At 38.0% G+C, this 288358-nt stretch overlaps 1 protein-coding gene, 3 long non-coding RNA genes and 1 other non-coding gene across 21 annotated transcripts; 3 read left to right on the forward strand and 2 right to left on the reverse strand.

The window, feature by feature from the left end:
• The first annotated feature begins 12189 nt into the window (after window positions 1-12189).
• GULP1 (GULP PTB domain containing engulfment adaptor 1) lies at window positions 12190-125049 on the forward strand. Of its 17 annotated transcripts, none has more exons than XM_087882086.1 (12): window positions 12190-12801; window positions 47560-47687; window positions 60899-60960; window positions 77995-78056; window positions 97747-97818; window positions 106623-106721; window positions 107892-108029; window positions 108999-109115; window positions 110526-110618; window positions 117404-117542; window positions 119077-119171; window positions 122214-125049. In XM_087882086.1, exons 3-12 carry the CDS (start codon window positions 60933-60935, stop codon window positions 122283-122285), a joined length of 915 nt encoding a protein of 304 aa, XP_087738212.1. In that variant the 5' UTR covers window positions 12190-12801; window positions 47560-47687; window positions 60899-60932; the 3' UTR covers window positions 122286-125049. The 17 variants fall into 17 exon arrangements, with proteins under 17 accessions (XP_087738212.1, XP_087738226.1, XP_087738228.1 ...); XM_087882094.1 differs by having other exon boundaries at window positions 12327-12801; window positions 77995-78061; XM_087882088.1 differs by having other exon boundaries at window positions 12352-14391.
• Window positions 125050-137995: 12946 nt separating this feature from the next.
• On the reverse strand, window positions 137996-141965 carry LOC117674929 (uncharacterized). Its single transcript, XR_004594048.3, has 2 exons — window positions 141857-141965; window positions 137996-138358 (listed from the first exon to the last, which is right to left on the reverse strand). It is a non-coding gene; the product is annotated as an uncharacterized LOC117674929 (long non-coding RNA).
• Window positions 141966-159368: 17403 nt separating this feature from the next.
• On the reverse strand, window positions 159369-216325 carry LOC132710644 (uncharacterized). Its single transcript, XR_009621327.2, has 4 exons — window positions 215533-216325; window positions 203705-203870; window positions 202127-202292; window positions 159369-159452 (listed from the first exon to the last, which is right to left on the reverse strand). It is a non-coding gene; the product is annotated as an uncharacterized LOC132710644 (long non-coding RNA).
• A 4620-nt stretch (window positions 216326-220945) lies between these two features.
• LOC117674932 (uncharacterized) lies at window positions 220946-223959 on the forward strand. The gene is made up of 2 exons (XR_004594049.3): window positions 220946-221134; window positions 222420-223959. It is a non-coding gene; the product is annotated as an uncharacterized LOC117674932 (long non-coding RNA).
• LOC117675064 (U2 spliceosomal RNA) lies at window positions 221550-221739 on the forward strand. The gene has a single exon (XR_004594108.2). It is a non-coding gene; the product is annotated as a U2 spliceosomal RNA (small nuclear RNA).
• Window positions 223960-288358: the final 64399 nt, after the last annotated feature.

Consider the following 288358-nt stretch of genomic DNA (forward strand, 5'->3'; position numbering starts at 1 on the left):
CTGCAACTTGTACTTTCTGCTTAACATGACAATAAGATTGTTAACCCTACTAAGCAGGTATATACAAAAGTATGAAGGCTATTGCTTAATGCATTGTAAGCCGCCCTGAGTCTCTGGAGAAGGGCGGCATATAAATCAAACCAATAAATAAATAAATAAATAAATAAATCCAACCTTTTTTTAAAAAAAAAATGGAAAGCCTTTAGCCAAATAGGGAGGAAAAGGCAGAACCATTTGCCATTGCCAATCTTATCATAGTCTGTTTCCCACATGACCAATGTTGATTTTTATTTTAATATTGTAGCTATTTTTATAAAGCTGGGAAAGATACATATATGCAGTATGCTGAAGAGTGTTCGATTGAATGATTGAATTAAGGAAAGGTACAACTGAAAACGTTTTATGTTTACTTTTTTAAAAACTCTCTTTCACTTCTTAATCGAAAATACTGTTGATGCAGTTCTAAGGAAAGTGGCAAATGTATCTCCACATCCAAAGATACATCTCCTTTTGTTCTCATGTGGCTGAACATTGTGAGACATGAAAAATAAAACTGATTTTTGTTAATGCATTTGTTTCAGTAAATACACTTTATTCTTTCTCAACAGGATAAACATTTTAAAAATCACTAAGTATATCATATTTCTCTTCATACCATCCAGATTAACAGTGTTATAATGACTCAATTCTATGACTGCAATATTTCAGACTGGATAGGATGGATACTAGAAAAACACACAATTGCTTTAACAAGTCGCAAATAGATGCTGTGTTCATTCTGTCATATATTCTTCTAAATCAAAGCTGAAGCCTTGCACCACCCAACCAGATGTATACACATTGGTTTCCTAAAACTCTTTCTGATGAAAGGCAGCCAATCAGAATTATTTCCGAGTATTTTTTATCTGCATTGATTTCTGGCTAGTTAGAGTGTCTCTGGAATGTGCAGAATTTCCTTTTTGCCTACCCCAACCAACCTCACAGGCAGGGATATTTTCTTCCTGCTAATCAGGAAAAGGATAAATTCAGTTTCTCAAAAGCAGCAATCTCCTGATCTAAGTTCTATTTCCAGAAAAAGTGATTTCAGAGATACAGCCTAAGTAGAAACATGATCATATTCTCATACTGCATGCAGAGCCGTTATATAATTATTTACGTATGCTTCAAAAGTTATATACACTAACTTTCTTCAGATGTTAGAGTGGTTATTTGCAATTCTTTCAGTCTTCAGGCACCATCATGTGACTCTCCCCCCCCCATCCCAATTGCCAGCATTTTATAAGTTTTATGAAGTTTTGGCAAAATCCTGAATGACACAATAAAAATTGTAGCGACTGCTGTAAGTGTGCAAAATATTGCAACTGTACAATTCTTCAGCTTTTGTTTGGCTCCTGAACACACAGGATACAAAAAAAACACTCGTGAGAATCTCATTAATGTGCATCCACTCTGATGTGTGTTTCCAAGCATTTTTACAGGGTGTTTTAACAAACTGCATCACTGTTTGGTTTGGTGGCAGCAGTGCCTCAGTTAGAAAGTCCATACAGAGAGTGTTAAGGACAGCTGAGAAGATTATAGGAAGCTCACTTGTATATGTACACATTTGAATTAGACTGTGATGTTTCTTTGTGTCATATATGTGGGTGTATGTGGGTATATACATAATTGTTATCTTTTGAGAGCTGAATGCAACAAAATTTCATTTTAATGTATGCTGATTATTGTAAATTTAAAGTGACAATAAAATTCTATTCTATTCTATTCTATTCTATTCTATTCTATTCTATTCTATTCTCAGTTGGTGTAAAGATGAATTAATTATTTTTCCTTGTTTCACACCCTGATTTTTCTTAAAAGATATATAGCCAAGCTCACAAACAATCTTTTTTCTTATCAGAATACTGAAATGACTTTAATAATCTTAACTATAATCACTAGTTCTATAAACATGTATAAACCTATTTTTATAAATTATCTTCTAGGAGCCTATACAGTTCAGTATCACCTACAGATACTCAAAAATATATAGTTGGAAATCCAGTAGTTTAAGGAAATTTAGTATTTTAAACAAGATCTAGGATATAAAAACATCCAGGAACTGATAATCCACTGGTAGCAAAATGAAGATAAATTGTAAATATCAGGAAAAGAACCAATAGGAAGAAACTACAAAATTTATTGTAGAATAAGAAATAAGCATTATTATAAAACAAGTAGAGAAACACTGTTAACAGGGATGATATGAATGTAGAAGCTGGTTATGGAATTATTGTTAAAAATTGCCAATGAAAAGCTCAGATTGAAAGTGGTAAAGAAAAAGAAACAAATGATAAACAATATAACAAGTTAATGAAATACATAAAATAAATAATAATAAATAAGGAAAATATAAAGTAATATATTAGAAGATCAGGGCAAAAGGGATCCGCAAAATAATATGGATAAATGATAGGTATATTTAAATTGAAATACTGGAAGCTAAATATGTAAAATACATAAGAAGCAAATGGTGCAGGTCGATCATGAAATGCCAATATGTTAATAAATAAGGAAGAAAAACAATATTAAAGAAGAACTACGTGCCTAGGAACTATATATGGAATGAATTTTTAATGATATTAGAGTATGATGTCATAATAATATAAACTTTGGTACATGACTGTATATATAAAGAAGTTACATAAGCAGTTAAACTATCAAATTGCAGAAATTTGATAGCACCTCTTCAAAAATACTAAAACAAATGAATGAAACCAGCATAGATGTCTTAAATAATTGGTTAGTATAATCTATTTGAATTATTCCAACTGGCTAGCTTAATATTGCAAAAATGTAGTGAATACTATACATATTTCTTAAAATATTGCATAGGATTTATCAGAAAGCTGTTCTGATTATGAACTAAATTGTATATATTTTGTACAAAAAAATCTAGGACCCCAGACCACCCCAATGATGCCCTTGAAGTGATGTCCCGGTGCCTGGAGGCCGTGCGGATCTGGATGGGGAGAAACAGACTCAGGCTCAACCCATCCAAGACCGAGTGGCTGTGGTTTCTGACATCCCGATATAGTCACTTGGTGCAATCACTGACTATTGGGGGCGAGTCACTGGCCCCCACGGAGAGGGTTCGCAAGTTGGGTGTCCTCCTGGACTCACGGCTGTATTTAGAAGAGCACATGACGGCCGTGGCCAGGGGGACTTTTTATCAGGTCCGCCTGATTCGCCAGTTGCGTCCCTTTCTGGATCAGGACTCGTTAAATACGGTCACTCATGCTCTCGTTACTTCCCGCTTGGACTACTGCAATGCTCTCTACATGGGGCTCCCCTTGAGGAGCACCCAGAGGCTCCAGCTGGTCCAGAATGCGGCCGCGCGGGTTGTTATGGGAGCGACGTGGCGCTCCCATGTGACCCCCCTCCTGTGCGAGCTGCACTGGCTCCCGGTGGTCTTCCGGGTGCGCTTCAAGGTTTTGGTTACCACCTTTAGAGCGCTCCATGGCATCGGATCGGGGTATCTACGAGACCGCCTTCTTCTACCAATAGCCTCTCACCGACCAGTACGCTCCCATAGAGAGGGGCTCCTCAGGGTGCCGTTGGCCAAACAGTGTCGACTGGCAGCCCCCAGGGGGAGAGCCTTCTCTGGGGGCACCTACCATCTGGAACGAGCTCCCCCCAGAGATACGGAAGATCCCGGACCTGCGCACGTTTCGCCTTGCTCTCAAAACTTTTCTATTTCAGCAAGCTGGCCTGGCCTAACTCCCATTTTTTAAATTTTTTAAATTTTTTAATTTGTGATTTTATAAATTGGGTGTTTTAATCTGTGTTTCGGCCGAAATATTTAATAATTTTAAGGGATTTTTTTAATATTTGTATTATCTGTATTTTATCTTGGCTGTTCACCGCCCTGAGTCCTTCGGGAGTAGGGCGGTATAGAAATTTGATTAATAAATAAATAAAATAAATAAATAAATAGTAGAAAACTGCAGAGTCGTAAATATGGATTTTATGCGTATTTTGTTGACTATGAAAAGGCAGTTCATTATGTTAACCATAGTAAGTTTCTAACTATTCTGAGAACTATAAATCTGGATAATAAAACAATAATATGCATTATTATAAATTTATACTGAAGGCAAAAATGAAGTAAAACAAAACCTTTTCAAATATTCCATGAAGTGTAACAATGCTGTGTATTATAGCTATTTAATATATATTCTGAAGTTGATTTCAAAGAATGCTTACAAGGATGTCAGGAAAGTTTAAAGATTAATAGTATAATAAACAACAAATTACACAGAGGACAACATTCTATTAAAAGAGCAATGTTTACAAAATTTACTTAAATATATCACTCAAATAAATGTTGTAGGCTAAAAATAAATCAGAAGGAAACAAAAATCATGGAATCAATTAAATGTATATATACAGAACAGTATATGTTTTGAATGATGGATAGGATCAGCATGGAAATAAAGAGCAACAATACTTATTTTCTGCCATGATTGAAAATTACTACTCTAATTTTACTACTCTACTGATGACCATGGAAAAGAATGAAGAGCCAGCTCTTTGAACTTCCCTAGAAAAGAAGAGAACTTGAAATTGGCCATAAATGCTCCAGGCAGCTACTCCTTGTGAGAAGACAATTATCTCCAGTGGGATGATAGCTCTGGGAGATGAAGGAATAGCCATCTTGCTCAAATTGCAGTCAGTGTCTTTGAAAGGACACTGTGTTTGAATACTTCCTTTCTAACTACTTTCAGAAATAGCTTGTTAGGAACCTTTCAGTACCACAAAGATTTTGTTGGAGAAATAATGTTTAAATACAATTCTAAGGGTGTTTAAAAATGGGTAGGGGGCAGATAAACAATAAAAGGCTAGTCCTCAGGGACCACTGCTATCTGCCGAGCATTTGACAACAGCATTGTTGCAACGCCAGCACTAAGTGGATGCACAGATGACCAATTTGCAGGAACATATAACTAATGCAACAGCTGGGGTAGAATTTGTTTCAACCCGGGCAGTACAAATGATGGCAGCTGAGCCAATGTACATGTGTGCCAATGGGAGCTGGCCAAAGAAGTTAGGGAATGTCCCTTCTGAGCTTTTCTCCTCCCATTGTGCAGCTGTGAATTTATCTGATAATTCCCTAGGTTGCATCTCTTCACCCTGATTCTCATTATACTTTCTCTTTCAATTTTACTTCAAAATAAGCAAGTGGGATCAGTGGGTTGAGAAAGGGAAAGACTGACTAAAGTCATTCTGCATAGTTCAATAGCTCAGGTGGAGGAGGTGGGGTGGGGTGGGGTGGGGTGGGGTGGGAAAGAACCTGGATTTTCTAGGTCTTGTTTCAACATTTTAACCACTATACCATACTGACATAAACCAAAAACCTATACTTGTTGTCTCTTTCCTTGTGCTTATGCTTAGACCATATCAACTTGTGCTCCTCTGCCTTTAAGACAAATGAGATTTTTCGAATAACCAAACCAATGGACAGCACATATAACAACTTAAGTTGGCAGAAGTGTATTATATGTTATGCATAAACTATCATAATCTTTAATGAATTTGCATCTCTATGCAAGTTCTGTGAACTATAAATATAATAAGGGTGAGGTAATATATAGGATACTGGTTTTGCACATCTCCTGTTTACTAGGATCATCAATCACTAGTCTGAGAAAAATCTCTTTGACTAGCCTCCTCGGATGTGAAAATAAAATGTGAAAACCCTGAATCCCATAGAGGGTGGACAGAATTTAAAGAATTTATAAAATAAGTGCTAATTTAAAGGAGTACCTGTCAACTTAAAAAAAATCATTTGGTTTCAGATTAATGTGCTGCTCTTTCCCCTAAAAGTCTGTTCTCTGGATTTGCTTTCTGAATTAATAAAAAGAATGGTGGCTATTACTGTAGCACTCACCTGTGAAAGGTGAAGGGAGGGAAGAGAAGTGAATTATTGTTCCCCAGCTTATGAACAGTGCTTTGCCATCAGAGGATGCCACAAGGAATAAAAGAGATGTGACAAAAATTAGTTTCTTGTCCTTTCTGTGTGGAGACACTGTCTCTGCCCTACTAAACCTATGATTTTGTAAGCAAAAGGTTCTTAGCAATCCTGAAAGCGTAGCTATACAAAGGATACACACTTTGTGACAAGAATTGTTTAAAACAAACACAAAACCCCTCCCCTCAAACATTGTTCCTCTATAAATAATCTCTCCAACATCAGCAGTGTTATTTACAAGGCTGCCCCTATGACAGATTGAGGTTGCCACTTAAATTGGGTGGGGCTGGCAGAGCTCGGAGGTTTTCTAGTTCAAGTTTTAGTTTCATATTCCTATTAAGCTAAGCTATTTCACAGAGTGATCTTGGACCAGCTCTTCTTTTGTAACTGACATATATTATAAGGTCCATGCAAATATGAACTACTTAAGGCAGGATTGTGTTTCCTTGAGTTCTTTGAGGGAAAGATGGAGGAAAAAGTCAATTTTGGCATAAGAAGGTATAAATGATTTACAGGTCAGAAATAGACCTGTGAATTGCCATCTTACAGTGACAGGCTAGGATGGGAATCTGAGAGGTTTCTGTCTGTCATGATGTGAAAAAGTCAAAATAACAATCTTCTTCTCCTAACTTGATCACAGACTCCTAAAGTTTAAGCCAGGGAGTCCAACTCCTGCTCAGTGTAGAAATCCGAATTAAAACATGCCAGTGGGATGGCGTGTACCCTTCATTTGAGCACTTCCAAAGAAGGGGAAATCATTACCGCCCTGGGTAATTGGCTGCAGTATTGTTATGATTCTTTTTTAAAGGATCCATTTTCTGTAACTTAAGTCCAATATTTTGCATTCTGCCCTCTGGAATGAGTATTTCAGGTATCTGACTGTCACATATCTCTCCATGTACATATAGTTTATCAAGGCTAAACACCTGGATTGTTCACGCACATCAGTTACTCCTCTTCACCATGTCTGGATATTTTTTGCATACTAATAGTACGCGTCAGCTCCACTAGATAAACCAAACAGAAATCAACTTCATAGAAGATTAAAATTGTTTTTATTGAGACTGTTAATAATAACAGACTCCTGTAAATTTGACTGTGCTGTATCTTCTTATGCTTCACTGAATTAGGGAGGAGTCTGTCTGAATCTTCAGAGCCACTTAGCTCATTCTCTGGAATTACCCCCCCCCCAAAAAAAACACATTTAGTCTCTTGTCTTGGTAATATCCCCATCAAAGTAATCTTCCTTACTCATCACAGAGGTATTTCACCTAGTTCCTGCCAAAAGCTCACAGGCAATATCCTGATGACTCATTCCATTTTTCTTGAGGGGGAATCAATTTATTAATTATTCTTTTAACTAACTTTTATAAGTAGCTTTAAGATTTTGTCTACTAACTAGGAAGAAGACCTCAGTTTTCCCAAAGACCTTTAAAAACATACCTTTTGTTATCATAATATAATTAAGGTAGGTGGTGGGGAAGAGAAAATTAGGCATTCCTTTGGCATATCTCTCTCTAGAGAGTTGAATCATATGTTATTATTAATCATCCTAAATTCACTTTTGTAGAAGAAAGAGGACAAGTATAATTAACATCTTGCTGTTCAATCTTTTGTGATCCTTTCTGAAGTATAAATGCAGTAGTCCTACTTTTTTAGATCTTCTTTTAACAGATGGCTACTATTTAATACTTATTTCTCTCTCAATAAAATGCTGTGTCCCCAGAATTTAATGGATTTTAATTGCACCCAACCATCATGGCCATAATCTGGAAACCTGAAAATTTGTGACCACTGAAGAGTTACATATCTTATATAGGTTGGATATACTTTCAAATCAAATATATTGATGAGATAAATGATGATATATAGATATATGGATGGATAGATAGATAGATAGATAGATAGATAGATAGATAGATAGATATACTGTATTTTTCAGAGTATAAGACGCACTTTAGTTTTTGGAGAGGAAAACAGGAAAAAAAATTCTGCCTACCAGGTATTCATCTGGCTAGTCCTTAGCCTGGTCAGCTTCAGCACATTAGTTCGCTCTCTGGTTTTGAGGTTGGGGCTGGTTGGGGCTGAAAAACAGCTTCAAAAGCACAGCTGATCCTCGGACGGAGCTCCAGTAACTAAAGCAGGAAAAGCGTGGAAGGGGTAAGAGAAGGCAGCAGGTGTTCCGGGTAGCCATTTTGGGCACCGCACGGGGTTACATTCGGAGTATAAGATGCACCCAAATTTTCAGCCTCTTTTAGGAGAGAAAAATGTGTGTCTTATACTCTGAAAAATACGATAGGTGTCATAGAGATACAGGTATAGATATAGCCTTTGATCAGGGTTGACTCCTGGTGACTGCCTGGACTGGTCCTTGCATTTTTCTTGGCAAGTTTGCTTGCTTCCTATTTAAGTCAAAAGGCAATTTTTTACTTACAAACATCTATAGTCATATCTATAGGAAAATGGATGAAAGTGTATATCCCTGGTAAATGACATTTCCCCCAAAAAAAATTTAGAAGAGGAATCTTATACCCAGCATATCTCATTCTTTAATGGTTCATTTTTTTACACAGCTAGTCCTCTTATTCAGCTGATATTTAAAATAATGAATTGGCTTGAACAATGCCTGCAACATCTTATCTATTTATTTTCAGACGGGGTATGAATAGTTAGGGTGTTTGAGAAGAATTGGAGAAATCAGTTTCAAGTATATTCGTCCACAGAAGTTCATTGGGGGTCTTTGGGTCAGATACTACTCACATCTGATCCAAATTGTAACTGTAATATGTCAAAACCTATTTGTTAAGATTTTCTGACATAGCCTGAAACCTTTTAATGTTTGAGAGTTTAGTAACCTCTTGCTCGATGATGGAGTTAAAGTCCTGTTTTGCCAAAACAGTCACTATGAGATTTACTATAAAGTGTCTTTGGAGATTAAAATGTTCTGACAGTACTTTGTCCTTATTCTGAATCTTATGTCCATTAATTTTTTAATGCTAGGTTTGTCTTATATAGAATCAAGAGTGGCATTGCTAACAGATGATGGCATATACTACATTGGAAAAGTACATGTGAAGGCACCTCTAATCGTGTGTGTAAAGTTGTTGAGAAAGTGATGGTACTGGAAGAAGAATAGTTTGAGTTTGTTGCAGGACCCAATTCCCATGTTAGCATAATTGTTTGGTTATTTTAGGTTGCCTACAAGAATTCACTTCAGGTTTGATGATATCTGTAAATTGCCATTTCAGTACAAAGAATATATGTCAGCTTTAGAGAATGAGTAAGACTGCTGAATTCATATACATCAAAAGATTTCAGCTATTTTAGAAGATCACAAACACAATGGATTTTTAATATATTATAATTGCTAACTGATGAAGTAATCTGTCTCACATATAACCTGTATAACTACTTTCTCCCTTTACTTGACTCATCCTCTCTTCAAATTCTACATCAATTAATCATTCTAGGTATTTAATCCAGTGACCCTACACCCAACAAAGCCTTATGCTTTTTAATAATATCTGTTAGTTAGAGAAGGTGCTACAAATTACTGAGTTTGAGCTACCATAAACAGCTTTCTTTCTATAATGTCAGTTTTAGGAAATGAAAAAATGGAAGTAGCTGAGATCTTATCCCAGAATAAAATGGGGGAAAGGAAAAAGATGAATAATTAATAATGAATTTTTAGCTTGAGAATTCAAGCATATATTTATTGAGGAAAAATGAGAATAAGCGTAGTAAAAAAAGGTAAAAGAGTCCCTGCGGATTTTACTCCACTAATCATTCTCCACTATAGGGGGCAGTGCTCATCTCCGTTTCAAGGCCATTGAGCTGGTGCTGTCCGAAGACATTTCTGCAGTCATGTAGTTGGCATAATGTAATGGAATGCTGTTATCTTCCCACCGAAGTGGTACCTATTTATATACTTGCATTTGTATGCTAGGTTGTCAGAGCTGGGGTGAAGATGGGAACTCATCCCATTGTGTGGAGCGCAGGTTTCAAACCTGGGCTGCTGGCTTTCCAGCCAACAAGCCCAGTGTCTTAACCACTTGAGCCACTGTGTCGCCTTGAATAAGCTAGTACAGGCATATAAATAAATACATTGATCACGGTTTTCAGTTCTAAAGAAAACTATATTTCTAAATTTATTGTTTACATAGCTACCAATTCAGGTAATTTGGACTGAATTTATTAAAATGTTTATGCTAAATTCCTACCTAGTAAATATTAGAGAAATATAGTATCCAACCGTAAGCTACTATTACTGTAATCTTGAAGTTACACTATTTATTCTGATTACACTTGAGCATATTATAGCCACTTAATCTTACCGTGAGTCACATTTTTATCCAACTATTCATCTCTCCCCTAAAGACCTGGGATGGGCAGATGTTTAGAACATAGAGAACATGTTTGATGGTGTTAAAGGTATCATTTCAGGATGTAAGCTGTTCCAAGTAAAGCTGCTTTTTACAATTGACTGATTTTGTCAATGCCAATAGCGTTCAAATAGTACTCCAGATATTTTGGGATTTGCACCCAAGACACCAATTCTATTGGTACTATCTTTGCTTTCTTCTGCCAATTTCATTCCACTTCTATTTGCAGGTCTTTGTATTTGATGATGATGATGATAGGTCACTTTATTATATATGTTTTGCTGAACATCACATTCCCACAGAAGTACACAGAAGGTACCCCTTAATTGCTGAAAGCAGTTTCTGTTTCCAGTACTTCCACACCTTTTGTTTACATTACTACATTCTCAGGCTATTAAAATGACTCTCCCATTCCATAGATCAATTATTTGGGGAAAATCCGTAGTCTTCTGGGTAAATATAGTAATTTGTTTGGCTGCACTCTATGTTATCTATATAGGATTTCAGAAAGGCTTTAGCTATTAGCTTTGAAAACACTGCAGGTTACATTGCCATTCAAATTGTTCCACAGACTGCCTTCTTTTTTGGTATTTGATTTATGGAATAAAAGGCAAAGAGTTTAATGAATTCATCATCTCTGCTTATAACCGACTCAGTGTCAGCCAAATCATGCTTCTCCTTACTTTCTGAAAAAGAGAGGTAAGGAAAACACTGCAAAGGATCTTGTAATTTGAACACAATAAGCTGATAGATGATTGACACATTTTAAACACTGGCAGAATTATGGTACCCCTGGCTAGTTTTCTACACATCTCTGATGCTATACAGCCTAGCCAGCATAGCGCAGATTCCTGATTTCAATGGGCAAGTCTGATCTAGCCCAAGGATAAATAAGGCTTACTGCAGTAGGCATTAGTTTCCCTCGTTCTAATTTGCAACATCTCAAAATGCAGTCACCAAGAGACAAGCTCAGCTTGAGGGTACCTCTACAGTTTTAAAAATAGGGTGACCTATGCAGAATGGCAAAGCAAGCTGTGATTTGCTTGGATTTTCTGCAGAACTATAGACTAGAATTCTTTATTGGCCAAATGTGACTGGACACACAAGGAATTTGTCTTCGGTGCATAAGCTGTCAGTGTACATAAAAGCTATAAGTGATAAATCATGATCATAGTCATCATACCTTCATATTGGAAATTAAAAGTTAAACAGAAACATACTTTGTAAAGAGAAACAGTAAGTTATTTTCATAATTACAGTTACACCAAAACAACTTGAAGGATAGGTGGGGGTTAGCTAAAAGGATAGATTGGGGGTTAGATAAAAGATCCAGTTTTTTTTTTCATCCAAAGTTCACTGCAGAAAAGACAGGATCAACGAACCCCCAACCTGAGCTTCTACCTTTCCCTCAACGCTTCATTCAGTTCAGCCAAGGGTAATAAATTCATCCATCTTCAAGCTGGATTTGGGCAAAGTGATACCAGCGCTGAGCGCTACTGTATCTCTGCTTGACTCCGAAATCAATGCAGCCTTAACAAAAATGTTATTATTTGTTTGTTTAATTCAAGTCAACTCCACCCGAATCTGGGCCGTTCGCAAATAATATAACAAAGACCAATACAAACCAAAACCAAGGTGGGTTCTGTTTGGTTATTGTTTAACCCAACGGACTCTAATCCCTTAAAACTTTCCCTCCACCCGAAAGAGTCGAAAAGAGAATCCAGGAACATAAAGTTCTGTCTCCTGGTCATAGAAGGGGAAGGAAAGAGCCGTTACATTTGCTCGGGGGTGGGGTGGGGAGGAAGCCGCCTATCCCTCTCCCAGCCCCACGGCCGGCCTTAGGTTGAGGGAACCACGCCACCCTGCTGTTTCCAGCAGATGAAAGGGGAGGGGGTGGGGGAGCGAGGCGGGGAAGCCAGCCAGCCCAGGGCCGTGACGTCAGGAAACTTTCTCTCAGTGGCTGAGCCCAGAAGGCTGAAGCCAAGGAGGCGGCAGCGAGCGGCGCTTTTCTCTCATGCCGCGCGCGCGGGCGCGCGTCTGTGTGATTGTGTGTGTGTGTGTGTCCGCTGTTGCGAGTCGCCTGGGGTCGGCTCAAGGCAGGCGGCTGTCGGGGCTGCAAGCTTTAGCCCCTCCGGAGCCGTCCACGGCTGGCTCTTTTCGCCGCATAGTCACCCTCCGACGCCCTCGCGCCCTCTCCTTCGGCCCAACGCGCACGCGGAGTCCGGGAAAATCCCCTGGCTGGAATTCGGTGGAGTTGGACGAAGGGAGAACTTGATGACTTGGCGTTGGCTTCGGGATTCCTTTCGGCGACTGACAGCGGGAGGAGGAGGAGGAGGAGGAGAAGCAGGAGCGGAGGGGGAGGAGGAAGGAGGAGGAGGAGGAGAAAACGGGCGTCGAGGGAACTCTGACTGGGTTTGTTCTTTTCTTTTTCTTTTTTACTTTGTCTTCTTCGAGGAAGGAGCGGAGCGGGGCGGGAGGGGGAGGTGGAAGAGCTTGACAAGAGACCAAGGAATGGCTCGGCTTGATTTTTGTGGCGGCAAAGAGCGCGCGTGCGCTCGTGGCCCGAGGGAAGCCTGTTGAACGCCGGGTGTCTTTCCTAAGGATGCTGCGGAAGAAGAGGAAGAGGAGGAGGAGGAGGAGGGAACAGTCTCCCCCTCCTCCTCCACACACCGCGGGGCTTTCAGGTTGTTCCTCGTAGGCGCAGCCGCCGTTGAGGAGGGCTCGAAACTTTCCGCCGGCGCGTGGACGCGACGAGCTGAAGTTTTTTTATTATATTTTTTCCCCCTCTGGGGAATGTAACTCGGTCCCGATTCCCTTTTGGTCTCGCGGCGGAGTCCCGCGCTTCCTTTTGCCTAGCTTCTCGTGCTGCTTGTTGGCGTGGTAGTTCCCCCGTCCCTCCCCCTTCTGATACCGGCATCTTGCCCTCCGTTTAAAAAAGCAGGCGGAAAGTTGGCGCCGTACTTTTGCTTTCCGGGGGGTGGGGGTGGGGGCTGGGAGGGGGAAGGAAGGCGCGCTCGGGCAGAGAAAGCGAGATGCGTGCCTCACATCCCTTAGGTTGGTTTTTGCTGGGATTTTTCCCGTCTCTCCGGTTCCTTTGTGTGACCCTACGAGTTCCCTTACGGTAGTGGACCGCTGGGTCAGCGCTTCGCCCATGTTCGTCCACCAGGAGCCGTTTTAGACTGCAGTTGGGTGGGTCTGCCTTCAAGAGCAAGCCTTGTGCTAAGAGAAATTTTACTCTGGAGTAAACTTGCCTGCGACCGGAAGGTCTGGTGTAAAGTCGCTTTTTTTTTTTTTTTTTTTTTTGGTCCGATCCCCTCAACTTCGTCAGAGGCGCTAAGCTTCGGCGCGGCGTTTCTTCGTCTGGCATTTATTGGGGAGCTGAATCTGTTTTTCGGTTATAGATCCCTCGGGCAGCGTTTTCTCCTGCTTTGCATTGAGATTAGGTAAGGTGGGGTGGTAGTTATCTGAGGTAGTAAATCAGTGGATTCCTGTGTTTGCAGGCTGCGGTCCAAAACCAGTGTCAGCATGTGTCAATCAGGCGGATTTTTCCGCTCCGGGGGATGTTTTGGTACCAGCAGAAGTTACAGCTGGATAGAGTGAAAAGCATTAATTGAGTAACACGTTATTCTGTATTCTGTATCCGTGGGGAAAGATTTGAACGAAGGGGGAGGTTTCAAGAAAAAAGCTCTTTTTTTAAAAGTACTATGTTGGACTATAGAAGTATTTTTTTAAGCAACAAAAAACAACTGGTGTTGATTTTTAGGCTACAATCCTATATCTAATTTCTTCAGAGGAAACATAAAGAGATTCTGTAACCTACTAATGCCTACAATTTGATTTGCAACTCCTTGTTAGTGGACTGCTGGGATTCATTTTTCTCTTTTGATGAGTGGTGAGAATGACCCATACTTATTATTACATAAATTTGTATGCCATCCTATCACAAAACTTTTGGCAGTTTACAGCAATAAAACATATAATAGGACATCACAACAAGCCCAGGTAAATTTAATTCCTAAGTGTCCAGTGAAACATAACTATTTTAATCACTTTGTTAGCATGCTTCAAAAATCCCAAGAAAATGTTATGTTGTACACATTTCTAAATGTGTGTGTGTGTGTGATGTTTTCAGTAATATAATCTAATGAATTTAATGATACAACCTAATGTACCTCTTAAACTTACTTGGAAACTTCAGTTCCTGAAACTGAAAGTTGTAAGAGTTATAATATTAATACAAACATAAAATTTAAAAAAATCTGAACCAGAATTTAAAGTAGTAAAGTTTCCTGTTTTTAAGATACAAAGTTTATTTGAGAATCAAAAGAAAGATAAATGATGCTAGCTTTTGTGGTTCCACAAAAGATGATGGGATGCTGGTTTCACTCTCTGAGGACAAACCTGACATCATTGCAAAGATTCATGAACACAAGTTACTTTTGCAAAGTCATCTGGTTTTATGGACAAAAGCATACATGTGACTTAATTCTTTAAAACATAACATGTGGAGGTGGGGCAGCAGCATCAGATTTTAATTTAAAATGGGCTGCAGTAACAGCTTGAACTTTATTTTCCAAAACTGCATTCAGAACAAATGAGGGAGAGGTTAAAAAAATAGTTCTGAAGAATAGTGTCCTGTGGCTTTAAGGTGTTGGACCAGGGAAGAAGTTGGTTCCTCTTTTCTTACTGAGTTCTTGTGTTCTTCTATGCGTGCACTTATTCGTCTGTTGGTTTGTCCGATGTATGTGGTGGGGCAGGCGGTGCATGGGATTTCATATACTCCTTGATTTTCTAACTCAATTTTGTCTTTGGGGTTCCTTAGGATGGTGGATATTTTTCGGTTTGTGCAGAATGCTGTCTTGATGTTATGTTTGTGGAGGATTTTGCTTATTCTGTCTGTGGTGCCTTTTATGTATGGGAGGAGGGCTTTGCCGTTTTCTTGTTCTCTGTCTTGGATTTTAGTGGGGGTTTCTTTTTGGATTAGGTTGGCGATCTTATTTCTTTGGAATCCATTGGATGTTAGTACGTTAGTGAGAGTGTGTAGTTCGGTTTTTAGGTGTTGTTCGTCAGCTAAGCGTTTTGTTCTGGAAATGAGTGTCTTGGCTACAGAGTTGATCTGGGCAGGGTGGTGGTGTGAGAGTGCGTGCCAATCAGAACACACCTCCACCCAATCAGAACACAGCCAAGTTCCCACCCAATCAGCTCACACCCCCACTAGCAGTTAAAAGGAAGAGACAGCTGTGATCTCACATTGCTCCTGGAAGCACGAAGCTGAGAACACCAGCCTGAAGATGACGAATGAGGCTTCGTCGAAACGTCGCCAAGACACTTCCAATTTTACGTGGGAGAAGACCCGAATAACCAAAGACCTACATACAAACACCCGCGAAAACCTGAGAAAACACACACACACACACACACACACACACACACACACACACACACACACACACACATATAAATTTCCTGTTAAAATGATTCTGGATTCTATGCATGATATGTTAAAATATTCCTTTTGGCAGGAATGCAGTATTGGGAGGATCTACCTGAATTGCCTCAATAGACTGTTTTGCATAAACTTAAAACAGATAGGGTACAGAGTATTAGAACTGAGTGCAATAGCTTGTATTTGCATTTTTGTTTGGCCAGTTTCTGCAACAATCTTTCCATCCATCTTTCAGTAGTCAGCACAAACAATGTCATCTGTCCCTCAGCTGCTCTCAAGCCAGCATTCTGTTGGAAAAGTAACACACATCTGTACTAAGTATCTGTTTGGAGATGTCTCAAGGCATTTAGTGGTCTAGTTTGTGCCATTAAATCTGATACAGAAAAATAATGTGTTCAGAGTGATTTGTCTGAATTATCAGAAGAGAATTGATCCACTGTTTATATATAAATTATAACTTCTTGTGAATTAAAGATAAACATTGTTATAGTAAAAAAAAAAGACAAAGGACTTTTTGGTGATTTATGAAAGATTGTTTCATTTTTTTCCTCTCCTGAACTCTATATTATAATATATGTAGGTAATTCTAGGGGACAGTGTAATCTCATCAAACAATGATAAATTTTCTGAATGTTTAACACAATTTATATTCCCCCATTAGTCTTTTTTAAAGCCTCCAGTTTCATAAATATTACCATCAGTTTTAAGGGAGAGAAAAAGGCTTCAAATATTTTTTAAAAATGTCTGAAGAAGTATCCTATAACTGTAGTGCCCAAAAGTTACAATTAGTGAGATGAGAATGTATGAGGGTTTTAGGAAGAATCAAAATTTGCAAATAAATATAAACTAAAGAAGACAAATGCAGTTGTGTCAATAGAAGGCTAACTCATTAAATGTAGCTATTGCATTTCCTAAGAGATACTGGTATATAATGCAAGTAATCAACAATTGTGTTTGCAATTAGCATGTTTCTAATTTAATTTCCACTCTTGGGTCTGTGATCTTAAACATGGGAAAACTGTTAATGAATTTTATTTTCTTGGGTTGCAGTGTCAAATTTCCTTTAGTGTTGAGGTACATTTTCTGATGTTCTGAACATCTACCAGTAATTTTCTGCAGCTGAACTTCTTTCCTTATCTTGTTTCAGGACTGATAACTCACTATTGATTCTAATATATTTTTTTAAGATTATTTCTTTAAAGAGTCTTGAGTCCCAATTATTTGGATTTATACAGAAAGAAAAAAAATTATAAATTATGAATTTGTTTATAGTCCTTGATAAACTCCATAGTGGGAAGATAGATGCAAGAATGGGAGATCTGTTTAGAAGACCTGCAATTAATAGTAAAAAATATTCTACTTCAGTATATCAACATATATATAAGAAGTTGGCCTCAGTATACAGGTCAACAGCACTTTGTCTAACCATGTACGTATGAATAGTACTTATAAATAGGAAGATGGGGAGAGTTCAACAGAGTTTGTGAATTCAATAACAATAAAGTTACTTAATTGTATTAGTTTAAAGTATTTTAAGCTGATATTAAGACCAGAAACTCAGCAAATTTAACTGCTATGGAATATAATATTATTTATAACATAAAAGCAAGTCACTGAAACCAAGAGACATTTATTAAAACATTTCCCATTCATTGAGATACAGTTATAGATAAACTTCCCACATGAAAAAATAAAAACCATTCAGATGAAAGATTGAAAGAAATGGTCTTTAGGTTTTTTTTTTTTTAAGTAGACAAAGATGGTATCTGATGAATTCCAGATGGCAACTCATTGTGAGAACACTTAAAAAAAACCCTCTTTCTTCTATTAATCAAGTTCTTGCATAAGTGAGAAGGGCCTTTGTTCCTGAACTTGAAGTGCAGATTTGTAAGATGTTATGAATAAGAAACAAAGTATTATAACATTTCAATAGCAGTGAGTCTGTAAAATTTAATCAGACTTACTAAACTCATTAAAATTAGAGTTGTGATTCAATCAAACAATTGCATACATTAGTTTAAATTAAAATAGAATGACATATAGGGACACACTTTTGTACAAACTGATGAGCTGGCTGCAGAAACTTGCAATTTACTCATGAGGAACCACTGCACTGTATGTGGGGGAAAAACTTGGAAGATGAGTGAAGAGATACTACCTAGGGAATGGCAGATAAGAGACAGTGTAGTCTTGTGGGCAGGGCAAGACACTCAAAAGGAAACCTTCAGCTGCAAAAGAGGTGACAAGACAATTGTACTTTAAGAATTGCAAGACTGAATTGCAAGACATTGCTCCACATTTCTTACTTCACTTTCTAAAACATTGACATTCTGATGCAGAATGTTCTTTTCTTTGTTTGACTATCTATATTGACCCCAATAATTTTATCTCTTTTTTTAACATGCTGAACCCATATTTTTACCTATTTCACTGTCTTTTTAAAAAATATGCTTTTCCCCTTAAATCAATTCTCCCTCTATCTCTTTATCATTTTGGAAGTCATATCCTTCCAACCATGGAAATCCTTCCAAGTTATTGTCTCCTACATGACAGTGATTGATCTTGACACCTGTTTTGTAAAGTGTGCACTCTGTCATTGAGCTTGCAATGATGTTGAATGAAGTTGATTGTTTTCTTGGATCAATTCAGCTACAGTACCCATTGTTTTACAGATACCTGGATGAAACTTCCATTTAAAAATGGAAGCCTAGACAGTATTTTGGCTGTATTTTATCTGATACTGAAGGGAGATAATGCTACTTTGTATGTATAGTTGATTAGTAATCAGTTTTATTTATGCTGTTTTCTTTAGTTCCAATTTATAAGTATAACTGTATATTTATATACTATGCCAGTGATGGCTAACCTTTTTGCTATCGTGTGCCAAAAGCAGGGGGAGCGGGGGGGGGTTGCGCATACCCACACCCATAATTCAATGCTCCCCACCCCCTGCGCATGTGCCTGCATCCTCCCGCTTTTGGTACACGATGGCTCGGTAGGCCTATTGTTCGCCCTCCACAGGCTCCAGAGGCTTTCTAGGAGCCTGGGGAGGGCGAAAACAGCCTTCCCCACCGTCACAGACGCCATCTGGAGGCCAGAAACAGCCCATTTCCTGACTTCCAATGGGCCCAGAAGGCCCGAAAATCAGTTGGCTGGCACAGGCATGCAGTCTGGAGCTGAGCTAGGGCAACGCTCGCATGCTCACAGATATGGCTCCGCATGCCACCTGTGTTCGCCATCACAGTACTATACCTTCTGTCAAATCTCTAGCTTTGTTTCTAAACTGAAGCATAAAAAGCCTTCACTATTTTCTGTATTTCTAATTTTGGATGGGATGTTCATAATAACAAATACCAACATATTCCTGTATGTGACTGCTTGCTTGTGACTGAAGTTTATTTTAGCTTTATTTCATTCATTTGGAAATAGCCTAAAACCTGAAAAGTATATGTTGGATCCTTATCCTATGGTTGGGTAGATAATATGTACTGTAACTTTAACTGCTACAAGATGACTAATTGATTAAGTGGTTAACACAGAAATAAAAGGAAGGCAGGAAGTTCATTCACTCCTCCTCACTCCTGCTCGTGATATCACTGCTAAAGATACTGTGACAGTGTTACGGAACTAGAACTGTAAGCAAACTTTGTTTTGTATTGGAAGTGTTATGAGAAGCCAGGTTTGTTTGTTTTACAACAAGTAAAGACTATTTATTTTTCTAACAACGTTCAGAGTCTGAGAGTATCTGTGTTGCAACGCTGTCTGGTCTGTCACTCTACTCTGCAGAGGGAAGTTTACCCTCAACACTGGTTATGGGCCCAGTGCCAGAGTGTGTGTACCAGTTACAGCAATAAGAGAGTTGCAACACACATTATTGCTCCAGACGTTCTGATACATATTTAAATGTATTTAAATATTTAGAGCCTTGGTAGTACAGTGGTTTAATGCACCCTGTTATTAACACAGCTGCCTGCAATTTCTGCAGGTTCGAATCTTACCAGGCTCAAGGTTGACTCAGCCCTCCATCCTTTCTAAGGTAGGTAAATTGAGGACCCAGTTTGTGGGGGCAATAAGCTGACTTTGTATAAATATACAAAAGTATGAAGGCTATTGCTTAACGCATTGTAAGCCACCCTGAGTCTCCGGAGAAGGGCGGCATATAAATCAAATTAAAAAAAAAAATCCTGATGAGGATGGCACAAGGTCAAGCTTCCAACTTATCGCTGGTTACCCGGCTGGATGGCACCAACTACAAATCCTGGTCCACCAAGTGCAGTCTCCTGTTGCGCAAAGAAGGGCTATGGGATGTAGTGCAGAATCCACCAGATGTGACCTCCTGGAATGCTGACAATGCCGAGGATGCCCGGAAGATAGCCGAGTTCCAGAGGAGGAATGAGAGTGCATTGTGTATTATTGGTTTGTCTCTAGACGATACCCAGCTTGTTCATATCGAGGGTGAACAGTCTGCTGCAAAATGCTGGGGAAATTTGAAACGTCTTTATGTTCGTGACACTGTAGGGGCGCAAATTAACATTACACGAAAGTTGTTTCACACACGACTCCTTAAGGGTGGTGACATGTTAACACACCTGAATTGCATAAAAAGCATTTTTCAAGAGCTACATCAGAAGGAGGTGGTTTTTTTCGAGCAGCAACAAGTTTATATACTGTTATCATCGTTAGATGAAAGCTACAACGATGTAGTAACATCATTTGAAGTTCTCACACAGCAGGAACTAACTTTGGCCAATGTAACCTCACGACTACTAGAAGAGGCCAGAAGGAGAGAAGAAAGAAAACAACTAAGGGAAGAACCTGAGTTGATTAATGTAAATGTAAAGGCAAATAACCATGTATATGCTGTAAAACATTGTTTTAATTGTGGCAAGAAGGGTCATATAGCCAAGTTTTGCAGAAGGCTGAAACCAAAAACCATGGTTAATGATAAAAAACAATGTAATGTAGCTATGTCTGATAAGAAACCGGTTAACCACGATTTGTGGGTAATTGATAGTGGGGCGTCGCTATGCATTGTCAGAACACAAACTTATTTTGTGAAAATGTTGCCTAGTAATAATAAGGTTTCTTTAGCAAATGGGTGGAAGCTAAAGGCATGTGGTGAGGGAATGGCAATATGTCCATATGTAAAAGAAAAAATGCATATGTTATATGTTCCAAATCTAAACTTTAATTTGATTTCGGTTAGAGTATTGGTTAAGCTAGGATATACAGTAATGTTTAGAACCAATGATTGTTTAATTGAAAAAGGTGAAACCAAGATTATTGGAAAACTGAAAGATTGTTTATATGTATTATCTGGTAACCATGTTACAAATGTTGTATACTCAAATGTCAAACCACATGATGAATGTGTTCACTTGCTTCACAGACATATGGGGCATATCAGTTTTAAGATGTTACAGAAAACTGTAAAATTAGTTGATGGGTTGAAGCTGAAACCATGTAACCAGTATTTAAATTGCAATATTTGTAATCAGCAGAAAAGTAGAACAATCCCTGCTAATAGGTTTGACGGTTTAAAACGAAGAGACCACTGGAAGTGGTATTTGCTGATTTAATAGGGCCAATGAAGGCTAGTTTAGGGGGTGCTTGCTATGTTCTCAGTATAGTTGACCATTATTCCAGGTATGGTTTTTGCTACCTATTGAAGTCTAAGGTAGATACTTTTCGGTATTTTGTTCAATGGATTAAGTTTGTGGAGAGAAAAACAAATCAAAATATAGTTACCATTGTAACTGACAATGGTACTGAGTTTGTCAACACAAGGTTTAAATCAATGTTAGCTAATGCTGGTATAAAGCACAAATGTTCAGCTCCATATCGGCCACAGCATAACTCATATGTTGAAAGGAGAGGACAAACTCTACAAGCAATGATGAGATCAATGTTAGCTGATGCAGGTTTACTGGCTAATTTATGGGGAGAAGCCATTATGTGTGCAAATACACTGTTAAACAGCACCATAAATACAACCACTAACAAAATTCCATATACCGTATGGCATGGAAGGAAGCCAGATTTGAGCTACATACACACATTTGGATCACCTGCATGGGTACATACTCCAGCGCAGTTAAGGCGTAAGGGCCAGAGTAGGGCACAACAATTAATATTTGTTGGTTATAATTCAAACCACAGGTCCTACAGATTTTGGGTAAAAGGAACAGCAACGGTAGTTAACAGTGCAAATGCCAGGTTTATGGAGCATGTAGGGTGGAATAAATTAGGTACTGAAAATGAGGTTATCATTGAAACGCAGACTGAAGCTACCAATGAAATGCCAGAGATCCAGAGTGAAGAGGTAGAGAAAGACATAGTACAGGAAGAGGTTAAGGTGGAGAGGCAATCTGTAAGTCCTGAACTCCCAAGAAGGTTGAGTAGAGTAACAAGACCACCTGATAGGTATCAGGCAACTACAGTCTATCAAGTAAATAAAGTCCCTACTACATTTAATGAGTTGACCACGTTTCCACCTGAAGACCAGAAAGTGTGGAGATGTGCAATGACTAAAGAACTACAATCTTTACAGAATTTGAAAGTATATGAGTCTGTAACAATTCCAAAAGGGAAAACTATACCAGGTAGTAAGTGGATATATAAATTAAAAACTGGGATAGATGGATACCAATATATAAAGCTAGGCTAGTAGCTCAAGGATTTAATCAGTCTCCTAATGACTATGATGAAGTATTTGCTCCAAGCTTAAAAGCCATTACATTAAGAGCAGCGTTGGTATGGGCAGCTAGAAATAAATATATAGTTACTCATTTAGATGTAGAGACCGCATATCTGCATGCACCATTACAGCATGAAATTTATTTAAAGAAACCCTCAGGATTTGAGGAAAATGGGAAGGCTGACTGTTGGCTATTAAAGAAAAGTCTGTATAGGTTAAAACAGTCAGGTTATGAATGGAACCAGTGCATTGTAAAAACATTGAAGAATATTGGATTTAAAGCAGGATTAGCAGATCCATGTTTATTCAAGATGGAAAGAGATGGTATGGTATCATTATTACTTCTTTTTACGGACGATATAGCTCTGATTACAAAGAATGAGCAAGAGGCCAACAGGATTGTTGATGAATTAAAAGCTCATGTCAGGATTAAAAACCTAGGGGAGATACAACAATACCTAGGTGTAAGGATCGAAAAAACTAGGGGAGGAGTTTAATTATCCCAAACTGATAAAATAAATAATCTATTAAAACAGTTCAGAATGGAATTGTGTAAACCATCAAAGACACTTATGGTTCAGGATTATTGTAACACTGATGTGCAAAGTCCGTTGTTTGATAAAGGGATATACCAATCGTTGATTGGCAGTTTATCATACATTAGCAATTGGTCTAGACCTGATATTTCTTATAGCGTGAACCAATTAGCTAGATTCAACATGGAACCTACAGAAAGATACTGGCAAGGAGCAAAACGTATTCTTAGATATCTGAAATATACCATGCATTTCATTTTCATTTTCATTTTATTAGATTTCTATACCGCCCTACTCCCGAAGGACTCAGGGCGGTACACAGCCAAACAATAAAAACACATACAATACAAAATTTAAAAATAGAATAAAATCAAATTAAATAATTTTGGCCCCGACAAATTTAAAACCCCAAACTTTTAAAACCAATTTAAAATTGAATATATAAAATACTAAAAGATATTTAAAATTTTAAAAATCTTTTATAAAAGAGGGGGAAAATTAGGCCAGGCTGGCCTGGTGAAATAGTAAGGTCTTTAAGGCGCGGCGGAAGGTGCGCAGATCCGGGATCCTCTGTATCTCTGGGGGGAGCTCGTTCCAGATAGTAGGTGCCCCCACAGAGAAGGCTCTCCCCCTGGGGGCCGCCAGTCGGCATTGTTTGGCATCATGCATTGTATCTACAACCATCAGAAGAATTGCATGTAACTGCTTATGCAGATGCTAGTTTTGCAACAGATGTGAATACAAGAAAGTCAACCTCAGGAATTGCTATATTTCTGGGAAAATCTTTGATATGGTGGCGTTCAATAAGACAGAAGCATTTAAGTATGTCTACAGTGGAAGCAGAGTTTTCTTGTTTATCTTTGTTATGTACGGATTTGATCAGTATTAAGCAGCTGATGCTAGATTTAGGAATAGATATACAAGATCCTATAATAGTATACGAAGATAATCAGGCAGCGATAAAAATGGCGACAAATATAGCTGTAAAGACTAGAACAAAACATACAGATCTTCGATATCTCAATGTAAGAGAATGTATAAAGAACAAGATGATAGAGCTTGTATATTGTGCATCAGAAAACAATGTGGCTGATCATTTCACAAAAGCACAGGGAAGTAGGAAACATAGATACATGTGAACAGTATGGTTTAAGATTGTAAATATATTAGTCTACCCAAAGGGGAGAATGTTGGATCCTTATCCTACGGTTGGGTAGATAATATGTACTGTAACTTTAACTGCTACAAGATGACTAATTGATTAAGTGGTTAACACAGAAATAAAAGGAAGGCAGGAAGTTCATTCACTCCTCCTCACTCCTGCTCGTGATATCACTGCTAAAGATACTGTGACGGTGTTACGGAACTAGAACTGTAAGCAAACTTTGTTTTGTATTGAAAGTGTTATCTTGGTCATATTATGTGGAATACAAATATAATGTCACTCGGGGGGGGGGTTTATACAAAGAAGTTCTTTTTATGGATGGGGGCAGATGGCAATTAAAGACATTAGAAATGCTGTTGGAAGAAGGGATTAATTTAACTTGGTTACAGTATAATCAACTTCAATTAAGATGGAAAGAAGATCAAAAAACTGGTATAATGATGCATGAAGAAGAATTGGTTAGACATATAAAAGAGAAAGGTCCAATGCATATTAAGAGGGTTTATAATGTTTTGCTAGAAAGGGACTCGGAAAATGAATTGGTTAAAGATTGTATGATAAAGTGGGCACAAAACTTTGCAGAACCAATGATGTTGGAAACATGGGAAAAAATATGGGTCCAGAATGTTAAATTTACACAGTCACAGAATTTGAGGGAAAATTTTTATAAAATGTTTTACAGGTGGCATTTAGATCCTAAGAAGTTATCGTGTATGTATCCTAATGTTCAACCAAAATGCTGGAGATGTGATTGTTTAGATGCTACGTATTATCATATTTGGTGGACTTGCAAGAAAGTGAAGGCTTTTTGGATAAAAATTTGGTGGGTTATGCAAAATGTTTTGAAGAAAAAACTCCAGTTTTCTCCACAATTGTTTTTATTGGGAATAGTTAAGGGTTTTACATTGGGTGAAACAAAGTTGATACTGTATATGGTTACAGCAGCGAGATTACTGATAGGTCAATATTGGAAAAATGACGCTATGCCCACCATTGAAGAATGGACTTTGAAGATGGCCAGTTTTGCAGAGATGGCGAAGATCTCAGCATACTTAAAAGACCAAACTCAAGAGACTTATGTATGGGAGTGGAAAAAGTGGATAGATTACGTGCAGAGTAAATACCAAAGTAAGAAATATCAGATAGCATTTAGTTGAATGAATGAATTATGTAGGGTTAAATTAATTGAGTTTTATGAAGGTATTAATAGTATATAGGGGGTGGAGGGGTTTAAGTTTTATAAGTTTTATAAAATGTATTTTTCAATTAGGATTTTATACTGTGGAAGTCCTGGGGGGGAAAGGGGAGGGTTAGGGAGGGTATGGGGGGTTTGGGGGAGGGGAAACTGGGGAGAAAATGTATCTGTAAAACTTTTTAAATAATAAAAAAAAGAAAGTGTTATCTTTGTTTATGAAAAGCCAGGTTTGTTTGTTTTACAACAAGTAAAGACTATTTTTCTAACAACGTTCAGAGTCTGAGAGTATCTGTGTTGCAACGCTGTCTGGTCCGTCGCTCTACTCTGCAGAGGGCAGTTTACCCTCAACAGTATAGATCTTCGTCATCCCTAAGTGTACAAAGTAGTGTAAAAGTTTTATCTGCAAGAATTCTAAGAGCACTAGATCAAGTTCCCCCAAATATAGGAAACTTGGAAGTTGCAGCACTATTTCTGGATTTTTTATAGGCCTGGGAGCTATTTTGATATTGGATAGGCAATACTTTCTATTAGGCCTGTGATTTTTTTCTGAATATAGAAGGACCCTTTGAAGTAAGAGCAAGAAACATCTGGCAAACATATTGAAGTTTTATAGAAATTGGGACTGTTGATGTAAACTTTAAGTAAAAGAGATGTATATAATTCTTTAATTATATCTTCAATGTCCATTTGTAGAACTGATTAGTAGAATTGAAAGGAGTTGAGTTGTCATTGCCTCCCCGACACATCTTGAAAAAAAAAAAAGGAAAAAGTTCAGAGTAATGACAGAAGGCTGGTCTGAGTTGGAAAAACAGATCTGGCATATATTGTAGTCATAAATAATACAGTAGTTATTTTAGTAACAACTCAAATATAGTCAATACAGCATGTTTCTTGTTCAATAAAAGACTGAGAACTAAGAATATCCAGTGGAATATTGGAATTTTGAGTGATGATAGAGGTAAGAGGTATTTTGGGAAAAATCTTGATCAACTGCAAAATACATTTGCTTTGGAAAAGCACTGTTAGCTTCCCCACTGAATAAGGAAGGGAATATTGCACCTTCTGTTGTGTTAATCACCTATTACATAATTATCCAGTCTGCTGGCTTCAGTCTCAGCCTAAGACATAGTGTCATACCCAGGAGAAAAACTTGATGAGCACAGCCAGCACTACTTCTGTATGCCCTAGTATCAGACCCTTATCATGCATGAAACGGTCCTTGGTCTGCAATGGCTTCTAGATAAACGGTGGACTGCTAAATAAATCTGAGCTCTATAGTACTTGTCAAAGTAGTGTTTTTTTCAGGTTTTTTTTATCTCAGAAGGAAGTGTTTCAAATTAAAGTGAAGAATCAGAATTCAGACAGGAAAAGGATGGAAAAGCCTCATGAACTAAAGGGTCTGTAACGAGCAACTGCCTTATTCTGCCTGAACTTCTCTAGTTTAGTTTTTCTTCATCTTAAATCTGTATCAAGGGAACAGCAACTTTAATCTTAAACACTGAATTTTGCAAAGACAATTTCGTAGTTGTTGTTTGGACAAAGAAGGGGTTAACACCAGTGGTGAAATCCAAATTTTTTTACTATGGGTTCTGGGGGCGTGGCTTGGTGGGTGTGGTGTGGGTTGGTGGGCATGGCAGGAGAAGGATACTGCAAAATCTCCATTCCCACCCCACTCAGGGGCCAGCCAGAGGTGGTATTTGCCGGTTCTCCAAACTACTCAAAATTTCCGCTACTGGTTCTCCAGAACCTGTCAGACCCTGCTGGGTTTCACCCAGTGGTTGGATTCAGTCAGTTCACACCACTTCGGGAGAACCGGTTGTTAACTTTCTGAGCAATTTGGCAAACTGGTTGTTGGAAGAAATCATTAGGGCAGAGAACTGGTTGTTAAATTACTTGAATTCCACCACTGATTTCATCCCTGGTTAATACCCAAAGTGAGATGGATCAAGGTTGAGCTGAATTTATGAATTAGCTACTAAGGAAGGGAAACCTTCTAATTATGACATACTGTCCTTTGTAGCATCATAAAATAACAGTTTACCACTTGATAATGATGATGGTTCAATAGTTTCTACTGTGTGTATTGGTAAACCAAATCTAATCCCTTAACCTAGTATTTGATAGCTAGCCCTAATCTATATTTCTGCAGAACAATGAGGTATGAGAATGGATTGTATTATTTAAAGATACAAATGTGAAAAGTTTCTTTTTTTATTTTAATAAGACCCCTCTCCAGAGGAGTTAATGCAACAGAGTCCTCTCCTGAGATGCAATTTTTAGTTAACAGAGGCATGTGTCTGTAGGGCAAGCTTTCATTTTATATAATCTGAAGTCTCATGATAAGAGCAGTTTATTCTACTCACATTACTTTGCATATGTAAGCCATATCTCTGTCTCAGTTGCTAGGGATCAAGATAGGGTAGATGAAGTGTAACAATATCACTGGCTGTTCAGGCCATTTTAAATAGTACTATTGATGTTCCAATACCCTTGAAATGGTCTTGCCTGTCATAATGGTTATTTTCTAAATGCTATAATAAGCAGGTTTTGAACACTTTTCTCCACTTGGTTCAAAGGAGATTAATTACCACCATTCTGACAGCTCTATGTCCTCTAAAAACCGTCTTCTTTTACTGAGCTCTGTTTAAATAATGTGGAAACATTATTCATATTTCTCCTTCCTCTCAAAAGTGATTGTACATTGTGCTTCAATCATCTTTCATTGAATGCATGCAATATTGATTGGCTGGACTCTTTCTTGCTGTATAAAATTGCTTAAATTAAAAAAAAAGGGGGGTTTCATTTAAGATTCTACAAGATATATTGATAACATAATGCTAAAAAGAGAATCATCTTGAGATTTACAGTGTTACATATTCATAATTTGTGTTGAGAAAGCGTTTGTGAGATTATATGTCATTTTCTTAGTGAAAAATCTATATATTAACAAAACAGCATGGGAACTATAGCTTTATTGCTTTTCTTGCAATATATATTTGTATAAATTTGGAAACCTGCTTATATCTCACTGTTCCTTTTGTACATTTTTGTGATAGTTGTAGGTCGCCCTTTTCTATCAGTTCAAATAATTTTAATTATACCAGTGGGATTTCTGGCAGTATTTAAAAGGTCCAAATACATAAATGGTTGCCAAATTTGTAGTATACTTTAAATTAGTCTTACTTAAATTAGTCTAACTAAAATCTCATTATTTCATCAGGATAGCAGATTGCTTTACTTATTCATCATAGATTTGCAAACATGAGGTTTTACTTATTTGATATTCAATGAAATGTATTTTACATAATGAGTTTCTCACTCCTTTTGTTTCTTTTTAAGTCCTGAAAAAATTCTCTTGAGACTTGGGATTCCTTCTAAACAATGTGAGCCTTGTTGCATAAAACTAAAGTGCAAGAAGGGAAGTTGCCAGGAGTGAAACAGAAGGGACTTGCGCTAATTGACCTTTCCCTGTGCAAAATTTCTCTGCCTAATTTTGGCTATTTTCCCTCACTGTAATAAGGTGTGGCGTAATACACATTCATAAGGAAGACTTCTGACTTTCCAGAGATATATTTAGGGAATACAGAGGAAGGAAAGCGGGGGAAAGAGTTTCTTGTAGTTGCACAAATATTGAAGCCAGCTCCTTAATTACAATCTGATCTGTACAGAAGTTCTTACTGCAGTTTTCATGATTGCAACAAACTCTCATGGATCAGCAAGTTCATGAAGGTTGTTTTCTCAAACTTTTTTTTTTTAGAGAGAAAGTGCAAGGTTCTAATAAGAAAAATAGATGTATTAATAACAAAATTAATTATGGTTAACATTCCATGTGATTCCTGTACTTTCATAATGTGCTTCATAGCTTCATATAGTGTGCTCTCTGTGCCCGCTTACAAATAATGCTGCTTTAAAAAAAAAAAAGGTATGAATATATCTTTAGCCAGTATAATGAAGTGATTAAGTTGCTGAACTGGGTCTAATCAGAATTGGGCCCACGCCTGCAAGACAGGACCTCCCTTTCAACTCAACCTCCTATAAAATAAAAGTTCCTTTAAAGTTACTAGAGTATCTTTAGTATTTTCAATTTTTATTTATTGATTAGCCCTTTGGGCCATATCAAGTGCAGAATTACAAAGACAAATCTTTACAAAGGTTTGGTAAAAACAAATTAAGTAAGATTGGAATAACTCGCAATTAAAATACAATTAGAATAAAATACGATCTAAAATAAAATCGGGATAAAATACAATAATTTAAAGTACCATTTAAATATAATTAAAATTATATTATAATGTCGCCCCTGCATCTACCCAATCAGTGTTAACTGCTATTAAAATTACATTGTTAGATCAAGTGATCATTCTTACAATCTACCGCATTTTGCTGCACCAACTTTGTCCTCCTTCCTATCAACTTTACCACAAATTTAGCAATCCATTTTACCAACTGCAAGTTGGAACCTAACAAACAATATCGCAAAAAATGCTCTTTAGACTTAGGGGTGCTGGTATAAAAGATCCTGCCCAGTTGATGTTCCCTCAGGTCTGAATATAGGGGGCAATCAAAAATTACGTGGGACGTTGTTTCGACTTCCCCCGTCCCACATAGACAGACCCTTTCCCTTACAGGAATACCCTTATATCTACCCCAGAGCATATTTGTTCCAAGTTGGTCCAACCTCAATTTTGTAAAGAATCTTCTCAGGACAGGAAACAAAGGCACAGCTAATTATTTTTCTATTTTGAAAATTTGTTTATTGGCTGATAACCAGGGGCAAACTTTTACTGCTGTCACCTGTGCAATATCCGATTGGGCACTTATGTCCTTAAATCTCTGTGCAATCCAATTTCGGATCTGCCTATAGTCGTACTGCTGCCAATTTAAAGGGATACCAGAGCTAGATACCTGCTTCAGAACTCTTGATAACCAGTTATTTTTATTACTTGAGATAATCTGCTCCATTAGCGCTAAGTTTGGTAACCTCCCTTCCTCCATCTCGATTATTCTCAACCAATAATAAACAGTCTTCAACAAGGCCCTAGTGCCAGTCGCATGGACTCCTGTTTCTGCCCTTACTACACATGCTGGGGTTCCGGGGGACACTGCCAAAATTCTCCTCAGGAACTTATTTTGAGGGGTTTCCAGCCCAGGCAGCTTAACTGACCCCCATATTTCTGCCCCATAGGTAAGTACTGGTTCGATTTTCACCTGGAAGACCTTTAGCACTGGGATTAATGAAGATGGAGTTTTCTCTAAAATAAATTTGTTTAATTGAGCCATCCGAGCCATGGCCTTCCAAGCTCCGGCTTTTACCTGCTTATTCCATTTGCCATTTGTCTGAAATACTAGCCCTAAATAGGTAAATGACTGAACTTGTTCTATTCTTCTGTCATTTAAAACCCATCTCCTTATATTTTGTTGCCTGCTAAATATCATTACCTTTGATTTCTCTATATTAATTATCAGGCGATTTTTTATACAATATGCTGCCAACCTCCCAAGTGACCTTCGTAGCCCCACCTGTGAGGCCGACAACAAAATTATATCATCGGCATATAACAAGCAATTGACCTGTTTTGTTCCTATACTAGGCCCATGGAGTGATGTATCTTCCAGACATTTTGGGAGGTCATTTAAATATAAGTTTAAAAGTGTTGGGGCTAAAGTGCAACCTTGTCTGATGCCCTTTTTTAATGGGATTGCATTTGTTACCGATCCTGACCTATTCACTCGAACTCTTACTTGGGTTTCCGTGTATAACAGTCGAATTAAATATAACAATTTCTTTTCTATTCCCATAGCCTCTAATTTATCCCATAAAAATTTTCTATCAATTGTATCAAAGGCTGCCTTCAAATCTATGAATGCCACATACAGAGTATCTTTAGTATCTTTAGTTACTACCCTGTTTCCGCTAAAATAAGACCTCCCCTGATAATAAGCCCAGTTGGGCTTTTGAGTACATGCACTAAAATAAGCCCGCCCCAAAAATAAGCCCTCCCTGAAAATATTTAAACGCATGTGCAGCCGGTCCCTGCCATTTCCTCTGGTTAAGGTTAGGGACAGAGCTAGAAAATCAGGTATGATGGCAAGAGGAGCCCCGTCTTGCTCCATGTGCCCCAAAATAATAAGACCTCCCTGAAAATAAGGCCAAACGCTTATTTTGGGGTTCAAAAAATATAAGACAGGGTCTTATTTTTGGGGAAACACAGTACAGACGAAGCAGGATATAAATATAATAAATAAAATACTATAACAGATTTAATTACAGATGACCTGGCATGTATTAGCGAAAGCTGGCTGGATCCAGAAGGGATGATGGTGGCCCTTTTGGAAATGTGCCCAGCTGCAGCTGGGCTTTGGGTATGGCATCAGCTGAGACTCCAGGGCAAGGGTGGAAGTGTAGTGATTTCATAAGGCTTTCCATGGGCACCGCTCCACAGGTTGCAAGTATGGAACCCTGTTCATTAAATTGGGCTCTAAGGATCATTTGGGATTGTTGCTACCATACCAGCCTCCCTACTGTGTAACAACCTCCCTGACTGAGCTACTGGACTCCATTGCCAGGCTAGTGATGGAATTTCCCAGACTTGTGGTTCTGAGGGACTTCAATTTGCCTTCTCTAGGGTTGGAGTCAGAAGCATCTTGGGAGCTCATGGCTACAATGACAACCATAGGCCTGTCTCAAAACAAGGTCATCCCCTTGTCAAGAAAGATGAAGCAGATGAACATCAAGAAAGATGGCTCTTTACTATAATGGTATTTCACCTGTGAAATGCTTCCTTCAGAGCAATTTTTCTGGTGCCTTATATTGTTTCATTTTCCCAGCAGGGGAAATGGAATTCTTTTTATCCTCTCAGGCATTTTAAGTCTCTTGCTATGACTTCTGGTGCTTGCAGCATTTACCATTTTCTTTTAATTATGAGTCTTCCTGTTTTAAACTCTTTACAGCTAACTTTATGTTGTGCTGTTTTGTTGCATCCAATTATATGTATTTTATATTTTTGATTGACTAGTGTACCATTTTACTTGTTCTTAAATATTTTTTAAAGTTGTTAAATTATTCGCTTACATGATAATGACCAATACTGGCAATTTTTGTTATTTTTCAATGTAAAATTAACATTATATATTTATGTACATTTTATTAACAGTGTAATTGTAAGGAATGCTGTCATTTAGGAGTGCTGGATTTAATTGGTTTAATACTCAAGTTGAGAATAACAGTATCTTAAACAAGTTCAGTTTTACTACAATTTTCTGCTTTTTGAAAGGAATGTTGACACATTTGTGTCAACCTGAGTTTAGTTTTTTTTAAAAAAAAAAGTTTATATAGTCTCTTTCACAATATGAACAAAGCAATTCATAATACAGGAGGACAAAAATTATACATTTCCAAGCAGTTAGGAAACATTACAAAACTGTGTCATAATAAAATATTAATATCAAAATAATAATTTCATTACCAGAAGGAACTAGTTGAAATCTGTTCTAGGTAATAACAAAAGCAAATCTTAAGTTTTAGAGAGAAGGGTACCTTCCAGGGTTTTGTAAAAACAGGGAATAGTATCCCAGGGTCTTGATAATAATAGCAGTCAGTCAGTGAGATTGGAATTCAGAAAGCAAAAGATCAAAGAAGAATTTCTGTGGAAGGGGTGTTTCAAAAGTCTTCAGTGAAATGTAAAACAATGCACTGAAAAGATTGTATTTTTCTCTCCTTTAAAAAAAAGACCATCCTAATTAGGGCAACAGTATACCATATTGAATCAAAAGATTGTGACTTTTTCAGAGAATAAAGGAGAGCCCCTAGGAGATGCTAAACAGCATGATGTATCTTGCGGTGAGGAAAATTCATTAGGAATACTCCCAGAAATACAGAAAACTGTCCATGAATTAAATCAACCCTTTCAGCACAATGAAGATATGACACAAGTTAAATATGTGGCCTTGGAAAATCATCTTTGTGAGCCTTGGTTTATATAAAGAATGAACAATACTGTTAACAAGAGTTTGTCAGTTTTGGAAGACAATTTTCTTTTTGCTTCTAAACTGCCACATATTTTAGCTGGGGAAGTTGGGAGGGGGTTGTTGTTGGAGCGGTAGAAAGTTAGTCATAACAACATTCTGTATTCAAGGACTTTTGCCTGTGTCTGGAGACTGCCTGAAGATTGTATCTGGTGGAGTGTGAAGAATTGATTGGATAATGTGATGAACTTGTGGGTGTGGGGCAGGGCTGTGAACCCTTAGCTGGGTGGGGAAAACCTGGAAGCTTTCAGATTCAGGTTTTCCCAGATGTGCCAACATGACATCTCTAATAAATTGGAATTTTGAGGAACCTCAGCCCTCAGAGCTTTATTTTGTTGGGGGTGTTCCTTGGAACCCTGACAGAGTTTCTGTTAACAATGTGTTATCTAGTCTTGTCCCACAATCTTTGTTAAACTATTAAGAAGAACAAAGACTGATGAATATGGGACAGACGGAAAGAACTGAAATAGTTAGGCATAAGATGGACTTTGTTTTGTTTGTGTGTTGTGTGTTTCAGTGACAAAGAGGGCTTGGGCTTGGGCTTGGAAAGTAAACAGGGTTGAACTTGTTTGATATTAGGATAGACAACACTGGAAAACAGAGGACTTGGAGCCTAGACTGAGAATTTAAAATACAAACTACAAGAAATAGTGGCACTTTTGTATTGTACTTCTGTACTGTTACTAAGAAAACGTCTTATGGTCATCACCCTTTAAAAGATACCAACAGTTGCAACTTACACCATACTAAGGATACCATTGCTTTTTATCCACTGATTTATTTATACTTTGATCAGACGAAGCATGGATCTATCTTATGCCTCTCCCAACCCTTCTCTCTTCTTTCATTTGCCTTTTAGGAAGATATTGTGATTTATTAAACTGCAGCTTCAAGTAAAGTCTGAATTATAGTCTGATTCTGATTTGATAATTTGTTATATAAACATTTAAGGATTTTTCCCAGTCCAAGAATCATATAAAATGGTGTTGACTTTATGAATGTACCATCCTAGTAGGAGAGCTTATGGGGAAAAAAGAACAAAAGAGTCAAGGAGAAATCATTGTTGGCTGTCACAGCTATCTCTAAACTTGGCCATAGTGGAATTTTAGGATTTTTAGTGAAGATAGAGATGTACTAAAGCTTAAAACCATGTTGCAGAGTGCACTGGGCTAGAGCTTTTGTTCTTGGTATATAGATGGTCCTTGACTTACGACTATAATTGGGGTCTGGATTTTGGTCATAAATAATGATGGTCATAAATTGAGGCATTCCTTTGATTGGATCTGATTTTATGACTTTTTTACAGTGGTTGTTAAGTGAATCACCCAGTTGTAAGTCTGAATCAATTCTGGATGGACGTTTTTATGCCAAAACTCAGTAAAACATGCTGGAAACCAGCAAAAAAACTTCTCAGATCTGGGTCACTTGATAATTATTAAATGAGGACTACCAGTGCAGTAATTTTGAATGTGCATGTTATTATCTGTTATAAATTGAATTTCAAAAGTTTAAAATATCTGTCCATGATCCAGAAAGTTTCATAGCTTATATGTGCAAGAGATTTTAATTTTGACTTGCTTGCGTATCACTGCTGATAAACCAGTTTTTGACTTGAGAGTGAAGTAATGGTGCTGGCAGTGCATCCTTCAACTAGAGGCAATAGTAAGTCATAGATGTTTCTATTTAAAAGTCAGCAGGGAACTCCAACTAGACATGATCAAAGCTTTAGTCATGGGGTAAGTATTCCTGATTTCGTTTTCAAGAAAAACCAGCAATTTTCATTTTTTCTGTCTAAAGAGGAGAGAAATGCAGTAACATATCCTGGAAGGCATGTGTGAAAACCAAGAAGTTGAAACAAAAGGAAAACTAAGGCAACTCATGAAATGCTATTCAATTTACAGTTGTGCAGAGCTCAGATAAGTAAATTTCTTGTAGAAAACAATATAAAACCATATGAAATACTTACAGTGATTGTTGTGTATATCAAAGGCGACTCCAATTTATCAAGAAACAAAAGTTGCAAATTCTTGTGTCTTTTCTTTTTCTTCCAAGTTTATGCAGTTGTCCAAATGATTCTTTTGGATGGGAGCCCTAATTTTTGTCTCTCTTGTTTTTTTAATGGACAAATCTGGGATCAGTCTGTTTATCTTTGACCATATGTGAATTAGCTTTTATAGCGGCTACATGTTGGTGTTGAATCATTTCTTTTGACTTCAAAACTGCACTAGTGACAAAATGCAGCTGCATCTGTAATACAGGCTCCAATAGATTCTGGTAATTCCACTAAATAAAGTAAGATCTACTATTTAATCTATCCACTTTGCTATTATAGTTAAGACTAACATCTGTATTTGGAAATTCTTAAATTGGTTATTGATGACCCAAGTTGAATGGCAAGGAGTTGTAGTCTAATTCATATGATGGAGCATCAAAGACCGAACAAGATAAAAACATGATCTTACTATATATAGTATAGGCCTGTGATGGCGAACCTATGGCATGCATGCCACAGGTGGCATGTGGAGCCATATCTGTGGGCACACGAGCGTTACCCTAGCACAGCTCCAGCGCGCATGCACGCACCAGCCAGCTGATTTTCGGGCCTTACGGGCTCACCAGAAGTTTGGAAACGAGCTGTTTCTGGCCTCCAGAGGGCCTCTGGGGTGTGTGTGGACAAGGCCGTTATTGCCCTCCCCAGGTTCCTAGAAAGCCTCTAGAACCTGGGGAGGGCAAAAAATGGGCCTTCTGGGCCCACCGGAAGTCAGCAAATGGGCCGTTTCCAGCCTCCCGAGGGCCTCCAGGGTGGTGGGGAATGCTGTTTTCACCCTCCCCAGGCTTCTAGAAACCCTCTGGAGCCTGGGGAGAGCAAAAAACGGGACTTCTGGTCCCACTGGAAGTCAGGGAACTGCATTTCCGGCCTCCAGGGGGTGGAGGTGGGGGTGGGGAATGCCATTTTTGCCCTCCTCAGGCTCCAAGAAAACCTCTGGAGTCTGGAGAGGGCGAAAAACGGGCCTATCGGGCCATTACCTGCCAAAAGTGGGTGGAGCACGGGGAGGGGGTTACATGCAGGGGGGGCACATTGAATTATGGCTGTGGGCACATGCGCGCACAATCCCCCGCGCTCCCCCTGCTTTTGGCACGCGACAGCAAAAACGTTAGCCATCACTGGTGTAGGCTATGTAGCCTCCTCCTTGCTTACATCATTAGTTATGTCCAGAGGCTTAGCTATAGAAGCTTTTTCATATGTTCATTTTGAGCTTGTGCAGCAATAATATCTTAAGCTACATTCCTTACACAATTCCTTATATATAAGATATACATAAGATATGTATTGTTATGACAAGCTAAGGAAATCAACACGTAACACCCTCACAAACCCAAAGCATCTGATTAGTCACAATTGCCAGCAATTTTGAGGCTGGGGAAAAGGGAGATTTCATGGGAGAGGGCTGAGATTGGGTGACTGATAAGTTACAAATATAGTTGAAGGAAGGAAAGCCAATTTCCCTGCTGCCTTTCATGCCTCTAAACTGCAAGCGGCTCTGCCACCCTGAAGTGAGATGGACAGTTCTGAAATTTCAGGCTTCAGAGAGCAGTCTAAATGATTCCGACAGAGGGAAGTGGATGAAAAGTGCTGAACATTTCATCCTTTTAAATCTAGAGGAAGAAGGGCCAGTTATTTTAAAGATAAAAGGAGAGGAAGTCAGGGATGGGGAATGGAAAAACAGATGCTGTGAGACTTAGGTTGGAATTTAAAGTTTCTTACGGGAGAAACATTGCCAGAATCTAATAGCTGCTCAGCTGTAAGACTGGGATGTACAAGGCAAAATGTCATTGGGAAAGGTTGGCTGAAGAAGCACAATAAGTAAATTGCCTCAGTTCAAAGAAGAGACAATTTTATTAATAGCTCAAAGTAACTTCATTCTTGTATACAATACAATTCTTACCTACCAAGGCTCTGTTGGGTCCATCAGATCTTTCAATGGTGGACCCATTGCCACTGTAGATCCATCCAGTACTGGTTAATCCTCATCTTCTCTTCCCTTCTATCTTTCCCAGCATTAAAGCTTTCTCCAGACAGCTAAGTTTTTGCATAATGAGTCTGAAATAAGATCATTTGAGCCTGGTCATTTATGTCTCAAGTGAGAATTCTGGGTTTATTATTTCATAACCCATTAGTTTTCTTGGCTATCCATGATACTTTCAGGAGCATTCTCCAACACTAAAGTTCAAAAGCATAGATACTGTTCCCTATTCTACGCCTTTAAAATGTAACTTTCACTTGCTACATCTGCAGAGGGAATACCATTGCTTGTACTACTTTAATCTTTGTAGGTATAGACACATCATGGCATCTGAATATCTTTTCCAAGTCTTTCATGGCTGCTCTACAAAGTGCTAGTCTCTGGTGTACTTCTTGACTGCTTGTGCCCTTACTATTAATTGACTATTCACCATTTCGCTATATTCATTGTTAATTCTAAAGCTGGTAGTTGTGTCTGTTATCAGTTGTTTGGTCTTTATATTTAATTTTAGCTATGGTTTTTTTTCAATATACTCCTTGCCATTTACTACCATTTACTACTACTTTTGCATTTTTGACTATCAGAGTAGTGTCATCAGTATAACACAGGCTATTGGTATTTCTTCCTTCACTTTTAAAACTTCTTCCCTTAATATATATTCAGCACATAAGTTGAATAAATAAGGAGAGAATATGCATCCTTATCTACTCCTTTGCCAACCTGAAGCCAGACTGTTTCACCATGTTCTATCCATACTGTGTCTTCCTGAGCTGCATATAGGATAATGAGATGCTTTGGGATTCCCATTCTTCTAATCCCATTCCACAGCGTGACGTGATTGACACAATCAAAGGCCTTTCTATAATCGGTGGAGCACATACTAACTTCTTTTTGGCATTCTTCGGCTTTCTCAATTATCCAGTGTGCATCCACAATGAGGTCTCAAGATAGATATTGTACAATAATTTATGAAGTAGCTGATATTAAGATTCCTTGGGAAGAGCATTCCTAAGTATATTGCTTGTTGAATATTATTACCATTTAATTTCGGTGCTAGAACAAAATGGAACTAATGAGTCTACTTTTCATATAGTCAGTAGATATATATTATTTATTTGATTGTTATTCTGCCATAATCTCCAAGGTGTCTCAGTAGCTAACAGCACAATAAAAACCACAGAACGCAGTAAGAGTTAAGATAGCATTGTATATGTGTATCTATATGAATAACACAGAAAGAGACAAAACCTGCCAACAAAACACAAATTGGCAATATCCACATTCATCCTCAAGCACTTTCCAGAAGAGCTCTGTTTTTGCTGACTTCTGGAAGACTACCAGAGGGGGAACTAATCTAGCTTCCAGGGGGAGGCAGCCTTTTTTTCTTCCATTCAAACATATCTGATTCTCAGAGGTTACTTGGACAATTCCTTTCAGTTTTCTTGGCAAGGTTTTTCAGAAGTGTTTTGCCATTGCCTCCTTCCTAGGGTTGAGAGAAAATGACTGGCCCAAGGTCACCCAGGTGCCTTTGTGCCTATGGTGGGACTAGAATCACTATCTCCCTGTTTCTAGCCTGTTGTCTTAACCAGTACACCAAACTACACTCTAACTTTCTGCCTAATAGCATCTTAATATAAATTATATTGCTATAATAGCAGAGACTGTATCTCAGGGCAATCATAGTAATTAAAAATACATGCTTCTTCTGGGTTTTGAACTAGTCACTTTCTGCATATCAGACAAATACTAAACTGCTATGCTAGTAGAACATTACTGACAATAATAACTACAGCAGAGGCTTGAACTGCACAGGTGGTGACCAGTGGTTAGCTCAAGTGAGTATTTATTCCTGATACTGTGGACAATGAAACTACTGCACTTTGCTTTCTTTCTCTAGAAGAAAGTAAAGTGCAGCAGGGAGATCAGTCAACAATGCTTGAAGTAACATAAGCTGGAAAACACTACTTCCAATATGGGGCAGGAAAACACAGGTTACATTCACATCAGCTATAAGTGATAAGAGGATTATTCCATCTCTTCTTGTCCTTTAGAATCGATCAGTGACTGTACTCACCAAATAATCTGATAATGTATATTAATTAGCAATTTTAGGTACTGCAAGCCAACAAGCAGGTTGGCATATTTTACTTATTAAAAATGCTTGAAGTATAATATTTTTATTTAAACCATACAATATATTTATTGATTACCCACAATACATTAGAAAACTCTGCATAATTTTTGAACATTATAATACACTTGATTATAAACCTGTTCCACCAGTATAATATTGGGAGAACTCATCGCTGCTATGCTATCATATCTATAGCATGTTAAACTGATGGAGAAAGAGAAAGGAGGAGAACATTTCTCTTGCTTTAATCTGTACCTGTGTATGCTGGAGTTAATGAATTGTATAAAATAATAATACCATCATGTTTACTTTATTTTAGACAATGCTAGGCCATCACAGTTCAGTACGCAAATTGTATAGGTGACTTTTGAGAATCTGAGGAACCAAGATATTTCTCTAAAATGTGACTCCATCTAGATTCATTTGCCTAGGTTTTTAATTAAACTAATTCAGCTCCTTTCTTTCTATTCTTTCTAGTTTTGAGGTAGTTCATATATGAAATCCTTCCAAAACTCTGCATGTTTTTTTTCCTAAAGGCATATTTGGAACTCAGCCTTCTACTTTTGGGTTATATAGCTCCCTGAAAATATGCTTCCTGGCATATGCTGTTTAGTGATGTGAAAAGTTATAGGAGGAAGAGAACTTGTCTGTTTTACTCCATCAAACTTAAAAGACCCAGATCCACTCATACTTGGCAAGAGGAACGGGATTGATTGAGTCCCTAAATATTTTTGGGATGTTATTCCATAGTCTTGAGGTTGTAAATATCTTAGTGTAGTATAATCATCAGACACAATGATGTTAAAATTAAATTGTATTATAACTTGTAAGATTTATTCAGTTTGGCAAGTCATTGTAGGTTTACAAGTTTACATGAAATGAAATACACAGTTTAATTATCTAACCTCCTATCAAATTTGTTTATTCTTGTTCTTCTATATGATTTTAAAATGGCTGGCTCTGTTGCAGAAAGTCACTGAAACCTGGAGGAAATTGTATTGAGATCTTTTCCTTCTCACTGCCAAAATTTGTTGGCTGCATTCTCTTCCCTACTTCCCATAAGTCTTTAGCTTTAAATCTCCTAGAAACTCAATGCTGCTAAATTTATTTCATTTATTAAAGCAAACTTTTATAAGCTTCAACAGTTCTTTCTTTCTCTGCCTCTGCTTCTCTCTTGTTGTTGTTGTTTTCTCTTCTTAGTCACCCTCTACCTGATGCTTAAGGACACCATCACATAGAAAACATTAGTTTAGAGGATAAGCAGGTGCTTATCCATCACATCAGAATCCTTTTGATTTCAATTCAGAGGACTTACTTTGAGAATGGCTTAAAAAGAAGGTATTCATCTCACCAATCATTCCACAACATAAAGGTGCTACTGAAATAACAAACAATTTCTATTCCAGCTATCCTGGGATAATATCTGGACAGAGTTTATTAAAGAGGTAGCATTCAGTTTTAACTTCCTTCTCCAGGTTTAAATTAATCTACCCTTAAATCATAATGCATCCAAAAGAATGGTGCTTTCCACTTTACAAAAGCTTATGTCAAAAGCTGCATGTTGCAAGAAACTATTATTGTCCCTGTGGTATCTTTGCTCACATGCTGCTTCGTGTAAAAACCTCCCATTATATTTGTTGCTTCCATACTTTCATTTGTCAACAAAAACCAATGAAATCCAATGATTTGTAACATACAAAATTCAAAGCAGAACGAAAATGCTGAAATAAGCTGCTGAAGAATTGCTTTTCACATTTTCTAAATCTGTTGTTTTAAAAATGAGCATGATGAGAAAGAGAGACAGAGCGAGAGAGAGAGAGAGAAACAAATAATATATTAATATTAGCAGAATAATAAGCACTTCATGAAGCCTATTTCATTTACACCTAGATGGTTTCCAATTGAGACAAGAGTTATCCTTCAGTACTAGTTGGATTTATTCGGTTGTACGACATAGGTTAATATTAACAACTTACTTTGGAACTAGAATCAGAAGAATATATTGATAATTCTTCTCATTATTGAATATTCATAAAGATTGTGGTTGCTTGATATTAATTAGAAAACTTGTGTCATGTATGGATCTGGTCTCCAGAAGTAGTTAAGATTAAAATTTCAATAGAAATTGGAATATTTCTGGGGAGTTATTCTCCCCAGAATAATCATATTCTACCATCTATTAAACTGTAAAGTATGAAACAATCTAACTAAGGAAAATAATTAATAAAATTTAAACTCATGGCAATAAATGTGACACCGATAGAGAGAATGCTCATGTTAGAGATCAGGTACTAAAAAAAAAGAAAGAGTCTGTTTAGGAATATCACGTGATTAACAGAAATATTATAATTCCTGGGAATCTATGGGGTAATTTCTGTGTCCTATAAAAATATCTATATACAATCATCTCTTTTCATTGTTATTCTCCTTACTTATGATTCCTCAATTATGTATTCATTTTCTCTTCTTTTTATAGGTTCTTTATTATGTTTAATGCTTATAGGCTATAAAAGTACTTTATATGTAAGGAATATATTTTTGTAGATTTAATATAAACCTTTTGCTCCAGGATAGAAACATGGATGGGTAGGACACTTCAGCTTAATTGATCAGACCCTGAAATTCTGTTGCCATTGGTCACTCAAATAACATGATGCACTGACATGGCTGTTTACAGTATACAAGTCGGAGAAAGAATGACTTTAAGGGTTTCCTTTGCCTTTTACTACCAGGAAGGTCACTTACCTTCTCTGGGACAGGGAAGATAAAGGATGTCCCATGTATTGGGCAAAGGAACAAGAGCAAAATCCTGTTTATGTAAGAGTTTCAGGAAGTTCATACTAGCCGCCATCTATTATTTCCAGCATAAATATTCCTTCCTAGCAGCTTTGAAATTTCCCCATCTTCTCTTATTCTTCCCTCTGTTTTCCATTCCTTGTTTGCCATGTCTTATAAATTTGATAATAGGGCCTATTTCTTTACTTTAGTAGATGTACTTTAGGAGACAATAATTGCTCTGAAAAATAAGATAAAAGGCTATAAATAAAACAGTACATAGAAAGGCTCAGTCTCCATGTTGGCCTTTTTGTTAAACATTTATCAGCAAGAAAAATGAGAAGAGTTTGGATTAAGTCAAAGTAAACGACACTATTTGAGGCAGCATCGTAACTGACCTAGAACAAAATTGCAAGGCAGAATTTATTACTAGAGTGATAGTTGCCAAACTGGAAATACATATGTATTGCAATAAAACTAATTTAATGCATGCAGTTTCAAAGGAACACTTATACAAGATATTGTTTACATGGTACTATATGCTTGTCAGAACTGTAAAAGAATATATTACAATATATTTGAATATATTTCAGATGTACAGTAGAAGGAAAAAATAATGTGTTCATATTTGGAGAGATTGTATCTAGCTTTAAAAAATTAGTTAAATATATAGTATAGTCTAATTAAATTATATAATGATATACAACTAAATCTGTAAATATGCAGTTAATGAATAGGTTGATTCCAACTACTTCTAGCACTAATTTTTTAATGGTATCCTGGGTACATTTAAACTTATGTCTTGAGCTTTGTTGATACTATATACTGATATATGTTGCTATTGGTGAATATCAATAACTCTGTTGCTAAATTATTGTGGGTAATTTCCAATTTAGTTTGCGCCCAGAGCCATTTCCTGCAAATTTCTAGATTCAGATCAAAGCAAACATGCATGCCACTCTGCTCAACTAGCAGAAAAATAGCTTGAAGCTTACCAGCATCATATCTGAATTCAGACAATCTTGCTGTTTCAAGTGGGAGGTCAGCAAACAAACATGGGGAAAATTGATGGGATAAAAGATAAGCAAAAGCAGAGTGAGACGGAGATAAATTAAAGCAAATTTGTTGCTTTTTCACCACCTATCAAAAAGCACAGAATTTTCCAGAGCTGTTGGAAATACCACTGTGGGTACTTGTCATGGTTTGTCCTAAAGCAAGTAGCCTTAGATTATTCCAGTCTTAACCATTTTATGGAAAGAAGGATACCAGGTGATGCTTTCTCTATTCTACACACACACACAACACACACACACACACACTATTGATGTCCTTTCCCCAGTCGTTTTTAGTTCCTTACAGTCTATTGCCTAAAATAAAAAAATAATATTAAGCTTTGGCTGAGTGATAGGATTATCTTTTTTCAAGGTTCATTGGCTTCTATTATCTACTGTTCTATTGCCTCAGAATAAGAAGTGATATTTCCTGAAGTCTTCAGTAATGCTTTATGGTTTAAAGTTGTAGCATGTTCAAGCTTACTTGGGAATACATGTATATCAAGTTGAAATTTATTTTTTTAGTAGAGAAATATGGCTCACAGAAAAGTGTAGGTAGTTCTCCACCTATGACCAAGGGGCAGAATTTCTGTTGCTAAGCAAAGTAATTGTTAAGGGAGTCGTGTCAGATTTTATGCCTTTTTTTTTTTTTTTTGCCAGGGTTGTTAAACAAATCACTGCAGTTAAGTTAATCATACAGTTGTTAAATGAATCCAGCTTCAAGTGGGACATCACTAGCCTTTTAAAGGTTTTCATGACTACAGATGTTAGAGCAACTGGTCTGTAGTCATTCAATTCCTTGATGGTGGGCTTCTTCAGCACTACTGATAGCACTACTATCAGGGTTGATAGTAGAGCGTTTGAAGCAAGTGGGGACATAACACATCTCTAGTGATTTAATGTCTTTGACTGGGGCTAGTTCTTATTTACGTATGAGAAATACGTAAATCTCATGGCAGATTTCTGATCAATGACATTCAGTTCCTGTGCATAGAAGTAAAATGTGCATATTGAGTCCCGTTAACATTTATTGTGCAATCTTTTACTGAAGCGTAAATAGAGCCCAGAGGTCATGAATGACATAATATATCAACTTGTAAATTTCCGTAATAGAGATCCACTCTTAAGAAGTAACCGTTCTTCTTAGAACTGTAAACATAATCAATAATGAGTGTAAGACTTTGGTAAGCTTCATATCTGCATGTTGTACTTAAATACTTGTGTGTAGGGCGAAAACATTACATTCTTAATAAAACTACATTTTCATCTTTGCTCCAGCTGGATCATTGAGAAAATATTTTTTCTATTTTGGGGTGTGTGTATTTGTGGATGTATGTGACAGGAAGTACGTTTATAGTCCTGATCAGCAGCCAAATTGCTTCAGCCAAAATTAAAAATTGGTTTTATATCCTGTTGCCTTTTTAATAAACCACTGATGTTGGTTTAATCAAGAACATGTGTGTACATCAAAATAATGCTTAGAAGATCTTAATGGAAAACAACTGATTCTAATATTTATTACTGGATTAGTTACATAATCATTTTCGTTACTATAATCGTTACTATAAAAATACATTTTACAGCCATTGCTACAATCATGTTTACAGTAAATAGTATACATTGGTCATCTTTTTTATATATACCTAGTAGAATAATTGTTTGTGTATTTGAGTACAGTGTATTTTAAGCAAATGTAAAAAATAATTTGCATGCAGAAAATGTTAACTGTGTAGTTATGAAGGATATAAAGCAGTGGAACTTGAGTTTTAATATCAGCATTTTACTTGCGATGACCCAGGGCAAGGCACAGAGGCAACACAGTCAGCTGATAGTTCAAATTGCCCCTTTATTGCTTCAACTTCCCCCCGAACGCTCCCATGTTATGGCAAGTCCCAGAGCAAAGTGATCATACACACACATCTCCAGCAGCCTCTGGCTGTAAGTAATCCAGCAAAACGCTGTGAGCACAATGGCTGCAAAGTAAGAAATCCAGTGGGGCAAGGGAATAAGTCAATGAGTCCAGGAAGCAAAGGAATACGACAATGATTTCAGGAAGCCAAGGAACAAGGCAATTAATCCAGGAAGCAAGAAATAAAGCAAGAAGTCCAGGAAACTCCAAACATCAGCACTGGCACACCAAACTCCATGAATTCAGCATTTGTTCCCGACAAACACCCCTCCCCACAGCGTCTCCTTAAATCTCAATCCCCAGGTGTGCCTTGTGAAGAGGGGCGTGGTGCTCTCCTCCCAAGTTGTTGGGTCGGCCTGCCCTGTTCCCACCTTCCCTCCACTCTCCATGCTTGTGGATCAGAAGGGAGCAGTCCTTGCTCATCGCCTGAGCTCCATTGCTCTTCATTTCCACTGCTTGCCCTCTCTCGGTCATCCTGCCCCTATTCCTCCCTGCTAGCAAGCTGTCCCACTCCTGAGGGACCCTGGCCTGCCTCCTCCCCACATTCCTACAAAGCCAACAAAGCCCCCCCCCCGGTCTCCCCTCGGCTCCAGCTCCGGCTCGTCTTCCTTCACAGATTCAGGCTCTGACAGGGACATGACGTTACTTTTATTAGTTTGGACAATCGAATGTTGTGAATATATTACTAAAACAATACATACTTTTAGGCATACATGTGTAAAAAAGGAAGCTATCATTGAGTGATAACCAGACATTGCACTTGAAATAGCAATAGCAATAGCACTTAGACTTATATACTGCTTCACAATGCTTTACAGCCCTCTTTAAGCAGTTTACAGAGTCGGCATATTGCCCCCAATAATCTGGGTCCTCGTTTTACCAACCTCAGAAAGCTGAGTCAACCTTGAGCCAGTGAGAATCGAACTGCCAAACAGCAGTCAGTCAGCAGAAGTAGCCTGCAGTATTGCATTCTAACCACTGTGCTACCATGACTCATATAAATATATTTTATATAAATATAAAACTTAGGCATTTTCCATTAGCCAATGCCATGCTTAGCAAGTACATATCCTAACCCCCCTGGACTACTTCAGAGTAGAAAAGATGGCTCTTAGTCCTCAAGATGCTCAAGTTCAGAAGTTTCAATTAAAACGTGAATAGACTTTGCACTAATCCCATCATCCATTTTGAGGTTTTCAGAATAATAGTCTTTGGGTCAGTATAGGTCCAAGTGACTTAATCTACTTAATCCACTGGTTGCAACCCAGAATCACTCATTACCTGATATAGCTTTGTTAGATGATATGGGTAAATGTCCTGAAATATTAACATAACTATTGCTACCACAGTATAAAATTGTAAATGGATGTTACAAATCTTTTAGTTTATTTAAATATGAAACTCTCAGCTGAGCAGAGTGGCACGCATGTTTGCTTTGATATGAATATAGAAATTTTATGCTTGTATCAATCACACAATATTTCATTTAAATAGAAATTTTAAGTTAAAAATGGGTTTAATTCCAAACTCCTTTTTGTATTATGTAAAATATAAAATAATGCAATTCTGGGTCTATCAGTACAGATCTGCATAGTTAGCATCTTTCTCATAGAACATCTTCAACTTGTAAATGCAAATAAATCTGGTTAGAGAAGTGATCTGAGAACTGATAAGATCACTCTTAAATTCATTGTATTAAACTAGCATTTCAGATACCCTTGATACATTTATTAAGCAAGATGCCTTGAAGTTTTTTAGTTTACTGCTGTCATTTAAATTTCAGAAGATAGACAGGTATATTGCTTTTTTACTTTGGATAACCAAAGAATCATATATTTGCTCAGCTCACCTCTAAGGGCTGTAAAACTTATTTTCTTACTACCTGATTTCTTTCTACTGCTTAAATTTGTTTACTCTTCTAGAAAATTCTCTCCTTTTCTCAGTGTTGATTCCCCAATACTTGACTAATGTAAGTGGTAATGTAGAAAAATATTATTTAGTTCCATTCCTATTAAATCAGATATTAAACAAGGAAGCTTTGGAATAGTAAATACTATCCCAAAAGTGGTGATATGTTGTAAGCCACCCCTGAAAAGCTGTATGTTTCTAAAATTTTTATTCTTTTGAATGCAGTTAAATAATTCTTAATAATTCTCCATTGATGACCAGTTCACTTACTTACAAGCTGACTTTTTGATTTCTTTCTTTCAGCCTATTCATCCTTAACTGAAAAATAGGAAACAGTTGCATGAAGTCAAATATGTGGACAAAAAAGTGAATTATTTTTCCTGAAAACAAACAACCATTTTGATCCTTGCTATAAATCAGAGCTTATCACGGTAAGAATTTCATGCTTCATATTGACTTTTTGTTAATATTTATACAGGTAGTCCTCAATTTATAAGAGTTCATATAGTGATCATTCGAAGTTACAATGGCACTGAAAAGAGAAACTTATGACTTTTTTCCACACTTATGACCATTGCAACATCCCCATGCTTACATGATTAAAATTTGGACACTTGGTAACTAATTCATATTTATGACAGTTGCAATGTTCCCGGGTCATATGATCACCTTTTGTGACCTTTTGACAAGCAAAATCAATGGGAAAGCCAGATTCACTTAACAACCATATTAACTAACTTAACAACTGCAGTGATTTAACTTAACAACTGTGGCAGGACAGCCATAAAATGGGTCAAAATTCACTTAATTGTCTCACTTAGCAACGGAAATGTTGGGCTCAATTGTGGTCATAAGTTGAGGACTACCTGTAAATACCAATGTATTGAAAATAATTACATGGAGAAAATTTGCAAATGATTACTGTGACTTGTTAATTCCATGTTTTCAGAGGAAACTGTTTCAACCCTTGTCTTCTGACTACACTTGTGCATATCGCTCAGTTACTTACAGTTGAATTTAAACTGTTTAAAAAAATATATTACATTTGCAGAAAAAGATGTACAATGATTAGAAACACAGAAGAGCATTTTCTAATTTGTTTTATTAAGTCAAGGTAGAATTTTGATGCTTGTTTTATAAAGTCAAGGCATAATTTAAAAATTTAAATGTGGTGTGGTGAGTTTGTATGTATAATATAAAGAAGACGAAACTGTCCCTCTAACTATTTGAGTAAGTGTGACAGATGCTGGGAGCCATTCAATATTTGTAGGGCCATAAATTATCCATATTTGGTTCACTGTACATTTTTGCGTTTGTCTATGTGTATGTGTGTGTTGCAGCATCCAAATTAGTAACTACGTAATCTTGAATATCCTCAAAGATAAGAGAAAAAATGCATTGAAGGATGATTCAAAAACTGAGTGATATTTCAATTGGTGAAACTACCAATTAGTTTTATTTGTTAAGACAAATTCCTTTTGAAGTAACGGTACATAACAGTTGGAATTATGCTCTTTATGTTTCCTTATTTTTGTTAGACATACCTTCTGAAAGATCATTTTCCACTGTCACATCCTTTAATACTAACAGTTGAGGAGGCAGTTCTAACCTAGAGAAACACTTAAGTATCTTTTGCATAGCTCTGGAATTCTCATTGCAAACTAGGGGAATTTTCTCTCCTGCTTTTTATGCTTCCTCATGGTCTTTGCCAACAGCATCCTATGCCAAACACAACTATTTTGATCCTTGATACATTAATTTACATTAATTTTCAGATCCATTGCATCATATAGTCTATCTAATATTTGCTCTAATTACTGTGGGTCATTAGCCAACAACACAGCATCATCTGTATACGAAGTACACATACGTTCAACAAAGTACACATTTCCAACAACTATACCTTTTAACATTACCACAAGCATTCTGTATACAATTATCCATTAATCTATTAGGCAGTTAGGGAATCCCCATTATTTTCTTATTCCTTGCTCAAATTTGTATTTGCTAAGTGTTTATTTTTTTTTCTTGCCCATGCTTAACTTCCATCTGTACCACACTTCAACTCGATATTCATACAAAACATTTGATAATTCAAGCTTATATCATATCCTTTTTTAAAACATAAATACACTTTTTTCAATCAGTGTTCTTTAATGCTGAAGAAGAAGAAGAAAAATCTGGTCTGCCAAAGTCCTGCTTGGAATTCAAGTTGCTGTGCACTTCTCAAATTTTGGTCATTGTCCCCTTTTCTCCCCTTTCAATCAGAATTCATTCAAACATCTCCCCAGTCACACTTCGCCAACTAAACTATTTGTGTTTTACATTCATTCTTGCTCTCTATCCCCTTGCATTAGGGGAAAAAACATTCTTCCAATCTTTGAGCATAGAGTATTTAACAAATATTAAACAAATTGAAGCACTGTTCCATAAAGAAATCACCTCAAATTTGTACTTTTTTGAACTACACAAGTTACCCTTGCAATCTTACCATTTTCCAACATTCTCACAGCATATTACTTTATTTTCTCAATTCATTCTTTTATGGTAACATTTATAGCATTCTCTTCAGTACTACTCTTTATTGTATCGTTCTTGTTCCCAAACAAATTTCTGAAACATTTTTTTTTAGAAGTCTTCCATTTCAGTTTCATCCTTAATGAATTTTATTTTTTTAATACTATTCACTCTTCTGAGTGTACATTCTTTGTGGCTACCATTTGCTCACTTACAGTCTAGCCCAAAGCAAAATTTTTGAACTTCTAGTTACTTGGAAAAAGTGTTCTTAACTATAAGTCTCTAGAGATTCTCAGTCATCCAGGTCATGGTTGTTGCAAAGGTGCTTTTTCAGGAGGTAACTGGACTTTCTTGTTTTTTCTTTTGAAGACATTTTGCTTCTCATCCAAGATAAAAACTTCTTAACTATCTTGCATTATATTGTCTTTTAATGATTAACTACACTGTGCTCCTATATTTTTTTGTTCTTCCTCAAATGATTTTGCACATGCTATGGTGTTGAAGAGGTTAGCACAAGACCATATGTAGAAAACTTATATGTGATCCTAAATTCTTCTCCTGTTGTCACTGCCAATTCCCCTGCTGCCATGCTCTGGATTGACTTTGAGATCATAATTCCATTTTGAGTAAAAAAAATTCAAGACTGGAAGACAGGCTTGAAATTCAAGAAGATTTGAGTTCAACTTCTGAGTGCTTATTTTTGCATGCTTTTTCTGTTTTCTGGAACTGATTAGCACCACACTATTATTTTCATGGCACTTTAGTCTGAGAGAGTTGCATTAGACTATACAATAAGTCTTCTGTCACCTTGTAGGGCATATGGAAATTATTATGTATTAAAAGACTAGGAACTTATGGCGCTAAACTAGTAAAGTGCTAATCAAGCTGTAATAAATTAACTCTATTTAGCTCAGACTGAGCAAAGTACTCTATTTTGGCTGCCCTAATTATGGACTCTGTGTATTTTTATCAAAACATATTTACGTTTTTACAATTTTGCTGAATATGTTCAGTATAATTTGACATATTTAAGTGTTTCTCCAAATGATTTTAATCAAAGTGTAACATAATCCCATTTTAGCTTTACTTCGAAACATTTGTTCAAGGCATCTTGCTCCTGCTGCTTCTTTTGCTTTCCATTTTTTTAAAAAAAGATAAATAAAACCTCTCCTCAAAATCTTTCCCTAAAATGTAAAGCAAAACAAGCCTGGATGAAAGTCACACTGAACCACAGGAAGCCTTTGTACTTAGCTCTCTGTTCATTGTGTTTCCTCTTAGCAGAGATTTCATATTGTGTAAAATACCAGGTCTACTAATATTCTTAATTATCTTCCAAAAAATCAGTGAACATATGAAATATAAAGTAAGTAAGAAAACTTAAGTACAGTTGTCAAGACATTCATTTAGCAACCCTTCAAAGCTACAATAGCACTGAAAAAAAGTTAGTTATGACCAGTCTTTGCACTTAAACCATTGTAGCATCCCCATAGTCACATGATCAGAATTTGGGCATTGGGATGTATTTATAATGGTTGCAGCATTCTGGGGTCATGTGACTGCCATTTGCAACCTTCCCAGCTGCCTTCCAACAAGCAAAGTCAATGGGGGAAGCTCACTTAACAACCATGTGATTCACTTAATAACTATGGCAATAAAGATAGTAAAATCAGGCACGATTCACTTAAAAGCCACCCTGCTTAGCAACAGAAATGCTGGTGCCAATTCTGGTTATAAATCAATGACTATCTATCTATCTATCTATCTATCTATCTATCTATCTATCTATCTATCTATCTACATTCTCTCCTTCCCTCCCTCTGTCCCTCCCTCCCTGTCAACAATTATTATTGAGTCTGTGAAGATTAAATCAGTAAAAATGGTTTATTAAAACATGTATATTGGAGCTATTTATTTATCCAATTTATACAGTACCCATATTCAAGGGACTCCAAGTGGCATACATCCAATAAAATAACACAGTCCATAAAATAAACTATCACAGTCAATAAATGTAATTAGATTTATAGTTATGAAATGTAGATCTATGTCAAACCAAAAGCTCAGGAGAGATGTAAAGCATATTCTGCCTTCAAATGCATAGCAAACAGGAATGTTCCTGACTTTTTAAAGGCAAGCAAGATAGGGGTTATCTTCACCTAAGGAAGGAAGATATTTCACAGGGTGAGTCAGGCTACGACTGACAAGGCTTATTCTCTGTTCCGCTCCGGAATAAAGTGACATTTTAATATAAGAACTGTAAATAAAAATGTATATTGATTCTGTTCTTCAGTAATTTTAAGAAATGCAGTACACCAATGGATTCATTTTACACAATTTCAACAATCCAAAAAATTAAATTATTATCACATTATGCTTTTAAGATAATTAACGCTCATAATTTAATCAAATCAAGCAGGTTATTTCCATAATCTTCTGTCATAAAGTTGGCATTTTTCATCTCTATTAAGCAATTTTAAGGTCTTGCAGGACTTTTCATTGCATGAACCTGAAAAAAAAGTCAGAGCTCCTTCAAAGACTTAACTGAGCTTATTCCTGAGAGCATTGAAACATTTCTTTACTAATCATTTTAAAATATACACAACCATAAATACTGTTCCTTGGAAACCTTATCTAATATTTTCTGATTTATATTTCCTCTCATGTCCATCTTCAACTCAGATATTCCCATTCATCTGTGATTTAATTTCACAAGGATTGTTAATAATGTATATGAATGCAGTGCAACTAAATAAGTAATCTTATTTAATTGTATGTGATATTGTATCTGTAAGAGACCAAAAAGGCATTTAAAAAAAAGCTAATAATAGATTGTATGGATACTATTCAATATAGATTAAAGGAGAAAAAAGAAAGAAAAGAGGGTATGTGCACATACAGGCATATATGTGATTATGTGTGTGTATCATGGGTGTCAGTATGAGTGGAATGGAATTGGAGTGTGAAGGCATTCACATCAAAACCATTGTCTTTTAATAACAGTTTATAGCGGAGCAATTTTTCACTTTTGAAATCATTATCCTGAATTGATCTGTCAACAGAAAGGGTAAGATTTCAGATTAAGGCCAGCATCTGCTGTTGTGGAAGAAGATTAACTCTAAATGCTAAGAATGATACACGGAGAACAAGGATGATAAGTCTCAGTCATTGTATCCGATAGACACAAAGGTGTTTTTAAGGGATGCTGTTATATCTCCCCTCCATTGTCTTTGGAGATGGGGTGTCAAACCCTGGCAAGTGAATACCTCTTCTATGTGGGACAGGTAGTATTGTAGAGGTATCTGGGGATGGAATAAGAAATGTCGCTGTAAGTAATGGAGTGGTGATATGAGGATTTCTTGTTAGTCAGAGTCAGATGCTTTTTGCTAAGCTTCAAGCATGGCTGTCTTCAACCCCATCATTAACAGAGCATGAAGTAAAAATTCATACTAAGCCACAATCAGTAACTATTCGCTTCTTCCAAATGGAGGTGAATTTGTCAGCCAGGATAAGTTGAGCCAAGGACTCTACCAACAACAACAACAACACAACCCCAGATTTATTTCAGTCATATTTAAGGCAGACTCCCATTCTCAGCCTAGCTTGAGTCCCAAACTGGATTTGCCACTGAGGGCAAAGCATGGAGCATAGTTCTCAGAATGTTAGATCAAATTGATTCGGGATTTATAAGCAGTTTAGCCTAAGGAAGGAGATTGTTTTCAGAAGAATCTTGTTGCAATTATAACTTAAAGAAAAGATGTTGCCAATAAATCAGCATTCTTTAGAGTTGCTTATTTATTATATGTGGTTGCATTACCAATATATTTCCAATTTTAAACTCCTAGGAAACAACATGACCAAAAAAAATGTTATTGACATTTAACTTCTCTATTGTTGCCTAGTGGTATTCGCAAGCATGATGAGATTTATTTAGACATTTGATGCAGGGGTGAAATCCAAAATTTCTCCCTACCAGTTCTGTGGGCATGGCTTGGTGGGCGTGGCAGGGGAAGGATATTGCAAAATCTCCATTCCCACTCCACTCCAGGGAAAGGATACTGCAAAATCTCCATTCCCTCCCTGCCTGGGGGAAGGATATTGCAAAATTTCCATTCCCACCCCACTCTGGGGCCAGACAGAGGTGATATTTGCCAGTTCTCTGAACTACTCAAAATTTCCGCTACCGGTTCTCTAGAACCTGTTATAGAACCTGTTGGATTTGACCCTTGATTTGATGTAAGGTGGAGTACTAGAGAAACGAACTCTAATATCTTCCTCAACCATTTTTCTTTTAGCAGTTTTAAGAGAATGTGAGTGAGTTCTTCTAGGCTCTTCACACAATTTAGTACAAAAGCTTGATGTAAGTGACCTACTTTTAATGTTGTTCACCACTTTCATGACTGTCTAGCTTAGTTTTCAACTCATGGCTGAGTGTTTCGGCAACCAGTGCTTCATTATGTAGAAGTCATTGTTTACCTGTTTCACTAAAATAAAAACCCTCATTGATCCAACTACTGAAAGAACAGCTTCTGCACAAATTACTGCTCTGGATTTCCGGGACAGATTCTAAATAGTTAATCAAAGCAGTGAAAATATCTTGGCCTGTTGTTGTTGCTTCAAGTTCTACAACATTTTAAAACAATTACAATCATCATTGTGGTGAATGGAATGCCAGTCATTAAGCTTTTCCACAAAGATCTTTTGACCCAACTGGATTGTGTACATTTCTTCACTCCTCCGGTTGTTTTTTTCAACCAGAATGAAGACACTTAATAGTACTGTGTAAAAGAGAAGATATTTTTTGCTATTTATTATGTTTCATATTCTACTACAGTACCGCAAGAAGGAAGAGTCAGTGTCTTCAGGGTCTCTGCAATTGTATGAGGTTTTATATTTTAACTATGGGTTCTGTTACTAAATGGTTGGCTTCTTGATTTGACCTGCTTTAGCAAATTTCAAGCTCTGCTTGTTTGAATTTAAAAATTCAAACTTCTAATTGGATCAAGATTCGTCCCAGAAAAACTGGGTATTGCTGGGAAATGTCTCCTAGCTTGCTTCATTTGTTAAACCAAGAGCACATTCTGGACTAGGATGAAATTCATCACCATACCAGCTAAATCTCACTGATGGGTAATTATCTGCCTAGTGGGATTTATTATTTTGTTTGTGTAATCTACAATTAGATTCATAGTCTATGACTGGTGGAAACATAATAATTCCAGTCTTAACCAAGGACATTAGAATTACTAAGTTAGTGTCCATGAAAATAGGCAGTTCCATGTTTATTATTGTTGTTGTTGTTGTTGTTGTTGTTGTTGTTTGCACAGCCAGCCAGATGTTTAGACTGGGTTTGGAATTGGAATTTTTATCTATCTATTGAGTCCTTCCCAAGAACCTGGCATACGAAGATATTGTTGTTTGATGGTCTTAAACTATATCACAGGATGTAAGTTGTTCCAAATAAATCTGTCTTTTGAAATTGACTGATAGTGATTTTGTCAATGCTGATGGGTTCCAGTTGTTTTGGAATTGCACCCTATTATTATTGGTGATATTATTATTATTATTATTATTATTATTATTATTATTAATATTAATATTAATATTATTAATATTATTATTTTAATAATAATATTATTGGTAATATAATTGGTAATATTATTATTAGTGCTGGCTCTTCGGCCTTGAAATGGAGATGAGGACTGCCCCCTAGAGTTGGGAATGACTAGCACATATGTGCGAGGGGAACCTTTACCTTTACCTTTATTATTGGTACTATTTTTGCTTTCTTTTGCTACAATCATTGTACTTCAATTTGCAGATCTTGATGTTTTGTGATTTTCTCCATTGCTTTCTCTTCTCTTCTCCTGTTTTCAGGTACTAAAATGTCCACTATTCAGATTTTTTTTTCTTTCTTATCAACATCTGTTGATTGTTAAATCTGGTTTTTTTTACGGAAAGTGTTTGATTCTAAAGTCCAAGAGCACTTTAGCTTCTTCATTTAGCTTTATTGTCCATTTTGTGGTCCCATCAGTCCTTGCTTGCAGGAAAATAGTATTGCTTGCAGATATTCCAATTTGCCATTGTTACCATGCTATTGTTTGTAGTCACTTTGTGTGATCTTGCAGTAGTTGTTTCTTCAGTTTTTTTTTTTACAGAGGCAGCATTTGCTGTCTGATGCTGTTTTCTCATTTGTTCTTCATCTTCTGTAGCTAGAATTAACTCCTCTATTTCTTCAACTTTCCTGCTCTTAGTCATTCCAAGATCTTGTTGCTATCTGCTTTGCCTGCTAGTTTTGTTTATATACTGGCCATGTAATACTTTGCTTTGCCATGTCTCTTTTCTATTCCTCATTTGGTCTTTTTTATAAACCAGTTTGGTCTCTCCAATATTCAGTAAACCTTCATGTACTAATTTCAGTGCATCTTCTTCATTGTCCTTCAAACATTATTCCAATGCCCTTTATTATTCTTCAACTGTGTGGTGAACGTGCAACATTTCACATCCATATCTCTTTTGGGAATGAAAATAATTCAGTAGCTATGCTGGCTTCCTTTATTGCCAACTCTCCTTAGTTTGCCTCGACAATTTGAGCTGCTTCTGGCAAGGGTTTAATTTCTTTGCCCTGGGTAGATTTTTGGGGTTCTGCCAAATCGGCTTCTGTGAATACTTTATTTTGTATTATAAATCAAAGGTTGATCTACTAGCCTCTGTTATTTCTGATTTTGCATGTTCCAGAACTGATGTGTTCTTTTCAGATATCTTCTGGATTTGATTTATGATAACAGATCATTATTTCTTGTTACAATGTTTGTATATTTGTGATGAGTAAGCAAATTTTCTTCCAATAGTCTTGAAGCTGCTGACCCTAGTTGCTCAGCCAACAGTCCTAAGTCCTGTAGCCCATTTGTCACCAGATGTCCAGGAGCCCCAACACCTAGCACGCTCCTTGTTGACTTGGAGAATGACTAATCCAGTATGGGTTAAAAAGTAGTTTTTAAATCTTCAGTTTTCCCCCACCATTTGAATAGGATAATTTGTTTGCATAGTACAAAAAATAATGATCAAGCTTCCTTCCTGTTTCAAGGGAATCACCATAATCATGGGCAAACCATTATTACTGCACTATGGTTTCCGTGCTTTAAGATATATTTAGTAAAAGGTTTTTTTTTTTAAAAAAAGAAGTGCTGGAAGCTTTCCAGATAAGTAAAAGATTCAGTAAATAAATATTATTCAACTTAATCATAGTGGGTAGGTTTTCACAGCTGTTCTTGATTATCAAAATGACTTATGACTAATGCTATGTGGAAAAATGTATGATATTGAATGATGGGGCAATGGTGATGTTTCATTGGCCATGCTGCAAGCTTCTTCAGAATTAAGTACATTCATTATTTGCTTTGTTTAGTAGAATTTGTAGGCTGCCTGATTCCCAGAGAGCATGGGTGGCTTACAGTCTAATAGGAAAGGTATTAAAAAAACAAAGAAGATAAAAAATCATGAGCAAACATTTAAACAACAACAAAAACCATTTGATAGGGCATCACCATGTGCAAGTACTGGGAGAACAGCCACCTCCCTAAACATCATCAGGGTGGGATCTATCTGAATCTCTGGAGAGATATCATTCCAGATGTCAGGCACTATGACAGAAAAGGCTTGGGTCCCATGACATGACATGGCTAAATGACTGGGACCCCAAACACACCCACTCTTCCTAGCTCACTGGATGTAGAGGAAGAACCAGGGAGGCAGTCCTCAAATAACCAGTCTCTTCCTTATGCCATGAAGATAACTAATACCTTGAATTACATCTGGAATCTAATTAGTAACCAATACTGCTTACAAAGTGGTTGGCTTCCATAAGCATGAGGACGTGCCTTTCATTTCCTGCATTAGTATATCTGATCTAGCTATAGCTTCGTCATGGACAACCCCATGTAGAGTGTCTTACAGTAATCTATCCAAGAGTTGATCAAGTTGGAGGTAACTGTCTGAAGAGCCTCTCAGTCCAGGAAAGAGTGCACTAGATATACTGTACAAAGACCTTCTTAACTACAACTTTTTGAAAGGACCTGAGTCTAAGACAACTTTTAGATTGTGCACCAGTGTTCAGTGAGGAATGTGCAACTTCATCCAAGCCCCAAAATGGAAAATCATCAGATCCAGGGGGCTCAAATATCATCACCCCCTCTCTCTTGTCAAAATTATGTCTGTTCTTCTCCATCCATATCCATAGAATCTCTGCACACTGGAGCAGACTTCAATATCATCCTTTGTTTGATCTGGAATTGTGATGTATACTTGGGCATCATCAATCTATTAATGATACTTGACCCCAAACTGATGACTCACCCAGTGGTTTCATGTAGATGTTAAACAACAGCAATTGTCAAGTCGTATGACCCCCCCCCCCCATAAGCATCATAAGTCTCCCCCCACCATCACAAGTGAGAGGTCATGGACTCAATCTCCTCCCTACTTAACATTGATTGAAACCAGAGACAAAAGAAAAGAGTAGAACTGCCACATAACAGTGCTGCCCACTCCAAAGCATTCCCATCAGTCCAGAAAGATGCCATAACTGATGGTGTCAGAAGTGGATGAACCCTTCCAGACTGAATGCTTTATTCATGATGTGCATAATGTGTTTGCTTATTCTGTTATCCTTTTATTTTATTTTTTGTTCAATTATTCCATTTGCCAGCTCTAGTTGTGTTTTGATTTAGTTACGTTTTTATGCTTCTGTCCAATTTTAAACTGTTCATACATTGGTGTGTCTGAATTTATAGACAGGTACACCAGGGCAAGGTATTCAATTCTCTTCATAGTGAAAACACTTGCTAATCTAACATAAATCATTCGTGAGTAAACAATAGATCTCAATATCCTATTCCTGATTTATGAAAAGCAGGGTCCCAGATTGAATTCACTGAATGGTAGAATGAATGGAATTTGCTCCAGCATGCATCTCACTAGCCTCATGGTGTTCTGTGATAAATTATCAAGAATTATACTTTTTCTACTTTAAATCTTCTGCCAGTTTTAAAGAGGATAGTGCCACAATTACTAACACAATTGTATTAGAATCCAGACAGAAAGTGGGCTCTGCTCCCATTATCCTTTTCTTTTCCTGGTCTTGCCATTACTTGGAATACTCTGTTGCCTTTCCTTCAGAAGGGAAGTTTCTGGCAGCTCCTAATAAATCAGTCTGTTTCTGAAACCTGTGAAACTGTTAATAATATAAACACTATAGACAATGCTAGTCCAAGAATTGCCAAGATGCAAATGCAGCTTGTCCTGCAGAAAATTCCCACATTGAAGATGAGCCAGAAAGATCAGCTTCATTCTAGCTATATGGTTTCTTTCTTTCTTTCTTTCTTTCTTTCTTTCTTTCTTTCTTTCTTTCTTTCTTTCTTTCTTTCTTTCTTTCTTTGGGAGGAAGTACTACATAAGCAAAGGCAGACAATCTCATGATCTAGGGACATCACAGTCATATGTTTATCATTTCAAAACAGAAACAGTGACATTTTTAAAAATGTGAATTGACAAAACTTTATTTATGAAAAGATCTTTTTCTAAAAAAAAATCATGCAATGTGTAAGGATAGCAATTTAGAGCAGAGTGGAAGAGAAATTCTATTGTATGCACAATTATATATAATCTATCTTTGAATTGTTGTGTACCCTTCTGGTTATGGAATTTTTTTATTTTTCTAAAAAAAAATAATAAGGGAAATTCCATGCATTATGGGAGATCTCTATAGATTCTATTTATTGTGCTGTCATTAAACTCTCTTTTTTTCTCATTTACTTGCTTGCCTATGAGATAACTACATGGAATGTCAGGAAAATATAGGAGAAAATAGTTAAACAGTTTTGTTTAAAGTTTTGTTTTAAGTAAAATGTTATAAAAATTGACTTGAATCAATTCACCTTGAGTAAAAAAATTGACTTAAGCCAATTCAACTTGAACAAATGAATTATTTGATTCTACAGTGTATCTATCTATATTCAGTCAGTATCTGCTTACCTTGGCGCGATACGCATATTCCTAACCTGAGAGTTGGGGGTTTATCAAGGCTATGACTCTCTCAGACCTCTTCTGAGACTTACTCATATCAAATCTCTTTTCTTCCAATTTCTCCTCCAAGTATAAACTAGGAGGAGATGCCCTGTAGTTGCCATATTTTGGGAGTTCCACCGCCCATTCATTAGAGTTGTGTTCTTTATACTGTTTGTTAACAGTAATCATGTCTGAAAATATGCTTTTTTAATATGTACATCATTTTCTGCATTAAGAAACTGGCATGTTCCAAACTAATAAATAATTGTGTTGCTCTGGAAACATAAACATCGCCCTTGTTGTTAAATACCATTCATTCAGCAACCATTTGATGGTGATGAATGAAGAAACTTAGATCCATGCCCAAAGTTATAGCCACTGTAGCCAGTGGTGACCCAGTGGTCACGTGATTGCAATCTGGGCTCTTGGCAACCCATTTGCGCTTATGCCATATTGCCAAGCGCCCTACAATCATGTGCTCACCATTTGAAGTCTTCCCTACCAGCTTCCCCAGAAAGTCAACTGAACCTAGCAGAATTTAATTTGAAGGTTCATTTGTAAATAAAACCTATGTGATCAGAGTTAAAGAATGAATATGGTGGCAAAAATCCATGGAAATTCATTTGTGGTATCATGTTTTATAACAGAAATAAAGCAAGACAAAACAAAAACCATCTCTAGAAAATGGGGTTCTAAGAGTACTGAAAGTGCCAGTCCAAGTACACTGAAAACTCCAAGTGCTGATATTGTCTTAAATTTAAGGAATTCACTTTCTGTCCAATCTACCTTTATATTTATACTTGGCATTTTAGTCTTCAAGGACTGTAGGGTAAATCTAATAGAGATTAGTGAGACTTTGTTGCATTTAGCATCTTTTTTAAGATTGCATTTCAAGTATATTGCAGAATATATGTCTTAATTAGTTCTTTTTTTAAGGACTTTTTCATAGTACGTAACATGAATCTAATAGTACTTGCAAATAAACTATTGTGAAATTAATGTCACTTTTAAATCAAAATTTATATATGCATACATATATATATTGTTTTGTTTTATTTTTTAGTTTAAATCATATGCACAGTGGATGATTTGTCATCATGAATCGTGCTTTTAGCAGAAAAAAAGGTAAGCAGTTTCAATTCAATGATATTGAAAAAGTGAAAAAAGGAAGCATTGGGGAAAAAAAGACAAAGTTCAAAAGGACAAAACTTGAAATGACATTTGGCAAGAGCATTATGATAAAATGCCTTAATGAGTTGTTATTTAATTATTTGCCATATGTAACAGGAGTGGTTTATAAGATTTAAAAGATAGACTAAAATTATATAACAATCATTTATATTAATGAGGCAGGGTAAAGGGGAAAAAAATAAAAACAAACATTCACACAAAACCTGGGAAAAAAATAGAAATCTTCCAAATGGGCACCTGAAGAAGTGAGCATTTTCATGCACCTGACTTGTAAGGGCACTCTGGAGTTCTCATCACACGTAATAGAAGCTCTCTTGATAATCTTATTGACTGACCAAATCTAACGATAAAAAAAGTCCCATTAGGTATTCTGGTCTGAATGCTCAGGCTTCTTTCAACAAGTCAGAATGGAAATGGGTGTTTCAAGAACACAGAGTTCTTATAAAAAGATTATAGAAAAGCTATTAAAGCAATTACAAAAGGATTCCAGTGGCTGCTAGATATAAAATACAAACCCAACATACAAGGACAACAAGGTTTAAATTCTTGTAGCTCTCAACTAAGGATGAGGAAAATGATTATCATTTGTCCACTCTCTTAGCACCTGACAAGAAACAGTTACTAAATAGTGATTTACCATCTACAAAAGATGGCCACCAGTTTTAGAAACTGAGTTTAGATTTATTATAAGAGGGTCTGAAGAACAATGAAGCTCCTGGCAAGCATTTTTTGCCATATGAGCTATTTAAAAAATATTCTGCCTAGTATATATGAGCTATTTATATGGCAACACTGTAATATGATGCAGAGCTGATTTGGGGGTTCATGTATACCATTAAACTTGTCTTGATATGTGTCTAATGGATACATTCATTTTTCTTGTTTCTGTGTGATGACAGACATGTGTATGTACATATGTATTATGTATGTAATACCATATTTCCCAGAAAATAAGCCCTGTCTTATATTTTTTTGAACCCTGAAATAAGCGCTTGGCCTTATTGCCATGCGCTCAAAAGCCTGATTGGGCTTATTATCAGGGGATGTCTTATTTTGGGGAAAACAGGGTATATATATGTATATCTATTTTCATAGACTTGCATGTGGTCTGCTAGGAAAAAAATCCTTGGTTTTCTTTTTTTAAAAAACAGTATTAAAAACCTGAAATAAGGAACTCTACTCTTATATCACTTCCTGTCTTGACTATTGCAACCTGCTCTACACGGGGCTGCCCTTGAAGAGTATCCAGAAGCTCCAGCTGGTGCAAAATGCAGCAGTCCGCATGGTTTTGTGCAGACCCCAGTGTGCGCATGTATTATCTCTCCTCTGGGAGCTGCATTGGCTGCCGATTTGCTTCCGGGTGCAATTCAAAGCGCTGGTTGTCACCTTTAAACTCCTTCATGGCTTGGGATCAGGTTATTTGAGGGACTGTCTCTTGCCAGTCACAGCTACCCGACCCATCAGAGCGGGGAGATAGGGAATGGGTGCCATCCCCTAGGACAGTGGTTCTCAACTTTCCTAATGCTGCGACCCTTTAATACAGTTCCTCATGTTGTGGTGACCCCCAACCATAAAATTATTCCTAAAACCATTGAAAATATATGTTTTTGAGGTTAGCAAAAATGTACCCGAATGTAAATTCGGCTTGTTGGAAATGTAAGCAAGCTCAGGGTACTTTCTTCCATTCATGGTGGCTTTGCCCAGAAGTCAAGAAATATTGGAGGGAAATAAAGACATGGATAGTAGAAATAACAGATCCAAGAAATTGAATTAGAACCAGAAATCTTCTTATTAGGCATGATCAAAAGGAACATTAGACAGGACATAAAATACTTAACATTACACATAATTACGGCGGCAAGATTGGTACTAGCACAATTATGGAAAACAGATCGTTTGCCAACAGACCAGGAGATAATTCAAAAAATTTACGTATGTGCAGAAATGGATAAATTAACCTTAAAATTAAAAGACAAGGAAGACTCAAAATATTTTGAAGTATGGAATAGATGGTATAAGTGGGTAAATCAAAGGAAAAAAGGGTAAAGACTAAATTTAGGAAAAATCTAAGGTAACAAATAAGCACCGTAAGGTAGATAGAATAAGGAATAAATCACTGTTTATATATGTATGTATATATGTACACATAGGTACATATATTTAGCTTGTTGGTGGAGTTGTGTATTGTATATGCAATTTTACGATTGAGAAAAATGTGTATAATTTTGTATTTTAAATTTTTTAAATTCAATAAAGTTTGTTTTTTAAAATTAAAAAAAAAAAGAAAATATGTGTTTTCCGATGGTCTTAGGCGATTCCTGTGAAAGGGTCATTCGACCCCCAAAGGGGTTGCGACCCACAGCTTGAGAACCACTGCCCTAGGAAGATACACCTGGTAGAACCTTTCCCCCAGAGAACATCCTTCCCCCAGAGATTAGAATGGCCCCCACTCTAACACTCTTCCAGAAGGCACTGAAGACCTGATTCTGCCAGCGGTCCTGGGGAATCCAGAGCAGAATGGAGCCCATTAAATGGCTCGTGTGATCGGCTGTTGCCAGGGCAGGGGATGGGGGATGATTTTATTATATTATATTAATTTATTTGATTCTTTTTATTAGTTTTATGGTTTTAAATGAGGTTTTATATTTTGTAAGCCATCTTGAGTTGCCATGGGTGAATAGGCGGCAATATGAATTCAATAAATAAATAAAGATATAAATGGCAATGTGTATTCAAAATACCATACTTTGAATGAGCCTCCCACCTACAATACTATATATCAGACTTAGCTAAAGTGCTAGGACAAAGTCCTGATTTAAGCTTTTCATTTGAGGTTTTAGGAACTATAACACTCAAATAATAGTTTGTAATAAGACGAACATTGCTTTAGTTTCTGCTTGTACACAGAATGATTTATTAATATCCAATTTGGTAGAAACTATCATTATTTCCTACTGTGGTTTCCTGCAGTGCAGTCCACATGGCATGGTCAAACAAAGACAAGGCAACCATGATGGTGCAATGAAAGTTCTACCTGCTTGTTTAAGTTTTTCATGGTTGCCATCTTGATTTTATTGATCAAACCCTAGTTCATTGAAATTTACTGAAACCAGCCAGGATGAGGCACAATTCAGTTAAACTAAGCAGAATCTTTTCACCGAGATGGAATAATGAATTATGGTAATCAGTAGTTGAAAATGCAGGCAAGTGTCCATCAACTTCTGCTAGCAGGGGAGAAGTAATAGGATTGTGCAAGTTACACCAAATTATGATTTAGTGCTGCTCTAAATTAATGGTTTCATGCTTAATGTGTCAGAAATGAGCAGGAGTAATCCTTTTGCTTATGCACTTCTCTATTCCTCTGGTGGGGCTGTGAAGAGTAGATTGAAAGTGTTTGCTTCCATTTTAAGAGTAAGTGTAATGTGTTTTGCATTATGAAGATAACTATAATCTTGCAAGAATTCAAAGAAGCAGCTCATGATAGACAATCCTGGAGAAATTATGTCAATCAGTTAGGGCTTTCTTTGAAGGTTAGTTTTAATGGCAACATTTTTAGAAGTGGTTTGCCATTGATTTTGTTCTAGGACCAAGAGAGAATAACTGGCACATATTATCCAGCTGCCAGTTGTTCATTTATTCAATTTGTATAGCCATCTAAAAGTAGCGGATTTTACTTCACAAGTCATTCTGCCTATAGGGGGCGGTACTCATCTCTGTTTCAAGGCCATTGAGCCAGTGCTGTCCAAAGACATTTCCATAGTTACGTGGCCAGCATGACATCATGAAGCACTGTTACCTTCCCACTAAAGCAGTACCTATTTATCTACTTGCATTTGTATGCTTTGAAACTGCTAGATTGGCAGGAACTGGGGCAAGGATGGCTGGCACTCAGGTCTCGAACCTGGGCTGCAGTTTCCAGCCAACAAGCCCAGCGTCTTAACCGCTGAGCCACCCACACCTAAGCCAGGACTAAAACATTCCTTCTCCAGAATCTTATCTGTTAGATGAAATTGGTTCTCTCTTTGGTATAAGATTAAATTCACTTGCAGGTTTATTTTGGAAGTTATTTGGTGGTGGCGGCGGTAATAGTAGCGGGGGAATGATAAAGTATATTCTTCAATATCTAGAATGAAGATGATAATATTCAAATGCATGCCTATTATGATTTCCTTTAGGTAGAGCACAAAGATTAAAAAGTTTTAACTATATCTTTTTCCCCTTAGGCCCTATATAAATTTAATATAAAAAAAGAAAAAGAATGGGAAGAGAGCAAGGAAAACAGATAAATTAAGTCATAAATTATTTATCAGCCAACCAAATGTTTTAAAAGTTAACTCTAGTAAGAATGGTTTTTTAGGCACTGTTTTGTATTACAACTCTAAATTGTATATTAAAAATTTAAAGAACAATTAACCTATTCCAAAATGAAATCTGCACTATGCCAGGTACAGTATTCATTTGGTGGTTGTTACAGTAATATTATCCTGGTATTTCATTTTATTGCAAAAGCAAGTGTAAAGAGGGAGGGGACTAATTAACCAAATCCAAACTTCTTTAGGAGATATTTATTTGCCTTGGAGTAAAAAATAAATGTACATAATAAACAAAAAGTTAACTGCACAAAAAAGTACAGACAGACATCAAAAATTGAGCCAAGGCAAATATGCCAAATTTTAAGAAATAAGACATAATTTATTTATTTCCTCGGCAGGCCGAGGAATTTAGTAAATACCTGCAGGATAAGATCGCTCAGATTCGAGAGGGGCTGGACTCCGACTGGGCGGGGTCGGTCGGGGAGGGGACAACGGGTATAGTGATTTGGGAAGAGTTTGATCCTGTTACTCCCGAGGAAGTGGACAGGATCATGGGGAAGCTGAGCGCCACCACATGTGTGCTGGGCCCATGTCCCTCCTGGCTCGTTTATTTGGCTTGGGAGGTTACACATGGCTGGATCCAGGCAGTGATTATGGCTTCTTTGGGTGAGGGGTACTTTCCAACTGCCTTGAAGGAGGCGGTGGTGAGACCACTCCTCAAGAAGCCGACCCTGGATCCGGCTACTTTGAACAACTTTTGTCTTGTCTCCAACCTTCACTTTATGGCGAAGGTTGTTGAGAGTGTGGTGGCACACAGCTCCTGTTGGTCCTGGATGAAACATCATATCTGGACCCGTACCCGGGTACAGCACGGAGATGACATTGGTTGCGCTGGTGGATGACCTCTGGAGGGCTCGGGACAAGGGATATTCCTCTGTCCTTGTCCTATTAGACCGTTCGGCGGCTTTCTATACCATCAACCATGGTATCTTACTGCGGCGCCTTGAGGAGTTGGGAGTGGGAGGCACCATTCTTCGGTGGTTCGCCTCCTACCTCTCGGGGCGTACACAAGCAGTGTTGGCAGGGGGACAGAGGTCAGCCTCGAGGTCCCTCACATGTGGGGTACCTCAGGGGTCGGTCCTCTCTCCCCTTTTGTTCAACATCTATATGAAGCTGCTGGGGGAGATCATCCGTGGTTTTGGGGTGAGGTATCATCAGTATGCTGATGATACCCAACTTTTTATATCCACCCCGAACCAGCCCAGTGATGCCCTCGATGTGATGTCCTGGTGCCTGGAAGCGGTGCTGCTCTGTATGGGGAGGAACAGGCTTCAGCTCAACCCCACCAAGACGGAGTGGCTGTGGGTACCGGCATCTCGATTCCAAGGGAATATTTCATCATTGGTCATAGGGGGTGAGGTGTTGCCCCCTGTTGAAAGGGCGCACAATTTAGGCATCCTCCTGGATTCACAGTTGACTTTGGAAGATCATGTTGTGTGACCAGGGGGGCATTTGCACAGATTCATCTGGTGCGCCAATTGTGCCCCTACCTGGACTGTGATGACCTCCCGGATCGACTACTGCAATGCTCTCTACATGGGGCTACCCATGAAGACTACTCGGAGGCTTCAGCAGGTGCAGAATGCGGCCGTGCGGGTAGTGATGGGAGTGTCCCGACACTCTCATGTTTCACCCCTCCTGCGCGACTTGCATTGGCTACCAGTTGCCCTCCAGGTGAGATTTAAGGTGCTGGTTATCACCTATAAAGCCCTACATGGCCTAGGCCCGGGGTACATGACGGACTATCTGCGACCAGCGAAAGCTCCCCATCACCTAGTGCGTTCCCACAGGGAGGGCCTCCTTGGAGTGCTGTCGGTCAGGCAGTGTCGTCTGTTCCTAGGGAATGGGCTTTCTCTGTGGGCGCACCTACCTTATGGAATCAACTCCCCTGGAGCTCCGGGTGGCCCCTGACCTGCGCTTTTTCCGCCGTGACCTTAAGACATGGTTATTTTGCCAGGCCGGATTGGACTGAAGGGGCTTTTAAGGGGAGTTTTAATGGTTTTTAACACTTAATATTGATTTTATCTGTTTTTATTGCTGTGAGCCGCCCTGAGTCCTTTCCGGAGAGAGGGCGGCATATAAGCTTAATAAATAAATAAATAAATAAATAAAATAATTATATACTGGTATTTTAGCATTCTCAACCAAGGCAGACTGAGTTTATTTTTATGGGTGTAGTGCTTGATTTTTAATAACAGAAGATGGTAAAAACATTTCACTTTTATCTCTCAAATAGAAAATACAATTTTGATTTGAATTTTATGATTAAATAGTGAAATAAATAATCAATAAATTGTTTCAACTAATGAGTAAACTATACATTGCAATCATAGCTTGAAAAGGGTATGCTTGCTTTTTAAAATAAAATTAAAACCATAGTCCAAAAATTAAGAGCTAATGGCTAGGAGATTTAGATATTCTAAATTAGATATCTCCAGCCTTTGAGGGTTGGAAGTCATAACTCAAAGACCGGCACTCTAACAAAATGACTGCCTTGATGAACTTGTCCAATGATAAAATACTCATATAGTAGAAGGCAAATTGATTTGTACTAAATAAACGTGGAGTATAAATCTAATAAATAACTTTGCTTCCTGCCCTTCCTAAGATATTGTCCACCACCCCAGGCCCACTATGCTTTGGTGGGGGGGCAGGTAATTTGGCATATTTCTAAGCAAACAAGATATGTAGCTTACTCTACTGCATTTTTTTAAAAAAAAGAATGCCCCTGGAGTCTAGGTGGCTTTCAGATATTTTCTTGGAAATACAGTATGCCATGTTTATTGTTTTGAATGGAAAGAATGTTTAAAAAGTAAAATCAGATGGAACAGAGAATCTAAAGTTGCCCTGTTGGGAACCCTGTTCAACACAACATTTCTTAGCATTGCTTTGTGACTATATATTGTGTGAATTCTGCCATTTATTTGTTCAGTTAATATAATTTGCATGTGGTTTTCATGATGTTGTTTCTGAAGAAAATATAATGAGGAAAACAGCATCTGTTAGCTTTCTTTATAGCTTCTGCCAAAATAAAACACCTACAAAAAACCCACAGTTCATAATTAGCAGTAATGCTAATTATTCGATTGCTAAACAGATATTAAAATAGCAGGAACTGCAGTTGTAGCAACATATCTTGAGGTGCTGGAAAAAGACAACTTATCTTGAGGTGCTGTACGGGCCTGGTGGCTCAGCAGACTGATAGCATTGTGATTAACACCAGCTGTCTGCAATTACTGTAAGTTCGAATCTCACCAGGCTCAAGGTTGACTCAGCCTTCCATCCTTTCTAAGGTAGGTAAATTGAGGACCCAGTTTGTGGGGGCAATAAGCTGACTTTGTATAAATATAAAAAAGTATGAAGGCTATTGCTTAGCGCATTGTAAGCTGCCCTGAGTCTCCGGAGAGGGGGCGGGGGCAACCATGGTGTTCATCTCCTTTGTAAATATTAGTATTGCTAGCATTTGTTTTATCTTTAAAATGCTGGATTTGCCATAAAAATTGGAAACATATCAACAAGCAGCATGCATGGACTTATTAGAAGATGCACAGAACTTGGAATCCAGCAACCAACCCAACCCATGAGCCAGAGTGAAGCCCACTCATATTTCTTCTTGCCTGCTTAGCAACACCATGGGAGGAGGGACTGCCTTTATCTGGTTAGGCTGTTAATTTTGCACCGCTATTTTTAAAGTTTATGGCATTCGAAGATGCACTTTGAAAGTTCAAAACTGCTAAATTATCTAAAGGACATATGCATTCATGACGAAATTATCTTATATTGCTTAATAATGCTTTTGGGCTTAGCAGGATGTTGGAGGCTATAAGACAATCTTCCCCAAAAAGGAGGGTACCTTTGCACTCATATTGGATTTTATAATGTAGGAGTTGTATGCAGTGACATTAAATATAACTTGATGTATTGACCTGTTAGAGACTGGCATAGCCTGAAAAAATTGCAATCCCATGCAAGGTCAGAACTAACTGGGGAAAAAATCAACTCCTATAATAATCTCCAACTTTAAATGATACAAATTTGAAAAGATCCATAGCACAATGACTGTGAATTATAGAAACTTGTGAAAATAGGGGACAGTGACTACAATTTAATATAAGGAGTAAGGAATTATATAGGATATCTTCAATAGAAAATATGGAATATAGTTGTGTTTGTATAGACTGGTAATAAAATTTTCAGAAGTATAGACCAAAACTTTTTTTTTTAATGTACTTGATGTATCACTTTGGGGCCCTGGAATTTAAATTTTTAAAAGAACACTTCTCTTCCCAGGGGATAAGTCTAGAAATGAAGATAAAAAGCCTATTCAAGAGTAATTAACTTATTTATTTACTAAAGCCTATAGGCTATTGGAGATAGTGTACAGAGTAATTGGGATTAAAACAGCAATCCAAAAGGAAAACAAGTTGAAATACAAAGGAAAGAAGATAAACGTAAAAGTCACTAGGAAATAAAAATATTTTTAAACAAATTTGTTTACAACAATTTTCTGTGCTGATAGTCCTGCTTCTTCTTAGGGAAAACTGTTCAATGCTCTCTGGTGGACTTTCTCTAGAGTGGTGAGCCTTCCTATGATAACAGTAGCACTGAAATATTCTCTGTCCTGAAATTTATTTAACTATCATTTGTGAAAAGGGAGTCCCTTTTTATCCATGCCCTTCTGATCATTCAGTCATGAAAGGACGTACCAGTGGCACTGAATAGCAGTCTGTTTAAAGGAAAGTCCTAAATATTGTTTGATCTTGTTGGAGGAGACAAGCTGAAGGAGTTGGTACACAATTGTACTGACTATTTTTATAAAAACCGAATTGATGGAAGAGTCCAAATGCTATATGTGAAATATAATTAAGGTTGTTGGCAACATTTTGATACTATTCTTTTCTGACTCCCTCCCACCTATCCTTTACCTTGCCAGTTTTTATATCTGTGGAAAGATGAAGACTTGGAAAGATGGTCGGCTTCCTGAGATAAGACAGTACTGGGATTCATATATCATACTGTAGTATGGTTTCTTTGTGTCTCCCATATTGTTCTAATGAACCAGCTGTTATAATTTAGTGTAATATGCAAATCATTGTGACTCATTCCACCAACTCTGGTCAAAAAGACTTGGTATTAGGTGTGAACTCAGCCACTGTTTTGCTGCATGGGATATTTTTGGAACATTTAGGAACATTTGCAGTAGATCCAACATGGCTGTGGAAAACCCACAAATCTTTTGAAACAGAGATAATTCAAGATTGAGAATTTGGCTGAATGTGATGCACATTGTGAAAGATAGTAAGGCAGTTTTCTCTCTTGTGACCTGTTTATTTTGTCTGACTCTCGTTATCACCTTCAATGTCATAAAGAGACTTTCCAAGGAAGGATATCATTATTTTGGACAATGTGATGCTAAGTTATTTGAGAGATCAATGGGATGCAGCTCTACCTAACCTAACCTACCTTACCTTACTTTACTTTATCTTACCTTATATTTTACCTATTTTGTTTCTAAACTGTCTAATCCCAAATGCTTTGTGTAGCTACTGAAGGCTCTGCTTGATCCAGAGATTTTGAAATCTCAAAAGTTTGCTAGGTATTTTATATATAATATCCTTCACATTCTGCATAGAAGATAATTTGCATGACTAATTCATGTATCGGCAAAGAGAAGGAATTAATTTGGATCTCATCAGTAGGTATTTTTACGTATGAATTCGTCCATCATCCCATATTTAATTTTGCCAGTGGAAGCTTTTGAGTCTGTGAGAGTTTGTTACACATACAGATTTCTTTAAAAATCCGACTTTAGCACTAAACAACCAGATGAGCAAGGAATCCAATAAGCAGTTGCCAGTGCTTAAATTAACAACATTTTGTCATTTTAATAAGCTACCACATAAATCCATTTACAAAAGCAAGCCTTCTGTAAAAGAAGCAGATATCTGCACATGGAAGATAAGGCTTTTAGAGCCTTGGCAAAAGGATGATCACGGGTCTCTCTAAGGTGAATGTATTGCGGGAAATACCCACTGAAAGCACTTCCCTGCAAATTGTTTATAATTGGTGAAGTTGCCCATGCATACATTGAATCCCCAAAATTTGTGAAGTTGTACTTCTTTGCTGATAGTGTCATTAAAATACTTGTTACGGAAAAATGCTGTGGCTACCATATGTCTCAGTGCTTTAAAATTATTAGTAAACTAGAAAAAAATTGAATAATAAACCATTAAGGAAATTTGATGTTCTTGAAGAGATTTTCACTATGCTTTAGGCTTAGAATAGCCAGTAGCAAGTTGAATGTAGAGATTCTCAGTCATCTAGACATAAAGACTTTTAATTATCCAATTTGGGATAAAAACCCTTCGTATGCATGGTGTGAGAATATGAACGGATTTCCAGAGAAAAAAATTGCAGACTTCAGGAACCATTACCACTACTCAGGTGACCCTGACAATAACGGATAAACTTCCAAATGCTTCAAAGACCCTCTAAAAGGATGCAAATGACCAGCTGTCTACAAGAAATATAAATCTTTCCATTCCCCACCATCCAGTCAGAGCTGAAGAAGCTTCTTGGATGAGAAGCGAAACATCTTCAAATAAAAAAACAAGAAAGTCCAGTTGCCTCCTGAAAAAGCACCTTTAGGACTAGGAAGTTGAATGCTTTCCACTTTTTGCAAATGGAAATGTTTAGTTGTTTTTTACCTTACCAGTAAAATGGCAAGTCATGGTCACCTGATAGCTTCCTTTACGAAGGCAGCAGAAGTGAAGTTGTAAATGCATTACAGTCACACAATGTTTTGCTTAGTGACCACATTACTGAGGGATAGAGCTGCCAGTCCTACTTGTGGTCATTAAGTGAGGGCTATCTGTACAAAAGTTCAAATATTTATTTATTTAATTAATTATTACAATGGCTCAGTTTCCTGTTCTGGTCAACGTGTTGAGAAAAGAGAACTTTTTATCTAATCTATTTGTCAAAGTCACTACTTACCAAGGTGGGGAGATGGAGTGACATACTGGCACTTTGGAATGCAACTTTCTGCAATTTTGATGCAGAAATTATTTATAATCCGGAATATTTATTCAGGTTGCTGCTGGAAGCTCTAAACTACTTTCAAACTGTGTGTGACCAATTTTATGCATTAGATTCTTATTGTAAATAAGACAGACAGACAAATGATATTTATCTTTTACCATAGGAAAAGATAAAACACATTTAGATCTGGATTTAGCACAAGAAAAAAAATCAAAATATAATTTTCCAGATATATCATATCACGATTTTGGAACCATTGCAACGGTATTAGAAAATAACACTGGACCATGATTTTTTTCAAAAGTTTTTCTTCCTGGGTGTATCACATAGAAATCTTGAGAAATATTAAATTTACTTTTTAATGACTATAATATATTTAATCACGTAAAGGTTCTGACATGGGGCATGGCTTTAACAGGGCTAAAAGTGTTTTGCTACTGATTTTTGTTTGTGCTCTTGTTGCAATGTCCAATAATAGTCAGCCAGCATTGACGGCTGCCCTGATATCATTTTTTTCATTGCGGCAATGTCCTGGTGAAATCTGAAAGATCACCATGTTCTTTCATTGATCAATATTGGGTTTCATTTGTCTAAATCAAAGTAGGCTAGCAAAACTAAACTGAATTTCTATATTCAAATTGGTTTAAATCTATTTGAAGACTTGTATGTATGCAAAATTATAAAAATCAGAATAATTACAAAAAAAATAAAACTGATTGGATCACACTCATAAATATTTCATTTCATGTCCTGATTGCCTTGGTTCTGCTAATTCTTGGACAATATGTTTTGTATTATTTATTCATTTATTCAATTTACATGGCCACACATCTCAAACATATGCTTTGAGTGGTTAACAAGGAATAAAGGAATAAATAAACTAGGAAGCCAATAATTTAGACTTGGCTCTCCAAGATGCAGTCATCCATCATTTATACTGACTGCTAACCTTCCTGACATTACAGATTTTCTAGAGAGATTTTATAAGTTACAGCTATGCCACACTAGAAGATTTAGTGTTAGAGTAGGAATGTATTCTATTAGAAATCAAGAGAAGATTAAATCTACAAATTTTTCTGTATTAAGGGCAGGCAATGAGATCTCATGTTCTTTTTTAATTTAATGTTAATTGTTCACATAACATCAATTCATATTTAAATAATTTATTCATGAAAATGCTTGAATGAATGTTTAAAATAGAAGTTAAGACAGAATTTTTCTTCCTGGGCATGACAGATGGCAAATATGACAATAATGTAACCTATTTAATATTGCATATATTTACCGCGGCAAGACTAGCATTTGCTCAAAAATGGAAATGTAAAGAAATACCCTCAGAAGAAGAAGTAATACACAAAATTTACAGCTGTGCAGAGATGGACAGACTCACTTTAGAACTCAAAGACAAAAGTGAATCAACATACTATGAAGTCTGGAATAAATTTTATAATTGGTTAGATAAGAGGAAGAATGCCAAAAACAAAGGATAACGAATGTCTGGAAATGTATATATCAATGTATATCAATATATCAATGTATATTGAATTTGTGAATGTAATATAGGTTTATTAAATACATGCGTAGTTGTTTAGGAAGTAAAATACTGCATACTTGATATATAATGAAATAGGAGATATGTAAATTTGTATATAGATCAAGGAATAGATTACTTATTAACCTGATTTAGATGCAAATGTTAGAAACCAAAGACGTTGAGCAATGTTCATTGTTTTACTTTTAAAACTAATAAAATATTTAAAATTAAAAAAAAAAGAAAATGCTTGAATGAAATAATGCAGCCATAATAAATATGACTGCCTGTCTTTGAAAGATTTATTTTAAAACTGAGATTTATTTTCACTGGATTGTATCTGTATAGCTTAAAGTGGCATTCAAATGACTCTCTAGCTGCTATTGAAATTGCCTTTTCTGTTTTTGAGCTGAATTCTTTGTCAGTTTAAAATATCAGGGAGAACTAGGATGCACTCTCGGTGGTAAAAGCTATCATAATGATATTTTTTCAGAGATGATTTCTATTTTCTATTTCTATTTTTAAAAGCTGCATCACACAATAAACAAATTGCAGGACTAGTTAGAACTATTTGTTACCCAAGTACATGTACTGTGTGTTAGTGGTTGGACACAACTGAGTATAATCTGTTGTTTAGAAAAAAAAAATTTCCAAAATTTTTTATTATTTTTAAAAGATAAAACATAAAATACATCTTTTTAGAGCAAGGGTTTGGTCTGTCATAAAGTAAGTACAATTATTCAAATTCCCTCAATCAATTTTGTTCCAAATTTTGTCCATTTACATCTTAAAAAGAAAAAAGAAAAAAGAAAAGAAATCTTATTCTAAACATTTATCATTCTACTATTACGCCCAAAATTCTAGACAATAAATACCATTCTAAATCTTTATCATTTTAATAATCAATATTTCATATATATTCTTCAGTCCTAAAACCCATTACCACAAATCTATATTTTACTTCACTTAAATGACATCTAATATCCATAATCTTGACAAAAAGTATTTTCCTCCTCTCTTAAAGTCATTTCATAAACAATCAACATTTCCTTCTATAGTTTGTTACTTCCACAATACTTTATTTTGTTTATTTCAAATTTATTCTCATATTCTATTGAGTCTAATTTTTAGCTAATTCATAGTTTAAATGTCTATTTCCCAGCTGTATTTTCCAGTACGCCTATCTCTATTTATTTAGACTGGTTTACAATTTAGCTCCTATTTTCCAATAAAATCTCTTCCACTTCCTCCTAAATTTATTTTTTAGCTGGTTCGCATCCTAATCTGCTGCTTTCCAGCAATGCTTTCCTCCACTCCTTACCTTAATTATTTTGGCTGGTTCACAGTATTATTTTAACTGCACACCAACCTTCTCCTTAACTCCTCCTAAATCTATTAGAGAACTGGTTCACAACTCAAGTAGTTGCCTTCCAGCAATGCTTTCCTCCACTCCTACCCCTATTTTTAACTGCTTCACAACTTTATTTCAATTGATCCCCAGGTATAATCTCCTCCACTCCTAACTTTTTATTTTTGGCTGGTTCACAGCTTTGCTTTAACTGTTTCCAGCATATGCTTTCCTCCACTCCTAACTCTTATTTTTATTTTTAACTGGTTCCCAGTTTACTTTAACTCTTCTCCAGTATGATGCTTTCCTCCACTCCTACCTTATTTGTAAAACTGGGTCACAGCTTTACTTTCACTGATCTCCAGAGTCATGCGTTCCTCCACTCCTAAATTCATTTATTTAAACTAATTCGTAGCATTTATCTCTTATTCAGTTGTTTAGCTCCAAATTATTTCAAAGTGTGTTACCAATATTGTTTTCCAATCTATTCTCCTCCATGTCTCTTACCAATTTAAGATAGAAATATATTTCAATAAATATTCTATCTCCTATTCTCTCCTAAGTTTTCTCCCATTCCATGCTTGTTTCTTATTTTCAATAAAAAACATTTTAAAGCACTTTAAGATCAATTTTTTATGATTATTAACTCTATAAATAATTATTTTAGCATCCAATGCCTTGAAAAGAAAACATTTTCTTCCATGTTATTGTAAATGTTATCTGTAAATAATGCTTGTTGAGAATACAAAATTTAAAAAAGCATTAGAATATCCAAAATCATATTTTTCTTCAATCATTTATGCTCTTATTTCTTAATCAAATTGTTTATATATTTATATAAAAATAATAGTAATAAAAAAGAGAGAGCAATAGCAATAATAATAATAGTTACAATAAAAAAAGAAAAAAAGAAAAAGAAAACAATACTAAAAAAAGAAAAAGAAAAGGGAAGAGAGTAGAACTATAAGGAAAGAAGTCAAATGGGTTAAAAAAGAAAATAGAGAGGGGGAAAAAACAAAGAGAAAGATACAAAAAGAAAGAAATAGAGAGAGAGCATAGAGAAGGGGAAAAAAAGGTATCTCCTAACATTATACAGTCACCCAGAAACTATTACATTCATTTAAATCAAAGTATGATATTTTGTTGTCATGTTACATGATATATTCCATAATTCCTTTCTCCAGTCTATCCAGATATGTATCTTTTCCATTTAAATGTCATCAAAGTTATGACAAATTAGTTCTGAAGCAATTCCATATATGGTATCATCATGTCCTTCTTCTATTGCCACACCCTTCTTTTGTTGCCACATTTATTAGTTCAATTATCATTGTTTCATTTAATTTCTTCTTTCTATTCTTCAATGAATCCTCCAGTGTACAGATTATATATCCTAAATCAAGTTCTCTATATCTTTTCCTCAAAATAGTCAAGTTTAAATAACAAGCAACAAAGTTTCTCTTTTCAAATAACAAGTGGAATTTACACTTTCACTTTAGCTGGCAACCATTTTGTCCGTCTCTGTTTGTCTTTTTCTTTGCTTTTAAAGGCATAGTTATTTCCTCTTCTCCTTCCTCTCTCCCAGACACAGTCCAATCTCATTTATCCACCAAAAAGAAAAGAAAAAATATATCCAGATCTGTAATCAAACATCTCCAAGAAGTCAGCAATTCACGCTATCCACCAATGGGTCTTTAGTCTTTGTGCCCCAATAGTTCTCAGCCACTATCAAGGCTGGGGCAAAGTAATTGTAAATTAGCGTTTGTGGGCAGTTCTGCCTGGGGCAATGTCCACTCATCCGGCATCCAAACTCCCGGCTCCGCTCTCCGCTTCTCCACCTCTCCTCCTGCACATTCTTATATCCCAGTTGCCGCGGTCTCAGGGCAGCCGCCATGGCCTCCGCTCCACCGCCGGCGCAGAGGGTAAACCTCCGGCCCCAAGGAACCTGCCCGTTCCTCTCGGCCATCCGAGGGGTCCCACTCTATCCCCCTGTCCCTACAGGACAGGATAGGTCCAAGGACCTACCAGTGGGGGCTTGGCAGACGGGGTTTTCGCAGGGCTCCGAAGAGCCCACTAATTCCCCATCTGTATCCCCGCGGCGCCAACCAGAAGTCTGTTGTTTAGAAATTTTTGTCTTTCTTGGTCATAAGAAGCCAGTAAGCATTCGACAGAATTCTGATTGGACAAGGACGAGAGTCAATCAGTGATACTGGACATATGGAGTAGCAATAAACCCCATCTACCTCCTTTCTTTCTCATAGTAACAAATTCTTTCTTATCTAACCTATCAGTTAGGATCCAAAGAGTATTAGTTGGATACAGGAAATGAAAGGTTGATATATATACCTTTATATAGAAAAGTATATAAAGTCTCCAGAGCTTGGGCATGACCTTTGCTTAACAACCACTACTAACCTCTTTTAAATAAGTATCAAGCAATTGAATACTCATTTCAGGAATTAGATATTGTGACGCACAGACAGAGATTGAAGACTGAAGAGTCTTTGGAAATATCTGGGAACTTTCTGTGAGGGTAGGTGTTTATAGGTATATAATACGTAATAGGTATATTTTGTGCTTTGGTATATATAGATGCAAATACCTATTGTATGTGTTTTCCTTGTGTGCATGTCTAGTAACTAAGTCTTAATTTCGTGTATTTTTTCCTTTTGCAGATAAGACATGGATGCACACTCCAGAAGCTTTATCAAAGCACTATATTCCTTACAATGCAAAGGTGAGGTGTGTGTCTGCTAACTTGTTTCTACTAACTTGATAGCTAGCAATTGTCTAAATCAAATCGTTGTTGTAATTACTAAAGACTTCATTCTTTCAGGGGGTTATTTGTTGGGTTCATATGGTAAAAGAAGAGAAACAAAGTGTAAGTGATATCCCCCCCCCCTTTAAACAATAAAAGAATCTGGGAGAGGTTGAGGTAGCTCTTATCAGAGTTTGAAGTGGTATTGCAGAGGCCTTTTGAAATTAGGCTGAGGGCCACATTTATTTCTAGGACCAGGAACTATCCATTCATAATATTAAGATATTTTTTATTTTCTTTTGTAAGATATGGAGTCCTTTGTGCTTTCTGAGTTTGGTTGTTTTCTTGCAGACATTTCATTACCCAACTAGGCAACACCATCAGTGCTAGAAGAGAGTAGGATTTACTCTGTTTATATACAAGTGGCTTGCCCTATCTGTTTTGGTGGGAATGGTCTGGGTAGTTCCCTGAACAGCCCAGAGAATTTGCTGTTGTTTACTGTTTAATTGTTTGTCTGAGTTGGTAGTCCCTTAATTGGGGTATTGTTTACTGTTTGATTATTAATCTAATATTAATATTGGTGTTACTCTCTGCTTATCTGGGTGTTCATTGCTGGTGAGGAGATGTAATGGTGTCTTAGTTTCCTTATTAGCTTTTTGACTGTCTCTTTTGAATGGTATGTAGATGTTGTTTATCCCTATGTGGCCATTTGAGGGTAAATTTGTCCAAGTGCCATCTGAATGGTTTGGTCTGAGTGGCTTAGTCTAGGTTGCTCACAGTTTCTCAGTTGAAACTATGGTTAAGTCTGTCCATGTGTCATGAAATTAAAGTGTTTTCATCATCTCTTGTTCATGGATGCGCTCTGCTAATTTCTGCCAGTCTGTCCTACATAGTGGTTGTCAAAGTCTTTATACTGTAGATTGTAGATGATTCTTGTTTTTTGTTCTAGGCTACTGGGTCTTTTGGTTCACTTAAGATGTTTTTCAGGGCTTTGTTGGTATGTGTGCTATATTAATGATATGCAGTTATAATAGTCTGTTGGTGCTTTCTGAGATGTTTTTGATGTATGGCAATATTATCCTTTTAACAGCTTGGGTTGGTTGTGCAGTAGTGTGTTAATGGCCAGGCACTTTTAATAAAGAGGTGTGAAATGTATCCATTTTGTTGGAAGATATATAGATGATTATTTTTCTGATGTTCAGGGTTACTGCAGTGTGTTTATACTCACCTAAATAATGTTCTTGCAGAGCTTCTCTTGTGGGAATTTGGGTTGTTACTTTGGTAGTGAGCACTTGGTTGGTGTGGATGCTTTTATAATAGACATATGTTTCTAATTTGCCATCATTGCCTCCGCTGATAAGGGTATCATATTGTTGTTTCTTCTTCCCTTGTGAATTTTATTCCCTTGAATATGCATTTGATGGATTCATGTGTCTACTCTTTTGTAAGAATTACTAGTCCTCCTTTGACCCAGTGCTTCCTATTGCCTATCCAGATGGCAGAATGAGCAATAGTTTGCTCTTTCACAGTATATAAATAATTACCCTGCTCAAAGTCATTGGACAGGAGAGAATTTAATTACCGACCTTTCCACTGTAGTTCTTTCTATACAATCAATAGTATAGTTTTCTTACTATTAATAGGAAAAAGCTATTGATCAGAATTATCAGAGTGGAGACAGAACTTCAACTTCCTTTTTTGTTGCTGTTTGAAGCATAGAAATAAACCTCATAATCAAAATGTTGAGGAACAAGTAAGCTTCAATTGACCATCAAAGAGTCTATTAGTATACAGAACGAAAACTTTCAAAACTATTTGGTAGCTGGAAGAAAGTGCAGTCTTCTGTTTGCATTGAGAAATTAACTTTCTCCATTACAGCAGGGAGAGTGTCTTTAAAAGCCAGCTTTTAAAAATTCATTTCCAGTCTCTTCCTCCTTATATGCTATGCTTGGATAGGAAAATGTCATGTATATAAAATCTTTATAGACCTTTAGCTGATTATGTTGGAAATGGTACTGCAATAAATAAAAATGTGCACGACAGTAAATAAAATATGTTGGCACTGGAATACTACCTGTTTGAAGATTAAGAAAAAAAATCTCGTTGACTGTATTTTCTGTTGTGCACATATCATGAATATTCATATCATGAATATCATGATTAATATCAATAGAACCCATCTGCACATACTGTAGATCTGGAAACTGATAGCTAACCACAGATATAGGATCAGCTAACGAGCTTGAAATCGCAAGAATTCACAGAACTCTTCCAATATTCCATTATTTCAATAAAATATTTGTACAGTATTAATATTGTGTTGTTTAGATAACCTGGAGTTTTGGAAATAAAGAAAAGGGAAAGAAATATTGTATCAATATTAATTATAATTTATTGATATAGATTATTGACTTTTATTTATTGATATTGATACAAATATTTGACTTTTTTAATACAAAATTGATTTGAGTGTGGCTGTTGATCAAGTGAGTGACCATAAACTTGAATGTATGAGTGCATGCAATGTCTTGTTAAATTTTCTTGTTTCTTGTTTATTTTTTCTGAGACTATACCTAGTAAGAAAAGTTATGGTTTCATTTCAAATTTTAATTCCAAAATATTCTGCCTTGTACTATATTTACCTTTCCATGTGTGATAAAACGTTCCTTCTCTTTCATGGCACCTCCAACATTTGTTATTATCTTAAATATTTATAGAGTTGCAAAAATCTGTAGAACATTTGTACCAATATTCCTTTAGGTTATAACTTATATGTTTTACAGATTTAGTTCACAATTCTTCACATTGTTTTGCTATAACTGTTTTTCTAAAAACAGTTTCATCCATTCTATTTATATGGCTTTTTCTTTCTTCTGTCTGCGCATCAGGTCTAAGTAAAATTTTATATCTGTATCCTTACAGGTAATGTATGAGTAAGTAAAATTCTTTTTTAAAAAAAAAATCCTTCTTAAGGATATGAGGGGGAAATATGACAATATTTCACCTTTATCTTCATTTTTAAAGTTCACTGAAATCAATCAGAAATAGTATTACAGCAAAATAAGCAACTATTTTACTATGGGGTACTGGATCAGACACTGGATGCAACACTTCTCCAGATCCAAGATAATTAAACTCAGAATTTTAAGTTCATAAAGCAGAGAAATTGATTTCATGTGTAACATGCCTTTTTAAAACTATCAATCCTCAAGTTCACTATGTTTGTTCAGGAGAGAATAATAAATGATAGGATAAAGCACTGTAAATTTAGGATCATAGGAACCTTAGGTATAACTTCAGAAATACAGAACTACAGTGTCCAAATTAAAGACAAAGCTAACATTTATAATTTATGAAAGTGCATATGTAATCATGATCTGTTTCTGGGAAGTACATATTATAAATTTATATTGAGCCCCAAAATAGTTGGTTAGCTTCTGATTTAATCAACCTATTATGCTAACAATCTTGGGTTTTTTTTTTTTTTGAAAAGAATGCAAGTCTGTATAGACTTTTTATAGAAAATTGGTTGCAGGCAAACAACATCTGGTACTTGGAAAGCACTTAGAAATAAAGCTGCAATTATTTTGGCAGACATAAGCACAGTATACTATAATGAAAAGGAGATTGGATGGTAAGAACAATGTTAATGTACAATGAACATTCATTGGATATTTTGCTGCCAAAAGTAAAATGTAGTCATGAAGCTTAATTAATTTTGAAGCTTCATAAAACTTATTCATTGCGCAACTGTACCATTTCAAACATAATAGATAGAAGTAAGTATTTGAATGCATTGCTACATAAAATACTTATTTTTTTTACTTTTAAAAGCATTTTTTCAGCTGAAGAGGTTGTAGAAAAATTGCTTTTAAAAATAATTTAATTTTATAATAATAATTTTAGCTTCTGTTGATTGTGCGGCTCAGCTGGGCATGGGGGGGGGGCAGGGATTTTTGCTACCGGTTCTCCGAACCACCCGCCTCCAGGGAGCGGGAGCATTTCACCCTTGGTTTAAACCTACCTTGTGAATTCTGAATTTATATTTCATACTTTTTGGTATTTTTAGTTATTCAAAGGCTGTCTTTGTAGACTGTTTAATTTCTTTTGATTTATTAGACAGGATTAAAAGTGAATTTTGTTATAGGAAATATTTTATGATATTTTATAATAGCCCAGAATTTTATTCACTCATATCAATTAAAAAAATAAAAGATGTTTATAAAACAACATTCCCTATATTTAGGAGTTATTGTCTATTCCTCCACAATACAGTAATTAAGAGTGATGTTTAGATGGCTTAAATTGGCTGAAATTCACTAAAACCAAATGTGCTATGGTGAATCAGATAGGTAACTGCAGTACAGGAAAATATTTTTTAACTTTGTTACATTGGCTGTAACTTTAAGCCACAAGCTGGTCAATTAAATACCATTAAACATCTGCTTCTCTCTCTCATTAAAATCAATAGTGTGTTTGGCTGCTATTTTGCTTCACAAAAACTAATATATCATTGTTTTTAATGACATAGTAGCTTTATACATACAGCAGGGCTTCTTGAACCTGGCAATATAACAACCTTCCTAAAATGATAAATAGATTTTTATGCCCCCTCATGGAAAGAGAGAGAAAGAGAGACAGAATGAGATAATGATAATGAAAAAGCTGTTCATGATAAATGGTCAATGTATGGCTACATCCATGTTTCAAAACTCAACTTTTTTTTTTTTTTTTTTTTTTTTTTTTTTTTGCTGCTTTCCTCTCTACTTTGTTTGCACAAACCTGTTGTGGGCAAATGCAAGGAAGGTGAGAAAGAATTTTACCTGCATAAACTTGATTAGATTTTTACCCATAAATTTGTTGCAACTACCTGAGGTATCATCACCTAGCTAGAGAACCCTTGATGTGTATTTAGAGCTGTTCAGAGGTGGTCTAACTCACTTCGAAGACCAGATCCAAGATTCTGATATTAGACAATATAGCCCCAAATAAATCTGATTATTTGACTCATTCCTGAATCTGGAGCTTGGTTCAAATAGAATAGCCGCGCGAACTGTCGTGGGTGCACCTAGGTACACCCACATTACACCCACATTCTCCGCGAGCTGCACTGGCTCTCTATTGGTCTCCGGTCACAATTCAAGGTGTTGGTTATTACCTTTAAAGCCCTACATGGCTCAGGGCCAGGTTATCTTCGAGACCGCCTTCTGCTGCATAGCTCCCAGCGACTGGTAAGGTCTCCTCTGGGTCCCGTCAGCTAAACAATGCCAGCTGGTGGGCCCACGGGGGAGGGCCTTCTCTGTGGCGGCCCCAGCTCTCTGGAACCAGTTACCTCCTGAGGTCCGGACCATCCCCACCCTATGAAGTCCTGAAGTGCTTCAGGACTCAGCTGATGCACTGTAATCATAATTCTATTTTTAATATACCAATTTAAACAGGTGGGTGCTCAAGCTTTATCTAATGGAGCGATGTACAGAGACTCCCTTCAACAAACTCCTCCTGCCATATGAGCTATTTTTATAGTGGTGAGGTATGCTAGCCATTTGATTGGTTCTATTTTCATATTTTTCTGCCCTTCCCTTCTGGGAATAGCAACCTTGGAGGTTCCCAAACCAGGGTACCTGTGTAGTCTAGTGATGTCTGTCATGGGTATCTTACTCTTTTGAGCACAGCAGCCACCCTGCTCAGGCAGCACCCATAGTATTCTCAAAAATGACGAGTAAACTTTGCACTCACAAATTAAAGGGAGTATACCTCTTCTATGCATCCTCAATATTTCTGGATGGCCTTCTTTGTTCTTCAGTTGGTACCTGAAAGACCTGTGTCCATGCTTTTCTCTTTTGCCCCACAGGTTTTGATTTGGACAGCACGTATAAAGAGAATGGTCAATTACTAATCCAAGTGCTTACTCCCTTCCCCATCACAGGGACTTTATGCAAATCAGCAATAAGCATGACAAAACTTTTGTTGCTTTGTGCATTGGCTTTGCTCATTTTGGCACAAATAATAAAATGCTAGTCATAGCCTGACAATTTTTGGATTGGAACTCATGATTAAAGTAAATAGAAACCTATCTCATTTTTTGTTCCTGTTCCTTTGTCTCTATTTTGGTGGTAGTTACTGACACAGAAAGGATTCAAGAAAAATCATTATAGTACTGCAGCCATATGGATTCAGTTCTTATGGTCATTATTCTGTTTTAACAAGGACCTCATTTAGTTTTTTTATGTCCAGATTTTCTGAAACACTCAATTGCTATTTGCATCTCTTGGATTAATAACTTTATAAAATAATCCATATAGTTACGACATAGTAGTTAACTTAGAAAAGCAGGTTCCATCCCGCAATCCCACCACCAAAGTTCTGGGAATGGAAGAAGTGAATGCTGAAGTTCAGAAGAAGGTAGAAACTTGTTTTCTCTTTATATCCAAAGTGTGTTTCATCCATATTCTGCAGTAGTCTGGCACAAAATAAAGGATGTTCACTGTTCTATGCCACATTCTGTGTTATAAAATCAAGCTGTAAAATCATTACTTCTTAAAAGTTCAGCAAGGAGCTAATTGGAAATCTTAATTCAAAATCAATTGTACTACCATTCATGTGTTTCAAGCATGGTAATGTTCCCAGATGAAACAAAGTTTAAAAAGCAGCTCTCCAAAGAATGGAATTGAATCAGGAATTGAAGAATACAAAAATAGCAGATTTTAAAGCACCTGAAGCACGACAAGAAGCAATGGATAGAAACTATATCAAGGAGAGAAGCAACCTAGAACTAAAGAGAAATTTCTTGACAGAACAATTAATCAGTGGAATGACCTACCTCCAGAAGTTAGAATGCTTCAACAGTGGAAGTTTTTAAGAAGAGATTGGACAACCATTTGTCTGAAATGGTATTGGGTTTCCTGCCTAAGCAGGGAGTTGGACTAGAAGACCTGCAAGATCTCTTCCAACTCTGTTATTCTCTTCTGTTATTCTGTTAAAATTAACACCATTGTTTCTCCGAACTCTACTATGTTCAGAAATGATTTTTCAGTAATTGTTCTCGGGGGGGGGGGGTATTATGTTAGACCAGTGATGGCTAACCGTTTTGCCATTGTGTGCCAAAAGCAGGGGGAGTGCGGTGGGGTCACATGTGTGCGTGCCAACACCCATAATTCAATCCCACCCGTGCCCTGCCCCCCCACGCATGCGCATACGACCCCCCGCTTTTGGCACGCGACGGCAAAAAGATTACTGGTGGGCCCAGTAGGTCTGTTTTTCACCCTTTTCAGGCTCCAGAGGGTTTCTTGGAGCCTGGGGAGGGTGAAAATTGCCTTTCCCATTTCCCCGGAGGCCCTCCGGAGGCTGGAAACGGCCTGTTTCCCGACCTCTGGTGGGCCCAGAAGGCCCGAAAATCAGCTGGCCGGTGCATGCATTCGTGCTGGAGCTGACCTAGGGAAATGCTTGCATGCCCACAGATATGGCTCCGTGTGCCAACTGTGGCACACCTGCCATAGGTTCACCATCACAGTGTTAGACAATCTATTTCTGATTCTGATGTTCATGTCCTTTTCTCAGTTGGGTTGAGAGGGATGAGCTCAAAATGTATTACGATCATTACCTAAATGCTTGTTCATTGTTCAGAATGGTTTTACATTTCTCAACAACTCCCATGAGAGATATTTCTGAAATAAATCCAACTAATCTTTAATATGTAAATGACATTTTAAAATTAAGTTGTATAATACTAGTGATGCATATTGTTGGAGCTTGTTTATATTTGACAGATAAAAAAATTATATCAACAGCTTCATAAATATATATAGCTACTGTTTCCTGAAAACTTTAGTACTGCTTTGTCATCTTTTGAGCCTGGTTGTATTCTCATTTTAGCCAAACTAATAACCATCAATTTCCTAGAAGTTATATCATGGCTCTGGTGATCCTATCACATATAACGCTTTAAATTATTGCTATGCATGAATCATTCCTGAAGCTGAAATCATATTTAATCAGGATATTTTCTCTTCATGTGTTCTTTAGCTTCAATGATTCCCTTTGCTCACTGGAAGCATATCAGTTGAAAAAGCAGATTTATGTACGTGACACATCATGAAATATGTCTTATGTAGGTTCTATGATATTATTAGAGTGCTTTTGAAGATTCAATATAAAATATTGATGCAAGCCCAGTGCCTTTTCAAGATAATAGTTTTAATTATGGATGGTTTCATTTTTCCCCCTCTTAAGTTTCTCAGTAGCCCTGTGTTACCCACAGTTTATGTATGTGTGAAAGAGAGTGCATGTCTTGCTTTTCAATGTTAATGTGCATAAATATATCAGAACGGACTTGCTGAAAGAGCTCACCTCAACAGATGTTTGGGGCTCTTCATGAATATGTTTTTTAGAATAATGGAACACATTTTTAAGTCCACTCAGTGCTGAATTCGTACATAAGACATTATCATAAAACAGTTTTTCCTCCATGGCATGACTGCTTATATACCGTAGGAAGCAGGGATGGGTTCCACTTACCTTTACTACCGGTTTGCAGCAGGAGCATGTGCGCTTCTGCGCATGCGCAGAAGCTTCTGTGCATGTGCAGATCACCCATGATGACATCGTGGCGGGTGGGCAGAGCCTCCCGCCGGTTTTACTACCAGTTCTATGGAACCGGACCAAACCGGGAGCAACCCACCACTAGTAGAAAGACAATACACAAACCATTGTTTTTTTTCTATTATCACTAGACCATCCTACTACTACTACTACTATGATTTCCTTTTCATTTTACAAAAGAACCCTAAGAGATCAACAGATTACTGAAAGATTACATTGTCTTACATAGATATAACTGAGTCAAATTTCTGAGTGCATGTTTACAAGATTATGTTTTCAGTGATTTATTTTTTTATATAAAATGGAGCCTTTTGTTGTTCTTTTCCTAAAGTTGGAAGAAAAACAAGATTCCTGTACATTGTACAAGGGAAAGAAAATCCATATCTAATTATTAAAATCCCTTCTAACTTTAATAGCAATTCAGTCTACCTGAGCAGTGATACCTTAGAACTTACCTAAGTAAATGACACTGTTTAGATGTGTCAGTGATTTTTGCTCCTGCTAGAAATTCTTACAGAGTAGTTTGCAAAAATTGCAGTTTTAATGTGAGGTAGTTTTTTTCGTTTATTATATTTATATACCACCCTTCTCCCGAAGGACTCAGGCGGTAAACAGCCATGGTAAAAACAATATACAACAAGAATTTAAAAACTTAGTAAAATAATTCAATCATTGGCCAAATTTAAAACACCCAACTAAAATCATTTTAAAACCCCTATCAAAACCTAATTTAAAAACCTTTATCCCATCAGACCAGCTTGCTGGAATAATAGGGTCTTCAAAGCACGATGGAAGGCGCAGAGGTCGGGGATCCTTCGTATGTCCGGGGGCAGTTCGTTCCATAGGGCCGGGGCCTCCACAGAAAAGGCTCTCCCCCTGGGGGTCTCCAGCCTACATTGTTTGGCCGACGGCACCCTGAGGAGGCCCTCTCTGTGAGAGCGTATTGGTCGGTGGGAGGCAATTGGTGGCAGAATGCGGTCCTGTAGGTCCTAAGCCATGGAGCACTTTAAAGGTGGTAACCAACACCTTGAAGCACACCCGGAAGACCACCGGGAGCCAGTGCAGCTCGCACAAGAAGGGTGTTATATGGGAGTGACGAGACGCCCCCATTATTACTCGCACGGCCGCATTCTGGACCAGCTGGAGCCTCCGGGTGCTCCTCAAAGGGAGCCCCATATAGAAAGCATTACAATAGTCCAGCCAGGAAGTGACAAGAGCGTGAGTGACTGTGCGCAGGGCATCCCGATCCAGAAAGGGCTGCAACTGGGAGATCAGGCGAACCTGATAGAAAGCCCCCCTGGCCACGGCCGTCATATGATCTTCCAAAGACAGCCATGAGTCCAGGAGGACGCGCAAGTTGCAAGCCCTCTCTGAGGGGAGTAAGATCTCATCCCCAATAGCCAGTGATGGTGTTAGCTGGCTATATCGGGCCGTCGGGAGCCACAGCCACTCAGTCATGGAGGGGTTGAGTCTGAGCCTATTCCTCCCCATCCAGATCCACATGGCCTCCAGGCAGCGGGACATCACGTCAAGGGCATCATTGGGGTGGCCTGGGGTTGAAATGTACAACTGCGTGTCATCGCCATACAGTTGACACTTCACCCCAAAGCCATGGATGATCTCACTCAGCGGCTTCACATAAATGTTAAACAGGAGCGAGAAGACTGACCCTTGCAGCACCCCACAAGTGAGGAACCTCGAGGTCGACCTTTGCCCCCCCGTCAACACAGACTGTGTACGGTTAGAGAGGAAGGAGGTGAACCACCATAGCACAGTGCCCCCCATTCCCACCCCCTCCAGATAAGTGCAGTATAAGGTTAGGCTAGCAAAAATAACAAGAAAAAGTATTTAAGTATGTCAGAAACCAAAGAAAAAGAAGAGAGCTTGTAGTCTGGCAGAACTTTTCAATTTCTATTTTCCATCTGTTTTCTTTCAGAAGGTGAACAAACTCTTTGTTAGCCTTCATTTGGCCATTGGGGGGGGAGGGAGAGTGAACTGAAGCTTGAGATTGGCAAGGAGCAAATGAAGAAATTTTTAGCTAATCTAAATGAGTTTAATTCTCCAAGGCCACAAGAACTACACTCTATGGTATGAAAGTAGAAGTAATTGCAGAACCATTCTCTGTATTCATTGAGAATTCCAGAAAATAGGTCAAGTAGAAGACTATTGTTGTTCCTATTTTCCAAAATCTGAAGAAGCAGCACCTAGGAAACTACAGGTTGATGTGCTTGCTGTTGATATTGGGCAAAGTCCTTGAGCAGATCACTGAACAACAAAGATGTTGCTTCCTAAATACTTTTTGAGTATATCTTACTGTTTTTTGGCTGCTAATCATAAATAATAATTTAACCTATCATGTACCATTTTCTAGAAAACTTTCTGCAAGCTGTTTTTGCAATTTACACCCGTCAGTACCTATTGGCTATGCTTCACACATGAAAGAAACATATGAAGCACATCTGGTATACCAAGTACGACTGGAATATCTGTAGCAATTTAAAAGTAATGGCTCTGCTGCTTGGAATGCAGCTCAGAAATAGCAAATACTTTTGTTACATACATACATGGGGCAGCTGGATAGCATATGAAGCAATTGTTGTCCAAACAAAGATATTTTTGCATCCATGTCACATAAAACTTATATTGATGAAAAATTTTGTGGAAGCAATGAATCAGGAAGATGAAAATTTTCATTATTTGAGACAGATGTTTCCAAGAATAACTGATGCCAAGATTAAGGAAAGCATTTTTGTTGGTCCACAGATCAGATACATCATCAATGATAAGTGGTTCGAAGATCTGTTAGTGAGGCCAGAGAAAATCACCTGGAAAGCATTCAAGGATGTTTTTGAGAATTTTCTCGGTAACTACAGAGCATCAAACTACATTCAGATGGTTAACAGACTTCTTACAGCATACAAGACCATGAAGTGCAACACATCACTGAAGATTCATTTTCATTCACACTTGGACTTGTTTCCTGAAAATCTAAATGCAGTGACGAACATGGTGAAAGCTTTCATCAGGATATTGCCCCAATGGAAAAATGGTGTCAGGGCAACTGGAATCCATCAATGCTGGCTAACTATTGTTGGACATTGCAGTGAGATGCATCAGACACTGAGTACAAATAAAAATCAGCAGCAAAATACTTTTAGTGGAACTCATGCAGCATGTCAGAAACATCATATGATTAAATATAGTCATTTTAAGTTAATTTCATATTTCTTAAAATTCCTATGTAATACAGTCATTCTAAAATTATATTTTTGTTCAGTGTGAAGGGATCTCATAATCACCAAAAGTTTTTCAGGAAGCAAAACTTTTTTTAAAAAAAAGATCATCTAGTGAATTATCAAGCAATCTATAAGCACTTAAACAGGAATTAAATATTTAACAGAAATCAATATGGATTTCTGGTAAACATGTCATGCCAGACTAACTTTATGTCCTTTTATGGAACAATTACTAGCCTGAATGGCTAGAGAATTGTTGTGGACATAGAATATTTTGATTTCAACAAGGTTTTTGCCAAAGTCTTATAAAATCATCTAACATCAGTTTAACAACTGAACTGTGAAGTAGATCCACAGCTAGTTCAAGGATTATACTTAAAGGGGAGTTATAATAGGCATCAAATCTACTTAGAAAGACATATGGAGTGGACTCTGCTTTTCTACATTTTTATAAATTGATATGGGTGAGGGTGTTGAGGAAATGCTTGCGAAATTTACAGACAATTCAAAGCCAGGAGAGAGGGCTAATACTTGGGAGGAAAGGGAATAAATTCAAAAATACTTAGTCTATAATGGTAACCATAAAAAGAATGTAATTTAAAGCTTGCAGAAAAGAAATTGAGAGGACACAATAGTTGTCTTTGAATATCTGAATGGCAGTCACATTGTAGAAAGTTCAGACCCATTCTTCTTTGCTCCACAGAATAAGACTAGATAATGGGATGAAACTTGAAGGATGTAGACACAGATTAGACTTCCAGACAGTATTCTTCAACCTTTTTGGATTGGAGACCCAGAGCAGGGGGGAGAGGGGATGGTTTTGTGCAAGGAGCAGGCGCGTACGCATGTACACATGCAGCTTCATTTGTGTGAATGGTGGGTGTGTGCACCCTCCCCTCGCATGAGTGGGGCTGCAAGCACCAGCACCCACCATTCACATGATTGGGGTTGTGAGTGCCAGTACCCACCACTCACCCAAGTGGGGCTGTAAGTGCTGGCGCCCACCACTCGCGTGGGTCAGGCTGCAAGAGCACTCACCAGTTACACGGCCTGGTTGCGAATAGGCCACTGCCCGGCAGTGGGCCACAGCCCACAGGTTGGGGAGCTCTGCTTTAGGAAGAACCCTCAACAGTAATCAGTGGAATAGGAATAGAGTTATTTGTTCCCCTTCTCTAGAGGTTTTCAAGCAGAAGTGGGGTGGTCATATATTAGGAATGGGGTACTGTATCCTGCAGTGTGCAGGAAGTTGGACTTGATCTCTTAGATTCCTTTTTTCTCTAAGATTCTATTTTATCTTTTGGTTATTTGTTGTTGTTTTGGAAAATCTCCTCTCTTGGGTACTTTTCAAGAAACTTTTGCATGGAAGTGGGACAGTTTATTAGTTATGAAATGCCACATTGATTAAAGGATGGCTATATATGGCATCAAAACTTTCTGACATATTGATTAACTGAAAATCATAGGAAAAGTTGATTTGACAACTGAGCTTTGAAGTAATGCTAAAGAAAAATATTTTAATTTATTGCATTTATGTGAAAATAAATATAAAATCTAAGACTGTCAGATAACACAATTCACCTAAATAATAGTGTGGCAAATATGTTATTAAGAATCAATTTAATGTGGTGGGTAAGGCACCAGATTAGAAACCAAGGGACTGTGAGTTCTAGTCCTGTTTTAGGCATGAAACCATCTGGGTGACTTTGGGCCAGTCATTTTGTCTTAGCCCTAAGAAAAAGGAAGCAGCAAATCATTTCTGAGATTTTGTCCAGAAAAGACTAGTGTAGGCAGTGGCCAGAGGTCAGCAATGACTCAAAGGTGGATGTATTCATGTATCTGTAGAGTCAATACTGATTCAAAGGTTTGTGTGTTTATGTATACATGTGCATGTGCACGCACACACACACACACACACACATGTTTACAGCAAAGGAATGGGGAAAAAATAAGAAAATGATACCTAAGAAAATTAAAAGTGCAATCTGAAAGTGAACCATAAAAATTTTATGAGACTAAATTGTGATCTGAGATACTTTTAAATTAAGGTCATCAAACTGAATTCCTCTGTTCAGGAAAGTGAGCGTAGTTGCATCATAAATTAAGAAGTGTGTTGTACAGGAATCAATACAAACTCCTTATGGAATCAACAACAAGTGATTGGCTCAGAAAATAATGCAATCATGTTAATATAAATGATATTCCAAGCTGAACACAGAGAAGTGCAGGCACCTTTTCTGCTGATTAGCAGAGAGGATGCCCTGCAGCCCTGGGTTGCTAGTAGTTTTCAATTATGCTTATAATAAATTAGTTCTTAATCAATTACACAAAAGACATTGGCAAGGTTGCTCCCAGCACATTGTCCTAATATATCAGTAACTTTAGACAAAATACCTTATGATCTATCCATTTTCACTGTAAAAAATAGACAAAAAATGAGGAAAAAACTGTGGTTACTCATCATTTAAAGACAAGAATTATTAAAGTTCTAATGAGGCTTTGCAATATTCTAAAGAAAAAATATATTTTTTCTAAGTTGAAGCAAAATTCAATTAATAAATAATGTTTTAAAATACTTGTAAGAAACCAATTGCCTAATATCATTAAAAACAGGATCTCACAGATTTGTAGCATTATGGGGCTGTGAAACCAAGAGACATACATCTAATAAAGTGAACTGTAGCCTACAAAAAGTTATGACTTAATAAAATTTTGGTGAGAAAAGGTGCTACCAGATTTCAGATTTTTTGCCATCATAAACTAACGCACCTCACCTCCTATAATATTCCCATGTCAGTTATATTTCCTTCATTATTAATTCACCTGTATTGCCAGATTAGATCACATGGAGAATTGTTTTTTTAACCCAAACCTACATTGAATTTTATATACTGATTATAATTATTTGTACAACAATTAAGTCTGTGGCTCTCTGAATCCATTGTTTGGGTGACTTGATCTAGTCTGTTAAGAATGTATTGGTTCTTATTAAAATGGAACTAAGTCAGAGACATTAGTGCATATGAAATAAAGCCAAATATATGTCCTCACAGGGAATAATAATTTGAGGATTCTTCTCAAACCACATATTTGTTTTTTCCTCACTTGAGATGATATGTTCTCTATTTACAAGTATTTTAACAAATTTGTATATGAACTAGATGTATTAGCATGGTTTCATCTAAGGATGCCAGACAAATTTAGATTTTTTTTTCAAATATCATGGTAAAATATGATGGACAAAGAATGTAAAGAATATTAAAATGAAAAATAAGTAACTTCATCAGCATTCATCTAGTTGTTGATCAATTAAAAGCAGTGCAAACCTTGGGAAAATCACGAGACAACTATTAATAAGCTGTCTCTTAATATACATTTCTACACTGCTTGGTGACTGTGAGGTCTGTAATTAACAGCAGTTATTTCTCATCTAAAAAATGCAGCCGAAATTTCAGTTTGATTTACCAAATGTATTAGCTACTTGTTATTCAGAACTCCGAGTCTGCCACTTTCTAGCTTGGTGCCTTAACCACTACAACAAACTGGCTCGTTAAACTACATCTTTCATTTCTTTAGTACATATGCATTTGTTTCACATTCCAGGACTGGTTTCTAACAATGAGTCATTTCTTTAGTACATATGCATTATTTTAGTATTGTAAGATTGAGGTATTCAACTTCTTTTTCAGTCAGAAAGTTATCTCTTATTTTCTGCAGTGAAAGGAGAGAGCATTTATCTATGTTTAACATTACTTTCTTGAGCAGGATTCAAACATCTTTCTTATCTATCTTAATCTCTCTTAATCAGGAGGTAATTTTGCCCAGACTATACAGATATATCACAGCATTTATAATGTATATATATTTTAGCTCCACTGTTTACATACATTTAGAAAAATAAATGATGGTATGTCTTAATTTTCAAACTGAGGATAGTTTCGTTCATTTGAATTCACATCAATTATTCTATGGCATTCCAAATATTTATTAGCACTCAATTATTCAAAGGTATTAAAAGTCATGCATGAATTTTTTTTTAAAAAAAGTTGTAGGGCAGGAATAAATTAAAAAAAAGATTTCCATAATAACAAATGCTATGCTGCTCTCTACTGGAAGAGAAAGGTTTACATGTGTTAGATATCTGATTTAATTGTAAATTGTAAAACAATTTTAAAAATGGGTTTCATCAAGATCTACGGTTTTTAGTATGAACATAGAAAACTATAATGTTATGAATAATAATGTATGTGAGTCCTGACCTACACCTATTGGCTCAAGATCTGTCCTGAATAAAGGAGAAAAGCAATATGGAAATACAGAAACAATTTCAGTTCAGACTATATATGCATTTAACATCCTCTAACTTTGTAGCAATGTTACTAGTACACATTTAGATCTAAATGATCTATTTGTCAAGAGAGAACCTCTTAACTACTTTGTGTTTTCAGAATAATATGACAGTGCAATGAAGTGATTCCAGTATCTGAAGACTGGGGAGGGGGAGGAGGTCCAAATTATCAAGGATGAAATGATTATAAATCTTATTGAGTACTTTTATTTTTATCCTATATCTCACCATAGTGCTAAAAAGATAAATGGGCTCAGGTATCATGACTTCTTGAGAATGATCTTAATATATGCTTTCTAAATTATTAAAAGAAAAGTAAAATGTTGTGTTATGCTTCTAGAACTTGCTTATAGTCACTGTTTTTTCAAAGGTTTTAAGGATAATTATATTGTGCACTATTTAGCCATAATAGTGTTGGATGCATTAAAAGTAAAAATATCTGATTAAATTATTTTCCAGGAAAAATATGTTTTCAACTTGAAGAAACAACTGTAATTCTGACTCTGTATCCAAATTGCTTGTTTAATGTGGTTTTATTATGGGAAGCTAGTTTATAAATCGACAAGTTTAAACTATGGTTTTGTGTGTGTGTGTGTGTGTGTGTGTGTGTGTGTAGAGAGAGGAGAGAGAGAGAGAGAGAGAGATTTCCAGATAAAAGTATTGAATATAAGATATATTGGGGTAGACAGTTCCAGAGCAGGGTGTCTGTAGCTTTCCAAGTACTGCTGAGCTACAGTTCTCTCCAGTCCTAGTTAGCCTGACTAATGTTGAAGAAACTGGAAGTTGCAGCTCAGCAAAAGTTACTCATTTCTGCTTTGGTCTATTAAACTATTGTAAAATTAATTGGCTAACTTTAAGCAAGTAGCCAAAATACTTCTGAGCACAGAAATGGTATTTTCTGTACTTGCAAATGTGCTTAAAATTCAGTAGTTAAATCCTTGTAATGCAAAATCACAGATTTAGTCCTGAAGAATATTCAATATGGTCAGGATCTCTAGCCACTAAAGCAGATTTAGGGACAAGAACCCACCTGCAGGAAGTGAAAAATACTAGTAGAAACTTACCTTTCAACTTATAAACTCCTCAACACTGTCAAACTATTCACTAAGTCTACATTACTATTACTATTAATCTTCTCATCGTTCCTATCACCCATCTCCTCCCACTTATGACTGCATGACTATACCTTTGTTGCTTGTATCCTTATGATTTATATTGATTGTTTCCTAGTATGATTTGATTGCTTATTTGTACCCTATAACTATCATTAAGTGTTGTACCTTATGATTCTTGATGAATGTATCTTGTCTTATTATGTGCACTGAGAGCATATGCACTAAAGACAAATTCCTTGTGTGTCCAATCACACTTGGCCAATAAAGAATTCTATTCTATTCTATTCTATTCTATTCTATTCTATTCTATTCTATTCTATTCTATTCTATTCTATTCTATTCTATTCTATTCTATTCTATTCTGGAGCCAAAAATAATGAGGCAACCCAGCTTTTATTTTTCATGAATAATTTTGTAAGTCCATGTGCTATGGCATCTAAGTGATGATATGTATAAATATTAAATCCTCAAAATTAATGTCTTGAAATGTTATTACTAACACATGGAAGTTATTGCTGATATTTCTCCTACACTGATATTTTTAGTATTGAACATGGTTTTCTTTGCAAAAATATTTAAGTGTTTTGCCTTTCACTTCCCTGTCTAGTTCATAGCCTTGGGGTTCCCATTTCTCAATCCATGCCTTTTTAATTTTTTAAAGACTTAGCAACTTTTTTACTTAACAGTTAAATTATCACAGATCATCCAACTTAGCAAGTTTTCTAACTATTTTTCTGAAAGTTGCCTAACAACAGGAGGTCTGGGAGATATAAGCATATTATATTTCAGCATTATCCACATGGCCATTAATGAAGTATAAGTTGATTTGCAAAACAATTTTCAGTAAGGGCTACATCTCCAGCGACCAAGTGACTGGGCATACATCAAGGAGAGGAAGCCTATCCATCCCTGGTGCCTTACTCTCTGAGCCAAATTCGCAGCTCACAATAGCCCCTTTCTCCATGCAGAAAAAGATAATAGAAATTCCTGTTGCCTTATTGTCTGTGCAATAACCACAGAACATTATTTCAAGCAAAGAAGACCTGATTGTTCTCACTGCATGGAAAAAGGAGCTACTCTGGACCCCTGGTTACAAAAAGATTGGGCTAAATTTTGTTTTGGGGGCAAGGAGCATACATGAGCTAAGTTCCATGTGTTTGATATAAAAGAATGCTGTGCCTTTATTTACAGCACTTCTTCCTATAAAAATGTGTAATGTCCATGATAGAATACAGCCCAAACATTTTTCTTTTTGATCATCATTTGAATCAGGAAAAAGTTCTATGATAGCGGTAGCATTTAGGTTTATATGCCACCCCATAGTACTTTATAGCACTTTCTGGGTGGTTTACAATGTAAGCATAGTGCCCCCAACAATCTGGGTCCCCATTTTACTGACCTTGGAAAGATGGAAGGCTGAGTCAACCTTGAGCCCCATCAGGATCAAACTCCAGACTGTGAGCAGAGTTAGCCTGCCATACTGCACTTTAACCACTGTACCATCAGAGTTCACTATGATAGTGGTTGCCAATCTTAGTGCAAATTCAGAGACATAAAAAAGCAGCACATTATATTAGCTCTTATTATGGCCATCTAATCTTTATTGCCATCCAGTCTACAGAGCTGGGAAATATTATCAGCATAATACATGAAAGACAAGTGGGTGTATACAGACTTGGGTTTGTGCCACAACATACCACATAGTCCTCTTTGAATCCACTGCAAAATTTCTGCTTGAATTGTTCACCAATGCTTCAGTGTGGTCCCTCATTGATTAACTGAGTGCAGCAGTTCTTATCCTCTGAAATGAATAACAATCGTTTAAATGAAATACTTACATTTCTACAAGTCAGCATTACTATAAGCCACTCTGAGAGTATTGCTGAGTGCTGTTTGCCTTTTACCTTAATCCTAAATGTTTGTTCCAAAACAAATATAATAAATTCTGACATGACACCATAATTTATGATGAAGTCTTGCCCTAAATTCTATGCTAGTGCATCATATTTCACATTTGTCTGTTAGTGTTCACCGCAAGTTGATAACATTAGAAAGAGATCAAATTGTAGGCAGAGTTGGAAATGTTTTTGCAAATATTGTGGCAGATCATTTGTGGCTGAATTTTTTCTTCAGTAAGGATTTCTCCAAGATTGATTTGCCAGAGGAGACAATTATGAAAGTACACATTGTGCAGTAGTGGTCAAAAGCATATTCGATGAAAGAAAAAGATGTCAAATTAGGTAAAATATTTCAGTTTAACCAAAATTTAGTCTTTCTGATTTAAAAACATACAGAAATAAATTATTGGCCATTAAAATACTGATTAGCTATTTCAAAGACTTAAAACTTTTTTCTCACAAATTACAATATTTCAGTTTCTTGGCAGTACAGAAGTGGAACAGCCCAAAGGCACAGAAGTTGTAAGAGATGCTGTGAGAAAACTTAAGGTAAGGAAAATTTTAAAATACAATATTTATGTTTGAAAAAAAAAGTCTCATTCTAAATGCCTGTTTGTAACAGAAATACATTATAGGATCCAACCTGAGTTGGTCATTGGGACCAAAGGTTTATTTTTCCACGTTTTTGGATTCATGCTGGTGTCCCTCTTGAGGAAATTTCTCTCTCTCCAGAATGGAGACATGTTCTGCAGACAGAAAAGTTCCATGAGGATAGGCTCTAGAACGAGTCCGAAAGCTTGGAAGAATAAATCTTTGGTCCCATTGACTGACTCAGATGGATCCTACAATATTAACCTGAGACACGTGTGTTTACGTTCATTTGCAAAATACATTGTGTTCAGTTCCAAAATATTAATACTGTATGTTGTAATAGCATAGGTATGTTCACAACCTTCCTTAATTAAAATGTGGAATTACCAAATCTCTGATTTTTTAAATATATATATATTCTATCCCCAACATACAGGAAGACCTATTAACAAAGCAAAGTTAATTGCAGCAAATAGGATCACATAAGAATTTCCCCTTCCAATAGAAATATCTCAGTTAGGACTCTAGCAAGAATGGGGATTGAAATTTCAATATTCGCCCAAACTGGAATTACCCCACCCCATGCCTACATTATAGGCCACGGGTGTCAAACTCGATTTCATTGAGGGCCGCATCAGGGTCGTGTTTGACCTCGAGGGGTTGGCGTAGGTGTGGCCAGGGTGGCGTGGCCAGCTCAACATCACTTGTGTTGGGGGCACCTGTGGTGGCCCGAGCACACTGCTGGCACACACACTGCCAGCACACACTGGCTTGTGAGTTCCATTTTCAGCTGCGACGGCCTCCTGCAACCCTCTGCCAGTGAAAATGGAGGTCCATTTTCACTGGCAGAGGCACCATGGGCCAATCCTTCCCTGTTTCCAAGGTGGCCCCGCCAGCCAGACCTAAGCCTTGGATTTGACACTCCTGATATAGGCTTTGAAATTCATACACAGTCCCTCCTTTTGTGAATAGCATTGCATCTATTTAGTTCCTCTAATATGGATGTACATTAATGACATGGGCAAAATTCAAGAAGGGGAAGGGATCATATATTCCACATTCTTGGAAGAAATTATGCATTTTGTTCCAGACAGCAGCTAGAGCAGCTATAAAAAGGGTTTCACCTTTTGCCTTTTCAGCTGCTATTTCTCATCTCCTGTTTCTTCCTCTTCCTGACACATGTTCTAGGAATTCCTACTGAAAAGCAATAATTGAGTTGAGGATCAAATTGCAGAGCCTGGTAGCCTTTCTAAACCTAAATAATTTTCTCCTATAACAGTTGGAAAAAGTCTGGGCAAAAAATAATTTCTTTTAAACCTTCTATTAAAATGATCAAGGAATGTCACACTGTCCATCTTCTATGCTAAATTTACCTACCTTTAAAAAAGAAAGCTTTGCTGTGGATAATTTACAGTATTGGTATATCATTCCTCTATATATTTCTAAAATATATTTTCTGAAAATGAATTTAACTTCTAGGGGATCTGAGAAGTTGTTTCCTCTGTTAGGAAGCTCATGTCGCCTCTTAGAGACTCAGACTCAGTAAGGTGTATCTTCTGTCTCAAGTCAATGAGCTTCATCATTGGAAGTGTACTCTTAGCTATCTTGGGATCATTGATATCAGACATCTCTTATAAATGGGAGTCCCTTAGGGTCCAATTATTTGTAAAAGTATCGAATTCTCCTTCTTCTACATGAGCTATCAGGGAGACATCTACTTTGATTTTTATGGTCTGAAAGGGGACATAGGAAAGTATTATTTGGGGGGAAAGAGTAAATGGAATGCAGAATGCATACTGTTGTTCAATTAATTGCTGCAGCCTGTTTATCAGTTGAAAAAAAATAACAGTGGAAATTTTTATAAATAAAACAATTTATGATGTCAAGATATTAGCCTTCAATTTAAGTGTTTCAGAACCACCGTTGTTTATAGTAATTTTAACAGACACACAGCAAAACAACCCTAGTAAGTCCTTGCTAAATTATACTATGTTAGTATCCAACTTGGGGCGTTCAAGAATATAATCAAGCATGGAGTAGGGGATTAAAATATCTAACCCATTTATGACAATGGAAAATTCCTTTAACATTCGTTAAGTCACTTTTTATAGATGAACAATTATTATTCCAATAATCCATAATCAAATAACCCCCCCCCTTTTTTTTTGTATCTATTAAGGTAGATAAATGTAGATTCAGCTTATTGTTGGAAATGTGGACTTCCAAAAAAGCAGCATTGTTATTTATAATGTCTTGTGCTGTAGTAGTTCCTTTTTGGCTAGCAATTACAGGTAGTCTTCAACTTATGACCACAGTTGAACCCAAATTTATGTCGCTAAGTGAAAAATTTGTTAAGCGAGTTTTGCCCCATTTTATGACTTTTCTTGTCACATTTGTTAAGTGAACCACTGCAGTTGTTAAATTAATAACACAGTTGTTAAGCGAATCTGGTTTCTCCGTTGACTTTGCTTGTTAGAAGGTCGCAAAAGGGGACCGTGATAAACTTGAGTCATTTGTCAAGCATCTGAACATAAATCACGTGACCATGGGGATGCTGCAATGGTCATAAGTGTGAAAAATAGTCATAAGTCACATTTTTCAGTGCCATTGTAACTTTGAATGGTCACTAAATGAACTATTGTAAGTCAAGGACTACCAGTATTTTAATTTTGGTTTGGAAAATTGTTTGGCTTTTGTAGATGCACATGGGATTTTTTTCCCCCTACGCTATATACTGATAACCACAGGATAAAGAAAGCGTCCATTGCTTACTCTTACAATGGCAAAAAAATTGATTGCAAAGATGAAAGACATATATTCTGGATCAATATAAAGTTGACCGAAGCACTTTCAAAAGGAACTTCAGCAAGATTCTGCCATTCTCTTGGCTGTTCTTCTAATCTAGCCTTCTCTGTTGGTTATCTTGTTTCCTGTGCTCCCTTTTATTTATTTATTTTTCTGAGGGGTCCTTGGTGTTCTCTGAGCTTGCTTGTTTTCTAGCAGATGTCTCATTATCCAAACTAAGTAACATCAACTAGCACTGATGATGATCCCTTGTTTGGGTATTGAAACATCTGCAAGAAAACAAGCAAGCTCAGAGAACACCAAAGATCCCTCATTTCAACCCTGAGCTACAAATATTTTCATTTATTGGTATTTATTTTTCTCCCTACTCAGTCTACCTGATAATGTAAACAAATTTCTTGTAAAGTATCATATAAACATATGTACAGAACCAAGTGATTAGTAGTCAGGTCAATCTTTTCTTTTTCTCTCTTTTCATTTTGCAAATGGTTAAAAAAAACATTGAAAGGTCATAATTGCAATTTAATAAATGGTCATTTATTCCAAAACACTAAAAGTTAATTATGTGGCATGCAGTTGAAGCAACACCTGGTACATAATAGTAAAAATTATTATGTATCTGTCATTAACCTCTATTTGCAGTACAATAATCTAACAAGTTTAGAGGCAGATTGTCCCAAGGGAAAGGGATCGTAACAGAGAAAATCCTTTTGTAGGCTCCTACTTCATCCGTCCTAGAGGAAGAGGACTTACAACATGTCAACTTTGCTAATTTGTATTCAGTAGGCAGCTTCTACAAAATATGACCAGAGGATATTGTGACTGTCATAACTGCAAGCTGATTTCCAAGCATTCAGAACACAACTATGAGGATGCTGCAACAGACCCAATTACAAAGAAGTAAATCACCTCATTCAATGCCATCATAACTTTGAATGGTCACTGAATGAGTGGTCATTCAACAAGGACTACGTTCCTATAATCCCATCCAGAGTCAGCTATGTACCTGTTTAAGAAAGCTTCTGAATCACCCGCTCTCATGTCTTGTCAGAATTGATTCTAAATCTCTTTCTCCTCAATCTCCCAAGCTTTGAAACAGTAGGTCAATATTTGTAGGGTACTCTTTTCTTTCTCTAAACTGCATCATTCAAGACCTTCTATAATTGTTATCACACTGTCTTCTCCAACACTTTCCCCAGAAAGGAAAAGATTTAGATGGACAGAAGTTGTTCATATTGGTTAGATCAAAGATTAAGGTTTTGTAGAAGTGATGCATGGCTGCATGCACTGTCAAGCTAGCCATTCACCACTTCTCAGATCCATTCACTTTCTGGCTGCAAAAAAGAGTCAAAAAAAGGCAAGGATCCAAACTACAGAGGCAGAGCTCATGGCGTAGAGAACAAGCACGGGTAAAACCGATCAACAATCTAATGTAACTCTAATCAGTGCAGCAGTCCATCAAGATAGCATACAAATCCAATTAGATAAAATCAGATACAACTTTATTTTAATATCACTTTAAATGGAACAATAGAGAGACAACCTAAATAAATGTGTTGGTGTTATTGTAAAACTATTACAGCTTTGTATAACACTTATGAAAGCTAGCTGGATGACTTTGGGCCAGTCACTCTCTCTAAACTCAATCCACTTTACAGGGATGTTGTTATGGGAAAAATAGGAGGCTGAGGAGGAGTATATTCACTGCCTTGAGTTACTTATAAAAATAATAAAGGCTACATATAAAATAAAAACAAAGAAGATTTACATTTGGGCAGTAAATGGGCAGTAAACTATATACTATATTTACTTCCCGCTTGGACTACTGCAATGCTCTCTACATGGGGCTCCCCTTGAGGAGCACCCGGAGGCTCCAGCTGGTCCAGAATGTGGCCGCGCGGGTGGTTATGGGAGCGACGTGGCGCTCCCATGTGACCCCCCTCCTGCGCGAGCTGCACTGGCTCCCGGTGGTCTTCCGGGTGCGCTTCAAGGTTTTGGTTACCACCTTTAGAGCGCTCCATGGCATCGGACCGGGGTATCTACGAGACCGCCTTCTGCTACCAATAGCCTCTCACCGACCAGTACGCTCCCATAGAGAGGGGCTCCTCAGGGTGCCGTCGGCCAAACAGTGTCAACTGGCGGCCCCCAGGGGAAGAGCCTTCTCTGTGGGGGCACCTACCATCTGGAACGAGCTCCCCCCAGAGATACGGAAGATCCCGGACCTGCGCACGTTTCGCCGTCCTCTCAAAACTTTTCTATTTCAGCAAGCTGGCCTGGCCTAACTCCCATCTTTTAAATTTTTTAATTTTTCAATTCGTGATTTTACAAATTGGGTGTTTTAATCTGTGTTTCGGCCGAAATATTTAATAATTTTAAGGGATTTTTTAATATTTGTATTATCTGTATTTTATCTTGGCTGTTCACCGCCCTGAGTCCTTCGGGAGTAGGGCGGTATAGAAATTTGATTAATAAATAAATAATAAATAAATATTATTAAGAAGGTGTCAGTTGATCTAATAACAGAAGAATGAAATCCCAAATATTATGAAACTTTTCTTGTAGGTTTTTAATTCTATGAATTAATTTATGTTTGGCAATACTTGTATACATGGTTGCATGGCTGGAAGTCCACAGAAATTGGGAAACGAATATGTAAGGATTTGAACTGTTAAATTAAACCGTAAAGTTAATAATATTGGACCTGGGGATGCAACTGACGAACAAAGCACAAAAATTGGTTTGTGTTAAAGTAGCTCACTTTTAATTTTCTAAATTAGAAAAGGAAATTTCAATTAAATTAAAAGCATAGAATTTTATTAATCGAAGGGAATTAATTATAGTTCTAGAGTCCATTTAAATGTTTTATCATTTTATCTGTTAAAAAAGTGTTTAGTACTTTTGGACTTTTTATCCACTTAAAACATCTGTTTCAGTAAAGGACATGATGCTTCAAAGAGTTGAATACATATCAAGAGATGCTTACATGTTCTTAACTTTTGTTAAAATGGCTATGAAATTTTGAATTTGCTAAAGCATTGATCAATTATGACTGCATTATGTTTATAATTAGGTGTGCCATAATCACTTATAATTGATTTAGTTCTACAGTCAGAGATAAACAAGTTAAATATATAAAAACATGATGTTTCCTTCATTTACACTATTACTTCAGTATAAAACATAAAAGCACGTTGCATTTTTATTTTTACCAGCAGGTGGGGCTGGTGTTCCGCAGCAAAAAATAGTCTGAGGAAAAATTGTTTTTTCAATTTCTTTTACAAATTTTGTCTTAAATAATCAGCATTTCATTTACTATATTCCACCAGCAATTGCTTAGTTCCTTGAAAAGTCTTATTGCATAATCTACCATCCTCCTGCTGGAATATTCAGTTTTACTTGGAATACTTTCTATTTTTTCTGTACATAAAGAATTTTTCTCTGTATTAAACAGAGTATAAATCATAAAAATCAGGGGGCCATAGTAGTTCCATAAGTGTTTTCAAAGTATAGTATTCCATCTTTCTGAAGTAATATTTTCCATAATTTTAAATATTAAATACCTAAAACAGGATATCTAAAATTGGTTTCTTAAAATATTTCCAAGTGAAACCTACCCCAGCTGCAAATTAGAGAGATTGTTTGGCTGCAGGTGATAAGTTTTAATGTTTGGAAAAATACAGAAAGGCACATGGTATAGCCAGTTGTGGGCTGCTGCCAGTTCGGACTGGTTCGGGTCAGGTGTGGGTTCTACTTACCTTTATTACCGGTTCGCAGCTGGGCTGCGCGCACATTCTTCTGCGCATGTGCAGAAGCTTCTGTTCATGCGCAGAAGTGTTTTAATGACGTCGGGGTCAGTGGGCGGAGCCTCCCACTGGTTTTACTACCGGTTCTATAGAACTGGTGCGAACCAGGGGCAACCCACTACTACCCAGGCGCTGTGTTTTTGAGCACGCATGCATGTGCAGAAGGCGCACACAAGCGAAATGCCATGTTTTTTGATGCCACACGCATGTGCAGATAGCGTGCAAGTGAAGCGTGCACGCTCACATTTCCTGTGCTGGGCGAACCAGTTGTTACAGTATGTGACGCTCACCTCTGGGTATAGCCCACATATTTAGCCCAATTAAAGGAATATATTTTGAAACTAGCACAAGTATAGACAAACTGGAATTCTCCAGATGTTTTATACCACAGATTCCATCACCTCTCTGGGACTGTTGAGAAATGAAGTCCAAGACAGCTGAAGGAGATTTGATTACCTCTAATTTCTTTCTTTGCTGGTCTGCTATCATTCAGAGACAACTTTTAGGAACAGGAAGCCTGCTGATATGTTGCTTTCCCTCCTTTTTCCAAATGATTTTCTTTCTCTTTGCAGTATCAAAGACAGCAGTAACATTTCTGCATATTGTTTTACTTTCCACTACTTAAGGGAAAGGCTTGGAAAATAAATCAGCTTCTAAAAGATAATTGGAAACAATGGAACAGGATCAGTAACAATAATTTGGCATCAGTTGTAACATCAACTTTCCTTTGTTGGTAATTAATATAGGATGTTACAACATCTATGACATTAGAACATTTTTGTACTTTATTAAATTTTGGAAAACATTTTCTGCAATAGAACCTTGCCAGTACAATCTTTCTTATGTACCAGACTATAAGGATACATTTATGTTTGTACTGCCACCATCGGCAATTGGACTAAGCCAAATTCTAAGCATAGGGAAGTAATCCCTTATAATTAATTTAGTTCACTGATTAATTACTAAATTACAAAGACAGTAACTAAATTCAATGAAAATTTATGGAGATGGTCTTAAAGTTGGAATTCAAAGTCTTTAGTAAACACAGGTTGTCCCTGGAAGGGAGGAATAAGTGAGAAAGAAACTCAAGATTGTCCCACCTTGATTTTCTTTTTTGGGGGGGGGCGGGGGGGGGGAGAGAGTGAGAGAGAAAGAGAATCTCTTATTAGGTTGACAAGATGTATATTTACACTCTTTAACAGAGTTCCAGTAATTTCCTGACGTGGCCAACCTCCCTTCTCTCAAGTATCATCTACTGAGAACTTGGAGGCAGGCCTTCTCTGTAGCTACCAATGCCTTTGAAATAGTCTCCCACTTTTACCCTTTCAGAAGATCACGAAGACTTGGCTGTTCCTGCAAACATTGGGCTAGGATGGGATTAAGTCAAGTGGTGACTAATCTGTCTTGTTATGGTTTCCTGATGGGAAGACTACAATATATAATATGTCTTTTATTAATTGCTGCAAGATGCCTAAGACTATGAGATAGTCAGACATATACATTCTTTAAAAAAAAAAAATCCTGGAAGAGCTGACATATTAGAGCTAACAAATTATCTGTTATAAATGCTGTTGGAGTTCTGGCTGATCTGAGGAATATACAAATGGCCTGGCCAATCATTTCTTCTCTCTACCAGACCTCAGTTGGCTCCTTGATTTCCCAACAATATCTGACTTACTTCTACTAGACATTCTAATCTGTTGTCAAGATTATATTCACGAGGATCACCTCTCCTTTTTCTGGAGACACTTGGCCAACCAGAATTTGCTGTCTGGCTGTTGACCTCTGCCACAATGCCATTCCTGCTCCTTGAGGGACATGAACAATAATTTTCGAAAGAAAATTTTCGAAAGAGACAGGGAGCCAGTGAACTACCAATCCCAGAGTTGTGGCTGAAAGAAAGACACATTGACAACTAAACCCTCTTTCCTAAAAAGAATACTTTAAAGAAACTAAGTATAAGAGAACTTAGTAAATGTTGGAATAAACAAAAATGCAGAATAGAAATTAAATCATAAGTAAAAAATGACAATAAGTATTTTAAACTCTGGAAAATCCTGGTGTAAGGGAAACTGCTAATTGATAGTACAATAAGAACATAATATAAGTAGGATCTTAAAATATTCTTTATGATTATTTTTCTCTGGTTTTCAGTTTGCAAGACATATTAAGAAGTCTGAAGGCCAAAAAACACCAAAAGTTGAGTTACAGATTTCCATATATGGCGTAAAGATTCTTGATCCAAAAACAAAGGTAAGAGTCTTCTTATTTCTCTTTACCCCTTAAAATTCTAGCCAAGGCAAGATAACCCATGCCATAATGTGGTTACAACTATATTGTTTTTATTTTCATTCAATAAGTTGTCATTTATTCTAAGTTTGTCAAAAATGAAATAAAAGTTCAGATATCTGATATGAAACCATTTTTCTTTCAGAAAATGAATAAATATGTAGTGTTGTATAACTGATTACTAGAATACCCTGAGTCATTACTATTGTTGTTGTTATGTATTTATTAAATTTATATACTCCCGTCTCATTTTCATGTGATGCTGGGCAGTGTCTACAGTCTAAACACAAGTAAAATCAGAATCTTCTACAATTAGAAACAATTTAAAAATTAAAAGCTACCTTTAAAATGCAATAACATAAAAAAAGAGAGAGAGAGAGAGAAGGCACTATATACAATATAAGCATTTAATGAGTTCCATACTTCCTTGAGATTCCCAAGCCTGATTGCACATTCAGTTTGTACTGTGGAAAGACAATAGTGGTTACTAAAAGGTAGAGTCCGACATCTGAAAGCAGACAGTGAACATGTAAACCACTGCCTGAAATGCTGCTATAGTCAAAGCTATTTAGAATGCATTGGTAATTAACGGTTTCATATATTTCTCAAAAGATAACCAACATACTTATTTTGATTACTTTATAAATGGTTAAATTGGGATGGCATGATTTACTTCTGCAATATTTTACACTGAAAATTTGTGTCAATTGCGAAAATATGATGTACAGAAAAACTGTATAATTATCAATGCAGGAACTTGAGTATCATACAGCAAAAACATCCTGTGAATAGAGTTGAATGTTCTCAATTATCTTTGCAATTGTATCTAACAATGCAGCTGGAGTAACTTTGACATTCACAGCTTCTGCTGTTTTCCTTAGGACAAAAGGAGAGTTGTTACAATACAATCCTGTTTTCATCAGACTGACCATTTGACTCTCTGTGCAGACACCACTGTGTACAAAAATATATAAATTCAGTATTAATATCAGTATTAAGGAGTACAAGAATAAAACATATTCTGTTTTGTTGTTTTGTTAAGAGGCCTCTGCTTCATCCTGGGCGTCTTGAATAAATAGTATTCAGCAGTCAAAATGTAATTCCGAGAGGTAATTGCACATTTGTTATTTGCAGGAAGTCCAGCATAACTGCCAGCTCCACAGGATATCGTTTTGTGCTGATGACAAAACCGACAAAAGAATATTCACTTTCATATGCAAAGATTCTGAATCAAATAAACACTTGTGTTATGTCTTTGACAGTGAAAAATGTGTAAGTACACACAGACTTTAAAACTGGTTGAATTTGTTGTTCTTTTATATTGAAAAGTTGTCTCACGCCCCCCCTTTTTTGTAAGACCTCCCTCCTCTTTTTTTTTTTTTTTTGGCAAAATAATAATTAAAGTAAATTAATGATTTTTCTTTTTGGTTAAAACTTATTTTCTCCATATTTTCAATTTCTGTTGTTCTTTGCCAATATAGTACACACATTTATGTTTGAATATCACAGAATCACTCCATTGCTAAGAGGTCCATTCTACACTGAATGAAAGTGATACATAACTTAAAGTTGTTTGTGCTTACTTGTCAGATAACAGTCCAAATGCATACACCAATTAGGTTCTTAGCTGTCTAGAATAAACATAGAGCTAACCAGTTTTAATGTTCTGATGTGCTTACTTGTACAATATTTGGTACATGTGTAACAAATATGACCAAATCTTTGTCCCATATCGATATTTATTTTTATCTGTACCTGAAACTTCATGAAGATTATGTGCTCTTTAGTATGGTCTGCTATTACTTTTACTATCAGAGACATCTTAATTATGTTTAAAGCAAGTTAATACAATTTTTGTATTGTATTTTTCCTCCACTTAAACTACATTGTGCAAAATAACCAAAATGCAGCAATTACTTGGTAAATCATACCAAATTCATGTTTTTATTTCCTTAGAAATATATTCCTCGTGTATTTTTATTTAATATGAAAGATCCACTTATGACAGGGCCTGATTTCAGTACATCAAGCCCTTTCAGTGGAATTGTGTAATAATTTGTTTTTTCTTCTATTTTTACTTTCATATTTTATTGATTCTATGGCATGAACATTTTTGAGCCAGCTGTGATTTTTTTTTTTATTAATAGTTTCCTTAATATTATAGATGGTGAATCAGTACAAGCTTCTATTCTTTGCAACATTACCATTGCATGCTAATGGTAAGACTTGTTTTATTTCAAGGCAGAAGAGATAACTTTAACTATTGGCCAAGCATTTGACCTTGCTTACAGAAAGTTCCTAGAATCAGGAGGAAAGGATGTTGAAACACGAAAACAGATTGCTGGATTACAGAAAAGAGTAAGTTCCATAGTCTGTCTCAGTTTAATAAATGTCTTACGTTGGTTGTTTTTTTTTATAAAAAAAAAACAGTCATTGCTATTCCATATATGGAATAAAAATATTAGTCATTTTATAGGAGATTTATTAATGGGGGATATGTCATTTGAAGTCCCGTTCATTATATTTCAGTTATAGTTGACTTATATTTAAATGGATTCAGCTGAATTACAAAATTGAAGTTTTAGGTGTTATGGCTGTAGACATACAGCTGTCCCAGAGATAAACTCTAAACCAGAAAATGAGGAACAGAGTAACTTGATAAAAAATAAAACAAAAATGGCAATAAGAAACCAGTGGAATGCTTCACTGTAGGATATGGGAGAATAACCTGTTTGTATAAAAGAACATGGGTTAAATTTAAGCTTGCACGCGGAATGGATGGTATCTAATTCTTGTCATTCTGCTGATAGAGGTTTCTAACCCAGTAGGGGAAGATGTGTTTTGATCGTTTTCCTTCTTGCCTATAGCCTTCTGTGTTTTCCCAAATCTGTCTCAGAGGACTAGAGAACTTTAAGAAAAAATGGAAAATATATCTCAACGTTCCAGCAGCAAAAGAAGGGTTTCTGTTAATTTTGCTGAATGTATTTATATATCTATTTTGTGAACAAATTGCTTTTAAAAATATGCATTTCCTTTTAATTAATGCAGTAAATTAATGTTGTAGTTTTTTCCATCATACAAATACAATACAAATTTTGGGACTCTTTTAATGACGATGTTAACACCAGAAATACATCTTGTTTTTGTAGACTAATGATAAGTGCTTTGTTCCATGATTATTATTATTATTATTATTATTATTTATTAGATTTCTATACCGCCCTACTCCCAAAGGACTCAGGGCGGTGCACAGCCAAACAATAAAAACACATACAATACAAAATTTAAAAAATAGAATAAAATCAAATTAAATAATTTTGGCCCCGACAAATTTAAAACCCCAAACTTTTAAAACCAATTTAAAATTGAATATATAAATACTAAAAAATATTTAAAATTTTAAAAATCTTTTATAAAAGAGGGGGAAAATTAGGCCAGGCCGGCCTGGTGAAATAGTAAGGTCTTTAAGGCGCGGCGGAAGGTGCGCAGATCCGGGATCCTCCGTATCTCTGGGGGGAGCTCGTTCCAGATAGTAGGTGCCCCCACAGAGAAGGCTCTCCCCCTGGGGGCCGCCAGTCGGCATTGTTTGGCTGACGGCACCCGGAGGAGCCCCTCTCTATGGGAGCGTACCGGCCGGTGGGAGGCTATTGGTGGTAGTGATGATGATTTGTTTTTCTAGGTTTATCCAATGTAGTTCTGATAATGTATGATTTTTTTTTACCTTGACACTATTTCTCTGATTTTTTTTAATACATACATATTTTTCAGATTAATGAATTAGAAACAGAAAATCTGGAGCTAAAAAATAAGGTGCAAGATTTGGAGAACCAGTTAAGAATAACCGAAGTACATACATTGCCAGTAAGTACACTGAGCAAAAATGTTTCTCCTAGCAATTTATGTTTCTATTTTCAATGTTTGTTTTATTTCCATCATAAACCAGCATTGAATTATGAGAATTACCTATAACTGATAGGTAATTGTGCCTATCCTTACCTTCTAAAATAACTTTTATAGTGAGAACTTTGCTGTGAGATTCCCCTTAAATAGTACATTGACAGCAAATAGATTGGGCTGATATGAGTTCAGATGTTGATAGAAAAGTAATTACAGAAAGCCTTGGTAAAGTTTTATAGTTATCTATGTGGAAAAAAATTATGCTTACTGGGTTCCATGGCTACCATATGAAGTTTGTGTGCCTGTGCACATAGGTATGTGTTTGTAAGACAGAATAAGAATATGGGCAATAGGAATGAAACATTGATTATGAACCTCAAAGAAGGCACTGTATTACAACATAGACAACCTTCTTTGCTTTCAATAATGCTATTATTAATAAAAGCAGGAAACTATGAGTTCTAGTCCCATTTTAGGCATGAAAGCCAAGTGGGTGACCACGCTCTCTCAGCCAACTCACCTCACAGGGTTGTTGTTTTGTGGGGGTATACAGGAGAAGGAAGGAGTATTAGATATCTTAGTCACCTTGAGTTATTTATAAAGTAATAAAGGTACCACCAAGACTCGCTTTGTAAAGAGAGATGAGAAATTTAATATATATAAATTTAATGAATTTAATAAACATTTCTCTATTAGAGTAATTCCCACAGTTCCACAACTTTAAAATGCATCCATGTCCTAACTCTTGCAGCTTTCCCTAATTCTTGGTGCATGTCTTAAAGAAGTAAAGGTTAGGGGCAGTTTATAAGATGAAAGTTTGGAAATTCTCATTACAAAAGATATTGCTACAATGTAAAACATTTCTGCTGAACAAGAGTTCTGATATTACATATATCCACAGTGGGCTTGTTTTATAAACCATATCATAGGGAACAGAGCAAATTTTAAATATATATCTGTCATGAAAGGGGGATATATAACTTTACATGCTTAGAATTATTGTTAATCAGACAATACTTCAAATTAATCTATGTTGAAAAAGGAATGATAGGTTGATTTCCAGGAGTGCCATTCTGATAGTTAAAATCAACAAAGTGCTTATAAGATGTTTTGGCACTATCTCTTATGGAGATACTGTATGGTCTGAAATTCCTATAGATAATGAGAGCTTATGGAATAGAGAGGTTCAGAAAATGTTATAGGTGTGTATGATAGCTATAGATGAAAAGGGGAGTTATAAATAAACTCAGTCATAGTTAAGAGGTGAGACCAATTGTCTTGATGGCAGTTTAGGTGGCATTATGTATATTCCTTGAAGATGGCCTCTATCTTCTTGGTCATCTCCAGTTGTGGATGATGGGCAGAGGACAGCTGGAACTTACTATCCAATAATTGAAAAAGAGGTTTTCAAAAATATATCCTGAATTATGGAGTCTGTCAGAGACTAGTTGATTGCAGAAACGTATAGAACTTGTTGAATGAATAGACAAGGGAACTGCGAAAGAACATGACTGGGAATAATGTGGGCAAACTTTTAAAAGAGATCTATTAACACTAGAGTGATGTCTAGACTTTTAACACATGGTGTGTCAGTTATTAAATCCAAATTTAGACCAATTTCTTGTGGGCAAAGGACAGAATGCAAGAAATTAGAGATTTGCAGATATGAAGCTTATAACCACAATAAGTGCTGATAAAGAAACATTACCCTTGATATAATCTTTATCATGAGGTTACATGTCACAAAAAATGAGATCTCCAATATGCCCAGCTTCGATAGCATATATGCATGGACAGATGCATGAATAGATGCATGGATGGATACATGCATGCAAACTTACATAGATACAAAGATAAATGGTAAAGACTTTTACTTTTCTGCAATCATAAAGATTTTAGAAATAATTGGAATAAGGTATTGATGTTGTAATTGGAGAAATGAGAGCCAATATGCTGGGCTGTGTATTTTGTTTTTACAAAAAAAATGCAAGGAGAACTGATTGTGGAGGAGTTTTCAATACATTTCTTTAGGCAGACTAATTGTGTATTTAACATTAGTAGGAACTCTTTTCTGAAATCTGGGCTCCAGGAATAAGATTCATTGTGCAGAACTCATGAAAGACTAGGCTCTGTACCATTACAAAGATATCGGGATAGTTTACTTAGTTAATATAAGCCACCCAAAGTTTATGTAAAATGGAAGCAATAAATTGAATAAATCTCTTGAGAGATAATGAATGGGGGGGGGTTAAGGTTGTTAAGCTGTTAAACTCCTGGGAAGTTTATATTAATGTAATTATGGCAGTGATGGGATCCTTCTGGTTTAACAACAGGTTTGGTCATCATGTGCTTCGTGCTACACCTAGAATACTGCATCCAGTTTTGGTCATCACATTATAAAAAAGACATTGAGACTCTAGAAAAAGTGCAGAGAAGAGCAACCAAAATGATTAGGGGACTGGAGGCTAAAACATACAATGAATGGTTACAAGTACTCAGCATGGCTAGTCTAGTAAAGAGAAGGACCAGGGGAGACAAGATAGCAGTGTTCCAATATTTGAGGGGCTGCCACAGAGAGGAGGGGGGGGTCAAGATATTTTCCAAAGCACCCGCAGGCCAGACAAGGAATAATGGATGGAAACTGATCAAGGAGAGATTCAATATGGAAATAAGGAGAAATTTTCTGACAGTGAGTACAAACACTGCAACAGCTTCAGAAGTTGTGGGAGCTTCATCACTGGAAGCTTTCAAGAAGAGACTGGACTGCCATTTGTCAGAAATGGTGTAGGGTCTCCTGCTTGGGCAGGGGGTTGGACTAGAAGACATACAAAGTCCCTTCCAACTCTGTTAATCTGTTGCTGCACACCAAGCATTTTTCCTAGACATAAAAGCTGGTTATCAATAGTCTCTTCAGGTTGGATATTTGTGTACAATAGAGAATTAAGTGAAATTTATTGTGACGTGAAAGCCAAACCAAGGGCTACAGCAGTATTCTAGTGTTATTTTGAGCCTTAGCCTAAACAGGAATGATTAAGTGTGGAATTTTAATTCTGGTCGATCCAGCCTTTGAGATCTATTGCATGTTGCAAATCTCTTTGGATCCCCAGCTGCAAAAATTCAACTTCTGATGTGTGGGTGGATATGTGAGAAGGAAAGGAAGAGAATACTGGCAATCTTCTCTTCCAGCCCATATCTGCTACAATTCCTCAAACCTTCCAGCTAATTCAAACTGGATTAATGCAGGCCAAGACCTTGGGGTGCATTGACAATTAGCTCATCCTATGTTTAATCTGTGGGTCCCACTCATTGCTGAAGCCTTTGTTTCCCATATCCTGAGCTGTAACATATCAGTATATTCCTGCATCAAAAACCTTAGCTTAGCTTGTGAATCCTGTAGTTAGAATCACTGGCTTGATTGAATAATCAGCTCTCAGACTTTCCATAATATTTGTGTATTTATTTATTCATATTTGAACTGTTCTGGTGTTTTTGCTTTTGATTTAAATTGTATCAAAATGCTGCTTTTTGCACAGTAGTTGAAAACAGACCGGATACTTTACATATACTTAAGAAAATATGAACATTCAAATCATCCTACATGGTTGGCCTAAAATAATGCTGTAAAATGTGAACTTGTTCTTAAAATGTTTATTGATTAAGGTTTTGCTACTGTATATTACTGTGTTTGGGTAGGCAGATTATGTTGCGGGAGAAAATGTAGTTATTACACTTCCGCCCTTACTACACAGATATAAAAATATAGCTCACAAAATTTAAAGCTAGTTACTTCTTAAAGTTTATGCTAAGGCCTTTAATGTGGAATGAAAATGACATGTTTATGTAAAAAGAAGTATTTTTCACAAAATGAAACATAGTATGAGCTCTGTCCATATAAACCCAACCTAAAAGTAGGCACCTGATCTAAATCCCTAGTGAACTCAATTTGATAAACATATATTTTTCTGGAAAGTCATTAGTGAAATTCATTTTATCTCTAAATGAAGAAGAAGGCCATCTGTTCCACTGATGAGCTGCAACATGCTTAAATAATTTCAGAAATGGGCTGAGAGAAATCGGGGTTTCATTCATGTAAATTTCATTTGCAATTAGCAGTTGGCTATCCTTGGCAAATATTGAATGAATAACCAAAGAGAAAGAAACTTACCAAGATCATAGCAAAGGATGAAACGTTGATCCAGTCAGAAGTAATTGGAGCAGAATGAGCAGGAGAGAAAGATGTGAGGACAAGAAAATTCAAGTTGAATAAGTAATGATTGAAGTTACACAATGATTCAAGTTCATTACATCGTACTACTTCTGCAGTATTTTACAATAATACTATTTCAGTTTAAATGCAAAATTGACCTAAGGGCAGACCTTGGGAATGAAACCTATTCTTAAACTGGGAACTCCCTGTATATTAGTGGATTTTAATTCTCCTTAATTTCCTGTGCATTATCTAATAGTAAAATAAAGCATCTGTTTATAATCAGATTTGTTCTGCCTTTTTAAATACAGTTTAGATCGCCCTTTTAAAGTAACATAAAACTGCAAATAAATCTAATTTCTACTATTTACTGCTGATGTTCATGATAATATAATGCTAAGGCTCAAAGGAAATGACTGAAATTTCATATATTGGATGTATATCTAAGAATATAAGTGGATTAGAAGAAGCTGATTTAAAATGTTGTCAGCCCCATGGGATATGAAGATTAATTTGGATGAGGCTGGGCCATTTTTCAGAAACTTGCTTTTCTGGAGGAAGGGAAAAGACATGGAAAAGTAACAGATTAGATCACACACATAGCTTTCATCAGTCTAACATTACCATTGAGAAAAATGTAGGAAATTTATGATTATGATGGTTTGTGCATGTGTGCAAGAACTGAAGTACAAAATAGAGTTGTGCGTATTCTACTGTATAATGGCTTGTTTTGTGTGGAACTAGTAAACAATGCTTATCCATTATCTGGAAAGAAAATCAGTTTTCCATGCTAGCTTTGTCAGATTGCCTATCAAGAGTTATTCAGTTTCTCTAAAGAGTTTAGAAACTACTAAAAAAGTTGAAGCATTTTTTTAATTTTTTTTTTACAATTTACCTTGTAAACATTAATTAATATGCTGCCTAATGAATCTGAATCTTTCCCCAAGACTCAGGTGCAAATGGAAGGCAGTCCCTTAATCATTTCAGTGAAGAGTTTTGATACATTGGTGGATGTAACCATCCTGTTTAAAGTACATGGCATAAAGTACTGGATTATAAACTGCTTTATAAATGCTAAATAAAAGTTTGTTTGTTGTTTTATTGGGTTGTTATACATTTTATTTAATGAATAAATAAAATAAAAAGATTCTCCCCATCAAGTAAGGGAAAAGTTATTTTTTTTTCTCCTGCTCCTCCCTTGCAAAGAATTGTTGATTATCTGAATAACATGAATGGTCACAAAGACGTCAGAGGACAGAAGGAGAATTAATCAAAATCCATCAATCCAATGTCTTTCACCAGAAGCACCCTTCACTATAATCATAAAGTTCCCAGAAATGAAAAGATTCCTTATACACACAGCAAAGCACCATTGGATAAAATCTAGAGCTCTCTATAGCAATATGTGGGACCCACAAAGGAAAACCCTGAAGACACTTAACATCTAATCAAAATATAGTATATCTTCATCCCCACATGGTAACTGGGAAGTTGTATGCATCTTATGTATTCCATTATTATACAGATATTATTGATCCTGTAAGTCTTATCCTATTATGGAATTTATAACTGAATGTTTTGCAAAGTATTTTGAAAAACAATTTAGGTGATTTCTTATTTTGTATTTTAGATCTCTGTGGGCTTTGATTTTCTGCTACACATTTCTTTCTTGCTTTGGGTTCATCATTATTCAAGATGTTGTTTGAGAGTAAGGGAGAAAATAAACACCAAATGTAATAATTTATCATAATCAGAGAGAGAGAGAGAGAGATTGCAAAAAAATGTAATTTAGCTGAACCTAAATATACTCTTAGGTTTTATGTAGTAATGTGATCTTGGAATATTAAGCATAAATAAATGAATTCATATTTTCATTGATATTAATATGTAAGTCTCCAGATTATAGTGACCATTCAGAATCGGTGGGAGTCAGGTGACATATCATTTTTAATATGATTGATTGCCCAGGCAGCTTGATGTTTAGGCTGAATTTGACATTTTTATCCATTTATTGAGTCCTTCCCAAGAACTTCCCATGATGCTGTTAAACATATTGTTGCTGTTCCAAGTAAAGCTTCCTTTTGTAAATGACTGATTTCATCAATGCCAATGATTTTCAAGTATTATTATTTCAACATAATAATATTTTTCCAGCATTTAGAATTATCCTATCAGATTGGCAAAATATTAATGGTACTATTACAGAATATGGAATTAATAAAAGAAGATAAACTCTTGCCCCAATAAAGAGCATCTCTGTCTTAATTCAAAACATGTTTATATTCTCTTTTGCAACTTTTTTTATTTTTAAAACTCATTTCATTCAGGAAACCCATGACAAGTTCAAAATGTGAAATACTTTAATTGCTGTTTGTGCATGTTTCATAAACTTTGGGCTACAAATGCTATTTATCCAGCCTCAGACTTTTGTTTCCAATGTGCCTTTTTTGGATAATGTTGCCTTTTTCCTTTCTGCATGCAAATTCAACCCTGTTTGTTTAGTATCATGAACTATTACCCCAATTTATTTTCTTTATTGTAGGCAGGCAGTGTTACACCAAAATCTCCTTCCACTGACATATTTGATATGGTTCCATTTTCTCCCATCTCCCCAAAGCCATCAACACCTACTCGCAATGGCACCCAGCCTCCACCAGTGCCCAGTAGATCTTCAGAGATCAGTAAGTTCTGGAATGCTTTGATGTAACCTAAAGAAATTATGCCTACTATGTAGTCATTGCCTAAACCAGTGATGGCTAACCTTTTTGCAGTCGCGTGCCAAAAGCAGGGGGAGCGCAGAGGGGTCACGTGCACGTGTGCCCACATCCATAATTCAATGCACCCCACCTGCCGCGCATGCACGCGTGACCCCCCTCCCCATTCAACCCCCGCTTTTGGCACGCAATGGCACAGTGGGCCCGGTAGGACTGTTTTTCGCCCTCCCCAGGCTCCAGAGGCTTTCTTGGAGCCTGGGGAGGGTGAAAACGGCCTCCCCCACCCCCCTGGAGGCCCTCCAGAGACCGGAAACAGCCCGTTTCCTGATTTCCGGTGGGCCCAGAAGGCCCAAAAATCAGCTGGCTGGTGCACACATGCGCACTGGAGCTGAGCTAGGGCAACGCTCACATGCCCACAGATATGGCTCCACGTGCCACCTGTGGCACGCGTGCCATAGGTTCGCCATCACGGGCCTAAACCAACAAGCTAGCCAATGGAGACTTAGTTGCTAGAACATCTTACTAATGTTGCGTCCTGGATATGCATTTCAGGGAAAAACAAGAAAATGAAACTATATATATTTAGTATATATAACTCTCTCTCTATATATATATAACTATATATATTCATATATATATATGATGACACCAACCTAGCAGGAATAGTGAACATTCCGGAAGAAAGGCTTAAGATACAGAAGGATCTTGACAGACTTGAACATTGAGTGCTATCTAACAAAATGAAATTCAATGGTGAAAAAGTAAGGTTCTACATTTAGGCAAGAAAAACAAAATGCACAGGTACAGTATATGTGGTACCTTGTTCAATAGTAGTAACTGTGAGAGGAATCTTGGAGGCCATCTCCAAGCCAGCAGTGTGCAGCACGTGAAATGTTAATAGCACTTTATAATGCCTTGGTAAGGCCACACTTGGAATACTGTATCCAGCTTTGGTCGCCACAATGTAAAAAAGATGTGGAGACTCTAGAAAGAGTGCAGAGCAACAAAGGTGATTAGGGGTGGCTAAAACATATGAAGAACAGTTGCAGGAACTGGGTATTTCTAGTTTAATGAAAAGAAGGACTAGGGGAGACATGATAGCAGGGTTCCAATATCTAAGGGGTTGCCACAAAGAAGAGGGCATCTAGCTCTTCTCCAAAGCACCTGAGGGCAGGACAAGAAGTGACGGATGGAAACTAATCAAGGACAGAAGCAACCCAGAACTAAGGAGAAATTTCCTGACAGTTAGAACAATTAATCAGTGGAACAACTTGCCTGCAGAAATTGTGAATGCTCCAACACTGGAAATTTTTAAGAAGATACTGGATAACCATTTGTCTGAAGTGGTGTAGGGTTTCCTGCCTAAGCAGGGGGTTGGACTAGAAGACCTCCAAGGTCCCTCCCAACTCTGTTATTCTGTTTAATTTAAGATATTTAAGTTCTTAAGGATCAGAAGTAATCCTCCCATCATTTTCAGTTGACTATGTTTTATTCTTTCTAGAGCGAGACCTTTTTGGAGCAGAACCTTTTGATCCATTCAGCTGCGGAGCAGGAGATTTCCCTCCAGACATCCAATCTAAGCTAGATGAGATGCAGGTAATTCCAAATATTTACAATTATGTAAATATCAGGTGTGAATGCTGGGGGAAATATGTAAATTTAAGCCAGAAAAAACCTTACCCAACATCCCCCCCTCGCTTATATGTTATACCTACATACATTTTATAGTCTTTTTATAAAAGAGGGAATATAATAAAAACACAATAAAATGTTCCTTACATATTTTAGTGCTAAATTTAATTATCCATTAAATATATGTAATAATTCTATACATTTTTATATTACCTGCATATATTTTATAATGCTTTTATGATAGAAGGAATACAATAAAAGCACAATAAAATATTCCTTATATATTTTCCAGTGCTAAATTTAATTACCTGTTAAATGTATTTTATATATCTATACATTATATTGATATTTTTAGCAATAATTCTAATATTTCTTCTTTGTGCTTTCATGGATATGCAGCGTCAGCGATGGTTGGTATATTATTTTCTCCATACATTTCAATTCATTTCTACTAAGTTACATCATATTATACATTTTGTTATAATGATGGCATTTGTAATATGTGAGTTGGTACTGAAGTTCTTACCTGAATCCGGTTAAATATTTCTCTTATATATATATGTAACAAATTTATGTTGTTAAAACTTTGGGTTAAATCACTGAGTGTAAAACTGGGAAATATCTCGCTCATTTCCTTTTTCTAATATTAACTTTTTCCTTGACTGAATAAATAGCCCCTTGAGACCTGATTTGAAAACTAATATGAAATTTGCTTGTGTAAAGGATCACTGTGCATGTGTACATCTCAGGTATAATGTACTTTTTACTTACCAATATAATATCATTTTTAGAAGGTATATAGTATCTTTTCCTGTTCTTTCCTGGGAAATATACTATATAAGCTGATATCCAAATATATTTTTAGGATGAAGTCAAAAGGTATATTCTTTATTCTTTCCCTTTCATTGTGTAAATAATATTTCTGTGCTCTTTAGCTCTGGGTAGTATTTCAGTTGTAAAAGAATAGGACAATTCTTTCAAAATAAGATCTCTCCATGATACCTTTTCTTCGTGTATATTTAAAAAAATATTGACATAAATGAATTGTTCCTGAAGCATCTTTATTGAATGATTTTGTCTCTTGAAAATCACTTTGCAAAAAACTCCTTGGCTAATTCTAGTGCAGGACACATTGCCATATTAGAGCATTAAGCAGAGGTATCTGAGAGGTTGCTTCTATTCAGTTGGTTCTGCCCACCCAGTACATTCCAACATGGTGGGTGCATTCCTGGTCCCCTCAATCAAACTTTGTCACCTGATGGGATGGTGGAAATGGGCCAGCATATTCTCTCCTAGAATTCCAGAAAGCTATGAAAATTTGGCTTTAAACCCAAGCCTGGAGTTAATGGATTATTGTTTGTCTAAGGCAGGGGTGTCAAACTCACGTCATCATGGCGGTGTCACGTGACCTATTGGAACTTTTTTCTCCTTCACTAAACCAGGCATGAGCGTGGCTAGCACATGACGCATCCAGCCCACAGGCCAGGAGTTTGACAGCCCTGGTCTAAGGCTGCTTGATTTTTGTTCTTTTTAAGATTATTTCAGTATGGGCTTCCATTTGGTTGAATGCATTTTTCTGTTTTTATGGTATTTGCCTTTTCTAGTTTTGTACACTGCCCAGAACCCATGTTAAAATAGAAGTGCTTTTTTCTTCAAGTTCATAAGGAGGTCTGAAAAATGAGGATCAGGTTAACTGAGAGAGGTGTTTTGCTCCTGCAAGAACTTATTTTACAAGCATTTTCAAAGAATACATAGCTCAACTAATAGTTGAAATAGAAATAGGAGCCGAGGTGACACAGTGGTTAGAGTGCTGTACTGCAGCTACTTCAGCTGACTGCTAGTTCAGCAGATCAGCAGATCAAATCTCACCGGCTTAAGGCTGACTCAACCTTCCATCCTTCCGAGGTGGGTAAAATGAGGACCCAGATTGTTAGGGGGCAATATGCTATTTAGTATACTGTCTTTGTTATAAGCCGCCCAGAGTCCTCGGAGAGTGGCGGCATAGAAATATGAAAAATAAATAAATAAATAAATAAATAAATAAATAAATAAATAAATAAATAAATAATAAATTACATACATACATACATACATACATACATACATACATACATACATACCGGGACATAGCCATCCATGATCTCACCTGAATACAGGGAATTAGAAAAGAGGTAGGAAAGGAACTGGCAGAAGATTTGCACTATGTGTGTCATATGCATACATGTATTATTTGGGATTTGTGCCATTTTTGTCTCATATGTCAATAGATGTCTATAAATAAATATATTAAATTTTTCAATATAGACTTTTCCAGAATTCCATGGATAGATAGATGATTTAGGATTAGTTAATACAAAAAGACTTTTCCTTCTATTGTAAATAGCATCCATTACACACAGCATGTGATATGACAGCATTTCCCATGTGCTTCTGCCTCTTAGCCTAGATGAATAGGAATGGAAAAATACATAGCAAGTTATGTGGTTCACCATTCCCCAATATATTAATAATTAACCACATTGCTAATTGTGTAGGCATTTGCAGAGTTGTTATCCAACCCATCCCCAACCATAGGAATGGTGCATTAGAATATGATTAGCAATAAAGAGCAAAATAAAGAAGACTGTTGACTACTATAGCAAATCATATACAGTAAAAATTCTGCCTTATAGTTGAAGATCTACATATCTTGATGCAATATAATGGTCAAGTAGTCTATTATAACAATAGATTCCAATTTCTTAAAAGCTTTGGAACAACCTAATCTGGCTTGAAAGCAAGCATAACCATCATGAAGTCCAAATGTATCTGGAGGGATCTCCTTTCTCTCCAAATGCATTGTGCAAAGTATGGGACATAGGTAATCAACTACCTAATAACCAAGAGAAACATATATGTAAATCAAAACATTGCAAATGTTTTAGGTCTGATATTACATGAGATTATATATTTTTTAAAACTGAGATATGGTGTCTTACTTTATTCTTTGTTCTTCCTTTGTTCCAGGAGGGGTTCAAAATGGGACTGACTCTGGAAGGCACAGTGTTTTGCCTTGATCCTCTAGACAGCAAGTGCTGATTGTCAGGAATAGACATTTAAAAATATATTATCTTTCTTTATTTCTTTTTACAAAAATTTAAAATGTATTACAAATATTATTGATGTGCCAAAAATGTTTTCAACATATTATCTTCTGTGAGATTTGCTTCTTCAAAACTCCAGATAAGTTGCAGTATTATTCATGTAAAATGAAAATTTACTCATGTACAGAAAGCTAAAATGAAATGACACTGCTGTTTGTTTTTTGTCTTCCATATTTTGCAAGTCATTCTTTGTATCTTTTGGCAACTCACTTGTACAACATAGGAACCCATCGTATCCTGTGAGAAGTCTTTTAAAACTTGGTTGCACACCACTTTCAGATAGCAAACAAGCATATAGAACTATGATTGAAAATAACAACTTTTAAAATAAAATCCCCACAATTGCTTTCTTAATTCCACACAAATACTGTTGCCAATAGGAAATAAGGTTGTAAACCACCCAGAGTCGCCTCGCAATGAAATGGGCAGCAAACAAATTTAATAAATAATTAAAATATGTAACTACTTACACATTCCTGTAAACAATTACAGTGAGACTGAAAACCATAGATCCAGTCTATACAATCTGAATTTATATAGCATAACTTCCTAATAAATTGTTATTAAGAGCCACAAATCAAGCTAGGTTTCTAATGAACTGCAGTGCCCCCAATTTTTGTTAATTTTGTGAGTGCACAGCATTTCTGATTTAGAAGTAATTGTTAAAGGCAGCCTCTATGCTTTTCAGGTGCATCGTATTTAACATGCATCTACTAAATGAAATAGATTAATATTTTTACAATTGCGATATCTAACCTCTATGCCAAATATTAATATGCCAATTATTTTCTATTATTTTGTAATTTAAAAAACAATCCCTAAAGATGTATAAAACTTTGATTAGATTTTTCACATTCCAGAGGGTACTTGGAAATTTATACACGGGAACTGACTTTTTCAGTAAGTCATACAATAACTAGCTATTTTGAACACACTCAAACACATCCATGTGTACATAGAAACATTCCCAATGTTACACACTATTTTTAGAATCAAGGCCCAACATGATATTTCTCAACATAGTTATTTGAAAATCCTACTGTGAAGGTTAATTAAAAGTGTGCATGCTAAGGGCACTGCTTGTGGTGCATGTTAAATTGCTATGTAAATGGCAACATCTCACTTTAATTGCAAGGATTCCATTGCAATAGTGATGGCATTCAAAAATGCCATACATAGTTTGGAAAGTGATCTGAGGCCATTGATTGTTTGGATTTAACCTGCCCAGGATTGTCACCTGATAATTCTGTTCAACCCACTTGGAATATACAGGTGACAAATGGATAAATAGTTTCATTTTGCATCCTAATGCAAAAATTACAAATGAATATCATACAAGGAATCATGATAAAATAATTTAAGGTAGGTTCTTAATGAAGGAAGATGATAGGTTTATAACTTCTGCAAGGGAGCTTATTACTGAGATAATGTACTACTTTGTCTCTGCATAGCAATAAATGAAATTTTGGTTGTGCATTTCTTTGTATTCATAAATTAAGTTCCTTGTTCATTTTTACCAACAGTGTATTCAACATGTACAAAAAATTGTTTACCTTTCTGGGAAAGTTTTTCTCTCCTGTAAGGAGCCGTTCACTGTAAAGAAGACGGGGGGGAAATGCTTTTTATATATAAAGAAAGATAAAGAGAAGTGCTCAGGAGAAATGGGAAAGAAACATAAGAAATTATTTTGCTCACTTTATTTTTCAGGGGAAAACACCCTAATGGTCCGGTACTTGGTTTGCAAAAGAATAGTTTTTTATGTTATATTGCAAGGTTTACATGTGTATTCACCACATAAAGAGAAAACATTTATGCAATGGTATTTACCTTTTAAAGCTTTGTTCCAATCTTACAAAATACTTAAGCAGAGGTCTAGATAACCTGGAATTCTTTACATGCTTAAAATTAGACAGCTGTATAGCTGTATAGCCTTACTGAGTCTTTCTTATACTCTGATTTGTGTTAAGTCTTCCTTTATTATTTGGTTCTTCTTTTGTATTTGCATGTATATCTATATCTATGCTCTGAATCCAAAGAGGATGGAATGCATTTCTACAGTGCGTCTGGTTTCCTACTTCCCTTCTGGCTACAGATCCTCCCATCTTATTAAATGCCAATCCAGAAGGCTCCCATTATTTTATGGGGTGATGGGCGAGGTGAGAAGAAACAGAGCCATTGGGAATAAGAGAAAATAGAAAATGACTCTTTGGATATTGGCCCTTGTGCCTGTCAATATAGATATATATATGAGATCACTAATGAGTAGAATAGGCTCTGTATTATAGAGAGACACATCTATAATTTTGTCCATCAAATAGTATTTTGCAGTTTGTACAACAAGGATGTTTAGTAGCCATATTAATGGCTTTTTTAAACAAATAGAATTTGTATTTTTATCATGAAGAAAGCTTTACGTAATAAGCATATATTTAGGGGCCATTTACAATGGATGTAGGAGAACATTCAGAAAATATTTGCACATTTTAAAGCATTGTTTTACTGATTTTTATGGAACTTGATTTGCAAATTGCTAAATGTAATCTAATTGATCAACATCAGTCCAAGAACGTCTAAATTAATGCAGCAAGAAATTACATTTTTAATGAAAACAGTTTAGTGCTTTGGTTGAAATTTGTATTTCTATGTAATCCCAACTGTCTGTTTTATTTTGCTTCAAATAAATGGTTTAATTAAACTTGCATCATTGAATGGAATCTTTATTTAATATAAGGATTGGGGGTGGGACGGGAGAAGTGGCATATAAAAGAGCCAGCATGAAGCCAGAGGTTAAGTTACTAAGACAGAGTAGGGAGATCCAAGTTCTTGTCTTCTCTTAAACATGGCAGCCATGTTGAACCAGTCACTCCCTGTCAGCCCAGATAAGTATCAAGTTCTTTGACAAGATGACTGGAAAACAAAACTCCCTAATCATATCATGCATTGATAGCTTGGCTGTGAGGCCAAAGCAAGCACAGTGCAAAACAAGGGGACTCTCCAAGCAGAAAAATATACTAGAAAAACAATAACCCCATGGGGAAGTTGTGGTAATATCAACAGGATGTTTAAATTAATATGCCTACACAATGTAATCATACATACAGTACATTAAGATAACATGAAGTGCAATATTTATGCATGTGTGTTTATTTTTAAGTTCTTTGGGGCTATGCATAAACCATAGTAAGAAATATATGTGTAAGTTCTGCATTTACACTTAATCAAAGTAAACTTGCAGGAACAATCCAGTTCTAGTTGAAACACCTATGTGTGAATGCAGATGAATTACAGAACTTTGTCTGCAGGATACATAAAAGTAATGATTTAATTAGACGGGGATCAATACATGTGTGGGTTCCAGAGGGTGGCTGGGGGAGGGAGAGTTGCCTCCTCAGCAGCATATTTTTTCATACTTGGAATAATTACTTTAAAGAAATGTATTTCACCTAGCATATTTCAGACCTTTAGTTTCTTTTATTGCAAAAAATTTGATTTCTTTCTTTTTTACAAAATTCCCCTTGAACATCCCAAAAAACGGGATGTTCACTCTCACACTTATTAATATGCTTAAGTAATTCTGCCATCCATGTGGAAAGAACTCTGTCAGGATTCTTTTTCTGCCCTAGCAGACATGAAGAAGGCACCATAATGCCCAGACATCTTTAAACAAGGCACAACCTCCCCCGAAGAACAGCTACAACTTTGCATTTGGCAATTGGGCAGAAGCATCTCCCAATCAGTGTAGAAGATGACCAGGTTGAGCCCGAGGGTCAAATGTGTCATCAGTCATGAATCTCTTTACACCCACAAGAGATCTAAGCCCATCTTGAATGTCTTTCTATTCTTAACTCCTGCTAATTTTCCTTGACCATTAGTAGTTCAGATTCTTGTAGAGAGCTTAAGTTTACAATAAATGTTTACACATATTTGAAATGCCTGGATCTCCTGATGCTTGACAGCTTTTCCTTGACTTCCTGGCAGCTTTTCAAATTCAGCAATGGAGCCGATCAACACCCTCCTGTGGAAACCAGCCTTTCTGATGCTCTAACCTCAGCCAGAACAAGGAGAGAAAACCTACTCCACCAAGACAAGGTGGTGCTATGGTCAGATTTATGCTTTATGTCCAAGATTAGTTGAACATTTCATTACGCGCAAGATGCTATATTTCAAAATTTTATGTCCAAGCCCAGGAATGAATTTGATACAAATTAGATATATACAAGGCACTAAGCATCATCTTCAGCCTAGAGGAATATTGATCGAATGGTCTATTTGTCTCTCTAAGGGGACATCCTGGGGAGAAGAGTAACATAATTTGCAATCCATCAGTGAGCCAGGAATACATCACACTGGCCTCCTCAGCCAGCAATAAATTGTTTCTTTCCAGCCTCCCAGAGCCCACTCCCATCAGAATGGGCTATTTTAGCAACTCTTGTCAGGTGGAATACTAGTAGGTATGACAAGGCACATTAACTTTGGCTAGGCCACCTGGGAATATTATTGTAGGATATCCCTTCCCTCTCAGCTATATATCCAGTGACTGAGATTGTTAGTTGGGTTTACTTCAAAGTTCCCTTCTGGTTACTAAAAAGATGTCTGCTACTAAAAATCACCTGCTACAATGTCCTACCTGTCAATTACTACTTCAGCTTCAACCACAACAATACACGAGCACACAATAGATACAAACTTAAAGTGAACCAACTTGATTGCAGAAAATATGACTTCAGCAATAAAGAGGTCAATGCCCGGAAAACTACCTGACTCTGTGGTTTCATCCCAAACCCCCCAAACTTTTAACCTTAGACTGTCTACTGTTGACCTCACCCCATTCCTAAGAGATCTGTAAGGGGCGTGCATAAGAGCACCAGCGTGCCTACCGTCCCTGTCCTACTGTCCCCATTTATTCATATCCATTTCATATATTCAATTCATGCTTATACTTATATATATTATCTAATACATACTTGACAAATAAATAAATAAATAAATAAATAAATAAATAAATAAATAAATAAATAAATAAAAATGATCCCAATAGATTCCCCCAAGAGTACTAGACAGAAGCTAATTTATACTCAAGAGTACGAAATAATGTGTCTATTGTTTCCTTAACATTAGTATTAAGATTGATTTATCCTAGGACGTAGGCTGGCATATTTTTTTTCTTATGTCAGTGACATGTCTTTGTCTATTTACTTGATTAATGAACTTTATTGACTGAAATCAATAACGGGGAGGGAGTGATCAAGGCAGTGTCAGAATGATTTCAGCAGCATTGTGGCATTTGAATACAAGTTCCATTCTTTTTTTATGTGCATTGCAATGTAACAAGCCTACCCATAAGGGGTGGAGGTTGTGTCCCACACCATTACACTCCTGCCATTATGTTTAAAACAACAAGAGCTTGAAACAGAAGTCAGAGCATGTGCTGGAAGAGGAGAAATTGTTCCAGGGAGGGCAAAAGGCCCTGTTTTCTGACTCCAAGAGATGGAATTAACTCTTTCCTCTTGGCTCATCTTTCTGATGAACAAAAAAATTCCTAGTAAGATATGTAAGATGAGAGTGATATTTCGGGTTGTTTACTTTTGGTTTCCCACACATAGATTGTAAAATTGCACATTAGTAAAATGCTGCTCAAAAATTAGTAGAATCCTGCTGATGTTGAAGTGTATATTAATGACTAAATGCAAATTGATAAGGCACGGGAAAAGAAATGAACAGAAGGAACTGCATATATTGCAATTTCCACTTGATTTTTTAGTTGTTGTTTTTTTTTATCTACATTCATCAGCATTTTCCTCTATGTTCTTGTTCAATTTTTCCAATATGGTACAATCTGTTTATTTCTATATTTTCAAGATGAAAGTATTATCAATAAATCAAAATTTGAAAAGGAAGTACAGGGGATGCTGGGTTTTTTAAATTAAAGTGTAGACATTCCTCCTCACCCTTGCATCAAATCAGACCATTGGGAGATTAAACCCATGGGCATGTTTTAAGGTCAGTCTAAAGTATAAAGTGCAGCATGTAAAAAGCACGGTGGTTACTTTTCCAAATGATGATGTAGATTGCCAGCTGTGAACATGCTGGCTTGAAAATCAACCTCAACTGTGGTTTTCTTCTCCCCCTCAAGAGTTCTAGTGGTACAAAGAGCTTTGAACTGTCTGTTGTCTGTAGGCATTGATGATCCTACAGAGCTCAATATTTTACTCTCTAATTATTAAATCAGCATCACATGTTCATTGTATAACTAGTCCAGTCATCAATTTATGGCAGTAGAGGAGATAGTTAAAAGAACCGTGCTTCATTTCATGAAGTACTGACATCTGCAAATTCTTTTTTGACATCAAGTTTGGAAGAAACTCTGAGACTAGAAGCTTTGCTACTCCTAGAACAATGCTATCAGAATCTTTTCCTCAAGTGAGACCTTCAATACTTGAAGATCTTTATTAAAATTTTCCCAATGATCTTTATGCCATTCAAAAAACTAAGCCAAGGTTAAATATTTTCCACATGATACAGATGGTAAGTCAGGACTAAAGAGGATAATGGCATAGATTTTTAGAAGTCACTGAATAAATTGCTAATTAAAGCAAAATTTGCATTAGGGGAAATTTAGTTGCCTAGTCACTGATATTGGCTAAATCAAATCTCATTCCCTCTTGCTCACTCACTGCCTTCTGTAAGCAGGAGAATCTTCCATATTTCCAATTTACTATACCAAGGGTGTCAAACTGGTGGCCTGCGGGCCGGATGCATCATGCACGGGCCATGCCTACCCCACAAAGGCAAAAAACATTGTGATGCATCATGTGATGTGATCGAGTTTGATGCCCGTGTATTATACCCTCATTCCAGCCTGTTCTAGCCAGCTCGCTGAACTGGTGGTGCTGGCGGCGGGAGGCTCCACCCACCTGCCAGGACGTCATTACATTCCGGTTTTTAATCATCTGTGCATGTGCAGAAGGTTTTGCGATTGTGCAGAGGAGGCACACACGCATAGCATGCTTCCATTCCCGAACCGGTAGTGAAGGTAAGTGGATTTCACTGCTGCCTCATTCATTCCAAGTTACTGATAGATCAAAACAAAAGTTTTATGCCTTAGAAACAAACACATTATATTTGTCATCAACTAGGAAACATAACAGAATGCAGTTTCAGTTGATCCAGATGTGCCTCCTTCCTGGGTACTCTATTCCATTCCCTCCTTGCAAACCAATAGGGAACCTTCTGCTGAGCATGTTTGATTCATTTTAAGGTAGGTTTTCTCTCTCTCTTTGGGAGATGTGTTTTGTTTTAGGGTTTGTTCAAGGCTTTCCTGGTTTTGGTGATTCTTTTTATAAATCCACAGCATTTAGTCTCCCTCCTTGTCTTCTTTGTGGATGATCTCTTTTGAGCTAAATAAGAACCCACTATTTATGAGAGCCAGTTTAGTCTAGTGGTGAAATTGCTTGCCTAGAAAACAGAAGATTGAGTTCTAGTCTCACTTTAGGCATGAAAGCTGGCTGGTTGACTTCTAGCCAGTCACTTTCAGCTTGACACACAGGATTGTTGGTGCAGGTAAAATAGGAGGCAGGAGACCTAGGTATATTCACTACCTTCAGCTGACCAATAAGCCAAGGCTATAGCAAAAAGAAAATAGTCCTCAGTATTTATGGAGAAGCTCATTGCAAACAGATTGCTCTTTCAAAAGCAAATAAACCTGTCACTGCTTCATAAAGGAGTCTTCTAAAAGGGCTCAGCTTGGCTGAGATCACATCCCCAGAATAATTCTGCCTGTCTGGCAATTGTGGAAGCAATGTGGTTTCTTTCTGGACTAAAAGGATAAATTAGGTATAATAAAATACAAAATATGTACAACGCTGAGGCCAAACAGTATGTCCAAGGATATTTATGTGCTAATAAGCCTAGTTAAAGGTATTGTAAAATAACAATGTCCATGAAGATCCATGTATTGTCACAACAAATAAGAGGATATATGTTAACAAATGGCAATATGTTTTTCTTTATGTTTCCAGGTTTTCTAAACAATTTTGCTTTTCCCTCTTCTCATGCTCATAGTGAGAAGTCCTTAATCCTTGGGATAGATAGATAGATAGATAGATAGATAGATAGATAGATAGATAGATAGATAGATAGACAGACAGACAGACAGACAGACAGACAGACAGACAGACAGACTAAATGACTGACTGACCATATGTTACACATTAGTTATATATTGCTAGTTGAAGATATGAATGCATATTTTCACCTGGCCATTTGACTAAAAATATCTGGACTAAAAATAAACTATTCTTATTGTTTTCCAATTTGTTTCAGTAATAAGAGATTTCAGACAGATGCTAATAAAAAGAAAATTTTGACCATCTAGGCTCTTTACAGGCCACTTGGTCACCTACAAAGATGATATTGCACAAATCTCGTGCAATATCATCTTTGCTTGATCTACTGTCTTCCCAGGAATAGTTGCAAGGATCTGAAAACAGTTAAAATAACTTGGATCAGCCTTGGTTGTGTAGAATCAGAAGACTTCAGTGATATAATGGCTGGTCATCTGGAAGAGAAATGAGATGAAAAATGTGTGTAACCTTCAGAATTGTTGGACTTGGTGGTCAAGGAACTGAGTACAACAAGAAAACCTGAATAGAGCATGAATAGACTAGCTCTAAGTATGTTTGGGTAAGGGATAGGGGATCAAAAAAACCATTAGCTAAAATAGTTTGGTTTGGGAGAGTGAGTGAATTTAATACATGAAGGTGATGTTGATGTTGATGATGACAACAATTAGTTGAGCAATGTCTGCAAGTAAACAACCTACCCAGGGGTGGGTTCCACTTATCTTTACTACCAGTTCGCAACGGCAGTGTGCGCTTGCAGGCACTGTGTGCTTGCAGACATCCAGGCAGGTGCGTGGAGCCTCCCACTGCCATTATTACTGGTTCACAAGAACCAGACCAAATCGGGAGCAACCCACCACTGAACCTACCTCAAAGAGCACCAAGGACTGCACAGTTCAGCCCCGAGCTACAGATAATCCCTTCTATTGGAATCAGTAAATTCTGTGAGAATATCTTTCAGTTTGATAAGACTATCAGTCTTTGAAAACAATTTGCCAGCATTCTTTCTGTTAATGGCAAGCAAAGGAAAATGACAAACGCATATTCATAGCAGAAAGTTATACTTTCTGTTGATTCCAATTAAATCATTTTGATAACAAGATATTGCCTGCATCTGGACAAATGACAAACAAAAACAGTTCCCTGGAATAACACAGCATTCTTAAGTAGTACAAACTATATTCTGGGCTGAGATCAAAGCTTTGGACCATGCTAAGTATTTGCTTGGAGTTCATTTTCCTACAGACCTTGGAAACAGGATATCACTTCACTCCAAGGAATAAACACAAGTAGAAACACACAAGCACTTGACTTTGCTAACAAGGGCACAATCTGCCCCCTCTTTCTTTTTTTTTCCTAATACACAATTAAACTCCATTCACAAATGACATCTGTGAAATATACATGTATTTTAATATGGTATGTGTCACAGATATGCAATGTATAAATATAGGGTTTATTTAAAACTTATAATGCATCTAAAATGTTCTAAGTGCTACAGAAAAAATTAAAGAAAAATCGAACAGAATGGTAAGAGGAATGATACAGTAATGGTCACTTACCATTAGTTTTTGCTAAGGTGTCATATATGGAGTGCAGAAAAACTTAAAAAATGACTGTTATGAATAGGCTAAGTATGGATTTCTTTAACACAAAGAATAGCAGATGCTTGATACTCCTATCTGCTCATTTATAACATGTTTATTTAGAAATCTTCAGTCTTATGGTCTTCCATGTAAGATCCAGAGAAAGTAATTCAGGCTTTGGGATGATGTTATCTTATATGTTCCAAAAAAGGACTAGACTTCAAAGAAGGGAAGGGTGGGTCTCCCAGCATCACATTTATGGCTCCGCAGTCTGAAATCACATCACCATAATTTGGCAGCAAAATGGAAGAAATTCAATTGTTAAAAAAAAAAAAGGATAATTTCCAGTACTTTGGGGAAAAAATTGTTTCCCCTCTTTGGCAACACTTGCTCACATTTTCTTTTCATTAAAGCTCTTGAGAATCATTGTAAGAATCTAAAATGTACCAGTTGGAAGCTTTGGGAAGTATTAAGGGATAGATATAATTGCAATTTGCTTCTATGAGCTCACTTGCTCCCATTCCATAACTTAGTTACTTTCAGAGGGATCATCAAAAGGCTGAAAAGAAATGTATCACATCACATTCAAGAAGACCTCTAAGGTCCCTTTAGCCTTATAAGTCTATATTGATCACCTGATCACTCTCTAAAGCACTCTAAAAGGTCGGGAAGCTAGGTTATAGTTTATTTGTTTTATTTATTTGTTTTAATTTGTATACCGCCCCTCTCCAAAGACTCAGGGCGGTGAACAACCAGAATAAAACAGAACATACAAAATTTAAAAACACTTTAAAAATAATTAAATATTTTTGGCCGCAAATTAAAACAACCCAATTAAAATCAATTAAATTTAACCAAAACTGTGGGATCAAGCCAGGCCGGCTAGGCGAAATAAATAAGTTTTCAGGGCCCGATGAAAAGTCCGGAGGTCTGGTATTGTACGTATCTCTGGGGGGAGGTTGTTCCAGAGGGCGGGCGCCACCACAGAGAAGGCTCTCCCCCTGGGGGTCGCCAGCTGACACTGTCTGGCGGACAGCAGTTCCTGCCTGCACAAAGGTGCACAACCCCTGCCTTACAGTGTGATTCTGTCCATGTGTGCTCCTAAATAAGCACTACACAGGTGGACTTATTTCTCGAAAAAAAATTCAAGGGATGCAGTTACAGTTGCCAAGGACTGCACCATAATGTAACTGTTACAAAAACCAAATAGGGAGTTCACTCTGTAGTCCTATAGCATGCCTTTGAAGAAAATATTTAGTGCCTTGTGCATATCTAATTTGTGACCAATTCATTCTCAGTTGTGCACCAATTTAACATGGAGACCAACTTAGCGAGGTGAAATCCGTCAACATAGTATCAGTTTTTAAAACTTGAAATATCTTTTGGTCCAGCCTTCTAATGTTGCATTTCTTTTTCTTTCATTCATTCATGTCCAATTCTTAGCCCAGACAAGTCCTTGCAATTTCCTTGGCAAGGTCTTTCAGAAGTGGTTTGCCATTGCCTCTTCCTAGGGCTGAGAGAAAATTATTATCTCAAGGTTAACCAGTTGGCTTTGTGCCCAACACGTGACCAGAACTCACTGTCTCCCAGTTGCTAGCCTGGTGTCTTAACCACTACACCAAACTGGCTCTCTAGTGTTACTTACCTCCTGTCAAAAAGAAGAAATACATTGTCAGATGAAAGATGCCATAGGATTTTGCAACATTTATATATACTGAATGTGGTCAAGCTTTGGTCATACTTAGAGCCAACCTACTGAAATCAACGGAAGTCTGATTTCTCTCTTTAAGTGCAATTAATCCCTAATCCCAAGAATGGCCATATCTGGCTCCAACTTGCAGATGAAATACAGCAGGAATTCCCAAATTTAAGGGGCAACTACAATGTCATAAGCTGCTTACAAGAAGAAAAGCTGGATTTATAAATGTCATTGCAAAATCGGTACAGTAGACGAGATGAAATTGACTTATGATACAGAATGTCAAGGCAATCAATATTTGGGATTTGGGGAGCATGCCTTGTCTGCTTTCACAAAAATACATGTCAGTGTGGTTCAAATGATTATATAAACATCATTGCATCAAAACAATGTGATGTTTGTACAAAAACACAGTAATAAAAAATGAAATAGAGGGCACAGCAAGAGACTAAGCACATATTTAGCTAAAGCTAAATTAGCAAAATTCTTTCTTACCATTCCTTTTGTGTGAAAAATCTCCCCCTCTTGCTTTATTTTTGAAGAATATTCAAAAGTGAAGCCCAGAAGACATCATGGAAATAGAATGTATAATGCTGCATGTTGGTATTTTGCTGTGCAGTATACTAACTTCTACTTGCTTATTTATTCTTAAGTATTTATTTTTAATATATTGAAAAGTAGGAGCACCTTCCCCAGCTACCCTCATAGTAATACATTCCTACCCTTTCTGACCAGCAAAAAAACGTTTGTTCTTGTCATCATCTTTATCTTAATTATGGTGTGTCACATTTCTCAGACAAGAAATGTGTTCATTGTCTTGAGCTCTGTTGGAGGAAGACTGAATTTTGAAATGCAAATACCTGTGCAGTATTTAAAAGAGCACATTGTCAGATATATTGTCAGATATATCTTTCTCTCCCTCCCTCCCTTTCCTCCCACCCTCTCTTTTTTCAGAATTAAAATCAGGGATCCAACCATGAAAAGTCAGTCTACTAATTTCATTAAGTCATATTGGGTGTAATTTATGAGCTTTCTTTGTTTTATTCCCCACAAAAATACCATTATTTGTGGGTGTTTTGTATGGGAAAGATTAAAAAGAGGTTGAAAGAGAGAAAAAGGTTTTTCTTTTATGATGTTTCATAAATGATGTTTATGATGTTTCATCATATCTTTTATGATGTTTCTACTTCCTCAGGTCGACAGGAAACTACCACAAACTCCCATAAATATTTATGGCATTCAAATGTGAATTTTAAATCCCTCCTCCTGTAGATTATTTGGTTTGTAAAGATGTATCCTGTAAAACACCTGACTATAACAAAGAAAATATATATTTAATTATTCATGTATTAACAGCAGCTAGAATTGTATTTGCACAATACTGGAAAAGTGAAGAGATTCCTACTGAAGAGAAGGTGATTAGGAAAATATTAGAATGTGCAGAAATGAACAGACTAACACTAGCAATTAAGGAGAAAGAACAAACTGATTATTATATGATATGGGAAGCATTTTACCAATGGTTAGAGAATAAAAAAGGAAATTGGAATTAAAGGAAGAAGACAATAAAAAGAGTAGAAAATACGTTAAGATAGAGATAAGAATAAAATGGCAATTGATAACATGAGTATGATGAGAATAACCATGTTTAATGTTATTATTGTAAGATATGTTATGAAGGAAATGAAGAGTTACACAAGGTATAATTGTTCAATATATGTAATTTGTGGAAGGATGTTGCACAGAAATATTTGTACCCAGACCACACACTGCTGAAGGAGAGATGAAATGTTTATATTTTTTAAAAATGGAAAATAAAAAACTTTAATAAAAAACAAAAAAGGCCTGACTGACAAACTTAGAGGTAGATTGTCATAGAGAAAAACTATTTATATGGTTACTAGGAGTCGAAAATGGCTTGAAGGTGTATAATCTATAATCAATCCTGTAAAAAAAAAAATGTTGAAAAATTCTCCTCTCACTGTTTTAGAGGAAGAGGATCATATGGCAGGAATAATCTCTCATACTTTTTAAAGTGCTAAAAGTCTTCTAAAATTCAATAAGGATCTTATAATGTTTTCTCTGTGATGTATTCCAGGCTCTGAAGTTGCCCCAGAAACATTTTGAAGCAAAACTATCCTTGGATATTTTATAGCTTTCTCAATGCTTTATTAAAGGCATGGAAATATCATTTTTCAACCATACTTAAAACTCTAGTCTAGCCCCTTTGAAGAAAAGCAAAGAGATACATTTCTTTATGTGTACGTATATATGAACACGCTGTTTTCACAGCAGTTGAGTTTATCCCCTATTTTCCTCTGGCAAGTTAAGGGGTTCTACTATGAGATAGGTTGGGCCCGGGGTGGGTTCTACTTACCTTTACTACCGGTTCGCAACGGGAGCACAGGCACGCTTCTGTGCATGTGCAGATTATCAATTATGACATCCGGGAGGCTCCGCCCACCTGCCACTTTTACTACCAGTTCTAAAGAACCGGTCCGAACTGGGGGCAACCCACCACTGGTTGGGCCACACAAAGGAACAAATGCGCCAAAAATACCTATTGAGCTACAAATTTCTGTGGCTTCTGCCATACTAGACTGCTTCTCCTTCCTTTTTAAGTGTGAGTTTATGCAAAAGAATAAATCCTGCATATTCTACACAGTCTAAAAGTTATTGTTGTGAACAATTGGTTTTCATAATAATTATCTCTATATCCTTTATCAAGCAAGCTTTCCTGACATATATGCTATACACACTGTTGAAGCCAACATTATTTAGAGCAAAACTCAAACACACTCAAGAAAATATGTGTCTTAATATTTCTCAAGTGATTCTGTCTCAAAGTTGGGGATGGAATGAGCAGATGTTACAATCTAGAGGATTCTGAAATGGGAATGGTTTATGAACTTTTAAAGCTCAATTTAGTTTGGGATAACATACAGAACCTTTCCAAACATTTTGCTGCTATTCTAGTGTCTTGGCTTGCTTTCAGAAAATTGATTGCATTTGCAGGTTTTAGAAGCATTATCAATGAAAATAAAGCAAGGAGTGGTGCAGTGGCCTAGAGGTGGAGCTCTCTCCTCACAATCAGGAGGCTGTGAGTTTGTTCCTAGGTAGCGGCACATATTTCTCTCTCTGGGCACAATGAGAAAACATCTGCTGCGAACTCCGCATTGACGACAGGAAGGGCATCCAGCTAGTAAACACTCAGCTCCATTCAGTTGCCCTGACTCCACCCCGATGCAAGAGATTACGGGCTCATTAAAAGACATTAAAAAAATCAATGAAAATAAAGCACACAATATGTACACCCCAAACTCATATGCAAACTCTTCCTGAGGAGAGTTCCATGAAAATCGTGGATAGAAATACTAAAGAATGAAATCTTGTTCACAGATTGCCAATTAAATCACAGCAGACTCTATTAGCTGCCATGTCACAGAAGTCCATTCTGGCATTTGATGCAACCTGTTTTGATTCCTGTTCTGTTCCTCAATGTGGTGCTATTGCTCTAAAAATAGCTGGAAAGGTCTGCCCAGAGCACTTGTAAATTGCAGTTTAGAAAGCAGTTTAGGAATCGACAGTTGGAATGATAGTACTCATCTAATGTTTCCACATCCAGACTGAGTCTCTTAAGAAGGAGGGGTACCGTAGCTTCTTTCAAGACTGTCACAAAGCATTGTCAACCTCTTGCTGATCCCATCCAGGGGTGAAATTCAGCAAGTTCTGACAGGTTCTGGAGAACTAGTAGCAGAAATTTTGAGTAGTTTGGAGAACTGGCAAATACCACCTCTGGCTAACTACAGAGTGGGGTGGGATTGAGATTTTGCAATATCCTAGCCCCAGGAGTGGGGAGGGAATGGGGATTTTGCAGTATCCTTCCCCTGGAGTGGGATGGAAATGGAGATTTTGCAGTATCCTTCCCCTGCCACGTCCACCAAGCCATGCCCACCAAGCCACGCCCACAGAACCAGTAGTAAAAAAAATTGAATTTCACCACTGATCCCATCCCCCAAGTTCCTAAAGAAATCAAGAGGGTGAGGATCTAGCTTGCAGATGGCTGAGCTCATTCTAGAGATAATAGATGGATTCACCCAGCAGATCACTGAGAAATCTTCAAGAGTACATCATAAACCAACCAGATCCATAAATTCCCAAAGACTCTCATTCTTATGCTTTTGAGCTAGAAGTAGGATATATATATTAAAAAGAAAAAGAAGGCAAACAAAATTCCTGCAACCTTCAGAGCTCTCTTGAGCCATTTATTTATTTTTTCTTCCAGAACGTGAGTATGGCTATCTAATTATTAGCAATTATTAGCATCAGAGAACCAGGGAAATGGCAATTCAAAGGTGAAAGTGCAGAATTATTCATACAGTATGTTCATTATTAATTGAATGGATCAGTCCTCACATTGCAAATAAATTCTAGGTATACAGAATGATAGGAGCAGGTGTGAGTTCAACTTTTGTTCAAAAGAATTTCACTTTTATCATCTTCTCAAAGCAGCCTAATTCCTGAACATCTGTCATTTGTCATTTATCCTTTGCCTAGTAGAACTCGTGTCTGCATGCATGTGCGTATGTCTCCACCTGTGCACCTGTAAGAAAGAGAGAGAGGGGGGGAGGAAGGGAGAAGGAGAGGGAGAGGGAGAGGGGGAGAGAGGGAATTTTCAGTAATTTAGGATTACAAAGTACAAAACGGTTGGGAAAATTTTAAAATATCAGACAGTTATCAAGATTTACATCTTAATACTTAAGACTCTGATTTCTCCACACACTGTTCTGCCCCAGTTACAGATCCCAAAGAACACAGCAAACAAACTCTGAACAAAACTTAGTTTACTCAAATAACGCAGTTTTAGCAAATCCCAGCTGTTAATAAGCGTTCTTAACAGCCTGCCAGAAATTCCACAGATAAGATAGTCAGAGTCTTACTGGAGTTGGCAGAAAGCCCAGAAGCAAGGTTGCAGAGAAATCCCAAACGCAATGATTAGCGAACTAAAGTTGTTTCCTGCAGCTTGTTGCAAGCTGCATTCTTTCTTAAATAGGCTAAGGGAGTGGCCAATTAGCCCCAAGCCTTACTCTCAAGGAGACCTCCTCCTGAGGAACCACTCCTGCCTTTTGGCAGCTCTGTGTGCCCGTGCATTGAGAAGAGGCTCCTCCTCTTCATCCTCTTCACTTAAATGAGCCTCTGGAGGTTCTGAAGGCCCTGACTGGATCTCTGCCTCTGGCACCACATCCTCTTCAGCCTCCTTGCTGTCTGACTCGAGCACTGGCTGCACAGGCTGCTGGCGCAGCACCACACCAGCCTCCTCGTCATCAAGATCAGCAACAATCCATGCAGGCCGCTGGAGGGCCACAACACACACTTTCCTTCAAGCAAGAATAAATATCCCACAGTTCCTGTGGGTAGGGTCCAGTTCCTGAAACAATTTCATGCAATGGGATTCAATATCCAATGTCATGATATTGGTGAAAATCAGTTACATGATTTCTTGCAATTTCAGGGCAGAAAACACATGGAATCTGTAGTAGATCCTCCAAATAGGCTCAATGCTGTTTAATAACATTGACTGGTGGTTAATAATGACTGGCGGTTCCCAGGGGGAGAGCCTTCTCTGTGGGGGCACCTACCCTTTGGAACAGGATACCCCCAGGGATAAGAATAATCCCAGATCTTCGTACTTTCCGTCGGGCACTTAAGACCTTCCTCTTTCACCAAGCCAGGCTGGCATAATTAATTTTTTCTTTCCTTTTCCTAATTGTGTAAATTTTATTCTGAAGATCTTAACTTAACTGATAAGCCAAATTGACTTAATTATTATTTATTGCTTCTATTCACATTTATATATATATGTTTATTTTGACTGTTCACCGCCCTGAGTCCTTCGGGAGAAGGGCGCTATAAAAAATTAAATAAATAAATAAATAAATAAATAAATAAATAAATAAATAAATAAATAAATAAATAAATAAAATGAAAATATTTCCCCATAAGGAACCCAAAAAAATTATTCCTGTCCCACCTACAATTTGTGTAGCTCATATTATGCCACCCATATGAAAGTATGAAGCATTGCCTGAACCTCAGACTTGGTCTATCTTGTTTAGATGTCCTACTTTTGAGTTTTATAAGTACAGTGAAAGGAAATGATCATCATTCACAATGTAGTTCTAGTTTTTCAGAGGTCCTTGATTAATCTATAGGGCTAATATGAGACACAGATATCAAATTTGATCTATTTCCTTTTCCTGTATTCAGTATAACACAAACGTAAACACACAAATCTATCATCCATCTATCAACCTCTCTCTGTGTGTGTCTATCTCATCTATCTATCTATCTATCTATCTATCTATCTATCTATCTATCTATCTATCTATCTATCTATCTATCTATCATCTATTTATCTATATCAGGGGTGTCAAACTGAAGGCCCACAGGCCAGATCTGGCCCGCAATGTGGTAGGATCTGGCCCGTGTGGCTGTCCTTGAAATTGTAAGGGTCCAGCCCGCATTGCTTCACCCCGGCCCATGCTATCCTGGCATGCGCATGTGCACACAGAAGGCAGTGGGTGCATGCATGCAGAGGCCCAGCCTACCTCCTCCTGGTGTCGCACAGGAGGGGATGGATTGGCATTGCGTCGACTGTTGCTCGCCCCTCAGCTGCCTCCTCCTCTCCCTTGTGGTTCAGGAGTGAAGCCTCCACTGCCACCACCATCAGCAGCCCGCTCCCCCAGGAAGCAGTGGCTCCATGGCCCCCTCCTCACTGCCCTCACCACCCCAACCCTCGACCTGGGTAGCCAGCCCATCTCTCCGGCCACTGCTCTTGTGCTTTCCCACCTGCTCTGCACCCAGCAGCTCCCCACTCAGGGAGATGGTGAGGTGGGGTATGCTGCGGCCACTAGGCAGCCCTGGGGCTACAATTGGAGCAGGCGCGGAGCAGGCTGGGAAGCGTGAGAATGGAGGCTCACATGCAACTCTTCTGAGAGCTCATCAAACCGGAGGGACTGTCCTGGCTGAGTTGGTGGGGAGGGTGGGGAAGTGGGGATGTGATTTTGCACACTTGTAAGCAGTCGTAATGTAATCTGAGCCAGCAACAAACAGGACGTGGCTGCGAAATGCAGGTTTAGGTTACATCAATCAAAATGCAAGCTGGAAATTGTTGGAGGAGACCTGGCCCACCCTTTGCCCAGCTGCCCAAATGCCAGAGGGGCAGCAGCTAAGAGAGGAGAAAACAGCACCAGGGAGGTCCTTCTCAGCAAGCCTTGCAAGGTGGAGGAAGCCCCCTTCCTTCTTGGTTCTGCAGAGAGAGTGGGGTGAAGGAAGGGGCACATGCAGGCTCGCATGAGAAGCTGCCATCATGCTCCACCCCCCACCAACACCCCGTCCCCCAGTCCTTCTGTTCATGGAGCACTTCATGGCTGCCTTCGCCTTCCTGGAGGGCAAAGTGGGCAAGACCCTGGCCCAATGAGGTGTCTTGGGTGGAGACCATCTGGTGCAGCAGCAGGCCCGGCACTACCACTGCTCTCAGAGCTGCAGGGGCTGGTAAAGGAGCTGTCCAGGTGGGGGGGGGCATGGAGGGGCAATGGAGGAAGGGGCTTCACGCAGGGCAGCAGGAATGGCCAATGGGCGTTTCGCTCACTCCGCCCTGGATTCCAGCCTCATCCAACCACTGGGTTTTTCCCATAATGTCCAGCCTCCCCCACTGGGAGGTGGGGAGGCTGAGAGACAGCCACCCAGAAGCCCAAAAGGTGGGATAGTTTGTGGGGCACAGCAAGTTCCTGCCCATTTGGAGATTAGCCATTCACATTCAGGCCTCTGAAACGGGGGAGGCAAATTTAAGGAAGAGCAGCTTCTGGAAAACCTAATGTGATCTTTTCCCAAAAGGCATTTTTTAAAAAAAACCTCTTTGGCTTCCCTTGCCTCCCCTTTTCCATCTTCCTTTCCCCCTCCCTCCTCTTTTTACCTTCTCTTTCTCCCAACATCCCCCATCACCCTCCCCTGATCCTGGCCCTCCCATCCTCCCCTTCAGCCTGTCCCTCTTGCCCTCACCCCCACCCTAAATCTAACCCAAACTCTCACCCTCACTCACCCATCTGAGAGGGGGTTATAAAAGGAAGGAAGTTTCCCAGGTGTCCAGGAGCCCCACTGAAGAGCAGCTTATCTCTAGGAAGGCATCTTCCCTCTGATAGCTGATAACTGACAGTAACCAACTGTTTAGACTGCAGGGATGAAGGACTTCCTTCTCCTCCTATCAGAGGGCTCCTGCTCCTCCACGTTTGTGACCTACACCTGTGCCACACAAAGGTCTCTAGGAAGCTACCAAACTGATCACTAAAGCTAAAAAAATTGTCATTTTTTTTGAAAGTTAGCCACAATACTTTGGATGTGGATCACCTCTTGCTATAGATCAGGGGTGTCAAACTCAAGACCCTAGGGCCACGCCCATTTGGCTGCGACCACCCCAGCCACACCCCTCCCCCCTCTACCCACCCCCCCAGAGTACAACCACAATGCTGATCCAGCTCTCAATGAAATTGAGTTTGACACCCCTGATCCATGGTGGTGCAGTGGTTAGAAGACAGTACTGCAGGGCTAACTCACTGCTCACTCCAGGAGTTCGATTCTGAGCGGCTCAAGGTTGACTCAGCGGCTCAAGGTTGACTCAGTCTTCCATCCTTTTGAGGTCGGTAAAATGAGGATCCAGATTGTTGGGGGCAATATGCTGATTCTGTAAATTGCTTAAAGAGGGCTGTAAAGCACTGTGAAGCAGTATATAAGTCCAGGTGCTATTATTTATATCTATCTATCTATCTATCTATCTATCTATCTATCTATCTATCTAATCTTTAAATGACTGGTAGCTGAAGTGTGAATAACACCAGTCATTTGGTTGACCTTACAGATGCTTCTTCTGGCATTGGCCTAATGTGGTAAGTTAACTCAGCTATACATCTGTAAACTGTGGTTTAGGGCTAAAGATTGTACAATCCAATCCAACCATGGTTTTATTCAAACTCAGCCAACTATGGCTTACTCCTTAACTAGGTCATGGCTTGGCACAGCTGGCATGAATACACTCTCTGTATTTGTCATTTCTACCTCCAGATCTCTAGTGGCCTCAATCAAGACATGAAAATGTGTATCTGGTGCAGTGAGTAGCATTTTCTTCTAATTTTATTGAGCAAAAGAATTAGAGTCCAATGGTTTAGGACCTAGATAGCGACGTGCCCACCATCCTAAGAGCCAAAGTTTTCTGCATGTATGACTTGTGTTCTACAAACAATCAGGCTTAATGTTATTGGGTATAAACTCCATAAATAGATATAGGTTCCACTACTGGGTTAAAGAGAGAATTCCGCATTTGTGTCTTTTGGTTTCTAAGCATTGTAATTTCCATCTCTGGATTTTCTTTCAAAGGAAAAAGACATTTCCAAAGGGCCATCCAAAGCTGCTGCTCCTGGTATCATCAGTATAATTTTACCTGAATACTTTAACCAGAGTGAATGGGTGATGCAACATGCTAAAATATGGATGTGTTAGCGTTACCTCTTTTTGTTTTGTATTTCTGATTAATAATTGTAACAAATGACATCAGACCTCCTGACTGCTGCATCAATATAATATTTGTTACTGGAACTTTTTTTAAATAAAAGTTAAAGCTCAGTTATTTAGTATGAATAGGCCAGATTAACGTTTTATATACCGTAGATCAATTTATTTTACAATGGTAGTTTTTCTAGGAAAACCATAATTTTGCAGTCATGATGGGACTGAGGCCTTGGTTTGTACATTTTACAGCTGGACTCAGTAAAAGCATTTTGGAAGGATTCGTGGAAAATAAAGAGCAAATGTTAAATCCCCCACTGCCATCAGTCTAGTAATATACTAATCTTGCAAAAGCTGAATTCCCTAAGCAGCATGGAAGAAAGAATCAGTCCAGCTGCCTCCTTAAATCACACAGGAAAGCCTTTATGATCTAATAAAAGAAGCAACAACAATAGTGTTAGATTGTACAATCATGTCAGTGAATATGGCAGTGATGAAATGTGGCTATGTGTCTTCCCAGCAATGAGATCACAGTCTTTTTTTTTTTTTTAATTTGATTTATATGCCGCCCTTCTCCGGAGACTCAGGGCGGCTTACAATGCGCTAAGCAATAGCCTTCATTCTTTTGTATATTTATACAAAGTCAGCTTATTGCCCCCACAATCTAGGTCCTCATTTTACCTACCTTAGAAAGGATGGAAGGCTGAGTCAACCTTGAGCCTTGGCGAGATTCGAACCTGCAGTAATTGCAGGAATCTGGTCTTAATAACCAGCTTAATAACAGGGTGCCTTAGACCACTGTACTACCAAGGCTCTTCTTTCCACAGCCTCTGCTTTGGGGCTGTTGGGATCCACAAAGTTAATACAATGTGTAGGTATTGAAGATCCAAAAGTGCTTTTCCAAAAGACAACTGGACTTTCTTGATATTTTTTCCCCTTGAAAATGTTTCATTTCCCACCTAAGAAGCTTCTTCAGTTCAAAACTTCTTGGAGGAGCCACGGTGGCACAGTGGTTAAAGTGCAGTACTGCAGGCTACTTCTGCTGACTGCCGGTTGACTGCAATTTGGCAGTTCAAATCTCACCAGGCTCAAGGTTGACTCAGCCTCCCATCCTTCTGAGGTGGGTAAAATGAGGACCCAAATTGTTGGGGGCAATAGGCTGACTCTGTAAACCGCTTAGAGAGAGCTGTAAAGCACTGTGAAGCAGTATATAAATCTAAGTGCTATTGCTAGTGCTATGAGAAGCAAAACATTTTCAAGGGAAAAAAAAACCACAAGAAAGTCCAGCTGTCTTTTGGAAAAACACCTTTGGGACAACCATGACCTGAATGATTGAGAATCTCTGTAGACATATTGAAGGCCTGGCACAAAAAAATGGAATGGTGTTCCTCACTAGATGGTGTACTTCTACTACTTTGCATTAGAGTCCCCAAGAGAGAGTCATAAGTGAAGCTCACACATTGTAAAAAGCCATGCTTTCACTAGCTGTGGTTTATTTAAAAGTTTTACATCTCATCTGCATATGAGCTGACCAGTAGATGACTTGATCAAAGTCCACCAAAAGGAGAAAAAAAAACCCTGCCAATGTGTGTTGTCTTAACATACAGCCATGTGAGGAGAAATAAGCTGAGGATAGCTTCCAAATAGTGCGTTCTTTACCAACTGAGGTCAGAGAAGTTACTCCCAGACTACAATCCCAAATGGGCTGGAGTGAGAGAGTTGATACATCTGCTTCTGAAAAAAAAAAGGAGAGGGGAATGGCAAACAGCTCCCAGATATCTTGGACAGTGTGGGAGAAGCCAGAACATCTGGGAAGTGTCTAAATAATTATTGCCAAACAAGCTAAATCAGTCTAAGCCAGTCATCCATGCAGCAGCCAACTGTAAACTGCTCTTTGTTGCATCTATTAACTACAAGACAGTGTCCAGCTTCATTGGTGAAATCTGACAGACTTTAGTTGAAACTCAACAAAGCAATTTCTCCCTCAGAAAAGGGACCTGCTTCAAAGTGAAACTGGGCGATGCCATCAAGAAAAATAGACAGGGGTGACAGATAGATGTTAAAGAATTCCAGCCAACTGTGGAGGGTGGAGTGGTCCGAAGACCCAAAGTCTTACAGCTCCCAAAGTACTGCAGATACTCGCCACTTTTCTGAATGGGTCTTTGACTTGGATTCAAAGGCAAAGTGGTGCTTTGGAGCACCCATGGAGTTCTTTGTCAGCAGTTCCTTAAACCGACCATGTTTTTTTCCAGCCGCGAATATTCAGCTGCAGTTGCCAGGGACAGCCATGATAGCCCAGGACAAACTCAGCTGCTTTAAGGTGCTAAATAAATGAAGACATCCACGGGCTCCATAATCACTTTTCCTCTTTCAATCCAAAGCACAGCACAGACCTCGTGGATTGATTGCAGTGACAGATGGATGATACAGCATGAAAGCACTGGAAAATTCTCAGTATAATACACGGACAGCTGGATCCTTTAAAAGAAAGGTGGGGAATACACAGCTTTTCAAAAGTTGCTGAACTATGGATCCCAGCTCCAGATCTCAGCCAAAATGGTAGAGTAAGAGGGTTACAGGGGTCAAATTCGTAGCTATGTCGGAGTTTCCCCAAGGGACCCCATCCTCTGCTATGTTAGCAGAATGGATGGATTCAGAGGCACGTGGGTTGTAGCATGCAAGGCACTAGGAAAAGCAAGAGAGATCCAGAAAAAAGCAAGCAGACTGAAAGAGAGCCCTTCAGAGAGAGTTCAAAGAAGGCATTACCTGTCCACAAAATACTTAAATCTCAGACAGCCCTGTAAAAAGTTAGGCCCCAAATATATAGATCCTTTCCCCATTGTGCGGATCATCAATCCGGTGACAGTAGAGCTACAGAAGCCAAGGAGTCTTAGATGGGTCCATCCGGTGATCCTACCTACAAATCTCAGCCAAAATGGTAGAGCAAATGAACAGGAAAGCCCAGATCAAGAGAGCTAATAAAGTCCTTACCCCCTTTAACACAGGGCAGCATGGTTAAGATGCTGGGCTTGCTAGATAGAAAGCCAACAGCCCAGGTTCAAGACTAAGCATCGTACAACGGGGTGAGTGCCCGTCTCTGCCTAGCTCCTGTCCACCTAGCAGTTTGAAAGCATGGAAATGAAAGTAGATAAATACAGTAAGTACCACTTCAGTGGGAAGGTAACAATGCTCTATGACACCTTGGCTCCATGACTCCAGAAATGTCTTCAGACAGTGCTGGCTCACGGCCTTGAAACAGAGATGAGTGCCATCTCTTACTCAGAGAGTCAGCAACAACTAGCAGAGTAAAATCCACAGGGACTCCTTTCCTTCCTTTTCCTTCCTTAACATAAACTCTAGATCTAATCACCCCCACAGGCCGGATTCAGCTCATGGGCCTTGAGTTTGACACCCCTGATCTAACTGATCAAGCCATGATTTTGTGATGTAAAATCCCATTTAGGAGCTGAAATTTACTTACTTACTTACTTACTTACTTACTTACTTACTTACTTACTTATTTATTTACTTATTTATTTATTTATTTATTTATTTATTTATTTATTTATTTATTTATTTATTTATTAAAGGTATATAACTGCCCAATTCACAAATCAAGCAATTGGTATTGCTAACAGAAGTCTATTAGCTCATGAAATAAGGAAATGCCTCTCCTTGTAAGAATGATCAGCAGTGGAGAAGTGGAGGCGTGCAGAAGGACCATTTAATTATTTTGCATCATCAATTGCATGCCCATTTCATGTATATATACACACACACACACACACACTTTCTTATTCCATGCATACATACATACATTCTGCCTTCCCCACCCCCACCCCACTTCTGATTCTAAGGCTATGAACCTCAGGCGTGCCCTGAGGTTTAGCTACATTCTTTGACAAGATGTCATCCAGAAGGCAAAATGGAAGCAAAGGAATGCAGAGAAAGGTCAGGAAACAGGAGGAGATGGGATTAAGAGCTCTGCTTTCTTGTTCCACCTCAGGTCTCAATCATCAACCTACAGACACGCACTTTTAGAAGAAGAAAAAATTCCCATAAAACATTTGCTTCATTTCTAATCTCTCCATCTGGAGTCCATTCCCTCCCCCTTCTGTTAATTGCCTTTCTCTAACATTTAATAATAATCAGCAGGAAACTAAGTGCATGTGGAGGATTAGATGTTTCTATGGCTGTTTTTATGGTTGACCAACCTCTATAGACTTCTTTCAACATGCTTTACAAACATGGTGTATTGTATATACGTATTTCAGACCATGAAGATGACAGATCACAGATAATCTTCTGTACTGACTAAAGGAAAAATATTTTTCCTTTCCTTTCAGAAGATGTTGCTTATTTATCCCTTTTTCAGTGAAGCAGAACAACTTTAAATGCACCTTGTTCAATGTCTAGTGTTCTTATTATTTAATACAAATAAATACTGTGATTCTATTTAAATTTATTAAGTTACAATGCCATCTCAACATATGTGTCTGTCCTCTGGAATGAGGCTACTCATGAGAGATGAATGGCCCCAGGGATGGGTTCTACTTACCTTTACTACCGGTTTGCAACGGGATCACGCACACATGCTCGTTTTGCTCATGCATGCGCCTTGCTTCTGCACATGCACAGAAGCTTCTGTGAATGCGCAGGACGCTGATGATGATATCCGGGGCGGTGGGTGGGGCCTCCCGCTGGTTTTACTACCAGTTCTTGCGAACCGGTCTGAATCAGGAGCAACCGATTCAGAGTCTCTTGGGAGTTGGGTGGCATAGAAATGTGACAAAATAAATAATAAATAAATAAACCCACTGAATAGCCCCCCCAATGCTGATGATTTAGAAAACCCATGAAGAAGTGGCTTTTCATCCAGGCCATTGGCAAGGGCAGTGAGAATCCTCACTACATCGTGCTTGACACCTTTTATCTTTATCTTTTGTGTTTTATTGGTTTTATTGTATTATGCTTTGTCACACAATCAACTAGATGTTTAAATTGAATTTGACATTTCTATCCACTTATCAAATCTGATCCAAGGACTTGGGATGTGCAGATGTTGTTTGACGGTGTTAAAGCAGGGGTGTCAAACTCAAGGCCTGGGGGCCACCTACAGCTCTCCCGAGCTTTGTTTTCACTGGCAGAGGGTTGCAGGAGACAGTCGCAGCTGAAAACAGAACTTGGGAACCCATTTTCACTGGCAGAATGCTTGGACCACCACAGGCGCCCTTGACACGAGTAACATTGAGCTGACCAGGCCCACCCCTCTGAGGTCAAACATAACCCTGAAGCAGCCCTCAATGAAATTGAGTTTGACACCCCTGTGTTAAGGGTATCATTACAGGATGTGAACTGTTCCAAGTAAAGCTACCTTTTATAATTAATTGATGGGGATTTTGTCAATGCCAATATTTATTTATTTATTTATTTGTTTAAATTTCTATACCACCCTTCTCCAAATAGGACTCAGGGCGGTGCACAGCCTAAGTAAAAACAAAGCATACAAAATTTAAAAAACAGTATTAAAATAATTAGATATTCTGGCCGTAAATTAAAACAACCCAATTTAAAACCAATTTAAAATTTAGCTCAAGCCAGCCCAGCTAGTTGAAATAAATAAGTTTTCAGGGCCCGACGAAAAATCCGGAGGTCTGTTATTATACGTAACTCCGGGGGAAGGTTATTCCAGAGGGTGGGCGCCGTCACAGAGAAGGCTCTCCCCCTGGGGGTCGCCAGCCGACATTGTCTGGCGGACGGCACCCTGAGGAGGCCCACTCTGTGCGAGCGTACTGGCACAGTACAATAATGTGGCACAATAATGTTCAAGTGGTGCTCTGGATGTTTTGGAATTCAACCAAGGCACCTACAGTATTAATATTGGTACTATCTTTGCTTTCTTTTGCCACAGTCATTCTATTTCTATTTTCAGGTCTTTGTATTTTGTTATTTTCTCCGGTTCTATCTTTTCTATTCTGAAACATCCACTATTCAGACTTCTTTTGTCTTTCTTATCAATTATTGTTAATAAATTGTCTTCCTTTGTGGAAACTGGCTAGGAAACTTTGGACCAGTTACTTTCTCTCTCAGCTCAATCCACCTCATAGGTTTGTCATTGTAGACAAAATAGAAGGTGGGAACATTATATATTCTGCCTTGAGTTGTACATAATAATGGCAGGATATAACTCCAATAAATAAATAACATGCAATATGTTTACATTGGAAACAGAGGAAACCCTCAAGCCATAGAAGAAATTAAATCTAAACAAATGGATAATAATGAAGAGTTACTTTTCAAGCAAGAAGTGCCAGAAAAATATTCCAGGAAACTATTTGCTTATCTTTGCATAGCAGAATCTATAAACTGGTCAGCTTTCAAATGCATATAATTTTATGACAGTGAGTAAAAAGCTGCATGAAGCTAGATGAAGCCAACATCTAGGGAAGGGGAAATTTTGGATCAGTGGCTTCCTGGACATGAACCATCTGTGTACAGCATTAGAACCATTCTCCCTTCAAGCTTGTTTCCGGGGTTCAATGAAATTATACAGCAGCATCTACGGTTCAGTCCATCTATGTGGTCACTAAGGGTTGACATAACCTGATGGAACATAATCAATCAATTACATATGTTCAGCACATTCATTCTATTCCTAAAGTATCACTAATGTAGTCTTCCCAAAAAAGAAAACTGACAATATTCCTAGAATGAAACTCTCTCTCCACATACACACCACACACACAGATACACATTATATGTTAAAAACGGCTTTGAATCAAGTGATTACATGAATATGATTAATTGATTATGTGCCATCAAATACTTTTCAACTCGTAGTGACAACAGATAATTTGTCTATGACAATCTGTCCCTTACCTGGACTTTCATATCTTCCAATTTACCCATATATACTCATATTATTTTCTTGATAACATTGCAGGTGTGATTTGCCAATGTCTTGTTTGGAGGGAATCATGGTGCTCTCTGAGCATGGTTGTTTTCTCACAGACATTTCATTACCCACCTTGGTAACATTTTCAGTGCCAGAATGGAATGGAATTTGCTCTCTGTTTCTAGACAAGTGCCTTGTTATTTACTATTAGCTTGTTTGTCTGAGTTGGTACCATGTTTCCCTGAAAATAAGACCCTGTCTTATATTTTTTTGAACCCTGAAATAAGCGCTTGACCTTATTGCCATGCACTCAAAAGCCCGATTGGGCTTATTATCAGAGGATGTCTTATTTTGAGGGAAACAGGGTAGTTACTTGATTGGGTATTGTTTACTTCTTGATTGTAAGTTTAGCATTAGCAGGTTTAATCTCTGCTTGTCTGACTGTTGATTGCTGATGAGGAGGTGTTTTAGTTTTTTTGTTTCCTATTTTAGCTTTTTGATTGTCTTTTTTGAATGATATGTAGATTTTGCTCATCTCTATGTGCCTATTGATATCTGTCTTCTTTCTAGCCTAGTCTATAGACTTGGTATTTTCTGGTAGTTCCCCCCCTCCCATTGTTCTCAGGCCTACCCTGCTTAGCTTTTTTAAAATTAGCTAAGGCCAGATAGCTGTGGCTAGCTATGGCCCTTTGGTGCTATGATGTTCATGTACTGAAGGACATTTAGAAGGACAGTTAGAAGGACATTTTCTGAAAATGCCATGAAATAATCCACGAGTCTTTCAGAGTACTTTAAAAACCAGAAAAAGCTTCAGAACACAATCACAGAAACCTTTTGATGAACAGTTACTCATTTAAATATTGGGGATAGACATTAGACATATGTATTGCTTCACTTAAAAGAAATTCTACAATGTATAATTAAGCATATAATTTCAGAGTCTCATTATTTACCCATGTATTTCTCCTATAATTTGGGAACTGCAGTCCCATCTTATTTCAAATGTAATATCTGATATCTATCTGGTAAATAATCGGACAGTTATGATGATAAGCACCTTTGTTCAGCTGCTTTAGGCAACTAGGAAGAAAAAAAATTCATTTTTTTCCACAACAAATTAAAATATTTTGCAGTTTGATTGTCTTAGAAAGCCATAGTTTTTTCACAAGTGACTCATTCGTAATACCCCCCTAGTAATGTAATATCATTCCTGTAAGAGAAAATATAACATTGTAAAATGAACTGGGGATTAGGGAATTGTGTAGAAAAAACATAGTACCAAGGCAAACTTGAATTAAAATGGGAGCTTTGACTTTTGGATTAGATAGGCTTTTTATAGGAAGGACATTAGTTCAGCAACAATGCCTATAAACAAAGATAGAATGACATAACTCTTTCTCTCAATGGGCCCATCTTCTGATATACTGAGGATTATGCTCATAATGAAACACTTGGCACTGACTGTTTCCAGCTGAAGCAAAAATATATGTGACATCAAATTCACAGGCCCTGTTATTTTACTACAAGGAGAAACATTGCCATCTGCATGCACGTCTGAATATTTTTCTTGTTCCAGGTTTTAGCAAAGTAGTGGTTCTTCCCCTTTTCTCCACTTTTCTGTTAGTTAGTTGAAAGCGATTAAGCGATTGGGACCACCATGCAAAAGGTTGAGGAAATCTGATCCTTGCTGATCCTTATCTGTGGGAAAAAGTTAATTGCAATAGTTAAATGTCTATCCAGTTTGGAAGGAGGTGATTTTCTTTTCCCCCAAAGAAGGGATAAAGAAGAAAAATGAGACTTTTTATACTCTTCATGCAGAAAACTTATCTCTTCACAAATCAAAAGTAAACAATGGCCATGGTGGTTACATCCTTGCTGCCTGCGGGTTTTGCACAGCAAATAAATGTACAGTTTGTCGGTGCTGAACAAGAAGAAAAAGATGGATTGAGAAGCTGAATATGCTGAAGTCCAAAGGTATCCCTTTGGGTTTTCCGATCATTTTCTTTTTTGCAAGAAAACCCCGAAAGAGCGCTGAATTGTATGAACATCATGCTTTAATTCCGAAAATGGAAATCCATTGGCATTCATCAGACAAATAACTTATTGAACCTGTCCCCAAGGTCAAAGCAATTGAGAAAGCAACCTCACTGCCAAATATAGACATGGATTCTCTTACAAGGGGAAGAGGATCTAAAATATGTATTAATCAAAGACAGGAAAAAGGGTGAGACTGCATCTGAACAGGTTGCCCACTTCTTTGCCTCTCAATGAAGTTGCAATTAAGCAACTTTGCTAAAAGCAAAATTGGGCACAAAGATGGATGCCACGTAGCCATACCACATAGCCTACAGCTGCTTTGGCCTTGAGGGCTTACAAGAAATATGTGTGGACAAAGGCGTGAACTTAAGGCAGGAAGAGTTCAGCTTAGTCATTCTTGGCTCAAGGTCTTTTTGCAACTTCCAACTGGAGATGTGAAAATTCCAGGGGGAGAGAGAGGGGGCCCCAATTGGCTATCTGGAAGGTCAGCTGGAAAGTATAGAAAAGTACACACAGCCCTTTTTAATAAAGTGATCTGAGATTATTGCTTATGAACTGACCATTCTGCAATTCTTGATGTGGAAGGGTGTTGGAAGCCTTTTCTTAACCATGTGATAAATCAATTGTCTTCTGAGGATATACAGTAGGATAAGTTCTCAATGTAGGGACATATCAAGGTGATCTGAGGTATACAGTAGTGGCCAAAATTGTGGAAACCTTTTGGGAAAAGTATATTTTTGAGGTTTGATGGCTAATGACACCACTTTTTTTTTGGAGTTTCAAGATAATCATATTCCACTGCTGCAATGGCCTGGGAATAGCCCAGACCTTAACCCAATTGAAAATCTATGGAGCCAATTAAAGAAACTTGTTAGTCAGAAGCGACCCAACAATAAAACCCAGTTAATAGAAGCAATCATTCAATCTTGGTTTCACATTATAACAGCTGCAGAACTAAAAGACTTGGTTCACTCCATGGGAAGACATTGTAAGGCTGTAATTCATGCCCAACTATTAACTGACATGATAATTTTTGTATATCTCATTTTTTCTATGGTGATAATTTTTGTATACCACATTTTTTCTACGTGTTTCACTTTTATACTGTAACTGCTATTCTAATAGCCAATCCTTCATAAAAGTTATTGCATTACATTCTTGATTAAATTATCTTTCCACTGATACATAATTTTATGGTACTACTCCAAAAAAGTGGTGTTATTAGCTAGTTTTATAAAATACACTTTTCCGGAAAGGTTTCCACAATCTTGGCCACTATTGTACATAGTCTTCCTCTAATTCTAAGAGACACTCCAAGAAATCAGTGAAAAGGGGCCTTATCTCTACTTTCTACTTTGAAGACCAGTCAATGATGACATCTGAGTCTTCAAAATGTCTCAGACCAATTCTAATACCATAAAATGAAAGTTCACTGTTTTATTTGGCAACATTGAAGATCCCCCTATTCACCCACGTTCTTAGAAAAATGCAGAGAATGAACACCAAACTTATATTTCTGACCTCATTGACTAGGCTCCTGAACTTTGGTCAAAATATTGAGAATAAAAATTCACAACTAGGGTATAGCCATAAACATTGACTTTTTATAATTCAATTGTTTTTAGAAAATTTTGAAAAATGTGATTTTAGTGTGCATGTGAATTTTAAGTTCTTTTCTCAAGTGGGCAACCCAAATTCTAATAATAATGATATGATTATTTTTTCATATGTGTGTTTTCAAATAAAGTCTCCCTTGAATTGAGCCTGATTCCTGATTTCATTTCACAAGTTAAACAAACAGTATCAGAAGTACTCAGCTTATAAACTAATTTATAGATATTTATGTCATTGTCCATCATCATCTAAGCTGATTCATTTCATTCATCTTATCTCTAAAGATGGAGGAGATCCATTCATGCAGTCACTCTGATTCATGTTGACTTCCCAAAATAAGGCAATTTTATAAGATAGTTACCCTAAATCAGAGGTGTCAAACTGGTGGCTTGCGGGCCAGATGTGTCATGTGCAGTCCACAGTCACCCCAGCTCCACAAAGGGAAAAAACATCGCAAAACATCATGTGATGGCAACATGACGCCGCATGTATGACACCCGTGCCCTAAATACTCTGTCTCCCTCCTTCTCCCTCCCTAACTCTCTCCCACTCTTCCCCACTCCGCACACACAACACACACACACACACACACACACACACACACAGTTTTTTTTAAAAAATCTCACTGTCTTGTCTCCAACCTTTGTAATTATTAGTGGTGTCCCATTCAAATATTAACCAGTCTGTCTCTATTTAGCTTCTCGAGATCAGCTAAATTTGACTAGGTACTGCCCATCTAGCTGAATAATTACTTGGCATGGTTGGTAAATCTATCAAATAGATATATCTAGCCTTGTGAAATGGAGTCTTTTAAATTTGAAAATGAATTGTTGATTCCATATGAAACATTTCAACTATCATTCATCATAGTATAAAGACAGTAGGTTTTATAAACTGTGAAGAAAAATATCTTTTGGCTGAGCATACAGAACAGGCTAAAAATGTTAAAATAAAACATTTTACTCTGAACCTCCCCCATTAGTAATATCTATTACAGTTATCAAAACTGAAGAAACTGAAGTTAGAAACTTCAGATTCACTTTGTTCATCTTGATTAAAATAATTTGTGGGTAACTGGCACTGTTTCTGAGGTAATTGATGATACGTTTCTTGATGAATGTTATCTTTTTTTTTATGTGCTCTCAGTGCACAAGACGAATTCCTTATGTGTCCAATCACACTTGGCCAATAAAAAAATTCTGTTCTATTCGATTCGATTCGATTTGATTTGATTTGATTTGATTTGATTTGATTCGATTTGATTCAATTCGATTTGATTCTAATTGCTTGGGGAAATTATAGCCACTCTTCTGTCTCTAATATAATGCCAAAATATTCTTTTTAGGAATATTTCACAAAGAGTCCATGAGGCCCATATTTATTCCCCTGAATCAATTGAAAGCTGTTATAACCCGTTTATAAAAGATTACAGCCTTTTATAGTTACGTTTTTGCAAACATAACATTTTTATGGAAACAATACAGGTAGTCCTGGACTTACAATATATATATTTATATTTAGTGACCATTCAAAATTACAAAAGCACTAAAAAATGTGACTTATGCCTGTTTTTCATATTTGCTATCCTTGCAGCATCCCCATGGTCACATGATCAAAATTCAGACACTTGGCAGTCCTTCTTGTCATAAAGATGTTGTACAGCCAGCCCTTTGCTTACACCAGTTCAGTCAGTGACCGTTCTAAGTTACAACAGCAGTGAAAAAAGTGACTTTTGACTGTTTTTCACATTTATGACCACTGCATCAGCCCCATCGTCACATGATCAAAATTCAAACCCTTCATAACCGACTCATATTTATGACGGTTGCAGTGTCCCAGAGACATGCAACCACATTTTGTGACTTCCCAACAAGCAAAGTCAATGGGCAAAACCAGATTCACTTAACAATGTGTTACTAATTTAACCACAGCAATGATTCACTTAACGATGTGGTTAGAAAAGTCATAAAATGGGACAAAACTCACTTCACAAATATCTCACTTAACAACAGAAATTTTGGGCTCAGTTTTGGTCCTAATTCGAGGACTACCTGTAATGAAGATTTGATATAAGGTCTTTGCTGTTTATCCTCATAAATATATTTTATAACTTGCATGTCTGCCTCTAAGGATGTCCTTAGCAAAGAGGAAAAGTGAAGTTGTCCTCTGCTATGCACAGTGGTGGGATTCAGCCAGTTCGCACCACTTCGGGAGAACCGGTTGTTAACTTTCTGAGCAGTTTGGCACACTGGTTGTTGGAAGAAATCATTAGGGCAGAGAACTGGTTGTTAATTACCTGAATCCCACCACTGGCTATGCACATAGAATATGGTTTCCTTCTATCGAAACCAGTCTGTTTTTTCCACTTTTGGTTATCCAAACTCAAAAGATAAACCTAGGGAAGTTTTTAAAAACCAAAAGTGAATGAGGGCTGATAACCTCAAATGTCTTGTAGAAAAAAATGCCTATCCCCCCCTCCCCCACCAACAGTTTCAGAGAACTGTTGGGGGAAGGAGGACTGTCACATGGAACCAAGCTTTCTTTCAAATTCCATAAGAAAATATGGAATAATCAAGTCAGTAAATATCTATTTATTCCATTGAAAGAATTATGTTTGGGTGATAGGATCAGTCTCTTCACAGTAATTTCTAGAATAACCTGTTAAGATAAATATTGATACCAAGCCACTCTATTTCCTTCCTTCCTTCCTTCCTTCCTTCCTTCCTTCCTTCCTTCCTTCCTTCCTTCCTTCCTTCCTTCCTTCCTTCCTTCCTTCCTTCCTTCCCACTACAATTGTGTCAACACTCCAACAGTTAAAGGAAGAATATAGAGTAATATAACACACTTAAACTATTTTAATGAAATCAACCTTTGACCTCACTGTTACCTCTCTCTGTATGGAAGGCCAAAGCAGGAGGTTTTATATCTCACCCCATCTTCACTGCTATATGCCATTTAGAAGAGACAGATGGGGGAACCCAGCATGGTAAATTGGCTTGGTTAGCAGAATGGCTTTTCTCTTTGTCTTTTGCACCATGCCCACTCTTCCACTTTCAGAAGGTCCCCTCATCTTTGAAGAATATAAAAAGATCAATGGGGGAGTAATTTGTGTTAAGAATTCTATTCTACTGGTGAACAAACGGACTGTCCATTTGTTCTACTGTAAGAAATATCTCATTCAATTGTGTATGGCTTATTTATGTCTTCCAACATTGAAAAATGGTCTAATATGCAACTGCTAGACATCTTTTTGATTCTTTAAACTGACACTCTGACATATTTAATATATATATATATATCTACATACAAAGACAGAGAGAAGGAGGGAGGGAGGCAGAGAGAGAGAGAGAGAGAGGGAAAGAAAGAGAGATCAAACAAGCCAATGAAGTAAGTCTTGTTATTCATTGCCAAATGGATTCCAAATGCTTTGGGATGAAATAAGACATTTATATGGGGTGAGTTGTAGAATTTGCCAAAAGATGGAAAATTGGTAATAAAAGACGAGGGGCGTAAAATAGAAACTAAGATTAAAAAGTGACACGTTCTTGAAAATATATATTTGAAATACAGCCTGTATTATCTCTGAGAATTTTATTGTCTTGGACACTACAAAAATTTTCTCTACAGGAATCTCACTATCTCTGGCTAGTGATCTGTAGGTACTAGATTTGTTTGACTCAATCTCATAACTCTAAAGCAACTCTGGAATGAATCCCTGAAGAACAAGGAGGATTTTGTGCCCCTCAAACAATTTCACATATTCTCTGCTGGGCAGCATTTTCTCTGCTTGGGTTGGCTGACTCTATAAATTGAACAAAGGGGAAGGGGTGATTTTCTTGGAGCAGCTCAGGAGTTCATGGCCATCAAGCAAATCATGAACCTGATACATACCACTGTCCATTACTGCCAAGTTGCTGGAGGCATGGTGCTGGGGATGTAGATAGGATGAGCTTGAACCCATGCCTCCAGAGGAGGACAAGCCCAGCTTTAACTCTCCTGGCTTTAAAGCCAGCTCAGTTGGTGAGCTAAGGGTCCATACAACAGTGTCATTCAGGGGAGCAGACTAGTCCTACAATCCTTGAAAGAAGTAATACTTCCCATCTTTAATTTCAATGTAGTAGCACTTCTCCTTTTAGGATTGGAGCACAAATTCAGGGTTTTTCCTGAACTCACAGCACTTGCTCCAAAACCAGGTTGCAGCTGTGGCCAGAAGAGATTCATCTGCAGAGATTAATCTGTTGCAGCCCTGGACTAGAGTGTCCTTCAGACAGTCACTCACGCACTAGTCACCTCTCATTTGGACTTTGCATGGCAGATCTTTAAAGACCACTCAGAAATTTCTGAAGCGGCATCAGTTCCAGTTAGTTTTCAGGTACAATTTGAAGTACTGGTTACCTTCTACATAGCACCCAAGTTTGGCTATTTAAAGGGCCACCTATTCTAATAATTTCTGCCCATCCTGGATAATATATCTGGCTCCTATTGATTTAACAATGTAACCGGATGGGACGCAGGAAATGAGACTTCTTTGTTTGTCATTTGCTTTCTGGAACAACATATCCCAAGAGAGCCATAATCCCCCCCTCCGGCTATACTTTAAAAAAAATTCCCTGGGCCTTGGGAAAGCATGGTGGGGAGCCCATTTTAGAATTAAATGTGTTAGTTGGATATTTTCTTCTGAGATGTACAACATTTTTTAATTATTATTTTGGTTTCTATTGATTTGAAGATTGTAAGCCATCCAGAGTTGGGCAACCATGTAAATGTAATACATGTCAATAAAACAAACTATGGGTCATATTATATTCTAGAAATATTATGTCTGCACAGAACAAGTTTTGGTCTGTGGGCTTGCAATTGATAGTGTTTTGGATGAAGTTTCATCTTGCCTTTGCATTTTGTTGGGAGCTCTTGAGTCTGATGATATCTTGGGTTGATGAGGTGATCCCTAGGTATGTTTTTTGCTCAACTTAGAGTTCTGTGCTGTGATGGTCATGCCTATGGTTGGAGTACGTAGACTTGGTCACATTTGAATATGTCAATTACCTTGAGACTGAGACAAGATGCCTTAGTGAAGCAGGGCAACCTTGGAAGAGACCTTGGAAAATATGGATTGATTAAGAATGATGTGGCAAAATTCCAAAGAAGAGGGAGGGGTTTTGAATGCAAGGAAAGAGGGAGGGACAACCTTTTGTTTATATCAATTGTTTATTTAGTCATGCCCATTTAAACGTCGCATACTATTTTCATGGTCCTAAAACTTTAAAATCAGATTGCCAATTGAATTCTCTCTCCTTTGCCTGACTTCCCCTACCCCCAAACTAACCCTTCTAGCAAAGTCCCAGGAAGAACATTTCCTGATGGACACATACCATCTCTATTGGAATTTTGAGGCCCAGGACATCAATTTTTCATCTTGACTATTTTTGGAATATTTTCCCATTGTTGTTGTTTTAGTAGTTGTTATAGTAGTTGCAGTTGTAGTTCTTCTCTTTCTCCTCCTCCTCCTCCTCCTCCTCCTTCTCCTTCTCCTTCTTCTGTATGTTTTAGTATTTTATTGTTGTGGTTTTTATTGTGTGAGCCGCCCCGAGTCCTACGGGAGAAGGGCGGCATATAAATTTTAATAATAAAATAAATAATAAATAATATAAGTCACTAATGTCTTTTTTAAAAAATACAGGATCAAATTGATTTTTTTGAAATATGAGGTTTATATTCCATCTTTTTAGAAATAGCTCAAATACTCATTAAATTCTTACACCCACCAAACCACAATCAGAACACAAAAATCATTTGGGAAAAAAAGTTGTTCCATGTTAAGTTTCCTATCAAAGGAATCGCTTAACTGCTGCATCACTGCTCTAAGTCCATCAATTCAATCCCCCTCCAGATGTTTCTTTTGAAGCACAGGCAGCTGTTGTGTATTCTTTCCAAAAGCATATTTACATTTCCCCCTCCCACCCATGCACTGTAATAAAAGATGTCCTTCCAGATGCATCATTTGCTTTCCAGCAAGCATTCCTCTTGCAAAAGGTGCAGACGTCGGATGAACTTCTTATCCCAACATGAATCTCCTCTGGACTACAGATGTGATGCTGGAGTCACAGCAGGATATGCTTTCCCATGCACGACTAGCAATTGTTATGGGCAATTAAAACTGAATTCAGATGGCCATGGCTCTATGTGAAGGGCTGTCAAGCCAAATCTTGTCTTGAAATAAGATGATGGGAAAAGAGCAGAAGTGTCAACTGTTAAACACAGTAGCTAGACAGCTGACAGATCACAGCTGACAGCTGACTGATTTATATAGATATCCGGGATTGCGTTATACTCTGTTCCTGGCAGCTACACAGATGCATCCATACAGTCTCCTTGGCAAAAATATGTAAGTGACTTGCCTTTGCCTTCTTCCAAAATACTTCCCACTCCAAGTTCTTAAGTGAAATACATATAGGCATATATTATATGACCAAATTAGACTGTAAGAGTTAGTCTGGCATAGTAGTAATTGATAATGTGAAAAAGCCCAGAGTTCTTGCCATCTGGCACCTGAGGATGAGCTGCCTGGGGTTACTCCTGCTGGGGAGGTCTGCAGTGGTGCACTGTTGAATTCTCAGTTGAATTTACTGCTCCGCTTTTAATCCTCGTATGCCCAAAAATGGAGCTTGTATGATAACAGTGTGGCTACCATAAAGGCAACTCTCAAATTCATTTTATTTATAATGCAACTGAACAACAGAACTTTGGGTAAAATTAAGATGCCATCCTGCCCACCTATCCACTTTTCTGTCGGTGGGAGCCTAAAGTAGTTGGGAGTATGAAAGAAGAATTTTATATTTTTTAAAAATGGAAATCCTACCCAATTCTGCCTTTAGAACCTTGATCATGTTGGAAGACAGGATCTTAAATCTTGAAACAGCATTTACACGATTTTACATCTTATTGAGAAAGGGCCATAAGTTTCTACATTGAAGTTTCTGTGGGGAACTTTACTATGCCATGCAAACCATATTATATGCAAAAAAAAAAAAAGTTTCCTTTTATTCGTTTATTTGTCTTTATCAGAATAATGTTTGCTGTCCATGGCATTTTTTAAAGTTCTTTTTATTTTTAATTATTCATTAGGTAAAGGTAAAGGTTCCCCTTGCACATATGTGCTAGTTGTTCCCAGCTCTAGGGGGCGGTGCTCATCTCCATTTCAAAGCCGAAGAGCCAGCGCGGTCCGAAGACGTCTCCATGGTCATTTGGTTGGCATGACTAAATGCCAAAGGCACACAGAACGCTGTTACCTTCCCACCAAAGGCGATCCCTATTTTTCTACTTGCATTTTTTTTACATGCTTTTGAACTGCTAGGTTGGCAGAAGCTGGGACAAGTAATGGGAGCTCACCCCTTTACGCGGTACTAGGGATTCGAACCTCTGAACTGCCGACCTTTCAATTGACAAGCTCAGCATCTTAGCCACTGAGCCACCGTGTTATTCATTAGTTGCCTATAATTAAAGTTGTGTACATTTAAGCTTGTGGAATTTTATAATAACATAGAGATAATTCCATAATTTCCTCTCCTGATAAGCAAGGCTACATGTAAGTCTTTTGAAAGCTTATGACTATCATTTTAGGCCAGATGATTTGGGGAATTAGGCTAACAGGGATTAAATATGTGATCTGTGCAAATTGAGTAGGTGTACAATCTCCCAAATTTCAGATTTCTATTTTTTAAAAAAAAGTGTAATCTATCTTTGAATCCACTGGTAACGTTTAAGGCAGTTAAAAACAAATTACTTTCACACATTCCAGGTTATTCATTTGTATTTTATTTTTCATTCTAATAGTGTCTACCATTTTAATAGTGTCTGTTATTTCCTGCTTTCTTTTTAGCTTGTTCTTTGTTTGAATTTCTGTTAGTGAGAAACTTTGGCTGGTGGATCACATGTAGTCCCCAAACCATCCTGTGTTCAGTTAATAGCATAATGGCCAAGTTTATGTGGCAGAGTTTTCAGCTAAAGAAAGAAAAATCAAAATCAAACAAGCATTTCAAAAGGCTTGAGAACAAATATTTGGCTCAGAAAAAGCACTGAGATCTTTACTTCCAATATATAATTGTCCTATGGGCATTGGGAGTGATTTATTGAGGACTAATATTCATGTAGCACATTGTTGGCATGTATAAGAAGTTAAGGAAATGTGAAAACATGCCGACAGTGTAAAATGGTCTGGCATTCCTGTAACTTTCCATCCCAAGAGAGAAAAGAGCGATAGGATTTGGAGTTTGGGAATGTCAATTCCAAGAGAAGACACTGAATTTGCAATGAGATTAAATGTTACCTGGCATCTTTTACAGTTCCCAAAGCATAGCTATTCCAGGCATAGATGATGTAGAAGTGACTTGTCAATTGCTATTCCACTTCAAGCTGCTAGGGCAAGCTGATTCAACCTGCCTGCTTGACTTTTAGTCACAATGAGCCAGCAATATTTTTTTTTTAGAGAGTTGAAAGAGATGACTACTTGGTACTCATTCCTTCCTATTGCAAGTGTGACTCCAGGCTCTTTTGTTCTTTTCTCACTCCCCTTGAAAACTCCTGTCTGTTTTGGCTAGTGAGCTTTATTTATTATAGGCTAATTCTAGCAATTAATTAACTGCTTCACAGAGATAAGAATGTCCCTTCAACAGAGTGAATCATCTCCTCCTCCTCCTCTTCTTCCTCCTCCTTCTTCTCCTCCTCCTCCTCCTCCTTGTCCCTGGTCCTTCAGAACAACATTTGATGCCTGACTGTGTCTAATGACGGACAGAAACATTGGATTTTTATGAGAAATCCAATTTTATAAGAAAATTGAAAGGAGAAAACATGAAAAGTTTTTTCAGTACTTAGAAATGTATAGAGATAGCTTCTAAAACGTGATTGCACAGAATGTGGCTGTTCCAGGCTGAGAACACATAAATGAACAACGAAATAAATACAAAAAGAAGCTCTTAAACTGATTCAGCCACAAGTATCCACAAAGGAAGGAAAGAACAAAATGTGCTTTCATGACACAAATACAACTTTCATCCTTGCATCAGATTCTGGAATGCAAGTAGATAAAGTCAGAATTTGTGTCATGATGCCATCCCTGGTATTTGTGTCATTTTATTTTGCTGTGGATCTCATAGGACCCAGGCATTTATATAAAGGGAATTATGGAAAAATGATGACATCTTTGTGGCAATGTCTTGACACTAGCCCTGCCCTTATCTCCTTGCATCCTATCATCTGATACAAATATATAACACACAGCACTTATATCATGACATTATGATGTATATTTCATCATGTGACTCCATGAACGCTTATGCAGGTGGCTTACCATCTTTTGTGCAAAACTCCAAACCAATATTCCACATCATAGCGTATATCTGTACATAATTGTTTCAATTGCTATGATATCACCATATCATTGTAATTGCAATGTAGGAATAAACGGTCCCATTGAAATTAGCAATCTAAGAACATCTTTATACAATACATACAGCTATCAAGTGTTATGGCTAGAAAGAGAAGGGAATGAAGCTTATATTAACAACAACTTTGGAATAGAGTTACATTTCACATAACCTTTTGAAATAACTGTAAGTGCTGTTTGTTTCTTTTGTAGCATCCTTGAAGCAGTTAACATTATTCTCATGACTCTGTTGAATATGCCTTGCAGAATCACAGATTATTTTAACATGTTGCTTTTGGAAAAAGTTCTAAGCATGCCAGTTGATTCTACTCTTCCAAGTCCACAGCCTTATACACATTATTATGTAAGACAAATTTGATTTAATATCTTGACAGCAGAATAGTCTGCACTATTAAATAGGCCAGGAAGGAAAGATATTTGCTTTCCAGATATGTTATATTAAACTACTTTTTAAAAATGCAAGGGACTGACTTAACTTGTCTTGTAGTCAATAATCTATTGATCTGGAATACAAATGTGGCTGATATTGGTGTCTGTCCATAACTGCAATGGTGTCAAAATGCTGACATTGCACACAAGTACATAAGGAACAGATTTTGCATAGCAATGCACATTTCATTACATAGTAATGCATTTACTCCCTTCCTATGGACACCTATGGTTGATGAATCATAATAGGCATCTCACAAGTGAGATAAGAAGTAAGACTTCCTCATGAACTTTCCTTTGGCCCAATCCTAAACGAAGCCAAAAAAAGAACTGAACTATTTCCACCTTGCCCCCTGCTAGATGCTAGGGATATTTTTTACTCGGTGCAAGAAACATTAGGACAAAGGGGCTGAATTGAACTAAAATCATCTGTAAGATTTTGGTCAGAGATGAAAAAATTAAGAGTATAGTTCTCTCATCACTTTGAGAAAGTAATGGCAAAAGAGATGCTTAACCAAAGTTGGAACACACCAAAAGATCAAGAGAAGGATTTTTTTAAAAAGTGCTTTTAAGAATTTAAACAAAATTCCTGAAATGTGCTTCAAAGAATTTCAGAAATTTTTCATCTATAATGAATCCTTCAGTGAGGACAAAATAGATAAAAGATAGAAAATGATAGATAAAATGCTCATATGAAGAAAAATAGGAAAGGAATTCAGAAGTTTGAGTATATTTGGGGAATTAATGGCAATATGACAACTTCTTCAAAGACTCCAAGAAATGAAAAATGTGGTGGAACATGAATTGCACCACATAAGAATTTTAAGTACAAACACTGCCATCATAGCAAATTGTGCAAATTGATCCCTGATTTCCCATGTTCTATGACACTCTCCAGAATCTATCTGTCCAACATCTACCAAATTTAACAAACAAGGAAGATCAATATCAAGAGGTAGGTCTTCATCTTGCAAACACTTCATCCTCAACCTCAAGATTCCCAAGCTGAAACATCTAACTAATTACTAGATCGTGCACTAATTCTAATTGGATAATAACTTTTTGGCTGGCACAGATCTGTGCAATTTAATCTATCAAATGTTCTGGTAATTGGTCATTCTAGGCCTTTGAATTGAAAACCTACAGAGTTTTTTTGTTTTTTGTTTTTTTGATGGGCAGAACCTTACTTAAAATTTGGAAGGAACCCATGTGGGTGGGGAGATGATTCCACTGGAAGCTAGTGCTGAGCTTTGTTGTTTTGGGTTTGTTTGTTTAGATTTGGGGATGGAATTTTAAGCTATGCCTTTTTAAAGAATCCACTGAAACTTAGCATGACAATATTCATGCCTTTCCTGCCTCCAAATGTCAGAACATCACTCCAACAATGTTTGGCAACTAGATTGAGCTAAGCAATACACTAGCATTGAAAGAAATGACTCAAGGGATGGGTACCAGTTATTCACCTCTGGTCTACACACAAAAAAACCTTCATAGTCCAAACCATCACCACTTATTAATATTGAGCAGACACGCTGCTGATGAATAATTGCATTCTCTTTGTACCACAGAACAAAATGGGTAACACATTTGAACACAGTATGTACAAACTCTGTGTTTGACTGCAGTTGTTGTGTAGTCTAACCGTCAACCCTTTTCAAAATTCAGTAGGGCTGCCAGAAGCCACAAAGCTGTTGTTTCAAAGGGGGAAATGCAGTAAATTGACTAGCATAATTCATAGCATGGCAATATTTGTCTTGTCAATTTAAAACTTTTAATTGTTTCCATTTGTTGACAAAGACTTGAGTTCAAGAGTCAAAGAGGTGATTTCAAAACACATTTCAAGCATATGGTACAAAACTACAGCTCCCCCAAGATTTGGATGTGAACCTATGATCTTTCCAGGTCTAAACTTGCCACTGAATAGTAATTTTTATTGTGATGGAAATAGAAACAATTGTATGGAAACTAGTCAATTTTACTAAATTTGAGAAAATTAATGTTACTGTCATTTAGATTGAATTAAGCAAATTTGGGAGTTGTCCTGGGCCTATCTATTTATTTTTTTCTAATCTGAATCACTTTTTCAAGTTTAGACCTGGCATGAGCCGCCAAGCCAACTGTTGCTTTCCACTTATTCATTCTTGTTCTGAGAAAAGATACCATAGGTATCAGAATTATTAACCACTGAAAACCATATATGTAAATGGAATGTTCTTAAAAACCAGACAATTCCTTTTATTGTTCCAGATACAAACTCCAACCCTGAAGACATGGAGCTAAAACAAAATTTTCAGGATTCATGAGATCCTGAATAAAAAAAATTCATGAGATTGATTCATCCCTCTAGATCAGGGGTGTCAAATTCAATTTCATTGAGGGCAGCATCGGGATTGTGTTTGACCTTGGGGGGGTGGAGGGGCATGGCCAGGGAGGGCATGGCTAGCTCAATGTCACTTGTGTTGGGGACACCAGTGGTGGCCCGAGCACTCGACACCAAAAACAGACACTCAAGCTCCGTTTTCACTTGCGACGGCCTTCTGCAATCCTCTGCCAGTGGAAATGGAGCTCAGGAGGGCCACCTGGCTCCGTTTTCACTGGCAGAGGCACCACAGGCCGGTCCTTCACTGTTTTCAGGGTGGCCCCATGAGCCAGATCTAAGCACCACACAAGCTAGTTTCGGCCCCTGGGCCTTGAGTCTGACACCCCTGCTCTAGACAGAGAGCTTTAATCACAGCTCATTTCTTTTTATATAATAGGTAATGTAAGTAAGCATTCATAAAGTATTCACACATTTTGACTAGTCTATAAGTGGTCAAAAGGACACTTTTACCTTAGCATATTCTTCCACCAACATAATCATTTATTATCAGGTCATAAAAATAACACACACAATCATCTTCACATAGCTCTGATGCTATAAACAAATTTAATTTAATTTAATTTAATTAATTCAATTTATATGCCGCCCCCCCCTCCGAAGACTCAGGGCGGCTGAGTCATCCACTATTCTTTTAAAAAAATAGAGCAAAAACCATTTAATTTTTTACTTTAGAAAGTAAAAGTATCCAGACAACCAAGAAAAAACTAAAGCCAAATAATGATGGACTTTATTGTAGCCAAATAATGATGGACTCAGATATTGCGATCTCAAATTAGATTTGTTACAACTACAATAATGGGAAGTGCTTACCTTTTACACATTGAAGCAGACATTAAAAGACCATGTCTACTCACACATCTGTGTCTTTGCAGAGAAACAGATTCTGGCACAGTAATTTGCCTTCAATTTCCTTACCATCACATGCATGAAGCCTATAGAACATTCAGGATTTTTCAAGTCCACTTGCCATGTAATGTGACAGTGATGCCACTTAACTGAGAAAACAAACAAATCAAGCCAACCAACCCATTTGGTGTATTCCTAAACCCTGTTCTCAATATGATTATTCTTTCTTTGTTTTTAAATGGATTTTCCACTTTTCCTTTAGGGGCACAAGGCAGTGTAGTGATGGAACTCCCTGTTCAATAAATTGGGCTGTGAGACTGTGATTGTCCTAAGGCTATCCAGTGAATTCCAGTGGTCTTGAGCTTGGGTTTAGATCAAACCCTTAACCCTTATATCACTCTCTCATATATGTATATAGTTTGCTAGATCATTCCTATAACCAACACATAGAACCAACAAATCAATAAAATTTATTACAATCCCAGACCAAACAGTCATTACCTAGAAAGGAGAATATTTGTAGCTCAGGGTTGAATTGAGGGGTCCTTGGTGCTCTCTGAGCTCCAAGTCATTGTTTTGCTTCAGATATTAACATAAGGTGTTATTATCAATGTAACATAATAATAAAACAGAAGATTGCCGATTTCCTTTTCTGACTCTTTCTATTCCTCCTTGCAACAGAGCCTTGCAACAGGACCATACTCACTGAACGGAATTTTGAGGCTTGCCCTAAGGTTTAGGAGTCTTTGCCTGAAGGCAAATTGTTTGGCTAAAAGTTGTCAAGAGTACCCAGATATTGTGAAGGTTTGGAATGAGTATGTAAATGCTAGGGCTATCTTTGTAGATGTATCAGTCCAGTATCTTCACAAGAAGAGTGCTTCACTCCTCTACTCACAATAGAATTCCCTATGTCACCAGACTTGAAATTTTGGGCTTGGACAATCTGGAACTGCTCCACCTGCGGTATGATCTAAGCACAGTACACAAAATTATCTGCTACAATGTCTTACCTATCAATGACTTCTTCATCTTCAACCTCAATAATACACGGGCAAACAATTGGTACAAACTCAAGGTAAACACTCCAAACTTGATTGCAGAAAATACTTCAGCAACAGAGTGTTCAATGCCTGGAATGCTCTACCTGAGTCCATTGTTACATCCTCTAACCCTCACAGCTTCAATCTTAAACTGTCTACTGTGGACCTCACCCCATTCCTAAGAGGTCCGTAAAGGGGGCGTGAATAAGTGTGCGCTTATGCCTACCGTCCCTGACCTACTTTCCCCATTTATTTGTATTCATTTCTTTCGTTCATATCCATGTTTATATTTATACCTGCTATCTTGTACATGTTTGACAAACTAATAAATATAAATACAAACACAAAAAAATATGGCCCAGTGTTTCTAGCACACCTTTACTGCAGTAGCAGTATCTCCCTGAGGAAAGTGTTCACCTCTTGAGAACTGCTAAAGAAAGAGAGTTAAAATATGCAGGGGTGAATGCTCTTAGAAAAGTATGTTCTTTAAAATATTATGCCATGTGGGAGTTATGTGATAACTCCCATATAATTCAACTACCAGTACTATATTTCAAATATTCTGCTTTGGTCTTCTCTTCCTGAAGGTTCATAACTCTAGATCTCTATCTCAGCATCTCTCTTGCTTATCTGTAGTCCATTCTCAAAAACACTAATGGAGAACACGGTCTTTTAGATATCCCAGGGCCTCACTGCAAGAATAGGTATGTATGTGGAAAAAAACATTCAATCTTCCTTTTACATTCACTTCCCAAACCAAATCTTAACATGATTATTCTTCAAGATATACTTTTCAAAATATACGGTTGCAGATCTCTAAATAAGCAAAGCACATTATGCTAGACAACATTGTTTGCAAAAATTACGTCTATTATGGGCAAAATAAAGTGCACTGGATTAATATGAAAGATAAGATTCTTAGAAGTATGCACAGAGATTATTGTATTGTTTGTAAAAGCAGAAAATCAAAACATGATGTAGAACTGGAATGAAAGAAACATAAGGTTGGAAAATTAGAAACCAAGTGAAACCAAAATTGGCAGATTTATTCTTCATGACATGTGAATGGCAGAAACACTATCACATGGAATTAAAAACAGATATCTGCATCATGAAAATAAAACTTGAAGATCTTAGGCCTGTACATGTACATATTGTACATGAACAGAATAAATAATATATTGTGCAAAGTTACTAGATATGATCCCAACTTGCTGCATTAGTTTGATTTCAGGCTGTAATTTTATATTCATCTACCTAGAAATATGTTTCACTGTATTTAATGTGACTCCTTTCTGATTAGTCATATATAGGATTGTGTTAAAGTTTTCCTGCTTTAACAGATAAAAAAATAGCCTCTAATTTTCATATAACATTGTGCAACTTAGTACTTAGGATAACAATGTTTTAATTTGATAGTGTCCCTTCTTATTACTATTGCAATCATTTTCCTCACTGCATTTTAACTGCATTAGTAGATGAGTTTATAGCATAAGAGCATTTTCAATGCAAAATCCAATTAATGTTTGGCTTGCTCTGTGGTTTTTAATTTTCATTGCTTCTTTTTAATTGCATGATTTCTGTGGTGAATTGTATTGTAGCTGGGGTATGCATTAGTTTTTGTGCCTTTTATATATTACCCTAATGATCTTGATAAATTTAAATATGAGTTTTATAAATAAGTAATAGAAAAAAAACCTTAGGGAGATTGGCAAGTTATAGATATTGTAAGAAATTCCTCTTATTGTATAATTTTACAAAAAACTACTCAGAAGATGGTCCTATTGAGTTTACTGAAATCACCCAGAGAGTCAACCTGAATTCTCCACAAGAAAAATTGAGATTCAGTAGATCACTCTGGATTCTTCCCTAGACCTTAAGGACAGTGATAGTGCAAGATGTTTAAATAAAAGTACTGTATTACAAGATTTTTTTTCCTGTATGCAAAATGAAATAAGGTACAAAATATCAACATATAACTTAAAGAATAAAACCAATCTGTGTCTTGCATGCTTGACCTTTTAATGGACCATGAATTGTCATTGATTATATCAACTCTGTTTCTTGTTTCAGTGGTTCGTCTTTTGATTTTGTTTTCTCTGGGAATTGCTTTGGTTTGTTTATTTGGCAGTCATTTTCCAGTAACCATTTTGCAAATTGTGAGTATTCAGATTTATATGGTTGGTTGTAGCTACATTGCTGAATATCCACATAAACTGTATGAAAGAAAGATGGGCCTTATCTCTAATTTAACATAGAGACTGTTATATTCCATCAGCTAGAAAGATACCATATGACATAATTACAATATATAATTATCCTTTCCTGTTCCATCCTATTAGACTAAAGTTTGCATACATTTTTTAAAAAAGATATTGCCTAGCTCTCATGTGACTGACTGAGCTGATAAAAATCACATCTACAGCTCCTTCTATTGCCCAGTTACATATCTGGTTAGGTCCTGAAGTTGAACTAGGCAAAATTGTATTGAAAGCTGCCAGACAGTTGAGTTTAATTTTACAAACCAAAACCAAAAACCAAATGTTCTTTTATGACTCTCTCAGATGCCTTGCTCATTTATGGGGATGTGAGTTGGTTGGTTGCGGGTCATGGGTAACCCTAGCTTACAAAGACTTACAATTATAGGGTAACCAAACTGTCTGTGGTAGCTCTATACTTTTTGGTGGTGAAGTGACAGAGACAGAGGGACAATCAGTGGTTAAGTCCCAGACCACTGCTCTCTTGCATTTTGGAGGGAACAGCTACAGTCCAAATACAAGCAACAATAAATTAAAAGTTGTAGTTGTAGTGTGCTGTAGGGATGGGTCAATCTGTCAATGTAGATTTCTCTCAAACCTTTACTTTGTCTGCCTTAAAATCAGGTCAACCTAATTCCAAGTCATTTTGAAAATTGCTTTGCAAGAGAGTATACATTTGTATCAGTTTTGTGTATGGGAGATGGATGTGCCTGCCAGAAAAACACAAGTACCAGATAGGTAAGGAAGAGCAAATGCTACTCCTATCTTCATAAGGAGGAAAAAGGAAGAACTGAAAAATTACAACCCAGGTGTAAGTGGGTCGGATACTGTCAGATATCGGTATCTGTAAAAAAACAGATTTTTTTTTTGAGTAGTTCTTGAAGCAATTGATTTGCAAATGCTTCAAAAATATAGCAATTATTAATTGAAGTTAATATAGTTTTGTCAAAAACTAGTTTCATCCAATCATCTGGATCTCATTTTTAATTTTTGCTATTTCTTTTCTTACTGATTTATGTAGATTTAAAGAACACCCAGCTCCCAACAATTTGGATGCTTTGCAGTACAAAAAAGCCAGAACAATAAAATAAAAGAACAAAGGATGTGCATCCAAAGCCTGGGAAAACAACCAAGTTTTCAATGTCTTTCAGAATGACATCAAGATGTGAGTCATCATGATAGAGAAGGCATACTTCCAGAATCCTATTAGATGGCATATTTCATTGAAAGACCCTAGACAAATCTAGACAGCATTCTAAAAAGCAGAGACATCACCCTGCTAACAAAAGTGTGTATAGTCAAGGCTATGGTTTTCCCAGTTGCAATGTATGGCTGTGAAAGCTGGACCATAAGAAAGATTGAGCGCCAAAAAATTGAGGCCTTTGAACTATGGAACTATGGAGAAGAATCCTGCAAGTCCCTTGAACTGCAAAATGATCAAACCAGTCAGTCCTAGAGGAGATCAAGTCTGACTGCTCTTTAGAAGGCCAGATCCTGAAGATGAAACTCAAATACTTTGGCCACCTAATGAGAAGGAAGGACTCATTGGAGAAGAGCCTAATGCTGGGAAAGATTGAGGACAAAAGAAGAAGGGGATGACAGAAAACGAGGTGGCTGGATGGAGTCACCGAAGTAGTAGGCATGATCTTAAATGGACTCCAGAAGATTGGTAGAGGACAGGAAGGCCTGGTGAAACGTTGTCCATGGGATCGCGATGGGTCGGACACGATTTTGCAACTAACAACAGCAAAGTGCACCCATTCTTACCAGATAGGTAGAAACTATTAGTAATAGGCAGTCCCTCAATATAGATAGTAATCAGCACCTTGAATTGCACATGGAAACCAAATGGCAAATTTTATAGAACAGTGGTGTCATGGGCATACTTGTGTAAGTTGTGTAGTGGTTAAAGGGACTGGGCTAAAAATTGGAAGATCATAAATTCTACTCCTACTTTAGACCAGAAGCCTGCTGGGCCAGTCACTTCCTGTTAGTTCTAGAAAGAAAACAACAGCAAAACATTTCCAAAATGTTGGCAAAAAATTGCAATATTTGTACATCCATTTCTAACCAGAAGTAAAGACTGACTGAAAGGCACAAAAGCAAGCAAACAAAGAAAAACCCTTACTTAGTGCTTTATAAGAATGTGAAAACTTGAGTATTTCTTCATTTTAGTGAGATGTCTAAAAAGTACCCTGCCATTCTGATTAGCAAGCTGTTAGGTGGAATGACACTGAAACAGATAAAAAGCTGGATGAGAATTCATCAACAATTCCTCATCAAACTGAAGTCAAAGATCAAAAGAAGTGCCACAAAGCTCATTCCTTGCTCTGCAATCTTTAGCATTTTAATTCATAACTTAGATGTTGCAGTGGAGGAAATGCATATCAGATTTGTAGGTGATCATGAGTTGAATTAGCTAAAATCCAAGAAGTAAAACCCAAGGAATAGAACTAGAAATGATCTTTGTAGATGAGAGAAACTGGCGGAAAGCCCCACAATGAAATGCAACAAAGACAAATGCAAAATTCTTCATTTCTGAAAAAAAAAAAAAAGCATGACTATAGCTCATTAATAGTAGTGGCTTGTAGGAAAATAAGCTAGTTATTGTGAATGGAATCTGACTCAGTAGTCAGAAATGGTTGTGAATAAAATCAGATGCTGCATCTAAAGAAGTATCATTTCGAATGATGGAAAATTTCTTCTGTATCAATCAGGATTCACCTAAGTTATTAAGTCTAGTTCTGTCTAGTTTAGTCTAGTTCTAATTCATTTTAAGATGATTCAGAGCAGGGGTGGGTTCTACTTACCTTTACTATCGGTTCTCATCATGCCCGCATGCTCTTCTGCACATGCGCAGATCAACTTTGAAGACATCTGGGTCATTGGGCGGAGCCTCCCTCTGGTTTTACTACTGGTTCTTGCGAACCGGTCTGAACTGGGGGCAACCCACCACTGATTCAGAGAAACTACAGGAGGTTCAGAAAAGAGCAACAAAGGATGATCAGGGAACTAGAAATGAAGTCTTATAAAGTCTTATGAAGAGACATTAATCTGTGCTTGCTTAAATTTTAAAAAAGAGGGGTGGGGTAAGATATGATGACATTGTTCAAATAATCTGCATGTTTTTACCACCCCAGAATAGAAAAAATTATAACAGACCTTATTTAAGCTTTCCCATTTTGGCCTTTTAACATCTCAATTGCATATCAATAACTTTTGTACAATAGAATGTCCAAAACCTGTCACAATATTCTAGATAGACTTTGACCAATTCAGATTAGAGAAGAATGAGGACTTCTTCTGATTTTGATATAAACATATGTTGATATAGCCTAGAATTACAATGTGTTTCCCAATGGTATCACTCTACGAGCGCATGTTCAATTTATGAACAGCCAATTTATAATATTTTTGCAATATTTTTGCCCAATACAATCTGAAAACCACAAATCTGGAGGATACTGAAATTGGGAAAGGCAATCATGTCAAAGAGGAAAAAATCAATGTAGGTAAATGTTAAAAACTTTATATGTAAAATATTTGGGCAAGCATAGTTTGAGTATCACAAAAGAAATGCCATGTTGACATTTCAACTACTTCATTATATTCCTTATCATATCATATAATAGAACAATCAATATTTTGTGGCCCCTGAGCATCTGTTGTCCACATTTTTCTCTTTGGGGGACTCCCCTTTCTTTAAAAAATTGTTGTGGTTGTGTACTTAGGCTGTCATGCTTCAGTTCTAGTTAAAGAATTGGGCAAGAGAAACTGTAGCTCTCAATCAAAATTGAAAAGTTTAATCACTGATGCAATATTACTCAGCAGATTTTATTCAGCAAAATGCACAAATTATATATTAGCATTATCTTGCATATCTGAGTTAAAATTCCCTATTCTATGTTCTGCCATTAGATAACAGAGACTGCTAATTTACTTTTATTATCAACCTCATAGCTATGAGGATATGCCAGTATTTCATTTACAAGCAGCAGAAAAGTTTAGAGGAATCTAAACTTTCAAATCTTGGCTGTATGTGTATGTTTGTGTATTTTCATGTCTAGAGAATTACAATGATGTCACAATGGTGACAGTACACAAGAAACCCAAGGTTTGAGAACACCATTATCAGCATTATCTAGTAACATCTTTAGTAGTTATTCATTGCAAATTGGTTTCTCATCTTTGGCTTCTGAGGAAAAAGTCACAGCAAGAAGAAATGAATAATTATTCCTGACAAAACACATTTCATAGACCTTGGCTTTTGAACACTTTTGAATTATGTCTCCTGACATATATGATGAAGTGGTTTATATAAAATTTATCCAGGTAAAATAGCAATTGGTTCCTTTATGACTAGGTTTCTGAGTTTTTGTGTTTCCAGCTGTCACAAAAAAAAAAAAAAGATAATCTGTGGTAAAAAATGGACCATCTGAAAACCTTCTTCTACTATAAGTGATTATTGAGTTCAGTAATATTAAAGTTATTGTTAAATAGTCACATTTTAAATAGATTATGCTGATGATGCCACAAAAACAATGTTTAAAGCAGGCCAACATATTGCTAAACATGTCAGCCAATTTATACTGTGTTTCTTCAAAAATACGACCAGGTCTTATTTTCTTTTGACCTCTGAAAAAATGGCTAGGCCTTCTTTTCAAGGGGTGTCTTAATTCCCCCCCCCCCCACGTGTCTCACCTGACCACCAGGCTGCTTCTTTCGTGGCTGAAAAGAGCAACTCACTCGCCCAACCCCCCCCCCGATCACCGGGCTGATTCTTTCATGACCGAAAAGAGTGAGCAATGTGACCCACATGCCTCGCCTGGCCACCAGGCCACTTCTTTCGCAGCCAAAAAGAGCGTGCGACATGACCCACGTACCTCAGCACCCTTGCCTACCTGTAATGGTCACTCCAGCTACCGGTAGCCATCCACCTGAAAAAGCCTGCTGTTGTCCACTCTGGCCTGACCACACATGTGCTTAAATAGGGCCAAATTTTGGGGGTAGGGCTTAATTTTAATGCATGTGCACAAAACAGTACTAGGCCTTCTTTTTGGAGTTGGTCGTATTTTAGGAGAAACACAGTAAGTAGTAAGATAAAGAGCAATGAGTAACTTATTTTAAGTATTTTGAAATAAAAACTACATTTCCACTTTGGGAAAGATGATTTGTATCCTATAGTTCTGAAGAAACATTTGTTATGGAGTAACTATGACTTAGTACCCTGATATTATTTTCTCCGAAAATGCTTCGCTTCTAAGCCAAGAAGCTTCTTCAGTTCTGAACTGAACAGAAGAAGCTTCTTGGATGAAAAGTGAAACATTTTCAAAGAAAAAAACCCAAGAAAGTCTAGTTGCCTTTTAGGAGGAAAAAAGCACTTTTGGGACTTAAGAAGCTTGATTCCTGTTGACTAAATGGATGCCTCTAATATACATTCATCTTATTCCTATAATAATTTATAAAATAGATTTGTTTGAAAAACAAACTTATAGAGGCCAACATTTAACTATCAGACTATACTTGTGTTGGGCTGCAATTCACCAAATTCCCAGCCATCAGTGCTAAATGGGTGTAATTCTAGGGCTCCTTAGGAAAGGAGACCTCTACTCCTAAATCAATGTCACATATTTCTTCTTGGAAAAGAATCTGGAAAGGTTCCTTTTTTACCATCCACATCTTTGGAGATCCTCTAGAGAGCTGAAGGTATGAAGATGCCAGGTACCTTTGCAGTTTTTCTCTGACCATATCCAGTCATTTTTAAAAAGTAAAAGTGAAAGAAAAAAAGCAGTTGAAGAAACACCACAAAAGGGACATGGGAATACTGTATACACAAGGGTGGGTTCTAACTGGCTTTACTACCGGATCACCTCTTTGGTCACGCACTTTGCGCAAGCGTGTTGTGAATCTGCCCAGCTGAGGTGCGGCAATCCGCTCTGCCACACCTCTCAGCTAGGCGAAAAAAGAAGAAATATAAGATCGGAATAACGTGGGGGTTGGTGGGAGAGCCCAGCTCCCAAAAAAAGAGAACCGGTTCGGTGACGTAATAGCGTCACTGCTACCAGCTCGGCTGAACTGAGCTGAACCAGGAGCAACTCACCACTGTGTATACCTCAACTCTGAACTCTCTCCCCACACACACACATTACTGTATTAGGTGAAGAATGCCATCCAACAAGTTAATGATAGGAATCCATTGAAAGCAATATAAACTGATCCGGAGACAATCTACTAGGATATTCCATCTCTTCATGAGTCTATTTATATTCAGTGCTGAGCCATTTTTGGTCTGAGCGCTGTTGGTCCAAAATAGGCTGGCAAAATGAGAAGTTACAGTTTAAGCAGTTTTGCAGGTCATGATGCTATTTTTGGACAGTGGCTTGCGTTGAAGTTAGTCTGATAGTTAAAACACCTTTGCACAGGTTGCCAAGTGGTACATTCCTTTGTTTAGTCCCCCCCTCCCATTTCTTTCCTTTTAGTATGTTGTCAGAATAGAGTTCCTGTAAAAGCAATCATGTTGGAGAATGATCTCATACTAAAATATAGTGACATGTATACATTGGGAAGGTACAAGTTAGGAACAATTTTTTCCCCATCTACTCAGTCAAATTGGATGGTTGCCTAAGGATCCCTGTCTATTGTTTGTGTCTCGCTTTCTAGACATCACTATTGATCAGGAATCTATTAGTTAAATCTAGTTTCTTCATTTTATTTAATTATTAAAATGCACTTCTTTTCATTGATGACTGGCTTAAAATGAAAATAGGTAAGTCCTTGATTTATATAGACAGATAACAGTAGAATTTGTGTTAGATTCTTTTTCCATATTACAGAATGGATAAGACAACGGGGCTTTGACAATATGTGAAGATGCAATTTCTCTTACTACGGTTTTGCCATAAACCTTCATCACATGTGTTTCCATAATTCAGTTCTGAATCCTGGCTGAGGCTGCATCTGGGAGCCTCCTGAATCCAGGAAAAGTTTCTTTTCAGTAGACAGGGCTGGATGCATATGTTATTGATTTTAGAGCCCACTGGAATGCTGAAATCAATGAATTAATGTGTTTTCAATATAATCAACTATGAAAAGCATATGATGATCATCTCAAGTATAAGACAACAGTTAATATTGGAAGGTCTCTAACACATGAGATTTATGCACTGACTTGAAAGGACCTCTAAGTCTTCCTAATTTCAGATCATTGGCAGAATGATGGAAATGACCTGAATTTTCAGACTTAGCTATCATGGACTAAAATAGCAGCAAAGCCAGATGATGATGGAGCTTTGCAAAACTCTGCCCTTTAATTAAAAGGAATATTTGTCTCATCTATTTGCCTGACTCCTGAGCTTCAGATCCTGTAAGGGAAATGGGTAAGGGTCAGCTTTGTAGGTCCTCTTCAATAGTTCAGGCAAAAAAAAAACCCAGAAGTAAACAATGATAATATTTTGTCAACTTTCCTTCTTCTCTTTAGCAAGAGGAATACTTCCTAAATATTTATTTGCAATAAGAGTGTAATCTCTTATTTCAATAATGCTTTTTAAACCTGGCACTCCTGAAATGTCCATTGTTGAGGATTATACTCCCAGAACATTTCAAGGATGCCAGACTGGGAAAGGCTGATGTAAATGAAGTTTACTAAATTGCTGTTTTTCTCTGTATTTCTCTGAAAAGAAAACTATTTATCTCTTTCCCTCCTTCCCACCCACTCTCTCTCTCTCTCTCTCTCTCTCTCTCTCTCTCTCTCACACACACACACACACACACACACATACACAAACACACCCACCCACCAGTGGTGGGTTGCCCCCGGTTCACACCGGTTCTATAGAACCGGTAGTAAAACCAGCGGGAGGCTCCGCCCACTGACCCTGACATCATCAAAATGCTTCTGCACATGCGCACACGCACACACATGAGCAAAGCAAGCGCACACGTGAGGCCCCATTGCGAACCGGTAGTAAAGGTAAGTAGAACCCACCCCTGCCACCCACCCATATAACTCACTTTTAAAATTGGAGAGTTTATTATCTTTACTAAGATTGTAGTAAGGAAGCAAATTATATTTTTCCATCTAATATTTTCCTTATCTGCAGGAGAAAACTGCCTTCATTTTGAATAAATATAATTGTCTGAAAAAATGACTACAGCTCATAGATAAACCTACTTTTCTAATTCTGGGTGAAATAAAAATAATGCAAAAATTCCCTTGTTAGATCAATGTAGAATCAAGCTCCATTTGGATCTGTATTTTGCTGCTGTCTCATATAAGAAACATTCATGTCCTTTATTTCTCTTGGAATCTACTTGTGCATGTCATTAGTCACAGAGTAAACGCATCTCCGGGATTCCTTAATGTTATTACTCTGAACATAAAAGATTAAACTTGGATGGATATTCAAAATAAATCTACATCAGTCCTCACCAATTGTCCATGCCATGTATGTGGCAATAACATCATCAATCTCTCACGAAGTGCTATATATTTTTGTGTGATCAAAAGTGATTAACTATCTAGATTCCTGAACGCCACTATCTCTTAAATCAGTACCGCTATGTGTCAGCATTGCATTGCAAAGGGTACAACTTCATAATGTGATTGTGCCTTTTGTCCTTAAGTGGGACTGGGATAGGGTTGTGAGAAAATTTCTAAGGATCATGCATTGTTCCCTAGTGAATTTGGGGAAGCTAATCTGAATGGCTGCTGAAAGCAAAGTGTCATGCATTACATACCTGAATCTACCATGTGAGTTATGGTACTTTTAGTCTCGCAGCTGTGTTACAAAATAATGTTTCCCAAAAATGCTTTTTCAAAAGGCCACTGGAATATGATTTTTCCCTTGAAGAAGATGTTTCATTTTTTTTATCCAAGAAGCTTCTTCAATTTTGGCTGGATGGTGATGGGGGATAGAAGGATTATATTCCTTTGCAGTCATCTTGTCATTGGCACTCTCTCTAAGAGCTGTTGAGGCCACTTTTGAAATAATCTTTCAAAATCTAACATGGCAAACAAGGATAAAGAAGGCAGTTTCAATTGCTCTCTATCATCATACTAACATCTTCATAATCACTTATTTATAGGGCTTATACAGCCTGTTCCTTGAGTTTCTTTACTTACTTCAATCAGGAATTCCTATTTTCATTATAGATCATCTTTATAACTAAAAAATAATTAGCAGATTCTTCAATCCATATGAAAAAATATGCACCAACTGTACTGAGAGACAATGTCTGTTATTTAGATTTCTGTACTGTATGGTTTTCTTGCAGAAAGTATTTCAAATTCATGCATTTCAAATGTGAGTGATCATTTGTAGTTAACATTTCATAAATCACATTACTATATAATGTCTATCAGAATGAACTTTTCATTACAAGCAAGAGAAATTAAAAATGCTTAAATTAGGTAAATTCATATCTACCAATTAATATATTGCAGTTAATAGACTAGACTAGACTAGACTAGACTAGACTAGACTAGACTAGACTAGACTAGAATAGAATAGAATAGAATAGAACAGAACAGAACAGAACAGAACAGAACAGAACAGAACAGAACAGAACAGAATAGAATAGAGGTAAGGTTGCTAAATGAAGTTGTATTTAAGGAATTAATATCTTGTCTGCAGAAGAAATATGTAGCCTGTGTTTGTTTCTCCCTCTTCAAATCTTTAAACAACTATGGTTTTCTATCAAAATCATTTCAATTTCTTTGGTACAAATGATTTGTATAAAGTTTGTATCTATGATTAACAGCTTTTGTTTTATCTACTAATGGTTTATCCAAATCACTACTCATGAGTCCATTGTTTTGCACAGATTAGCCTTAGCTCTTGATAAAATGCACTAGATCACCTTGATGACACTTGTAATCCAATAATCTGAGGGATTAGCGTTCCACAGATATTGCTGGTAGTCCTTTAACTGGATCTATACAGGACCTGGCTCACTGGAGAAGGCATTGATGGGGAAAAAATGGAAGGAAAGAGAAGAAGAGGATGACTAACAGTAAGATGGATGGACAGTTACAGTAGAAAAGGCTGAGTGTTTGGAAGATTGGAAGGACCGGGTCAGGGATAGATTATCATGGAGAAAACCCTATCTATCTGGCCACTAGGAGTTGGCATTTATTTCATGCATAATCAATCAATCAATCATCATAGGTAAATTGAGGACCCAGTTTGTGGGGGCAATAAGCTGACTTTGTATAAATATACAAAAGTATGAAGGCTATTGCTTAACGCATTGTAAGTCGCCCTGAGTCTCCGGAGAAGGGCGGCATATAAATCATTTTTTTTTTAAAAAAATCAATCAATCAATATAAACTGCAATACATGAAATGTGCTTCATCGTGTTTCATATTTCAAGCAAAGGGAAATAGTAAATGTTCCTCCATAGAGAGATAAGTACTCTTCACATTTTGAGTAGAACTGATCTCTTGAGGTCCAGAAGGAATCTTGAATGACACACATCAAGTTATCACACTCAATTTTATCAGTCCCACTGACAGTATTAACCTTGTCCATTTCCTTTCAGCATGCTCATCTGGTTTTCACCATCCATACCCCATACCGAAATGCATTGCATGAATGCACAAATGCTGATAGTCTTAGATCTTTTCATATTCAGATTTTACAGTACAAAGAGTAATGGGCCAGTTCATCATTACTCTGTTTATCTTTGATCACCAGACATCATTTTATAATTTGAGATGGGCAACAATAAACAAGCAGCACTCTTACTTTTGTCTGTTAGTTTATAACTGAAATGCTTTGATTTGATATAAAGAAATGAAAAGGTAAAGCAAAATGAAGAATGTTCATCTGGATTTAAGATTACCAACATGGGGAAATTGCCAGTCTGCCTTCTGTGGAAATATTACAGATTAGAGCAGTGGTTCCCAACCTTTTTTTGGCCATGCCCCACCTAAGTATCTTTAAAATCCTGATGGCCTCCCCCCCCCCCCGATTCAAACAGTGAACTCTACTCACACGATGGAAGCCTAAAAGGCCATTAACTTGGTTTAAGCAAGATTCAAATTGCCCCCATTAAAAATCAAATTGCCCCCCTGTGGGGCGTGGGCCCCACATTGGGAACCACTGGATTAGAGGTATAGATGCTATTTGACATATTTCACAACCAGAGCCAAAACTAACTGAAAATAGCCAGATTGATCTCCTGTGGGACAAGGAAGAGGCATTCTGTCTTATTCAAGTCTTCAGGGATGAGCTGAGCGAAATAGCAATCAACTATTCATCTTTTTTTTTAAAAAAGATGGCCTTCCACTTCAGGAGCCTTCCTTCCTTCCTTCCTTCCTTCCTTCCTTCCTTCCTTCCTTCCTTCCTTCCTTCCTTCCTTCCTTCCTAATAGCACTTATCAATAACACTTAGACTTATATACCACTTCACAGTGCTTTACAGCCCTCTCTAAGCGAGTTACAGAGTCAGCATTTTGCCCCCCCCCCCAAATCTGGGCCCTCATTTTACCAACTTCAGAAGATGGAAGACTGAGTCAACCTTGAGCCTGATGGGGATTGAACGTCTGGCAGTCAGCAGAATTAGCCTGCAATATTGCATTCTAACCACTGCACCACCATGGCTTGCCCCTTCCTTCCTTCCTTCCTTCCTTCCTTCCTTCCTTCCTTCCTTCCTTCCTTCCTTCCTTCCTTCCTTCCTTCCTTCCGTGAAAAGTGTCACCTATTATCTATGTCTTAAGTACTTTGATTCTTTCTATCAAGTTGGGATTCTATGTAAACTGGAAAAATGCCTAATGTTTAAGATGAATAATCTTAATCTGCTCTTCATATAATGGACTATCAAAGTACAGTATGTTTTTTAAAATGTAAGAAAGAAAAATACACATCAAGAGTTATGGGACAGAGCCATAGATTATCCTTCCCAATTATGACACAGAATATTACAGTATGTGCCTGTGTGTCAATACAGAATGCACAAACCACACAAAAAGGCACCAATATGCAATGAAACATAAGTGCTCTAGTAAAAAAAACCATACAAAATGCTACAAATTTGCAATGAAACTTAAACACATAATTGCTTAAGTAAAATAAAGCAGAAAGGCCAAAATGCCAGAGCAGACAGCTCTCAACAATTAAAGAATCCTTGGCTGCCTGATTCCCCTCCACTTCATATTAAATTAGGTGTTACTGACAATCTAATGTCCACATCAAAATTTCAAAGCAAAAATGCAGCAATGCAACATTCCATAAAATCGAAATCATTTTTTTGTTTTATGTCACTAATAAATAATGTTTCATTAGTCATTCTAATGAACAAATCTTCCCAATATAACCAGTGACAAAGTGTATCCTAATTAGTGTAGTCAACAGAAGAACAGATTTTAGATTTATTTTCTAAAAAGTTTTCCATGTGTGAAGAATGTCTGCAGTAATTTCCCCCAAATTCCCAATAAGGATTAGTAAAATGAGGGTATATGTTTTGCCATTTTAGTGTATATTAGAAACATACAAGTTCACAGAAATGTTCTTTTAAAGTGGCTCCCCTTTAGTTTTGCAGCTTCCAATACAGTTCAAAAACACACTGCTGAAATTTGGTGGCAAAACTGTCAATTTTCAGTGATCTGATTTTTCTTGATTTATTGTTGTGGTGGTTCAAAAAGCAAATGGCAAAAATGTCCATCAATTTCCTAGTGAAAACCCCCATACATCAAAACTGGTCAAATAGCAGTTCCTTAAAAAGGAAAATGGAAAAACAGCATGCTTTCCACTATATTAAATTAAGATATGGACTGTGAATGAGAGTATATGTTTGTACATGTGTATACTTCACTCTATAGGTGTGCATTTTCCATTTTAATTTTAAATGTTTTCTCACCTCTTCTTTAAATATGAAGAATAATCTCATAGGTTTACATTGTTAAACATCTTTTCAAATTTCAATTGAAAATAGTGGGGTTTTTTAAATTAATTAGCATTAACATTGATACTAGTCAGTGTAAAATGTTAAAATGATCACAAGGTATGATATTCATCTGCGTTATCATTAACCATGTTCCCCTTACTTGCTCCATTGTATGATGTCTTCTTCAATAATCATACACTAGGATACAAATATCTGTGGGAAAATGATTCAATAGTGGGAATAAAGTATTCTCCGAAATATTTACAAGCAGTTGAGTTCTTTTTGTTTTTGTAATACTATGTATAGTAATAGCATTTGATAAAAAAATATTTCTTTTTTATGTGTAATTTTATTGCAATTTCTTTGTTTCTTAGCAGTCACTCAGACTCATTGGGAGTCCAGCAGGATACAAGCTATTATTATGGTTTGTCACACAGTCAGCCAGATATTCAGACTGGATCTGGCATTTTTATCTACCTAGGACCTGGGATAGGCAGATATCACAAAATACAAAGTACTGCAGATAGAAATAGAATGACTGTGGCAAAAGAAAGCAAAGATAGTACCAATAGCAATAGGCACCTTGAGTGCAATCCCAAAATTACTTGACTACCCATTTGAATACCATCAGCATTGACAAAATCAGCCAATTGCAAAAGGCAGCTTTACTTGGATCAGCTTACATCCTACAACAATACCTTTAACACCATCCAACATCAACATCTGTCTATCCCAGGTCCTTGGGAAAAACTTAAGAAGTGGATAAAAATGCCAAATCCAGTCTAAACATCTGGATGACTGTGCAACAAACTTAATAGTGATATTAATAGTAATAATAAGTTGAACTCTTAAGGATAAAGAATTCCATTGTTATACCTATTGTAATTAGATACCCCTTGGAGCAGTACCTAAAAGTCTTTTTCAATATCTGGAAATATTGATTTAATCAGATATGAATATCTTAATTTTATGAAAAACCCATCCTGCCTGGAATTGCCTATATTCTTAGACACTACCTTAATAATTCATAGATCTTTGGTTAGGACTTGAATTATTGGGTTTCCATCAGTCTTAGGCTGTGAATCTAACTGTAGATTAGCCACACATAATATCAGAGAACTCCATTAAATTTGTTAATGACTTTCCACTTTCTTGTGTGTGTGTGTATAGGGAGGGAGGGAGAGCGAGAGAGAGAGAGAGAGAGAGAGAGATTAAATATCTTCATGATCTGGAGAACTGACCAGAATTCTGTCTATACCCACTAGACATAGTGACCTCAGAAAGCATCAGTTTGGGATGAAAAAAGGGGGATCCTACATCAAATTTTTCTCCCCAAAACTAGAACCTTATCCTTGAGGAAAAGATACAAAACAAAGCTATAATCCTTGTGTTTGTGTCACGGTATTATAGAATGTCAAGCCAAATCACATTAGTTTTTCATATACAATTCTATATTTCTTTTGACATGTTTCTGTGATGCTTTTCCTATTTTAGCTGACAGCTTAATGTTTGCTCATCTACATGTATAGATCAAAACCAAATTAAAGCATGCCTAAGAGATTAAAACTGTCTCAGTGGATGAAGAAAAAAAACATACGCTTTCAGAAATCCTATTGTTTTTTTAATATGTCTTTGGTTTTGCTTGGTTTTCTTTTCTGACTCTGTTTATTTGTCTTAATATCTGAAGATATTAATCACCAATCATTCAGTCTATTAATAAAAGCTGAAATGTTAAATCTCACAATTTCCTTCACACCCAAACTACAGGGAACATTTTTCTGTTGTTGACTAATTTAATGGACATCAAGGATATTTTGGTTGGGGTTAGAAATGGATTCTGCCTGAACTTTAGGGGTTTCATAATGAGGCATTATTGCTTCTGAAATTCAACAGAGAAAAAAATCATTTCTGCTGGATCAAACCAAATTTTTAAAGAACAGGATTCTATTTGCACACTCCCACTTGTATTCCTCAGCAACTGTTACAGTGAGATATTCTTCCTCTAGTATTAGAGGTAATGTTCTGCCCTTACCACTTCAGAATTTATCACCATCTAAATCCATCAGAACTGGCTATTAACATGTCTTCAGATAACACACTGTAGGAAGTTTATAGATGTGTAAATGGATTGATAGGGTGAAACAGTTTTTTGAAGGGATAGCCATATACACATTTTGCAGCCAAAACTATAAGCAACAAAAAAGGTTGTGACATCTTAAAGCTAAATTTGGCATTTCCCAGGATTATGTGGACTTTTTATCCCATTGTCTAAAGCTGTGAGTGTCTGGATGGAGAACAACAGGCTTCAACTAAATCCTGGCAAGGCTCAGTGGCTCTGGATTTTGGGACCCTCAAGTTTATTTATTTATTTTATTTATTTGTCCAACCTGTATGCCGCCTTTCTCCGAAGACTCAAGGCAGTTTACAATGCATTTAAAAACCATATTTAAAAACATTAAAAATTAAAACATTAAAAATAATTAAAACCCATTCACACCATTCATGGCGGGATCTCGACAGATCGCAACAGCGAGATCAACGGCCCCAGGCCTGCCGGAAAAGCCAGGTCTTCACCGCTTTTTGGAAGGCCAATAGGGTGGGGATGGTCCGGAACTCAGGAGGTAACTGGTTCCAGAGAGCTGGGGCAGCCACAGAGAAGGCCCTCCCCGCGGGCCCGCCATCCAGCACTGTTTAGCTGACGGGACCCAGAGGAGACCAACTCTGTGGGATCTTACCGGTCGCTGGGATCTATGCGGTAGAAGGCGGTCTCGAAGATAACCTGGCCCTGAGCCATGTAGGGTTTTAAAGGTAATAACCAACACTTTGAATTGTGACCAGAGACCAATAGGGAGCCAGTGCAGCTCACGGAGAATTGGTGTAATGTGGGTATACCTAGGTGCACCCACGACAGCTCGCGTGGCTGCGTTCTGGACCAACTGTAGTCTCCGAACACTTTTCAAGGGTAGCCCCATGTAGAGCACATTGCAATAATCTAACCATGAGGTGACAAGGGCATGAGTGACTGTGAGGAGACCCAAGTAGGGTCGCAATTGGTGCACCAGGCGAACCTGTGCAAAGGTCCCCCTAGCCACAGCTGACAGATGTTGCTCTAATCTTAGCTGTGAGTCTAGGAGGACACCCAAATTGCGAGCCCGTTCTGAGGGGGACAATTCCCCCCCAAAAAAACTAAGTTCTAGAACTGTGATATCTTTGATTCTGGATAGAGTTACGTTGGCCTAAACAGATTCTGTGTTCAACCTGGGAGTCCTCCTGGACTTAAGACTCCTGCCTGTGGAGCAGGAGCAATCCTGGTTAGGAGGTGTTTGCACAACTTTGTATTGTGCACCAGTTATCACTCATGCCCTAGTCACCACCTGCTTGATTGTTGTATTTGTTGCATTCTACATGGAGCTTCCCTTAAAAAGTATATCTAGAAAGTTCATGAGATGTAAAATGTGGCAACAGGGAAATTATATATTATGTGTGTTCCTCCAGCATCCCAATTTATGTCCAGGCACTTGGTCAAGCATATAGCAGAACTAGCACTTGCAGTCCACAAATAATGGATACATCCCAGGACCTAAAATATTTTAATTGTGAAACATTTTTAAAAATATCTTTACAAAGCTAACTTCTTTTTTTTTTACAATGACTTGTAGATAAGAAATAGTACAGCATGAAGATAGAGGCACTGGCTGGACACTCAGAAGTTCTGGAGCTGTGAAGTCCAGAGGAAGTCCAAGCAAGGACAACTTGGATGAAAAAGGATGGATTACTTAAATCTGAAAGAATTCAAGTGGTTGAACTTAACCAAGTGTCTGCTGCTTCAAGATTGGGTTTTAGGAAAGGAGATTTGGAATAAGCTAAAACAGACATTTGTATCCTTAGAAATGAGCAATAATATTTTTATGCCCTCAAAACTCATACATCTGAAATAATCAGGGAATAGAGGTTGATTGGAACAAGTGTCAGAATATATTCAGAAACAAAATAGCATGAACTTTTCAGATGATTTTCAGATGCTATTAATTTAGAAAACTATAAGCATAGACCCATTGAGTGTTAAACAAACTTTGTGATTGAGTTTTATTTGCAAATGGAATTGCCAACTGGAGGAATATCAATATGATTTGAATGTTGCAGCTGAAGAGAGTTCTCTAAACAAGATATATAGAGAAAAATATAGTTGCTCCACAGAAAATATCTAGAATATCTAGAAAATATAGCTCCATAGAAAAGCACATATTACAAAGCAAACACTTATATAACAAAGGAATATCATGAGAATCAAATGTCCTAAAAAGCAGTCAAGCCTTGCAAAAGCAACAAGGTACAGATAAAGAAACCTATGCTTGGGTATAATTGTGATTTGTTAATTGGGTTTCATATTATTTTTTGTTCTGTCTGAATTTTTAAAACTTTTTACTGATGAACACCGCTCAGTATAAATTATGAGTTGGATACCTTTATACATCTCATAAATAAAATTGTCTCATTCCACAGACATGCCTTTGCAAGGCAGACATGTCTTTGCAAATACCTTTATTGCAGAGGTATAAATGCATTGGCTCTTCTTCACCTTAAGGATTCTAGACTTGCAGAGAAAAATCAGTGGCTTGATCCAAAGATCCATTAACTGGGGTTTCACAACACATTTAAGTTAGATTCTGATTTAGCCTATTGTCTAGTTCACATACTATGTTGAACCATAAAATTATACATTGTGTAAATGGAGCTGCTAGTTCTTTAACCTTGTGGAATGTGTTTGAGAACCCAGTCAAAATATATAAATGTTCTATCATGGATTCATATTAAACTACTTCTACCTTGTTTATAATCATCCATGAGCCATGGTGGCACAGTGGTTAGAGTGTAGTACTGCAGGCTACTACTCCTAACTGTCGGCTGACTGCAATTTGGCAGTTCAAATCTCACCAGGCTCAGGGTTGACTCAGCCTTCCATCCTTCCGAGGTGGGTAAAATGAGGACCCAAATTGTTGGGAGCAATAGGCTGACTCTGTAAACTGCTTAGAGAAGGCTGTAAAAGCACTATAAAGTGGTATATAAGTCTATTGCTATCAGACCCACAATACTGAAAAGGGTTATGGAGTGGCTGTATGTCTGTATTTCTGATATGCTCAAAACTCTTGATAGAACTTATCAGAACATTCAAAATTCTCTGTTGGCCTGTGTAAAAAGGTTAATTTACCAATAGCAGAAATACAAGGTATTGCTCTCCCAGATAAGAAGCCAATTTTCCATCCTTCTCTGGTACTCTGGTGTAGGTGCAGAAAAGCTTCATGTTCTTACCCTGATATAAATGCAGGGATATACTTGAGTTAAGCATAACTATAAAGTATAGAACAGAAACTTCAGTCTTCTGTTCCCTGTGCTGACAGAATATATGAGATTAAAGGGCAAGGTCTTTAGCTCAATAATATAGCATAAATTAGCCTTCTACAATCTGGTGATAACCATATTGGGATTACAGTTCCCACAATCCAAGTCATTGGCTACCATGTTGGATGGGAACACTGGGAAATATAACACATCTGAGAAACACCAGGATGGGAAATATTGACATATATTTTCTACAGAGAAGGATGCCATTTAAATCCCTGGTATCTTCTGTGTACAGCCAACTGGATGACATGCAAATACATCTGGAAACAAACAGTTCTTTTATCCAGGAAATAAGGGGACAGAAGTTTCTCTTCAGTTCTTTTTCTCTGTTGCTGATTTATACTTGTCTCACTGGTCTGGCTTTGCTATGAAACTATTTTCTCAAGATATCTGTCCTTGGGATTTAAGAAGTAGGAGGAGCCAAGAAGGCTGCAATTCATGTTAAGGATGATTGTTTAATTAAAGGTAAGACATTTACATGGAGATGCTTGGTTACTTTCAACTATATTATTGTATCTACACAACTCATCATCCACTGAAATTCTCTTCATTTTTGAAATAAATGTTGAAAGTAAATTGTCTTTTATTAAATTGAAAGAGCACTCCTGGGGCAAATATACAGACCATGCCCTGCAGAGTATTAGTTGTAAATTAGTTTCATCTGAAGTAAAAATCAAGGCAAATTTGGAGGATGCTATTTAAATGGAACATGGTGGAAGAATTTTAGAGGAAGTACACGAGGGAGAGACTAAATTTCTCTCTGGAATGAGTGTTTGTCTAAAAATGAACAAGAATGACATCAAACGTAATCTCCACATTAATAAGACCTTTCAGTACAGTGAATTAGAGAAGAATATTCCAAGACAAATGGATATATTAAAGGATCCTTGGACTCATTTACTTATAATCCTGCACAAATAACTCAAATTACAGATAGCTCCCTAAGTGCATATTTTTCACTTTGCTTTGAACATCTAGGCAATAAAATACATATGCAGAACAGCTGTCTGGTCATACTTCTAGCCTATCAAAACAGGCTGAAGTGAATTCTTCTGGAAATTCCTGGAATCTATGGCTGGTCAGGAGACACAGGAAGAACTTCCATCATCCTGGATCTGTTAAGTAGCCAATGATCCCAAATGCAATTGTATTACAGAAGGGAGGACACCAAGGGCAATCAAATTTGTACATGAAGTTATTTTGGTTTCTCGTGTCCTCAATTGCTCAGTTAAAAACTCTTAATAAAAATTCATCAGGTTCTTCATAGATTAAAAAAGCCAATCACAGGCTAAGGATCAATAGGGAAGAGATTGAAAGTGAAACTGCCAACATTGTAATGTCTGCGTATAGCTCTGTAGCAGGGGTGTCAAACTCAAGGCCCATGGGCTGGATCTGGCCCACAATGAGGTTAGATCCAGCCTGTGCGGCCATCTTGGAAACTATAAAGGGCCAGCCCGCATCGCTTCATCTCAGCCAAGCATTGAAGTGGCTGATCCAATCAAACCAGTGTGTGTGTGTGTGTAAGAGAGAGGGGGGGAGGGAGGGAGGGAGGGAGGGAGGGAGGGAGGGAGAGAGAGAGAGAGAGATCTGATCCAAACTCGGAGAGTTATACCAGGGCTGGCGGCAGTGTGTTTCAGTGCCTGGCCAGTGGGGCACTTCTCATCTGCTGCTTTCCCTCTTTCTTCTCCCTGCTCCTCCTCCTCCTTCAGACAAATGTTGCGCCTTTTGTCTGTCCATTGCAGAACAGCACCCAGGATTTACTTTGATAGTGGCGGGGCTTAGAGGATGGTCAATCCCCGTTTGTGGTGTGGCAGAGAAGGCAGAAGGCAATCCCCCCTACCAGACTAAACCACCCAACCAACCAACCTGGCAGGGGCGGGGTGGGAAACTGAGCAGCACTTAAAGCAGTTGAAGGCACGCCGGCTGTAGCTGCCCCACCCCCTGCCTCACCTCACTTCATCCCATGGGATGAGCCTCCAGCCCCCCTGCCCCACCCACCGGAGACCCCTGGATTCCCTCCCTAACCCCACCTGGCCCCCACGGGCACCACCCACGAGAGCAACATCAATCTGGCCACGCCCCAGGCCATGCCCAGTTGGCCGCAACCACCCCAACCATGCTCCACCACCCTGGCCACCAGAAGACAACCACAATGCTGATCCAGCCCTCAATGAAATTGAGTTTGACACCCCTGCTCTATAGCACATCAGCATCTGGAATTACGAATATAGTTCCAGTTGTTATATATGAGAAAAAAATATAATTAACTGGAAGAAAGCTCTCAAAATGATCATGGGACTTTAACTAGAAAAGGGTAGAATGATTGAGGCTTGATCTTAGGGAAAAAAGGAGATTAAGGAGAGACATGACTAAGGTAGATAAAATTATGTATGGCACAGAGAAAGTGGATAGACAGAAATATTGCAGGATCCAATCTGGTCAGTCACTAGGACCAGAGGTTTAGTCTTCTGAGGTTTTGGACTCGTGCTGGAGCCCATCCTCAGGGAAATTCTCTCCAGCAGAGTGTGTGCTTTTCTCTCTGTGTTATTTATATGGTGCCTGGTTGTGTGTGGCTTTTTAATTGTTGAAGAAATATTCCTTATATAGACAGAAATATTCCTGCCTCTCTCAAATGCTAGGAGCTAATTGTAGTAAGATAGAACAAACAAAAGAAAGTACTTCTTCACAGAATGCATAATTGATCAGCGGAATTTATGGTGATGGCCACTAATTTGGATGACTTTAATAAGGGACTAGATAAATTCATAAAGAGCAAGCCTACTGAAGATTATTGGCCTTGAAGGCTAAATGTCCTTCTGGCAGCAGCAAGCTTCCGTATACCAAGTACCAGTTACAGATAAAGAATAGAGAAGACTCCCAAATTTCAGAGAATCTAGGACTTGGTTTACTCCAGTAAAACTATTCTTATGGTCCTAAATAGCACTTATATTAAAAGTGTAGGAGGAGGGTTTGCCCTTGAATAAATGAGAAAAGAAGAGGTGCATTCCCTCCAAATAATCTGTATTTCTTATCCTCAAAATGAACTACCAAGGGTGATACAGAATGCAATCTTTTCAATCGTACAACTCAACTGGATATGCATTTGTTCATGTGCATGGCAGCTGAATACAATGCTCTATTCAGGTAAATTTTGAACCAAGTATAATCTATTCTGGTGCTGTTCCTGTAATCTTGTATAATTTCTGTTTTGTTCTCCACTCATGGGACATTGCAATAAGGGAATATCTATGATAAGTTATGAAGCAGCTGTAAAAGTAGCTTCTCTAAATAAACTTTCACTCCTGGTGTTTACATGGATATCTGATGTTATTTTCTTGGCAATGAAATAGAGGGAGTTGGTTGTTTCCTTTTTCCATGATTTTTTTTTCTCATCTTCCCAGTTCAGCCTATGCTGTAGCCCTGGGATTTTCTGTGTGTCTCCCATCTGAATATTAACCAAGTCTGATGCTACATACTACTTTCAATAACAACCAGGATCAGCTAAGTATTGTTATCTGCTCAGTTTGAGACCCTTGACTCTATTCCCAGTTTCAGGAATCCTTCTATAATAGCAATAGCACTTAAACATGTATACTGCTTCATTGTGTTTTACAGCCCTCTCTAGGCAGTTTGCAGAGTCAGCATATTGCCCCCAACAATCCGGGTCCTCATTTTACTGACCTCAGAAGGACGGAAGGCTGAGTCAACCCTGAGCCAATAAGAATTGAACTGCTGGCAGAGGGAATGCAGAGCCAGCCTGCAATACTGCATTCCAACCATTGTGCCACCATGGCTCTATAGCCACATTTAGCATTGTCCAGGGATGCGGAGGCAAAATATTACATCAGAGCAGTTTTCTTTGGCATAAAACTTCTTTTCCTACAACATTCGTTTCAGGAAGCGCAACATATTCTGGGAAAAACCATCACCCTTTTTAAATTTACTCATTCTTTCACAACTGCAGCCACTGACTCAGGTCTTTATTTAGTGTGTATTGAGAAATAATTGGAGGAAGCCATAAGAATTCCTCTTTGCAGTCTGAAGAGGTGTCATATTTCTTGATACCATTTCATGGTGTACAGAGTAGTTCTTAAATTTATTATTTTATTCCTACACACCCCATCCCCACCTTGTGTATTAGACCAATTTACTAATGGCAGCCCAATAGAGAGAAAGGCAGCCCTTAGATTGTTTTTTTGGGGGGTGGGGGTGGGGGGGAAAGCTGGGATAATTTGCAAGGTGCGTGGGTGGCCCATTTTAGGGATTAAGTCTTCAATGCATCAACTGAAAAAGAACTGAAGGTCTTCTGTTATACTCTGGACTGGCACAGCTGTTTCCCATTTTTCCCTCCTACAAATCCTAGCTTGCTTACAAGGCAATTTCATTTCAAGCAACAATGTTGATTCAACGGAGCAGCAAGATGTTCAATTCACTGCTTTGAAAGAACATCACTATTAGAATTTCCTGGTGGTTACAGTGGTATGTTTTGACCATGAGCAGAAAAAGAAAAAGAAAAGAAAAAAACCTCGGGCTCAGAAATAAAGAGGAAACACTGCTTTTCTGGTCAAGGTTAAGTTGTGGTTTTAAACCTGAATGGAATGGTTTTTCTATATTCATTAGCTTGTTGTCTTTTGTGTAAGGTTTTTTCCGTTGTATTTTATATACAGTATTCCTTTTGTTGTCACTACATTCAAACAATTCTTAAAAGAGAGAGAGATGGGAAATCATGCTCACTGGGTGGCACAATCAGCACACTGTAAACATTTCAGCAATATCTAATCCCATCACAATGAGCAACCCTGTGACTCAAATTTAAGCTTTCATGTATCATGAGAAAATTGCATCCGGTAGATGGCTATGCAAAATTAGATCCCTTTGTTGTTTGGTGATTATTTGTTTATCCATTCACCCAATAATTCATTCCTTGGAATAGTATACACCGTTTAATTATTTGGGATTCTTCTGAAATTCTTGGGGCAACCAGCATGAGTAAGCAACTAGAACAGGGGTGTCAAACTCGCAATGACATGTCATCACGTGACGTATCGCAACTCCCCCCCCTTCGCTAAACCGTCGGTGGGCATGGCCAATGCATGATGCATCTGGCCCATGGGCTGCGAGTTTGACACCCCCTGAACTAGAACAAAAGCTACTAGATGAGCCGAAGGCAAATCAGAGTTCTGTATGAAAGCATACATTTTCTGGGTTTTGTGCTCTAGTACCAATTTGTTACCACTTCAGATAAAATTAATTACTAAATTAAGTCAGCTAAATTAGGTCAGCTGACCTCTGCTCAGAAGGAATGTCAAACATAGTAAATTGTTGGTAAGGACCTTATGATCTTCCAAAACTACCTTCTTGGCAATCCCAGCCAAATGATGTCTTTTGAAGGGTGCTGGTAGTTAACAGCTCAACAGCTTCTGAAGGGCCATAGCATCCCCATCTCCAAGGTATATGATATAAGTAAGGAGACAGACAGATGAGCAGTGATAAGGAAGTTCCAAAGAAGGGGGAGTCAAACTATTCTCCAAAGCACCTGAGGGTAGAACACGAAGCAATGGGAAAGGTCGGGAGTTCAGCGGTTCGAATCCCTAGTATAGGTCTCCTGCATGAGCAGGGGGTTGGATAGAAGACCTCTAAGGTACCTTTCAACTCTGTTATTCATATATTCATAATCCTGTCTGGAAGCGAAGTCTTTAGTCCCATTTATTAAACTGTTCATACCTTAAAGATATATTTATAGGCCTTTTCCATATACTCCTGCCATCGGAATATGCGGAATTGGGGAAACAGATCCAGAAAACTTTTTTTAAACCCACCTTTCCAGTTTCATCTCCAGGAAAAAGAAACTCAGTTAAAAAAATAATCATTAAAATGGTTTAGTTAGAAAACTAATGTGTTGATCTTCCTATTCATAAGTAAGTCTATTCATTTTTACAAGTACAGTGATATTTTTAATAATAGGCATTCATTCATAGTGATGGGTGGGTTCTTTATTATGCTATGAAAAAGCTTTTTTGCTGAAAATAAGATAAGAAACTGAATTATGAATAATATCCAAGCTTCTCTATATCTGTGCAACTCTGTGCTGAAACAGAAATGGTTTGGGAAAGGCTATTGCTGGTGGGGGAAAGTCATTTTTCTACCCTTCTGCTCACCATTCTCCATTGACTTATCACTTCTGGCATCATTGTGTTAGGAGGTAAAAGGCAACTTTTCTTGAGCTTCTAGCAATCCAAAAGCACAGAAATTCACCCTGCATCTTTGCCTTTGCCCTTAGAGTATAATATCATTCTGGCTAATGAATCTGAAGGTTCCAATTGCTGACTTTTTTCTGCTGGATTCTCAGACATATGAATCATCCCCAATGAACTTTAGTGCTTGGGAACTTTTCTGAGAGCCGGAGAAATCATTTTGAAGACTATCTGGCTAATTGCAGACCCAAAGGGGGAGAAATAGGGCTGCCTTGTTACAAGAGTTCATCTGGGCATTTTGCTTTGCAAAGTTGAATTTCAAATATATACCGTAAGTATTCATATATCTAATGTTACATTCCAAATCTTCATTTATTTTATATCCAGTTTGTAGTTTTGCTCTAAAATTAAGTATATTTGAACATACCCATTCAAACCACTGATAAAGTTCCTGGAGGAAATTCCTAGAGATGTTAATTATAATTTGCCTTTCTAGTTCATGTAAGAATTAACTGTTTCTTTTTTAAAAAAAAAATTTCAGCAAAGATGGTAGTACTCATGGTAGTTTTACTGTGGGTCCATAACTTTTTATGCCAATTAATTCATTGCTTGGTTGCAATAAAAATCCACTAGAATTCTAACTATTATGACAGTTGGTCTCATATAGCATTGGCTATATGATGCTAATCCTTGATGCTGTGGTACCAGACAAAATGTTGAACAAGTAATGTCCATTATCAATAAAATGCTTCAATACTGGTAGTAGTATGCTCTCCAAACCCATTGATGAAAAGATTTTGGCTGCCTTTGACTATATTTACTGATGATTTTTTTGGGGGGGGGAATTATAGACCCAGCTCTATTTTGGAGAAGGAGGTTTAGTGAATATAATCTATTCTTGACCGAAATGTGCAACCTCAGTAATAGCAATAGCATTTAGATTTATTACTGTTCCATAGTGCTTTACTAGTCAGCATATTGCCCCCAACAATCTGGGTCCTCATTTTACCGACCTCAGAAAAATGGAAGGCTGAGTCAACTTAAGCTGGTCAACACTGAACTTCTGGCAGTGGGCAGAGTCAGCCTGCAATACTGTAATACCATAATACCAGTGATGGGATTCAAAAATTTTTACTACCAATTCTGTGGGCGTGGCTTGATCGGCGTGGCATGGCTTGGTGGGGGTGGATTGATGGGCGTGGCAGGGGGAAGGATACTGTAAAATCTCCATTCCCTCCCCACTCCAGAGGAAGGTTACTGAAAAATCCCCATTTCCTCCCAATCAGCTGGGACTCAGGAGGCAGAGAATAGATGGCGGTGGGGCCAGTCAGAGGTGGTATTTACCAGTTCTCTGAACTACTCAAAATTTATGCTACCAGTTCTCCAGAACTGGTCAGAACCTGCTGAATACCACCTCTGAAATATACCATTTATGTCCACTGAAAGCAAAGGAAGGTAGGAAGCAGAAGTCTTGACTTGGTGTTATTTTTCTCATATCTATATCTATAGATGAACATTTTGGATCCTTACAGATAGAAAATAAAGTGCCTCTGAAATTCCTCCACAGATTATAAAGGAATTGAATGGAGAGGCATCATTTCAAATTTCTGTAGAGAAAAATGTGCTAGGTAGAGACGTAACCAGATACAAAAACTTCTCCATACTCTTTTTTCTTTCAAATAGTGTCTCCTAGGGCAAGTGCACCATTTGCAAGCACGCTGATGTCATACTATAGGCCATTTAACTGTTTATAATGGCAGTATTCCAAAAAGGTGACCTTATACGATGGAACTCTTGGGATTCCATTCCTGGCAGCATGACTTACCTTGAAACATTTGCGCATCCCGAGCTAGGCAGTCTCTAAGAAGCAGCTCTCTCAGTAGGAATGCATTTAAAATTTGAAATTGTATTCATAACCTATGCCATGCTTAACAAGATTTTAAGTTCTTCCTGCCTTCTGTCACTTTGTGATCTCTCCAGTGTCCCATTTACCTGGCTGTTCTCGCACTTTATGCAACCTTAGCATATGATTTATTTTAATTTGCCCATTTCCTCCTTCTTAATCATGACAGGTGAGGAAAGGCAGTTCTCAATCTATATAAAAGTTGTGTTTCCAAAAGGGAACAATTTTTTAAAAAATTCTCCAACAGCCTCAACTGATTAGGCTACAAAACCACTTTGTTCCAGGGTGAACTCAAGTCTGCAATTTCTGAAGGTGATTGGACAATCATATCCATGACTCATTTATACCAACACCACCTGGATTTTCTGAACAGTACTGAATAGCTTTTCTAGCCTCAGAAGGATGCCTTGGCAATAGTATTCTCTAGGTGGAGTTGAATATTAAATGGACTTCAAAATAGCTGTGGGTTATAGAGGCTTTGGGGAAATTGACTTTTCAAGGCAGCATGCTGCGTCCCTGGAAGTGATTACCATCTCATTTATTTATGTGACAGTCTTCCAAGTCTTTTATTATAGAGAAATATGGATATGTGTCAGACTCAAAAAAACCTCAATGTGTCTTTAGGATCTACATTAAACCAGAAGGTGAAGATGCCAAGTTTTCTCTTTATTTCAGTCCTTCTGACTGCCATTTTCCTTTTTATTCATTCATAAACATGAATCCGTATTTATCCTTCCATTTGGAGGAAGAAAATAAATAGAAGGACAAGATAAGGAGTATAGGAAGTATCAATGACTTCTGAAGCAGGGAGGTCATGTGGTGTCTGCCAGGCTTAATATCCCCCTGACTTTATTTTGTTAAGTGGTTTTAAATTCAAGAAGAAAAATTAGATGAATGCTGACAAATCACAAAGGAAAACCTCAACCTCAAACATTGTCTATATTTCCCCAAATGCCTCTGGCATTTACCTAGGACACATGGGGTCTATTAGAATATTTTGAAAGTGTCCACCTGCCCAGATGAAAACAACAATAAACTGGAAGTGGCAGAGACCACACAGCCAGGAGTAAAAAAGCGGTAAGGGGTAATCGCACATATTTTTTTGTTCCTTCTTACATTAGGCGTTTTGGGTCCAGACATTTCTGGGGCAGTAATTTTGAGGAAGCATGTATCACACACTCTCACAACTCTTGATTAACTCACAGCCCTAGAAATTACCTAGTTTAATAGTACAGATGGGCTTCTTCTGAATCTTACTCTTTCTTAGAGCAAATGATCCTTTTCTGTCCCTCATTTTTCATTTTGGAAAGAATTTATTTCATCAGATAATTTATTCAGCTCTATAAATCAGCTCTGCTCCTTGCAATAAGAGGCATATGAAGTAAAGATACAGGAAGAGAAAATACCTTCCAGTTTGTAATCCTGTCAATATGTAAGTCTCTTTAACATTCAAAGGCTGAAGTCAAAGCATAAAAAGCATGAAAAAAGGTGAAAAAGAGACCTGCCAGCAATAAGGTGGACAGACTCAGTTACAGTGCAATGAATGCATCATTGGAAGACTTGAAAGACCAATTTAGGGGCACATCCTCCTAGAGAAAAACTATGTGGTCAACAAGATGCTGCATAAACATCAATCAATAAATCAGCAAATAATACCTGCAGCTATTTCAAAAGAATAAATATTTGTAATAAAAAGGCAGTTTTCATTCTGAAACAGTAAATAATCGTCTAGTTGATGGTCTTAAAATAAACTAGAAACGGGTTCCCAGAAAAGGAACTATAGTAGACTAGATATCCCTGAAAGATGGCATTGGTGTAGAGATCTGTAGTGAGATGGTAGATTTTGGGTGGCATTGTCTTTCCGGATAAAGGAGAGATCATTTGACTAACTATTTGCATTCCAGACAGCTGCTCCTCTGGAGTTTGGGATTTTGGAAGCTGAGGTGTTTGGGGTCTACTCATGAGTCGGACAGCTGAGAGTCGAGGAATTTTAATCAGGCTCGTATCAATAATGCAACTTATATGGATATAAAGTGTGCATGAGCCTCACTTTCTTAAATACTTTTGGATGTATTTAATTTACAGCTAAAGAGAGATTCTCTGAGTGTCAGGAAAAGACCATTCTGCTTGGAATCGTGAATGTTGAAGCCTATCCACTCAATTGCTTCATTTTCATCATTTCATTTCATTTTTTTAATCAATCAAATTTATATAGCTACTAATTTCACAAACATAGCTCTCATTATTGATGAAATAGTATCTGGAAGCCTGTTAGGCAAAGGGATCAATGCGACATTTCATCATCTAACTAGACCACATTTTTCAAACAGCATGATGACCTTTTCAAAATGTTCTAGCTTGCTTTAGAAAAGCAAAAATCAGTTTAAATGTTAACACTGGGTAACGTTTTCCAAAAATGTAGGAATATAGTGGTGACCTTTTTCTGAAAGATCAGATATCAATGATTAGTTAAAATATTAGATGATGAAGACAGTTTGAAGCCTTTGAGACATTCGAGAATCGAGATTCCTTGCTTGATCAATTTGAGAACAAACTACAGGGTACCACTCCACTCCAGCCTAGCCCAGGAGGCTCCAACGCAGTCGTGAAGACTTTTACACATTGTGTGAATATCTATTTCATTGTCTGAAAACATTCTGTCTGCCGCTTTACTGACATCATTACTGATAGCAAAAACATCCCCCATATTGTATGTTCCCTTCTCAGTCTATTACTGGATTTGTTACTACTACTACACAATCTGTTAATCAGTCTATTGCTGGTTGTGTGAGCTTGAAGGATTTTAAATACTTGACTTTTCACATTTATACCTTACAGTTTACAGGACTCCACAGTTTAACCCTGAGCTACAAATATTCTCTTCTACTAGAAATTCCATTGCCTGCAAGCAAGAACTGGTGGGACCACAAAAGACAAAGTAATAGAAAATGAAAAAGCTAAAGTCCTCTCAGACTTCAGAATTCAAACAAGCAAACAGCTTCCACGTAACACCCTAGACTTAATAACTGTCAATACAAAAGACAAAAAAAGTCTATATAGTAGATGTTGTAAAATTCAGAGATGGCAGAAAAAGACAAAGAACTGGACAAAACCACAAAATACAAAAACCTGCAAGTAGAAGCAGAACAATCATGGCAAAAAAAAAAAAAGCAAAGATAGTATCAATAGTAAATAGGCACTCTGTGTAAAATCCCAAAACTTCTAGAGCATCACTTGAACATCATGAGCATTGACAAAAGTCAGCATCAGTCAATTGCAGAAGGTAACTTTACTTGGAACATCCTGATATGCTATCTTTAACACCATCAAACAACATCTGTCTATTCCAGGTCCTTGGAAAAGGCTTGATAGGATGATAAAAATGCCAAATCCAATCTAAGCATCTGGCCGACTGTGTGACCAACCATAATACAGAGAATGCCAAGTATCAGATATCCAAATAATCAGATACTTGAGCCAGCCAAACACTCTCAAATCAAATACTTTATCCAACTTGATGAATTAGGCCAGATTTATGAAGACTCTTTGCAAAAAGTTATTTCCTTCCAGTGAAGGGGCACTACTATATATTTAAATGGAAAACTAATAATGCCTGGTATCAAACATATATCACTGGACAAATTTTATCCAAGTCATTTTTTTACCAACCTCAGTCAAATTCTTTGCAACAGAAAACTGACTTTACCAACAACTCTCTTCCACTTTCTGTTTAGTTGATATTTTGAACTTTGGTTGCATTGGTATATTATACATTTGAATAGGTAAGTTGACTTATCATCAATTATCTTACATTAGTGTCAATATGATTAATAATTGTACTACTCATCAATTAATAATAAGGATTTAATCTGATGTCCTTTAACCTCTTCCATCATAATGTGTATCTGTAGATTGCCACTAAATTGGAATTCCATCCATTCAATTTCAGAGGAAAAGAAAATTGAGTATGTGTATATATGTGTGTGTGTGTGTGTGTGTGTGTGTGTGTGTGTGTGTGTGTGTATGTATGTAAAATGTTGGAATCCATGTCATTAATTTAATATTTAGAAATACTGGTGAGATACATAAGAATAAATTTCACAGATTGTTTATTATGGCATCAACATACCATTCTTTTAATGCAGCAATTAACATTTCTTATAAAACTATAATTTCACTTACATCTGCCATACTTCTAATAGTTTAAATATCAAATATTTCCCTGTATCCGAAGGACAAAAAGGGATACATCTCAAACATATCTTACAATCCTTTTACATTTGGTAGAAATTTCTGATTCATACCTGATATAAATTTCTAGATATATGGCCATATTTCAAACTGAGTGGTTTTTAATCCCTTAACAAAACAATAAAAAATAGCCAAAGAATATTAAGTCTTTCTCATCAATTTTCCTTTTAGCATTTTCTTCAAGTTCTCTAAGAAATGTGAGCCAAGCTTTTTACATATGTATAAACTTTAAGAAGAGCTAACATGGAGCTATACTTATCAGAATAAGTCTTGGAATCTTCTGAGGTAATATGAGATTATCATGATACACTAATATACATTCACACCATTGATGTGTATTGGCTATAAGGTTTGGTTCTGATCCAGATTCAATAGCTAGAACAGCTTTATTACACTGTGGCCCATTCAAAGGTTGCCCAGTTTGATTCTAGGATGAACTGACAATGAAAGGTTTCAATTCAGAAATCAAACTTCAATGGGTCATTGAACCAGATGACATCAACTGGTATGTAATAGAAAAGGACAATGTGACATAACATGATAGAAAGGTATAATAAAGAAGTCTGTAAACATGTGTAGCCTACTTGACTGCCAACAGCATAGGGATGTTACAGGCTACAAATGTAAATTCTATGACAGCAAAAGTCATAATGTTTGGTCTAGTCTGCAATTTCTACAACGACAAAACATATGGTGATAATGTTCATTGGGAAAAAAAATATTCAAAAATCTAGAGCTGTGAGGGGAAAGCTATTCTATTTTCAAACTAGTCTATGTTCCTATCAGTTTAAATGCATTGTTGCTATATGCGTGGAACCCTCATACTTTTGTTTTATAACAATGAAAAAAATGTTTAAACATTCCATATAACTGAACCATTGATAAGCATGATGCTTGTTTTGACAGAGAATTTTCTGTACAATGAATTATATCTACTCCATTCATGCTATTTATTTCCATGAAATATGCTGTAAAATATATAATTTTTAAAGTTTTATTTCACACCCACGGTAAGCTCTCCACACTCTGGATTAGTTTGTTGTTAAACTTTTTAGACTTTATCTCAGTCTCCATACAGGCTGTAGCTGGACTCATTTGTGAAAACAGCTGGCTGTCATTGTGCTCCCTCCCCCCAGATTGGGAAAGTCTAGTATCTGCTGTTTTGTCAAATCTTTTGCAAGTCCCATTCTAACCTCTCCAGATTGTTGGAAATGAAAGGAGGGATATTTTAACTTACAAATCTCTGGTCAGCAAAGTGCTCATCAATTTTTGGTTGTTTTGCATTCTTCAATGGTGGGAGAGATCCCGGGCTGGTGCCATGGCGCTTCTTTCTTTTCCTCATGCCTTATTAGTCTTTATCAGCCAAAACTTTGTCTGTGTTGTGGTCTACTCTGTTATCGTCTCTGAAAAATATTGTTAAAATAAAAAGGGTCCAATGAATATACTAAAAATTGATAAAATAAAAACCAAGAGGAGCTACTGCAAACACACTCCGGCAGCAGCAGCAGCCCCCCCCCAATCTATTTCATACCTTTCAATTGAATTACAGTTTTATTTCATGCCTTTCAATTCACTAGAATCAAAAAATGACCTTTGTATTTTCCCACTATTGTTGCACCATACAATGAAATATTCTTCCTATTCTGGTAAAACAGGTGATTTCATCTTAGGCAGCTACAACATTATAAATTAAGTTCCTATTATTAGAACAGAAGAGAATGAGAGATTGTGTGTGTGTGTATGTGTACATGTGTGCTTATGTGTGTATACATCTGTCTGTGTGTGTGTGAGAGAGAGAGAGAAAGAGAGAGAGAGAAAGAGAGAGATTTCTTCTCCTAAAAACAAGATAATGAGAGATGAAAACATTTGAATCATATTTAGACTTTATCAAATGTACTGGAAATGTACTTCTTGGATTTTAAATTGGACTGGAAATTTAACAGATTGGATAGATTTTAAAATTGGAAGAAATGAAGTCAATTTATCATGCATTGCTAATCCCTAACAGTTGATGTTAAACAGAGAGATTTTTTTTTCATTATTTTGTAGCTTGCAGAAGTAAAAAAAAAAATCCACTTATGTAAAGTTGCCTATTTTTATTTTATTTTACTTTATCTGTAAGTTTGAACTGCTGCAACTGTATTTTTGAAAATCAATTCTCATTCAGATTGATTCATGGAATGGTTTGTTTATTTCCACATCCTTGGCTAAGCCAGTGCCAGTTACATTTCACAGAAAATTCACCCTCCTCTAAAGTGCTTGGTCGCAGACAAAATGGAAAGCCACTTAAGATCCGGAAGTTAAGTACTGCTTTCAGCTAGAACCTATACCACCATATACTATTTAAATCTGCAGTCGTAACATATTTCCTCAAGTCCCCTTTCAGTCATTGCTTTGGTTTCCAGATTAAACCTATTTTGTAAAAGGGAACAAAAACTGCAGGAAAGAGCTCATGCCAACTGTTGATTTTATTTACTGCTGTTAAATTGCCTTTTCATCAAAGGGCAGTTTGGTTTTTGTGTATCCTTTTGAGTCAGAATGAACTCCTTGTGACTATCTGACCAAGTCAGTGCAACTGGCTTCAGAAGTGGTTTGCCATTGTCCTCTTCCTAGGGTCAAGAGGAGATGGACTGGCCCAAGGTTACCCATCTGGCTTTGTGCCTAAGATAGTACTAGATCTCATGGTCTTCCAGTTTCTAGTTTGGTGCCTTAACCACTATACCAAACTAGCTCTTATGTCATTATGCAATATATATTGCACAGCTAAAGAAATATGCCTTTATCTCTCAATCTGTGGTCATTCTTTAATGCTTACCCAAGTTAGTCTGTCACATTTAACTACTATTCTTCATTTAAAATCAACAAGAGGTAAGGATTTGTTCTTGTCATGTCTTCCATTGCTTCCTTTTTCCTTGCTTCTAAACTTCCTGTCTTCATTAAAGGTTGTTAATTATTTTTGCATTGATTCATTAATTTTGAAACTACAGAGGAAAAGAAAACAAGGAACAAAAAGGACTGAAAAGAAGTTTTAAAAAGATACTTAAAATATTGTACAATTAGTTTAAAACATTTCCAAAACACATTAATATAAATCTGCATGTTGGAATCCTTTCTATCAAATTGAAACTATAAGTACTAAACTAAATCAATATTTAAACCATGTCATTAGGTAATCATTAGCAAATATTAGCAGAACAGCTCGAATGATAACTTTAAAAATTACATTAAGTTCTGCCTGATCTAAAATATTTGACAAATCCACAAATCATAACAAAATTACAAGTTTATGTTAAATAATCCCCTCCCCCATTAAATAACAGCTGACATCTTCTAATGAGGAAAGTAATGAGGAAGGATAAGATAATATAATCTTTCCTTTCAATGCAAAAACATACTCAACTTGCTGGCACATTTTAGCAATACAATGTTGGAAGCAATCAAAATGGAGTTCCATACAAACCTCTGGATCTTGACCCTGTATTAAACCATAACAAGGCTGAGTTGTTAACAGCTCCTGCTCAGATTCCACTTAAGTACACAAGTTCTTCTCATCAACAGCAGAAGTGATACAGATTCAAACATCAGAAACATTTATTTAGCACATACTTTCACATATATTGAAGATATGCTTTTGGACACCAGCATGAAGCACTGCTTCATCCTGGTCGCATAGGTTGGATACTTTGCAACCTACATAGGGTTTAACAGACCCGTTTCACATTTTTAAAAACTCACCAACCACCTCCTTATGGGAAAAAAATACTTTCATATTTTGGTCCTATGCTTGTTACACTTATATTCCTTGTAGCTCTTAGACACTCATGTGATTGTAAAATAAAGTATGGTCCCAAAGTAGAAGAATTCCCTATTTCTTGCTTCTGCAAATGCACCCAACTTCATAGAGACTTCATAAATTCATAAGTGCAAATAGATTGATGAGTAACACTAACAAAAAATCAGATGCCACTAAAGCCAACTAGAAGATAGCAGTGGCTAAAAAAGTCTACCAAATATTTAGTAATTCACAAGTAACTAGACACTAAAGGGAGAGAAACAGAATGCAAAGAGGACTGAATTTTAGGAAAAAGCTTGGCTTATGATCAAAAAATAATGAGCAGGATCAGAGGATTAAGGGGAAAAAATGAACTTGAACAATCAGTTCCAAAACTCTTTAGCATTTTTTGTTCAACAGAACGTCAACTAGCCATGAACTTTGCTATGTTCCATCAACAAACTTTCTGTTACTGGAAGCAAACACAGAAAGACTCAGTTGGAAACTGGTGACAGAATTTCATCCCATCTTCTCCTTTATCCCTCTTTTCCACCTGATATGTACAGTACGTAAAAGGAAATTGAGATCTTTGCAATTGGATTCAGCAGAAAGAAGAGAATGTTTGCAAACCTCCATGACAATTCTGAAGCTTTGGAAAGAGCTTTTACTTCTTTGGACCACTGCATTGGAGCCACTTCGGTTAAAATGTTGTCTAGTCTCTATGTCAGGATTTGAAGCTACGACTGGTTAACAAGTCAATGCAAAACGCAAGTCTGTACATTACAAGTAAAAAAAAAAAAGATGCTAAAATTTTTTGTGGAGGTGGGGAATTTCTGATCCGTGATTATCAAATGCTAAAATTACTGCTATCATTATTATGGTAGGTCACACTGTCAGCCAGATGTTTAGACTGGATTATTATTATTTTTACTATTGCTATTGTTAAACCAGGGGTGTCAAACTCACAACAACACGTTGTCATCACATGACATATCACAACTTTTTCCCCTTTCATTAAAAAGGGGTGGGGGTGGCCAGCGCATGATACACCTGGCCTGCGGGCTGCAAATTTGACACCTCTGTATTAAACAGTATTTATAGCAATGTTTATTCTAATCTGTTTTTCCTCCAAAAAATTCAAAATGGCACATGTGCTCCTTCATCAACTCTTTTTAATTACCAGATTTTTTATTCCTCACTTAAACTGAAAAATATTGATTGGCTCCATCTCAACTTCTGACTAAGAAGGGAAATGAGGGGAAACATATTTTTTATTTATTTCATTGCCACCATGCAATGCTGAAATATCAACATTTTCATCTTCTAAAGCATGAGCTGGTTTGGCTACAAAACAGCCCTGGATGTGATAGATCTTGGATAGGAGACCACCAGAAAGCTAGACAATGAAGTTGAGCAGCATCTTTGAAGACCAAAATGGCAAAGCATTTCCACAGTGTTGCCAGGCAAATTATAGGTTTATAATCATGTAGACCTCAAGAGCTGGATTCAAACTGAAGGCATCCTAACTTTTAAAGTAGAATGGATATTTTTTCCTGCCAATTTTTTGTTAAGACTGGGAATGACAGAAATGTCTAGTAACATGATGCATTTGGCCTATTCTGTTTGATTGGAAGGGGTTTGGAGGAGTTAAAGTGCAAAGTAAGTATTAGTTCTTACTGGGAGCTACAATCTATGGATTGTGCATCCTCCTTCTAAAAGATTGCAGCACAAAGCTGTTCTAATTCCAGTTACTAAAAGGTTAAATTTCCTCTGATTAAAAATTATATTCAAGACAATTTCCCTGACCACAGATGTTTTATCAAACTGTCTTCCAAGTAAGTGAATGTAAGCCAAAGAGAGACGGTTATGTGTAGCGATCCAAGTCATATGTGTTTTGTTATTCATTGCCAAAAGGCAAACAAAATACAAGTTCCAAAAACACACATAGCTAAAAAACATGGGGATTTTTTTTTATCAAGAGAACAAAATTATAAAAGAGGGAATTATGATCTTCCATGGATAGAAATTCAAAGCTGCAAATGATTGCTAGCAAAATCTCACAAGTTGAGGAGCCTGTTTTCTGAAACAGGAGGATTCAGGCATAGGTTAAAATTGTATTCCAAAACTTACTCAGTTTCCCCTTGGTTAAGAATACAAGGAAGTAAGAAGAATCCTGCTGGATCTGACCCTCTGTAGTCTAAACTTCTGTTCTCTTAATTTCCCTGAACCAGGGGTGAAATCCAGCAGGTTCTGACAGGTTCTGGAAAAGCGGTAGCGAAAATTTTGAGCAGTTCGGAGAACCGGCAAATACCAGCTCTGGCTGGCCCCAGAGTGGGGACGGAATAGGGATTTTGCAGTATCCTTCCCCTGGAGTGGGGTGGGAATGGAGATTTTGCAGTATCTTTCCCCTGTCATGCCCACCAAGACACGCCACGCCCACCAAGACACACCGACAGAACCGGTAGTAAAAAAATTTGGATTTCACCACTGCCCTGAACACAACTTCACCATCAGCTTCTTGTTCCTCTGCAACTTGCATTGAGGTGCTGAGTCAGGAGTATAGGGTGCCCATAGACCACATTGGCTGATACTCCGCCACTTGTCTATGCTGATTTGCATTTTTAGAAAAAAAAATCCTTTGTTTTCAGAAGGAGGGGCTGCTTTGGCACCTAACCCAGTGCTCATTCAGCTTTAGCATAAAGCTAACTCCGAATGTAATTGAGCTTTGCTATCCATCCTTATTAACAATACTAATGTTATTTAATCCAGTCCTCTCTGGATAATAATATTAAAGTTGAACAGGCACAATATGAGGATCAGTGTGGATGCTACGTTATGGAAAACTGCTTTGAAAATATCCATAGTGTAGTGCAGGAGTGTCAAAATGGAGGCAGCATGCACAGGCCACACCCACCCCTGCTCCGCAAAGGCAAAAAACATCGTGATACATCACGTGACATCAACGTGATGAGGTGAGTTTGACACCTGTGGTGTAGTGCTTGGTTAAATTGAAGGTTCTGAAGCAGTTCAAATTAATCCCCAAAGAGCAGATATTACTGGTATGTAAGAATCCTAGGCAATGAGATGGACTGCTGGGCACCTGGAATCAAATATTTCAGGACTCAGCTATTAAAAGTAATGAGTTTCTAAATACTGTGTTGGAGTTTTCAACATAATACTAATCTGTCTCATAGACCTCTCTGCAAAAATTGACCTGTGGTCTCTCCATAGCTTTATCAGGGTTATTATGAGGTTATCATTCATGCTAAGTTATAACTTGTTGATATAAATACAGCACCTCCTTTGTGCTGTGTTTTTGGGTGATGGCATGAATGAGCTTGCATGTATGAAAGATAAGGTAAATAAAATGTATCCCATTAAAGAAGAAGGGTTTATTTATCTGGAAGGTTTTGGCTGAGGTGGGTGTAGAAAACTAAAGACTTTACAAAAGATGGATCTCAAAACCCTAAGTGATTCTTAAAAAGAAAAAAAAATGTTCCCAGGTGAGCAATGGCCTTCACGAGAAAGACAGCAAGTTGGACCTGTGGAAGATTTGCTTAAAGTGGGTGGCATCTGGAGCAGTCCTGAACTGTCAACTAGATTGAGTTACTGTGAATTGTAGGTTTCTTTCTTAGTTCTCCAGAATGCAAACCTATTCTGTTAAGCTACTGAATTGGAAAATATGCGTGGTTCAGTGGTGGGATTCGAATAATTTAACAACCGGTTCTCTGCCCTAATGACTGGCTGGGTGGGCATGGCCATGGTGGACGTGGCTGGGGTATGTGACAGGCAGCAGTCGGCCTCCTGCACCCCCCTGGGAACAAAAACTGGCCGGGGGGGATGTTCCCCCCATATCCCATTTTGGGCCTAGTAGGCCTCCCTGCAGCCTCCTGGGAGCGAAAACAGGCCATGGGGGGATGTGCCGGCCCCCCCACCCCATTTTGGGCCTAGGAAGCATCCTTGAAGCCTCCTAGGAGTGAAAATGGACCACGGGGACATGCCACACACACACACACACACACCCGCGCAACATTTTGGGCCTAGTAGGCCTCCCTGCACTTATCTGGGAGCCAAAATGGGCCACGTGGGTACTCCTGGAAGGGGTGGGGAGGGGTGGGGAGGAGCCAACCATAAATTTAACTACCGGTTCACCCAAACTGGCCCGAACTGGCTGAATCCCACCACTGGCGTGGTTGTATGTGACTAAAACTTTCCAGTTAAGAAAGTGAATAATTAAACTTTTAAATGTCTATTTCTTTCTATATATGCTCAGTTGTTGGATAAATAAGAACATGCAGTAATCCTGCAAGGATTATGAAGCCCCACCCCTTTTAAAAAAACTTTACATATGATATATTTGAAATGGTTAGGAGAATCAAGGACTAGGCACGAGAGCAATTTAAGAAAGTGAAATTTTTTAAGTTAAAAGGGAAAACAACAGAGACGATGAAAATCCCTATTAAAGATGGGAACCATCCCAAGGAGTCTGTGGATGCATCAAACAAACATTACCGGCAAAAATCACAATAGGAACCTCTAAATTGGAAAATAAAGAATTCACAATAAATGCCACTGCCAGACTAAAAGAAGTAGGGCAATTGTTTGGAAAATACCGTAGGTGTATAAACCAGCTATGAAAAAGAAGCCATGTTTGCAAGATGCCTAGAAGGACTGAGGTTTTTTATGGGTTGGGAAACTCTCAAGGGAATTGGAGGGGATTTGTCATGGCATTTTGGAATGTGTATAAGTGGGCAGAGGCACTTCTGCAGAAAGTGAAAGATGAGTTTGCTGCAGACAGAACAGACTGTTGCCAAAAAAAAAAAAAAAAAAAACACTCCAAAACCCTGCACTTGTGGTTCTAAGTCAGGGTTCAGCAACCTGTGGCTCTGGAGCCGCATGTGGCTCTTTCACCTCTCTGCTGTGGCTCCCTGTCACTCAAAATATGCGTCACAACTGCCAGTGTACGACACCCACCGCACAAGATTTATTGAGCTTTTCAACCCCCAGTAGGCCAACCATGGATAAATCCAAGAAAAGAAAAGTTTCAGAAGAAAACAGAATGTTTAATTTCAACTAAATATGCTAGTTTTGTGTCTGCTCAAGAAATAGTCAGGCAAGGGAAGGGTTTTGTGGCTCCCAGTGTTTTCTTTTCTGTGGGAAACGAATCCAAATGGCTCTTTGAGTTTGCAGACCTCTGTTCTAAGCCAAAGACTACCTGTATGGTTTCTGGAATTCTTTCCAATCATTTTACCCAAAGTAGTCATAAAAGCATCTACATTTTTTTCTGCATGATGAAATAAGAAGATGAGTGTGTGTCCGTATGTGTGTGTGTGTAAAACTATATTTTCTTTCTAGGTTCTATTCAAGATGCACATGCACACAGCCAGTATTTGTGGCTTTCTTTGAGAATTTAATCCAGATAGGTATTTATGTGTTCCTTTTATGTGTCTGTTTGAGTGTATGTGTGTTAAGAATTCCAGGTAGAACTGTGTGCAATCTGTTCTAGAACATGTGACCAGAAGGGAGGAGACAAGGGATTCAAATGGAGTTGTTAGCAGCATTTCAAGTCATTGTCTCCCTGCCATTCCAACAGAGATGTCTTTTCCTAAAATGTTTTTCTCCACAGCCTCAAGCTGGATCAGACCCAATTTCAAACCTGATTTTTCTTTGGCTGTCTTCTCCTTTTACCCCAAATTTCATCCCATTCTGTTTTGTTTTGAGAAAAGTATCCTGCTGTCAGAAAAATGGAATTACCACATCTGAAAGAATAAAAAGAACCACCATCACCTGAAAATGTAATATCTAAATCACTTTTAATCTCAGGATTTATTGAATTTTTTTATTTCAAAATATTTCAATTGGATTAGATCACGATTACTAGGGAATAAATTATTGCATTATGAAATTTATTGTAACCCATAATGAAATTATTGTGCAATTCACTGTACGGCATAATAACTGTAACAGTATTTTTTCTGAAACATGGTTCTTTTTATTCAAAAAGACAGAAGGCTGGAAGTCTCAGCTTTTTTTTTTTCTTTTTTCAAAATAAAGCTAAAGAGAATGTGAAAAAAAAATGAAGTAGTCTCTAATGCCTAGCATAAGGCTAGGAAAAGTTGTCCTTTCCCTCCTTCCTTTTGGGGAGATAGGGCAATCTCAAAAGGGATCAATAAAATCAATCTTTATTTTTTAAAAAAGCAAGCATGCAAAAACATTCAGCAGCAAAGGAGATTTAAAAAAAAAAAATCCAGATTGCAACTTCAAAGTATTGCGTCTAAAAAAATATAGAGAAGAATACAAGGTTTGGAACAATCACATAATTAACTGGGGTCTGTTCCCAATTATGTGAACAGGAACCTCAGCTTTTCAAGAAACTCCAAGTGACATAAACCATACACTTATTGAGTTTGTACAGAGACAATAAATGCCAGAAACAAAATTCTAAACTTAAGCACAGATAACATAATAAATTAAACTTAATGTATATTTCCTAGCTGGACTTGTTACCTCTTTCTTAAGATGACCTGATTCCTGAAGCTAAACTACCCTGCATTTTTTTTTAAAAAAACAACCTTTTTCCAGCTTTTTGAAGATTTTCCTTTCATCGTGAGCCCAGAAGGATGTTCCTTCTTTTTTTATAACTGGGTACCCAGCTTCTTCCTTTTTCTCAATAGGAACAAAACTTTTACGAGCAAGCAGACAGGAAAAATAAACTTCCTACCTGTGTCATTATAAGACAGAACTGACTCAAGTGGGAGTATTAATCTTCAGTTTGAAAAAAAAGAGGCATGTATATTCTCTATCTGGGAGGCAATCGGCAATTCTTGTAAATAGCAGTATTCCAGTATTTGGGGGGCTGCCACAAAGAGGGGGGGGGTGTTTCAGCTTATTTTCCAAAGCACCAGAGGGCAAGAAAAGAAACAATGGATGGAAACTAATCAAAGAGAGAAGCAACCTGGAATTAAGGAGAAACTTCCTAATAATGAGGATAATTAACCAGTGGAACAGCTTGCCTTCAGAAGTTGTGGGTTCTTCATCACTGGAGGCTTTTAAGAAGATGGTCACTTATCTAAAACGGTATAGGACCGTGATGGCGAACCTATGGCACACGTGCTAGAGGTGGCACGCAGAGCCCTCTCTGTGGGCATATGTGCCATTGCCAGCTGCTCTTCTGGTTTCCGGAGCGCGCATGTGCACCAGCCAGCAGATCTTCATGCGTGCTGGAAATCTGAAGACCAGCTGGCTGGTGTGCATGTGTACACTGGCCACCTGATTTTCGGGTTTCTGGCACTCCAACGCACACGAAGACCAGCTGGCCTGCACGTATGCACACGCCAGAAACCGGAAGACCAGGTGGTCTTTGAGTTTCCGGGGCTCCAGTGCGTGCAAACACAGTGTTCCGGTTTGGGCACCCAGTGCCAAAAAGGTTCTCAATCACTGGTATAGGGTCTCCTGCTTGAACAAGGGCTTGGACTAGAAGACCTCCAAGGTCCCTTTCAGCTCTATTCTGGTTGGTTGGCTGGTTGGTTGGTTGGTTGGTTGAAATACAAAGTGGCATTCACAACCCATTTTTCAGCTTGCTCATCTGTAGCTCACTTTAAGTGGTCTCACTAGTTTCCTCTTAGCAGATAATTTGGAAACCTCTTACTGCTCTCTCTCTCTCAAGAAATCAGATTTCAGGACACTGAAATTTCTCTTGAAAAGTGATCTCTTATGATTTTTCTAGTCATTTGACAGTGGTTTCTGCTAGCAGTCAAGAAGAAATTTTGTTATTGAAATTTTCATTTCTCTTTCATTATCTTGTTGTTCCCTAGACTTTTCTTTATGGTCTTTCTTGGTCTTTTTCTCTCTCTAAAAAGTTGAGCCTTTTTAAAAATGTCCATACAATGACAAAACAACAGAACTGGAAGGACCCTTTCTACCACTCGGACCAACTTAATAGTAAGATTTGGGCTTATTTGTCAGTTGAATTGAATGAGCTAAACAGTCTTTCTAATTCTGTGGTTTTGTGATTGTATGGAAGTTTTAAAAATAGCCCTGCTCTCTGGGCAATTTGTTCCACAGTTAAATTGCTCTGATCCACTGTTAGTATTTCCCCATTAACATTTAACACAAATCTGCTTTTCTCTAAAATCCATTGTTCCATGTTGTATATTCTTGAAGGATTTATTTTAAAAAAGCAACAAACTAAAATTCAGGTCTTCTAGGTGATATCCTTTGAGATATGTGGAAGGCTACTCAAGCTAATTTGCCAGATTCTTTCTATCTCTCTCCAAAGAATCTGGCAAATCCATTGCCCCTCCCTAACCTATTCTGAGAACCCATTTGGTCTAGTGCAATGATGGCTAACCTTTTTGTCGTTGTGTAAAAGCGCATGCGCACATGGGCGACAGCACACATGTGTGCCGGCACCCATAATACAATGTGCGCCCCTGCACATGTGCACATGACCCACACACACACATGCTCCCCCATGCATGCGCACGTGACCTTCCCCACCCCACTTTGGGCCTAGTAGGCCTCCCTGTTGCAGGTGTTATGTCTGCCTTATATGCAGCTTTATTCCTCTTTAGCATTCATCTCCATTGTTTTGTGATGCATTTCCTGCCTCTCTAAGATTTACCTCTATTTGCTCCTGTGAGGCACTTCCTATTGTATATATGTTTGTTTGGTTTTTGTTTTGTTTTTTTGCTTTAATTTATATACCGCCTTTCTCTGGAGACTCAGGGCGGCTTACAATGCATTAAGCAATTGTAATTTATATTTGTATTTATATTCTTAATGGCTTGTTTAGTGTTTTAACTGCATTTTGATTAAAACTACTTGAAACATCTGCTGCCTCCTGGGATCACAAACGGGCCATGGGGGTTGCTCACCCTGTGCTCCCCTCACCCTCTGCGTATCCGCACCCCCCCATGCATCCGTGCACATCTTCCACCTGCGCCCTGCCCCATCCCAAAAATAAGCTGGCCGGCGGGAGGCACGCATGCGCAATGGAGCTGAGCTGGGCAACGGCTCATGTGCCTGCAGAGAGGGCTCTGCATGCCAGCTGTGACACGCGTGCCATAGGTTCACTATCACAGGTCTAGTGGTTAAAGCATCAGGCCTTAGAAACTGGGAAACCATGAATTCTATTCCCACTTTAGGCAAGAAGCCAGCTGGCTGAATTTGGGACAGTCACTCTGTCTCAGCCCTAGGAAGAAGAAGGCAATGGCAAACTGTTGAGGGTAAAACTACCCTCTGCAAAGTGGTGCAACCAAGTGGTGGACCAGACAGCAAATAGATACGTTGCTTAGCAAAACACACAGATACTCACAGACTCTGAATGTTTAAAGAAAAATAAACAGTCTTTACTTGTAGTAAAACAAACCTGGCTTCTCAAAACAAAGATAACACTTCTTCAAATAATCACGGTTCAACACAAAAACATAGTTTGCTTACAATTCCAGTTCTCTTCAGTAACACAGACACAGTTCCTTTTAGCAGTTCAACCTTCTAATAGCAGGAGCAGAAGTAAATGAACTTCCTGCGTTCTTTTATGTCTGCTTAGCACAGCCAATTAGTCATCTTGTAGCAGTTAAAGTTACAGAACATAGTTTTCTATATATTACCTACCCAACCGTAGGATAAGCATCCAACACAAACCAATTCAAAAAATGTCACCAAGCAGTGACTTGTCCAAGCAGTCACCAGGTCACCAATATTTGGTGATACCTTGATGTGGTTGTGAAGTTTGTGAGCTCTTAGAAAGACTAGAGTTATTCCAGAGGTTCAACCATACTGGACAGGTCCCATCAGAGAAGCTAGCTGAAGAGTGCTTCTCCCATAAATAGTATGCTAAAATTGCCTAGTTATTGCCTAGGTCAACAAGGATTGTACTAGATGTTTGGGTTCCAGGACATCTGGTGACAAGTGGTTCACAGGACTCAGAACTGTTGGCTGAGCAACTGGGCCAGAAAATGCAGGACTATTGGAATTAAAGTTGTTTACCAGTTGCAAATATGCCATGCTCAAAACAAACAAATAATTACAACTCAAATCCAATGAGAAGATATATGGGAATTTCTGGGAAAAATAAGAGCCAGAATCAAAAATAATAGACCAGGGGCTAGAAGAGCAACATTGATTTATAGTGAAATAAAGCATTCACAAAAGTGGAATTCGAATTACTGCAGAGGTATACCCTGGCAAAGAAATTGAAGCCTTGCCAGAGTCCATTTAGACTGCAGACTATAGAAGCAAACCAGGAGGAGTCAGTAATAGAGGAAGTCATTATAGTTATTGAATCGATAGCTATTGAATCATTTTCATTTTCAAATCAGGCAACCTCAAAATGAACTCTCTAACCAAAAAAGAAGAAAAATTAAAACAAAGAATAACTGAGCATCTAGAACAGCACAAAAACAGCAAAATAAAGTTGCCTGCATTGAAGCTTATTCCAAAGAAACAACTAGCACAAGTATTAAAAGGTGTCAATTCTGAAATATCAAATAAAAGCACCAACTCATTAAAAAAAAAAAACAAATCAATTAATATATAGCACAATTGCAGTTCTAACTGACTACATTGGATGCAAAATAACCAAACAAGAAAAAAAAAGCCAAATAGTACACCATCAGAATGGAAGATCAGGCTGGAAAATAAGATGAGCATGCTAAGATCAGATTTAAGTGAGGTGGAATAGATGAAAGAACAGAAGTTGAAGAACAAAAAGACCACAGAATGCCTGATCAAAGAATATAACTCGGAAACAAGAAAGTTCAAGAAAGCACTGGAAATAATAAAACAAAAAACAACAGTTACAGCCAAGAAAACTAGTAAATATAAAGCTCAAATTGAACACTATAGGCAGAAACTACAATTTCACTTACAATCCATTAACGAAGAGACCGCAATGAATCAGTCGACAGATAATATGGCCATGAAAAAAAATATTTCATCAAAATTATTCTAATTTATATAAAGCAAGCATTTGTCTCTGAGAAAATAGATGAATACCTAAAAAAAAGAAAATCTACCAAGGATTACAGACGAAAAGAGACAGATTATGAATGGACCTATGGCAACAAGGGCAGTTTCTGAAGCTACCAAAAATGATTAAATCAAGAAAAATGGATCACATGGATTATTAGGTTCTTATTGTAAATGTTTTGAGGATAAACTTTTACAACTTTTATAGTATATGATGAACTTTATTTTAGAGGGAGGAAAGATGCCAGAGAGTTGGAAAGAGGCCAGAATAGCACTAATACTTAAAGAGGGACAAGATTTGACTAGCAAGAAACAAAAGGGTGAATCATACTCACTGGAATGCAATCTGTTTTGGACATCATAGGAGTCTAGAATACAAATTACCTAAGTCATTACAACAGAAGAAGTCTTTCTGCACCTGACTATGGGGGGCTGTGTCCGGGGTGAGATTTGATTTTTGTGGCACAGAATTATGCTAATCAAAGTTGTGTTGATCCTACTGCAAAAAATTTAAATCTGCTCCATTTCTCATTCCCAGATGTGTTTTGGTATCTAATTATTTGGAAGAGGAAATAATTATTTTGTCAATGTATTCACATGTCTTACCGTTTAGGTTGTTTTTCCATCTCTCATTTTTCATTCATGTACAGATTCAGGTTTCCCCTTCCTTCAACCATATTTTAGACATCATTCTAAAAAAAAAACAAAAAACAAAAACAAAAAAAACAAGTTCTGTTTAGATCTTTTCTCATACTGGTGGGAAAGAATTTTCCTGAAATCTTTGGTTTGTTCTAGTTTTGGGAGATGAACAAAGATAGAATCAATCACCTCCGGGCAGATCATCCCAGCTGCTCTATCATTTGCATCATCTTAAACTCTGTATCTATGAGATTTTGTCAAGAAGAAAGGCAACCCCTAGGACTTCAGAAGTACTTTCATTTTGAAAGACAAAACCCTCAACTTTCCAGCTTCTTTGCAAGTGGGCATTTTCCTGTCTTCAATTGTGAAAATTGTGTTTGCTGTTTTTTTCCTTCAGCTGCTCCAGATGATTGACTTTTTTCTGTCTATCTTTCATAGAAACTCACTGCTCTGGGCCCATAGTTAAGACTGAGGAGAAAGCTGTCTAGGTGTATCTCTGGATAGTAGAAATCTAACCTGTGCAAGGACTTGTGAAGCGGTTCTTTGTAACTCACAGAAAGAATATTTATTACAGGAAATACATGTGCAGGGCATAGGCAAAGCCTAGTTCCTAGTGTCAACTTGCAAAGCTTTCAAGTTGCCATGAGCAGGAGGGAGGGAGAACTGATAGAGCTGATTGATTTCCCTAACTGAAGTGCATTCCATACATTCTTCCTGACTGCAATCAGAAGGAGGGTGTTGGATTTCACAGCCAGTCAAAGTGGTTAATTGGAGAATGTGATTTATGACATGGCCAGAGAGGAGGGGAGAGACAGGGTCATAGGGGAACGTAAATCTATGTGGGATTAGTTCTAACTGCATCCAAATATTGCCGAAATGGTGCTCCTAATAAATGACTGTATTTCTTTTGAAGTTTGGCTCATGGCTCATGAATTAATTAGGACATCTTTCAGAAACTTCACACCTAGCTTGCTACATCAGGCAGATGGAAAACATAGGCAGAAAAAGGCACCCTGAGATTTCCAGCTTCACAGACAGAGCAGCCACAAGTGATTAATAAAGAGGACCTACAGGAAATTCCTCACTCTCTATTCAGTAGCATTGTGTCTGATGGTTGTGAGGCACTGAAGAATTGGTGTAACTGAAGTTGTTGTTTGAGCAGACCCTGTCACAAAACACATGTCACAAGCCAATAGGATTGTGCAAGCACACATTGTTTTGACCCAAGACAGTAGGATTGGCAAGCACATATTGTTTCAACTACCACAACTCTTGTGTTAAATTTTATATTTACCGACAAAGAAATAAAGGGAGACTTTAACATAAAAATAATTTGTCGTGAAAGCGACTGCCTGCGAAGGCTCCTGGACTGGGGCTGAAAGGCGAAAGTGGAAGCAGTATGCTCCATCCCATATTTGAGTAGACCAGGTTGCCCTGATAAAAAACACCACAACCCATACTTCTGCAGGACATGTTTAGCTCCTCTACCTTGCAAGAATTTATTCTCCAATCTCTTATTCTGTAGGGCCTCCCCATTTCCCCCCAAAAAACTCAGAGGCTGTTTCTTTCAGTGAAGGTCCCAAAATGGTTTCTGAGTTCCAGTAATGCAAAGTCTCTTCTACATCTTTTATTTCTGGTTGTCATTTCTGTCCACTATGCTCAATCCTTTGTCCTTTGCATGGAGAGTGGCTGGCACGTAATGGGAACCTGATAAACGTTCACCTTCCAACATCCCCAGTTGTTGCTTCCATTCTTTGATTTGAAGGATCATTGCAAATTGGTGGGTGTGCTGCAAACATATATGAGATTGCCCTTGGACTGTAATGGAGCATATGGTTGCATACACATGGAGTTGTAATAGATTGGTCTCCATCAAGCAAGCAATCCCAAGCCCTCTCCTACATTCCTTACTATTACAATCCTGGAGACAACCTGTTTGCTAGGCAACTGAAGTCCCTTTATTTTTTGTTTTTGTCCAGAGGAAATTTCTCTCTGCATTTTTTTAAACAGTTTGTTTATATATTTTGACATTACACACATAAGTGCTTAGTGAACAGTGCATTGACTGGATCAATTTATTTACATATAATACTTTTCCCACTCCTAATTTCTACCTCTACTATACAACCTTTTATAAAACAAGTCCCATGTTTGAAAATAATCTGTATCTTCTTTTTCTTTTATTTTTAGCGTCAATCTGTCTGTTTCTGCACAATCTAATTTTTTTTAATTACATCGTCCTCTGTAGGTGTTTCCTCATTTTTCCTATACTGTTGCATTTTTGATCACAAGGGAGAAAGTGGAAAATTTGTTCTTGACTTTCTTGGTCTTTTCGGTAACTGAGTAGAGTAAATACAATCTGTGAGCAGTTCAATTACATGTCTGAATGAGGATCCTGATTCCAGAAGACCATAGGAATATTGAGCATAGACATTGAGATCAAGCAATTCATTCACAGCTGGAGATTATGATAGAAGGTGAAAAGGAAAATATCACGAATGTCAGATAATCATCTAATGATAATGATTGTGAGTGTGGTAGCACAGTGGTTAGAGTGCAGTACTGCAGGCTTCTTCTGCTGCTGCTGGCTGCCTGCAATTTGGCAGTTCAAATCTCACCAGGCTCAAGGTTAACTCAGCCTTCCATCCTTCCGAAGTAGGTAAAATGAGGACCCAAATTGTTGGGGGCAATATGCTGACTCTGCTTAGGGAGGACTGTAAAAGCACTGTAAAGTGCTGATGAGCCATGGTAGCACAATGGTTAGAGTGCAGTACTGCAGGCTACTTCTGCTGATCACCAGCTGCCAGCAGTTTGGCAGATCGAATCTCACCAGGCTCAAGGTTGACTCAGCCTTCCATCCTTCCGAGGTCAGTAAAATGAGAACCCAGATTGTTGAGGGCAATATGCTGACTTTGTAAACTGCTTAGAGAGGTCTGTAAAGCACTATGAAGCGGTATATAAGTCTAAGTGCTTTTGCTAATCAGAAATGCACATAGTGCATTACTTCCGCCCACCCTGATCCCCACAAACACTATTGAAAGAACAAAATAGAGTTCAGGGTTTTTTTTTTTTAAAAAAAAACCACAGTCAGTTCAATACATATCTGTCTTACACTCTCTTTAATAGGTGTTTTGTTCAATTTCCCCCGTTCTTCCCCAAAATGAAGACAGATTTCTAGAAAATGCAAAATGGAGTTTTCTCATCCTCTTTGTGAAAGCCCAACTTTCTCACTACTCATGGTTTGAGTTTCCCATGCTTTTCTGATCTCTTTTAAACTTCTGAGAATTTTATTTTAATTGGTTGCCATGCCACTGGAAGACAGTCTAGGAGATTGGCAGGTAGTGCTTTGACCCATGAAATCATTGGCTGTGTACTACTTGCCAAATCCCCCTGTGCCTCATTTGCCAGTATAGAAATAATGACAGCTGTTGCCACAGCATCTATTCCCCACCCATTTCAATTCTCCTCGGTGTTGTTGTTCCTTCCACTTGCAACATTGCTCCAGACAACACTGTCCTGTGTATATTCTTTTAATTGAAACCATGCTTTTGGGATGATTTCTATTCAGAAAGAGAAGCTTTGAGGGAGTTTCAGTCCAGATTGAGTTCACTAATCAAGCTCAGATTTTTCTATCAAGGGGATGGAAATTCTTACTGCTGCTGATCTCATTCTGATAGGGTAACAAATTTTCCAACTGAACATGGGACTAAAATGTCTGGGAAATATATAATATCATGCTGGTTTTGATTGCTTGATCTGGACTTTTTTCTCTCTTTGATGAAGAAATAGAGTTAGGAAGATTTTTTTTAAAATGTGCTGATGTGAATTAGTATTTCGGGTATGATATGCACTTCATATATACTATTTTCAGTCAGTTAAAGGGAGTAACCGATATAAAAAACATGATTTTGGATACTGATTCAATCTATATATGAGTAAGTAATGAAACTATTATATAAACCTTTAAACTGCAGTGTCAGGAAGGTTGAAAAATAGAATTGGGAATAGCATTAGATTGACTACTTTTTATTTTTCTTGATTCGTTGCATTGAAAGAATCATTGAATAGAAAAAAGGGCAATGTTAGATGGATTGATTATAGCTATAAAAATTAAAATATGTTAAAGAAACTTAGATTACTCGTAATCATTTAACTACTGTTCATATACAATGTGTAAAATGTGCATTGTGTCGATACCTTGCTTTCCTAGAGAAAGAAAGATAATTCAACAGAGAATTGTTCATTAATGTAGTGAGGAAAGAAGTCTGGGGATTCTGTGCCACAAGCATATGGTAATTACAACCCACTGGACTAAAGTCAGAAACTGTTAGCAAATAAGAAGTATGTATGTTGTATCATCAACAGGGGACTCAACTGGTCATGAAATATAACCTTCCTTAAATAGGATAAAATATCAAAGCAGAACCAGAGAGCACAGCTATGATTTGGAACAGCTTCTGGGAAAAAACGAACCCTGAGAACAATCACTTCATTGCCAAATTCGACCCTTTGCCTTGAGGTTTCCAACTCTAATTATTATGAATGTAGCATGATGACCAGTTCATTTGTCCAAGACTAAAATCTAGTCTTACATGAATACAAAAGTTTGTCTAGTAAGTCAAAGCAGACAAATTAAGAGTATCATAGAATGTCACTGATGTCATAATGAGAGGCAGTTTGATATAGTGGTTAAGACACCAGGTTTGAAAATGGGAGACTATGAGTTCTAATTTGGCCTTACACAAGGAGTAAGATGAGTGACCATAGCCATTCTGTCAACCCTAGGAAGCAAGTAATAGCAAATCACTTCTGGAAAATCCCTGCCAAGAAAACTGCAGGGACTAGTTCAGACAATTTCCAGAAGTCAGTATTGATTTGAAGATTCAAAGAAAATGCCATTGAGCATAAATACATTTATTTATTTATTTATTTATTTATTTATTTATTTTCTAGATTTGGGATTTCTTTTTAGTTATTTTGGTTTGGTTTTATTAACCAAACCAAACCAAACCAAATTCTTGGTTTGAACAACAACATAAAAAACAACAACAACAATATGAAACCTTGCACTTCATCATCTAAACCTTAGCTGAATTCATTTCCTCAGAAAAGGCAACTATCTGAAAATAGTCTGAAAATTATTTCCAATTCTGCCAAGAAAATAACAATGTTACTGAAAAAAGAAGAAAGAAAGTGACTTAAAGAAAAAAGAAGGAAGTGTTTTGTCTTCAGTTTGGCATGTGTCATCTTCTCATAAGAGGCTATAATTCCTATAAATGTAGCTTCTCGACCTTTTGGCTAAGATCAAGTGTAGTATCTATAAATGTAGCTTAATTTCCAAATGTTTTAAAATGGAAAACAGGCTGAAAAAAAAATTTTTTTTTGAAGTATATTTGGTCACACAGACTCAAATTCTAGATGCTCACTGGCTGATTTTAGCACAGGCGTGTTCTTTTAGCCCAACATACCTCACAGGGTTGTCATTTATTATTTTATACTAGAATTCTTAAGTGTATACATACTGAGTGCTTTTATTTGTTCTGGTCTAAGACTGTAATAATAAATTGAATTGAATACCTCATGGGGTTGTTGTTATAAGGATAAATGGGAGAAGAAAGTGCCATTGATACCATTTGAACTGAAGAAAAGGTGGCATGTAAGCTAATATATCAATCTAGACTCTGGATTTGTCAATAGTTTTTTTTTTTTTCCTGAAATCATCTATTTATTTATGGTCTAAATGTCAGAAGGACACTTTCTTAGATACAGCTGTATTAGGCTTCTTTGAACCAGAAATTCTGATTTCTATCTGTGCAATTGATGAATTAATTCAGTATATATAGAACCATGCTCTATTTAATATATAAATATATGCTATATCAACCTGCCCGCATCCTATTTATAATTAGTGTTGTATTTATCTCTTTTAAAAAAAGTACTGTCATTCTACCATCAATTCAACATAAAACCCAGCTTCATTTACAAATAAAGATCAATGGAGTGGGAAGCTCTTTGATTTTGGTCCATCACAGTAGAGATAGCTATTATTTTATAAAGGTCTCCAAGAAATTCCTTATGTTATAAGCAAAACGTATGTGACTCTTTTGAACCCAAATTTAGACCCTTTTCTTTTGCTTTTTGCTAACAGAATATGACTGCTTGGATTTCAATTCCAAGATAGTAATTTCAGCCAGCCATTCAAGCTTTTGGTTTTCTCAGCTGCATAAACAGTCCAAAGAAGAATGGAATACTTTGCAAGCTATGTATCCTTTGCTCAGTTAGGATTTATTCATGAAAATCCTTGCATTCTGAAGCACCTGAGCTGCAAAACATAAAATTTAATTTTTGGAGGCTCCGTGATGTAGATAATTAGGGAAATTTGTCTTTGCATACAGCCAAGCTATTCAGATATTTGTTGCTATGTCTTTCCAAATAATTCAAATGTGTGAAGTTCACCTGAATGTTCCTAAACTGACTATTTTGTAAAGTCAGACTAAATCTCTTTAAATAAATGTATGACTCTTAGGTAACATTGCCCCAAACAAAATGCAAACTTGTTATGTTTTATGGCACTGTGAGAAATGAAGAAAAGGCTTTTGGGAAGGTGTACATTCTCTATGGTTAAAATAGGAATTTTGTTTTATACTCATTACAGGCAAGTTTCCTGGATTTCACAACAAGCAGAATTGGCAGCTGATTCTGCTAGGAATGTAATAATTTGTATTTCTTTAGTCTGTGCCTTTATGAGGTGAAGTATTGGGTGTATAAGATTTTTAAACAAAATATGCATTCCTTTGGTTCAAATTTAAACAGTTTGGGGAAAATGCAATCCAGAATTAAAACTACACATTTCTATAAAGTGAAGCATCCAGAGAACATCTAAATATAATTTACTGGAAATGTTTCCTCAAAAATGATATTTGGGTAATGAAGTTGTAGGAGAAGAGAGTTAGCCAGTGAAATAAGCAAGCTGTCAGTGTTCCGAGTAATGCACCCATTGAAAACAGAACTCCAAGGTACGTAGATTCCTCAAAGAACATGTTTATTGGATACATCATATTGGCACAGCTGGTGAAAACCAACTCTGAAAGTTCCCGCGGTTTTCAGCTAATTAAAAGAGCAAAAATCCCCCCTCCCAAGTGTCACTGGTCACATTGTCCAATGAATATAGCTAGCAGGCTCCTCTTCTCCTTCAGCAGCCACCTGTTACGATGAGCTTGGTTCCCACAAGAAAAAAATTTGTTTTGACTGTTAGCCAGGCTATCTACTTCCTCCCTCCCTTCCCCCTCTCAGGCTTCATGGCTACTATGAGCCAGCACAAGATGGCTTCAGCCAGGTTCGCTTCACAGTTGACACAAGCATTAAATCGGGGAAATAAATATATGTTTCAATCCTGAAATAAGCAAAAGAGAACTCCAATATATGCACTGGAAATCTTAACACAACAATAGAGCTGTAATAGTTGGAGCACAAGGTCCAATTATTCATGTAAGGGTTCAAATTGGACAAAACTATCTTCAGCCATCTACTTGGGTTGTTTATTCTGGTCACAGCAATCAAGTATCAGAAAAGTGAATGTTTATGTTTCTGGGAAAGGATAAGCTTAGAATGTTTCTTTATGCATTCTATAGTTTTGATGAAACACTGGAAAGGTTCAAAAACTATTAAATCTGCTTATTATAGGAAAATCCAGTGAAGTATTATGGTTCTCAATAAGTTTTATGTATTTAGCAAATTTATATAACATAAAATGTGACCCTGGGAGGCACACAATAGATAAAAACAGTAAACACCATAAAAAAACACTCAAACACAAATAAAAAAAAGAAAAACCCAAGATAGCAAGATGACAATCATGACTTGACAACTTGCTGTCTCCCCATGGGACCATGGAAGAACTACAGTTTGAGAGGTTTTTTGGAAGGCAAGCAGAGATGGAACCAACCTCACTTGGGGGCGGGGGTGGTGGAGTGGAATGATATTCCAGAGGGCAAAGGCCACAGCATAAAAGGCATGCCTCCTGGATCCCACTAGGTGGAACTCAGTAGACAGGACCCACAGGATACCTCTCCTGATCAACCTGATGGAATGGACTAATATAAGTGGGAAGAGACGGTCCCTCAAATAACCTGGCCTTATACCATGTAGGGCTTTAAAACTTAAAACCAGAACATTGAACTTCACTCAGAAGCAAACTGGTAGCCAATGCAGCTCATGGAACAGAGGTGTAATGTGCTCCATTCTAGTAACTGTCCACACAGTTGCATTCTGCAGCAGTTGAAGCTTCCAGATATTCTTCAAAGGCAGCCCCATGTGGATCTCCAGTAATATATTCTAGAGGTGACCAAGGCATAATACTTGTGAATACAGCCTCATAGTCCAGGAAAGGGTGCAAGTGGCACATAATAGGAAATATTAAGATAGCAGATGGCAAATCTTCTTCAATGGGTGATAATCTTAAGGGTTTTTTTTTTTCTTTTTCAGTCTAGGGGGATATGGATGAGTTTATGCCCAATTCTCAAAGGAATAATTAAGCCTACACGATATGGGAATAACAATTATAATATTTTTCTAGACACATTATCAACAAATTGTATAGTAGAATTGCTTCTTCATCTAAAACATCAACAGCCATGGCTGCCTGTTAGTAGCTTAAAAGCAAATTTGTTCCAAGATTATGAGGACCTGAGATCTAGTTAGACTTAATTATTATAGGACAGGCTGCAGCAATGAGCTTTATAGGAAGTTTCGGAGTCTAGGGCTGTGCAAAATGTGTTTTGGTGAATATTGGGCAATAGTAATGTGTCTGTCCATGCCAATTGCAGCTTTTGGATACAATTCAGGATGCTTATTCTTAAATTCAAGCCTTATATGGCCTAGGTCTCCTTTTAGAGACCATGTTTTTGTTATATTACTTCAGGCCAAATCATGGACAGATTGTCTAGGAGAAGGTCTTTTGATGTGATTGTGGAGAGTCAACATCAACCTGATAGCACGTAATGAAATATTACCTCAAAGTGGCACCATTCAGACAGACTTTGATTCATTTTGTTCTGTCCCTACTACCTTGCAAAATATTGCCACTGCCTTTCCCTACCTTCAGAATATTTAATTTTGGTCATATAAAGTAATAAAAACAACCCAACAATAGATCATATGATAATTGCTATTGCCAGATATGGAAACCTAAATTGCTAGTCAATGTTTCTACTTCTTTAGTAGACGTCAAAACTCAACAGTAGAAAGATAGGATTACATAGCATATGGGATTACATTTGCTTCCTCCCCTTGCAAGAATGTCTGAAATATATAGCTCATAAAGGATATGTGGTTCCCAGTTCACTCATACTTTGAAATATAAACAAAAAATTATTATCAAGGATAAGAACCTAGAGAATATCAAAGAATTTTTCCTGGGGCCATTTTTACTTTAAGCCAGATCTCAACAAGAAGGAATTCTGGATAGAATCCCAATAGTATGACCTAATGACTAGTGTTCCAACTTAAATAATATACACTTCTTTTATAGAAAATGCTTCTGTGAGGTGAATCAGCAATTGCCATCACCAATTCACAAATGAGATTATATGTACTGTATATTGTATTAATATGTATTGGGAAGATTTTAGGACATCAGGAATGGCTAATTACATCCACTGATTTCATTGGAATCTAGATTCAACATATGAATTTCAGTGCTATTTTCTTGCAAATGGTACTGTTTCAAGAAGCAGAAGGGGAAGGATAGTGATTTTCTTCTGTGCCTCAAAATCTATTCCAAATGATTATGAGAGTAACATCCCATTTCCCCTGAGAAAATTTTTTGGCAGAGAAAAGAAGCTATACAAGATAGGAATAATATCAAAAGGCTCGTTGTGTTACTCTGAATACAGACTAATTCTAGCTTTCATATTTTGAATTTAAGAGCTGAGGTTCAGAATACAGAATAACAGAGTTGGAAAAGGATTTGGAGGTCTTCTAGGTCGATCCTCTGATCCATCAGGAGATCCTATATCATTCCAGACAAATGGGTTGTCCAATCTCTTCTTAAAAACCTCCAGTGATTTGGTTGAAGGAGCTAGGTATGCATAGCCTATAGAAGAGAAGTATTAGAGGGGACATGATAACTGTCTTCCAGTAGTTGAGGGGCTGTCACAAAGAAGATGAGAAAGACTTATTCTCTAGGGTGCCAGAGAGCAGGACAAAAAGTAATGGGTGGAAGCTTGTCAAAGAGAACTACTTACTAGTAGAAGTAAGAAGAAATTTTCTGCAGCAAGAGCAATTAATGAAAGAAATAGCTTGACTTCTGGGGTTGTGAGCTCTCCATCACTGCTGCTTTCAAAAGTAGACTGAACAATCATTTGACTGGGATGGCATAACTTTCCTGACCTGAGCAGGGGGCTTGGATTAGAAGACCTCCGAAGTCCCTTCCAGCCCTTTGTTTCGATGATTCCATTGAAATGATAATTTGCCCCAGGAAGAAGCATGTCCTCTAACAACCTAACATGGGCAATATGTAAATAAACTATTGATTCTTCCTTTATTCTTGCAGAATATTTTTTCAACTGGATAAGCACCAAAGTAGTAGCTTGAGTGCATTGAAGTTTATAATAGCTCAACCAAATCAACAGTCCCCATAAGGAGGGTTTGCAAAGTACTTATGTTTTCAGAAGATTTGGAAATTCAGATCCTCTTACTGTATAGCTGCAAATTTATTTAACTAGTGAGCAATTCCATCATTCACAAATCTAAATGGCTGGGTCATGCTCCTGTACAATCTAATCTGAAAGATCAAAGTGATTCACAGGGATGGAGGATAAAAAGTTTCTTGGAAAATTCTCTGGGGATAAAATGACGTCATTCTCTAAGAGTTCTAGTGAGTCATTTAAGTGGAGACTATTTTACAATAAGACTCCAAAACAAATATGCAAGATTCCCATCTTTAATGAATTTGTTCTACAGTGGCCATCAGTTGAACTAATTTCCTTCAATGATCTTCATATATTGTATTGTATGTAGGGATATCTTGAAATTGACAGTTAACATTTTTTGATACTTCATTTAATGAGAAAAGGGAGTAGACATGGGTATAAAATATAAAGATTCTCTACAGAACTCATGGAGTTTGAAGTAATTTCTGCACTTTTATTCTGGTATTATATATCACGCAGCATCTTAACAATGTTGTGTTCATTTACATTCTGAATATTTTCTAAAAGGTCACTCTCTCATAAAGGTTAAATAGATTTCACTTCAAGTCCAATAGTGATGGCAATTGACACCAACCAAGGGTTCTTCAACTTCAAATTTATACAGTATGAGCCCTAGCCAGCATGGATAATGGTGAAGGATGATAAGAAGTGGAGTCCAACCATTTCTAGAGAGCCAGTCATGTGGTTCTTGTAAGTTACAGATTTAAAATAATTGTCGTGGAAAGGCTTTTTAGCTAACCTGGTTTATACAGAATGTTTTTCACTGATCGTTTTGAAAGGGAATGGAAATCCCATATGTAGTGTGACTTTACTTGCCTCCTCATTTTCAGATAGTGACCTGTATCTTCACCTAGTTCAAATGGACCATTGTTATATAAGTAAAACCTTCTACATCACTACAACTAAGTACGATGATGATTATGAACAGGTCCAGTTCATGGAGCTATTATCCCTCTGCACAGTTAGTATAGTTTCTAGCATTAACCCAAGCCCAAATTTGTCCCCACTAGCCCAGGATTGTCTGCCTCTAAATTAATTATTTTAACTGTTCAATTCACAGGAATGAAGGCAGAAAGGCTGAAGTGCTTGCTTGAATTAAGAATTTACAAGGTCTGCTTAAAGTAAGCCCAATATCCCAGATTGTTTTGCAGCTTGATGAATATCAATTGAATAAGGGCTCATAACTGCTACTTCCAGTCTAAAGAAGTTATTTGAAAATAGATTATTGTTCAAAGTGAGCCAGCTTGGTATAGTTAAATTGCTGGACTAGAAGCCAGGTAATTTTGAGTTTGTCTCACCTTAGGCATGAAAGCCAGCTGGGTGATTTTGGACCTGTCACTCTCTCAGTCTAACCCACTTCACAGGGTTACTCTTGTGGAAAAAATAGAAGGAGGAAGGAGAATTAGGGATCTTCACTATTTTGAGTTAGTTATAAACAAGTCATAAAGGCGAGACAAAAAAAAAAGCTAATAAATAAATAAAGACATTCTCTGTGATTTCATTGCTCATGAATCACATTGGTTTGCTACTTTTATGCATTAAATCCTGACTGCTTGATAAGTTACCTGGTATACATTCTTTGTGGCCAAAAAGTTGGTCTTTGTCCTCTTACAATATCACCTAAAAATCGGAAAAGACTATTGATACTTGGGGTTGAACTATAGGGACCTTGGTACTCTCTGTGTTTGATTATTTTCTTGCAGACATTCCCTTACCAAGCTTAAACTGAAACGTATGATAAATGATGTATCAACATCACTCTGTCCAAAAGCTACACTTTTGGATTTTTCCTTTGCCACTTCTCTCTCTCTCTCCCTCCCTCCCCCTCTCACCTCTCTCCTCTCTCCCCCCCCTCCCATCTCTCTCTTCTCCCCTGCCCCACACAAGGCTGGAAAAGAGAGAGCAAGTTTTTATAATAAATAATAAATAAATAACTTTATTGTCATTGTACGTGTATACACAGTATACCCATTCAACGAAATTCACTTAACACCCAAAGATCAGGTCCAACACACATAACAATCTCCAAACACACTCTCATCCATCACAATTCTCCACCCCTAAACCACCCAAACATCCATTCAACAGACCAAGGCCATATCTGTGAAAGGATACCTCATCCCTTCCTGCTTCTCTCCTGCAAATTCCCTATAGTGCAACCTAAGGGGCTTCAGAATCTGAAGCTCCCTTCCATTATAAGTTAAAATCTTAAATATAGGGTGACTTGGTTTTCAAAGGAAGTGCTTCTATTAACATCCCTGAGTTTCCAGATAGCTGCTCCAAAATCTTTTTAGGGAAGGAAAAAAATACTTTATCTTGTAACTTGGAATGAAGCTTTGCTTTATTTGGCAATACAAACTATTTAGGAAATTTCATAAGATCTTCACAGTGGGTTTGCTCATCAACTGGTCAAGCAGAGTTGCTATGTTCTTGTCTCAAGTCAATTTATGGAAGCAGATTTGTGTAAGTGGATTAGAACTCAACAATCTTTATGAAGTTTAATTGAAGAACTGTGGGATGTAAATACTGTAAGCAACTTTTTCAGGGTGGGAGGAAAACCAGAACCTTATGAAAAGAAGCTCTTTATAGGCAGGCTGTGTCTTACATTGCCACAATGCTTAATCAGTCTAGTATCAATCAGCTCCTAGAAACCTATCTTGGTGACTACCTGGTTTCCTGTTCTACTGGCAGTGGGTTTTTAAGATGATACTTTTGACTAATGCGATTGGGAAGTTGACATGCTGGAAAGCATTACTCTCAATCATCATCTTTATTGACAGAAATTGCTCTGGGCTCAAATAGATCCCATAGTCATTCTTAGAAAATAAATATGATGGACTGCTGCAACCTAGGTTTTATTTTTGTTTTTTGTTTTGCTTGGAAAGGAGAGGAGAAAAAAAAAGGTTACCTGTGATATAAGACAACAGCCTACAAGGCCAAAAAAAAAAAAAAGATGGCAAGGAACAACCAAGCTATTTTGAATAAGCAAGGACCCGAGTTTTGTGAAAGTGCTTATGATACACTCCACCAACCCAGAAAGACTGTCTACTCCTGGATTCTTCTATAAACACTTCATTTCAAAGTTTTACTTAGCTATAAAAAAATGTTGGAGGATATTTTACATACTCTTCCTCAAGGACCTCTGTTTATGGGCATATCACTATCGCACCCATGAGCTCACCTTATAAGATTGCTGTGAAGATGAAAAAGAATTACATGTATGCCTTCCTGAGCTCTAAAGAAACTACAATTCAGAATGAATATAAGGAGAGGTCCTTGGTTTCAACTTTTAAAAATAAGAATAATTGTTTTTATACAAGTAAAATGGAGGTTTGATTATGCAGATCACATTCTCACCCTATATTGTTAACAAATGACCTGTTTAAATTATTTTTTTTCTCCTTGTGTTTCTTTATATCAAGACAGGTGAGTATACAGTTCTGTTATGTGAAGGGAAGCTAGTATCTTAGGGGAAGCTAATATCTTGATCTCCAAGTCTTCCTATTCTGCAGTTAAGGAAGTCAGTTTGGTCATTTTTCATTAGCACAGGACAATTGACAATCAGCTGGTAGGAACTTTTGAGGTGGGTCAGCAACAGTGTTTTCCCAGCTCAACGTCAAAATACCAGGGAAACTGCAAAATTTTGCAAGTAAGCAAAAATAGGCTGTGGGATGAAGCCAATAAATTATATAGCAACAGGATTGCATGTCTGCAGAAGGTGAAAATGTTGCTTAATAGTGGAAAGTCAAGTCAAAACCCTTGTAGATGTGGAAATATAATGTGATGACATCATAAATACATAATGATCATTGTGTATGGTTTTCAAAAGTATTCTTAATATCAGAATCCTAATTTTAGGTTCTTTAAAATTCAACATTTAAAATCAATGGCAGTTAAAATGGAGATCATATAGTCCAGTAATGGTGTTTGGTGCTCCTCTGCAGTTAACAGTTACATGAGTTATAAAAATACCATCCTCTCCAACCAGTAGTGAATAACATGTCAATATCAATGGTACAATATGTATCATAACTGAAAAAAGACAGCTATAGTACATTTGAAAATGCTTTTGATCTTTTATATAGAATTTGTACAGTATTACACAAAGGGAAGTTTTTCAAATGATTCAGGGAAGCCCTAAATAAAAATATAAAGATTTTGAGATTAAATATTTTCAGATATTTATGTTCTATCTCAATTACACAAGAGTTGACAAAGAAAAAGGTTTTCTATCAAAAGACTTACTGTTTGGGATTGGAAATACAAACATATGGATTCAATTATTCAGCAATTTCTACAAGTGATTAATATAGATAAACTATGAATGACTGTAATGAATCATGGGCTCAATTTATTGATTTATGTTTTTGAACATAATTTTTATTAAGCATTTTGATTACAATCGTAAAAACTAATACAAACTAAATTTAGAAAAAGAGAAGAAAGTAAATAAAAGAGTGTAGGAAAAAAGAAAAAGAATGAATTTAATAAAGAGAAGATAGAAAAGAAACGTACAAAGGAGGGACTTTCAATGTAATAAAGAAAAGAAATATATAAGGAAGTGACTTCCAGCCTATGTTTTCAGACTTGAGAGATTCTTTTAATATAGCCTTACAATAAAGTAGAATTAGCTTATCTGGTTGTGCTTCCTGTCTAGTCTACCTGGTAAGGCTGACATCAATCTTGTGAGTCTAAGGATACAATTCTCCCAATGTCAACCTCACAGCTGGATAACTTAGAGAGGGCCCCTTCTGAGCTTTATGTTCTGCCCATTATTCAGCTATGGGCTATACTTCACTCAGTCTCCCAAGGTTATTCTCATGCCATTACACTCAAATTGATTTAAGGACATTTGGTGTCCTCATTACACCCATGGGCATTATGGTATTGAACATTCAGTTTCCTATTTTATTTTATTTTTTGTTTGTTTGTTTTTATTATCAGTTTTACCGCTCTCTTTTCTGTTCTGTTTATTGAATCATTTTTTTCCTCTGTTTCTTCTCTGGTAAATGAAAGGCACAAAAAATTCTTTGGAAGCATTATGCTTAATAAAGTCAGAAAAGCTAAATAAGAGGATAATTTATGCAAGTGTTTCATGAAGAACAGATGCTTTGTTAAGGAATACTGCAAGAAGACTTATTCTCTGTCTTAGTTATGATAAAGACAATTAGCTGGCTCTGCTGATGCCAACGAAATTTCTGATCTAGTAGCACAGAACTGATCATTCTTGTTACAACTAACTTGGCGGGGTCATGAATGCCTTCAAGCTTTAGTCTTATCAGCCTGGATACAACTATTTTTCATCCATAAATTATTCTGTACCCAAATGGTCAGAGTTATGGGTTAAGAGCTGGCTCACTAGTGCCAAATCTAGTGTATATCTTCATGGACCTTGTTTAACTTTTCAACCCATTCACTCTGTACTGATTACAAAGTGATTTATTTCCTCATAATATAGATGTACATGTAATAGAGGGAAGGCTGCTTCTCCTATAGAAATATGTCTATAATTAAATTTCAAAGACGAAAACAGAAAAGGAGAGCTTGCTTTTCGACTTCCAGTGATACTTCAGCCGATTATGAACAGTTTTTTAAACACAGCAGGGCTGAAGGAATTTTGCACACCACAATAAGGGAGACTTACAGTAAGCACTTACATTGACTAAGTCTTTGAATTCTGTGATCAGCAGTTCAGCCACATGTAAAAATGCTGACAGGAAATAATCGGTCTTCAGCAGTTGATTAGAAAATGGACATAATTGTTATCTGATGAACCCACAACTATTGAAGGATACTCACTGGCACAAATGTGAAATGCTTAGTTGCACCTCAAAATTGATAAACGTAAAGTATGGGAAGTACCCTGAGGAAATGCTTGCAAAAAAAATAAAATAAAATCAGTCATGAAAACACCAAAGGGGACTCTCCCCCTATGGATGTTTCTATTTATTGTTCATTTGATACTCTGAGAAGTGGGGAAATGTTTACCATTGAAATGGTTTGCCTGACTGAAGCGATGCCCTAAATAGAGAAGAAGAAGCAAAGATAAACAATATTAAATAAATGTTTTTTAAAAAGATGGCAAAAATAACAAAGGATTATGTTACATTACAGTGAGGTCCTTCTCTCCTCATCCCAATCTAATTTTATAAATGGTTAAGTCTTTTTAAACATTCTCAGAGAAAAATATTCTCAGGGTTGTTACTGTTAGTTTTCCTAGCCCCCAGCTGTGGTCCTCTTTCCAAGGATTAGTACTAAAAGGGACAGATGGGGCTGAGGTAGACTTAGATCAAGAGAGGAGTTATTTTCCAATTGATAATGGAACAGAATTTCCAAAAGTCATTTTGAACCTTTTTTTCCCAGTTGAGTTTGGTACAATATACATTTTTAAATAATTTAATTTTATGCATGTTTCCAGACAAACACTCAAGACTATTTAGATGGGGGGGGGGATTTTTTTTTGCAAAAAAAAAAATCCCCACTTTAGAGAGTTTTCTGAAGGATTTATAGATAACACCAATGGGCAGTGTAATAGCAATAGCAATAGCACTTAGATTTATATACTGCTTCACAGTGCTTCACAGCCCTCTCTAAGCGGTTTACAGAGTCAGCCTATTGCTCCCAACAATCTGGGTCCTCATTTTACCCACTACGGAAGGATGGAAGGCTGAGTCAACCCTGAGCCTGTGATAATCAAACTGCCAAATTGTAGGCAGACGGCAGTCAGCAGAAGTAGCCTGCAGTACTGCATTCTAACCACTGTGCCACCACGGCTCTTCATTAATCCTTTTTGCTGTTCCTTTGGACAGAGTTTGTGATCTGATCTCAAAATCCATTTGGTTACCTAAAGAGGTTTTATTTCATTGATCAGGAGAAATATCTCCAAGAACAAGAAGATGGTAGTGGCTGAGTAGGATAATAAATAACAGAAAACATAAGTTAAACAAGACAAAGATTGGTGGGAGCAGAGAGCAGAATATTTGGAGACTTGTAAAAGACATCCTTTGGCATGTTTCGCACAAATTTAGTGTCTACAGTATTATTTTTAAATATGTTGAAAAGGAACATAAGTTAACAAAGAGAAACTGATTCCAGAGTGGATTGTCCTGGCAATCTTTACTTACACTCTCTTAAATACTTTCCAGCACTGTTTTAGGCAGTTTATAACTTACATTATTTATTATCATGGAGTGCTAGCCTCCTACTGTGAACTTTAACTTGTTTTGATAGACACAGGAAACCAAGGGTTGAATTCAAAGTCATGATAATAAAACTGTGGAACCCATAACTGAGTTGAAGGGTAGCACACGTACATTACAGTTGCTTGTGAGAAAAGGGTAGAATGCTGCAACCAGAGTAGTGAACACTGTCTGGGCTTTTTGGTTGATGCCTGTGGTTAATGCCTATTTTCTGTGGGCCCAGTCTGAAATGGGAATGACACAAATTGCTCAAGATGATGATAAAAGGATAGATAGCTATACACATCACTTTCCTTTTAACAGAGACAAACCTATGAGCCTGACAAATCAGAAATCCTGGTATTACTGTAACAGTGAGAGATCAGATGCAGGCAAAACACTCTTGAAGACACTGCAGAGAATTCTAACCTACAAGTGGAGGGAACTTTCTCAACCATTGAAACAGCAATGCCAACACAGAGAAAGCAGAAAGTGAACAAGGCAAAGGAGTAGTTGTTTGTAGGGAAAGGCTTCTAATGGGAGTCTAAGCTTAGTAGAAACTATTGGTAGCCAATCAAGGCTGCTTAGTTTCAGCTGCATTTGGGGAAGAGAAATGGTGCCTCAGTGTTTGAGACCCACTCCGAGGGAAAGATTTCTTGCTAGAATAACTTCTGTGACAGGCCTATCTTGAATTTTGAGTTGTGTCGGCTGTGTAAAATCCTTGGACTAGAGCTGAAGTCTGAAAGTTGCTTATCCTTGGAAATTGGCAGCCTCCTCTTAACTTGCTCCAGTTTGTCACTATATTTTTAACTGCAGTGATCAGAATTTGATACTGTATAATACTCCAAATGGAATTTGATCAGGGAAGTGTAGAGTGGAACATTACCATGATCTGGACTATTTGCCCATGTTAATATACCCAATATAGTGTTTGCTTTTTTGTAGCACTAGATTCACACTCTGGTTCAGGTTTAATTTGTGGTTGATAAGGACATCCACATGCTTTCCGCATATACTAGTGTGAAACATGTTCTTCTGCATCCTAATTTATGTATTGCTTTTTTTTCTTAATCAGAGGCAGAACTTTACATTTCTTCCTGCTAAATCCCACTTCCTCTTCCAGAAGCATATTAGTCTGTCTCAATACAGAGCAGCACTAAGGAGGAGTTGATGTGATCCAAATGTACAGAAAAGTCAGTTTTGAAGAGCAAATTATCATGATAGCAATAGCAATAGCACTTGGACGTATATACCACTTCCTTGTGCTTTACAGCCCTCTCTAAGCGGTTTACAGAGTCAGCATATTGCCCCCAATAATCTGAGTCCTCATTTTACCAACCTTAGAAGGGTGGAAGGCTGAGTCAACTTTGAGATGATCAGGATCAAACTGCTGGCAGTCGGCAGATTTAAATTGCAGTACTGCATTCTAACCATGGTTCTTCTGATTCTTTGCTCAACACTGTATCAAAACAAAGTAGCTTTTCAAAAAAAAATCTGCAAAGTTTGGTATATTAGGAAGACTGGCCAATTGAAAAAGAAATAAAAGTTTCGCCTGTACATATATGCATTCTGTGTCTTTCTCCTCTATTTAGACTTGCCTTCTGTTCTATTGCTGGCAAATAAAACAAAATTGAAGAAGACAAAGAGGCTTGAAAAGGCATTAAATGCATTACTTCTAAGTCAGAATTCATTTTTAACCTTATTCTTGTGGCTCATGGACTGACATTTAAAGAATCTCATTTCTCTCTGTGCCCAACTGATTCTAAGATAGATCTCCATCTCTCCTGACTGCTCTGGTGCCATTTATCAAAATGCACCAGCACTGCTGAACTTCACAACATGTTTTTGGACAGACAGGATGAAATAGCAGTGTAGAAAAAATGCTGTGCTTTGCTTGGCAATATAAAAATATTATTAAAAAAGAGATAAACATTGTATCCAAAGAAATCAAGGATGTAGGAATATTTCCAATCTAATGGAAATTAGAAGAAACAGTTCCACAGACACAAGAGGGACAACTTCAAAAAGAGCCAAGGATTAAATGGAAAATTAAACAGAAGAATTAGTTCCAAATTCTGACTTAAAATGGAAGAGAAATTAATGGAAGGAAAGGAGATTTTTCCTAATAGCAACAAATCTAAGAGGTAGGATTTGAAATATAATGGGATAGGATTGTTAAAAAGTTCCTTGGATTATAGATTTAGAAACTTGTTTGGGAAATCCTATGATGATACGGCAAATAATTTCAGGTCGGTCGATCGGTTTGTCTGTCTGTCTATCTGTCTGTCTGTCTGTCTATCTGTCTATATTTTGAAGGACTGGACCCAAACCAATATATTTTATTCAAGAATTGTGGATGTATTGGCATTATATTATTTAAATCTTAGCTACAGTTATAAAATCTTACATTTAAAACATGCAAACACACACAGAGATACAAATGGAGAATTAAAAATCTAGTTCTTTCAAAAGTACTTGGAGTTTTTAAATACAGTGAAACTTAAGAGTTAGGCAGGTATCAAATAGGAGACCAAAGTTTCCATCTAGTCATTGTAGCCAAACATTTTGAAAGTTGACTTTGAAATAAACCCAATAATTCCATGGGTGTTGTTGAACCTGCTTTTCTTTTACTAGTTTATTAGCTGTTGCTAAAGTAATGGAATACTTTGTGCAGCAAAATATCGGAAAAAATGCAGCAGAATCCAAGACCGGAATAACCACTCTACAGTACATTTTAATATAGTTTGTCCTTATACCAGTGGTGAAATCCAAATTTTTTTACTATTAGTTCTGTGGGTGTGGCTTGGTGGGTGTGGGGTGGCTTGGTAGGCATGGCTTGGTGGTCGTGGCAGGGGAAGGATACTACAAAATCCCTCTTCCCTCCACACTCCTGGGGGAAGGATATTGCAAAATCTCCATTCCCACTCTACTCTGGGACCAGCCAGAGGTGGCATTTGCCGGTTCTCCAAATTACTCAAAATTTCTGCTACCGGTTCTCAGAACTGCTCAAAATTTCTGCTACCGGTTCTCCAGAACCGGTTAGAACATGCTGGATTTCACCCCTGCCTTATACAGAAATAATACAAGTACTATATATTATGGAACTGTTCCCTCCCAGTTACTATCCTTGAAGAATATTTGAAAGCTACAACTGCAGAATACAGTAGCACAGAGAGTTTTGGAGGTCCCATGGGTGGCACATGTGACACCACTGTTATATGTGCTACCCTGACTGCCAGTTTGCTTCCAGGTCCAATTCAAGGTGTGGGTCATTACCCTTGAAGCCCTTTATAGCCTGGGTCTATATGAGGAACTATCTCACTGTTGGAACTAACCTGTCCCACTCTTTCCAGCAGAAAGAGACTACTTTTGATGGTGTCAGCCAAAGAATTTCAGCTGGTGGATTTCAGGAGAAGAGCCTTTCCTGTTGTGGCCCCACCCTCTGGCATATTGTCCCAATGGAGGTGAAGTTTTCCCCCACACTCCTGGCTTTTGAGAAGGGTCTAAAAACTTGGCTTTGCTGTGTGGCTTGAGAACCCAACAGTATCCTGCTGTGTTGGGGTTGGCTGATGGAATAGAGACGCTTCTCATCCCCAGGTTGCTCATCATCTCAGTTTTTAATTTTAAATTTCTCTATTCTCTAAGAGCCACAGTGGCACAGTGGTTAGGATCCAGTATTGCAGGCTATTTCTGCTGACTGCTGGCTGCCTGCAATTTGGCAGTTTGAATCTCATCAGGCTCAAGGTTGACTCAGCCTTCCATCCTTCCGAGGTGGGTAAAATGAGGACCCAGATTGTTGGGGTCAATATGCTGACTCTGTAATCTGTTTAGAGAGGGTTGTAAAGCACTATGAAGTGGTATATAAGTCTAAGTGCTATTGCTATTCAATTTTTTTCTAATTGTAATGGCTTTTAAGCACTTTTAACTTTTTATTATGTTATAAGCCAACCAGAGTCGCTGCATCAATGAGATGGGTGGCACAGAAATTTAATAAATAAATAAATTGCTAAACAAGCCGCAAATAATTGGGGTGCTCACATGCCTTGTAGCAAAAATCAGTCCTTTGCAGTGGAACTGTATCTTCCATCTCAGCCATTTGCTCTTGTTTAGTAAAGGGAAACATCTTCTATATATTCTAATTGTGAGGGCATCTTTATGAAAAAGAGATTGGTGAGGAGCTTGTATCTTCCCAGGCAACTACACCTCCCATTGGTCATGTTTGGAAGAAGAAGAGTTTATATGGCAATAGCGTAGTACTGCTTTTATCCTTCCTATTACCGTCCCCATTTGACACCATCTTGCACATTGGGAGATATTGTTTGGCAACTTCTGATTCTATGGCAAAGGAATCCATTTCAAATGAAATAGCACAACTGGACAGTATTAGACACTATGTTGACTAAAGATTTCATTTTTCATACTGCCTCCTGACTATATTGTTAACAAACCATATGTCTTGCTTTGGAGGTACTTGAATTAGATGTCGTAATGTTTTTTTATTGTTTTAAAATGTTTTTTTTAAGATTTTAATCGTAATATAAGTCTTTGAATTGTGAGCCTCTCAGAGTTTTTGCTGCTATAGAAATCAAACATACATACATACATACAAACAAACAAAAAAACCAAATATTATTCCATTAAGTCTGATGTAATCATGACTGAAAATATATGTAGTTTTAAATTTACAGGAATGGTTGTGAAATAGGTTTTAGATCAATGCCTCTGTGAAATAGCTACTGCATCTGGTTTCCAGCCTTCAAGGCTGACAAATGTGATTTTCCCTTTTTTAAAATTTTCTTAATAAAATTCCATGCTGTATGTGTTGTTGAACAACTGTGGTGGAATGTAGTCTGGATTCCCAGGAGGGATGGAGAGCATTCCAGAGGAGCAAAAGACAGCAAAGTTTAGATACTTTGACTGAGAGGAACTTAACAGCTCCACCCTAGAGGTGTTCTCAGAGTATATGTTTAATGGTGCAAATAGTCTGCTTTAGTTTGGCAAGATTTCTGTCTATAGATGAGGAAAAATAAAAAAAATTCTTTAGGAGAACTCAGCACGTCCTTCTTGGTTTTTGGAGCCTGACAGTAATTATTACTGGATTTTCACAACACACTGAGCCATGGTTTGCTTATCCATGTTTAACCAAATAAAATTGGCTAAGTTTATTAAATTGTGATTTATGAGACATAGTTCATAAAACAGAATGGTGCATATAAGAAAGGAAGCCAAAACCAAGAAAGATAATAGAGGAATCCTATCATAAATTTATCTTGTGTCAACCCAGCAGACAGCGGGATGTGATTTGTTTTGTCTGGTCCAAACATGACCCTCTAGTCACTGGACCATAGTAGTTGTCCTGAAACACATACTTACCATTCACTGCAATTATATATATCCTTAGCAAGACATTCACAAACCACAATGTTTCTATCTTATGTAGGAAAAAATGTCAGTGACTAATTGTGGTTGTGTCGCCCAACAGTCAGTTCACCTATTATTGGGGGGAATTAAATCACTGTTTTTCCATCTTAGTATAGAATGATGGCTGGGTTATATTTTTCAGTCACAGTAATCGGAGTCTGGTTTTTCAGTTCAGTCTTTTCTATAAAATGTAGTAGTTTTCCTACCATTTGGCAAGTGAATTGATGAATTATTATTTGCTACAATTCCCACATAAAACTCTCAAGCATATTATGCAAATAATGTCAGATGATGTAAAACAGAAAACAAAGAGATACCACAGCTGGATTACACAGCAGTCTTTCTGAGATCTTGTGCAAAGTTACAGTATCCACCAGTGTTCCCAGCTGTAAACAAAGCGTCTGATAAATGCCTGCAAAAAACACATTTAAAGGAGAATAACAATAGACTGAAAAATGCGTACATGTCAACAAATTTAGCCAAGGTTTCAGATAAATGTTGAGTTTTCTGATGGAGGCAAAATATCAGTATTGTTTCTAGAGAGCCAATAACTGACAAAATACTGTTAACTTTTTTTTAAAAAAGTAATATTTTGAAATGTATAAAAGCTTTACCTGTAGTTCTTTTTCAAAAATTATTGGTGAAAATCTAAAGACAATTACTGTATTTACATAAAAGATTAAGCTTTTCTTCCACCCTACCCACCAAAAAGATGTTGGAGATATATATTGCTCATATCATTAGCCAAGTGACTTTGAAAAGTATATAATAAAGGGAGATGAACTTTTCATTAATCAAGGACTCTCTTCCTTGAAAATAAATACAGTAAATGAAGATTGCTTGTATTTCAACTGGATGGAAGTTTTGAGTTTTTTTTTTGTTTTTTTTTTTTGAAGAATATGATTTTAGTATATAATTTTAGTGTTTGAGACTTCAGGTGTGGCTTCTGAAAGTTTTGCATGTAACGATCTGCAAACTTATGTGACAAAAGGGGAAATTAGTATCTCTGAGGAGAACAATCATAACCATTGTTATTCATAAATTTTAAATATAAATAAAATTGAGTCAAATTTAATTTTTGTCTGGAGATTTACTTAATGCCTCTTTCTGGCTTCACCTGATCTGGAAAAAGGTGAACATTCCTTATTTAATGATTGAATCAAGTCATTAACAGCATATTTAATTAAGCTGCCCATGATGTTTATTTCTAACTGAATTTCCTCTCTGTCAAGGGGACATAGAATTACAACCAAAATGTATTTGTAACTTCTGCTGATGATGGCAGTCTAGTCCAACCAATATCCTTCATTACCTTAAGTATATGGATTGATATGGAGGACTCTGGGCTGATAGTCTTCACTCACCTTTATTACTTAAAATAGTTTCTTTATGTCAATCAAGACCAGAGCCACTTTTTTGTGCTGATTTCAGTGTCCACATTTTTATGCAACAACAGCAACTAGGTGTAGTCTGGAAACATTCATCTTATGGAAAAACTGGAAGGACTAAAATGTATCCCTCTGCTCATTCAAGATGAGAAGGCTTATGAAGCCTTCTTATCCAGCTTTTGTACTGGATAAGAAGAGATCCTCAGAAGCAGGGCAGTATCAAAGAAATCTTGCAAATAGCAGAGCATTTAGGATTAGCTGCCTGATGATGAATAACTCTGTTATACATTAAGAGATTTAGATGAATCCAAAGACATTTGTTAATTACTCTGAGATCCACAGCTTTCAAAGTTTGCAATGCATTGCAAGAGGATGGAATATACTGCATATGTGCATATAAATCAAATCAGATATATAGTAAGTCATCTTGAGAGACAGAACATGCCTGCATAGTCATTGCTTTCAGTTTAAATTCATGATCTATAAGTGACCAAACAAGGATACATGCAATAGTAATTAAAGAAGCAGATATAAAATGTGTTATAAAAAGTGCTTGCAGGGCTATAATCAGCATAATTCAGAGAAAAAAAGATGCTGTTCTCAGTCAAGAATCTGCTTGTAAATCCAAGAGAAAGGAAAGAAAATGTTTTATTTGGATGCTTTGCATTGCAAATGAATTGTTCTACAAAAGGAAGACAAGGCAAACCTGTTACAGTGGACTGAAATCCAGAGGCCAAATTCAATCCAATATAAAAGCAACAGGTAAAACAATGAAGGCAAGAGCAATTGGGTTTTGCAAACTTCATCTACCTATATTTACTTGGCAAAATAGATAAAAGATCACCTTAGATAGGAACATCTCTATAAGATTGTATTGTACATTAGGGAATGGAGTGGTGCTCAGTAGTGCTCAGTTTAATACTTAGAGAAGCCTCATTAATGTGGAGTTAAGTCTACTTCCAGTAAAATTCACAAAAATCAGAGAGACGAGATATGTTCCTGTTGCTCTATTAGTTCAGCAAGCAAAATGCAATCCATTGCTTCCCTATTGTCCATTGAAACGAAGTTTGTATCTGCAGCACAGGCATGCCACAAGCTTCTCTAGCTCAATTGGGACAAGCCAGAAGAACAAACCAATTTGAGGATGATCAAGGAAGTATCCAATTCTCCCCAAATGGAAAAAAATGAAAAATTCCAAGCACAATACATGGACACTAAGTATTACAGTGTGTGAAACACGAGAAGAGGGATTATTTGAATTGGAATGTAGTTCATTAGATAAGACCTACTCCCTAATCCTTTGTTTTAGAGAACAGCAAATAACCATTTGAGAGATGAGGTGAAGGTGAAGGTGAAGGTGAAGGAGGGGAGGGGAGGGGAGGGGAGGAGAAACATGCTTGACAATATTTAATGGAGAAGTGATAAAGCAATTACTGACCTATTGCAGAGCTTCTCTTTTTTCTGCCATTTATTTCTGGCAAGCACCGTTTTTATGAAGGTGTTTTGGTGTTGTGGTTCTTTTGCCGTGGGACCTTAAAATTCCACTGTGGGAATTTAAAACATCCAAGACAGAAAGATAATCTTACATACAATATTAACTTGGAAATGGTTTTAAGAGGATATCATTTAAACTGCAGACTCTCCAAAAAGGACAGTTTTTGTCAACCCTGAAAGACTTGGAGGAGGGATTGTGTATCTGCCCTACTTTTCAACTGTATACGATCCAATATTCCAATTCACCAGGGATTCATTCTTTTTTCCTGAACATTTTGTGGTGAAATCATCATCCTCATCATTCTTGGTGATATCTTTGAAAAAGGCATTTTTTTGGAAGGAGGTTTATAATATCCTCTTCTCTTTTTTTCTTAGCCTGGTCTTTCTCAAAAGAAAGGCATTTCTGAAGATCGGCTACACTCATCCTGGAATTCCTTTTGTAACTTCAGTGTTTCCCAGAAGGTTTAAGGGCATTGCAGAAGATGAGAAATGAATGCAGCAATCTGAAGTGGCTGTTTGTATGCATGTGTATAAGTCAGTGGTGGAATTCAATTTTTTTTATGATTAGTTCTGTGGGCGTGGCTTGGTGGGCGTGGTGTGGTGTGGTGTGGCTTGGTGGGTGTGGCAGGGGGAGGATACTGCAAAATCTCCATTCCCACCCCATTCCAGGGGAAGGATACTGCAAAATCTCCATTCCCACCCCATTCCAGGGGAGGGATACTGCAAAATCCCCATTCCTTCCCCACTTCTGGGGGAGGATACTGCAAAATCTCCATTCCCACCCAGCTCTGGGGCCAGCCACCAATAATTTGCCAGTCCTCCGAACTACTCAAATTTCCACTACCAGTTCTCCAGAACCTGTCAGAACCTGCTGAATAGAACTCCTAGTATAAGTACCTATACGTGGACAGAGAGATTTTGATAACACTATTACTGCTAGAAACTTCCACCTCTGAGAAAGCATGACCTATTTATTTCACCTACTCCTGGAAATGCAATGAAATGGTCTGCATCTTTTGCTGCCCACAAATTGGGTGAAGAATTCTAGGAGACATAGTAATACTGTTATTAATGTCACTTCCTGTTTTCACTTTTATTTTTTATTATGCAAGTAACTCTCCAAATTTGGGAGATCCACACAGAAGGTGAACCAATGCCATGTGGATTTTCAGTAGTTCCTTTTTCATGATTTTGAAAGAACAAATCTTAGAAGCATAAGACAGCATCTGTGGTTGGGGAGCCCTTTTGTTGATTCATGGTATTTCCCAGCCTTGACATACCTCCTCCTCCTTATGATGTGCTAATTCTCTTCTGCCACCAATAGCCTCCCACCGGCCGGTTCGCTCCCACAGAGAGGGCCTCCTCAGGGTGCCGTCGGCCAGACAATGCCGGCTGGCGACCCCCAGGAGGAGAGCCTTCTCTGTGGTGGCACCTACCCTATGGAACAATCTACCCCCAGAGATATGAGTGATCTCCGACCTCCGGACTTTTCGTCGGGCCCTAAAAACTTATTTTTTTCAGTTAGCCGGTCTGTCTTGATTTTAGGGTTAGTTTTAAAATTTTAATATTGATTTTAAATTGACAAGTTTTAAATTAAGGGCCAAATTTATAAATTATTTTAACTCTATTTTTAACTGTAATGTTATGTATAGATGTTTTATTTTGGCTGTTCACGGCCCTGAGTCCGAAAGGAGAAGGGCGGTATAGAAATTTTAATAATAATAATAATAATAATAATAATTATTATTATTATTATTATTATTATTATTATTATTATTATTCATTTGCCATTTCTGAATTTGCAGAGTGAAGATATGAAGTAGCAAAATTTATTAGCTTTCCATCCATTGTCTCACTGGATATTTCTGGAAGGGCCCATCCCAGTGGTGGGTTGCCCCCGTTTCGGACCAGTTCGCAAGAACCGGTAGTAAAACCAACGGGAGGCCCTGCCCACTGCCCCGGCTGTCGTCATTGGCGATTTGCGCATGCGCAGAAGCAAAGCGCATGCGCGAGCAAAGCGAGCGCGCACACACAATCCCATTGCGAACCAGTAGTAAAGGTAAATAGAACCCACCCCTGGCCCATCCACTAACAAGAAGGAAGGGGGACCCACTCATGATTGGAGAATTACTAAGACTATTTTGCCCAATTGCAGCTGGTATCTATCATAGCTTGGAGTATGGTAAAAAAAAATGTGTGAACCAAAATTAAGGAAGTAGATGTTTGATTTAGCATACAATTTGCTTCCAAAGAAACCGGATCCAAGAATTTGGGGGCTGACAAATTTGCAATGTGGACACAGAGGAAATTTAAGAAGAGAAAGCCATTGTTTACTTCTTCCCAGAAGTGAAGATTAAGAAGGGAATTAGTCAATGTTTTTTCTTATGAATTCTTTTAGAATATTTGATACCATTAATTATAAGTTTTCATCACAATCTGGAGTTTATCATGTGGTTGCTGCTTTAAAAAAAAATAGGCAAGGAAATTAGCTTCTTCCCCTGGGCTACTGTACAGTGTAGAACTATGCAGTATATGTTTCTACAAGCTGCTGTATTTTATTGATTGGTTAGAAGAGGCTACCAGTGATTATAGAGAGGCCTAAGGATTAGGTAACTACTAGTGGCATTCAATATAATGATTCTCTTAATGATTTTGCTGTTTATTCAGTAGATACAGTAGTGGCCAAAATTGTGGAAACCTTTGGGGAAAGTGTATTTTCTAAAACTAGCTAATAACACCACTTTTTTTTTGAATAGTACCATAAAATTATATATCAATGGAAAGATAACTTAATCAAGAATGTAATGCAATACTTTTTATGAAGGATTTGCTATTAGAATAGTTGTTACAGTATAAAAAAAGAAAAGTGAAACATGTAGAAAAAACGAGATATACAAAAATTATCACGTCAGTTAATACTTAATTGGGTAATCTTCAGCATGAATTACGGCCTTACAATGTCTTCCTATGGAGTGAACCAAGTCTTTTAGTTCTGCAGCTTTTATAATGTGAAACCAAGATTGAATGATTGCTTCTATTAACTGTGTTTATTGCTGGACTGCTTCTGACTAACAAGTTTCTTTAGTCGGCTCCATAGATTTTTCAAGTGGGTTAATGTCTGGGCTATTCCCAGGCCATTCCAGCAGTGGAATATGATTGTCTTGAAACTCCCACAAAAAAGTAGTGTTATTAGCTATCAAACCTCAAAAATACACATTTCCCAAAAGGTTTTTACAATTTTGACCACTACTGTAAATAAATGATTCTGTCCATTTTAATAGGGATGGTGGCTCATCAGCTTAATAGACACCAGAGAAAGTCTATGTTCCAACAGTTCGAGTCCTACTACGATGTGACAGAGGGAGCTCCTGTCTCTTGTCTCAGCTCCTGCCAACCTAGCAGTTCAAAAGTAGGTAAAAATGCAAGTAGATAAATAGGTACCACTTTGGTCGGAAGGTAACAGTGTTACATGTTTCACCATAAGTTTTGCACTGTGGTATGATGTCATCATACCACAAGAAATCATCTTCAGACAGCACTGGCTCACTAGCTTACAGAAACAAAGATAAGCATCACCCCTAAAGTTGGCTACGAGTAGCATAATAAAACCTGCAGGGACACCTTTACCTTTACTGTCCATTTCAGGTTTCCTTCATTTCTCACATTCTCAGTGTTAAATTCCTCTCATTCTGTGTTGCCTCAGTTTGTTAAATAGTTTAAAATGCCAGCATGGAAAATTTCCATACTTTTTCCTATATGTATCTTCCTATACATCATGATGTATGCTTCCTTTATATATCCTTTTTTTCCTAATTGATGCCTTTATTACAATCAAAAGTCCCAAAACTTGATTAATAGTTTTATTTTGGTTCACTCGTCTTCCTAATTATTATTATTATTTTTTTGCACATTTTTAATACTGAGAACTGCATCACAAAATTTGGAAAAGTACAAACTTCAGAGGATAGCTTCATTTCTATAACTATCATAACTTGGGAAATAAAAGCTGGAGAAATGAATTTCTCCAGCTGTGGCCCAAGAAGAAGTCTGCATGAGTCAGCTGAAGCTGAAGTCAATGAAGACAAAAGCAAATGTGGTTGGCATAAGCTGTAACATAGCCTATAAATGCATTAGTCACTGTGGTTGACTTCATCTGCTGGAAGCTCAGGATAGAAGAACAAAGAAGAAAACTATCCCAGGAAAGTTTCACTGCTGGGGATTTTTAGCTGCCAAAGGAACAAGACATTTTAAAGAGATATAATGGGGCTGAAGTTGTTTAGTGTAACCAATAGAGCTTTGGAGGTATCATACTCTGTCCGATTAGTGGTGGAATTCATTTTTTTATTATTACCGGTTCTGTGGGCATGGCTTGGTGGGTGTGCTGTGGCTTGGTGGGCATGGCAGGAGAAGGATACTGCAAAATCTCCATTCCCACCCCACTCCAGGAGAAGGATACTGCAAAATCCCCATTCCTTCCCCACTCCTGAGGGAAGGATATTGCAAAATCTCCATTCCCACCCCACTCTGGGGCCAGCCAGAGGTGGCATTTGCTGGTTCTCCAAACTACTCAAAATTTCTGCTACTGGTTCTCAGAACTGCTCAAAATTTCTGCTACTGGTTCAGAACCTATGTCCGATGGTTATTGGTGTTACTGATGGCCTGAGAAAAAAGTGTACTGTCAATTTTGGGAGAGGGGGGAACATTTACACAAACCTTAATGGCCAAAGTACATGTTATGATAGAAATGTGGGAATAAATTTCCCAGGCTATTACGTTTCTTTTAATAAAACAACATTAGCAACTTTAATAAAGGGGATGAAGAGATCCAGATATTTGCTTTGCTTGTGTTTTTTTGCCTGACTTAATTCCCTTCCTGTGCTTGGGGTTGCTCTGAGCTATGGAAGGAAATCATGAAACATATACGAAGCATCCTTCTTTATAGTTAGTAACAGCTTTGGGAGAGCAGTTCTGAAAATCGGTGAGGGAAGCAATGAATAAGTCTCTTCTCCCTTGTCTCAAGCCACTGACCCAGATGATCAAATAAAATAGAATACAAAGCAAGAAAGATTGTGCATTTTGCTCTCTGCCATGAAAAAGCATCCATCATCACACATGTGTGCATCAAGCAAGAGATTACAAAGGTTGGGACAGGCTGGGGAAGAAAAAAAAATCAGCTGATCATGGGCTTTGTAGTTTCAAGTCAGTCTCAAGATGAAAGTGGTGGATGTAAGGCAATCAACCTGCATATTATCACCAACACAGTTCAGCTGATTATAAAGTGCATGCATATTTCTACACTATTCAACTGGCCTTGTTAAACAAGTCACCCAGGAATTAATTTATTGGGAAATAATGATCGTTTTTCTAATAGTCAGCTACAACTCTTTGCTTCTTGTGCTTCCAAGGGAGCATAAATCATATCTACTTAACATGATCTGGCTTGGTTTTTTGTCGTTTCATACACTCATGGTGACCCTCACTGAGCATTAATTTTTCAGGTTCAAATGCCAATTTAATGCTTTTCCCATCTAATACAGAAAATCTCATGATTTATTTTTAAAAAATAGTTATTTTATTTTGTTGGTTTCTGTTTTTAAACAATTATATAGCAACCAATTCCATAGCAATAACTCTACTTGGTAATCATACAATTAAAAGCAGAAGAGAGTATAAAATAACAATACACAGACAATATATGTGAGGTCTAAAACAATTCTGCTTTCACTCCAAGTTCTGGGACCTGAAAAATCAATCAACCACTTAACCTCCCAAACCCAAACCTGGAAGGACAGTCAGGTCTTCAGAGCCTTTCAAAGGCCAACAAGGTCAGGCCATTTAGAACTCCAGGGAAATGCTCTGGCTTAGGACAAGCACTGTGATAAATAGATAGCTTCACCTCTCCATGGATACAATTTATTTCTCTTATTTCTTGGCCACCTCCTTGGACAGAAAAGCTTTGTCAAATTTTGAAAAACCTGGGCAAGTGATGATTTTTCGTTTCTTTCATAGTCCATCAGATTTCTAGCAGCTTGATTCTTATTTATGGACACACACACGGTTGTGTTTTGTGGATGTTTATTTGTTATCCTAAAAGCAACAAAAAAACCCTTCTCTGTCCTTAGACATGAGGACTGGATACTGTATATATCAGTGATGGCGAACCTATGGCACGCGTGCTAGAGGTGGTACACAGTGCTCTCTCTGTGGGCGCGCAAGCTGTCGCCCCAGCTCAGCTCTGCAACGCATGTGCACATGCCTCCCACTGGCCAGCTGGTCTTCGGGTCTCTGCCGTGCATGCGCAAGGGGTGGGGTGCATGCAGGGGGCACGCACGCATGCACAGGGGTGCATGCAGGGGGCCATGCGCATATGTGCAGGGGGCAGGGGGCATGTGCGGGGGCCATGCGAGCATAGCATTTTGGGGGTTCATGCACAGTATTCCAATATTTGAGGGGCTGCCACAAAGAAGAGGGGGTCAACTTATTTTATAAAGCACCAGAAGGCAAGACAAGATACTATGGTTGAAAATTAATCAAGGAGAGAAGCAACCTAAAATTAAGGAGAAACTTCCTAACAGCAAGGACAATTAACCAGTGGAACAGCTTGCCTTCAGAAGTTGTAGGTGCTTCATCACTGGAGGTTTTTGAGAAAAGATAGGACAGCCACCTATCTGAAATGATATAAGGTCTCCTGCTTGAGCAGAGGGTTGGACTAGAAGACTTCCAAGGTCCCTTCCAGCTCTATTCTGATCGAAACTGAAAATTAACTGAAGTTACTTTTCATTTTTTTGCAGTTCTCCAAAATTATCTTGCCTATTAGGAATTGATCTTTTTTTTCTCTATTGTTTGGACAGTTTTCTTTCTGCTCAGATGGAAAAAGCTTGATATTTGTTTGTTGTAAGATTTTCTTAATCCATCAACCATCTCCAGCATGATACACCCCTGTTGGGGCCTCAATCCAACTGGCATTGCCAGATCTTCAGGCCCTTATAGAAGGGTGGGAGAGGATCTCATCTCAGGGGGAAGATGTTCCAAAGGGCAGGCACCATGGCAGAAAAAGCTCTTTTCCTGGACTTCACTAAGCCAAATCCCTTTACTGATGGGTCCACAGCATGCCCCTTCTATCACCACAGGTAGAGCAGGTCAGTCCTATTAGGGTGAGACGGTTCCTTAGATATCCTGGATCCATGCCATGAAGGGTTTTAAAGGTGATAACCAACACCTTAAATTGCACACAGAAGCAAATCATCAGCCAGTGTAGGTTGCAGAACAGCAATGTAACATGGACCACTCTAGGGGCCCCAAAAACTGCTCACACAGGGTTGTGGTGTGGTGTGGGATGTTTTTTGTATGTGTGTCATTCATTTTGTGTCACTCATTTCTCTCTCTCTCTCTCTCTCTCTCTCTTTTTTTTTTTTGTTAATATGCAAGCTTGGATCACTTGTAGTATTTATAAGATTCCAGTTAAAAATATAGAATCAAAGCTCAATTTAGAACTATCCCTGGAGTCCACTAAAACACTCTACCTCATGCTCATAGCCTTCAGATTATAAAGGAAGCTGTGTTTCCACTGTTTCCTTCTTATTAGGGAGTTCCAATGTTAATTATTGGAATGTAGTATAACCCAGGCCAGCTAAGCAGTCATAGACAGGCAATACTGGCTGATCTCAAAAAGCTTCAGGCTTTCGAGTGAGAACTCTGCATGCAGAGACTTAGATGTCTCTGCATGCAGCACTGCAAACAAGGACAGCACTTCATAGAATTGCCAGCCAGGAGCCAGTTTCTCACTGACAGAAATCTCTCTGGAGAAAAGGAGAGATCAGGGAACCATCCATTTGCTCCTAGAAGAATTGCTCCTCACGAGGAGTCTGAAGGAATAGAGTTTTCTTGTGGTCAGTACAAATGGAGCCAAGGGAATTAGGAACTGAGGGAATAACCTCCATATTCTCCTCAATAAAACTACATATACATGTTCATTCAGTAGTAGGCACCTGAGTTTGACTCAAAGGTCACCATATCTTTAACCCAATCTCAGTTGTGACTTAAGGCCTCTGTAACACTAAGGTCTTCCATTTATTTCCCAAGCAGAAACATTATTCAACAAACCAGATCAGATTCTGGTCCCTCTCTGAAAAATACTTCTTCTCATGGAAAGAAAGCTCTGATTTCAGATTCTGATAGGAAAAGAACTTTTGACCCATTTTAAAACGATGAATAAATTTGTTTCTACAGTATGCAGAGATTCAGGACAACAGAATATCCAATATCCTACAACTTCATATGGCTCTTTCCTCAAATGGAAAGCTACTAAATTGACACTGAGGAATTCTCCATTTGGATTCATCTTCAATGCAAGCAAGTCTTGCTGAAGCAACTGGCTACAGTCTTTGCTGAGGAATCCACTGGATATCTTCTTATCCAGCTGCAAGTGGGATTGCATAATTAATCAAGAAGAATTGTGATTCATTGACATAGAGTTGAAAGGAAATCTGGAAGAGAGAAAGTTATTTCTTGATAAGAACCAGACTATGATTCTGAAAATCCCCCCCCTTTTAATAATCCACTTTTTGTTCCCTTGAAAAACAACTCTATGCAATTATCTTGCACTGTGTTCATATTTCTTTTACATCCCATTGTACCTGACAATAATTTCCTTATGAACTCATCCTGTGCTAGTTCACTCTAGGAATATGTGAATATTAATTGAGCTAAACTACATAGAAAAGGAAAGTTACTATCCTATGTAATGGATGTATAGAATCCTTTCCATCACATAGATTCCTATGTGAATCCCATATTCACATAGGAAGGAGCTAACATAAGAATTGGGCACAGATCTACTCTCTGTTTGACCTTGCATACTTCTAGGTACTTCAGAGAGGTTTCCCAGGACAATTATTTGCATTTTAGGGTAACTTTAGAGACAGAAGCCAAGGAAATATGAGTGGAAGGACATCTTCTTCCTCCACTTCACATGAAGCAGGAAATTGTACATCTCATGGTATTTCCTGGGCTTCACACTTCATGCTCCATAAAAAGCGTATACTCAGCTTCAAATATTTCAGAGAAGAAACATACCACAGTCAGTTCCTCTTCCTATAGCCACTCAAAACCAAACAACCTGCATTTGCATATATGTATGGAAAGCTGCAATTAGTATAGCTATCTCCACAACTAAAAGTTGAATGAACAGCTGCTTTGCAAAGCCAGTGGAGATTTTCCTGCTGTATGCTGATGCCCGTTTGTCTTTAAATCTACATGATGTCTAATGTTGGCTCCTCAGCAAAATCTGGCTCCAAATCCAGGACAGATTTTGCCTTCGGCAAAGTTTTGTCTTAAATAAACAGAGACACTTAGTGTCTTGCCTGGTTAAATATTTCTGGCAACTTTTTTAAAAGCATCTCCTTTTCACTCTTTGCTCCAAGCAATAGCAGTGGCAGAATGCCATGACAGCTAGTCATTCAATTCTGCACAGAGAATCCCTGAGCTCAGTTTGGTTAAAAGAGGTTATACATCTGTCTGAAAAAGAGTGAACATTGGCCTACTCACTCAAGGCACGTATTACTAACTGAGATCGGGCTTCATGATTGGATATTAACCCTGTGATTTTCTCTTCCTGTTTCTGATACTTGGAAAAAAAAAACACTTTGTTCCATGGAAGAGAATATGTGTAACTCAGGGTTGAACTGTGACATCAGAGCATTAAGCCAAAACCACATATGGGCATCAAATGCTTCAGAAAGCACATAAGTGGGAGAAATTTACATGTAGTCACCTCTCCACCAAGGAACAACTTCTCTAGCTCACAAATGCATCTGATAGCATGCTCTGTCCACCAATTTCAGATAGAAATTTCAATAAACTGCACAGCTGGAAGGAGAAATAGAAGCCATCTACAACACACAGCCACTTCGTAGGACAGCCATCCAGAGGACTAGCATAGCACATCCATGAACTCCAACTAGCAGCCAGAAGGCCACGATGAAAACTCATCTCACAATACATGGACAGATTCAACCATAATTTCAGTTGGGAAACTCTGAGCATCCTAGGCCAGGCTAAATCCAAAAATGCTAGGGTTTTGCTGAAAGCTTGGTATTCAGACTAATCAGACATCAGTAGTCACGTAGAGAATAACCACGTTTACACATCATTCAGAAGAGATTTTTTAAAAAGCGAAGACGGAAAGGGGGGAAGAAAACAGAACACACCCTCTCCAGCAGCTGACACCCATGTAAGCAGGGATTAATAGCACATAAACTATCAAACAGAAAACAATACCATAATCAAGGAACTTGCAAGGCAAACTACTATATATACCAGTGATGGCGAACCTTTTCAGCAATGAGTGCCGAAAAGGTTGCGTGGAAACATTGTGCGCCTGCATGCACATGCTCGTCAGGGCTGCGCTTCAGAAAAGCCGAACTTCTGGGTTCTAGCAATCAGCATGCACAGGCCGGTTTTCAGCACTGCCACATGCGGGAAGGGATTGCACTCCAGAAAAGCCGAACTTCCAGGTTCTGACATGCATGCACACCCGACAATCAGCTGGCCAGCATGCATGTGCACACCGGTTTTCGGCACTGCCATGCACACGAAGGACAGCTGATCGTCGTGCAAGGCCGCACGTACCAGCCGACATGGCTTCGGGTGCCACTTTGGGAATACGTGCCGTAGGTTCACCATCATGGGTACAGTGGTGGGTTGCTCCTGGTTCGCACCGGTTCACAAGAACCAATAGTAAAAATTTGTAGTAGTTCCGAGAACCAGTAATAACATTGTCTGGCCATACCCCCAAACCGGTCCCTGGTCCAGTCACCGCTCGCTTACCCCACCCACCTCATCAGAGGCTTTTTTTAAAAAAAACCTTTTAAAAGCATTTTTTCTACAACCTCTTCGGCCAAAAAAAATGCTTTTAAAAGTAAAAAAAAAAAAAGCCTCTGATGATCCTGCGGCTCAGCTTGGATCGTCAGAGGCTTGCCAAAGCATTTTTTCTACAACCTCTTCAGCCAAACAGGTGGTAAAAAAATCCTTTGAAAAGCCTCTGATGATCCCCGCTGAGTTGCCTGATTGGCAGAGACTTTTCAAAGAATTTTTTTCTGCAACCTCTTAAAGTTGTAGAAAAAATGCTTTTAAAAGTTAAAAAAAAAGTTGGCCACACCCACCCAGTCACATTACCCCCCCACCAAGCCATGCCCACAAAATAAGCCACGCCCACAGAAGCAGTAGTAAAAAAAATTTAGAACCCACCCCTGCACGGGTATATGCAGTAAACAGATAGCAAACTCCACATTCGCTAGCTCTAATAATGTTTTCTAGTCAGGTAATCAAATGTCTGCAAGTAAGCAACCAAACTCAGAGAGCACCAAGGGATCCACTTTGTTCCATCTTGACAAGACGTCTCTTGGACATACTCCCATCATCTGAGATAAATATCAAAAAAAGAAAAAAAGAGAGAGAGAGAGAGATTGCAAAGAGATCTGTTGTTGGTAGCTTTTCAATTAAACCTGCCAAAGCACAATGTGTTCACCATTAAAACAGTGCATGTAAAAGCTTGCATATGTGGGAATAGGCACGTTGTGTGCATATTAGGGATTATTGCATGCAATCAATTAATTTGCTTGTGGGGGTGGAAAGAAAACTGCTTCAAATTTTGTATGCAATTTATTTGATGTGGATATATAACTTTTCTTAACATATGGATTTTTATCTGTGTCATGCCAGATCGTTCATGTTTATGCATATCTTTTAAGATAAAATTATATTTTGAAACTATTTTGCAATTTATTTTAGCAGACTATATTTAGCAGACTATATTTCTAACTGCCCATCATCCTCATAAAGAGGCTATATCTATTGCAACATTAAAAAAAAACATGTCTGAGAAATCATTGGCATTCTTTCCTGCATTCCTGAATTTACTACTTTCCTGATTCCTTTTTTTCATCATTTCTTAATGAAATGTTTCAACTCTGAGTATTCCTGATTACCTAAAAATATACATTCTGCTCTGCAAGAAAAGTTCAACCCTCACCCCTATAAAGACTATAGAATTTTAGCGCATTGAGCCAAAATGCCTTCATTAGAGGAATATAAATCAGTCTATACTGAGTCTGTGTTCGTTGCACAGGTATTCAATCACTGTGCTATATTTCTGCATTATTCTGCCTTTTTAAAAAATGCTAAAAAAATCTCATATGTTTAGTGGGCAGTGCCCCCAAGCATATATACTTACTCATCCACATACACATTTTACAATGCTGTTACCACGCATATGCGTTTTGGATGCATCTTTCTCTAATATATGTTTGGTTTATTCTGGCACATGTTTGCATTAATCCCATTTTACGATCCTGTAAATACTTAATTCAGTGTAGAGTTGGGGTGACTGGATAGAGCTGAGAAGTTACTGGCCGGATGCCCTTCCTGACACCATGTGGAGTTCGCAGCAGGTATTTTTTCTTTGTCCCTTAGGAGAGAAACATCTGCCACTACCTAGGATTGAACTCTCAACCATCTGAATGGGAGGCGAGCATCTTCACCACTAGGCTACTACCCTGCTCATTCTTTGTGTTATGATTATAATTAGTTAATTAAATGTGTATAGCCCCAACTCTCAATGTTTCTGGGCAATTCACAAGCAAACAACTATAAAAAAAACTAAAACAATATAATATTAAAGAAGAACAAGGCAATTGTACAGAAGCAAAAACAAATCCATGCCTCCTAAAGAGGCCTTCAATCACCTTCATTAAAGGTCTTGGGCAAACAGTCATGTTTTCAGGACCAACAGGATGGAGGCCATCTGAATCTCATGGAGAACCTCATTCCAGGAGACAGGTGCTGCAACTGAGAAGGCATGTTTCCAGAAATTCAAGAGACTGTATTGTTCCATTGAAGGAATCCAAAACATGCCAAACTTGCTGGATTGAATTCACTGGGCGGAAACTATAGGAGACTGGCAGTGACTCATGTTCAGCAGTGAATAGAAGTCCACAGTGCAGAATTTGAAGAAATGAACTGCCCAAGGTTATAATTGCATTCTGGTTCATGGGTTAATCTTGGAAATATAGCAAAGATTTTTTTTTCTATTTGTTTGGAATAATTGTATCTTGATTTTTTTTACCAAAAAGGTTCATTGACCATATCCCCCCATCCTGATAAAACCTCACTAACTATCTCTAATCATCTAAAAACATGAGACCCAAGGAACAGGATTGAAGAAGGAGGAAGGAAAAACAACGCATGCTTTTCCACGGAATAAAAATATAAATCTCCTGGATATATTTGTTTTTGCCCTACATCTGTTTTCTGCCTGTGTTGGCTTGTTCTTATTTGAGAATACAGCCAAAAGTCTGTTGTCCAGAATACCTATCTCATTCCTTGCCAACCTATTCATATTTCTTGAAATTGGAGGAAACTATGCTTACCGATTTGATGATAAGAGCAAGAGAAAAAAAAGACCAGCGGTGACAATCTTATTGTTGGCAGCCTTAAATGTAGTACAGAGGTACTTGGCTTTAAAATAAGGCCAATGCTACCTGTTGTCATGTTGGAGATGGATGGATATAGCCCACAGCAGTGGTGGGATTCAAATTTTTTTAGTACCTGTTCTGTGGGTGTGGCTTGGAGGGCATGACATGGCTTGGTGGGCGTGGCTTGGTGGGCATGGCATGGGAAGGATACGGTAAAATCTTCATTCCTTCCCCACTCCAGGGGAAGGTTACTGCAAAATCCCCATTTCCTCCCGAACAGCTGGGACTCAGGAGGCAGAGAATAGATGGGGGCGGGGCCAGTCAGACATGGTATTTACTAGTTCTCCGAACTACTCAAAATTTCTGCTACCAGTTCTCCAGAACTGGTCAGAACCTGCTGAATACCACCTCTGGCCCATAGCCTTCCAATGTTAGGCTATCCCCCTCATTGATGGCATTCCAGAAGGTAGTAAATATTGTATTTTTCTGGAGGGAATTTGGGGTTTGATTGAATGCCATCTGGAATCAGATGTTATTGGTGAATTTATTAATTTGTTTATTGGGGTTCGTGTGTGTGTGTGTGTGTGTGTGTGTGTGTGTTCTGTGTGATTTATATACTTTGAACATCTGACCTTGTAGTTTAATTTGTTTGATTTTATTGTAAATCTCCATGATGTCAATGGTGAGCTAGTGATATATAAATGGTATATACAGAGAGGAGGTTAAGTGCAACTATGCACAAATCCACCAGGACTTCAAAATGGGATAGAGTAGCAGCAGGTGCACCTGGAAATGCGGAAGAGACTTGAATAGACTTTATAACCTATCAATTTGGTTGAATCAGTTCAGAAGAGGACTTTAAGATCATTTCCAAATATTTATAGATTTATTGTCATGAAAACCAGGCTAATCTAATTTTGGTACTCGAGAAACAGGTGCATCAGGTTTAATAAAGTTTCTGGTGAGATCGCTTCAGTAGATCAACTTCCACCCTGCTATTTTGGCCAACATCTATTGCTGTTTCTCCTCTTTGGGTTCTACTTCATTCATCTGCCCAAATGCAAACTATGAGGCAGATGTCTCTCTTCTTTGTTTTCTTTTAATTCTTGTCTCAAATTTCTTACTTACAAAAATGAAGGGGACCCAAGATTGTCAAGAGAAATCAACATGGCAGGGTATTCCAGAGACTGGCAATGCCTGTTTCAGATGGCAATAATAATCCCTGAAGCCTAATAATGCTATCCTCTTCATGGTTAATTATGGTTTAATTTCTTCTAGATATGATTCTAAGGCTTCCCTTCCAGCCATGTGAAACATTGGAAGTGTATGGAGAGGGAACAATGTAGCACAAATCACATTTTGGATATGTGGCAAATCTGTCTAAACATTCCTTTGGTACAGGGATCTCCAACCTTGGCAACTTTAAGACTTGTGGACTTCAACTCCCAGAATTCCTCAACCAGCTTTGCTGAAGTCCACAAGTCTTAAAGTTGCCAAGGTTGGAGACCCCTGCTTCAGTACATGCAAATAATCAGCAAAATGAAGTTCATTTATTCATTTATTCTACCATGATAACATGACAATATAAAACATGTCTTAGAAAGATGACCAGAAGTGCAAAAAAAAAAAAAACATGTTCTATAAGATGCTAATTATAACATTATAACATAGGTTCCAGATGGAGCTTGGGCCATTTCCTGAGACTCTGGCTCATGACTCGGCTGAAGACCTGGTGGCCGCCTGGGATAGTGCGGCTGCCGGGGCCTTGGACCGTGTCATGCCTTTGCGGCCTCTGACCCGGCACCGAACTCACCTAGCTCCTTGGTTCTCCAAGGAGCTTAGGGAGATGAAGCACCGGAAAAGACGCCTGGAGAGTAGTTGGAGGACCAGCTGCTCCGAATCCGACCGAACACTGGTGAGGTCTCATATTAAGACCTACCTAGTGGCGATAAAAGCGGCGAAATCTAGCTATTTTGCCGCTCTTATCGCGTCATCAGATAATCGCCCGGCTGCCCTGTTTAGGGTGACCCGCTCCCTCCTTCATCTGGAAGTGCGGGATGACCCCTTGCAGGGCCGAGCTGAGGACTTTGTGCAGTATCTGTATGACAAAATCGCTCAGATTCGGGAAGGGCTGGCCTCTGACTGGGTATGTCTGGACGGGATGATTGAGGCAGGTCTTGAGAGTGTTATCTGGGGGGAGTTCGATCCTGTGGCTCCCGAGGACATGGACAGGGTCCTGGGATGGCTGAACGCAACCACATGTTTATTGGACCCGTGCCCCTCCTGGTTGGTACTGGCTTCCCGGGAGGTGACACGAGGCTGGCTCCAGAAGATTGTTAATGCTTCTTTGAGTGAGGGGGTCCTGCCGGCCGCTTTGAAAGAAGCAGTTGTGAAGCCCCTCCTCAAGAAGCCCTCTCTGGATCCGGCTGTTTTGGCTAACTATCGTCCAGTCTCCAACCTTCGCTTTGTTGTGAAGGTTGTTGAGAGTGTGGTAGCGCAACAGCTTCCCCCGGTACCTGGATGAAGCTGTCTATCTAGACCCACTCCAGTCCGGCTTCCAGCCTGGGCACAGCACGGAAACGGCATTGGTCGTGTTGGTGGATGATCTCTGGAGGGCTCGGGATAGGGGTTGCTCCTCTATCCTGGTCCTGTTAGACCTCTCAGCGGCTTTTGATACCATCGACCATGGTATCATGTTGCACTGGTTGGTGGGGTTGGGGATGGGGGGCACCGTTCTGCAGTGGTTCTCCTCCTACCTCTCTGACCGGTCACAATCTGTGTTGACAGGGGGGCAGCGGTCGACCCTGAGGCACCTTGCTTGTGGGGTGCCACAAGGGTCGGTCCTCTCGCCCCTTCTGTTCAACATTTATGTAAAGCCGCTGGGTGAGATCATCCGTGGCTTCGGGGTGGAGTTCCATCAGTATGCTGATGACACCCAGCTGTACATCTCCACCCCAGGCCACCCCAACGATGCCCTTGAAGTGATGTCCCAGTGCCTGGAGGCCATGCGGGCCTGGATGGGGAGAAACAGGCTCCGACTCAACCCCTCCAAGACCAAGTGGCTGTGGCTTCCGGCGTCCCAATATAGCCAGCTGACGCCATCGCTGGCTATTGGGGGCGAATCACTCGCCCCCAGGGAGAGGGCTCGTAACTTGGGTGTCCTCCTGGATGCACGGCTGTCTTTAGAAGATCATTTGACGGCTGTGGCCAGGGGGGCTTTTTATCAGGTCCGCCTGATACGCCAGTTACGCCCCTTTCTAGATCGGGACTCCCTATGCACAGTCACTCAGGCACTCGTCACTTCCTGCCTGGACTACTGCAACGCTCTCTACATGGGGCTCCCCCTGGGGTGCACCCGGAGGCTCCAGCTGGTCCAGAACGTGGCCGCGCGGGGGATTATGGGGGCGAAGAGGCACTCCCATGTGACACCTCTCCTGCGCGAGCTGCACTGGCTCCCGGTAGTCTTCCGGGTGCGCTTCAGGGTGTTGGTGACCACCTTTAAAGCGCTCCATGGCTTAGGGCCGGGGTACTTACGAGACCACCTTCTGCCACCAATAGCCTCCCACCGGCCAGTACGCTCGCACAGAGTAGGCCTCCTCAGGGTGCCGTCCGCCAGACAATGTCGGCTGGCGACTCCCAGGGAGAGAGCCTTCTCTGTGGCGGCGCCCACCCTCTGGAACAACCTCCCCCCAGAGATACGTACAATAACAGACCTCCGGATTTTTCGTTGGGCCCTGAAAACCCATTTATTTCAACTAGCTGGGCTGGCTTGAGTTAGATTTTAAATTGATTTTAAATTGGGTTATTTTAATTTACGGCCAAAATATTTAATTATTTTAAACTGCTTTTAAATTTTGTATATTCTGTTTTTTACTTTGGCTGTTCACCTCCCTGAGTCCTATTTGGAGAAGGGCAGTATAGAAATAGGAATAAATAAATAAATAAATAAATAAATAAATAAATAAATAAATAAATAAATAAATAATATTTGCAATTACGCCCCTTGTTTGAGAATTATGCCTAGGTACGTTCACTGTAACTAGGGGCAACGGACTGGATAATATACTAGGTGTCCACGCACAAAACCTCATTAAGTGAGTCAGAATCAAATTTTTGAAATCTTCTTAAACTCCTTTACATTATTAATACAGGTAGTCTTCAACTTATGAACCCAACTGAGCCCAAAATTTAAGTTGTTAAGTGAGAAATGTTAAGTGAGTTTGCTCCATTATACGACTTTTCTCTCTTAACATTTGTTAAGTGAATCACTGCAGTTCTTAAATTAGTAACATGGTTGTTAAGTGAATCTGGTTTCCCCATTGACTTTGCTTGTCAGAAGGTCACCAAAGGGGATCACGTGACTCTGGGACACTGCAACTGTCATAAATGTGAGTCAAGCATCCGTAAATCACATGACCATGGGGATGCTGCAACGGTCGCAAATGTGAAAAATGGTCATAAGCCATTTTTTTTCAGTGCCATTGTAAGTTTGAACAGTCACTAAATGACTTGTAAGTCAAGGACTAGCTGTAGTAGAAAATACACATTTTTAATTTTTATTTTATTTATTTTTATTAAATTTGTATACCACCCTTCTCCTGCTGGACTCAGGGCAGTGCACAGCCAAAAATAAAAAACATTCCAATACAAAATTTAAAATTTTTTAAAAGAATTACACAACTTTGGCCCAAAATTTAAAACATCCCAACTAAAACCCATAGACAATTAAAAATCTAACATCTCAAAGGGGGGGGGTTTCGCCAGCCCTCCTTGGTAGAAAAGAAAAGTTTTTAGGGCACGGTGAAAAACCCGGAGATCTGGTATCATGCGTATCTCCGGGGGCAAATCGTCCCAGAGGGCAGGTGCTGCCACAGAGAAGGCCCTCCACTGGGGGTCGCCAGCCGACACTGCTTGGCTGATGGCACCCTGAGGAGTCCCTCTCTGTGGGAGCGTACTGGCCGTGGGAGGCTATTGGCAGCAGAAGGCGGTCCCGCAAATACCCAGGTCCTATGCCATGGAGCGCTTTAAAGGTGGTAACCAACACCTTGAAGTGCACCCGGAAGACCACTGGAAGCCAATGCAGCTCACGCAGGAGAGGCGTCACATGGGAGTGCCCCCTCGCTCCCATAATCCCCCGCGCGGCTGCATTCTCCACTCCTCAGGGACTCCTCAGGGTGCCGTCAGCCAGGCAATGTCGGCTGGCGACCCCCAGGGGGAGGGCCTTCTCTGTGGCAGCTCCTGCCCTCTGGAACGATTTGCCCCCGGAGATACGAATGATATCGGATCTCCGGGTCTTTTGCCGTGCCCTGAAAACTTTTCTTTTCCATCAAGCAGGGCTGGCGTGAACCCCTTCCCCCTTTTTAAGTCTTTTTTAAGTTTTTTAGTTTTTAAATTGTCATTGGGTTTTAATTGAATTGTTTTAAATTGGGCCAGTTATGTAATTCTTTTAATAATTTTAAATTTTGTATTGGTATGTGTTTTAGTTCTGGCTGTGCACCGACCTGAGTCCACTAGGAGAAGGGCGGTATACAAATTGAATAAAATAAATAAATAAATAAATAAATAAATAAATAAATAAATAAAATAAATAAATAAATAAATAAAGACAGCCGTGCATCCAGGAGGATGCCAAAGTTGCGAGCCCTCTCCGTTGGGGCCAATAACTCACCCCCAATAGCCAGCGATGGCACCAGCTGGCTATATCAGGACGCCGGAAGCGACAGCCACTTGGTCTTGGAAGGGTTGAGTCGAAGCCTGTTACTCCCCATTCAGATCCGCACGGCCTCCAGGCACCGGGACATTACTTCAAGGGCATCGTTGGGATGGCCTGGGGTGGAGATGTATAGCTGCATCAGCATACTGATGGAACTCCACCCCAAAGCCACGGATGATCCCACCCAGTGGCTTCACATAAATGTTGAACAGAAGAGGCGAGAGGACCGACCCCTGTGGCACCCCACAAACAAGGCGCCTCTGCCCCCCTGCCAACACCGACTGCATCTGGTCGGAGAGATAGGAGGAGAACTACCACAGAATGGTTCTCCCAACCCCTCCAACCAGCGCAGCATGATACTATGGTTGATGGTATCAAAAGCCGCTGAGAGATCTAACAGGACCAGGATAGAGGAACAACCCCTATCCTGAGCCCTCCAGAGATCATCCACCAATGCGACCAATGCCGTTTCTGTGCTGTGCCCAGGCCTGAAGCCGGACTGGAGTGGATCCAGACAGACAGCTTCATCCAGGTACCCAGGAAGCTGTCGCGCCACCACACTCTCAACAACCTTCGCCATGAAGGGAAGGTTGGAGACCAGACGGTAGTTAGCCAAACAGCCGGATCCAGAGCAGGCTTCTTGAGGAGGGGCCTCACCACCACCTCTTTCAAGGCGGATGGCAAGACACCCTCACTCAAGGAAGCGTTGATAATACCCTGGAGCCAGCCTCGCGTAACCTCCCGGGAGGCCAGCACCAACCAGGAGGGACACGGGTCCAATAAACCTGTGGTCGCATTCAGCCACCCCAGTATCCTGTCCACATCCTCGGGAGCAACAGGGTCGAACTCCTCCCAAATGACATTCTCAAGACCGGCCTCCATCATCCCGTCGTGTGGTCACGCGATAATTTCCGCAATTCCTGGAGGAAACATCTTATCTAGATCCGTTCCAGTTGGGTTTCAGGTCTGGGCACAGCACATCACCTTTAAAGCGCTCCATGGCATAGGGCCTAGCTATCTGCGAGACCACCTGCTGCTACTGACGACCTCCCATCGACCCGTGCGCTCCCACAGAGAGGGCCTCCTCAGGGTGCCATCAGCCAAACAATGTAGGCTGGTGACCCCCAGGGGGAGGGCCTTCTCTGTGGGGGCTCCTACCCTCTGGAATCAGTTGCCCCCTGAGATAAGGAGAATCCATGACCTCAATGCCTTCCGTCCTTCCCTTAAAACCCATCTTTTCCAGCAAGCCGGGTTGGCTTAAGAAGAAATTTTTAAATTATTTTAATCAGTCTGTGATTTTTTAACTTTCGGGCCAAAATTTATATATATATATATTTAACTGTTTTTAATATTTGTATTCTATGTTTTTATTTTCGCTGTACACCGCCCTGAGTCCTCAGGGAGAAGGGCGGTATATAAATTGGAAATTAAATTAAATTAATCATCTGATGGATAACACGTTTGTAATTTTTCAGACCATATCTGTGAATAAACCTCCCTACTGAGATTGAAGGACTGATTGAGGTATCTCTAGATAATTTTTAAAAAATGTGGGTGGCCACTAAGTGAAAAATAAACATCATTTTATTTGGAAACTTTTTACTTCATTCCAATGTTATATTTGTAAATGAAGCCTGAGAAAAGATAAATAATCCTAAAACACTGAGAACAATCTTTCTGCTCATCTGCCAAGAATTTGTTTGTGTAAAACATTAGCTTGTAGAAAAGATTTCTATAAGGTCCAAACTAATACACACCCTTAACATAGATAGCAACATTTGAAGTATCTTCTCAGATGAGCGTGATGAAAGAATCTGCATGATTTCCAATACTGAAATCCCCCTCTCCTGACATATTTTCTTATTTATTAAACAACCTCCCTAAAATTAGGGACTTCAGAGTTGAACATGAAGCCACGTAGTCAAAAGCTGTCAGGGAAAAGGCATCTGCCAGCAGAATTGGAAGAAGTAAATCTAAGCACTTTCCCTTCCCTTCCCTTCCCTTCCCTTCCCTTCCCTTCCCTTCCCTTCCCTTCCCTTCCCTTCCCTTCCCTTCCCTTCCCTGCAATTTTCCTGATCCTTTCAGAACCCATATGGTTAGAGAAGGTACTGAGAACCAAGGAGGGAAGGAGAGAGGAAGAGAGGGAGGGAGGGAGGGAGGGAGGAAAGAAGGAAGGAAGGAAGGAAAGAAGGAAGAAAGGAAGGAAGGAAGGAAGGAAGGAAGGAAGGAAGGAAGGAAGGAAGGAAGGAAGGAAGGAAGGAAGGGGTGGCCATTTATCTAAGGATATGTTGTATCTGGAGAAATCTGTTTCATTCCAGTTCCAATGGTGAATGGGACTGAAGCAAGCTGCCAGTAAATCCAGAGTCCAAAACTATGGAGATATCTTTACTCTCTTCTTCATCTCTTTTCCTCTGTCTACGATTTCTTTTTCTCCCCTCACTTCCTTCTTCTTATTTCTTCTTCAAACCTAACTGGAAAGCATTTTCTAATGAAATGTTCAGTTGTAAAATGTTGAAATCAGACTCTGGACTAAAAGACAGAATGGAGCTCCTGAAGTAAATCAATTAAATTCTCCTAGCCCATATTACTATCTACATCCTTTGTTATAATATTGGAAAATAAGTGAAGAGAGAGAAAACATAATTTCATAAATCACTATAATTGACTGACATTCCTGTGGTGGAATGTAGTCTGGATTCCCAGGAGTAAAGAGTTGCATTCCAAAGAACAAAAAGGTAATGAAGCATGGAAAGTTTGTTTGGAAGAAAGAGAATTAAGGAGACTCCTCCCTAGTGATTCCCAGGGTATATCAATAGCGATTAAAGTAGTTGCTTTAGTTTGGCAAGATTTCTGTCTGTAGATAAGGAACAATAAAGGAAACTATTCAGAAGTAACTCCATGTGTCTTCCTTGAACAGTTGTAACAGTTACAGTAACAGACTCTTGTAAGTCTGAATATATTGTCCCCTCCCTTACTTTATTTTTCTATGAACTTTTTGTTGTCATTGCTTTCATGTCAGTCTTGACTTCTGGCAATTGCAGTTCTCTCAGCAAGGTGTTCTGAAATGGTTTGCTCTTGTCTCCTCCTTAAAGCTGAGCGAGAGAGTGACTGGCCCAAAGTTGTCCACATGGCTTTGTACCAAAGATGGGACCACAGCTCACAGTCTCTCAGTTTCTAGGCTTAATCACTAGACCAGGGGCCAGCAACCCGCAGCTCTGGAGCAGCATGTGGTTCTTTCATCTCTCTGCTGTGGCTCCCTGTTGCTGGTCGGCTCCACAATTGATAGGGCTTTCAGTTAGGACATGTAGAGGAAAAAGGATGCCGTGCTAGGAGGAGACTCTCTGGTAAGGGAACCAGACTTCCAGTCAGCAAAGGAAAAAGGATGCCGTGCTAGGAGGAGACTCTCTGGTAAGGGAACCAGACTTCCAGTCAGCAAAGGAAAAAGGATGCCGTGCTAGGAGGAGATTATGATAGGAGAACTGGACTTCTGGTCGGCTCCAGAATTGAATGGGGTTCGGCCCTTTGTGGCTCTTTGAGTGTTTAAGGTTGCCGACCCCTGCACTAGACCACACTGGCTTTCTTCTGTGAGCTAGGGAGGGGCTTCACTGAGATATTTTCCCAAGTTTCTTGGCCTGGGCTCAAGTCCTGCTTTTCTGAGCATTGCTTTGGTAGCGGCTCTTCCTTCTGTCCTTCAAGGCTGTTCCTTATTCCCTCTACAGAGTAAAAGAGACTATGAATTGGGGGGAAAAACATAAAACAATTTGGGGGGGATAATGAGAGAAGATATTGCGCAGCACATATGCAGTGAAATAGATCATTGCCAAAAACACGGTCAAAGAAAGTAACACGGTCAAAGAAAGTAAGAAGGAGGAGGATTTAAGATTAAAAGAGGAGTAATTTTTTAAACTGCTTTGAAAGTGGTGAAGTGGGCTAAAAAGAACCTTCTGTGGGTAGGAAGTGATTAAAAATAAAACTGATAAAAGGAAGAAATTGATCTGAGGATATGATGCTGGGAAAGAGCGCAGCGTGTCAAAGAGTGGGATTCAAATGAATGCTGTACATTTTAGTGTCCAAGAAAAAAGAAAACAATGAAAAGTCATATATGTAGGTAAATTGAAAAAAAGTAAAGACTGGAAGAGTACATCATGTATTATGTATGGAGTTGTTTAACATGTATATCAACACCATATCTTTGACTGAGATTGGAAGAATGTCAGTCTTGTATTTCTATACAAATGAAAAGAAGCAAAACTTGTTATGAATGCAGCAGGCTTCTGCACACTCTCCTATACCGAAATGAAAGTTGGGTAGAAAAGAAATATCAGAACTGAACTTTTATCTTTGCAGTTCTGAAATGCATAAAAATGGTTTGGTTTCCAAGAATGCAACAGTTTACCACTATCTCATTAACGTCTGTCCCCACAGGTTCCCAGAGAGCCTTTAAAATCAACTTGGCTAAAAAGAGCCAATATCAAATTCCAGTCTTTAGGTCTTTCTTTAGAAAACTTCTACAATTTGAAAATGCCAGGAGTTATCCTAAGCAACACATCTGGAATATTAATTTCCAGATAAGTCTAAGCCTAATATCCAATTCCACTATCTGTGGACTTTTTTTTTTCAAGTGGACATCTACCATCATCAAAGCCTTGCTATGTTCCAGGTATGAAATTTCACTGGACCTTCACCTTGGCTGAACACACCACTTCTGCAATCCTGTTGAGCGCAAAAATACCTCCCTATATGAGTATTTATGCCCACATGGGGAAGGCTCTGTGGAGACAACTTTGTTGTCTCTTTTCAGGTGGCTCAACTTTGTGTTTCTGTGTTTCTATTTGTTCTATTTGTCTCACAGTATGTATGCCTGAAGAAGAATACTAACCTTGGTAACTACCACTATTATTTGTATTAATGTTATATCAATTTATTGTATTTTATGCTTATTTTATATCCATAGATTGTGCGTGTATTTGTGTGTAACATACATATATGTTGTGTTTCTAGCTCTAAGGTCATATTAAAGAGTAAGATTAAGAATGTATGTGCATGTGGAAAAATAACAAGTAGGATCGAGAAGGAATGTGGAATGGATGCAACAATACAAATTTAAAGTCTTGATTTCATGAATTTTGTTTTAACGGCATCTATCTATCTACCTATCTACCTATCATCCATCCATCTATCTATCTATCATCTATCTATCTATCTATCTATCTATCTATCTATCTATCTAATCTATCTATCTATCTATCCATCCTTCAGAAAGAGTGTAGAGAACAGCCTCAAAGATTATTAGGGAACTGGAGGCTAAAACATATGAAGAATGGTTGCAGGAATTGGGTATGTCTAGTTTAATGAAAAGAAGGACTAATGATGACATTATAGTGATGTTCCAACATCTGAGGAGCTGCCACTAAGAAGAGGGCGTTAACCTATTTTTCAAAGCACCTGAAGGTAGGACAATAAGCAATGGATGGAAACTATCAAGAACTAAGGAGAAATTTCCTGACAGTTCAGGAAATCAGGAGATTCAGGCAGTTCAAATGAGTATAAAGATGTATTGCAAGCTTAAGCTCTCTACAAGAATCTGAACTACTAATGGTCAAAGCAAATTGGCAGTAGATAAGAGTCAAAGGAATTCAAGGTGGGCCGAAGTTAGATCTCTTATGGGTGCACAGAGATTTATGACTGATGACAGACTTGACTCCTCCCTCGGGCTCAACCTGGTCATCTACATTTCCTGTTTGAGCAGGGAATTGGACTAAACTTCCAAGGTCCCTTCCAACTCAGTTATTCTGTTACATCTGAACTATTCATCTCCCTTGGAGAAGAGCTTTTTAGATAAAATGTTTTTTTTTTCAGACTGCACCCCACCCTAATTGACATTGCCAGTTAAACTCTTCAAGTAAATTCACATCTTAGCATTCTGTCATTCAGCTACATGATGAAACCCTGAGAGATCCAGAGGAACAGATGGAGGAGAAAGAAGAGAAGATCCCAGAAGAATTCTTCAATTTATATTTCAATTTTGTCAGAAATTTTTTTTTGCATTAGCTACAATTATGCTGGTAGACGGGAAAGGATAAGTGAGACGCGTACACAGAATCTCCACATTTGGCTCTTTTGTCCTCTGTAGAGCTGAAATAATTACTGCCCTCTTTTCTTTTCTTTGCATTCTCACCACTTGACAGCATCTGAAAAGTGAATTGAGGACAGGCTGTCACAGCCTGCAGAATATCAGCATGTTAAAACATAACAGAAACATGAGGATTTTTTTTTAAAGGTTATTTTCTTTTCTTTTTAAAGTCCCTGATATTTTTTGTGTTAGTTAAAAACACACCCTGAAGTGAAGAAGCACTTGAAAATTGCTTGCTCAACTTTGCCAGCCTAGTGGCTTGCATGTCCTGCTCTTTCAGAGAGAGGGGAGGAGAGGGAGAGGGGGGAGGGAGAGAGAGAAAAGGGGGGAAGGGGGAGAGAGGGGAGGGAGAGGAGGGAGTGAGGGGAGAGGTGGAGAGGGGAGGAAGGGAGGGAAAGGAGAGGTGAGAGAGGGAGAGGGAGGGCAAGAGAGGGAGAGAGGGAGAGTGGAAAGAGGGAGGGAGAGAGGGAGATTGGGGGGAGGGAGGGAGGGAGAGACAGAGAGACATAGGTGAGTTATGCATTTGTAAAAGCCAGCAATTCAGCAAGGGCAACATATACCATTTTTAAGAAACTAAAACCATTTCCATTTACCTTGTTGATGATTATCATTGCATTACCGGAAATCATTTTTCCTTTTTCAAGTTCTGGTCCACCACCTTCGTAATAGCTCCTTAGTGGAAGGTAGGCTAACTCTGCTTTTGGGATATGGAATGTCTTGAGCAGAGATAAGCAGCCTTCCCTTGAGGGGAAAGTGGTTGCATAGGAATTCTGTATTAGATCAAAGCCAGCAGGCGGCCAGGCTTGCAACTTTGGATATTCATACTGCCATTTATTAATAGATTTGTTCCTACCTGTTTCACTTTTCTCATGTACCTTCAGAGTTCAAGACAATGTAACAGTTATCACACCGAGTTATGATGAGAAGATGGTCTTTCAGAACCTTAAGTAAGATGGACAAGGCACGGTCCATACCCTGTATGTAGCTTCCAGCACTTCATTGGCATCATGGAGATTTAAGGCAAGGATAAGCAGTGGGGATGGGATTTAATCATGCATTACTTAATATACAGCACTGTCTTTTCTGTCCCATCTTATACCAAATAGAATCAAGACAGGGTTATCTTGAGCTTCCTTCTCACGCTTTTCTTCCCGAGTTCTTGTTTTTCTTCCCTTAACTGCTCATTTACTTGTTCTTCAAGGTTAACTCCAAATTCCTTTTTTACTATGTCACTAGATAGACTTCTGAAGCCATTCAGAAAGTCCCTATTTCTTTAAACATTGCTGACAACTTCTCTAAAAAAAATTCTTGAACATAGTTGCTAGGCCTGATATAAACAGGAATGCTCACCGTTCCCCAACACGTTTGAAATTCAAATAGGATACAAAGCAGAAACACACAGTTGAACAATTCTTCTGAAAAGAATACTGCGAAGCTGGATCTTATTTGCCTTTGAAAAATAAAGAAGTGAAATACGTTGAAATCTGAATTACATCTGGGTTGTATCCACAAATAGAGTCTGCTAAGCGAGACAGCAAGTCAAGGACTTCATTCAGGAGAGATGGAAAAAAGGAGTGCATATGTCTGGGAAAATAAACATTCTGTGTTACAGCTGGGTCACCCTTTTTTGACAGGGTGATGTTTTTTATTTGATTAAAAGTGTTAAAAATGTAGCCAATCCATTTGCCTCAAGATATATATCTGTACAAATAGTCTTGAAAATGTTCGAGTTTATGTTGCTTTTTGATTTTGGAGTGTTGTATTCCTGGCAGGTCATGCCTCAAAAAAAAAAAAAATGCCAAAACCATTAATGTTTTTCATTGCAAACTCTCCATCTCTCTCCAGAAGACACTAGCAAAACTTGGGAATAAAAGAAAGATCAAACAGGGATTTTCTATGCATGATTCATAGTAATAATACACAATGTATGTTTCCTTACAAGTAAATTATATAGACTAAATATTGCAGCTAGAACAGCAAATTAATTCAGTTCTCAAGCCTCCTAAAGGTAGGGCTTTTTTTTATGACAGGAAGGGTTAGAGGTGCAGCTTGATAAAGGACATCCAAGATCATTCATGGTCAGATCTCCAGCTCTGGAATATAAATTGGAACAATCAAACAAACAAAAACACAGCCCAGCTTCTCAGCCCAAATCCCAGAATAGTCTAGAACAGTGATGGCTAACCTTTTTGCCGTCACGTGCCAAAAGCAGGGGGAGCGCATGTGTGTGCCCAAACCCATAATTCAATGCCCCCCTGCACCTTGCCCCCTCGCACATGCATGCGTGACCTGCCGCGCTCCCCCCGCTTTTACCACACAATGGCACAGTGGGCCCGGTAGGTCCGTTTTTTACCCTCCCCAGGCTCCAGAGGCTTTCTAGGAGCCTGGGGAGGGTGAAAACGGCCTTTCCCACCCCCCTGGAAGCCATCCGGAGGCCGGAAAAGGCCCATTTCTCCACTTTCTGTGGGACCGGAAGGCCCGAAAATCAGCTGGCTGGCACGCGCATGCGCGCTGGAGCTGAGCTAGGGCAATGCTTGGATGCCCACAGATATGGCTCCCCATGCCACCTGTGGCATGCGTGCCATAGGTTCTCCATCACGGGTCTAGAAGAATTTCATCACAGTAATTGCCCCAATTTGATTTGATTTTTTAAAAGGAGAATATGTTTCATTGGTCATGCTGATTTTAAAAAAAACTATAAAACCTAGTGCCCCAGATTGAAATTATGTGCAATAAGTAGGGCATGTCATTTAATGGGTTGAAACTTAAATTTTGCAATTTTGAGGAGTTCTAAAAATATGTGTTTTCCAAGAATTCAAATCTGCTGTTATTTTTGCAATTGCACTATGTTTAGCTTGGTATGGTAAATCCACGTCTGATCATATACCCCACAAACTCTCTTGTAACCCGAATACTGTTAATTTTATCTTTTCAAAAGTACACCTTGTGCTACAAAAATTAATGTTTTTTTTCTGCATGAATCTTATCTAACTAAGCAAAAAATAATCCATGCAATCATAAACGAACATCAGAAAGCAATGATCTGAGTTACAAAAATGTTTAAGTGAGTTTCATCAAGTCTTGTTTTGATTTGTTCTTTGACATCAGCCACTGACTTGCTTCTTGGCCTCTGATATAACCCTCACATTTCTCATGTGTATACACTCTGCTTGCTGCCTTTGTGACCTGTTTCACACATCTCTCTATTGATTGTGCATGACAGGGTCACTGTGGTACTTGCATTGGTTCATCAATGAACTTCTTTATTTCTGCTCTAGTCAGTTTGCACATCAAAGATGGTTCATATACATCTTCAGACCAGTCAATCAGCTCCAGCAGAGTGGATGCTCTGGCGTTGATTAAAGGTGTTTTTCTTGCACATAAAGAAAAATCTCCCAGCGTGTCATCGTCCACTTTGACCCCTCAAGTCAATGATCTTTTGCACACCAGCTCTCCACTCTTCAATGTCATCCAAACACAAGAGTGTCTGGATTATCATTTCACTGAAAGCGTACCATGCTGAGTGCTGAATGGTTGGCAAAACAGCATCTACAATACTATAGCCTTCTTCTGCAGTCTGACATGCTGCAGATGGAACAACACATGATGCGGGCCTTCAATCCAGGAATGTTTTACTTTGATATTGAACCAGCAAGGATAGCACATGTATTCCACTATATTTTGAAACCCATATTCGACAAAGCCTATTTGCAGTTGTCAACCAGCATAAATTGGCTTACAGGGCCAATTTCCAGAAGAGCCAGATCTGTGGGAAGTTCTTCTGTCCTTATTTGCCTGTGTGATCTTACAGTATATCCATATTCTTGATCAGTAGAGAGATCCTTTACAACACTGTTGCTCAGTGAAAGAAGAGGCTCACCAATTGAACCTCTAATGAATGATCAATGTCAACTTCTGTGCAGTGTCTAGCACCCTGATGGTGAACCTATGGCATGCATGCCCAAAGTGGCATGCAAAGCCAGGTCATCTGGCACACGCAGCCTTGCCTGTTTGTCTTCTGGGTTTCTGGTGCTCATGCACACATGATAATCAGCTGTCCTTTGTGCGTGTGGCATGCCGAAAACCAGTGTGTGCATAAATACCGGCCAGCTGATTGTCTGGTGTGAATGTGCACCAAAACCTGGAAGTTCAGCTTTTCCGGAGCCCGAGCCCCTCACACGCGCAGCAATGCCAAAACCTGGCCTGTGCATGCAGGCTGGACAGCTGATTGTTGGGTGAGCATGCAAACTAGAACCCAGAAATTTGGCTTTTCCGGAGTGTGGCCCCAACGAACTCGCGCATGCACGATGTTTCCTTTTACAACAGGGGTCACAAAAGAACTGTTTGCTCATTCCCACTTTTCAAGCTCTTTTGGATATGTGTCTCTTGCAAGACTGGCTGCTGGGTAGTTACTAGCATCATAACTTCTTTATTCTCTTAACAGTAGGCCATATCTGAGAATATCTCTTGTTGGGAGAATATCTAGTGTTGGGAGTTCAGATGGCAACAAGTCTCTGCCAGTCCCAATTAGGTTGCTCATATGAGTGAATGATCCCAACCTTGTCCTTTTTTTAGAAGCCATTACAGATCAGTTATCACACTCATAGGAAATGAGTATTAACACTCTCAGGGAAAATAACATTTAACAAAAAGAGAAAGACAGTTGAATCTGTGAAATGAAACACACAAAATGTTTAAAAGTTATGATATTTATGTAGTTATTTACCAAGCATACCTAAATTATATTAAAGTTACCAAACTATCTTTACAATCCCCAAGACATGTCATAACTTTTGAGCACCCCTAATGTTTGGAAATTGAAAGTTAGCAGTAGTCAAAATCTTGCATAGTTTCTTAGAAATTTAGTTATCTAGCTCATATTTTATCCTCATCCTCAGGTTTTGGTCATTTCACTAGGGTGGAAAAATGATTTGAATTCTTTAAAAATCTTCTGGAAAAGGAAACCAGCATGTTTGATCTATCTAAACTAAACTCTTTCTTTTTTTTTTTAAATAAAGTTTATTTTCATTTTAAAAATACAATACTTTACATATATACATACAAGGTTATTGCAACAATTCACAATTGTTGCAATTCACAATTACAGGCCTATATCCCTTTTGAATACCATTATAAGATCTTCACTTCAATTTTAGCAGGGAGAATGAAACATTTTTTAAACCACTACATACATAGAGACCAAAATGGGTTCTTGCCACATAGACAAATAAGGGATAATGTGAGGACGATAATAGATGCAATGGAGTACTATGAGACGTTTTCAGATAAGGAAGTAGCATTCATTTTTGTAGATGCTCAGAAGGCCTTCAATAGGGTTAGGTGGAAATTTATGTTTGCCTTGTTAGATAAAATGGAATTTGGAGATAATTATATACGGGTGATAAGATCGATCTACTCAACTCAAATAGCTAGAGCTTTAATTAATCGGGAAGAAACGGGTAGGATTGAAATTGGAAAAAGCACAAGACAAGGATGCCCACTGTCCCCACTTCTATTTATCTTTACACTAGAACCTCTGCTACGGGAAACTAGGAAGAATCAAGGAATAAAGGGGCTGAAGGTGAGATCTGAAGAATATAAATCTCAGGCATTCGTGGATGATTTGGTTTTTATTGTAGAGGATCCATTAGAATCAGGTAAAAACTTGCTTCAGGAGATAGAGAAGTATGGTAGAGTTGCAGGTCTCTGAATCAACAAAGACAAGACGAAGATTATAATAAAGAATATGACACGAAATCGTTGGAATGAATTGGAGAGAGAATTGGGCCTTCAAGTGACTAAAAGAATAAAATACTTGGGTATTTGGATGTCTTCTAAAAATATGTCCAAAATATGTTATCTGCCATATGCTATGGCAGATAATTACACAAAGTTGTTAGCCCAAACAAAGACAGACCTAGAAAAGTGGGAGCACCTGCAACTCTCCTTACTTGGTAGGATAGCTACGATTAAAACCCACGTACTTCCGAAATGGAACTACTTATTTCAGACTGCCCCGTGAGACTGGATAGTGGTTTTTTTAAACTGCTAGATAGTTATGTGAGGAAATTTGTGTGGCAGAAGAAGCAGCCCCGGATAAAACTTAAAATGCTCCAAGAGGCTCCATGTAGAGGGGGATTTGGTCTACCGGAATGGGAGTTTTACTACCAAGTGGCTAATTTAACTTGGATCAGAGACTGGATGCTTTTAAATAGGAAGAGGACTCTTACATTGGAGGGTTATGATTTGTGTCAAGGTTGGCACCATTTTCTATGGAGGGAGAGGGGCAAGAAATGTGGACAATTTAAGAGACACTTCCTTCGGAGAATATTATTAGAATCTTGGGAAAAAGTTAGGAACAGGCATTATTCAATAATTCCAATTTGGTTTGCCCCATAAGAGGCAGTAACACATGCGACACTATATAATAAGGAAATACCATTGACTTATCAGGATTTGCTTGACCCTCAAGGGGAATTGAAGACCCGAGAGGAGCTTACAAAACAGGGCAAAAAGGTAGACTGGTGGGCGTATGCCCAAATACAATTGAGAGTCAGAAGGGACCAAAGAAAGGAGGGAATATATAGATCACTACAGGAGTTAGATAAAATCTTATTGGGAATTGAAAAGAAATTACTTTCAAGGTGCTACCAGTTTTTAGTATCATGATGGAATGGTGAGGAGGTGATCAAGGACACTATGATTGTCTGGGGGAAGAACCTCGGATTTTCTCCAAAACTGGATAAATGGGATGAGATATGGAATAGGAATATGAAACTTACTTTGTCAACCCCCTACAAGGAAAATATTTATAAACTCTTTCTTCACAGGCATTGATCAAAATATATAGAGATAGAAATATTCATCAGCTCATATTCTGTAGTTATAAGTAATATTTCTAATTAATGAAACATTAAGAGAGTTTTGCTCTTGAATTTGGATTTATTCACAAATGCATATTTGTAAGTGTATTTTCCCAATTTTTTAAAGTACACTTTGCTATGGCTTTTAAAGCAAGAATAACATTGCACAATGCAAGGAATGTGGAAATAACAAGTATTTAATTTTCAGATTAATTCGGGTATTGTGGATAGGATTGATTCCATTCAAAATACTGAACAAATGAAATCATTAAGCATTGCTGACTACTAAGCCCAGTGTGTATTCAACATATCCAATAATTGAAATATTTTAAGTTTTTCTCTAATGCAGCAAGTGGATTAGTTAGAGTGTAGGGAATAAATTATGGATGGATAATGTGATCTGTAAACTGCCTTATAAGTGGATTATATAACTACATATATTTATTAGAATTCTTTTCTAAGTTTTGAACAATTTATGGGTCAGAGCCAGGCCTAATAACCAACAAAGTAAGATAGCAGGAGATTAGAGTTATCCTTTGAAATCAGCAAATTCTCAAATTTTTAGTGTAATAAGAAGTTTATTTGTGTAAACTAACATTCACTGGAGCTTTTCCAATTCCTGAATAATTCTGATTTCTTCGCAGCTGTAATTCTACTGCAAATGTACACGAAGGAACCACTTTGTAAGCTGTGTTGCCAAAGCAACCATTTATAAAAATACATCTGGTTTGATTTAATCTGAAGTTCCAATTAGATCTATTCAATCAGTTTAGAATTTTGTCAAGCAGCTCTTAGTAACACTCAAACTTTGTATATTATGACTATCCAATTATAGTCAATGGAACAAGCAAGTAACATTGTCGGCTAATCCAAGTGTCCCTGTCCCTGTCCTGGACATTTATGCCTTCCTTTCAGCAGCCATGCACAGCAACATCCTATTTAAACTTCAGCAGCTGTAGGATTCTTCAAAGTGACATCCTCCTATACCAAGAATATTGTGGGGATTGTGTTCTCTGTATGAGGAGAAATATTTCATCTGTTTGCTGAATGCATGACTAGTGAGGTGGGAGTCAAATGCATTTCAGGGACTGTGACCCTCTCTCTCTTATGTAATGACATATTGGTATGTTGTAACCTAATTCTAATCATCTAATTCTTCAACTCAGAGTTAGACTCCAGCACAGTCAGAGTTTTATTCTCATAGCTCTACTCATTCTGAAACCTCATAGTGCCCGAGTAACAAGATAATGAGTGACTGGGAAGACATTCAGAATTTGGCTCCAACAGATCAACTTCCTCCTTTGGGATTTTAGAGCAGCAAATCTTTGCTCTGCACTATTTTTGCGCTAGCATAAAAAATGCGCTAGCATTTTTGCGTTGCCAGACTGTCTGTCTACTTTTTCGTGATCTTCAAAAATAAAGAGGAAAAAAAATATTTATTTATTAGCTTGTGTGAATAATTAATAGTTCTGAAGCAATCTGGACCAATTCTGATTGCTTGGAAGCATAAAATTGACTCAATAAATTCAGAGTTCATGCACATTGAACAATCACAGCTAAACTAGTTCAAAATGGGTTGGATATTTTTATACAAGTGTTTTTGTGGTATCAATTGGTTTGAACTGAATCAGACCAATTTGGAGATAAAATACAGATATCTATCATAAATTAAATAAATGCTCTCAATCAATTCAACTGTTCAAAGATAATCAGTCCTGATTCATGTAATCCTAGCATTCATAGTTATCATTTCTAAAGAGCAGCATGGTAGTAAATGTGGAATAGGATATACATTAAATAAACAATACATAGAAATTCTTCACCAAACCAAACTAAGAAAAAAAAATCCATGATAGAAAAATAACATTGAGCTCCTCCTTTCACATAATGCCAAAAAGAAAGTAAAGCGTGTCATATTTTTCTTTTAATAGGTATACTTTGGCACTGATTTTCTTACCTCAAATTACCTCACATTAAAATTTATACCATCCTTTGATTAACTAATTTAGGGAAAGATGCCCCAAACCAAATTCATATGCCCCAAACCAAATTTTAATTTATATATCTCTGTATTCTATTATCTGCCTGGCTGCCTGTCTGTCTGTCTCTCTATATACATCAGGGGTGTCAAAGCAGATTTCTTAGAGTGCCGGATCAGTATTATAGTTCTCCTCTGTGAGCCAGTTGGTGGGGGAGATGAAACTGGCACCTACTGCAGCATTCTGCTGGCCCAAATGGGGCACAGGGGGGCCGCACAGCTGCAGGAGTGCTGCAGGAGGACATCCAGGCTGAAAATGGGGTGCCCCATTTGGCAGGTATTTGCTATTTCCAGGCCGGCCCCATGGGCCAAATTTAAGCACCCGTGGGCCAGATCTGGTCCCCGGGCCTTGAGTTTGACACCCCTGATCTACATTAACATTGCCTATTATTCTCATAATACAATCATTTCTGAAAATTGAAATGTAATTATCAAACTTTATTCTTGAATGGCTTGACTATATAAATAAAAGTGAAATACATGAGGTTGTTGTTGTTCTTGTTTTTAAAAAAGAACCTTGAATTTATTCCAGCAAAATTTGATCATATTTAGGTCTGATTTCAAATTTATGGCTTTCATAAAGACTCAGAAGCAATTTTTCCAATGCTATGTCCTACCAGCTTTTATGTTTGTATCGCACAACAACATATCAGAAAGAATTTTCTGATTGTATCCACATGGAGCTACTCCTGGAGCTCTAACTAATGATCTTCCACCTACTTCCCAGAATATGCAAATCAGATAATCTAAGCTGTCCCATTGTCTCAAGCACTGGAACAATCATAACTGAGTTATAGCCTTCATGGATTCTGTACTCAGTCCAGATGCCTTCAGCTCTCCCAGTTTTGTAAGAGACATCAGAAACGTCTTAAGAAGTCTGAACACCATTGATCCTTAATGATATCATTTTAGCTACCAAGGATATTGAGGCACTATACACCAGCATCCTGTAAGCATGGATTTTAAGCCATCAGGGATATCACAGATGTCAGTGCAGTACATGGTGCCACCAGATTGTGATTTTGTACTCACCCATAACTATTTTAATTTTTTACAACTTATAGTTGCAAGTCAGTGATATAGCCATGCCACATGCATAGCTCCAAAATATGCCAACTTCTTCATGACTGACCTAGAATAATGTTTCCTCAACTCTTACTCCTTAGAACCTTTCCTTGACCTGAATTTCTGAGAGTTTTATTATTTGGTCCATAGAAAAGAAAATCTCATCAAATTCCATCAAGACTTCAACAATTTTCACTCCACCATAAACCTTAAGTCAACCTATCTACAGAACAAGTCTACATAATATCATAATAAAAACATTTGAATGGACATCATATTAGTGAAGAAACCTATATTTTCTTGCTTAACTACATGATTCCAGCTTCCAGCAGAACCTAAGAGATTACTCTCTTGTCTATTGCCAGGCTTTATATTACAACTATATTTATTTTGATCCACTTGATAGAGATGCTCAACTGTTGAACTTAGATTGAACTATTCACCCAGCAAGAACAGGAGACAAATCAGTAAAGCCAGATCAATTCCCAGGGGGACTTATTAAAAGATACATAACAAAACAGAATAAAATGTCACTTGTCCTCTATAAATCATAGCCTATACCACTCACCTGTATTATTAATAAACCATGCCATACTGTTAGGTTTATATTTGGTAACATAACTGAAATGTAAAGTTCTGCCAAAGTATAGCAATTGAGTCCTTGCAAAATTTTGGGTTTCCGAGAAGATGGCTAGTTTATCGCTGTTTTTGTTAATAACTGGATTTATGATGTTTTATTCTTCTCATTCTTTGTAGCCAAGCAGCAAAATTCATCTAATTATATGAATATTCCCAGTGACCCCAGTCTGTGAGAATGTCACTCAAATAGTGCCAAAGAGATTTTTAAACAGATGACTGCAAGGAGAAAACTTTTGCATGTGCAATTTTATATGCATTCTATGGAATTCATGGATATACAACAATATATGTGAAGGCATTTGTCTTGCAAAGGTCTACCTATGTATGCCAAGAGTTCTCAAAAAATTACATCATTTGAAAGATAGCAACATGGGCTGGGCTGATTAGGAATGTTGGCACTCTGAATGCTGGCCTTATTTCTCAACATTTGAATAGGAACAGAGCCTCTGGAAAGAGAGGAAGGAAGAACTAAATATGATGGAAAACTTAACAACAATTGTATTTTGTTTACAGATAATTCTGAAGAAAATGAACTTCTAGAATTTGAATTTTATGATAAGAGGAAAAATGTACCTGCCAAATTTTATGGTATTCTCCTTATTAGAGATCTCAGGACTGAATCTGACACTTTGGCACTCCCTGAAATCAGCGATGCACCTGTGCCATCCAAATAAAAAGAAATGATAAGGATAGTTTCATACATCTTCATCCAGTTTCTCATTAATTTTTGTAGTGTATATGTGTTGGGGGGGGAGTGAATATTGCTAATTCTTGGATAATTCTCTGCACTGCAGAAAGCAGGAAAGAATAATCTGTGATTCTCAGAGACTGTTGAATTTAAACTTCCAGTAAAGATCTTTAGGAGGATCTTCAGCCAACACAACATTCATGCACACTTTAAACCCAAGAATACACTAAGGCAGAAACTTGTCCACCCCAAGGATAAAACACCAGACATAAACTGAGCAACATGGTATATGCAGTACAATGCAGTGAGACATGCAGATCTGTACATTGGCAAAACAAAACTACCACTTCATAAATGCATGGCACAACATAGGAGAACAAACCTATCAGGACAAGATTCAGCAGTCCATCTGCATTTAAAAGACAAAGGCCACTCTTCTGAAGACAGCAAATTCCACATTCTGGACAGAGAGGACCACTGATTTGACAGAGGGGTCAAAGAGTCCATCTTTATCAAAATTGAACAGCCCTCTCTTAACAGAAGGGGACGGATATGACATGATCTATCTCCAGTCTACAATACAGTCCTTTCAGCAGTTCCAAGAAGGCTCCACACCCATTTGCACTACTCAGGTGACCCTGAGGATGTAGATCAGGGTGGGTTCTATTTACCTTTACTACTGGTTCGCAGCGGGGCCATGCACGTGCGTTCTTCTGCGCATGTGCAGAAGCGTTCTGATGATATCAGGGTCGGTGTCGAGCCCTGGCTGGAGCCGAGAGTTGGTGGACAGAGCCTTCCACCGGTTTTACTACCGGTTCTATAGAACCGGTCCGAACTGGGGGCAACCCACCACTGATGCAGATAAACTTCCAAAGGGCCTCAACATCTCTCTAAAAGAATGCAAATGATTAGCTATCTGCAAGGAATATAAATCATTCCATTTTCCACATCCAGTCAGAGTGAAGAAGCTTCTTGGATGAGAAGCAAAACGTCTTCCAAGAAAAACAAGAAAGTCCAGTTGCCTCTTGAAAAAGCACCTTTGGGACAACCATGAGCTGGATGACTGAGAATCTCCATAGACATAGACTTTTTAAAGTTGTAATATTATATGCAGCTACTAATATTAGATATTAATGTCAAATATATCAGTTATACATTCATATTCAAATTCTACGCAGATGTAAATTGCCTCTGACTTCTATTTGCTATGTTAAAACGTAAGCTTTTCATCTGCCATGCTGCTAGTAGACCTGCAGATGAGATACCACATATTACTGCTTAATATTGAATTGAATTCATAATGTTCTTTCTAGCAGTATTCTGGATGATTGATACCCCAACCGTCAGATTATTCCAAACCAATTGCTTTTGACAGCTCAAACCAAAAACGCTGATTTCTGCAAAAAATTGAAAATCTTGAGGTTGCAATTTTCTCCCAAAGGCTGCATATAATTAGAATGTTTGTCTTTCTTCTTTTCTTTTGGATCATTAAAATTTTGGGGTCTTTCTTAACTTACCTTATAATTTAAAATCATTCATAGATGAGTCAAACGGAATGTATCCAAAGTTGCCCATAGCCAAAACCAACCTTGGCGCTTATGTTAAAATACAGACTTTTAGGGTTTTTGCCATTAGATAAATTATTTAAAATAGAATCCTTTCCTTTGTTCTGCTGAGACCAAAATCGTGTTTTTTTAGTCATTTGTGTTCTCAGTACAAGATTGCAATTCAATTGAGGACTGCATGGTCAACTTCAAAGAAAAAATAACACTTCCTTTTTTTTTAAGTGGGTTTGGTCCAGTTGTAAAATCCTCCTCAGATCACCACTGGTTCGCTGCCCATGCATGTGCGGTGCGTGCCAAACGCATGCTTCGCGTGGAAAAAGAAAACTTCACTAGGTTAAGTAGAACAGTGAGGGGGGGAACAGCTGTGTTGCGTGATTTACCTTCGCTAGAAAGCAGGATTTCCTGTTTTCTAGGAAAGCTAAACCGCGCGGCACAGCTGATCATCAGAAATACCAGTTTGGACAAACCGGCAGCTTTTTTTAACTACCAGTTCCACCGAACCAGTAGCTAACTATTGGTTCACCCAAACCGGTAGCTAATTTTTACTACTGGTTTGCCAGAACCAGAGCGAACTGGTAGCATTTCACCCCTGGTTTGGTCAATTTATAACAGTTTTATATTGGACTTACCAGGACAGAAAATGACATGATGGCAAACACTTTACCAATCAATATCCTTGTTCGTACTGGCAAAGATGTTCTGGAAAAAAATGGTTCTCCTGTTTTATTTCATTTTTCTCAGTATCATTCTACATCAATTTCCTTCCTGCAGTAGCAGGAAGGTTCTTGTGTCATCACCATCCCCTTGGGTCAATAAATCTTCCTTTTTGTTGTTCTCAAGAAGAGTCACTAGGAATCAGACAGTTTAGAAATTAAATAAATCAACAAACTGATTTAGACCCAAGTTAACATCGCCGCTTGGTGGTAAAGTTCCCAATTTGGTAGGCTGAAGCCTCCTCTAGTTCTAGGATCTTGAAGCAATTTAAGGTTAATTCTTGCTTTTTTCCCTTGCCATATATATTTCCATATCATTTTGTTCAAATTTTTGTCATTTTGTTCAAATCTTGCCAGGCTCAAGGTTGACTCAGCCTTCCATCCTTTCTAAGGTAGGTAAATTGAGGACCTAGTTTGTGGGGGCAATAAGCTGACCTAGTTTGTGGGGGCAATAAGTATGAAGGCTATTGCTTAATGCCTTGTAAGCCACCCTGAGTCTCCAGAGAAGGGTGGCATATAAATCAAATTAAAAAAAAAATTCAAAATATTTTTGTCCAACTTTATCGTGATAGTTTGAAAGAGAAACAAAATTCTTGGTAATATATTCATTTTAATTAACGCTATTCTTCCCATTAGTGATAATTGCAAGTTTTTCCATTTCTCCAAGTCTATTTCAATTTGGTTTCTCAGTTTTCTTATTTTGTGATTTGTATTATTGGTTGTTGTTGTAAGTAGCCCTGAGTCCTTCGGGAGAATGGCGGCATATAAATCGCAGAAATAAATAAATAAATTTATAATAATTATCTTCCTTCACTGTTATACACCGTGAAGTTAATTGGATGCCCAAATATTTCACTGTCTTTACTACTTGGATATCTAACTTCTCCATTAATTGCTTCTTTTGTTTTTCTCTCATGTTTTTAACTATAATTTTTGTCTTATCTTTATTAATTTTCAGTCCTGCTACTTCACCATATTCCTCTATTTGCTCAATTAACTTTGGACCTGTTTCTGTTGGTTCTTCCATAAGAAGAATGGAATTCTTGCATCTGTGGGCAACCAGTATTTGGGGGGGGGGACATTAGCTGCTGTACACTTGCAACAGAAATGTACAACAGCTGTATTAGCTGTTGTACACTTGCAACACAATAGCAACCACTCTGTTTGGCATGGATCCAAGGCTCTAAATTGTATCCGTGATATCCTTTTGGACCATCTGCTGGGTTTGGGCTGGTGGTACAGTATTGCACTGGTTCAGCTCCTTTCTTCAAGGCTGGTCACAATCAGTGTTGAAAGGTTCAGTCCATGGCCATTCCATTGTGGGGTGCTACAGGGTTCCATACTCTCTTTGTTCCTTATTAACAGCTACATGGAATGGGCAAGATATTGTTACCATGAAATGAGATATTATCAGTATGCTGATGGTACACAGTTTTATATCTCCATCCCCGGTGATTCAAGCTATGCTATGACTGCCCTTTCTCAGTGCCTGGAGGCTGAAGGGGTCTGGATGGGAGACCACAGGCTTCAGTTGAACTCTGGCAAGACGGAGTGCAGGATTGATATTCACTACCAGTTCACAAATGTGAATGTGCGCGCCTCCTCCATGCATGCACATAGCCTTTTGTGCATGTGCAGAGGGTCAAAAATGGGACGTGATGACATCCCGGTGGGTGGACAGAGCCTCCTGCCACCAGTGCTACCAGATCACGTGATCTGGATAGAGCCAGCTGAATTTCACCACTGACCGAGTGGCTGTGGATGAAAGAGACTTCAGGATCTAGTTGTTTATCATCTTTCATTATGGATGGGGTTGCAGTACTCAAGACAGTCCCAGTGTAAAACCTGGGGTTCTCCTGTACTGCTGCTTGAACAGCAAGTGGCAGTTGTGGCTAGGAGGGCCTTTGCACAACTTTGTGTTGTGTGCAGCTGTGTCCTTACCTGGATTGTGAGGCCCTGCACACAGTCACTCATGCCCTAGCCATTTCTCGGTTGGATTACTGCAAGGCACTCTACATGGGGGCAACCCTTGAACAGTACTCAGAAACTACATCTGGTGTGAAATACAGGGGTGCACACAGTTCTGGGAGCCCTCATATAATACTGCCATTGCACAATCTGCATTAGTTAACATTTTACTTCTGAGTCTAATTCAAGGCATTGGTTATTGCTTTAAGACCCTTTATATCATGGGCCCAGGTTAACTGAGAAATTGTCTGATCCCATGGGACTAGCCTGTCCCACTCAAACCTCTGGAAGAGATCTGCTATGGACCCTGTCTTCTAAGAAATTTTGATGGGCAGGGTCAAGGAGAAGAGCCTTTTCCACTGTGGTCCCTACCCTGTGGAAGACTCTATCACCAAAGTCAAGAACTGCTACCAACTTTTTGGCCTTCCTGAAAGGTATTTATTTCATTATTTATTTATTTATTTTTATTTATTAGATTTTTATAGGTATTAAGCTCTGCTGGTTGGCTTGGGGACCCGAGGGAGGCATTAACTGTTGAAGTTGGTTGATGATTTAAGGAGACCGTATCCCTGTACTGTCTGTCTCTTGGTTCCCAGTCTTTTGCATAATTTTAAATTTTTTCTGTTTATATTTTTATAATCTGCAAGCCACCCAGAGTTGCTTTATTGGGGAGATGAGTGACATATAAATTTAATTTGGAGAATATTAACTAATTAATATTTTTCTATGAAGCTGAGACTTTGTTGGGCATTTTGATTTTATTAGCGGGCCTGAAGAGGGCCCATTTTTGCCCTGACACACTTGGTAGAAATCAAATTGCCAGGAAGACTGCAGCTTTGTTTAGCTGCATGCCTGAATTCAGAACAGGAAAGACTAGAGTAAGCCAGGCCACTGTCGGTTGAAAATGAGTAGAGGGAACAGTAAATGTAGGAGAACAATTTGAGAGAAGGGAGCACCATGAGCTATCAGAGATGGGATGATGGGAGTTTTCATCTAATGGCATTTAAGAAAGTAGCAAATTCCCAATCTTGGCCTCGCTCTTTTCATATTTTATAAACTATGCTCTCTGTTTTTCATCGGCATGCTTGTTATTGCTCAATTGTTGCATTCCTGAGCACTGTTGTAAAAACATTCTCAGTGGGGATGCTCAGATAATGAAATCTCCCTCCCTTGGGCAGGAGATATCACTGCCTCCCACATGGTGTCTTGTGACAGATCCAAAACAGAACTTTAACCCATTGGGATACTAATAATTAAATATTCAGATTTGATTTGATCTCTTCTTTGAGAGATTAAAAGTCTGAGCTGACTTTTGCACCTGACTTGCGTTTGTTTTGGAAAGTTGCTTTGACCAAAAAAAAAAAAGAAAAGTTTAAAATAAAAATGTATTATTACTATTGTTGTTATTCTATGAACATTGCTTGGACATTCTATAACTAAAATGGACATCAAATAAAATATGGTACCAACAGCAACATAAACAGAGTCCTGCAGGTTCAAGCCATTTAGCCGTGAATCCTGTTCTCTCTCAGTCAATTGCCTATGAGACCAGGAATCTTTCCTTCTGCTGTAGGCTCATGTTAACATAATTTCACAGTATACATCTAGGTGGGAATAAGAAGTTTCACTAAATAAGAATATGGTGATCTTATTTCTCTATTTGTTCAGTCTCAATTGAAATAGGATAGCCATCATTGTATGTTGTGGATTTGTTGAATTACAGATTGAGCCTACACCCTATATCCCTACTCTATTGGAAGGGGGTGAGTATGTGGATAGAGGAAATATCAGTGGTGAAATGCAGCCGGCTGTCGAGCCCCACCATCCCGCTCGACACTGCAACATGGGGCATGAGGACGGGACGGGACTGCGCCATCACCGAGCGCCTTCGCTATCACCACGCTCCGCACCAAGCTCCGATAGCCCTATTCGCGACCGGGATGGGCATACATTCACACGTGGGGGGGGATGCACATAGGCACTATGGCAGGCGGGCGGGTAGACGTGTCGGGATCAGGGCTCCACGGGATCAGGTTACCGCTTGTTCGGGGAGTTTCAGAAATGCAGCAGCTGGTTCTTGTTATCGCCTCGCCTGCTCCCTGGTCTGCTGATTTGCTGGTGGCGGGGCATTGTTCCGGGCAGTATTCGGGCTCCGCTTCACAGCTGACAGGCGTGGGGCAGATATAAGCGCTACATGCCGTATGCATGTAGCGCCAATTTTACATCGTTACAACTGCAGCGTTTTCGGGATGGACAAGATTAAACCAGCATTACACTTCCAACGTCGTTCTTGGTGGTTTGTACTTGTTGTGCCTGATGATTCTGAGAGGAAATTGGTGCTCTCCCTTCTTTCTACTCAACTTGACAAAACAGCTGAGATGGCGGAGGGCTTGGACCCTGAGGCATTCACACAGGACGTCGTGGGGAACGAGCGAGAAGAGACCCCACCAACCCAGGTCGTTTCTCCAGCTCCTGTGGTTCGGCCAAAAGAGCAAGCGAAGAGTCACGGCGGGGAGGAGGGTGAGATACTTGAGTCACAGTCTGATGCCACCCCCTCTGCTTCTGGTGACTGGTGGCATAGCTCTGCTCTTGCTGGCCCTGGAGGAGGTTTCAAAACTCAGACTCCTTTCCCTCTGGATGAGAGGTTTTTGAAGTGGCATGAGAGACGGTGGGTGGAGGATGAAGAAGAGGGAGAGTGGAGCTATTCCACAGGCCTGGGCCCCTCTACTTTGGATGTTCTGAGGGAATGGTTTGGGGAGTCCAGCTTCCAGGATGCGCAGCCCTGGCAGCCATGGGCCACGGGGGTGGACCCTGGTTTCGGTTGGCAGAGTGGGACAGGAACATCAAGTGCAAGCACACGTTTTCAATTAGCTAGCCCTAAACTGCGGGTGGAGCGGGCAGCCAGCCAACAGAAAGCAGACCCTCCCCCATCAGACACTCACACCTCATCCTCGGGGGGGGAGTACGAGTGGATGCAAGTGACGTAGCTGTAGGGGCTGTATTATTACAGGCCAATAGCCAGGGACATTTGCAGCCGTGTGCGTACACCTCAAAAAAATTTACCCCAACAGAGAGGGGCTGGGCCATTTGGGAAAAAGACGCCTTCGCGGTACGGTGGGCGCTCTTAAGCTGGTGTCACATATTGGAGGGGGCACGTAAGCCATTTGAGGTCTGGACAGACCACAAAAACCTGATGGCCCTGCAAACCCCTAGGAGATTGTCACCCAAACAGGTACGTTGGGCACAGTATTTCCATCGGTTTAACTTTGTGTTAAAATATGTACCAGCAGGGAGGAATTTTCTGGCTGATGCGCTATCCAGACTACCACAATTCAATAGCAAACGAGATGACGTTATACAGCCCATCATACCAGGAGGTAGGCAAGGGGGAAGGGTGGCAACCGGTATAGACACACAATGTAATTGGGAGGAGTTGTTACGGGAAGCTTTATCCAGGGATAAGTGGATACAGGATAATAAACATATCCTCACACACAGAGACGGAAAGAGTGGAAAGGGGATAAGATGTATATCCCCCCTTGTATTGCGATCGGCAGTTCTACACAGATGCCACGATGTGAAAGCTTCTGGCCATTTTGGGTTTTTAAAAATCCTCCACTTAACACGACGCCAATTTTGGTGGCCTCATATGCAAAGAGATGTAGAAGCATATGTAACTAGCTGTGTCATTTGTGCAAAGTCCAAACCCCGGCCAGGAAAACCCCTTGGTCTGTTACAGCCGGTTACCACCCCTAATAAACCTTGGGACGAAATCGCAATGGATTTCGTAGTAGATCTTCCAGAAAGCAACGGACACACGGTTATCTGGACAGTCATAGACCTGTTTTCCAAACAGGCTCATTTCATCCCCTGTAGTGGACTACCGTCGGCCCAGAAGCTGGCGAAACTGTTTATTCAACATATATATCAAATACATGGGGTCCCACGCCGTATCATTTCCGATAGAGAAGTGCAGTTTACGGCTAAGTTCTGGAGGGGTTTTATGCAAGCTATAGGCTCAACCCAAGGACTTAGTTCAGCATTCCACCCTAGTACCAATGGTGCGGTAGAAAGGGCAAACGCCATGGTGGAGCGCTACCTTCAGTGTTACGTTTCATACCAACAAACGGAATAGTCAAGCCTTTTATCTTTCGCCGAAGTCGCATATAATAACGCGGTGCATAGCAGCACCGGCTTTACACCCTTTCGAGTTGTCTCTGGACGTGAATTCGTCGCTATACCTGAGTTGGAGGAGTTACCGGTTAACAAAATGGAACCGCAAGAATGGACAGATAAGATACGCACACTATGGCCCCAAGTTAGAGAGGCATTAGATAAGGCAGCGAAAGTATGTAAAATACAGGCGGATAAAAAACAAACGAGTATAGAACCCTTTAAGGTGGGTGATCTGGTATATCTATCCACTAAATACATCAAGCTGCGTATACCGAACCAAAAATTAGGGTCGAAATATCTGGGGCCGTTTCCTATACGTCGGGTTATAAACCCCATCACGGTGGTTCTGAAACTTCCACCCTTACTAGGCAAGATCCATCCTGTGTTTCACAGCAGTCTCTTGAAGCCGGTAATGGCAATAAGGGATAAGCCATTATGCCCTGGACCGATAGCGGGTGACCATTACGAAATAGACGAGATATTGGACTCCAAACTTGACAGGGGGAAGCTCAAATACCTGGTCCGGTGGAAGGGATATCCATCTGAGGAAGCATCCTGGGTCCCGGAGGCGAACGTGGAGGCTGATAGACTGTGTAGGAAGTTTCACAAAAAATACCCAAACAAACCGAAGGCTATCGCTAACGCACCTGTTTTATATCTTACAGAGGGGTCCCTGGTGAAGGGGAGCTGCCTGTCAAGCCCCACCATCCCGCTCGACACTGCAACATGGGGCATGAGGACGGGACGGGGCTGCGCCATCACCGAGCGCCTTTGCTATCACCACACTCTGCACCAAGCTCCGACAGCCCTGTTCGCAACCGGGACGGGCGTACATTCATACATGGGGGGGATGCACATAGG

This window comes from Pantherophis guttatus, chromosome 1, assembly GCF_059756535.1.
Source record: "Pantherophis guttatus breed Tessera chromosome 1, ASM5975653v1, whole genome shotgun sequence".
Lineage (NCBI taxonomy): Eukaryota > Metazoa > Chordata > Lepidosauria > Squamata > Colubridae > Pantherophis > Pantherophis guttatus.

Excerpts from the sequence above, each read along its gene's own strand:
- GULP1 (XM_087882086.1), top strand. The coding sequence starts at position 60,933 with ATGAATCGTGCTTTTAGCAGAAAAAAAG. Across the intron at positions 97,819-106,622 it reads ATGCTGTGAGAAAACTTAAG|TTTGCAAGACATATTAAGAA; the intron begins GTAAGGAAAATT and ends TCTGGTTTTCAG. Across the intron at positions 109,116-110,525 it reads TTGCTGGATTACAGAAAAGA|ATTAATGAATTAGAAACAGA; the intron begins GTAAGTTCCATA and ends CATATTTTTCAG.